The 288,358-nt window shown below is 50.4% G+C and overlaps 1 protein-coding gene across 1 annotated transcript; it reads left to right on the top strand.

Moving 5' to 3' along the window:
* The first annotated feature begins 76,695 nt into the window (after nucleotides 1-76,695).
* met (MET proto-oncogene, receptor tyrosine kinase) lies at nucleotides 76,696-287,456 on the top strand. Its single transcript, XM_072485264.1, has 21 exons — nucleotides 76,696-77,168; nucleotides 128,363-129,580; nucleotides 157,111-157,302; nucleotides 187,286-187,420; nucleotides 190,892-191,065; nucleotides 197,665-197,825; nucleotides 207,358-207,469; nucleotides 212,243-212,379; nucleotides 216,825-216,989; nucleotides 217,072-217,171; nucleotides 228,069-228,287; nucleotides 229,607-229,759; nucleotides 235,527-235,680; nucleotides 241,862-242,005; nucleotides 245,991-246,221; nucleotides 249,491-249,571; nucleotides 249,747-249,928; nucleotides 280,600-280,709; nucleotides 283,664-283,829; nucleotides 286,154-286,290; nucleotides 286,412-287,456. Exons 2-21 carry the CDS (start codon nucleotides 128,366-128,368, stop codon nucleotides 286,620-286,622), a joined length of 4,179 nt encoding a protein of 1,392 aa, XP_072341365.1. The 5' UTR covers nucleotides 76,696-77,168; nucleotides 128,363-128,365; the 3' UTR covers nucleotides 286,623-287,456.
* The last annotated feature ends 902 nt before the right edge of the window (nucleotides 287,457-288,358 follow it).

Genomic DNA, 288,358 nt, shown 5'->3' with positions numbered 1-288,358 from the left:
ACATGACCCCCAATACATACTACCACAAGCCTACCATGGGGAACCTTATCAAATGCCTTACTAAAATCCATGTACAGTGACTATTTATCTCATATTAAATATCGCCCTCGAGCTTTCTCTCCTCTTCGGAAATTGGGAGAGGTACATAACCAACAGATAATCTGACAGATAATCAGATCACACAGCAGCATGGTGGCCGTGATATCATGGAGGAGGAGCGTACATGGGAGGCATGTCTGTAATACCCTTATCGCTGGAAGGTCCTAAAGGAGTGAAACTAAGTCCAATCAACAGGAGATATCTCCTCTAGTCCTCCAAGCCATTGTGTGACCTCTCAGGGAATAGTCGATCCATGGTTGAGAGGACGGGTCCTGCATTCACACTTGAGTCATCAGAGATCACGGGCGGGATTCTCCGCGAACCGGCGGGGCGGGCAGCTCCGGCGGGAAGGAGTGGAGTGAACCACTCCGGCATCGGGCCGCCCCAAAGGTGCGGAATCCTCCTTACCTTCAGGGGCTAGGCCAGCGCCAGAGTGGTTTGCGCCATGCCAACCGGCGTGGAAAGGGGTTGGCACTATGCCAACCAGCGCTGAAGGGCCTTCGCCGGCCGGCGCAAGTTTGTGCATGCACGGGAGCGCCAGCGTGTGCTGGTGTCATTCCAGCGCATGCGCAGGGGGCTTCATCTCTGCGTCGGCCATCGCAGTCTGTTAAAGCGGCCGACGTGGAGGAATAGAGTGCCCCCACGGCACAGGCCCGCCCGCGGATCGGTGGGCCCCAATCGCGGGCCAGGCCACCATGGGGCACCTCCTGGGGCTAGACCCCCCCCCCCCCCCCCGAGGACCCCGGAGGCCGCCCGCGGAGCCAGGTCCCGCCGGCAAGTACCTGTTGTATTTTACGCCGGCGGGACAGGCCGAAAACGGGCAGCCACTCGGCCCATTGCGGGCCGGAGAATCGCCGGGGGGGCGCTGCCAGGGGCCGCTGACCGGCGCGGCGCGATTGCCGCCCCTGCCAAATCCCCGGCGCCAGAAAATGCGGCAGCTGGCGGGGGCGGGATTCACACCGCCCCCCCCCCCCCCACACGATACGCCGACCCGGCGGGGGGGGGGGGTCGGAGAATCCCGCTACACAAGTCGCGCGGGTCAGATCTTAGCTGTGGTCATCGGTGTCCTGGTAATGTGCTCACTCTGTCAACTTAAAGTCCAGCAAAGAAGAACAGTGATGTGAGTTGAGGCTGGATGTTTCCCATGCCGTGTACGGGTGAAAACACTGCCATGGAGGAAGTGCAGACCAGGGTAGGACTCTCATCCTGAAGTGCGTGTCTTGGTTTGCGACACTATCAGTTTGGAAACCCGGATGCAGGGAGAGTTACATATCTGATGAGCCTTCATCAGCCATTGCTGTCCCTGAAGCACTGAGGATTTAGAACTCGCCCATCACACACTGTAAATAAAGAATTACACACAATCTCCCTGACAACACACAAGCGGCTGGTACCAAGTGACACTGAGGTTGGCATCACCAGAATGTTAATCTCAAAGGGGGACATTCTGAATGAAGTTACTGTGAAAAGCCCCTTGTCGCCACATTCCGGCGCCTGTTCCCGTACCAGCCTCCCCGAACAGGCGGTGGAATGTGGCGACTAGGGGCTTTTCACAGTAACTTCATTTGAAGCCTACTTGTGACAATAAGCGATTTTCATTTCATTTCAAGTGAGGAAGGCTGAACCTCGGAATAAGAAGATTGCAAAGATCCAAACAAAAATAATTTAATCTGACCATTACATTCACGTCCCCATGGAATGATTTACAAAAGATGCAACTTATTCACAGTGGCAGAGCACCCCGAACCCTGAGGTGACGTCAAATCTTTTTCACTTCCCTAACCTTACCACTAGGCCCTGGTGAAAGCCTGACCTCCGCAGCAGGGGGGGGGGTGGGGGGGTGCTGGACTAAGGTCTCCATGGTGTTTGCCAAACGTCCCATGGTGACCTTGAGGCACTCGTAGGTCAGAGCCATGACATCAGACAGAACACGGAGGGACTCCTCCATCGTTTGCTCTACTCTGCCAAGTGACTATCGAAGCTCTATTCAATGTTCTGCTGTCTGCCGTTGTATCTCCATCAGTAAGCTCCTGCTGCTCATTGCCCATTGGGCAAGCTCCCGCCTGCTTAATCGGGAAATTCATGTTCCACAAAGCCCAAGGAGAAATCTATTGCCGATCCCCTGTGTCCTACATGGCCACTATCGCACCCCACCCCCTCCAAGTCCATTTACCACTCAGTCTCTCAGCCCCCCTGTTGCAAGGAAGTCCCTGCCAGTCTGGGGTGTGTCGAGGGTGGAACCGGATCTGGACGTATGAAACAAATCGGAGAACTTCGCTTCTGGACCACCAATGGCAAACACTTTCAATTTGAAGACCCCAGGATGGCCATTATGCAGTTCCATTCGTATCGGGCTCCCCCCTGGACGAGGGGCAACTCAAGATCCCCAAAGAATGATGCCTTCCTCAACTCAAAGCTATGGTCGATAGCTTTAAGTTCCTGGGGGTCACCATCACCAACAGTCTGTCCTGGTCCACTCACGTTGATGCAACAGTCAAGAAAGCCCAACAACGTCTCTACTTCCTAAGGAAGATAAAGAAATTCAGCATGTCTGCATCGACTCTCTCAAACTTCTACAGATGTGCGATAGAGAGCATCCTATCCGGCTGCATCACAGCCTGGTATGGCAACTGCTTGGTCCAAGATCACAAGAAACTGCAGAGTGTGGTGAACTCAGTCCAACGCATCACACAAACTTGCCGCCCCCACATTGATTCTGTATACACCTCCCACTGCCTCAGGAAGGCACACAGCATTATCAGAGACCCCTCCCACCCAGGCATTGCCTTCTTCCAGACCCTTCCATCAGGCAGAAGGTACAGAAGTCTGAAGGCTCGCACATCCAGACATAGGAACAGCTCCTTCCCCACAGCTACAAGACTCCTCAACGACTCCCCCTCGGACTGATCTGCTTCCTGTAAGAACACTATTCACGATGCCTATGCTGCTCTTGCTCATGTATTTGCTTTGTTTTGCCCCTTGTTCCGCACTGTAACCAATCACTGTTTGTCGATATACCATTTGTCAATGTTCTCTGTTGATTATCCTTTTGTCTACTATGTACGTCCTGTGTACGTTCCCTCGGCCGCAGAAAAATACTTTACATTGTACTTCGGTACATGTGACAATAAATCAAATCAAATCAACACTGAGTTCACCTTTCTTGATGAGATGGAATTTAATTTCCTCCGGGGGGTTCCCTCAGACCTCACCATTCAGGATCATGTGCCTCTATTCAGACAGTGGTGGATCATTTTGCATCCAGACCTTAGTTCGCCTCGCAGATACCGGCAAAGTTTCTAAACAATTGAGGATCATCGTGACCTCTTCTAATGCTGGCAGGGGAGCCGGGCTTGTAGGCAGCGGGAGGTGACTCCAGGCATTGGCGTTAGCTATTCCACATTTCAGGATGGTGCTCCAGAAGATATTCATAAGCTACAAGTAACAGGGTCCAACGCTGTAACTGGGTGGAAGCGATAGTGGGGAATTGCCTCCTCCTCTTTAAAAAGCCCCATGAAGGGCTTGTGATCGATCACTGCTATGAAACGCCAGCTGTAGACGCACTGATGAAACAGGGTGACATCCAGTCGAGAGCAAGGTGAAGGCCATCAAGGAAGTGCCAACTCCAAGAAACACCACAGAGTTAAAATGCTTCCTGGGATTACTAAATTACAATAGAAAATTTATCCTGAATTTGGCCTCCTTACTGACCCTCCTTGCATTGCTGCGGAATTCACAAGTGGAAGCCTTCAATAAACAACAACTTTTGTCATCCAATTTATTGGCCCCTGATGATCCCATGCACTCTATTCACTGGGCCCAATCTTCTCTGCTTGCATCATCGGGTTCAAGTTTACTGAAGAGAGGCTTTTTTTTCTCTTAATGGAGAGGTTGCTTGTTTTCGACAATGAAGATTCCTCGGGAGGAGAAAAATCAGTTTTACTCCTCGATGCCGATGTAATAATTTTGCCAAGGCCAGTCTTCCAGCACCAAATCCCTTTATTAAAATAATGATGAAGGTCCCTACCACACCTTACAGCCCTCAAATCAAATCCACGGGACCTACATCTGCCATCCCGGTTGAAGCAGTCGGTTTTAACATTCCCCTACTCACTCCCCATTGCGCGGGTTCTTGCCTGCTCAATAGAGGAATTCATATTCCCTGAAACACAGAGGGAGATCTATTGAGAATCCCCCATGTCCTTCGTGGCCACTGTAACACCCCTCATTCTCAGATGTGAACCAAGGGCTCAGAGAGCTGTTGGGCTGGCTAGCTGGCTGTGGGCTGCTGGTACGAGCTGTTGTGTTCTGCTTCTTCATGTAGCATAAGCTGCTTCCTTGATGTACACTCTGACAAAGGAAGGTTCAGACTCGGAGATAGGTTTAACACATTTATTGAACAGTTAACAATTCTCCTACTTGAGTTCGACTCTCCTGCTAATCTTGCTATAGTAACTCAGTCTAACTAACCAGTCTGCTCTAAGCCATGCGGTGGGTGTGATGCTTCCGATTTGCCCCTGTCCTTCTCTCTTGGTGTCGCCTGTGGAAAGAGGAAGAGCATGTGTGCCCTGTCCTTTTATATGGGTTGCCCCCTTGTGGTAGTGTCACCTCTGGTCTTGACTGCCCATTGGTCGTGTCCTATTCTATGTGTTCACTAGCTGTATGTCTGCATGTCATGATGTCTCTGGTGCTCCCTCTAGTGTTTACTTAGTTGTAGTGTATTTACATTAACCCCTTGTGTATTTACAGTGATGCATATCACCACACAAGCAAAAGACAAAAAGGACAGTTTTAGTGGATGAGCTGAAGCTGACTCAGAGCACATTGCACTCACTTTGAATTGCGGGCAACATGGTAGCACAGTGGTTAGCACTATTGCTTCACAGCGCCAGGGACCCGGGTTCGATTCCCGGCTTGGGTCCCTGTCCTCGCCGGCGAACTCTGCGGCAGCCTCCTTGAACTCACTGAGGTTTGAGGGTCTCTGCCATCCCTCCCCAGGTCGGTGCTCACTCCCCGTTTTCCTGTCCAATTTTGGCCTCTATGAAGACAGCGGAAAGTGATGTGATAAGAGAGGATGGAGCAGAGGTGAGATGAAATATAGGTCCACTGTGCGTTGGAGCAACAAGGCATATCTGATGGTAGTTGTGTGAAAGTCTCGTTGAGAGAGTGGGTGTTGGTAAGTGTTGCCCACTAATGGATGTGCGAGATCCGTGATGAGAGTAGCAGTATGAGTATCTGGTGCCACGCTGAGAGTGTGATAGAGGAGGGAGCTGAGAGAGGACGTATCCTGGCAGAGTGGGTCAGATCATTCATCCATTTCCTGCACTGGATGGCGTTGCATGGGCAGGTGACAGCCTGGGAAATGGCCTCCAGGCCAGAATGGTGAGATTGGTCTGCTTCTTAGAGCCTTCATTGACGTAGAGGACATGCCAATGGGTACACACTCCCCCAGTAATGGGCTGGAGGACACTGGATCTGAAATCCAGTGCTGCCTTCTTCTTGAGGCTGCCGGCCTTTTCTCTGCATTCCAAACATCCTGCACTGTCTGGTGAAGACAGGGTGATATCAGGGTGCCAAACTGGTGTTCAAATATGGTGGCAGGACCTTTGAACCCGCCAACTGGGCGGCACGGTAGCACAGTGGTTAGCACTATTGCTTCACAGCGCCAGGGACCTGGGTTCAATTCCCGGCTTGGGTCACTGTCTGTACGGAGACTGCACGTTCTCCCTGTGTCTGCGTGGGTTTCCTCCGGGTGCTCCGGTTTCCTCCCACAAGTCCGAAAGACGTGCTTGCTAGGTGAATTGGACATTCTGAGTTCTCCCTCAGTGTACCCGAACAGGCGCCGGAATGTGGCGACTAGGGGATTTTCACAGTAACTTCTCTGCAGTGTTAATGTAAGCCTACTTGTGACACTAATAAAGATTATAATGTGGGCTGCACGGTAGCAGAGTGGTTAGCACTGTTGTTTCACAGCTCCAGGGTCCCAGGTTCGATTCCCAGCTTGGGTCACTGTCTGTGCGGAGTCTGCACGTTCTCCCCGTGTGTGCGTGGGTTTCCTCCGGGTGCTCCGGTTTCCACCCACAGTCCAAAGATGTGCAGGTTAGGTGGATTGGCCGTGCTAAACTGCCCCTTAATGTCCAAAAGAAAAGGTTAGGTGGGGTTACTGGGTTACGGGGATAGAATGGAGGTGTGGGCTTAAATGGGGTGCTCTTTCCAAGAGCCGGTGCAGACTCGATGGGCCGAATGGTCTACTTCTGCATTGTAAATTCTGGGCGGGATTCTCTAGCCCGCGCTGGATGGGAGAATCCCCGTTTGCGCCGGTTTTTAGCTCGACGCCAGTCTGACGCCATTTCGCGATTCTCCCAACAGGCCCAAACGGCGTGATCGGCGCCGAGCGGCCCAGAGAATCGCCGGAGGGAGTCCATTTACCGATTCTCCGGGGCCCTGGCAAGTCTGCGGCCGGATGGGCCGAATTCCCGACAGCATGACCCCAGGTCACGCCGGCGCTATTCTAACCTGCTTTTAAAAATCCGGAGGCAGCAGGTGAGGGGGTTGGCGCGGGGGGACCTACGGGTGGCGGGATGGGCACGGCCATGGTTGGGGGACAAGGGGATGACAGGGGGAGAGGCTCCGGGTTCGGGAGGGGCGTGGGCAGCACAGCATCGCCGGGCGGGAACAGGCCGCCATGGCAGGGCGGTGCCTAAGCCACATCTGCCATTACGACGGCCAGGCTGATGGGCACCGACCCAGTCCGCTGGCTGAGGGCAACCCCCTGTCTGTGCCGGACCCTGCTGGGGGTTGGCCCACCCAGCCGGCGGCACCCACCGACGGGTAGGTCCAGGGCCGCACCCATGGCAGCCCCCAGTGAGGGTAGTGCCATCCATCGGTTGCGCCATCATGAGGGACGTGCAACAGGAGTTGGGGCACAGGGGGTGCGGCCAGAGGTGGGTGTGCATGCATGTGTGTGGCGCAAGGGTGGCACAACCGGCCAACCAGGGTGGCCATGAAGCCCATGGCATATGGTTGTGGAGAAGCCATGCGCCATGGTTAAACCTGTTGTCTAACCCCACCCCACCCCCCACCCCCCCACCCCCTGCAGATCATAAAGTTTGGGCACCAGCCAGCGATGTTGGCCGCCGTGGCGGGGACTGCTGCCCTGCGTGCAGCCCTGTTGCAGTGTCGGCGCAGGAGGCTCAGAGAGGCGACAGCTGCAGCAGAGGGACGGGCTGCAGAGGGCCAGGTGGCAGCCGCTCAGGCTGCAGGGCCGCCCGCCCGACAGGCGCAGGAGGAGGAGGAGGACTTCGGTTTTAGATGTTTCAGGCGGGATAGAGGGGGATGTAAAAGGGGTGGCGGAGTTGCGCTACTGGTTAGGGAGAATATCACAGCTGTACTACGGGAGAACACCTCAGAGGGCTGTGAGGCTATATGGGTAGAGATCAGGAATAAGAAGGGTGCAGTCACAATGTTGGGGTTTACCACAGGCCTCCCAACAGCCAGCGGTAGATAGAGGAGCAGATAGGTAGACAGATTTTGGAAAAGAGTAAAAACAACAGGGTTGTTGTGATGGGAGACTTCAACTTCCCCAATATTGACTGGGACTCACTTAGTTTCAGGACCGACATGTTCCTGTGAGGAAGAAGGATAAATACGGCAATTTTCGGGAACCTTGGATGACGAGTGATATTGTAGGCCTCATCAAAAAGAAAAAGGAGGCATTTGGCAGGGCTCAAAGGCTGGGAACAGACGAAGCCTGTGTGGAATATAAGGAAAGTGGGAAGGAACTTAAGCAAGGAGTCAGGAGGGCTAGAAGGGGTCACAAAAGGTCATTTGCAAATCGGGTTAAGGACAATCCCAAGGCTTTTTACACGTACATAAAAAGCAAGAGGGTAGCCAGGAAAAGGGTTGGCCCACTGAAGGATAGGCAAGGGAATCTATGTGTGGAGCCAGAGGAAATGGGCGTGGTACTAAATGAATACTTTGCATCAGTATTCACCAAGGAGAAGGAATTGGTAGATGTTGAGTCTGGAGAATGGTGTGTAGATAGCCTGGGTCACATTGAGATCCAAAAAGAAGAGGTGTTGGGCGTCTTGAAAAATATTAAGGTAGATAAGTCCCCAGGGCCTGATGGGATCTACCTCAGAATACTGAAGGAGGCTAGAGAGGAAATTGCTGAGGCCTTGACAGAAATCTTTGGATCCTCACTGTCTTCAGGTGATGTCCCAGAGGACTGGAGAATAGCCAATGTTGTTCCTCTGTTTAAGAAGGGTAGCAAGGATAATCCAGGGAACTACAGGCCGGTGAGCCTTACGTCAGTGGTAGGGAAATTACTGAAGAGAATTCTTCGAGACAGGATCTACTCCCGTTTGGAAGTAAATGGACGTATTAGTGAGAGGCAGTATGATTTTGTGAAGGGGAGGTCGTGTCTCACTAACTTGATAGAGTTTTTCGAGGAGGTCACAAAGATGATTGATGCAGGTAGGGCAGTGGATGTTGTCTATATGGACTTCAGTAAGGCCTTTGACAAGGTCCCTCATGGTAGACTAGTACAAAAGGTGAAGTCACACAGGATCAGGGGTGAGCTGGCAAGGTTGATACAGAACTGGCTAGGTCATAGAAGGCAGAGAGTAGCAATGGAAGGATGCTTTTCTAATTGGAGGGCTGTGACCAGTGGTGTTCCACAGGGATCAGTGCTGGGACCTTTGCTGTTTGTAGTATATATAAATGATTTGGAGGAAAATGTAACTGGTCTGATTAGTAAGTTTGCAGACGACACAAAGGTTGGTGGAATTGCGGATAGCGATGAGGACTGTCAGAGGATACAGCAGGATTTAGATTGTTTGGAGACTTGGGCGGAGAGATGGCAGATGGAGTTTAATCCGGACAAATGTGAGGTAATGCATTTTGGAAGGTCTAATGCAGGTAGGGAATATACATAGAACATAGAACATAGAACATTACAGCGCAGTACAGGCCCTTCGGCCCTCGATGTTGCGCCGACCTGTAAAACCACTCTAAAGTCCATTTACACTATTCCCTTATCGTCCATATGTCTATCCAATGACCATTTGAATACCCTTAGTGTTGGCGAGTCCACTACTGTTGCAGGCAGGGCATTTCACACCCTTACTACTCTCTGAGTAAAGAACCTACCTCTGACGTCTGTCTTATATCTACCTCCCCTCAATTTAAAGCTATGTCCCCTCATGCTAGACATCACCATCTGAGGAAAAAGGCTCTCACTGCCCCGGTCCAATCCTCTGATCATCTTGTATGCCTCAATTAAGTCACCTCTTAACCTTCTTCTCTCTAACGAAAACAGCCTCAAGTCCCTCAGCCTTTCCTCATAAGACCTTCCCTCCATACCAGGCAACATTCTGGTAAATCTCCTCTGCACCCTTTCCAATGCTTCCACATCCTTCCTATAATGCGGTGACCAGAATTGCACGCAATACTCCAAATGCGGCCGCACCAGAGTTTTGTACAGCTGCAACATGACCTCATGGCTCCGAAACTCAATCCCTCTACCAATAAAAGCTAACACACCGTACGCCTTCTTAACAACCCTCTCAACCTGGGTGGCAACTTTCAGGGATCTATGTACATGGACACCGAGATCTCTCTGCTCATCCACACTGCCAAGAATCTTACCATTAGCCCAGTACTCTGTCTTCCTGTTATTCCTTCCAAAATGAATCACCTCACACTTTTCTGCATTAAACTCCATTTGCCACCTCTCAGCCCAGCGCTGCAGCTTATCTATGTCCCTCTGTAACTTGTAACATCCTTCCGCACTGTCCACAACTCCACCGACTTTAGTGTCATCTGCAAATTTACTCACCCATCCTTCTCCGCCCTCCTCCAGGTCATATATAAAAATGACAAACAGCAGTGGCCCCGAAACAGATCCTTGTGGTACACCACTAGTAACTGGACTCCAGTCTGAACACTTCCCATCAACCACCACCCTTTGTCTTCTTCCAGCTAGCCAATCTCTGATCCAAACTGCTAAATCTCCCTGAATCCCATGCTTCCATATTTTCTGCAGTAGCCTACCGTGGGGAACCTTATCAAACGCTTTACTGAAATCCATATACACCACATCAACTGCTTTACCCTCATCCACCTGTTTGGTCACCTTCTCAAAGAATTCAATAAGGTTTGTGAGGCACGACCTACCCTTCACAAAACCGTGTTGACTATGTCTAATCAAATTATTCCTTTCCAGATGATTATCCACCCTATCTCTTGTAAACCTTTCCAAGATTTTGCCCACAACAGAAGTAAGGCTCACTGGTCTATAGTTACCGGGGTTGTCTCTACTCCCCTTCTTGAACAAGGGGACAACATTTGCTATCCTCCAGTCTTCTGGTTCATACAGTGAATGGTAGAACCCTCAAGAGTATTGAAAGTCAAAGAGATCTAGGTGTACAGGTCCACAGGTCACTGAAAGGGGCAACACAGGTGGAGAAGGTAGTCAAGAAGGCATAAGGCATGCTTGCCTTCATTGGCCGGGGCATTGAGTATACGAATTGGCAAGTCATGTTGCAGCTGTAGAGAACCTTAGTTAGGCCACACTTGGAGTATAGTGTTCAATTCTGGTCGCCACACTACCAGAAGGATGTGGAGGCTTTAGAGAGGGTGCATAAGAGATTTACCAGAATGTTGCCTGGTATGGGGGGCATTAGCTATGAGGAGCGGTTGAATAAATTTGGTTTGTTCTCACTGGAACGACGGAGGTTGAGTGGCGACGTGATAGAAGTCTACAAAATTATGAGGGGCATAGACAGAGTGGATAGTCAGAGGCTTTTCCCCAGGGTAGAGGGGTCAATTACTAGGGGGCATAAGTTTAAGGTGCGAGGGGCAAGGTTGAGAGTAGATGTACGAGGCAAGTTTTTTACACAGAAGGTAGTGGGTGCCTGGAACTACCGGAGGAGATGGTGGAAGCAGGGACGATGGTGACATTTAAGGGCATGTTGACAAATACATGAATAGGATGGGAATAGAGGGATACGGACCCAGGAAGTGTAGAAGATTGTAGTTTAGTCGGGCAGCATGGTCGGCACGGGCTTGGAGGGCCGAAGGGCCTATTCCTGTGCAGTACTTTTCTTTGTTCTTGTTCTAGGACAACGTCGGGGGCGAGGCACAGGATGAGGATACCGATGTGGATGGAGGGATGAGGAGGAGGAGGTGGTGTAGGTGGAGGTGGGGGAGGAGGTGGTCCCACGGCATCGGAGGCGGAGGATGAGGCCTTGTATCTACCGGAGCCGCATGTCCTTCGAGGACCTGCCAGACAGGGCCTGCAAGAGGAGGCTTCGAATGAGCCGGGAGACCGTCGCCCATATCTGCCACCTGATGGTACACCTGGCACCGCGTGGCACTGGGGGAGGACTTGCTATCCCGGTGGCCGTCACCGTTAGGGTGGCCCTGAACGTCTATGCGACGGGTTTGTTCCAGTCGCTGAGTGGGGACCTGTCCAGACATCGGCGCACCGGTGCATCCGTGCAGTGACTGACACCCTGTATGATATCGCGGCCCGCTGCATCTAGTTCCCTGTGGACCGCGCCCACCGGAATTCCGGGCAGCGGGGTTCGCAGCCGTGGCTACGATACCCATGGTCCTGGGGGCGATCGATGGGGGGCACGTTGCCATGCGACCACCAGCAGAGAACAGGGCGTGTTCATGAACAGGAAGGGGACCAACTCCATGAACATTCTGCGACCACCTAATGAAGATTCTGCACGTCTGCGCCCGGTACCCGGGCAGTGTACGTGATGCGTTTATCCTGGCACAATCGTTCATTCCCGCTATGTTCGAGACCAACTAGGTGGTAGGGGCTCTCTGAGCACGGGCACTGACCCCACTGTACTGCACCACCTCACCACCCCGCACCCCCACCGCCCAGAACACCCATGAAGCGCACCTCCCCCACCACCCACCGCCCAGAGCTCCCACTCGACCTTATGCACCACACTCCTACATTACACATCCACCTGCGGCACAACGGGCTGTGCCCACACGGTTGCTTGTGGAAGCGGGTGTGCTCGATGCCATAGAGGGTGATGACAACCCGCTCTGCGATGAGCTCGAAATCATCAGACAATGTCTGAGTCATGGGCACATTTACACCCTCCACCTGGGTAGTCCATGTATGCGAGCTGGACACTCCATCCATCACATGGCCCTGTCGAATCGCTGGGGGCTGGATGGCGTGGACGTCCGGTGGGGGGGGGGCACACAATACATCCACCGGGGCTCAGGTTCCCTAACCCCTCGGCCACAGTGGCACTCAGTCCCCTATCCGACTCCGCAGGCATCGGACATAGCACAGAGGCAGCTTGCATTGGCGTAACAGTGAGCTTAATTAGAAAGGTTACATATACATGCCCTTGCCCCTATAACTAAACTGTGCCCTGCACCCGTGCCAGCTTACTAGTTGTCAAACTTCCTGGTCTTACGGGCCCTACCACTCCGTCTCTGTGCCTCCCCAGACGGTACAGCAGGAGTGGAGATGGACTGCTGGGACTCCTGCCCTGTGACCTGGCTCCCTGTTGGCTCTTGTTTCCTGGGGCAGCCCAGCCTAGATAGGCCAGGCTGCTCCTCGGGCATCCTGGATGGCGTGGTGCCACCCTGCTCTGCCCGCTGCCCACCAGGGATGGAACGGGGGGAGTCCGAGGTGCGGCGATGTTCCGTGACCTCCCCTGCAGGAGTCACCGGCACAGGCCCATGCCCATCCTCCTCCCTCGGGGTGCCCGGTGGCCCCCAGGCCTCCCATGGGACGGTGGTGCGAGCGGAGACAAGCCCCGAGGCACCACCAGCACCTGCCGCTGCCAGTCCTGGAAGCTTGCTGTGGTATCAACCAGGGTCCTAACGTCAGCCGCGATGGAGCTCAGGGCGTGGGTCATCCCTGGCTGGGAGTGCGCCACCTCCCTCTGGGCTTGTGCGAAGCCATCCAGCATCTGGGCAAGGCCGCCGATGCTCTCGCCGATGGCCTGCTGAGGCTGGGCCATGGCCTACTGAGCCTGGGCCATGGCCTGCTGAGACTGGGCCATGGCCTGCTGAGACTGGGCCATGGCCTGCTGAGCCTGGACCATGGCCTGCTGAGACTGGGCCATGGCCTGCTGAGACTGGGCCATGGCCTGCTGAGACTGGGCCATGGCCTGCTGAGACTGGGCCATGGCCTGCTGAGACTGGGCCATGATCTGCTGAGACTGGACCATGGCCTGCTGAGGCTGGGCCATGGCCTGCTGAGACTGGGCCATGGCCTGCTGAGACTGGGCCATGGCCTGCTGAGCCTGGGCCATGGCCTGCTGAGGCTGGGCCATGGCCTGCTGAGACTGGGCCATGGCCTGCTGGGACTGGGCCATGGCCTGCTGAGACTGGACCATGGCCTGCTGAGACTGGGCCATGGCCTGCTGAGCCTGGGCCATGGCCTGCTGAGACTGGGCCATGATCTGCTGAGACTGGACCATGGCCTGCTGAGGCTGGGCCATGGCCTGCTGAGACTGGGCCATGGCCTGCTGAGACTGGGCCATGGCCTGCTGAGCCTGGGCCATGGCCTGCTGGGACTGGGCCATGATCTGCTGAGACTGGACCATGGCCTGCTGAGACTGGGCCATGGCCTGCTGAGACTGGGCCATGGCCTGCTGGGACTGGGCCATGGCCTGCTGGGACTGGCCATGGCCTGCTGAGACTGGACCATGGCCTGCTGAGACTGGGCCATGGCCTGCTGAGACTGGGCCATGGCCTGCTGGGACTGGGCCATGGCCTGCTGGGACTGGCCATGGCCTGCTGAGACTGGGCCATGGCCTGCTGGGACTGGGCCATGGCCTGCTGGGACTGGCCATGGCCTGCTGAGCCTGGGCCATGGCCTGCTGGGACTGGGCCATGATCTGCTGAGACTGGACCATGGCCTGCTGAGACTGGGCCATGGCCTGCTGAGACTGGGCCATGGCCTGCTGGGACTGGGCCATGGCCTGCTGGGACTGGCCATGGCCTGCTGAGACTGGGCCATGGCCTGCTGGGACTGGGCCATGGCCTGCTGGGACTGGCCATGGCCTGCTGAGACTGGACCATGGCCTGCTGAGACTGGGCCATGGCCTGCTGAGACTGGGCCATGGCCTGCTGGGACTGGGCCATGGCCTGCTGGGACTGGCCATGGCCTGCTGAGACTGGGCCATGGCCTGCTGGGACTGGGCCATGGCCTGCTGGGACTGGCCATGGCCTGCTGGGACTGGATCATGGCCTGCTGAGACTCGGCCAGACTGCGGAGCGTGGCTGCAATGTCCATCTGGCTCTGGAACATGGCTGCCTGTGAGTGGGCTGCCCTGTCCTGGCCATGGATGACGCGTGTACATGAAGCCCCACGCCTTGCATAACCTGACCCATGGCCGACACCGTTGCCCCCATTGCCTCCACCGCGGACGCCACCTGTGCGGTGTCGGCCTGGGTGGCAGCCATGACCGCACCAATCCCTGCTCCTGGACACGGATGGACTCCTCCACCTGCGACTGTAGCTGCTGGAAGCCGGCCGTCAACCCGTTGTCTAGTCCCTGGGTGTCAAACTGCATCGGGTGTATGGGTGGGTCTGGCAAGTCCAGGAACCCGGGAACTATCTGGGCGGCAGCTGGTTGCTGGGGCTGGGCTGCCCTCCAATCGTCCGGCCCCTCGGCTGCTCCTACCTCCGCCTGCTGGACCGGTACAGCTGTGTGGTGCGCACCAGTCAGTGTCCCAGAAGCCTCATCACTAAAGTGCCCAACCGAGGTGAGAGTCTCTGCGATGGTGGAGGGTGTGGGTGACAGCAATGCTGAGAAGTGAAGGTCGTCATCGGAGCCAAAGTCCGGGGTCTCCTGTGTTGACCCCTGGCCCGATGGGCGCTGAGTCGCACCTGTCTGCGTGTCACTGTCTGGTCTGTCAGTCCTCTGGGCTGCCGTCCTCTGTGAGTCAGTGTCCTGGGTGTCCGTCCTCTGTGTCTCTGTTTCCTGGGTCTCCGTGTCAGTGGACGGGCTTCCATGGCTTCTGGCCTCCCCGCCGTGGCCTGCGTCCCTGGGGGCCACTGGGCCTGGCACTGGCCGTGGGCCTGCAACGCCAGACGGGCCGGGACCACCGGCGGGTGGTCCTGTAAGACACAAGACAGCACGTATCATTAGACAGGCGGCCGGCGGGGATGGGGGCGCAGTGGGGCTTGGGGTGAGGAGGGTGCAGTGGGGCATGGGGTCAGGGGGTGAAGGGGGGGAGTCAGCCGGGGGAGTCTCACTTGCTGTTTCACCTCCGACCTGACAGCCAGCAACATCCCAGTCCTCAGCTCTGCCTACGAGGTCCAATGCCCTCTGCTCATGCACGGTGAGCGGGTGCAGTAAGAGTGGACCCCCCCCCCCCCCCGGCTCTCTCCCGCTCCCTGTGGTTGTGGTAGTCTTCTCCGGGGGGGGGGGGGGGACAAACATCAGTGTTAGGCGGTCCGACCCAGGCAGCGCAGATGTTGGGTATATGATTGCATGGCACCTGGCCAAAGCGCCTGGCATGGGTGGGGGGTTGTGCCGTCCCCCTGAGGGGTGGGGGGGGCACCTTTCACATGTGTGCGTGGCAAGCGGGGGTGGTGCCAAGGGCACGTCACTGTGTACTGACCCTGCCTGTGCTCGTGAGGTCGTGCATCTTCTTCCGGCACTGGTCGCCGGTGCATGGGGTGTGCCCCACGGCGCTGACGGCATTACCCACCTCCCTCCACAAACGCTGGACGGTGCTGCGCGGGTGGTGGCGTCCACGTCTGGGGCACAGGATTGCCCTCCTCTCCTCGACCGCGTCCAGGCCAGGATCGTGTCCAGGTCGTGGTCCCTGAACCTCGGGGCGGCACGGCGGGTGGCGGCCATCTTGCGGGTCTCGGGACTCCGCGCCGCTCGCGCACCTTTAGCGACACGTTCCGGCGTCATTGACGTATCGCCTATCCGGCGCCACTCTGGGGCCGCCCCCACCCCGCTTCTCGCCGCGCCCGTGCTGGCCCCTTTTGCGGGCCAGAATCGCTCCTGAGAGCGGCCCATTCACACCGTCGTAAAACCCTGCGGGTGTTACGACGGCGTCAGCACTTAGCCGCTGGATCGGAGATTCCCGCCCACTGTCCATGAATAAACTGAGGGTGGCATTTCTAACATCCTCTATTTTATTTTATACTCCCGGTAATGGTGGTCTTTTTCACTCCTGCATTTTCCACTTAGCTGTTTTAATCTTTCAAAGAACTCAAAACGACAGTAACATTCCCAGCAACATTCAAGTTGTAAACGTTGATACAAAAGTAATTTTCGTGTTAAATATGAGCTACTTAGTAGCTCACAGAAACATCAACTCATCACAAAGAATGTCATGACTAGATATACTTTTGAACCTGTGAGGAGATGTTGTCCAATAACTTATCTTGAAATGAATGAGCATTGCATTCTGCACATCCTGGCCTATAATTGCTTTAAATGAGTCCCAAACACTACCACTCCATTCCCAATATTCCATTCCCAATCTTCCATTCCCTGCTCTCAATATAGAATTTGCCCCCCCCCCACCCGCCCTCCTTTCCGTGTCCAGCAGACTTGGGGTAATGACAAAAGTGAAAACCTCACGATGGCTAGTTGCAACATCAGCATCAAACGGACACACTACAGTCAGCACAGAGTGAAACAAATTAGGTGACCAGATAATTCATTGCACTCATGAATCTAACCATTAACACAAATTCTTTAGGTTTTCAGTCTACTTGCATATCGTGAATTGAGGGGACATGAAAACTAATTCATTCTTACATTTTGGTTCCTTATTCCGCCAACCCTTCACCTATTTGCATCATAGTACGAAGTCTTACAACACCAGGTTAAAGTCCAACAGGTTTGTTTCGATGTCACTAGCTTTCGGAGCGCTGCTCCTTCCTCAGGTGAATGAAGAGGTCTGTTCCAGAAACACATATATAGACAAATTCAAAGATGCCAAACAATGCTAGGAATGCGAGCATTAGTAGGTGATTAAATCTTTACAGATCCAGAGATGGTTTTTAAAGAGGTGTGAATTGTATCAAGCCAGGACAGTTGGTAGGATTTTGCAGGCCAGATGGTGGGGGATGAATGTAATGTGACATGAATCCCAGGTCCCGGTTGAGGCCGCACTCATGTGTGCGGAACTTGGCTATAAGTTTCTGCTCGGCGATTCTGCGTTGTCGCGGGTCCTGAAGGCCGCCTTGGAGAACGCTTACCCGGAGATCAGAGGCTGAATGCCCTTGACTGCTGAAGTGTTCCCCAACTGGAAGGGAACATTCCTGCCTGGTGATTGTTGCGCGATGTCCGTTCATTCGTTGTCGCAGCGTCTGCATGGTCTCGCCAATGTACCACGCTTCGGGACATCCTTTCCTGCAGCGTATGAGGTAGACAACGTTGGCTGAGTCGCACGAGTATGTACCGCGTACCTGGTGGGTGGTGTTCTCACGTGTAATAGTGGTATCCATGTCGATGATCTGGCACGTCTTGCAGAGATTGCCATGACAGGGTTGTGTGGTGTTGTGGTCACTGTTCTGAAGACTGGGTAGTTTGCTGCAAACAATGGTTCGTTTGAGGTTGCGCGGTTGTTTGAAGGCAAGTAGTGGGGGTGTGGGGATGACCTTGGCAAGATGTTCATCGTCATCAATGACGTGTTGAAGGCTGTGAAGAAGATGACGTAGTTTCTCCGCTCCGGGGAAGTACTGGACGACGAAGGGTATTCTGTCGGTTGTGTCCCATGTTTGTCTTCTGAGGAGGTCGGTCCGGTTTTTCGCTGTGGCGCGTTGGAACTGTCGATCGATGAGTTGAGTGCCATATCCCGTTCGTACGAGGGCATCTTTCAACGTCTGTAGATGTCTGTTACGCTCCTCCTCGTCTGAGCAGATCCTGTGTATACGGAGCGCTTGTCCATAGGGGATGGCTTCTTTAATGTGTTTAGGGTGGAAGCTGGAGAAGTGGAGCATCATGAGGTTATCCGTGGGTTTGCGGTAAAGCGAAGTGCTGAGGTGACCGTCCTTGATGGAGATGAGTGTGTCCAAGAATGCAACTGATTTTGGAGAGTAGTCCATGGTGAGTCTGATGGTTGGATGGAACTTATTAATGTCATCGTGTAGTCGTTTCAGTGATTCTTCGCCGTGGGTCCAAAGGAAAAAAATGTCATCGATGTATCTGGTGTATAACGTCGGTTGAAGGTCCTGTGCGGTGAGTAGGTCCTGTTCAAACTTGTGCATGAAGATGTTGCCGTATTGGGGTGCGAATTTGGTCCCCATGGCTGTTCCATGCGTCTGGATGAAGAACTTGTTGTCGAAGGTGAAGACGTTGTGATCCAGAATGAAGCGGATGAGTTGCAGAATTGCGTCTGGAGATTGGCAGTTGTCGGTGTTGAGTAGTGAGGCTGTTGCAGCAATGCCGTCGTCATGGGGGATGCTGGTGTAGAGTGCCGAGACGTCCATTGTGACGAGGAATGTTCCTGGTTCAACTGGTCCATGGGTGCTGAGTTTCTGTAGGAAGTCCGTCGTGTCGCGACAGAAGCTGGGTGTACCTTGTACGATGGGTTTCAAGATGCCCTCGATGTAGCCAGAGAGGTTCTCACACAGGGTCCCATTGCCTGAAACGATAGGGCGGCCTGGTGTGTTGGCCTTATGTATTTTCGGGAGGCAGTAGAGATCTCCAATGCGGGGAGTACGTGGGATGAGAGCACGTAGGGTGCTCTGAAGATCTGGATCCAAGGTCTTGATCAGTCTGTTAAGTTGGCGGATGTGTTCCTTGGTCGGATCTGCGGGTAACTGGAGGGGTCCAATTCGGAAGGCCGCTGCCTTAGACTCGACATGTATGCTCAAGCCATCAGGAGTCGCGTCAATGCCAGATTCATTTGTCGTATTCACAAGACAGCCCCGAACGTCACCCAAGCACAACGCAATGCCATCCGCGCTCTCAAGACCAACCGCAGCATCGTCATCAAACCAGCAGACAAAGGAGGGGCCACTGTCATACTGAACAGAACGGACTACTGCAAAGAAGTATACCGACAACTGAACAACCAAGAACACTACCGCAAACCCACGGATAACCTCATGATGCTCCACTTCTCCAGCTTCCACCCTAAACACATTAAAGAAGCCATCCCCTATGGACAAGCGCTCCGTATACACAGGATCTGCTCAGACGAGGAGGAGCGTAACAGACATCTACAGACGTTGAAAGATGCCCTCGTACGAACGGGATATGGCACTCGACTCATCGATCGACAGTTCCAACGCGCCACAGCGAAAAACCGGACCGACCTCCTCAGAAGACAAACATGGGACACAACCGACAGAATACCCTTCGTCGTCCAGTACTTCCCCGGAGCGGAGAAACTACGTCATCTTCTTCACAGCCTTCAACACGTCATTGATGACGATGAACATCTTGCCAAGGTCATCCCCACACCCCCACTACTTGCCTTCAAACAACCGCGCAACCTCAAACGAACCATTGTTTGCAGCAAACTACCCAGTCTTCAGAACAGTGACCACGACACCACACAACCCTGTCATGGCAATCTCTGCAAGACGTGCCAGATCATCTACATGGATACCACTATTACACGTGAGAACACCACCCACCAGGTACGCGGTACATACTCGTGCGACTCGGCCAACGTTGTCTACCTCATACGCTGCAGGAAAGGATGTCCCGAAGCGTGGTACATTGGCGAGACCATGCAGACGCTGCGACAACGAATGAACGGACATCGCGCAACAATCACCAGGCAGGAATGTTCCCTTCCAGTTGGGGAACACTTCAGCAGTCAAGGGCATTCAGCCTCTGATCTCCGGGTAAGCGTTCTCCAAGGCGGCCTTCAGGACCCGCGACAACGCAGAATTGCCGAGCAGAAACTTATAGCCAAGTTCCGCACACATGAGTGCGGCCTCAACCGGGACCTGGGATTCATGTCACATTACATTCATCCCCCACCATCTGGCCTGCAAAATCCTACCAACTGTCCTGGCTTGATACAATTCACACCTCTTTAAAAACCATCTCTGGATCTGTAAAGATTTAATCACCTACTAATGCTCGCATTCCTAGCATTGTTTGGCATCTTTGAATTTGTCTATATATGTGTTTCTGGAACAGACCTCTTCATTCACCTGAGGAAGGAGCAGCGCTCCGAAAGCTAGTGACATCGAAACAAACCTGTTGGACTTTAACCTGGTGTTGTAAGACTTCGTACTGTGCTCACCCCAGTCCAACGCCGGCATCTCCACATCATATTTACATCATGATAAGGAGCCATCCGTGAAAAACAGAGATGAGGCAAAACATTTTCGCTCCGGGGTTCTTGAGTCTTTGGAACTTTCTTCCCGAAAAATGGCGGGTATTCTTACCAACTTTTACAGATGCACCAGAGAAACCATCCTATCGGGCTGCATCACAGCCTGGTATGGCAACTGCTCGGCCCAAGGCCGCAAGAAACTTCAGAGAGTCGTGAACACCGCCCAGGACATCACACGAACCTGCCTCCCATCTATTGACTCTATCTACTGTTGCATCGCCACCAGAGTCACCAATAATGTTGCCAATTAATAATGATGCTCTTTAGAGTCGCCAGGTATCAAATGATACCACCACAAGGCTTTACCGGATATCGATCAAAGGACCACACAACCAGTTAGTCAGTTCAAGTTCAAAGATGGTTTCTTTACACACAAGGATTACTTCGACATGCAACACAAAACACTACAAGTTAAACTACACCTAACAGCTACAATAACCTATACTTAACTTCAGGGCAACCGGCTCTTTGCAGATGAACAAGGCCTTTGTCCGGATCTTGCGTGGCTGGGTAGAAGAAGTGGCTCTGTTTCTGCTGGGCTCATCCGTCTGGTAGCGATTGTTGGTCTTGAACTTGTCTGTCTGGTCGTTATGCTGCACTTGGGTTGGCATGGGCCGGATCCAAGAGAGACCGAGCACATGGCTGTGTATCTTTTTATCCCTCTGGGATTTTGTGTTCTTTGGGGCGGTCCTTAACTTGGACCCAATAATTCGACAGGCTTCAATCACTGCCTTTGATTTTGGCCAATAAAGGGGCGGTGCCTTGATGGCTGGGTGTGTCCTGAGCGATCATTGACCTTGGCTGTTTGGGTTTTCTTAGCAAAGGGAGTGGCGCCAGTTAGTCTGTATCTGTATCGGTTACCTGAGTACAGTTCTTTTGTTCGGGGGAAATGGGCCATTAGAATGCAAACGGGCGGGGGTTTCAATCGCGTCTAGCTATCTGGGTTGCAAATACACACACAAGCTCTGAGTCTGTCTGAGTCCTGGGTTGGCCATAATTCCCATGGTCCTTTGCCCGCTGCCTTGGGAAAGTGGGCAGCATAATCAAAGACCCCTCCCACCCGGCTTACTCACTCTTCCAACTTCTTCCATCGGCTAAGGGATACAAAAGTCTGAGAACAAGCCCGAACAGACTCAAAAACAGCTTCTTCCCCACTGTTACCAGACTCCTAAACGACCCTCTGATTAACACTACATCCCTGTATGCTTCACCCGATGCCGGTGTATATGTATTTACATTGTGTACCTTGTGTTACCGTATTATTTTAAATTCAAGTACTAAATAATCTGTTTGAGTTGCTTGCAGAAAATACTTTTCACTGTACCTCGGTATACGTGACAATAAACAAACCCAATCCAATCTCATTGAATGGCGGAACAGACTCAATGGGCCGAACGGCCTATTTCTGCTCCTACGTCGAATGGTCTTACGGCAGAGCAGGATCGAGGGGCTGAATGGCCTACTCCTGCTCTTTGCCGGTATCCTGCCCTGGATTTAAGCTAAACCCTCGGCAATATCTTGCGAACGAAATCTAAAATGCAATGAATACACTAGGGGGCAGGTCATTCCACAACTTAAGTAGCTAATGTAGGAAGGCACTTCTAGGTTCTGAGGTTGGCTAATGCTTTCTCAGACATGAAACCACTCCCTCTTGTTCAACATTCTCAATCTAATTAATAGAATTTATTGCCATCGCCGCGCATTTGACCTTTTCAGGAGTCCCCGGAGTTTCTGCTTTGTCTGCGCATTCATTAATTTTTTTAACTTTCAGCGGATTGCCTTTTATCCTTTGTTTTGCGAAAGAAATGTATTTTGTTCCCTGAACTCATTTTCAAAGCGATAACAGTTGACGTCTGGAGTTCCTCTTTGTTACCCTCTTGTGCCCTTTCTAATGTACCGATGTCCCTACGGAGATACGATAACCAAAAGTGAATGCATTAGTCTAAATCCAGTCTTTTTAATGCACTACACCAAGGTAACAGGATGTCAGTGGATTGGAATTCTATGTTTCTGGCAATGTGCCTTAACATTCTATTTGTCTTACCAATCACCATTTCACATTGAAACCTAAAAGATAAGTACCTCCAAATGCTTTTGTTTAAGGTGCAGCTGTTAATCCTTCACTCAAGGTATTTTTGTTCCACTGAGATATAATCCTCAGACACTATTCTTAATTTCAGTTTCGACAGTGCAATTGAATATCATCATTTCAACAGAATTTTCTGTTCTGAGTCATTCGGTCACCTTTCATCATTTTGCCGTGAATGAGCATCATTTTGCAGTGTAACCTTTAAGGATAAAAATTTGTCGTACCGGTTTCTTGGGGCTCAGGGGTCACAATTTGTTTGCAAGGTCTCCCCTGGAGGTCAGCAACCTCCAGAATTGATGCCTCCCTTATCACCACGGTGGTGTTATGTGTACGAGCGGCTTCCTCATTGACGACTGTCTGTGTGTGCTGGTGGCTGCCTTTGTGTTCATCAGGGGCCCATCAGTGTGGTTACGTTGGCACACGCTGAAGCCAACCTGTTATTATTAAAGGCAGTCTAAGGCAACTTTCCTTGGGGAAGTTGCACTGACTAAAGAATGCGCTGGAAGTTAAAACATGGAAACATCGATCTCTTTCCGCCCTTTTCTATGTTTTGTTTCCCTGGGCATAGAGAAGGTCCCAGGATAGTGAATGTAGCTCCAAAGGTTTTAGAGTTGGAGGAGGGATGCCACGGTTCACCAGGGGTTCAGGATATGCACTGGTTAGCACTGCTGCGTCACAGCGCCAGGGACCCGGATTCTATTCCCGGCTTGGGTCACCGTCTGTGCAGAGGCTGCACGTTCTCCCCGTGTCTGCGTGGGTTTTCTCCGGATGCTCCGGTTTCCTCCCACAAGTTCCCAAAGATGCGCTGTTGTTGGTGAATTGGACATTCTGAATTCTCCCTCAGCCAGAGTGTGGCGACTAGGGGATTTTCACAGTAACTTCATTGCGGTGTTAATGTAAGCCTACTTGCTACACAAATAAAGATTAATATTATTATGACCATCCACAAATGGATTTGGGAGCTGAGGGCCAGGTAGGTCAATCCTGATATTTGGACCGTAGGTCACGGCAGCAGTACCACAGGAGGTCTAATAATCTCACTTAGGTAGGTATTAGGATCTGCGAATGCATCTTCACACAGCATCACCTACCCACCACACTACCAACCTCTCTTACTGCTCATTGCATTATACTCCCATCACTCAACCTGGCATTCAGGATACACACCAAACATCCAGGTATTCCACCTCACCCCAACTACAACTGCTTCCACATATGTCCAGCTATTCAGCCAAGGCAGTCACATCACCCAAACATAGTGCCGCACAAACACGTGTTTGTCGCACCTCTCCGTGTCCTGCCTCTTCTCCCTCTCTCTCAGCACGCAATATTCATGATTTTTGAAACCACAAGCGAACCTCGCCGTCGGGCACTCGGCCCATCGGAGGCAGAGAATCGCAGAGGCCCCAGAGAATAACGGGTCTAGCCCGCAAATGATATGCAAACGGCGTTCAAGCGGCGCACGACGCACATCGCTTTCACGCCATTTTCGGAGAATCGCGATTTGGCGTCAAATCGGCCCCTACCTTGATTTTGGTGTCGGAGGCTATTCTACGCCCAATTGCGTTTCCCGATTTTAGAGTCGGCCGACCGGGAATCCCACCCAATGTGTTTAAACTTAGCAATTATTGCATGGAACTGGAGTTGGATAAAGATGGTGTAGTAATGGGAGGAGCCAGCTCTGTAGCAGGTCTCTAGCAGTCGGCTTGGTGTGAGTTCTCTGGAAGCCGTGAGCTGAAAAACAGCTTCTGAAAAAGGTTGTCAGGTTGACCAGTACTGTGACATAGACAAAAATCTGCAGGTTGTTTCCTGACAGGATCTCTCTCTCTCTCTCTGAGCAGTCTTTTAAAGGAATTATTTATCCAAAGGCTGGCAAGTAATCCTGTGTTTGCTAACTTTATTTAAAAGTGGATTTTGACCTGTGATGGGTGTCGCTTGATTGGAGACAAAGAAGCTAGCAATTAGGAGTTACAGTGTTTTATTTTATTGTTAAACCTTGTTTAACTGGTAATTGTCGTTATATTTTGTGCTGTTAAAGTTAGCTTAATACTGTGTTAAAAATAAAGTTTGTTTGAATTCCCATTTTTGGCCACAGCAACCCAAGGAGGAAGAGAGCAAGCACAACACTGATGAAGAAACCCTGTCACTTGACCTTACTCGCAGCCATCAGCTCAGATACTGGCACTGCATATACCATGAAAGCAATTATACAGTTGGGGTCACCATGTGGTGAGTTGGTTGGGCACCAACGGGCTGCAACCACATAAAGTGGTGAGGATATTTAATTTTGCCAGTTCACCAGCGGGTTAGATTGTAGACAGTTTTGGCTGCTGACAACTCCGGTAAGGACCTTGATGGGGCAGCCTCGAGGAGAATGCTGATGGACAGGCGCAGCTCCATACTAAGTCCAGCCTCCTGTCACTATTAGGGAGTAAGGAAGAGTCCGGTTCCAAGTTGGCAGAGAGAATGGGGCAGAGATTGCTTTCTCCACGGCCAATGTTCCATCTCCCTGCCGTGTTACAGAGCCAGAGCCACTGCCACTGCTGCCTGTCTGTTTGTTGAAATCTTCGTGTGGACAGGTCACCTAATCCTCTCCTCTTCCTGTGCGAATGCAGCAACAATTTCTGACAAATGTCTCTTTTTCTATGACCGCATCAGATTTTCATATTCTCGGGTGCGAAGTGAGGAATTGAGGAATATGGGGATAATGCAGGAAGGTGAAGCTCAGGTCGAAGATAAGCCATGATCTTGTTGAATAGAGGAACGTGCTGACGGGGCCAAATGGCTAACTCTAGCTCCTGTCATATGCACTTACGTTTTCAAATCTGGGAACTCACCACAGCACGTTCAAAAACATTTGCGAGAAATCTATTTTTGAAAAAAAATCAAAGGTCATTGAATTTTGGTCATTCTCCCTCCCGAGATATTTTTAAAAGTTTGCAAGATTAAGTCGGGGCTGTGAATATGCCAGTCTTCAAGAAGCCATCGTTCAACAGATAGTTGTTCAGCAGAGGACAGCTTGAGAGAGAAGTAATGCGCGTGTATGTGTATCTAAGTTTACAAAGAACTGCTGTTAACAGGTTAAAGATCTTGCCATAGCAAGCAAGGCTACGGGCAAAGTATCAGGAAACTGGATTAGAGTAGATCGGTGCTTGATGGCTGGCGTGGACACAATGGACCTCTTTCCGTGCTGGAAAAACTCTCCAAAACTCTAAGACTCCTGCTGGTTGGTCAAGAACACCTGGCCTGAGAGAGGTATTCTCTGAACATTATTATTATTTCAACAGTCTCAGTGAAAAGGGTGTGTGACTCTGAAGTTACCTGCAAGAATAAAGTCTCATTCTTTCTCTCCCTCTGTGTTACATGGAGTCCAGAGTGAGTTAAACTTTCATCAGAAACATGTCATCAGGGCGGCACGGTGGCACAGTGGTTAGCACTGCTGCCTACAGCGCCGAGGTCCCGGGTTCTATCCTGACCCCGGGTCACTGTCCGTGTGGAGTTTGCACATTCTCCCCGTGTCTGCGTGGGTTTCGCCCCACAACCCAAAGATGTGCAGGTTAGGTAGACTGGCCACGCTAAATTGCCCCTTAATTGGAAAAAAATAATTGGGTACTCTAAATTTATTTAAAAAAAAGAAACATCACAATAACTCATCTTTTTTCTTAAGGTTTGCAAAGTTGTGATAAGAGGACAGCTTCACCATAAAATCACCATCAAAGAACTTCCAGATCTATTGTGACCAGAATTCTGTCAGATCAATGGCATCAAGATCCTTTCGAGCTTTATCCTTTTAAAAGAAACATTCCAATGCTCCCGTCTCTGCAGGGACTGTGCTGTTTTTTTGTTTCTGTTTTGTGTTTGTGTTTGAGGGTTCGAATAGCTGGGGTTCTTTAGAAAAAAGGGAAACTCTAAATTAAAATCTCAACACTTCTAACCTACAACCTGCATGTTAACCAGTTTTAGAACTTGTTTCTGAAGATGTTTGTTTTATGATAAGTAATTTTTTGTGTGTTTATTGAAAGAAGTCTTGTTGGAGTATTTTTATGCTGGCAATATCAGTATCAATGGTAATCAATTGCTCAGTTTTGTGGGTTTGGTAGACAATTAAACTTTTGTTATTACCTGTGGAGGCTAGAATTGAATGTGCACTCTCTCATCAGTTAATGGACTACCTTCAGATACTTTGTAATAGCAGAAGTTTTTCAGAATTACCTTCCCTCAAATGACAGTGCCCGGCACTTTAAATACTCTAGTGCTGGGCACTTTTGCAGCTCAGCGCTTCTTGTTTGCAAGGTTGTCTGAACCTGTGTGGTCCAAATTAGGTATCTTAGAATCTCATCAGCCAGTTAAGCTGCTGGCATCGGGATAGTGCTCCTTCACGGGTTTCCTTTGCCATTAAGGATGCCCGTGTTGCTATCGTTTTCAACAGGACATGCCGTACGGGCCGCACTAGAAGCGCAGGGCATTGCAATATGCCAACAAAATGGTATTAGGCCACTGAGCTGAAGTTTACCCCATTCGTGTCTCTCACCTTCCGAAGCAGTGCATATGTTTGCTGATCTTTAAATTAAATATTCAACAAGTTCGGCCCTTAGTCATTGTTACCTTGATTAAATAATATCATCTGTTACTGCCCACTGTCACATGTGAATTGTTTCAAGTGCTTGTGTGAACTGAGCAATTGTTGTCCCAGGCAGAACGGTCCCAATGTTTACACGGAGGAGAGGCTGGGGAACTCAGGATGCTGGGAAGCGGAGACACCGAGGAGCAGACAGCAACTTTGACGTGCTGTCTGACATGAGGAGCTGTTTGACATAATCCACATTGCACACAGGAAATTTCTCAGACTTCATTACCTTGTCTGAAGAAGAAGAGGAGAAGGAAGAAGAAAGGACATGAGCGTGCGGGCCTCACATTGTGGGAATGTTTCTGATTTAATCTCTGGCACTGAGTGTGCACTTGACTCAGCACAGAAATCCTTTGATGTATGTAATGCAAGGATTGTATCCTGTTTGGTGGTCCTACCACAGCACATCCAGGAGAAAGCAAGAATGCTGTTAATGACATAATGATTAATTCTGATACTTGATTTTCGCCTCCAGTATGTGGACTGTTGTTCAGCCAATTTGTAATAAGTTACACCAAGAAGTGTTTCACGTTTCAACAGCTGATGGGTTCCATTTTATTCCCATTTCACAAAGGGATTGCTGCGTATGTTGCTTTGCTGTTTTTCAGGCTCAGAAGAAATATCATCCGGTACCATACAGGCGGGACGGTGGCATAGTGATTAGCACGGCTGCCTCACCACGCCAGGGACCCGGGTTCAATTCCAACCTGGGGTGATTGTGTGGAGTTTGCACATTCTCCCGTTGGTCTGAGTGGGTTTCCTCCAGATGCTCCGGTTCCCTCCCACAGTCCAAAGATGTGCTGGCTAGGTGGATTGGCCATGCTAAATTGACCCTTAGTGTCCAGGGATATGCGGGTCCGGTTACGGGGTTACGAGGATAGGGCGGGGTGGATGGGAGAGTGAACCTGGGTAGAGTGCTCTTTCAGAGGGTCGGTGCAGACTCAATGGGCTGAGTGGCCTCATCCTCTAGGGATTCTATGATAATAGCACCAAAATAAGCTGCAATTCCCTTTTTAACTTCCTTGAATATCTTTTGGCTGTGAAATAGATGCACTGAAAGAGGCTATGTAAATACAAGTTCTTTTTAATGTCTAAATAACATTTTTTGAGAAGCGACCACACACTTGTAAATCCATGGTTGGAATTTTCCCACCTCGGCCATGACGTTCCATGACGTGCTGGAGCAAGAATCTAGCAGTAAGTGAAGAGCTGCCGGCACAGAGCAAGTTTGTGATTCTCCTGATGGGGAGATAATGTGGTGTGGGGTTCCCCACTGCCTGGTGATGTGAACACAATTGCCATTCATTTAAATCTCATGAATGCTCGATACAACAGCTGCCGGCCAGAACTCCCGCCTTCCAATCTTTCCAGTGGAAATCTACATCGGCCACAAACCCGTTTGAAAATGTGCGGCATGTACAACTCCGACCTCAGTTCACTCGTGACTTTGAGGTGAGTGCAACATACGTAGCCTACCTGCCATAGCGCTGCACCGCTTTTGTTGCATTCAATGCCACACTGCTGAGGTGGTAGGGTTGATGCCCTCCTGCTCTTTGCCTATGCTGCCTACAGGGACACCATTGTGCCGTGGGAGTCATGCAGGCCTCCATTGTCAGATACTGACCAGCACTGCAGCCACTTTTACAGACAAGAATTTTGACTGGGGGTGGAGTGCGAAGGGAGAGTGGGGATGAAGGGAGGAGCAACAGGGAAGGAAGGCTGTGCAAGAACAGTGCAGGGAAGAGGCTCTAAACATAGTTTTTTTTACACGCTGCCTCTTTGTTCTCAAGTGCTTCCTTGAAAGAGAAGGGGCAACCACAACACCTTCTGGCCTTCTAGGCAAACACACAGGCTTCTGTATTTTAAGGGGGGTAGGGTGGGTGGGGAGTTGCCCTGACAGCAATCAGGGTTACAGCAGCAATTTGAGACTGGAGCACCCTTTAAACATGGCGCACTTCTCTCAGAGGACAAGTTAGTTACTGAATTAATGATAACTTCAAAGGGACACATCTCTCCTAAAACGCTGTTGATTGCAGAAAGGTTTCAGTTCCAGCGCCAGAGGAAAAAGGTCGAAGCATTTTACGGTCCGTAGCATCTTTAAGAAGATTAGGTAGACATTGTGAATTTGGTACGCCACTTGATGTAGCAAATGTCTCCTCGAGACAGGCTGGTGTTTGGGCTCTGCAGTGGTTATTCAGAGGACATTGCTTGCTGTAGGTGATTTAACTCTCAGAGCTGCTGTGGAAGTTGCCACATTGATGGAGCTTGAAACAAGAGAAGCTTCACAGATAGGGGCTGGAATGAAGATCCACATCATGGATACTACAAGGGACAGGGCTGTAATGTGCAACCGTGTCACTATTGCACAGAGGATGGACACTCAATGGGGATGCTGGAGTCAATTGAATGCAAGCAATAACTGTGACAAGAGGGGCAACATGATGGAGGCAGTAGTGTAGTGGTATTGGCACTGGACGAGTAATCCAGAGACAGGACCTCCGGTTGCGGCTATGCGGAGCTAAGCCGCACAATTCGGCAGCTCCCGCTATTACGGACTTTCGGGCTCGTTAGAGGAGCCCCAACGGAATTTTTTCGAAGACAACCCGTGGGGAAGGGAAGAGAGAGGTCCCCCTCCAACTTTTATGGACCGGACCAGAAGTGCAACGGCCAAAAAAGTGGCATTGGAGCAGCGGGAGAAGCGAGGGGAAAAAACAAAATGGCGGCGGCCGGGGACAAAGCGGAGATGCAGGAATTCATCAAACGCTGCTTCGAGGAGCTGCGCAAGGAGATGCTGGCGCCTATGCTGTCGGCAATTGAAGGACTAGGGATGACCCAGAAGGCCCACGAGGTAAAGATCCAGGAGGTACAGAAAAGAGTCAGTGAGAATGAGGACGAGCTCTTGGGCCTGGCGGTGAGAGTGGAGCAGAACGAGGCGCTACACAAGAGGTGGACGGGAAGACTCGAAGACCTGGAGAGCAGGTCGAGGAGAAAGAATCTGCGGATCCTGGGTCTCCCTGAACGAGTGGAGGGGGCCGATGCCCGGGCATATATGAGCACGATGCTCGGGGCGATGATGGGCCCGGAGGCCCCTTCGAGGTCGCTGGAGCTGGACGGGGCACACCGGGTGCTGGCGAGGAAGCCCAAGGCAAATGAGCCGCCAAGGGCGATGATGGTGAGATTTCACCGGTTCACGGACAGAGAGAGGGTCCTGAAATGGGCCAAGAAGGAGCGGACAATGCAGAGATCCGAATATACCCGGACTGGAGCACGGAGGTTGCAAAGCGGAGAGCGGGTTTCAACCGGGCCAAAGCGGTGTTGCAACAGAAAGGAGTGAAATTCGGAATGCTGCAGCCAGCGCGACTGTGGGTCACATACAAGGACCAACACTATTATTTCGAAACGCCTGAAGAGGCGTGGACCTTCATACAAACCGAAAAGTTGGACTCTAACTAAGGGTTTGTGAGGGTGGGGGGGATGTTTTGAGGTTTGATGTGTGATGGTTGTTGCATATAGGGGGTCAATTACGCGCAGGAAATGTTACATGGGCTGGGGGAGAGAGACAAGGCCGTGACAGGAGCTGCGCCAGAGGGGGCGGGGCGGGCTTTGGAAAGCGCGGGAATTTTCCCACGCGCGGGAAGAAAGGCGGGAAGGGGAACGAAGGAACGCATATTGATTGGGAGACTCCCACACGGGGAGGTCAATGGGACGGCGAGGGAAGCCGGAGTCAGCAGGTGTCAGCTGGCTTACGGGAGTGATATGGGGGAGCAAAAAAGCTAGACAGGGGTCTAGCGGGAGGAGGGGAGGGGGAGAAGGGGGGAAAAAGGGTTGCTGCTGCACTGGCCGAAAGGGAATGGGACACAGAAGAGGTGGTCGGGACGGGGGTCCCCCCTCTGGGGGACTGGAGGGTGAGGGAGGCGTGGACACGGGACTGGCCCAGAAAAGGAGATGGCTAGTCGGCGGGGGTGGGCTAAGAGTCCCTCCAATCCGGCTGATAACGTGGAACGTGAGGGGCCTGCTTGGGCCAGTGAAGAGGGCCCGGGTGTTCGCGCACTTAAAGGGACTGAAGGCAGACGTGGTTATGCTCAAAGAGACACACCTGAAGATGGCGGACCAGGTCAGGTTATGAAAGGGATGGGTAGGACAGGTATTCCACTCGGGACTGGACGCAAAGAATAGAGGGGTAGGAATATTGGTGGGAAAGCGGGTGTCATTTGAGGCCAAGACTATCGTAGTGGATAATGGAGGGCGATATGTGATGGTGAGCGGTAGGTTGCAAGGGACGTGGGTGGTGTTGGTAAACGTATACGCCCCGAACTGGGATGATGCTGGATTCATGAAGCGCATGTTGGGGCGCATTCCGGACCTGGAGATAGGAGGCCTGATAATGGGAGGGGACTTCAATACAGTGTTGGATCCAGCACCAGATCAAGAACTGGAAAGAGACCGGCTGCGGCCAAGGTGCTTAGGGGGTTTATGGATCAGATGGGGGGAGTGGACCCATGGAGGTTTGCAAGGCCGCAGGCCAGGGAATTTTCTTTTTTCTCCCATGTGCACAAAGCCTACTCCCGGATAGATTTTGTTGTTCTGGGCAGGGCGCTCATCCCGAGGGTGGAAGGGACGGAGTATTCGGCCATAGCCGTTTCGGACCACGCCCCGCACTGGGTGGAACTGGAGCTGGGAGAGGAGAGGGACCAATGCCCGCTGTGGCGGCTGGATGTGGGATTGCTGGCAGATGAGGTGGTGTGTGGGAAAGTGAGAGGGTGTATCGAAAGGTACTTGGAGGCCAACGACAACGGGGAGGTGCGGGTGGGGGTGGTATGGGAGGCGTTGAAGGCGGTGATCAGGGGAGAGCTAATCTCCATCAGGGCTCATAGGGAGAAGACAGAGGGCATGGAAAGGGAGAGGTTAGTGGGGGAGACTTTGAGAGTTAACAGGAGATACGCAGAGGCCCCGGAGGAAAGATTACTTGGGGAAAGACGACGGCTCCAGACAGAGTTTGACCTGTTGACCACAGGGAAGGCGGAGGCACAGTGGAGGAAGGCGCAGGGGGCGACCTACGAGTATGGGGAAAAGGCTAGTCGGATGCTGGCACACCAGCTCCGTAAGAGGATGGCAGCGAGGGAAATAGGGGGAGTCAAAGATGGAAGGAGAGCCTCGTTTCGGAGTGCGACGAAAATAAACGAGGTATTTAAGGCCTTCTATGAAGAGCTGTACAGATCCCAACCCCCAGCGGGGGAAGAGGGGATGAGACGATTCCTAGAGCAACTGAGATTCCCGAGGGTGGAGGAGCAAGAGGTGGCTGGTTTGGGGTAACCAATTGAGTTGGAGGAGCTGAGCAAGGGTTTGGGGAGTATGCAGGCGGGGAAGGCCCCGGGACCGGACGGGTTCCCGGTGGAGTTCTACAGGAAGTACGTAGACCTGTTGGCCCCTCTACTGGTGAGGACCTTTAATGAGGCAAGAGAGGAGGGGACCCTGGCCCCGACAATGTCGGAAGCGCCAATTTCTTTGATCCTAAAGCAGGACAAGGACCCACTGCAATGTGGACCGTACAGGCCGATCTCGCTCCTCAATGTGGATGCTAAGTTGCTGGCAAAAGTGCTGGCCACGAGGATCGAGGACTGTGTCCCGGGGGTGATCCACGAGGACCAGACGGGATTCGTAAAGGGCAGGCAATTAAACACTAATGTGCGGCGGCTCTTAAACGTGATAATGATGCCATCAGAGGAGGGAGAGGCGGAGATAGTGGCAGCTATGGACGCGGAGAAGGCCTTTGATCGAGTAGAGTGGGAGTACCTCTGGGAGGTGCTGCATAGGTTTGGGTTCGGGGGAGGGTTTATCAGTTGGGTTAAGCTCCTTTACAGAGCCCCGGTGGCGAGTGTAGTGACGAACCGGCGGAGGTCGGAGTACTTTCGGCTGTACCGAGGAACGAGGCAGGGGTGCCCCCTGTCCCCCCTGTTGTTTGCATTGGTGATCGAACCCTTGGCCATGTCATTGAGGGAGTCTACTAAATGGAGGGGGGTGGTCCGAGGGGGAGAAGAGCATCGGGTGTCGCTATATGCGAATGACCTGTTGCTGTACGTGGCGGATCCAATGGAGGGGATGGTGGAGGTCATGCAGACTCTAAGGGAGTTTGGGGAGCTTTCGGGCTATAAGCTCAATGTAGGGAAGAGTGAGCTCTTTGTATTACAGGCAGGGGACCAAGAAAGAGGGATAGGGGACCTACCGCTGAGAGGGCGGAGGGGAGCTTTCGGTATCTGGGGATCCAGATAGCCAGGAGTTGGGGGGCCCTACATAAACTGAATCTGACGAGGTTGGTGGAGCAAATGGAGGAGGACTTCAAAAGATGGGACATGTTGCCGCTCTCGCTGGCGGGTAGAGTGCAGTCGGTCAAAATGGTGGTCCTTCCGAGGTTTCTGTTTGTGTTTCAGTGCCTTCCCATTGTGATCACCAAGGCCTTTTTCAAGAGAGTAGGTAGGAATATAATGGGGTTTGTGTGGGCGAATAAGACCCCGAGGGTAAGGAGAGGGTTCCTGGAACGAAGTAGGGACCGAGGAGGGTTGGCGCTGCCAAACCTAGGGAGCTACTACTGGGCAGCAAATGTGGCGATGATCCGCAAGTGGGTGATGGAGGGAGAGGGGGCGGCATGGAAGAGGATGGAGATGGCGTCCTGTAAAGGAACGAGCCTGGGGGCGTTGGTGACGGCACCGCTGCCGCTCTCGCCGACAAGGTACACCACGAGCCCGGTGGTGGCGGCAACGCTAAGGATCTGGGGCCAGTGGAGATGGCACAGGGGTGCAATGGGAGCCTCGGTGTGGTCCCTGATCAGGGGTAACCACCGGTTTGTCCCGGGGAAGATGGACGGGGGGTTCCAGAGCTGGCATCGGGCGGGGATTAGAAGAATGGGGGACCTGTTCATTGACGGGACGTTTGCAAGCCTAGGGGCACTGGAGGAGAAGTTTGAGATACCCCCGGGAAATGCTTTTAGATATATGCAGGTGAGGGCGTTTGTGAGGCGACAGGTGAGGGAATTCCCGTTGCTCCCGGCACAAGAAATTCAAGACAGGGTGATCTCGGGTGTATGGGGCGGGGAGGGCAAGGTGTCAGCAATACACCAGGAGATGAAAGAAGAGGGGGAAGCGCTGGTAGAGGAGCTGAAGGGTAAATGGGAGGAGGAGCTGGGGGAGGAGATTGAGGAAGGTCTGTGGGCTGATGCCCTAGGAAGGGTTAATTCCTCTTCCTCGTGTGCCAGGCTTAGCCTGATACAATTTAAGGTGGTTCACAGAGCGCACTTGACGGGGGCGAGGTTGAGTAGGTTCTTTGGGGTAGAGGACAGATGTGGAAGGTGCTCAGGAAGCCCGGCGAACCACATCCATATGTTTTGGTCATGCCCGGCACTGGAAGGGTTCTGGAGAGGAGTGGCGGGAGCAATATCTCAGGTGATGAAAGTCCGGGTCAAGCCAAGCTGGGGGCTAGCAATATTTGGAGCAGTGGACGAACCGGGAGTGCAGGAGGCGAAAGAGGCCGGCATTCTGGCCTTTGTGTCCCTAGTAGCCCGGCGAAGGATCTTGCTAATGTGGAAGGAGGCGAAGCCCCCCAGCGTGGAGGCCTGGATAAACGATATGGCTGGGTTCATAAAGCTGGAGAGGATTAAGTTTGCCTTGAGAGGGTCTGCGCAGGGGTTCTACAGGCGGTGGCAACCGTTCCTAGACTATCTCGCGGAGCGTTCGAGGAAGGTCGGTCAGCAGCAGCAGCAACCTGGGGGCGGGGTGGGGGACACGTCCTGGGAGGGTGGGGGGGGGGGGAATGGGGGATTGCCTGGGAGGGTGGATGAGCAAGAGATAACATGAAGGGTTGGGGAAACTGGCATGTGCGGGAGAGAGCCAGTGTACAGAGCTATGTAAACATATCATTTTGCCATGTATATCTGTGCGATCCCTTGTTATTTTGTTACCGGGGTGGGGGGGGGGGGTGGGGGGGGGGCAGTTTATTGTTTGTAAGGGAGAAAAATTGTGTTAAAAAACTTTAATAAATATATTTTTTTGAAAAAAATGTAATCCAGAGACTCGGGATAAATCTCTGGGGGCCCGGTTTCGAATCCCATCACGACAGATGATGAAATTCAATAAAAAAAACTGGAATTAAAACTCGAAAGATGACAATGAAACCATTGGCAATTGTCGTTGTAAAACCCCATCTGGTTCACTAATGTCCTTTAGGGGAGGAAATCTGCCGTCCTTACTTGGTCTGGTCTACATGCGACTCCAGACCCACAAGCAATGTGGTTGACTCTTAACTGCCCCCTCGAGGGCAATTAGGGATGGGTAATAAACGCTGGCACAGCCGGCGACACCCACATCCCATGAACGAATAAAAAATTTGAATTTACATTGCCAAGGCGAGTTGGCCCAGAAATTCCCTCCTATGCCAAGAAGATACAGGAAGAAAAGCAGTTAAACAATCCAGTCAGGTCTACCATGTCGTGTATGAAGCTCGGGATCGCTCAAAACACATCGGGCAGGTTTTCCCGAGCCTCCGTGCCGAAATTGAGTTTGGCGCGGGGGCGGAGAACGGCCGTTTACCCGGAAATCAGGACTAACAATTCTCCTGTCCCTGGAGAATCACCTGGGAGTCGCTCGCGCACGATCTACGTGCCGCGGATAGCCATTGACAGAGGCCCCCCTGCGATTCTCCGGGCAAAACTGGCCGAGTTCCCGACGGCGTGGTTCTGACCACGTATTGGCCGGGCGTCAGCGCCTGCGGCGGCTGCACGTGCGACATGGCGGACTCAGTCCACCGCTGCCCTGGTGGGGGCGGTGGGATCGATCACCGGGGGGGCCTCGTGGACGGCCAGGGGAGCGATCGGGCGGCACGGATCCGCGGGCGGGCGCGATCTCGGGGGGGGGGGGGGCCTTGATTTTTGATGACCGTCCGCGGTGCGAGTCCGCCATGTCGCACGGCACTGGAAAATGGCCGCAGGCGTGGACACCCGGCCGGAGGTGCGAGGCCCCATATCCGCAGCCAGAGCTGCGCGGAGCACTCCAGGGTCCTGCCAGCCCCCTGCAGGTAGGACAATCTCTCAGGACTTTCTTAAGGAAAGTCCAGAGTGAAACGCCAGCGTTTTTAGGCTGGTGTGGGGACATAGCCCCGTTATTGGAGAATCCAGCCCTCATAACTGAGTTTTATCAGAGCTAAAACGAAGTGGTTTGTCGATGCAGGGCAATCAACAACGTTTTTGGGCATATCCAAAACTTGATGGTCATGAATTTTTTTTTTAAATTTAGAGTACCCAATTATTTGTTTTTCCAATTAAGTGGCAATTTAACGTGGCCAATCCAACCTATCCTGCACATCTTTTTTGGGTTGTGGGGGTGAAACCCACGCAGTCATGGGGAGAATGTGCAAACTCCACATCGACAGTGACCCATGGCCGGGATTCGAACCCGGGTCCTTGGTGCCATGAGGCAGCAGTGCTAACCACTGCTCCATCGAGCCCCCCGTAGGTCATGAAATTAAAATGGAAGTGGATGCGGGTACGGCTGTATCGTTATTACCCGAGGCAATTCATCATGAAAAACTAAAGCATCTGCCTTTAAACACGTGAAATGTGATCCTAAGGATGTCACAGAGGTCAACAGCACAGAAACAGCTCCTCAGCCCATCGCTTCTGCGCCAGTCAAAAACAATCATGTAAATATTCTAACCCCCTTTTCCAGCAAGTGAGCATCTCAATACTTCTTAACTGTTCTGAGGGTCTCTGCCTCCACCACCCTCTCAGGCAGCGAGTTCCAAACTCCCACCACCCTCTGGGTAAAAATGCTTTTCCTCACATCCCCTCTAAACCTCCTGCTCCCTGGTCATTTCCCTGGGGAAAAGTTCCTTCCTGTCTACTCTATCTATGCCCCTAATAATTGGCCAAATCATATCTGATCTTATTAAAATTGGCCTTCCCCCAGTTTAGAACTTTGATCTCAGCCCTATCCTTGTTCTTTTCCATTGCAATCTTGAATTTAATGGAATTATGATCACTGTCTCCAAAATGCTCCCCCATTGAAACTTCGGCCTCTTGTCCAGCTTTGTTACCTAAAATTAAGTCCAGGACCACCCCTCTCTTGGTGATCTGCAACATACTCGCTTCAAACGTTATGCTGGATGCTCCCTCTAAACCTTTCACACTATGACTACCCCAGTTACTGTTGAGGAAGTTGAAATCCCCACTATCACCATCCTGTACTCCTCTACACTCACTACTCCACTTTACACTCCTTCGCCGATTCTCCGGGCCCCGATGGGCCGAGTGACCATCAAGGTTTGCCCAGTCCCGCCGGCGTGGATTACTCACCACACACACGGCAGGACCTGGCAGGTAAGTGTGCGGGGGCTGTCCTGGGGGGGGGGGGGGGGTGGGGAGATCCGACCCCGGGGGGGCCCCCACAGTTGCCTGGCCCGCGATCGGAGCCTACCGAACTGCGGGCGGGCTGGTTCCGTGGGGGCCTTCTTTCCTCCGCGCCGGGCCCCTGTAGGGCTCCGCCATATTTCCCGGGGTCCGGCGCAGAGACGGGAACCCCCACGCATGCGCAGAAATACGCCGGCCAGTCCACACATGCGCGAGATCACGCCGGCCGTTCCGCGCACGCGCGAACTCGCATGGGCCGTTCCCCGCCGGCTGCCGCTGCGGGGATGGCTCCGGCGGCAACCTAGCCCCTAGAAAGGTGAGAATTCCTCCCTTTCGCGGGCCGTTGACGCTGGAGTCGTTGGTGCTCATTTTCCCACAGCCGTGGGGACATAGCACCATTTTTAGACAATCCCACTCTATATTTTGGAATATTGAGCCGCCAATCATGCCCCTCTCTCAACCATGTCTCAATTACATCATACCCCCATGTTTAATTTGTGCCCTCAACTCATCCGCCTTGATCGTCAGACTCCTTGCATTAAAATAAATACCATCTAATCTTGCCAAACTCCCTTGTGACTTAACTGGCTTATAAATTCTATGCCTTCCTGACTCACTTGCTGTCTCTTCTAATTTTGACTGTGTATCTCCCCCTGCCGATACTTCTCACAGGATCCCGATCCCATGCCAAGTTAGTTTAAACCCTCCCCAACAGCACTAGCAAACCTCCTTGCAAGGACTCTGGTCCCATTTGGGTTTAGGTGCAGCCCTTGTACAAGTCCCACCATCCCCAAAAATGACCCCAATGTCCCAGAAATCTAAAGCCCTCTCCCCTGCATCTCTCCAGCCATGCATTCATCTGGACTAACCTCCTATTTCCACACTCACTGGCATGTGGCAGCAGAAGTAATCCAGAGATTGCTACCTTCTGGGTCCTATTTTTAAATCTACTTTCTAGCTCCCTAAATTCTGATGGCAGGACCTTTTTTTGCCTATATAATTGGTGTCAATATGTATCATGGTACCTGTCTGTTTGCCCCACCCTTCAATATGCCCTGCAGCTTTTCAGTGCCATCCCTGATCCTGGCACCAGAGGCAACATACCATCCTGGAGGCTCTTATGCAGCGGCAGAAACACCTGTCTTTTCCCCTTACAATTGAATCCCTTACCACTATAGCCCTGTCATTCGTCCTCCTCCCATCTTGTGCAGCAGATGCACCCATGGTGCTATGAGGTTAGCTGTCACTACTTTGCCCGGCACAGTCATCTCCCCCAACAGTATCCACAACGGTCTATCTGTTAGAAAGCAGGATGGCCACAGGGGACACCTGCACTACCTACCTTCCCCTACTCTACCTGATGGTCACCCATGTCCTTTCTGTCTGTTCAATCTTTACCTGCGGTGTGACCACCTCACTGAACCTGCTAGGTGGAGTTATGGGATAGGGCCGAGGAGTAGGCCTAGGTAGGGTCTTACAGAGGGTCAGTATAGACTCGATGGGACAAATGGCCTCCTCTGCGCTGTAGCGATTCTATAACATGTACATGGTAGACACACTTTACCATCGTTTCTGATCACAAACCATTGTCGAGCCTCTTCAAAGAGGATAAGGCTATCCTGCTGATCACTTTGGCAAGAATTCCATGATCGCCGTTAATTCTGTCTGCCTAGGAATAGGTTTTCAAGCATTAACCTGGAAGATACATAGTGAATGCAGACACCCTTAACCACCTAACCTTGCAAGTATCACCTTATTCACTACCACAAGAAATCATCATGGCATTAGATTCTGCTGACACCGTTCCAGTCTTGGTGAAGCAGATCAGGAACTGGACCAATTGAGGATCACGTCTGACCAAAGTGGGAGGTGTCATAATATACACCAGTATATTATGGTGCAGACACACACACACACACAGACACACTGATGGACATGCAGTGGGACCAATCAACATACACAACACCACAGCCAATCACCAGTGAGAGCACACGCACTATAAAGACAGGGGACAGGAGAGTTCCCGCTCATTCTAGTAGCAGCCAGCTCGGAGCACAGAGCTCACAGCCTGCAACACAGACATTCACCATGTGCTGAGTGCATCACCTATTTAGAACTAGGCAAGGGTCAACAGTTAAAGCTGGTATTGCATTTACCCACAGTTCAAGTATGTTAATATAGTTAACCTTATAATAAAATAGAGTTGCACCACTTCCAGTGTTGGTGACCTGTTTGTGATCCAGAACACCCAACACATCAAGAGGCAAAATGCTTATAGGATGAATAAATGAGCCAGTTCATAGAGTAATCATGGAATTTACAGTGCAGGAGGAGGCCATTCAGCCCATCGAATCAGCACCAATCCACTGAAAGAGCACTCTAATTAAGCCCACACTTCCGCCCTATCCCCCATAACCCAGTAACCCCACCTAACCTTTTGGCACACTAAGGGGCAATTTACAGTGGCCAATCCACCTGCTCTGCACATCATTGGATTGTGGGAGGAAATCGGAGCACCCGGAGGAAACCCACGCAGATGCGGGGAGAACATGCAAACTCCGCACAGAGAGTCACCCGAAGTCGGCATTGAGCCCGGGTCCCTGGAGCTGTGAGGCAGTGGTGCTAGCCACTGTGGCACCGTGCCATTCCATTTCTGAGGAAATTAAACCATTCTTTTCCCGCAAGAATGAATTGAATTGTCAGGATGGTGTGTCATACTCTAGGGAGCAAGAGCAATCGTTCCTGTATCCGGCAGAGAGCTAATTGAATTACACAGCACTCGGCCTGGCATCTCGACGATGAAGACACTTGTCAGGCCTATTATTGATTCTGATATCAGGAAGCTAGTTAAGCACTGTCAACAGTGTCAACTGCAACAAAGGTTGTCTTCTACAGCACCACCGCACCCTTGGGGATGGCCTGGCCGGCCAGGGGTACATCGATTATGTTAATCCATTTTTACTCGTCTTCGATGTACAGTCTGAATGGATAGACATTTCTGTGATGAAATCACCTACATCAAATGCTACCATTTAGATGTACACCACTGCTTTTAAACTCACGGATTACCTGAAGTCATGTGACCGCATTCACAACTTCACCGCGTTTAGCGGTGTTGAACACATTAGAACTGCACCTTACCACCCAGCATCAAACGTCCCAGCAGAGAAAGCCACCCAAACTTTCAAGTCTGGCCTAAACAAAATGTCCAGGAAGAACTTGACAAAACAGAGTTTGACGATTCCTTCTTCGCGCCCCATACGTTTCATTTCCGGTAAACGAAGCTGTATATGTGAGAAACAGCAGCAGTGGATCAAGTTGGATCCACAGAATTATTTTCTCTCAGACCACATCCCTGTCGTACCGCGTGGACGTGGAGAGATGGGTCGTTTGTAAACACGTGGGCCACTTGAAAAGTAAAGCGATGCTCCAGCAGCCAGTGCTGCCATCAAGGAAGGTTTTCTAACCCGTAAAAACCAAAGTACGTGATCGATCTGTTATAAACATAACTGATGTCGCTATTGAAGGAAGTAGTGATGAACTGCCTGTGTCAGAAAAGAGACCCTTTACTGCTAACGTCAATTCTGTGGAAGCATCTCAGGCAACAAAATTATGCCACTTTACAGAAACAGAAAACCCCCTCAAAGACTTGATTTATAAGACTTCTGGTGCCGGCGGGCGGGAGGCGGCCGCACAATGGAGGGCTCCCGTTCGGGAACGGCATTTTCGGGGCTTTAAGCCCGGTCCCAGGGTCCACAGAGGCGGCAAAAGCAGGGAGAAGGCGCAGAGGCGGCAGAGTGAAGACACAGTGAAGAAAAATGTCGAGGGTGAGCAAAAGAACGTCCGTAAGGAAAACAGCTGAAGGAAAATGGAGGCTGGAGCACCAGGGGAGACCGCATTGCTTACGGCTGAAGAAATAACTAAGGTGTTGGCTGCGGAATTCGAAAGGCAGTTTACAAAATACATGGAGACAATGAGGAAGGAGATGAGAGAGGTTTTGAGTGCGCTGGTGGAGGAGGCGATTTCCCCGGTGACGAAGGCGGTGGCGAGCGCAGTGGCGGAGGTGCGAGAGCAAGGGGAGGCGCTGAAGGAAGTGGAGGAGACGTCATTGCAGCACGGTGATCAACTTGCCTCGATGGGGAAGGAGATGCGGAAGGTGATGGACATTAACAAGGATCTGCGAGGAAAAATGGAAGACCTGGAAAACAGATCGAGGCGGCAGAATTTGAGGACTGTGGGGCTGCCCGAAGGAGTTGAAGGACCGAGGCCGACTGAGTATTTTGCCACGATGCTGGCGAAACTATTGGGGGAGGGGGAGGACCCCTCCCAATATGAGCTGGATCGGGCTCACCGGTCGTGGAGGCCTGTACCAAAGGCGAGTGAGCCGGTAAGGGCAGTGACTCTGTGCTTCCGTAGGTACAGTGTAAAGGAGAAGGTCCTGTGCTGGGCCAAGCAGAAGCGGGTGGTGCAGTGGGCTGGAGCTGGTATACGTGTATACCAGGACTTTACGGTGGAGCTGGCGAGGAGGCGGGCTGCCTTCAACCGGGTGAAGAGGGCACTGTACATCAGCAAGGTGCAGTGTGGCATAGTATATCCAGCGAAACTAAGGGTGACTTACAAGCTCAGGGAGTTTTATTTTGTAACAGCGGAGGCAGCGGAGGAGTTGGCGAAGGCAGAGGGACTGTGACAGAACTGAGAAATTGAGAAATGGCCATGTGCCGATGTAACCTCATGACTGTGTTTTCTTCTGTTTCACTGCGTGCGGGTGTAGGGGCTAAAGGAGCTAATGTTGTATATATTTGGACAAGGGAAGTGATGGGACTTTCACTCGAAATGAGGACTCTTTGGGGTGTAGGTGGATATGCAGGGTTTGTGTGCTAAAAGGGGATTTCTGGGCTTTCCTAGGGCCAGAAGGGGGAAAGGGACCCGGGCGGGGGCCTCCACGCTGGCCGGTTTAAGCTGGCGAGTGAACGGGAGTGAGGTGGGGGGAGGGGCTGCGGCCATCGGGGCCTGGCAGAACGGGGTCCGAGTGGTCTAGCCAGGGTGGAAAGTTGGGGGTAAGGAACCGAGGTTGGGAGGAGGAGTTTTACAAGAGGCAGTGGACGGGAGGAGCTGGAGACTTGGGGCGCGGGGGTGAGGGGGGGGGGTACAACTCTTGGGTATCATGTATGGTACTCTTTCAGAGGTTGGAGGGCGTTGAGTGGGCTCTATAGGTCAATGGTGACCATGGGCGGTCCCGGACTCCTTTTTCTTTTTCTCCTTTGTTTTTTTGTTGCCAACGTGAGAGGGTTTGTTTTATTGGATGCATATATTGACAGGTGGGCCGTTGTTTGGTGTGGTGGGAGGATGGGATCGTTGGTATTGTTAAGGGGATTGATTTTGTATTTGTTACCCTTTACTGTCTGTGGGTGGGGTGTAAATTTTGAAGGAAAATGTGAAAATGGAGAATAAAAACATTAAAAATTAAAAAAAAGACTTGATTTATAATTGCCCAACTCGTATATATAATATTTTGGGGCAGCACGGTGGCACAGTGGTTAGCACTGATGCCTCATGGTCAAAAGGTCCCAGGTTCGATTCGATCCCGTCTCTGGGTCACTGTCCGTGTGGAGTTTGCACATTCTCCCCGTGTTTGCGTGGGTTTCACCCCCACAACACAAAAGATGTGCATGGTAGGTGGATTGGCCACGCTAAATTGCCCCTTAATTGAAAAAAATGAATTGTGTACTCTAAATTTACTTTTTTTAAATGTATAAAATGTTTAGTTAGAATTTAGGACGGAGTCTATTCGTGACTGAAGATTGTATGATGGAGCTAAAGGGCAAGACATGTGGTTATTATCCCTTGAAGGGTAACACAGCAGAATAAGGGTCACCTGACCTGGGTGACCAATCGGGACACAGCGTGGGGGAATCATCCCAGGGGGAGGGGTTCTCTTTTCGGCAAGAGGCATTTAAGAGCTAGCTGCAGGTATGCTACTCCTCTTAGAGATCATTGTAAATAAATCCCTTGTTGTTCACTGATTACATCTCTGAAGGTGCACCAGCATTCGATGATTATTTGCCAGGGGTATAGAACAAGAACAAAGAACAAAGAAAAATTACAGCACAGGAACAGGCCCTTCGGCCCTCCAAGCCTGCGCCAATCCGCATCCTCTATCTAAAACTGTTACCTATTTTCTAAGGATCTGTATCCCTCTGCTCCCTGCCCATTCATGTATCTGTCTAGATACATCTTAAATTACACTATCGTGCCCGCCTCTACCACCTCCGCCAGCAATGCGTTCCAGGCACCCACCACCCTCTGCATAAAGAACTTTCTACGCATATCTCCCTTAAACTTTTCCCCTCTCACCTTGAACTCGTGGCCCCTAGTAATTGAGTCCCCCACTCTGGGAAAAAGCTTCTTGCTATCCTCCCTGTCTATACTATTGGGCAGCGCAGTAGCATAGTGGTTAGCACAATTGCTTCCCAGCTCCAGGGTCCCAGGTTCGATTCCCGGCTTGGGTCACTGTCTGTGCGGAGTCTGCACGTTCTCCCCGTGTCTGCGTGGGTTTCTTCCGGGTGCTCCGGTTTCCTCCCACAGTCCAAAGATGTGCAGGTTAGGTGGATTGGACATGGTAAATTGCCCTTAGTGTCCAAAATTGGGGTTACTGGGTTGTGGAGATAGGGTGGAGGTGTGGGCTTGGGTAGGGTGCTCATTCCAAGGGCAGACTCGATGGGCCGAATGGCCTCCTTCTGCACTGTTATTTCTATGAAACCTCTCATGATTTTGTAGACCTCAATGAGGTTCCCCCTCAACCTCCGTCTTTCTAATGAAAATAATCCTAATCTACTCAACCTCTCTTCACAGCTAGCACCCTCCATACCAGGCAACATCCTGGTGAACCTCCTCTGCACCTTCTCCAAAGCATCCACATCCTTTTGGCAATGTGGCGACCAGAACTGTACGCAGTATTCCAAATGTGGCCGAACCAAAGTCTTACACAACTGTAACATGACCTGCCAACTCTTGTACTCAATACCCCGTCCGATGAAGGAAAGCATGCCGTATGCCTTCTTGACCACTCTATCGACCTGCGCAGCCACCTTCAGGGTACAATGGACCTGAATACCCAGAACTCTCTGTACATCAATTTTCCCCAGGGCTTTTTCATTTACCATATAGTTCGCTCTTGAATTAGATCTTCCAAAATGCATCACCTCGCATTTGCCCAGATTGAACTCCATCTGCCATTTCTCTGCCTAACTCTCCAATCTATCTATATCCTGCTGTATTCTCTGACAGTCCCCTTCACTATCTGCTGCTTACCAATCTTAGTGTCACCTGCAAACTTGCTAATCAGACCACCTATACCTTCCTCCAGATCATTTCTGTATATCACAAACAACAGTGGTCCCAGCACGGATCCCTGTGGAACACCACTGGTCACAGTTCTCCATTTTGAGAAACTCCCTTCCACTACTACTCTCTGTCTCCTGTTGCCCAGCCAGTTCTTTATCCATCTAGCTAGTACACCCTGACTCCATGAGACTTCACTTTCTCCATCAGCCTACCATGGAGAACCTTATCAAATGCCTTATGGGGAAAAGGTCAGAGAATTGCACTAAATTATGCTCATTGGAAAGCCAGTAACGATTCTGTGGCTCTGAGTCAATCACAGGTACTGAGATTTTCAAGTGGCCATTATGTCTGACGGTGTATCCATTGTGACACTGGCTGATGAGTCAGGTGCATCGTCCTTCACTGTCGGTGAGTCAAAATCCTGGAATACCCCTCCTAACAACACTGAGGGTGTACCTTCACGTTAGGGACTACAGCGGCTCACAGCCCCCTTCTTGAGGGCAATTAGGGATGGGCAATAAATGCTGGCCTAGCCTAGCCCATATCGCTTAATTGAATTTTAAAAAAACAGAGAGTTTGATGCTTGTCATAATATACACCAGTATATCATGGTGCAGACACACACTGATGGACACACAGTGGGACCAATCAACACACACAACACTGCAGCCAATCACCAGTTAGAGCACACGCACTATAAAGACAGGGGGCATCAGAGTTCCCGCTCATTCGAGCTGCAGCTAGCTAGGAGCACAGAGCTTACAGCCTGCAACACACACATTCACCATGTGCTGAGTGCATTGACTGGTTAGGACAAGGCAAAGGTCTTTAGTTAAAGCTAGTATTGTGTTAACCCACAGTCAGAGTATGTTACAACAGTTAATGATTCAATAAAATAGTGTTGCACTATTTCAAGTGTTGGTGACCTGTATGTGTTCCACGGATCCAGAGCACCCAACACAACATGATACCAGGAGTTGAGGGATATTAGCACTTCTTAGACCTACCTGCAAGTGATCTGCCTTCCGCCAGCATTCCGTCATCCTGCAACATGGACAACATCTGCCCGCCGCTCCGCATCGCCGGCAACCTGGGGCCAACTGGAAGATATTCAAACAGCACTTCCAGCTCTTCCTTGAGGCCATGGACAGGGAGGACGCCTCGGATACCAGGAAGATCGCTCTCCTCCTCTCCACGGCCGGAGACCATGCCATCTACATTTTCAATTCTCTCACCTTTGCAGATGATGAAGATAAAACAAAGTTCAAGACGGTCCTCCTCAAGTTTGACACTCGCTGCAGCGTAGAGATGAATGAAAGTTTCGAGCGCTATGTGTTCCAACAGCATTTGCAGGGTAAGGATGAACCTTTCCAATCCTTTCTCATGCACCGCCGCATCCTTGCGCAGTCTTGCAGCTACGGGCCCACCTCCGACTCCATGATACGCGACCAGATAATTTTCGGTGTTCAGTCGGACCCCCTACGACAGCAGCTCCTCAAAGTATAGCAGCTCACCCTAGCGACCGCCATTGAGACCTGTGTCTTACACGAAAACGCCACGAGTTGGTATTCCCAAATCCAAGCAGCTGAAACGGCGCGGCAAGCTCCCCACGAGGCGGAACGGGTCCAAGCAATTGAGCAAATCCAGGGCCTCAGCCTGGATGAGGGTGGCCATTTCGCGCGCTTTTCGCGGACTCCCGCGCTTGTGCACACCAAACGAGGGGACGGTGACATCGAAGAACATAATGCGCAGGCGCGTACCACACACGACCGCACTGCGCATGCGCGGTGGCGCAGCGAACGTGCTGATGCAACGACGTGCAGCAACTGTGGCTCCGCCCATTTAAAACGGCAATGCCCTGCCAAATCTCGACAATGCCTAAGATGTGGCAGACATGGCCACTATGTTGCCTTCTGCCGAGCAGCTCAGCCTGCCAATTCATATCGCTTCAGCCAGCCTCGCAGGAATGTTCGGGCAATCCAACCCACGGTCACCGAGTCCCATGCGGACCTCCCACACAGCAGTGACACCGAGGACCCGAAGGCGCCTTTTCGAGTCGGTGTTGTGACAAAAAACAGGCTGTCCCCGAAGCAAAGACACCAGCCGCTGTCGGTATACAGCATCGATCCAGCACACGATGAGTGGTGTGCCACCCTGACGGTCACCCGGTGCCAAATACGATTCCGCCTGGACACTGGTGCCTCCGCCGATACGATTTCCAGCTGGTATACCCCAGGCAAAGACCTCATCATTGCCGACGCTCTCTCCAGGGCAGTCAACACTCCATGTGACCCAGCGGGATTCGTCTGCCAGGTTGACGCCCATGTGGCCTTCGTGGCCTCCAATCTACCTGCCACGGATGAACGCCTCATCCAAATTCGCCGCGAGACGGTGGCTGACCCTTTGCTACAGCGTGTCATGCGCCACCAAACGGACGGGTGGCTCAAGGGCAATGCCCTCATTTCTATAACATCAGAGATGATCTGGCGGTAGTAGACGGGGTTCTTCTGAAACTGGACCGCATTGTCATCCCGCATAGCATGCGCCAGCTCGTCCTGGAACAGCTACACAAGGGCCATCTTGGCGTGGAGAAGTGCCGCCGACGGGCCCGAGTGGCAGTGTACTGGCCCGGCATTACTGAGGACATAGCCAACACAGTGCTCAACTGCCCCACTTGTCAGCGCTTCCAGCCGGCCCAACCACGTGAGACCCTGCAGCCCCATGAGTTGGTCACGTCACCTTGGACCAAGGTGGGCATCGACTTGTTCCACGCGCTGGGTAGAGATTATGTCCTGATTATGGACTACTTTTCAAATTACCCGGAGGTGATACGGTTGCACGACATCACATTGTCTGCAGTCATCCGTGCCTGTAAGGACACCTTTGCTCGACACGGCATCCCACTCACGGTTATGTCGGATAATGGCCCCTGCTTCACAAGCCAGGAATGGTCCAACTTTGCCAGGCGGTACAATTTTGCCCATGTGACATCCAGTCCCCTGTACCCCCAATCCAACGGCAAAGCGGAGAAGGGCGTCCACATAGTCAAACGGCTCTCCTGCAAGGCTGCTGATGCTGGGTCCAATTTCTACCTCACCCTGCTGGCCTATCGCTCCGCCCCACTGTCCACTGGCCTGTCGCCAGCCCAGTTGCTCATGGTCCACACCCTGAGGACGACGGTGCCGCCCATTCATGTCCCAGACCTCAACCACGTTCCGGTCCTTCGACGGATGCAGCTGACTCGTGCACAGCACAAGGCGGCTCATGACTCCCGTGCAGCTGATCTCCCTGCTCTGGCTCCAGATGACAATGTCCGCATCCATCTTCCAGATGGTGGCTGGCCTACAACCACTGTGGTCCTTCGGCAGGTGGCCCCCCCGCTCGTTCCTGGTTCGTCTACCTGATGGCTCCATTCTACGCCGCAATCAACGCACCCTTCGTCTCGTTCCGCGCTCGCTACGTGATCCTCCACTGTCGCCTCGCCCTCATGTTGTCCCTGACCTGGACTATGCAGAGATTCTGGTCACTCTGCATCCTCCTCACTTTGACGCAGTCCAGCCCGCTCCTCAGCCGGCGGCTCCTGACCCACCCTTGAGGCGGTCAACCAGAATTCGTCGCCCACCTCAGAGACTTAATTTGTGAACTTTGTGGACTTATGGACTTTCTGATTTGTTCTGTTCTTCCGTTTGATCGTTTACATGGTTTGTATATAGTGTTCATCTCGTTATTCTTGTCACATACTGTTTTTCTGCACCAGGCACCTTCCCATGTAAATAGCTTAGTTCTCATGTACATAGTCCTGTAAATATTTCACACACACATAGTCAGGGACATTCTCACCACACACTATTTATTGCCACACAGATATATTCTTTTATAAAAGGGGGGATGTCATCATATACACCAGTATATCATGGTGCAGCCACACACTGATGGACACACAGTGGGACCAATCAACACACACAACACTGCAGCCAATCACCAGTGAGAGCACACGCACTATAAAGACAGGGGGCATCAGAGTTCCCGCTCATTCGAGTTGCAGCTAGCTAGGAGGACAGAGCTCACAGCCTGCAACACAGACATTCACCATGTACTGAGTGCATCAACTGGTTAGGACAAGGCAAAGGTCTTTAGTTAAAGCTAGTATCGTATTAACCCACAGTCAGAGTATGCTTAATCAGTTAATGATTCAATAAAATAGTGTTGCACTATTTCAAGTGTTGGTGACCTGTATGTGTTCCACGGATCCAGAGCACCCAACACAACAATGCTGGAGGAATTTGAGCAGCGTGGGTGAGATCATTCATCTTCTCTATGTACTGGATGACACTTCAGGCGCGGTCACCATCTGCGCTGACCTCTTGGGTGACAGCCTCCCAGGCTGGAGAGGCGAGGTTTGTATCCTTCCTCGGGCCCTCCATGGAGTAGCGGTCATACCTTTGTGCCCGGCATCCTCAGAACAAGACCGCGAGGGCCTGGTGGCTGAATCGGGGTGAAGCCTTCTTCCTCAGGTTGAGGGCCTTTTCCTCCTGGCTTGATGCCGCCTGTGATGATTTCGTAAAGACAGGAAGGTTGGAGAGAGCGATATGAATGTGTTGGATCGACGTTTAAATTAGATGCCAGGGCCAACTGACAGCGGGCAAACGGATCCGCTCCCGATCTGACAAGTGATTGAGCCCAATATTCACCTGCACATAATTAATGAGCTTCCAGGCGCAGAATTGGGCCTGACTTCCCGCAATTCCAGTCAGCGCCACTGAAATGGCCTGCCACCACGTTTCGCCACAAATATGGAACATTCCACTCGCTGTTCTATTATATAAACTAACAGTTTCCTATTCTAATTTCCCAGTGTTGGCTACATTTTAAAATACCCCGTGAATTTCTTTGGGGGGGTCCTGAGCTCATAAATATAAATAAAATAATTCTCTTTCTCTCTGTTCAGCTTTACCAACTGCTGAGTTGACGCCTTCGTAAAAGTCACTCATCTGGCGGTATGTGGCGCAATGGTTACACTGGGACTGCAGCGCTGAGGACCCCGGTTCGAATCCCGGCCTTGGGTCACTGTCCGTGTGGAGTTTGCACATTCTCCCAGTGTCTGCGTGGGTTTCACCCCCCACAACCCAAAGATGTGCAGGGTAGGTGGATTGACCATGCTGAATTGCCCCTTAATTGGAAAAGAAAAACAATTTGCGACTCTAAATTTAGATTTAAAAAAGTAAAAGTCACTCGTATTTTTGCTGTCATTGGCCTCAGCTTAATGTGTGCATCATTTACATCAATCAAATATGTCCATCCTAGCGTGTACTGAGGCTGCTTCTGCCAGTTTGGGTCACTAAAGGCCGAGCTTTACGGCCCCCTTGCAGTGGGCGAGTGGGGGGTGCTGTAAACCGTGAGGAGCCACTCAAAGGTCCATTGACTTTGGCTGGGCTGGAGAATCATGCCCTATAAATGCTTTAATCTGTGCTTCTGCTAGTAATTCAATTGAAGGCGCATATGACCGGAGCACGGCTCAGTAAATTTTTCGGGGTAGAGGATAGGTGTGGGAGATGCTCTAGAAGCCCAGCAAACCATACACACATGTTTTGGTCATGTCCGGCACTACAGGGGTTCTGGGTGGGGGTGGCAAAGGTGCTTTCGCAGGTGGTGGGGGTCCGGGTCGAGCCAAGCTGGGGGTTGGCTATATTCGGGGTTGCAGAAGAGCCGGGAGTGCAGGAGGCGAAAGAGGCTGATGTCTTGGCCTTTGCGTCCCTAGTAGCCCGGCGCAGGATATTGCTTATGTGGAAGGAAGCCAAACCCCCGGGCGTGGAGACCTGGATAAATGACATGGCAGGGTTTATAAAACTAGAACGGATAAAGTTTGCACTAAGGGGTTCGGCTCAAGGGTTCACCAGGCGGTGGCAACCGTTCATTGACTACCTCGCAGAATGATAAAAGAAATGGGGAGGTAACAGCAGCAACCCAGGGGGGGGGAGGGGGGGGGGCCCGGGTGGGTCCACAGGGGTGCTTTTGTATAAATATTTGTACTAGGCTATGTATATTGGACTGTTTGATTTTATTTTGGAGAGTTATTATTTTTGATAGGGCAGTTGCCATTTAGTTTATATATTATTTATTTATTTGTTAAAAAAGGCCACTGTTATTTATACTGTTTTACTGCTGTAAAAAGGAAAACCTTTGTATTGTTTTGTTTGGCCAAAAAATCTGAATAAAATATATTTTTTAAAAAGTAATTCAATTGAAACAGGGTTATGATGAGAGTGACAGCAGCCAGATTAATTCAGCCTTTAAATTGATTGTAGCTAGCTGCAAAAGGTGCTGCGAGGAACCACTTGACCACATTTTACATCTAAGTTAGCCCATGTGTGTCATGATATTCAAACACACACATCATGATGGACACACTAACAGGCAAATCAGAGTACACAACACCACAACCAATCACAGACAAGAACACCAACCACATAAAAAGCACGAGCACGACACCTGGAGGTCAGTAGGTCTGGGGAGAAGGAAGCATGAAAGAGCTGTTGAAACACCACAAGCAGGGAGCCCCCCACGTGCAGAGTGCAAAGACCAAGTTGTAAATAGTGAGTTTAAATAAACAAGTGTTGTACCATATGCAACTGTGTTGGCTCTTCTGTGTGTTAGAACACCCAACACCACATGGTACAGGAGTGGATCGATACCTGCCTACCAACCTGCCATTCTGGACATGGACCACACCGGCAAACCGCAGCCGATGCAAGTCACGGGGAACCTAGGCACCAACTGGAAGCTCTACAGGCAGCGATTTGACCTGTACATCCGTGCCACCGAAAAACAGAATGTCTCGGATGATTCGAAGATTGCAATGCTCCTCTTCTACGCAGGCCCCCACCCAAATGATGTCTTTAATTCACTGGTGTTCGAGGAAGGCGAAAACCAGGCCAAATATGACACGGTCATCCTCAAAATGGACCAGCACTTTCAAACTGAAGTAAACGAAACTTTCGAAAGATACATCTTTCAGCAACGCCTGCAAGGTAAGGAGGAGCTTTTTCAACCCTTTTTGACGCACCTCCGGATTCTAGCGCAGTCCTGCGGTTACGGCACCACCACAGAGTCCATGATCAGGGACCAGATTGTTTTTGGCGTTGCCTCCAGTGGCCTACGCCAGCAGCTTCTTAAAATAAAGAGCCTCACCTTAGCGTCTGCTGTGGAAGCCTGTGTCCTCCATGAAAATGCGACCTGCCGTTTTGCCCGATTCCAGGCGTCCGAGTTGGCACGGAGGGGGTTCCCAGCCGTCGAATCGGCAAGCCAGGCCGCCCACGACGTTGAACGCATCCAGGCCGTCGATTTCTTCCCGCCCCACGGCCCGGACGACAGCGGCCGCTTCCCGCGCTTTTCGCGGTCTCCCGCGCAGGTGCGCGCCAAGAATAACGGCCACAACGAGGGACGCACTGCGCAGGCGCGCCCACCGCAAGATCGCACTGCGCATGCGCAGTGGCGCAACGAACGCCGTGACGTCATGACGTGCAGCAAGTGTGGAGGTCTACACTTAAAAGGGCAATGTCCTGCAAAATACCAACAGTGCAACAGATGTGCCATGATAGGCCACTACGCAGCCCGCTGTCGTGCGGCTCAACCCATGGATCCGGCGCATCCTCGACAACCTCGCACACGAGTCAGGACCGTCCAGCCCACGCATCAAGACTTCCAGTTAAGTGATGCAGATGACCAGGATGACTTCAGAGTTGCCGTCATTGATGTCAACAAGGTCAATGCCATCAATCCAGACGATGAGTGGTGTGCCACCCTGACGGTCAACCGATCGCGCGTCGCCTTCCGTCTGGACACCGGCGCATCCGCCAACCTGATTGCTTACTCTGCAGTCCAGGCCATGAAGGTCAAACCACTCATCACACCATCCCGGCTTAAGATGGTTGACTATAACGGGAACGTTATCCCGTCCGTAGGATCTTGCCAGCTACAGGTGACTCACAAGGGGTACACGGCCACACTCCCCTTCGAAGTTGTGGGCTCATCAAAGGACTCGTTACTGGGCGCACAAGCGTGTAAGGTCCTTCACCTGGTACAGCGCATCATGTCTCTCTCTCCAGATGAGATATCCGACTTCCCGGATGCTGAGTTCCACGCGAATCTCCATTCCCTCCTCGCTCACAACCAGGAGGTTTTTGAAGGCATGGGGACATTGCCACACACGTACAAGATTCGACTCAGACCGGACGCCATCCCTGTCGTTCACGCACCTCGCAGGGTTCCTGCGCCTCTCAAAGACCGCCTCAAGGCACAACTGCAGATTCTTCAGGACCAAGGGGTCCTATCCAAGGTCACGGAGCCCACGCCATGGGTCAGCTCCATGGTCTGTGTAAAGAAGCCCTCTGGCGAGCTCCGTATATGTATAGATCCAAAAGATCTGAACAACAACATCATGCGGGAACACTATCCCATCCCAAAACGAGAAGACCTCACCAGCGAGATGGCGCGAGCCAACATATTCACTAAATTGGATGCGTCCAAAGGATTCTGGCAGATCCAACTGGACCCGGCCAGCCGAAGACTATGCACATTCAACACCCCTTTTGGCAGATTCTGCTACAACCGGATGCCATTCGGCATCATTTCGGCATCTGAAGTATTCCACCGCATTATGGAGCAGATGATGGAAGGCATCGAAGGGGTACGTGTATATGTGGACGATATCATCATTTGGTCCACCACTCCGCAGGAACACATGCATCGTCTTCGACGTGTCTTCACCCGCATACGGCAAAATGGCCTGCGTCTCAACCGTGCGAAGTGTGCTTTCGGCCAGACGGAGCTGAAATTCCTCGGGGACCACATCTCAAGGTCCGGGGTCCGTCCCGATGCAGACAAGGTTAGCGCCATCACAGCCATGCCACGACCGGCTGACAAGAAGGCTGTCTTAAGATTCCTGGGCATGGTCAACTTCCTTGGGAAGTTCATTCCCAACCTGGCTTCTCATACAACAAACATGCGCCATCTCGTAAAAAAATCGACGGAATTCAACTGGCACCAGTCGCATCAGCAGGAATGGGAGGAGCTCAAGCACAAACTGGTCACGGCACCAGTGCTGGCCTTCTTTGACGCGACTCGCCCTACAAAGATCTCAACAGACGCCAGCCAATCTGGTATTGGAGCGGTACTCCTGCAAAAAGACAGCACGTCATCATGGGCCCCGGTTGCGTATGCCTCACGAGCCATGACCCCTACCGAACAGCGCTACGCGCAAATCGAAAAAGAATGCCTGGGCTTGTTAACTGGACTGGACAAGTTCCACGACTATGTGTATGGCCTGCCACGATTCACGGTCGAAACTGACCACCGCCCCCTGGTCAACATCATTAACAAAGACCTGAACGACATGACTCCTCGCCTCCAGCGCATCTTACTCAAACTCAGGAGGTACGATTTTGAACTGATCTACACTCCGGGGAAGGAACTCATAGTGGCGGACACTCTTTCCCGAGCAGTGAGCACACCACCAGATGCGGAGGGGTTCGTGCGTCAAATTGAGGCACACGTGACTCTGACAGCAGCAAATATGCCAGCTGATGATCCTTGTCTGGCCCACATACGCGCAGAGACGGCGACTGACCCTCTGCTGCAGCGAGTGATGCGCCACATGACGGAAGGGTGGCTAAAAGGGCAGTGCCCCCAGTTTTACAATGTGCGAGATGATCTCACCAATATAGACGGGGTCCTTATGAAATCGCATAGGATCGTCATTCCACACAGTGTGCGCCAGATGATTCTTCGTCAACTACACGAAGGCCACTTGGGTGTCGAAAAATGCAGACGAAGGGCCCGGGCGGCGGTATATTGGCCGGGTATTAATGAAGACATAGCCAACATGGTGCTCAACTGCACAACCTGTCAGAGGTTTCAGCCGGCGCAACCTCCGGAAACACTTCTACCACACGAGATGGTGACGTCCCCCTGGGCGAAGGTGGGTGTTGACCTATTTCACGCGCTCGGCAGAGATTACATTGTTATTATAGACTACTTCTCAAACTACCCGGAAGTCATGCCTCTCCATGATCTGACGTCGTCCGCAGTCATTGGGGCCTGCAAGGAAACGTTTGCTCGCCATGGCATTCCAAGGACTGTCATGTCAGACAATGGACCTTGTTTTGCCAGCCGTGAATGGTCGTCCTTTGCCGCAGCATATGGTTTCACTCATGTGACATCCAGCCCTCTGCATCCACAATCGAACGGGAAGGCTGAAAAGGGTGTCCACATCGCAAAGCGGCTCCTGTGCAAGGCGGCTGATGCCGGATCGGACTTTAACCTTGCCTTGCTGGCCTATCGATCGGCCCCGTTATCCACGGGCCTCTCGCCAGCGCAGCTACTAATGGGTCGCTCCCTCAGGACGACGGTACCTTCCGTCCTGGCACCGACAACAGACCATGAGGCGGTTCTTCGGGACATGCAACTGCAGCGTGATCGCCAGAAAGGTCGGTACGACACACGAGCGACGGACCTGCCCCCCCTGTCCTCCGGAGACAAAGTACGCGTCCATCAACCGTATGGTGGCTGGTCAGCACCGGCCGAAGTCCTCCGACAAGTGGCTCCCCGCTCGTTCCTGGTTCGCATGCCGGATGGTTCCGTGCGTCGCCGCAATCGGCGCGCCCTTCGCCGACTTCCACGTTCACAGCCACACAACACGCCAGATCCTCAACAGGCTTCCGAGGATGACTTTGTGGAGCTGCCGCACATCACGCCCTTTCCATCGCCACCCATGGCCATGCCTGCACAGCAGCCGGTGGTTCTTGATCCACCCTTAAGGCGGTCAACCCGAATTCGTCGCAAACCCATTAGAATGGACTTATAATACAGTTCATATGTTTAATAAGTTGGACAATTTTACATGATAACCTGTTGTTGTTTATCGTTCCAGATGTCGTCTGACTGGACAACTGTTCAAAATTTTTTTTCTTCTTCTCTCGTTCGCATTTCTGTTATGTTATGGTACAACTGGATTCATGTGACGCACTCGACATCGCCCCATGTACATAGTTCCGTCATAGACACATGCTGCACACGACACACACACACTCTTAGATGCACTCACGTCACGATCATATTTATTACCACGTAGGCACATATCTTTGTAAAAAGGGGGGATGTCATGATATTCAAACACACACATCATGATGGACACACTAACAGGCAAATCAGAGTACACAACACCACAACCAATCACAGACAAGAACACCAACCACATAAAAAGCACGAGCACGACACCTGGAGGTCAGTAGGTCTGGGGAGAAGGAAGCATGAAAGAGCTGTTGAAACACCACAAGCAGGGAGCCCCCCACGTGCAGAGTGCAAAGACCAAGTTGTAAATAGTGAGTTTAAATAAACAAGTGTTGTACCATATGCAACTGTGTTGGCTCTTCTGTGTGTTAGAACACCCAACACCACAATGTGGTAAACCAAAACTGTGAGAAGCGATTCTGAACTTGTGAGAGCGCCTTGCTCAGGATTTGCAATCCAATGGTTTTAGAGGACAGAAAACCACAGGCAACACCATGTCCATTCTCCAATGAGCATAAGGCTTATGAGAAATGCTACTCAAAACTCCAAGTTCCGGGTGGGATAAATCGTCCTGAAGGAATAATGATGCTCTTGGTGGTATTTTGAGAGTTCCATAAATACTGTAAAAGTAATTGGGGACTGGAGAATAGCCTCAGACCATTTTGGTTCACACATCCTTTCTTTTGAAAAACTAATCCTGAAGACGTTAATGATATTGAGTCACATTGGTCTGGTACAAGTCACCGTAGACTGCGTTTACAACAGTTTGCAACAATTCTGTGGTAACCTACTTTTGGAGCCTGCTCAACCGGATTACTGCACTCGCAATGCTGAGATACGCACTATTAATCTAAAGCCTGTCGCTGAAAGGTAATCGACCATTGAGGTTTTGGACTCTTTCTGGCATTTTGATTCAATCGCCTTCACAAAACATTCCTGTGAAGTTATTCATTAAACCCAAGCAACTAGCAACTTGGAGTGACTGAAAGTACCACATATTGTGACTATGACTTGATATCACATGTTCCTGGTATATTCTTCCTGCTTTATTTGGCAGCTCATGATTTTTTTTTTCAATCTAAATGAAACTCACAGTTTTTATTTAATCCAATCCACATGCCGATAGGAAAAACAGGAAAGAGAGAATCTCGGACAGCTAAGAAGACAAAGCTTTGAGAAGGCTGCCTTTGTGGTTTGTGACTCACCTGTGCACTGGGTGAATTGCTGACTCGAAAATCCTTCCCCGTTCTTCAGCGCGGAATTACAATTTCTTTTTCTTTTCTCCTCCAAGGCAGGTTCTTTTAGATATCTTACAAACTGAGTGGCTCCAACAAAGTTTTTTCCTCTCCGACTAAGATACAAAGAAACGCTGGAAGGGTGATCTCGCTCCCATTTTGTCTCACTCAGTTTCAATATTGTGAGGCTCACTTTTAACCGGTCCTCCTTCCTAAGAACTGCAGGCTTTCACATTCTTTAACGCAACCCCAGCTATCCACTGTTCTATCACAAATTAAAGTTTGTAAAAATCATACTATGGAGGGGTGGAACTTTCTGATGTTTCACGTCATCGTCAGAGCTGCCTGCAACAGGTGACTTACTGAAAACTTGCGAATGCTTTGCTCAGGGTTTGCAGTCCAATGATTTTACTGGGCACAAAATCACCGGCAACACAACGTCCATTTTCTAATAAGCGCAGGGCTTACGAGAAATTCTACTGAAAAGATCCACAAAACGCAAGTTCCAGGTGGGGTAAATCCGCAGGTCCTGAAGGACCGGTGGATATTTTTTTAAGAGATCCATAAATACTGCAGAAGTAGCTGGGGATTGGAGAATGGCAAACATTGAACACGGCACAGACCTGTAATGAAAGCCACATCGATGGAGAGAGGAACATAATTCCTTCAGGTGGTGATCAAGCTCATGGACAAGAGTCACGTGGTGGAGGTAATTTACTTGAACGCTCAAACGATGTTTGGCAAAGAGCCCCAAGTGAACTGGTATGGCCAGTCGAAAGACCCATATGCAGATTGTGCTCCTGAGGATCAGCGCAGGCTTCGGGCCTGCTGCATTCAGGCTTATTCAGCACTCCCCCCCCCACCCACCCCCACCCCTCCCCCACCACTCCCCACTACCCCCTCCAGCCCACCCAGTCCCTGGCCAAAACAAGAGGTGAATTTAACAATTTTTCAAAACACAAGGGGCGAGATTCTCCGACCCCCCCCGTCGGGTCGGAGAGCCGTCGGGGGCTGGCGTGAATCCCGCCCCCGCCGGTTGGCGAATTCTCCACCACCGGATATTCGGCGGGGGCGGGAATCACGCCGCGCCGGTAGGCGGGCCCCGCCCCCCGCCCACCCCGGCGATTCTCCGGCCCGGATGGGCCGAAGTCCCGCCGCTAAAATGCCTGTCCCGCCGGCGTAGATTAATCCACCTACCTTACCGGCGGGACAAGGCGGCGCGGGCGGGCTCCGGGGTCCTGGGGGGGGGGGGGGCGCGCGGGGCAATCTGGCACCGGGGGGTGCCCCCACGGTGGCCTGGCCCGTGATCGGTGGCCTGGGGCGAAATTCTCCTACCCGCCCCGCCACATTTCTGCGCCGACCGGCTGGCGGGAGTCTCCGTAACACCGGCCAGTCAATGGGGTTTCCCCATTGTGGGGCAGCCCCACGCCGTCGGGAAACCCCCGGGCGCCGGCAGAATGGAGACTCCCGCCGGCGGAGAATGACGCCCCTGGTCTCCACCATGGCGGAGGCAAAAGAGACTCCCTCCACTGCGCATGCGCGGGAATGCCGTCAGCGGCCGCTGATGCTCCCGCGCATGCACCGCCCGGAGATGTCATTTCCGCGCCAGCTGGCGGGGCACCAAAGGCCTTTCCCGCCAGCTGGCGGGGCGGAAATTCATTCCGGCGCCGACCTAGCCCCTCAAGGTTGGGGCTCGGCCCCCCAAGATGCGGAGCATTCCGCACCTTTGGGGCGGCGCGATGCCGACTGATTTGCGCCGTTTTGGGCGCCAGTCGGCGGACATCGCGCTGTTTCCGCAGAATTTCGCCCCTGTTCTCTGTGGAGCCTGCAGCAAGCACAGGCCTCACGTTAATATTTCAATGAAGCAGAGGGGATAATTCCAGCCTCGCGTCTCAAAATTTAGTTTACTCAACTTGCAAAGCATCTCAGCAAATGAGCATCCTTAGATACCAGTCACAGTGGTTTTTACCCAGAATACCATTGACCACAGATACGTTAAAATTAGGCAAGCAAGCTTTTATTTTTAATTAACTACCTTCCCCCACCATTCCCAAATTCAGCCCACCCCCATCCCACCCCTATGAGCCTTCTGGCTGCTGAATTCCAGAGGAAAATGCCCCTTTGTCCTGTTGATCGTGAGAGTCACTAAGATACTTGGCATTATTCCTGTGATTACTGTGGCAACATCTACCAACTGCTTTGCCAACAAGAAAGAAGAAATCAGCTGGCCAGTTCTGTTTAGAACAATAGTCCGAATATTGATTCTCTTTTGTCTGACAAAAAAAATCAAAAGCTTGGCAGGATCACATGAGGAATCAACACTAAAGTATTCATGTTTACTGTGATTAAAATGAAGCATTTTTCTCAATGACGCATTGTGATAGTGGTTTAACTCATTCACAAAGTGGTATGTACAGGATGAACATGATTAAAGTTGCGTTGGTCAGGTCAATGACACGCCAATTGTATTGTCATCCTGCAGTGCCTCTGACAGTAGGTGGCGATGGCGGAGGAGAGCACCAGGCTGGAGAACTGGTCGGCCCCTGCAGGGAGTGGAGCCGGTCACAAGCCAGGAAAGGGAGTTGGAGGCATAGTCAGTTTGGCTGGCTGCACTGCTGAGTCTGACAAACCTCATGGGGAGGGAGAGGGAGAGCAGAGCTGCAGCCAGGGGCTGGACAGCAGAACAAGCCTGACGAGTTACTGTATTGAGGAGTCAGGGCCCAGATCTGGAACATCAGTGTGGTGATATGCCTGTGCACAGTTTTGTTGGTAGCCATGATGTGGAGTTGCCAGCGTTGGACTGGGGTGGGCACAATAAGAGGTCTTACAACACCAGGTTAAAGTCCAACAGGTTTGTTTGAAATCACTAGCTTTCGGAGCGCAGCTCTTTACTTTAACCTGGTGTTGTAAGACTTCTTACAGATTTGTAGATAGTTAATGATGTGACCTCCAACCAACTGGTGGCGCCAGACATCCTTCACATAACCTGAGAAACCCGCCAGCTGGTAGTAGGACGTACGAGAGGATAGTCGCAGCTTAGAGTAGTTCCAGTAGAATTCACAAAGTTCACATGCTAGTTATTGTCTGTATAGTTATCTCTGAGTTATCTTTGCACCTGTGTGCAAAAACATCATCTTTATAGTTAAGCAACTGGATGTTCTGAGTACCTCATTGCAATGGCCTTCTCACAGAATACAATAATCGGTGGGGAATATTCTCTGTAAATAGTTTGCTTCTTGGAGTTACAGTTTTAATGTCGATGGAATAAAAGAACCTTGTTATTTTTTATCTTTGTGCAGTCTTTGTGCCTAAATTGCACGTTACATTCAGACACCAGCGCCTGATGATTTTGGATCAGAATTGTTGTTCTTAGATCACAATGTAAGTAAAATATCTCAAAGGACAAAGATAGACAGACAAAAACGTTTTAAATACCTCATTTGCTCCCTTGATCACATGTCCCCCCTCTAGATAATAAGGTGGAAAACACATTTCCTTACTGCAAAATCACCCAAATTGTTTTTGTACACGTGTGACATCATAATATCATCACATTAACAAGCCTCTCGGGTTTTGAAGGCGCCAGTATGAATGCCCCCACCAAAATCAAAGCAAATACATGAGTGGTCTGCTCTGAGTTCACCCAAAGGAGTCTATACATGCTGTTAAAAAATGACCCACTGTGACTTGTTCACATCCGTGCACTGAGCAACATGCTGCATCTGTTGATTTCGGCAATGGAACAAAAAGTAGCCCCAACCTGCGACTAACTTGTCCATTGCAAAGATGCTAACATCAGTCTATCTCACAAAACACTTTCCAACATTCTCTGTTCAGATGTTGGTCTATTTAATCGAGCTAATTGTCAGTTAGACATTTCAGTTCAATGGAGACAGACTGAGAGACCAGTCCGATGTCTTTGAACGCCAATGTAAGAGGCAGCTGTGTATATGGGTGAATGTTTTAATTCCCTTTTGTTCTGCAAAATGAGGGAGGGATTCAGTCAAGTCTGTGAGTGTTGGGGATGGAGGAATTCCACAGTCGGGATTCTCTGAAGTGTTGATGCCGTCGTAAACGCCATCACGTTTCCCGACGGTGTCAACATGGCCTCAGGATCAGCAATTCTGGCCCCTACAGGGGGCCAGCACAGTACTGGAGCGACCCACGCCACTCCAGCTGCCGATCCCGGCGTCAGATGGGTGCTGCGGAGTCCGCACATGCACAGTGGCACCGACGCCCACGTGCACATGCTCAGTGGGACCGGCGTGATTTCCGCGCATGTGCAATGTCTCCCTTCTCCGCGCTGACCCCGATGCAACATGGCGTAGGGCTACAGGGGCCGGCGCGGAACAAAGGAGCCTCCAGCCCAAGAGGCTGGCCCACCGATTGGTGGGCCCTGATCGCGGGCCAGGCCACAGCGGACCCGCCTCCCCTCCCCACAGGCCGCCCCCGGACCCTTCCACGCCGGGTAAGACGAGGTTAGAAAGGCGCCGGCGGTTTTTTGGTACGGCCGCTCGGCCTATCCTGGGTCCTGTAGAGTGGCCCCCCGGCCAGCGCCACGCCGACGGCACTGGCGCCAATGGTGCCGATTCGCCGCTCTGCGGAGAATCGCGTCCCGGCGTCGGGGCGGGGTGGCGCGATTCGCGCCAGTCACGGCGATTCTCTGGACTGGCCCCGGGGTGAGAGAATGCCGCCCCATAATTCTTTGTTTCTCTCTCCATATGTACCTCTGTAACCAGAAGCTGCTCTGTGTGAACTTTGTATTTGACAATCTTCATCCAGTCTTCTGAAGTGATGAGAGGGAGACAGCCATAGAGAGAAAAGTAGGATTTATAAGGGGATCAGGGGTTATGGGGAGAAGGCAGGAGAATGGGGATGAGAAAATATCAGCCATGATTGAATGGTGGAGCAGATCGATGGGCCGAGTGGCCTAATTCTGCTCCAATGTCTTATGGTCTTATGGGTTCCATAATAGGAACTCTCACATAATAAGTAAAATCAAATTACTGCGGATGCTGGAATCTGAGACAAACACAGGAGATGCTGGAGAATCTCAGCAGGTCTGGCAGCCTCTGTGGAGAGAGAAGGCATTTCGAGTCTGGATGACTCTTTGTCAAAGCTGGAGAGCACAGGAATGGGGTCAGATTTATACTGTACTGGGGGGGAAATGGAGCGGTGGGGCTGCATAGAGGGCCAGCGATAGGTGGAGATTGACAAAGGACAAATCGACACAAGGAAAAGGAATGTAAATGGGGGTGATTAAGGCTAAGGAAGGTGCTGACAGTGAGACATAAAGAGATTAGAATGTGTGAATGGCAGAACAAAGGTAAGCAGTGTGCCAAATTACAACTAGGAACAGGGAACAGATAGCCCACTTGGGGCGGGATGGGGTGGAGGAGGCACAGTGGTGAGGGAAAAATGGATCGATGGAAGGAATAAAAATGAATTGATAGAAATAAAACTGGGGTGAAGGTGGAGGTGAGTTGAACGGTCTTGAACTCAGTGTTAAGCCTGGAAGGATGAGGTGCTGTTCCTCCAGTTTGCACTGGAACATTGCAGCAGGGCAGGGATAGACTTGTGGACGTGAGAGAGCAGGTGAGTTGAAATGGCAAGGACCAAAGGTACTCTGCAAAGCGGTCACCCAGTCTGCGTTTAGTCTCTCCAATGCATTGGCAGCAGCGAATCCAACAGACCAGATTGAAGGAGGTGCACGTGAAGCACTGCCTCACTTGAATGTTTAGGCCCCGGGATGCTCAGCATGGAGGAGGTAAAGCAGCAGGGGCAATTCTCACATAATGTTCTGATCAGATACTTTACTTATCTGCAATTTGAATTTTAATGCAAGAAATACGATTGATTGTTGCCTCCTATATTTGGAGGAGGAATGACAAATCTGTGGGATGAAATTGGTTAACACCTTAGCATGAACCAGATTGATGGTGAATTGGAATCACAGTCACCCATTTTTCTTTCTCACTGGCTTCCAATTTCCCTCAATCTGATACACCGTAATGTCAAAATCAGCAAAAATAACTGCGACAAAACTCTGAACTCGCCCCACAGGAACATGCAATCAATTTTCAATCAGATTTACACTGATGTCCTATAACATAGTTAAGTGAGCAGAAATTAAAGTAGACACCAGTGAGGACCATTAGAAACGCCCAATAAATATCAGTAAAATTCCAGAAAAATAATATGTTCCTACTACACTTAAAATGTTCAATTTTACACCTATTTTGAACCAGCACGACGAGAGGGAATTTGCCTGTATGGCTCTTCAGCCAGTGAGGAGGTGGGGTGGGGCTGGTGGAGAGCCAGAGTGAAATGGTGCCCCTTCATTTCGAGTGGGAACACTGGCTTCACATTTTGAGGTCTGCTTGAAAAATGAGTCAGGTGGGTCTTGGGCAACTTTTCTACAATATTTTTCCCTGCCTAAATCTTCCTGTTGATCAGTGTGAACAGGCAGATGAAATGTTTGCTAAGGAAATAATCAAATTGAGTTATTAGCTAAATCTTTCACTCCACTACTTCTCTCTGATTAAAAACAGTGGATTTAATTTTCCGCTGTGTCTCCTCCCAACGTAAGATGCCACCACAGGATAGCCACTGATACTGGACGGCACCTGCACACTGGTCCGCAAAGGTGCGGAAATGGTTTGTGGGACGGGCAGGGCAATTTAATAGGGTCAGAGAAATAATAGGTTGTCATCAGTAGTGGGGTCATGGTACAGAAAGTGATTGGAGTCAGTTAAATCTTTCCATCATAAAACAGTGATAGTAATAATAATAATCGTTATTAGTGTCACAAGTAGGCTGACATTGACACTGCAATTAAATTACTGTGAAAATCCCCTCATCGCCGCATTCCAGCGCCTGTTTGTGTACACTGAGGCAGAATTCAGAATGTCCAATTCACCTAACAAGCACTTCTTTCAGGACTTGTGGGAGGAAACCGGAGCACCCGGAGGAAACCCACGCAGGCATGGGGAGAACATGCAGACTCCGCACAGATGGGAATCGAACCCAGGACCCTGGCGCTGTGAAGCAACAGTGCTAACCATTATGCTACCATGCCACCCAGTTAGCATTGTCCCTGGAGACTTTGCCACCAATCAGCTGTTCACCCATTTTGGTCAGCAGGTGACGATGAAGATCTGGCCATACAGAGGCCACCCGCTGCCCTAGTCAAGGCTACTGACACCAAGGTACATTCAGGGATGGTGCTGAGGGTCTCAATTCCAACTAGGGAGGAAAATTCTAGGTCAATGACAATATTAGCACTTCTACTCGTTCTAGCTCCACTAAGGAAAGGTTTATGTATTGTAAGGAACCTCTTTTAAATCCTTGTCTGACCCTTGTTTCCCTTTTTAATTTCTATTATGCTGTATTCCGCAATTCTGCAGACTTTGGTTTCAGGCTGAAACACCCCCAGTTTAATGTAGCAGTTGGACTGGTCCAAGCACTCCCCTCGGTCCACTGTACTATTTACAATGGTCCAGTGATGTCATTTTGATGGACTCGGTTAGTAGCCATTCAACTCTTCTGGAATGCTGGGACTTATTCAGTTCTCGATTTTTATTGGTAGAGTGCTTCAGAAGTTTCTGGAAAGAAGGGGATTGGTCTCCATCTTGCATTCAGTTCTGCTTAGACCCAGAGAGCAACAAGGAGCAGGTTTGGACTCTCTCTATCAGCTCTCTGTCTAGCCTGTGAAAGCTCCAGTCCTGATCAAGAGGCTTGGAAGCGAATCCAGATCTCGCTCTCATCTGATGACTTGTGACTAAATACTTTCCTCGTTGTGCACAACCTGTCAGCTGTTGGCAAGTAGTCATTTCCATTCTGATTAGCCAACTGGGAAGCCAGAGCTCTGAATTCTCTCTCACCTGTTGGACTTTCCTGAAGGTTCAGGATGAAGACCTTTTTCTCTGCAGTCAGTTTAACCCACAGGAGGACACAATCGAGCAGAGGAGCTGTTTAAAAATGCATGTAAAACCCTCAGGTTGAGAACTTTTGGATTAAACTCAGTGAGGCTGATTGTCCATCTGCTGGACGCAAGTTAGAATTGCACAGAGCTGAGAGGAATCTTCTGTGTGAAGGCCCAGGTCAGTAGAAGTAAAGGTGACTCTCCTGAGGAAGTCTTACAGCCTGGGGGTTCTAATTGAAGGTTCCAGCCAGAAGCTCCAAACCAGCTGATGGTTTCAACACTTTGTGTCACGAGAAGATTGCCAACTAATGACTACAACCTCAGCAGCAAAGATGCACATCTCTCATTCCCAGCTTAATCCCCATTATTTTGATATTTCCCTACCCCGATTGTGTGTTGGTCTGGTGTGTGTGTGGGTGGAAAGTGGGACGCTGTTAGGGGAATAATTAGATTAGCAGATCGTTATTCTATTATCGCCATTACATGTTTACCTCTTTTCCTGTTACAAATAAACAGTTATTGAGTTGTACTTACACATTTGATACCTGTAAGTCATTGGAGCAGTCAAGGGTCAAAGATTTCAGGAAGACATACGTACTATTAGTTAATTCACTTATGTTGAGACTCCTGGGCTTGTGAGGCTAGAATTGACTACGCACTAGCCCAGGGTGTCATGACTGTATAAATTACTCACCGTCATAGGGGTTCAGCACCACTAAACAACAAGAATGCACTAACATTCCCTGTATTCAATGTAAATAAGTCACAAATGAAAGAAAATAAATCAAACTGCATATTCTTGTCATTTAATGCCCTTCAAACACAATACCCTAATTTAGTCAAATGTGCTCAATCTCCACCTTCACGACTGGTAGAATATCCCCAAAATAATGTGAGCGATCAGAAAGCTTGCAAAGCCCGTCCTGAAGAATATCTAAATCCTGTTTGTTGGATTTACACCAAGGAACTGGTAAATCCCCAGTGGAAAATCCATCCCCAGAAATCGGCTTCACAGGTATTCATTAACAACACACCCAATGACTATGGTAAGCTGCCGCTAGTGTAGAATAGGAAATGTACATTTGGGAGAAAGAAGAGTAGAAACAAAAGCTGTTTGCAAACCCTTCAGACATGTCTGGAGTCTAATGTTACAATTGGCACCACAGAGATGGTTCAGTTAAGAATTCAGACTATTACTTCGGTACTTTTTCTATTGTTGAATATTCTGCATGATTTACAGAGTTGAAATGCTCCAATATGCAATTATACTTTGACATGCCAATGACCAGTGATGTAGCTGGTAAATTGGGTGAGACTGGGCTATCTTTTAACAACAGACAGACAAGAAGACAAATCATTCCTCAGCATATATTACAATGGCACTTCAGGTTTACTGCAGTCACTAATAGTTCTTTCCAGTGACTGATCACAATATTGTGGACAAATATAGTCATAATGCCAATTTAACCATATTTTATGCTGGAACAGAGGAATGTGGGTAGACTAAATGGCCAAGTATTGTAATCAATCCAATTAGCATATACATTATAGAACACACTGGGATGTTCAGTATAGCCATTAGCTGATAAATGCAAACTAACCATAACTATTCTGCTTGAAACATGACTTTGTTCCGCAAATGCTGGCTATTAGCATACTCCACTTGTGCCTTGACTGATTACATGGCTTCTTTGGGATAGCAGAGCTACTAATCAAAATATATTACTGCCATTATTGTGTGGTTTTTCAGTGTTGGTAGTAGAATTCCATTTGAGATATTTGCTCCTAATGCAATGTCACCAAGGTTTTTCATATCTTAATGATTCTTTATTTGCATACATTTTATCTACGGGAGATATTAAAATGATGAAGTGACCACAACAGAATGTCTGTGTCAGATTGATAAAATTAATTACCAAAAGGTGAGAGTGACTGACTTTGCCATCAAGGCAACATTTGGCCGTGTGGGTGCTATCAAGCAGCCCTCGAAACCCTGGTGTCAACGGAAAATAGGGGGAAATTTCTGCTGGTTAGAGTCATATCTATCACAAAGAAAGATGCTTGTGCTTGTTGGAGGTCCATCGTCTAAGTTACAGGACATCACTGCAGGAGTTTCTTAGTGTTGTATCCTAGGCCCAACCATCTTCAGCTACTTCATCAATGACTTTCCTTCCATCGTAATGTCAGGAACAGGGGTGTTCGCTGATGATTGAACAATGTTCAGCTTCATTCATGACTCCTCAGATACTGAGGAAGTTCATGTCCAAATGCAGCAAGGTCTGGACAATATCCAGGCTTGGGCTGACAAGTGGCAAGTAACTTTCGCACCACACAAGTCCCAGGCAATTCAACCATAGAAATGATACAGCACAGAAGGGGGCATTCAGCCCATCCTGTCCATGCCAACCCAGGACACTCAGGTGCCTTTCCTAATCCCATCTGCCTGCACAGAGCCCATAGCCTGGCAGCTTACAGAATTTAAGGTGTAGATCCAGGCACTTTTCAAAAGAGCTTAGGGTCTTTGCCTCCACCACCAACTCAGACAGTGAATATCTCACCCACCATCCTCTGCGTAAAACCTTTTTCCTCATGTCCCCTCTAATCCTTCTGCTCCTTAGCTTGACTCCTGGTTTTTGAACTCTTTGCCAAGGGAAACCGGTTCCTCCTGTCTACTGTATCTCTACCCCCTCACAATTTTGCATACTTCAATCATGTCACTCCTCAGCTTTCTCTGTTCCAAGGAAAACTATCCCAATCTCTCTAATCTTTCCCCATCGCTACAATTCTCCAGCCCTGGTAACATTTGAGTAAATCTTCTCTACACTCTCTCCTGAGAATTACATCCTTCCTGTAATGTGGTGACCAGAACTGCACACAATACTCCAGTTGTGGGCTCCACAATCTCCAGCAAGAGAGAATCTAACCATTGCCCTTTGACACTCAATGGCATTACCATCGTGAAATCCCCCACTATCAACACACTATCAACCATTGGCATGGAACTGAACTGGACTAAATACTGTGGCTACAAAAGCAGGCCAGAGGCTAGGAATCCTGCAGCAAATAACTCACCTCCTGACTCATCAAAGTCTGTCAGGGGTGTGATGGAATACCCCCCCCACTTGCCTGGATGAATGCAGCTCCAACAACACTCAAGAAGCTTGATACCAACCAGGGCATAGCTTGATTGGCACCCCATCCACAAGTATTCAATCGCTCCACCACCGGTGCACAGTGATAGCAGTGTGTACCATCCACAAGATGCATTGCAGCAACTCGCCAAGGGTCCTGAGACAGCACTCCAAACCCATGACCATTATCATGAAGGATCGGTATACACTCCAACTGGAAGTTTATTAAATATAAACCATGGCAATGCAAGAAGTCACCAAGAATTTGACCTCTACTTAAAAGGCAGCCGAATCAAACACTACTCTACACCTACCTATCCTGGTGTTGTTTTGGAGTACACACTGCCCTGCAAGCCACACCTTCAGAAATTCTCAGCTAAACTGAAGACTCACAACAATCTCATCAGCAAACTAGCAGGAACCAACTGGGGAGCCAACACCAGAACTTTAAGAACCCCCTCTTTGGCTCTCTACCGCTCGGTAGCTGAGTACTGCGCTTATGTCTGGAAGAACTTTGCACACTCCCAAACTGGTAGATGTCCAGCTGAATGAGACCATGAGGAACATCTTGGGAGTAATCCAGTCAACAAACACAAATTGGCTACCTGCGTTTTTCAACATTGTGTTGCCACAAATCCGTCACGCAGGTAGCAGAGCACGATAGCTAGACAGAGTGCACAGAAATCCAGATCTCTCACTGGTAGAAGACATCACTCACCCACCCAGCAAACGCCTCATCTCAAGGCGGCCAATCTGGATAAAGCTGCCCAAGCTGCGGACCTGTGGCACAACGTCAACAACACGGTCCAGAATCAGCAATTGGTTGATGCTCCCATGTTGGAAAATCCTGGCTTCGACCTCCCTCCTGGCGAATGGGCCAAACTGAACAGGTATGGCACTGGAGCCAGTCCCTGCCGCAGACTCACCCCTGTGCAACTGTGGCATTGGTGCATATCATCAACAAGTGCCCTACTTGTGCTTCATTGGCAGTCACACTGCCCTACATCAGGCTGATGAGGAGGCTGACAACTGGCTGAAGGATTTCAAATTTAACATTTAGTTCTTCATCAGGGCACATGATAGGAGTAGTGGTATTAAATATAAATCCTCCAAAATCTCATGGACATAAATACGGCAAACAGACCAAACCTCAACTGTACTGTAAGGGGTTAATCTTAAAAACATGTCTGCATCGACTCTCACAAACATCTACAGATGTGCGATAGAGAGCATCCTATCCGGCTGCATCACAGCCTGGAATGGCAACTCCTCGGCCCAAGAAAGCAAGAAACTGCAGAGTGTGGTGAACTCAGCCCAACGCATCACACAAGCTTGCCACCCTCACATTGATTCTGTATACACCTCCCGCTGCCTCAGGAAGTAGGCAGCATTATCAGAGACCCCTCCCACCCAGGCATTGCCTTCTTCCAGACCCTTCCATCAGGCAGAAGACACAGAAGTATGAAGCCCCGCACATTCAGACATAGGAACAGCTTCTTCTCCACAGCTACAAGACTCCTCAACGACTCTCCCCCAGACTGATCTATTCCCTGTAAGAACACTATTCACGACGCCCTATGCTGCTGTTGCCCATGTATTTGCTTTGTTTGGCCCTTGCAATCAATCACTATTTGTTGATGTACTATTTGTCGATGTACCCTGTCGATTATTCTTTGTGTCTACTGTGTACGTTCCCTTGGCCGCAGAAAGATACTTCTCACTGTACTTCGGTACGTGTGACAATAAATCAATCAATCAATCAATACCGAAACCAAGACACTGGGACATTACTATCTCAAAGACAAGACAGTGACCATCAGACAAACCAGTTAAAGAAACTGGGAGATCATCAGAGTTGACAGCATCAGTCAACAGCCAGTATACAAACAAACTTCAATAACAGCTAAAGGGAAATGGACTTTATCACATACATATCAACTTGGGAGCCAGAGGCATCACAGCTGAATGAGGTCAAATGTTTTGGTCGTGGAAACAACATCGCAATGAATGTTTGTTTTTTAAGATCAAGGCAGAAACCAAGCTGAAACCAGGGTTTTTCAAACTCAGGGTCGTGGCCCGCGGGTGGGTTATGGCCGGGTGTCGGGAGGGCTAAGGAGCGATCGGTCGTGGCGCTCCTCATCGCAGGAGAAGCGATCAACAGCCACGGCCGGCTTTTAGGTTGGGAATGCCGCTCGCATCTGGCAGCAACCGCAGCCATTTACCTTGCTCCATCTGATTGGCACCCAGCATATCCAATGAGTGATTAGCTTTCCCAACGTCACATCCAACGTCTAATCGTTCAGCTGACCAATAGGAGGGGGTGGGGACGGTATTTCCGGCGGTGGTACTGTTGGAGCTCGGGGCCTGTGAAGGACACGGAGAGTGACGAATGGGGCGGGAGGGGGAGGGGGAGGGGTGAGAATGGCGGGTCATGACTGGCGGGTCACGACGAATGGCGGGTGCTGACTGCCAGTGAACTGGCTTCCACAAGAACTTCAATGCCTCCACTGTCACAGGGAGGAGGAAGTATGTGATAGCTACACAAACAGGGATTGCAGCAATTTGTCTGCATTTCAAACTGAGATCCAAAAACAAGACACCAGCAGCAATCACAGAAAGGAAATGTGGTTCTCCTCTGGGACAGGGCAAGTGGAATTTAAGCACGAGCATGTGAAATCTGTGTGAATGTTTGAAACCTCTGCATTTGTGTCACGGTAATGGTCTATTGTAAGTTATCAGCCTTCACAAATAAAACTCATGGGACACCATGTGCTGATCAAAATAAAGAGCATGCTGTCCACCTACATGCCCTATCAGACAGATCCGGCAGTGCACATCAGCGTGCTGTCCCAGGACCAAATTTCTTTTTTAAAACAGCAGCATCCTCGCACCAGAAGTTGTGGGATAGAGCAGGTCACGTGCCCGGCACGCACACTGATGTCATGCGATCCGTGCTTTGGCTGCAACATCTTGGAGGAGAGATTCATCCATTTTGTAGCTGCCACCAATAGGAGTGTGTGAAGAACTGAAGATGGATCAGTTTGTAATAAGGAAGAGAGGGTCAGAGACACAAATAGGCCAGGATCTCACAACTGAATCTGCTGGAGAGAGCTTCACAGGAGAGTCCACGGCAGGACACAGCAGAGCTGGTGTGAGCTCCAGGGCCTCTGATGAACAGCCCATTAAGAAGAAGCTGAAATCGGAAACAATGCGATTTCTTGAGATATGGCTTTACTAATTGTGCCAATGCAAATCAGGATGCAAAGCCCATGTGCGCTATGTGCAGGGAAGTACTGGCAAATGAAAGATTACACCCTCAAAACTTCAAAAGCATTTGAAAACTAAGAATGGAGAGTTTGAGGACAAACCCCTTGATTTTCTTCAAAGGATGCAGCGAGGACTTAAATCATCAGCTGAAGCCCTTAGCAGAAATGAAACATTGAATGACAAAGCAAGTGAGATCATGAGGACCAAGCAGGCTCACCTGTAGCATTAAGAGCAAGCAAGAAAATCAGTCTCGAATTTCGGGAAGCGCGGGTCGCCAATGTTGGCCAGCATGGGTCGCAAAGGTTGGCTGGCCAGCATTGGTCACGAAGGATGGCCAGTTGGTAAAAATGGGTTCCGGGAAAAAAATTTGAAAAACACTGCTATAAACTGTAATAAATGTAATAAATGTGGAAGTTGTTATGTATTATATTTTATACTTGTGACAGTAATGTTTTTAAAAACCTGGGTTCAGGTATATATTTGCTCCAGTAATATTATTAAAGAACCTAAGTTAAGGTATCTAGACCATCTGTCTGTTAAAACTGTAATTAAGAAGTCATAAAAGATGAGGTCATGCTTGATTTTAACCATTTACCTGTTTAAATTTGAGGACTAATGAGATATTGTTATTATTGTTGGAGATTCCCTGGAGAGCAGATAATTTATGAGGACCTAGAAGTAGGTCATGTGACATCTTAGTAATTACAGATGATGTAATTTTTGGGAGCCATGATGTGGAGATGCCGGCGTTGGACTGGGATGAGCGCAGTAAGAAAGTCTTACAACACCAGATTAAAGTCCAACAGGTTTGTTTCAAAACAAAGCTCCGAAAGCTAGTGTTTTGAAACAACCTGTTGGACTTTAACCTGGTGTTGTAAGACTTATTACTGTAATTAATGGGAGATGACAGGTTTCTCTGTGGTTTTGCAGTTTGCCATAGGATTTAAGTCTGACAAGACAGAAGGGTTTTAAGTTGAACAGCAGTTTTGCCAAATGCTGCCAGGTTGAGCAGAAGTGTACTGGATCTGCTCCTGGGAAAGGGTTTTCTCTCTCCAAAACAACTAAGTAATCTGTCTGTTAACTTTATTTATAAGTCATGATGTGGAGATGCCGGCATTGGACTGGGGGTGAGTAAGAAGTCTTACAACACCAGGTTAAAGTCCAACAGGTTTGTTTCAAATCACTATCTTTTGGAGCACTGCTCCTTCCTTAGGTTCACAGTAAGACCTCTTACTGTTATTCATAAGTGGCATTGAACTGCATTGTTGCATAAGTGGGTTGCTTAATTGGAGTTAGTAGCAGGTATAGATAGCAAGTTAAAGTTTTTCCTTGTGTTTAAGAACTATCTAACTGATAATTGTAAAGCTTGTTGTGTTATGTACTCTGGGATAACACAGGCTGCAACTGGATGCAGCTTGAACCAAAAGATATTCCAGACCTTGAAGTTAGTTCAATCTGATTTATTGAACCAGTAGCACAGTTAGCACAGTTCTCTATGAGTTCGACTCTCTGCTAACTTAAGTGTGGTTACTCTGTCTAACTGAACCAGACTAGCTCTTAGCCACGTGCTGGAGGTGTGATACTGTACATACACCCTGACTCACTCTGTAGATGTTCATCGGTGGAAAGGGGTGGAGCGTGAGTGCCTCGTGCCTTTTTTAGTGAGATACCACCCCTGAGTGTCCTGCCTGCTCATTGGTCATGTCCTGTTCTCTGTGTTCATTAGCTGGCTGTCTGTATATCATTATCTGCATGTCTGCATATCATGACAAAGCTATTTTCTTTGGTGTTCGTGTGGTTAATTCTGTTTTTTAGTCAAAGCTTGTTTTAACATAAAAGATACCTATTTGTCAGTGATCACTGCGGGGGTGAAGTATCCTTTTCTCACAGTTTTGCATATTTAAAAAAATTGTCTGGGGTTCTTGTTCAGTATCCTAACAAAACACTGATCATCCAAACAAGATGTTTCCAGGAAATATGCTTTGATATTTTTGTTTCTGTTTGTAATAAAAAGGCCAAGACAGCTGGAGTCACCGAAGAGAGTTGGGAACGGTCATCCTGATTCACGACCAGCAGTTCGCACTGGAACGACCAACCATGTCGGGAGTTATATATATCATCCCAACTCGGGACATTGGGGCTGTGGTTGAAAGATATTTTAACGATAGCAAATAAATCCTGAGGTTGTTTGAGTTAAGATTTGAGCAGAAACATGGGGATTTTCCTTTGTTTTATTTTGTGGAGGCTTTTATTAATAAGTCGTCGTTTCAAGTGTTCTGTAGCAGCATTACATTAGTTTAGAGATCTTGTATTAGAGTGTTTTTTTGTGGTTGATCCTAAAAGCCTAAAGTCAAGAACCGATAGTAATGGGTAGCACAGCGGCACAGTGTTTAGCACTGCTGCCTCGCAGTGCCAGGGACCGGGGTTCAATTCCGGCGTTGGGTCACTGTCTGTGTGGAGTCTGCACATTCTCCCCGTGTGTGCTTGGGTTTCCTCCGGGTGCTCAAGTTTCCTCCCACAGTCACAAAGTTATGCAGGTCAGGTGAATTGGCCATGCTAAAATTGTCCCTTATTGTTCAAAGATGTGAAGGTTAGGTGGGGTTATGGGGATAGGATGGGGGAGTGGGCCTAGTTAAGGTGTCCTTTCAGAGGGTCGGTGCAGCCTCGACTGGCCGAATGGCCCCCTTCTGCGTTGTAGAACTTCTATTCTATGGTACGGCTAAATGGGAATGTGCACCTGTTACATCCACCTATAAGGACAAGGGCAGCAGGCACATGGGAACTCCACCACCTGGATGATCCCCCCAAACCACTGACCATCTCGACTTAGAAATATATCACTGTCACTGGATTAAAACATAGAACATAGAACATTACAGCACAGTACAGGCCCTTCGGCCCTCAATGTTGCGCTGACCTGTGAAACCACTCTAAAGCCCATCTACACTATTCCCTTATTGCCCATATGTCTATCCAATGACCATTTGAATGCCCTTAGTGTTGGTGAGTCCACTACTGTTGCAGGCAGGGCATTCCACACCCTTACTACTCTCTGAGTAAAGAACCTACCTCTGACATCTGTCTTATATCTATCTCCCCTCAATTTAAAGGTATGTCCCCTCGTGCTAGATATCACCATCCGAGGAAAACCCTGGAACTCCCTCCCTATTGGGCACTGTGGGAGCACCTACACCTTGTGGACTGCAGCAGTTTGAGAAAGCAGCTCATCACCACCTTCCCAAGGGCAGTTTGGGCTCGTGGCTTAGCCAACGACACCCACATCTCTTGACTGAATGAAATAAAAAGGTGGCATGTCTTACAAGGGTAAAAATTCCAACCACCAGAAATGGTTGGGCATGCAGACTCGTGACCTGTTTGGATTTTCTACTGGATAAACTGCACAACCGATTTCTCACTGACGCTGCTGGATCGGGCAAGTATACAATATTCTGAGATGGGATAGAAATGATATTATTCATTTGCAGCTCTCGATATTCTGTACTTCTGCAAACTTCCCACTCCAAGCTCCTGCCCACATAAAACCATTTGAAAACCTGCCAGATTGTGACCTATCCAAAAGGGAAGTCCTGAAGATATGCTGCCATTTTTTTAATAAGCAGTCATTTATCAGAAAGAACACATACACACATTGCACCTGTTTCAGCTAAACAAAATAGGCGACAACCATACTCTGGTTCATCCCCCAGGGGAAAGCTTGGATCAATCAGAGTCAACCTGCCTAGTTTGAATTTAAACAAAGCATGGCAACTCACTGCGAGTCATCACTTAATTGGTTTATTCTCCATAGCAACACCTGTACCAATCAGAGTCCATTCTTGCGAATTGTTCTGAAGAGTCAAAGACAAAAATCTTTGACAACATGTGTTTTTTTCATCAATAATCAGTCATTCATTTGTCAGATATGGGCATTGATATCAAGTGGTCTCATAATGCAAGGAAAAAGAAGCTGAAAGGGCATGTCAGGGGGATTAGATGGCAGCACAATCAGATAACCTGTGCTCACCATTTTGTCACCAACCATATCTGCAGTTTTAAACATACCTACTTGAAAATGATGAGGGTGAACTATACTTGCATACTTCAGCACAGCAAGGGAGCCGATGTAAAATTCAGCTATGTTTTGCAACATAGGTGGTTATGGTGCTGTGGTGGTGATGAAAGTCATCTTCGGTCTCACTTGTTCTGCCCTCATCTCTTTCCAGTCTGCCTTACAGCACATTTGCTGCGTCAGGCAATTTGCCATCCACAATTGCAACACACAAACAACGGATCATTGTTCACATGGTCTGCGTTTTCATCTATGTTCCCACTGACCAGGAGCAGAGCACGGCTGCCAAATTCGACCCATCTATTAGATTTCACGAAGTACAGGGGAGGATGTTCGCATCTGGACAGAAGGTACAGATTCTGGCTCCATCTCTCCCTCCTGATGCATGCTTTCTGACTCAGTCAGTGCAAACTCTCTCAAATTGACTTTCTGAACACGAAAGGCAGTGAGTAGTATCATGGATTCTGGTAAACTGCTAGTTACACACAGTGGATCTGATCCAGTCAGATCAGACTGCACACAGTGGATCTGATCCAGTCAGATCAGACTGCACACAGTGGATCTGATCCAGTCAGATCAGACTGCACACAGTGGATCTGATCCAGTCAGATCAGACTGCACACAGTGGATCTGATCCAGTCAGATCAGACTGCACACAGTGGATCTGATCCAGTCAGATCAGACTGCACACAGTGGATCTGATCCAGTCAGATCAGACTGCACACAGTGGATCTGATCCAGTCAGATCAGACTGCACACAATGGATCTGATCCAGTCAGATCAGACTGCACACAATGGATCTGATCCAGTCAGATCAGACTGGACACAATGGATCTGATGGATCAGACTGTGTGTTGTGAATCTGGCCAAGGAACATTATGCTGTGTACCCTGTACCGGATTAGACTGTCTGCGCCAGATCTGACCATGTGAGATATATTTATGTATTAAATGTGTTCCTGTTTGATGAGTTTATATACTGAAGATGTGATCCTGTGAAATCCTCTGGAGTCAGGTTAGGAAGCAAGCTGCAGATCTGATTCGATGAGGGGCGAATGGGCGGCTGAGAATTGATCAGATAAAGTGTGTGTGTGCACAGACTGTCGGCTGTGGGCAGGGGACAGGGTGCAGAATCCCTCCACCTCTCGTTGTACATACACTTCCCGGAGGCGGAGCCAATCCACCCGGAGTTTATCAGCGCCTGCGTCAGGAGGAGCAGCTAACTCATCCTGAAACTTACAGATTGGCTTCTTCATTTGGTTTCACAGAGGGACTTTTAAGATTGTGTTTGGTCATCCCCGGCGGCGAGGAGGAGGAGGAAGTGGAGAGTTCACCTGTGCAGCAGGAGCCGGTTCCCAGCTGCTCACCGCTACCTGTGGGCAGCGAGAGCTTCAGAAAGACTGGCAGAGACGGCACCCAGTCCCCCCAGGAGAGGCTACCGCAGCTAACGGGGAGGAAGAGCCTTTTGCCAAAGCATTGATTGACTAAAATCCGGCGGGGAGGAGAGGAATGCACTGGAATGAGTGGGTGAAGCTTTGCCCGAGGCTGTGACAAGGACATTTCCAAGAGGATCCAGCTTTGAGTGGAGGACACACTCAGGTATGTATGTATGTGTCCCCTTGTTAACGCCACACAGCAACGTGCACTTTGTAACTTGTCAGCTTTTTGCACTGAACCCATACATTGCTTGTGTGTGAAAGAGAGAGCGCTTTTAATTTTTGATTCAGTATACGTTCCAATGCTTTCTTTGGAACATGTTTTCCCTCTTTTATTTTTGAAACGAGCTGCAAATTATATTTCATTTTGCAGCAACTGTTACAACTGAAAAATCAGTTGTGTCCGAATGAGGTCATGTGCACACGATGTGTGATTCATTTTCCTGCACATTGATTCTGTGCAGTGTACAGAGAACGTGTTTTTTTTAACTTTACACTGGAGATTTGATGGACCCACGGATTTCCCTAACCTGAAGACTTTTTATTTTCTTATACAGGGTTGAAAGTGGGTATTTTCCCCCAAAAGAGGTGACTCATTCAATTTGCTGTGCCTAAGATGAATGGTTTTAATTATTTCTTTAACCATTAAGTTAGCACTGGAGAATCGTGTGTAACACTTAGTCTGCATTTGTGACCTGGAGCTAGGTTTTCACATAGACACTGAGAAACAGAATGATTATCAGGGCCATGGTCGTGATTGGCACCAAGGGATTAATTATCAGCCAGGCTGCATTCCCAAAGTGTTTCAGCAGTTACCCATACCTTAAGTGTCTGGTGCATCTGATCAAATTTCAGCAGTAGCCTCATTATTGGCCCGTGCAAGCTGCTTTCTGCACTTGAGGTAAGTGTGCGTCACTTTGGGAAGGAAATGTGAGTTTGTTGCATGAATCTTGCAGTGCTTTCATATAATAATCTTTATTGTCACAAGTAGGCTTACATTAACACTGCAATGAAGTTACTGCGAAAAGCCCCCAGTCGCCATATTCCAGCGCCTGTTCGGGTACACTGAGGGAGAATTCAGAATGTCCAATTCACCAAACAGGTGACTGTGGGGGGAAACCGGAGCACGTGGAGGAAACCCATGAAGACACAGGGGGCAGCACGGTAGCATTGTGGATAGCACAATTGCTTCACAGCTCCAGGGTCCCAGGTTCGATTCCGGCTTGGGTCACTGTCTGTGCGGAGTCTGCACATCCTCCCCGTGTGTGCGTGGGTTTCTTCCGGGTGCTCCGGTTTCCTCCCACAATCCAAAGATGTGCAGGTTAAGTGGATTGGCCATGATAAATTGCCCTTAGTGTTGGGTGGGATTTCTGGGTTATGGGGATAGGGTGGAGGTGTTGACCTTAGGTAGGGTGCTCTTTCCAAGAGCCGGTGCAGACTCGATGGGCCGAATGGCTTCCTTCTGCACTGTAAATTCTATGATAATTCTATGATAACATGCAGACTCCGCACGGACAGTGACCCAAGCCGGGAATCGAACCTGGGACCCCGGCACTGCAAAGCAACAGTGCTAACCACTGTGCTACCATGCTGCCCGGAGGTAGTGTGGAAACTCTTGAATACAGGGCTGGATTTCTGAACAATTGATTAACGAGGAACAAAATTGTCTTCAAATGGGAACGTTGGATTCCCTGTCAATCTCGCTTCTGCCCCAGCATGGCAACGTGTTTAGAGCAGTATGATTCTTGCACAATAGCAACAGCAAATTTGCTTGTTTGCTACCTCAGGTTGTTAGACTACTTGGTAATGGTAACCATATTCACTGCTAATGGTTGCATCAGCCATGATTTAAGAGATTAGTTATATGCACCAGAACATTGCCAGTTTGATCCTTGGTTTTTGCTGTTTTTTACCCAGGGTGATGGTAATGGCACTACAATTGGATACTGAAACAAACCTTTGGCTTAACGGGAGCTCTCCTGGCCTGAGTTCATAGATTTACAGTGCAGAAGGAGGCCATTTGGTCCATCGAGTCTGCACCGGCCCCCGGAAAGAGCACCCGACCTAAGCCCACACCTCCACCCTATTCCCATAACCCAGTAACCCCACCTTAACCTTTTTAACATGAAGGGCAATTTCGCATGGCCAACTCACCTAACCTGCACATTTTTGGACTGTGGGAGGAAACCGGAGCACCCGGAGGAAGCCCACGCAGACACTGGGAGAACGTGCAGACTTCACACAGACAGTGACCCAAGCCGGGAATCGAACCTGGGACCCTGGAGCGAGGCACACTGGTATCTGGTGGGTATAAATGCCCCCGTCTCTCAATGTATGGGTGGTGAGAAGCCATTCAATAATACCTGCATATTAGACTAACCACCATACCAGCTGCTGGCAGAGATTGATGGAAGAGATGGTTATGTTACAACCTGTCAGACTGTCAATCAGCCTGTGAAACCTTCCAGTACTTTTAGTCAAAGAAAGGGTGGGGAGTTTTTGACAAATACAATTGGCTTCTCTGCTCCTTGTACTTCTTCCCAGTGAGTCCACAGGAAGCAGCTCATTTCATAGAATCTACAGTGCAGAAGGAGGCCATTCGGCCCGTCGAGTCTGCACCGGTTCTTGGAAAGAGCACCCTACCCAAGGTCAACACCTCCACCCTATCCCCATAACCCAGTAACCCCACCTAACACTAAGGGCAATTTTGGACATAAAGATCAATTTATCATGGCCAATCCACCTAACCTGCACACCTTTGGACTGTGGGAGGAAACCGGAGCACCCGGAGGAAACCCACGCACACACGGGGAGGATGTGCAGACTCCGCACAGACAGTGACCCAAGCCGGAATCGAACCTGGGACCCTGGAGCTGTGAAGCAATTGTGCTATCCACAATGCTACCGTGCTGCCCGTGTTTCTTCCCTTTTGTTTTCAAATCCAGCAGATGAAGTTTTGTATTGGTTAGCACTGTTGCTTCACAGCTCCAGGGTCCCAGGTTCGATTCCCGGCTTAGGTGACTGTCTGTGTGGAGTCTGCACGTTCTACCTGTGTCTGTGTGGGTTTCCTCCGGGTGCTGCGGTTTCCTCCCACAAGTCCCGAAAGATGTGTTGTTAGGTAATTTGGACATTCTGAATTCTCCCTCAGTGTACCCGAACAGGCGCTGGAGTGTGGCGACTAGGGGCTTTTCACAGTAACTTCATTGCAGTGTTAATGTAAGCCTACTTGTGACAATAATAAAGATTGTTATTATTATTACAGGGGTGAAGTTGGGCAACATTATGGAGGTGGAAATAAATGATGTGTGGGGTGAAGATCATCTTGGGATCAAAAATAACACTAAGGTTGCAAGGAATCTGGTAGTTGGGATAGTTGCCAAGGTGATAGACGGAGTCATCAGTAAAGCAACAGAGTTCATGAGCAGGATCAATTAATAAAGGCTTCTATCTTCCAAATATTTCACAGGGAGATATTTCTGCCCATCCAGTACTGGATATTCGACAGTCAGATAATGTGGAGAAGGAGAGGTCAGGAGAGATTGGGGAGAGTTAGAGCTAGTCACCGTACAATTGCCATCGTTTTGGATGATGTTGCTGACTGGCATCATGTGGCTGAGAAATCAGAGAGGGTCAAGAATGGACCCTTGTGGATCACCGAAGGTAATAGTGCAGGAGTGAGGAAGGAAGCCATTTCAGGTGATTCCCTGTTTTCAACAATTACTGCCTGATTTCAAATAAAATCAGGCAGTGCAATCTCATCCAGTGCACGACATTGGAGTAGAATTTTATGGCCAACGTGTCAGGTAGGGTTACTGGCTTATGGGGTTAGTGTGGAAGCGTGGGCTTAAGTAGGGTGCTCTTCATAAGGGCTGGTGCAGACTCGAGGGCCGAATGGCTTCCTTCTGCACTGTAAATTCGATGAAATCTATGTGTCAAAGGCTACAAACAAGAAGAAGAAGAAAGAAAAGAAAATCACTTATTGTCACAAGTAGGCTTCAAATGAAGTTACTGTGAAAAGCTCCTGAAGGAAGTTGAGGAGGGATAGTTTACCTTGGTCATTCTTTTGTTTGTATCCAGTCAGTTGTGACTCTAATTTGGAATTTTGTGAGTGAAGAAGAGTCTGCTCTGTACTACTCAGCTTGTCAGCATTACAACTGCGATGGCAAGGTGGCATGGTGGGCAGCACTGCTGCCTCACAGCGCCAGGGACCCGGGTTCAATTCCAATCTCGGGTCACTATCTGAGTGGAGTTTGCACATTCTCCCTGTGTGGGTTCCCTTCAGGTGCTCCGGTTTCGTCCCAGTGCAAAGATGTGCAGGTTAGATGGGTTGGCCATGCTAAATTGCCCCTTAATGTCCAATGGATGGGTGAGGTTACAGGGTGGGGGATTGGGCATAGGTAGGGTGCTCTTTCGAAGGGTTGGTGTAGACTCAATGGGCCAAATTGCCTCCTTCTGCACTGTAGTAAAGTGGACACTGGAAGTCTGCAGATGGGTATAGATAGTTTAAGTGAGTGGGCATGGGTCTGGCAAATGGGAGTACAATGTTGGTAAATGTGAGGTCATCCATTGTGGTAGAAATATCAGTAAAATGGACTATTATTTAAATGGTAAAAAATTGCAGCATGCTGCCATGCGGAGGGACCTGGGTGTCATAGTGCATGAATCGCAAAACGTTGGTTTGCAGGTGCAGCAGGTAATTAAGAAGACAAATTAAATTTTGTCCTTCATTGCTAGAGGGATGGAGTTTAAAAACACAGATGCTATGTTGCATCTGTATAGGGTGTTGGTGAGGCCACATCTGGAGTACTGTGTACAGTTTTGGTCTCCTTACTTGAGAAAGGGTATACTGGTGCTGGAGGGGGTGCAGAGCAGATTCACTAGGTTGATTCCAGTGTTGAGAGGATTCGCTTATGAGGAAAGACTAAAGTAGACTGGGACCATACTCATTGAAATTTAGAAGAATGAGGGGGATCGTATAGAAACATGTAAAGTTATGAAGGGGATAGATAAGCTAGAAGCAGGGAGGTTGTTTCCACTGGCGGGTGAAAGCAGAACTAGCCTCAAAATAAGGGGGAGCAGATTTAGGACCGAGTTGAGGAGGAACTTCTTCACCCAAAGGGTTGTAAATCTGTGGAATTCCCTGCCCAGTGAAGCAGTTAAGGTGACCTCGTTGAATGTTTTTGAGGCAAGGATAGATAGATTTTTCCAACAGGAAAGGAATTAAGGTGAGAAGATGGGTAAGTGGAGCTGAGTTCACAAAAAGATCAGTCATGATCTCATTGAATGGCAGAGCAGGCTCGAACGGCCAGATGGCCTACTCCTGCTCCTAGTTCTTATGTTCTTGATTCTATGATGTGCTGTGTTGCTTCCAAAATGGCTTTTGGAATCCAAATACATACTTCTGGCGCTCACGCCACCTGACACCATTCTGCTCAGACATTTGCCTCTGTGCAGGGTGTGCCCTCTGAATGTTTGCAGACTAAGAACATGTTGTCATGGCAGCATTGCTATGTGGAAGCTCAACATGCCAGGCTAATGCCCTCTCTTAAGCTTTCCCTCTCTTGAGCACCTGTTCAGCATTGGGAGGGAGGAGGGACCCCCATCCCCACCCCACAACCATTACTTATAGCAATCATCAACAACATTCAGGTTAGTTTATTGGTTTTTGCTATGATTGTATCCATTCTATCAACACCTAGCTGGTGGGTGACCATATGAAAATGAAAAAAATGAAATGAAAATCGCTTATTGTCACAAGTAGGCTTCAAATGAAGTTACTGTGAAAAGCCCCTAGTCGCCACATTCCGGCGCCTGTTCGGGGAGGCTGGTACGGGAATTGAACCGTGCTGCTGGCCTGCCTTGGTCTGCTTTCAAAGCCAGCTCTTTAGCCCTGTGCTAAACCAGCCCCTCATATGCAGTGAATCATTCAGGTCAGCAGCGCCTGCTATCCAGTTATGATGCCTTAATTCTGGATTCGAGCCACCCAGGGCAAACCAGAAGGTGGTTACTGGATGAAAAGCGCTATCTTTTGACCACATGGCTCGCAACTTGCATTTAACAAAAGCCATGCGGCGGTAGATTGACCATTAGGGTGATGTAAACAGTGTTTCGCTCTCAGGATATCCAGATTTGTGGTGGTCTGTGCAATGCACGCTACACAGTCTGGCTATTATGAGAGCAGAACCCTGTTATCAGCTATGCGGTAACCAACTGAGGAGCGAGAAGAGGTGGGGAGACAGCCAACATAATTACTGTCTGTCCGGGCCGTAAGTGAGCGACTAATCTGACTGCAATAACAGCAAACCCCTGTGCCCCATTCACCTGCAGTTCCACATCTTACCTTCCCCTCTTACTGAGAGTCACAGCAACTGTTAAGCCAGAATACAAAAATAGAAGGCACCACAAAATAAAAGTTTTGAACCCAGTCTATTAATCAGACCATGCCATATTGCATATGGCAGCCAACCATTTACTCTTTTTAATTCCCTTTGGGCCTGTCTTCTTTGTGCCCTTGTCTGATCTAATGCCCCTACATTACTTCCCCCATTGGCTGCAACACTGCTGGGGCGAGGCTGATGACTTTCACTGCTGATCTTATATGATGACCCCACACGGCGTGGTGTCTCTCGGGCCCGGCTTCAGATCGCGCCATTCTGGTGAGGGCGAAAACACCCTGCGCTGGGTGGCTGGCAGACAACAGCGTGGGAACTGGTGGAGTGACAGTGTGGGAGGACAAGTACTGCCGGCCTGAGAGAGGGTAGCTGGCTTGTACTCCATGGAGCCACTCCCACCCCCCCAGCAATCCTAGTAACGAGCTGGAGTTTGTCTGGAGGGCCTCCGGAGGCTCTCTGTGGAGAGCTAATGTCTCTGTGGATAGCGATGTCTCTATCTGTTACATGATACAAATTTGACAGCCATGGATTTTCAAATGATCAACTAGTATTATGCATCTAATAGTAACACCATGGAATATCTTCTTTTGCGTCAAGTCAATAGTATACAAAGTACTTATTTAAAATTTACTTCAGCTATCATTTTCAGTCATACACCACTTTTTGCCAACTCATTTTTGGTTTATTTCTCTTTATCACAAGTGTAATCATAATAATAGTCTTTATTGTCACAAGTAGGCTTATATTAACAGTGCAATGAAGTTACTGTGAAAAGCCTCTAGTCACCACATTCTGGTGCCTGTTCGGGTACACTGAGGGAGAATTCAGAATGTCCAATTCACCTAACAGCAGGGTCTTTCGGGACCCCTGGGAGGAAACTGGAGCACCCGGAGCAAACCCACGCAGACACGGGGAGAGCGTGCAGACTCCGCACAGCCAGTGACCCAAGCGGGAATCGAACCTGGGACCCTGACGCTGTGAAGCCATAGTGCTAACCACTATGCTACCACAATGCCCAATTCTAGAGGCAAAACGGAGTTTTAATCAAAACTATGGCACACAAACCTAATGTTGGGCATAAAATGGAGTTGAAACGAAGGCTGCTTAGTTTTTGCCACAAGCTAGGAGTGGCTCAGTTCTAGCCCTCTCGAGCTAGATCGGTATAGATTCAAACCTTATACAAGAGATTCTCACCCATAATCTAGGCAAGAGCTTCAAAGCTGTGTTGCCAGCAGTGCTTTCTTTAGATGTGATTGGGCGTTAAATTGAGCCCCCATCTGCCCTTTCAGCTGATATTAAAAAGTCCCATGATATATTTAAAGAGCAAGTGTGCTGGACAATATTTAGCCCTCAACCAACGCTAATGAAGTTAAATTACTTACAAGGGTCTCCACCTTTTGACATTATTTTTCTTTTGCTCGGTGCTATCCTATTTATACCATAGTTCAAAGCTGAATTGGACTAAGTCTTGACAGTGGTTCATGAACCACACTTATCCTTGTCCATGTTATTTATATTCTGCAGCAACAACTGCTTGCATTTATATAACATCTTTTTTAAAAGGGAAATGCCTCCGGCGACATCACAGGCGCGTACTCAGTCAAAAATTGACTCTGAGTCAAAGGAAGCAATATCAGGATGCGTGGCAAAAGATTTGCTCAGAGTTAGGTTATAAAGAACACCTTGAAGGAGAGGGGACTGATGGAGAGTTTAGGGAGGGAATTCCAGAATCTAGGATATAAATGGTCGAAAGCATGGCCGCCAACGGTGGTGCGAAGATAATGGGGATGCAGAAGAGGTCAGTGTTGGAGGAACACTGGAGGGTGCTCTTTCAAATGGTCGGTGCAGACCCGATGGGCCGAATGGCCTCCTTCTGCACTGTAGGGATTCTATGATTCTATGAACACAGAGTTATTTTGAGTGACATAGGGCTGGAGGAGGTTACAAAGACTGGGAGATGTATGGACACCAGGATGAGAATTTTAAATTGACATATTGGTGGACCAGGAGCTCAGTGAGAACACAAGGGATGGATAGGAAGGACTTGGTATCGGTTAAGTTTCAGTGAACTGAAGTTGATGCAAGGTAGAAGTGAGGTTCCCCAGGAGAACATTGACATTGTTTAATCTGAGGTAACAGTGGCCTTGATATTAACTACACCAAAAACAACAACTTGCATTTATATAGCACCTGAAACATGATCAAATAAGGTGGTTTACAACATCGTTTTCAAACAAAATTTGGAACCAAGTTACTTAACAGCATGTTACGGCTAACACAGGCGAGCAAAGGCTCTGTGAAAGAGGGAGGTTTTAGAGCAATAGAATCTCTTCAGTACAGAAGGCCATTCAGCCCATCGAGTCTGCACAAACCCTCTGAAAGAGAACGCTACCTAGACCCACTCCCCAACCTATCCCCGTAGTCCCACCTAACCTGCGCATCTTTAGACTGTGGGTGGGAGGAAACCGGAGCACCCGGAGGAAATCCACGCAGAGACGGGGAGAACGTGCAGACTCCACACAGTCACCCGAGGCCGGAATTGAAGCCGGGTCCCTGGGCTGTGAGGCAGCAGTGCTAACCACTGTGCTACCGTTTTAAGGAGGACAGGGATGTGCAAAGCTCCTTGGGTCATTTTACTGTATTAAATACATGTTTTGTTGTTGTTTTTTAACTGGTGCGCCCTACCTGGAAATGCATGGCATGGATGATAAAGTCAACAATGTGTTATGACATCGAGTCCACGAATAGTGTAAATATCTATTTTGTCAGAAAACCAGCATGCAATCTATTTACACTGTAGTTCAGAACTGTTTGTTGCAGAGGAAGTGTGTTTATTTTTCTTGTTTAAGTTTGGGGTTTATAACATATTGCAATGAAACCTGGGGGACTTGAAGGGTAAGGGGACTTGCGGCCGATCGGATTGAATTCATGGATCACAAGGGCTTAAACAAGTCATTTGGAGTCCAGACACACAGCAAATGATTGCACCAGCACACTATTACTATGGAGAAAAAAAAAGACACTGGAATTAAATCTTAAGCAGAGAGTTATCATTTGGTACAGTAATTGCACTTTGTATTAATTGACACAAGTTACTATTTTATAACAGTAATGCCATATCTCAAACATAGCTAAATTAATCACTGATTCCTATTTCACAGTGAACTATTTAATTTCTGACACCCAAGTATGCAGCCCATTGAAAAAATATCCGTTGCAATGTTGTACTCTTTGCTTACCGGAATGAATACTCTTGTCAAGTGCAATGTTTAACTGTAGCTAAAGAAAAGAGCTTTGTTGCAGTTATTTCTGTGTGTACCTGGCTGGGGAAAGCTTCTGATCTGTTTAAAAGATATACAAATGGGAACCTTTCGAAATGGTGGGTGCAGTCTGCCTAATCGTATTGTTGGCAATCCGTTCGCAAGCGAGTGGCGAGATCTGAATGAATACTATTGTGGTTGCAGGAGATGTGGAGTCAAAGTTGGTGTTTGAGGATGTACACAGACAAGTCTTCACTGGTCAGGATAGTGTAAGAAAATTTCTAATCATACGAGTCATTGTGGGGAGAGGTTGCAGGAATATTGGGCTGTTGTCAAAAACATTTGTAACCAGGCAAAATGCCTTCAATAAATATTCAAAGATAAAAATGTAATGGGTTTCATGAAGTCACTTTAGTCGTCTCAGAAATTACAAAATGAGCTGGACAAAATATGTATGTAGGCAGATCAAAGGCGAGCAAAATTGTTTCCAGGTAAGTGTAAAGTCGGGTTGAATAACATGAATACTCCATGAGTTGTGTCAGGATAGTGAAGGGTGGAATTGAAAGAGACAGAGGAGTCGTAATAGACACAAAGATCAAAATGTCAAACGCAGAGGTCATCCACAAAATTGATAGAATGCTAAAGCATAAAGCAAAGTTGAGTTGAAGCAGTGTCATGTGCTGGTTAGTCGACTCTACGAGCACTGTGTGTCCAATTCTGATCATTTGGGCACACGGGGAACATTTATGCTACAGGTAGCTCTGAATTGAGCCTGAAAACCGATCCCTAGCATGAAAGATCTGCAGCGGGATTCTCCGACCCCCTCGCCGGGTCGGAGAATCCCCGGGAGGCGGCGCGAATCCCGCCCCGACGCTGGCTGGCGTATTCTGCGGGGTTCACGCCACGCCGGTCGGGGGCCGTTGGCAGCGCCCCCCCCCCCCCCCCCCCGGCAATTCTCCAAACCTCGATGGGCTGAGCGGCCGCCTGTTTTTGGCCATTCCCGCTGGCATGGGTTAGACATGGTCCCACACGGCGGGACCGGGCAGGTACATCGGCTGGGGCAGTCCTCGGGGGGGGAGGGGTGCGGGGGGATCCGACCCCGGGGGGGCTCCCCCACGTTGGCCTGGCCCGCGATCGGGGCCCACCGACCTGCGGGCGGGCCTGTGCCATGGGGGCACTCTTTCCTTCCGCGCCGGCCCCTGTAGGGCTCCGGCCTGGCCTCCGTGGAGAAGATACCCCCCTGCGCATGCGCCAGGATACGCCGGCGGATCTGCACATGTGCGGACTCGCGCAGCCCCTTCGGCGCCAGCTGGCACGGCGCCAACCCCTCCGGTGTCCACCTAGCCCCCAAAAGTGCGGAGAATTCTGCACTTTCTGGGGCCGTTCGCGCCGGTTTTCTCGCCGGCGTGGGGACTTAGTCCCGCGAAAGGAGAATCCCGCCCTGAATTGAGGAACGATGCAGAAGCTCACATTTTACAGCCTTGAATGATCGGGGCAGAATTTTCCCAGCCCGGGGATAGTGGAAATGGAGTCAGGGAGCCAAAGTGATAGTGGGTAGCCATGCCAGGACAGATAACATTGCCAGCTTTGGGCAGGAACTCTGATCAGCTGCCCAATGAGTGGCAGCCAATTACCATATTTGTGGCCACCAGTGTGGGTGATTTGGGTGGCACACCACTTGCGGTTTTCCAGCAGTGAAGCATCATGGAGGTGGCCTCCATGTCGTCTGGGGAAGCTATCGGAGCCAAAGCACATTGAAGGGAACTCAGTGGCAGTCCCCAGAGAGAACAAAAGGTGTGAGAGGCCAGACCCACCTCTAGGTGTGTGGCAGGCACCTGAGGATGGTGGCAAAGGTTTGTCTCTCCCGTAACAGGCAAGGTAAGGTGACAGCCATTGGCAATGCGGGCCCACCTGCTCTACTGGGATGCAGATCCAGGGGGCCGCAGATAGCAGCAACAACCTACCAGAGAGCCGAGCCTTGTGAGGTGCAGGTGCTCAAGCATTTCGAGAGAGCTGGTTCTCTGTTTGTTAACATCGTGTCAGGGCTGGGAGGCGGCATGTGTGTGTGTGGGGAGGGGGGGGGGGGGGGAGTGCGGAGTGCACCCTTTCTCCTTCCAGCTGGATCTCAGGGTTCCTTCCCCTCTGGTCTCTGATGGAGGACCAAGTGGGCAAGGAGGAGGCTGCTGCTGATAATCCTGCTGCTGCTGAAGCCATTGTTGGTGTAACCTCTCCCCTTGTCCTTTCAGTAGCAATTGAGTCTTGAGCTTGATCAGCTGCTGTCATACCTTGGTGAAGGCCGGCAACAGGAAAGTAACAGCTAAAGATGAGTGAAGTGTCGCGAGGTGAAGTGCCTTCCAATAAATTAGCAATCACCTGTCAAGCAGTTGAAAGCACTGTTCAGTTCATTTCACACCCTTACGCATTTTCCCCATAGTCACAACATCTTTGCTGGTCCATCCACGTCGACGCTACGATCAAGAAAGCACAACAGCGCCGATAAATTCCTCAGGAAAGTGAGGAAGTTCGGCATGGCCACATTGACTTCCCGATTTTTACAAATGCACCAGAGAAAGCATCCTATCTGGCTGCATCACCGCCTGGTATGGCAACTGCTCGGCCTAAGGCCGCAAGAAACTACAGGGAGTTGTGAACACCGCCCAGTCCATCACGCGAACCCGCCTCCCATCCATTGACTCTGTCTATACCTCCCGCTGCCTGGGCAAAGCGGGCAGCATAATCAAAGACCCCTCCCACCTGGGTTATTCTCTCTGCCAACCTCTTCCATCGGGCAGGAGATACAAAAGGCTGAGAACACGCACTAACAGATTCAAAATCAGCTTCTTCCCCGCTGTTGTCAAACGCCTGAATGAAAATGAAAAAAATGAAGTGAAAATCGCTTATTGTCACAAGTAGGCTTCAAATTAAGTTACTGTGAAAAGTCCCTAGTCGCCACATTCCGGTGCCTGTTCAGGGAGGCTGGTACGGGAATTGAACCCGCGCTGCTGGGCTGCCTTGGTCTGCTTAAAAGACAGTTATTTAGCCCACTATGCTAAACCAGCCCCTGGTGAATTACCCTCTTATGGATTGAACTGATCTCTCCATGCATCTTCCCTACTATGTAGCACTACACTCCATTGCCGGGATTCTCCAAAATCCCGGCCAAGTGTTGGCTCTGGCGTCAAAACCGGCACGAGCGACGCCGGCATCAACGGGCCTCCAGGCCCAGTCATTCTCCCCTTCTTCGGGGGCTAGTACGGCGCCGGAGTGCTGTGTGCTGCTCCGGCGCTGAGAAGTCGGCCCAACATGGCCGGCCGTCTCCGCGCCGGCCCCCGGACAACATGGTGGAGCCCTACAGGGGCCTGGCGCAGAGGAACATAGCCCCCCCACCCCCCCCCCGGAATGAGCCCGCCTGCCGATCGGTAGGCCCCGATCGCGGGACTGGCCACCATGGAGGCCCCCCCCTCCCCTCCCCGCGGAATCGGATCCCTGACCGGTGCGGCGGCGACCGTGCGGGTGTGGTTGCCGCTGATTCTCAGGTCACCAGCGAATCGGCGTCCCGCCGTCGGAGGAGCGTGGCGCGATTCTCAACCCCCCCGGTATTCTCCGACACGGCGCGGGATCGGAGAATCCCCATATGTCTGTGTATTTATTGTATGTCCTGTGTTTTTCATGTATGGAGCGGTCTGACTGGACTGTACTCGGAACAACACTTTTCACAGTACCTTGGTACACGTGACAATAAATCTATATCTATTTAAATCCTAATTTATGTATGCTGGAACTGTTTGAAGCCGGATTCTCCCGGCTCCTGGTGTGCTTCCACCCGTCAGCGCAACGTGAAGGTGCCGGGAATCACAACTGGTCATCGGAGACCAAACCTGATGACCATGCCGGGATTGGGGACAATGTAGCCCCCGGGACGTTGGAGAAATGGCAGGGCAGAGCCATGGTCTGGTGCCTAGGCTGTGCCAATCTAAGACTGCCAGGGTGGCATTGCCGAGGTGGGGCCTGAAAGCTGTCACTCACATTGGGTGGGGAATAGCCTGAATGGAGATCAATTGGGAGGGCCCCAGTGCCAGCGATCCTTGAGTGGGGGGAGGGAGGGAGTTGATGCTGGCACGGATGATGGTGGGAGGAAGGATGGAGCGGGGTTGATGCCACCGAGGATGATGTTGCAGGAGCCCTGATGCTGCAATGGTGATGTGGGAAGGGACACTGAAGTCCCAACACTGGTGATGGGACAGGGGGGGGCCTTTCCTGTCGCTTCAGGGCACCCTGTTGGCGTGTTTAGGCCACGCTCCCCTTGGTGAAAAACCCTTCCTCCTCCAAAAACATTTCTCCGGATTGGGATCTGGAATGCGCCAACCCACCCAGTGGGAATCACATCGCATTTCGATCGGGAGACCATGGGATAGATTCTCCCATTCTGCGGCTACGTGCGGAGGATCTGTGGCGTTTTGCGTGGAAAAAAATCGTCTCCAACCCCCCCCCCCCCCACTGATGTTCCGGCGGGTGAGGGGCTGTCAGCCACGCCACGTAAAACTTTCGGCCTCCACAAAATAAACGGCCGGAGAATGGCCGATTCCGTGGTCGTGCATGCGTACGGCAACAACCTGCAGCAATCGTGCCGTAAAACATGGCACCGGACGTGCGCGGTTCCTACGTGCCAGATAGAGCCCCCCCTGGCCATCCTCCACCAGTCCCCCCAGCCCTCGCGGAAGCCCCCCCCGGCCATCCGCACGGCTCCCGCCTGACTGTGGCGGCGCTGGACACAGTCCGCAGTCGTCACGCCGAGTTCCCGCATGGCTGAGACCATAAGTGAACCGCGCCATCATGAACTTGGCCCATCGGTGGGGGGGGAGCATTGAGGCAGGGCCTTCAGGTGACGTGCTGAGGGCGTGTCAATGGCGTGCAGCGCGCTGCGGCAATGCCGTTTCGGAGGGGACGGAGCATACAAAACCTTCGTCAAACAGGCGCCGCCTCCGATTTCAGTATCAAAAGGGAATCTCCGCCCGATCGCTGATTACGAAATCGACATCGGGGAACGGAGAATCTTGCGCCATACCTTTTGTGACCCAAGTGAGCTTGATACTCGAGGTGTGGTCTGAGTGTTATATAGCCTGATCATAACTTCTTCTGACTTGTAATCTACCCTTTTGAAAGGGTTTGTCCTGCTCTTCTGTTTTTGGGTCAGATAAGAGTGAACATCATTTCGAAGCCTTTTTGTGACATGGGTCTTGTGCGAAATGGAACCAAGCTGGAAGTGAACAGAACAGTCCATTCGCAGTGTGTCCAAAGGGTGAACCTTGAAAATGACAACACTAGCTCAGCAAGGGTGAACCCTTCGAATTTATCTTTCTTCCCCAATGTTTTGTTTATGGGATGGGTGAGTTCATATGTGAGGGGAATGAGCTTGGAATGACTGAATGGGTTTCCTTATCTTTGAGTTGTGTTTTTATGAATTTGGCCAGTTAGTGACGCTGCTATTAATAATTTAGGGAAAAAGCTCCTTTCACACACATCAGAAGCACCTCACATTACTTTATTAATGCAAAATTGCAGTTATGGGCTTCCTAGAGAATTGTACAACTTGATTATTCAAAGTATCGATAGAGATTAATGAAATCAGGGAGTGAATTTTAAAGATATATACCATTATGGACAAAACCGTGATTCGATTGCTGCCTTGGAAAATCACCCGAATCTCTTTTCATTAATATAGCACGTGCATTCTGGTAAAGTTTGAAGCCATTTTCTATATTTTTTATAGGAGAGTGCCACTCCTGAACACTACGGTAAATGTTGGGCTCTTTCACTGAGGATTCATACAGGTGACCTACCCACTTGCTGCAGGTTTATTGCAACATCGGTTTGTTGCCAGAAAAATTAGTCACTGCCCCTATGCAGTAAAACCCTTGCGAAAATGCAAGGGAATTAAGAAAATGTTTTTATCAAGGGCCGCAGATGGTGCATTCCTTCCTCTAAGGTCCAGGTGAATTAGAAATTTATATTTGGTTCAAAACCTCTGCAGGGTACATTTGAACAAGGCAGGGGAAGGAGACACGAGCATTGCTCATGTCTCAAAGGTATGTCGAGTTGCCATATACTCAGAAGCTCAAAGGAGTGGGGGGGGGAGAAGCAATTATGTGGAGATAAATCACTCCAAAGATGCTTTCAGAAACCTTTTATGTTTGTCCTGCTATCTCAGGGGGAAGTCTTTGGCATATACAGCTGTAAACATGTATTAGAAACCTCAAAAACACATCTTGTATACTACTAACATAGCGTCTCCTGTGGGGGCAAGGATTTGAGGAGGGCCCCCAACACGCCACTCTATGCCTGATTTTGATTTAACACTGTCCATTTGGACCATGCCAATAGCCTGTTCTCGAGAGGTGGGTTATAATTTTAATTGTTAATGAGACTGCTTGCCTCAGACTGCAGCAGGATTTAATAGTTTTGGGTCTGGTTTCCGAGGGCTTAGGAACTCCAGCAATTGAAGGAAGCTGAGAACAAGGGTTTAAATGCAGTTTCAGCACCACTTGTGAAGTAGCGAGAATAGGATTCCCTCATCATCCCCCCCCCCCCCCCCCCAACCCAGCACACCATCCCCCCCCCCAAGAAGAGGGAACCTGCAGTATTCTTGTTTTGTATCTGCTGACGATACACACAAAGCATGGTTTGATGCTGAGCCACATCTCTACCGATCCCACAATCGGCTTCTCCTCCCCATGATCTTTTCCCTCCAAAGCCCTCTTTCCCCATGTGATCTCCATCTACCTCGCAATTGTTTCCTCTCCACTATTGTTCCCTCTTTCCAGGCCTTCACTCCCCCTGGTCATTAGCTTCTCCACACCCCTTGCCATCTTGCGGCACGGTGGCACAGTTAGCACTGCTGCCTCACAGCGCCAGGGACCCAGGTTCAATTCCAGCTTTCGTTGACTATCTGTGCGGAGTTTGCGCTTTCTCCCCACACCTGCGGGGATTTCTTCCGGGTGCTCCGGTTTCCTCCCACAATCCAAAGATGTGCAGGTTGGGTGGATTAGCCATTCTAAATTGCCCTTAGTGTCCAAAAAGGTTAGGTGGGGTTACTGGGTTACGGGGATAGGGTGGGGACATGGTCATAGGTAGGGTGCTCTTTCCAAGTGTTGGTGCAGACTCAATGGGCTGAATGGCCTCCTTCTGCGCTATAGGGTTTCTATGATCAGTCTTGCTCACCCCAAGTTATTGCTGCCTCCCCCAACCCCAGCTATCATTCTCTTCTCCACCCCTGGCCATTGCTCCCATCCCTCACCCCGCACAACACCGGGCGGCACAGTAGCATAGTGGTTAGCACTGTTTCTTCACAGCACCAGGGTCCCAGTTTCAATTCCCGCTTGGGTCACGTCCGTGTGGAGTCTGCAAGTTCTCGCTGTGTCTGCGTGGGTTTCCCCCCACACACCATAGCTCCCTCTACTTCCTCTGCAATCTCTCATCACCCCAGCTGGATGTTGAATACATTTAAACAAACACAGTCAGTAGAAAAGTGACTAACTTTTTAATCTTTCCAAATAACAACGTATGTCTTCATTCGCAGAAGCAAGTTTGCACCTGTAAACTATGTAATGATTTATAAATTTGCCTCTCCTGAGGAAAGTGTTTCTGTCAACCTGAAAATTGATTTGTCACACTGATAACATTTGTGCAAAAGGTTGTTATGAAGGGTGTAACTGTTAATTCTCTCAGTAATTTGGATAGGTTCAGCCAAGCTGTTGGACTTGAACTGCATTTATTCGGTATTTGACCTGTGCTTCTGATGTTGGTTTATGACGTACAAGTATTGCATAGTCGTCTGCAACCCACAGATAAAGTTACTGAGGTTTGATAAAGGTCCCAGTGTTGGGCAATGTAAAAGAGCTCGAACATGGTTAAAGTATACAAAGGAGAGGCAGCACGGTAGCATTGTGGATAGCACAATTGCTTCACAGCTCCAGGATCCCAGGTTCGATTCCCGGCTTGGGTCACTGTCTGTGTGGAGTCTGCACATCCTCCCCGTGTGTGCATGGGTTTCCTCCGGGTGCTCTGGTTTCCTCCTACAGTTCAAAGATGTGCAGGTTAGGTGGATTGGCCATGATAAATTGCCCTTAGTGTCCAAAATTGCCCTTAGTGTTGGGTGGAGTTACTGGGTTATGGGGATAGGGTAGAGGTGTTGACCCTGGGTAGGGTGCTCTTTCCAAGAGCCGGTGCAGACTCGATGGGCCGAATAGCCTCCTTCTGCACTGTAAATTATATGAACCAGCAACAAGGACTCGCATCACAAAGACAGATAATACTGGCAAAGTGGACCGCAGTTTAGTGGTTATGTCACTGTATTTTGAATCCATTGAAATTAATTGTAATTCAACTTGGAGTTTTAAGTTCAGCTAATTAAATAAAATCTGGAATAAAAAGCGAACAGCAGGAATGGATATCATGACTGTTGTAAAAAAAAACATCCAGTTTACTTAAGTTCCTTTTACAGAAGGATAAATACTGGCTCAACTATATGTAATTCAGATTAGACAGTAACGTAGTTGACTTTTCCCTGCCTTCTGAAATGATCCTCCAAGCCAGCGCTGTGTAAAACTATAAAATTAAAACCAGGTGGACCACCTGGCATTTTTAAATTTTAATATGTATGTTATTACAAACATGCATCAAAACAGGTTACAGCGAACAAACATAGAACATAGAACATTACAGCGCAGTACAGGCCCTTCGGCCCTCGATGTTGCGCCTGTCATGATATCCACATCAGCATATCATGTGCAATCACACACACTGATGGACAGGCAGTTGGACCAACCAACAGACACACAACATCGCAGCCAATCACCAGTGAGAGCACACGCACTATAAAACAGGGAACACCACTGTTCCCGCTCATTCTACCAGGAGATAGCTCAGAGCACAGAGCTCACAGCGCGCCACTCAGACATAGACCATCTGCTGAGTGCCTCACTTTTGTAAGGGCCCCGAAGAATCCAGCATGAGTTTTAAGGATACAAAATAATAACGTTTATTTACTATAACAATATATACATAACAGTAGCAGTAACTTCCCTTGCTACCTTCTCCTTCCTCCTGGTTCCTGGACTGGCCAGCTTATTTAAAGTAGGAGTTTTTCCGCCCCCCTCATTGGGGAAGTTCATACTCCCATAGGATTGTGGGATAGTCATTAGTCCCCAGCCAATCGTCAGTAGGCAGGTTATAACATCCCTCCACCCCCCAAAGTCCAAGGAATCCACCGTCGGCCCTGGCGAAGGAAGGCGTCGAACTCGTTTGGCCGCAGGCCGGACGCCATTTGCACGCGGCGCTGGATCAGGCGGCGTATAACGAGATGGAGACCGGCGCTTCCGTGATGAACGGCGCGGTTGTACATCCACGGCCTGTGGACCCGAGGATTCCCCCTCTGATTCATCCTGTGTCTCCATCTCGGAGTCAGAGTCTGCTGCCTCCGTCATGTCAGCGTCTCTATCCCCATTCGGTCCCGTCACGACCTGCGCAGGCTTCGAGTGAGGCACCAGTGGAAGATTTTGAGGACTACCTTCCATTGTTTCTGGTCTTTGCCGCTGTTGAACTGAGCTCCGGGGGCGGGGAATCTTTTGCGGGGATGATCTTCTGGACCGGACGTGGTCTACATGTTTGCGCTGGAGACGACCCTGGGCTTGCACTTGGTACGATATAGGGCCTGTTTGGCGAAAGATTACATCAGGAACCCATTGGGCACCACCAGCAAAATTCCGCACGAATACTGGGTCACCGGGCGCAAACTGCCGAATCGGACGATGCCGAGACAATCTGCCTGCCGTTCTTGTGTGCGGCGTACTTTTGCGCCAATGTCCGGGAAGACCATACTAAGGCGGGTGCGAAGTCTCCGGCCCATTAGGAGTTCTGCGGGAGCTACCCCAGTCACTGTATGGGGGGTGGTCCTGTACGTAAACAAAAACCGAGCCAGTCTCGTGTCCATTGATCCGGAAGACTGCTTCTTTAGGCCTCTTTTGAATGTCTGCACTGCACGCTCTGCCAACCCATTTGAAGCCGGGTGGTAAGGGGCAGTGCGGATATGGCGGATGCCGTTCGTCTTTGTAAACCTAGCAAACTCCTCACTCGTGAATGGAGTGCCATTATCTGTGACCAGCACCTCGGGGAGGCCATGCGTGCTAAATGATAAACGCATTTTTTCAATTGTTGCGCAGGACGTTGTCCCCTGCATCTTATGCACCTCCAGCCATTTGGACTGGGCGTCAATTAGTAGAAGGAACATGGATCCCTGAAAAGGGCCTGCGAAATCTGCATGCAAGCGTACCCAAGGCCGCCCTGGCCATTCCCAGTGATGTAGGGGCGCGGCCGGCGGAAGCTTCTGATGCTCCTGGCAAATGGAGCAGTTTTGGGCCACCTTCTCAATGTCGGTGTCAAGGCCTGGCCACCAGACATAACTCCGGGCCAACATTTTCATCTTGGTCACGCCCGGATGCCCATTGTGCAAGTCTGATAATATCAGCTCCTGGCCTTTTTCCGGGACAATCACACGCGTCCCCCACAAGAGGATGCCGTCTTCCACGCTGAACTCTTGACAGTTTGGAGGAAAATGCCCGCAACTCGCCTGGGAGCTGTCTATGCTGCCCACCATACAGGACTATGTGCCGAACCTTTGACAGGACTGGCTCCGTCTGGGTCCACTCACGGATCTGTGATGCCGTGACAGGCAAGGTGTCCATAAAATTTAGGGTTGCAACCACCTCACCGGTCGTGGGGGTCGACATGGGGCCGGTTGATAAAGGCAATCGGCTCAGTGCGTCGGCATTTGCTATCTGCGTACCTGGTTTGTGCTCCAGAGAATACTCATATGCAGCAAGCAACAAAGCCCAGCGCTGGATCCGTGCAGAAGCAATGGGCGGTATTGGCTTATCCTCTCTGAAGAGTCCCAGCAGGAGCTTATGATCAGTCACGATAGTGAAATGGCGGCCGTACACATACTGGTGGAAGCGTTTCACCGCGAAAACCACTGCCAGGCCCTCCTTCTCGATCTGCGCGTACTTTTTCTCCGCTGCAGTCAATGTGCGGGAGGCGAAAGCTATCGGTCGCTCGGCCCCGTTCTCCATCTTGTGGGACAGGACAGCCCCAATACCATACGGGGATGCATCCCATGTGACGAGCAAAGGCTTTCCCGGATCATAGTGGGTTAGTAACCCAGACGACGACAATTGTTGCTTTACCCGCCGGAAAGCGGTTTCTTGCGGCTGACCCCAAACCCAGGTGTAATTTTTCTTTAGCAGCAGGTGTAAGGGGGCCAGCGTAGTTGCCAGATTGGGGAGGAACTTCCCGTAATAGTTTACGAGACCGAGAAAAGAACGAAGATGCGAAGTGTCAGTCGGGGTGGGGGCATGTTGAATTGCACGCACCTTCTCTGCGACGGGGTGCAGACCCTCGCGGTCCACCCGATAACCGAGGTAGACTACTTCTTTTGCCTGAAATACGCACTTTGTGTGACGTAAACGGACTCCAGCCTCCGAAAGGCGTTTAAGGACAGCCTCCAGATTTTCCAAATGCTCTTGCTCCGACGTCCCTGTAATCAACACGTCATCTAGGTCGACAGCCACACGTGGTAAACCTCTCAAAATGCCCTCCATAACACGTTGAAAAATTGCGCAGGCAGAGGATACTCCAAAGGGCAACCGTGTATATTCATACAGGCCCCGGTGTGTGTTAATTGTTACATATGGTCGGGAGGCAGGGTCCAGCTCCAACTGCAGGTAGGCATGACTCATATCTAATTTTGTGAATGAGAGTCCGCCTGCAAGTTTCGCGTAGAGATCCTCTATGCGAGGCATTGGGTATCGGTCGAGTCGGGAAACTGTATTCACTGTAAGTTTATAGTCGCCACACAAGCGAACTGTGGCATCTGGCTTCATTACTGGTACAATTGGTGCTGCCCAGTCAGCAAAACGGACGGGTCTGATAATATCCAAACTCTCCAAACGAGTGAGCTCCCCTTCTACCTTCTCGAGCAAAGCGTAAGGCACTGGGTGCGCCCGGAAATAGCGCGGCGTGGCTCCTGGTTCAACTTGGATACGGGCTACGGCCCCTTTTATTTTCCCCAAACCAGGCTGGAATACCTCTGGGTATCGTCCTAGCACCTCAGTCAACCCTCCAGAAACTGTTTGGAGGATGTGCTGCCATTGCAACCGCAAATGGCGCAACCAGTCCCGACCCAACAGGCTGGGCCCATGGCCACGCACTACGATAAGTGGGAAACGCCCCTCCTGGCGTCCATAGACAACAGGGGTCATTGTAGTTCCTGCAATGTCCAGTGGTTCTCCCGTGTAGGTGGCCAACCTGGCCTGTGAGTCAGTTAATGTAAGGGTCTGTATACCCTGCTTGATGCGGTCGAATGTCCTCTGGGCGATCACGGAGACCGCTGCGCCAGTATCCAACTCAATCTCCAGTGGGTGGCCATTGACCCGTACTGTCACCTTAATGGGGGCCACACGGGGAGCTGCCACACAATGCAGCTGCAGGCAGTCGTCCTCCGTCTCCACGTCCTCAGGATGGTCGCCGCAGGTTCATCCACATGGAAGGTACGGCCTCTGGGCTGGTCCCAGTTACGGCCCCTGGGCTGGTCCCAGTTTTGGTCGGAACGACGGCATCCCCAGGACCGCCGTCCGCGACGGGGTCGGCGCCTACAAGTCTGACACGGACATGGCTCCTCATCCATTGGCTCTGGAGAAGGCTCCCTTCGGGGAGGAATGTCCGATGGCCACTGGCGTCGGTCTGGTCGTTGCCTTGCCCAAGGTACCGCAGGAGTGCGGGGGGACGTTTTTGGGCGGAAAGGGTTGCGCCCCAAGGCATGCACTTCCATTCCCTGTAGCTCCTGTACTCCTCGCTCTGCGCTCTCTCGGGACAAGACTATTTGTATTGCCTGTTGAAAAGTCAATGTTGGCTCCGCTAACAACTTTCTCTGGGTGGCCGCATTGTTAATACCGCAAACCAAACGGTCGCGTAACATTTCTGACAAGGTCTCACCATAGTCACAGTATTCCGCAATCCCGCGTAGCCTGGATAAAAAATCGGCAAGGGATTCTCCAGGCGTCCTCTCAGCGGTATTAAACCGGTAACGCTGGACTATCGTGGACGGGGTTGGGTTAAAGTGTTGCCCCACTATATTCACAAGTTCGTCAAACGTTTTGGTGTCCGGCGCAGCTGGGTACGTAAGGCTCCTAATCACCCCAAACGTATGCGGCCCGCAGGCGGTGAGCATATGACCACCTGGCGCTCATTTTCAGTGATATTGTTTGCCCGGAAATAGTAACGCATCCGTTGTGTGTACTGGTTCCAGCTTTCCAGCGCAGCATCAAAAACATCCAAACGTCCGTACAGAGGCATGGTATAATAGAAAACAACTTCCAACCTGTATCCAACAAAAATCAGCAGTGTAGACAGCTATTCACTTTTACCTTCGTCGCCAGTTTTGTAAGGGCCCCGAAGAATCCAGCACGAGTTTTAAGGATACAAAATAATAACGTTTATTTACTATAACAATATATACATGACAGTAGCAGTAACTTCCCTTGCTACCTTCTCCTTCCTCCTGGTTCCTGGACTGGCCAGCTTATTTATAGTAGGAGGTTCTCCGCCCCCCTTATTGGGGAAGTTCATACTCCCATAGGATTGTGGGATAGTCATTAGTCCCCAGCCAATCGTCAGTCGGCAGGTTATAACACTCACTAAGATAGTGATAGGGCTGGGTCCACAGGTTAGCTGGTGAAGCACGTATCCAAGCCAATAGTTAAATGTTACAGTTGTTCAGACAATACAACTGAGTTGTACCATCTACAGCCGTGTTGGATCATTTGTGTATCAGAACACCCAACACGACAGCGCTGACCGTTGAAACCACTCTAAAGCCCATCTACACTATTTCCTTATCATCCATATGTTTATCCGATGACCATTTAAATGCCCTTAGTGTTGGCGAGTCCACTACTGTTGCAGTCAGGGCATTCCACGCCCTTACTACTCTCTGAGTAAAGAACCTACCTCTGACATCTGTCCGATATCACCCCTCAATTTAAAGCTATGTCCCCTCGTGCTCAGTATCACCATCCGAGGAAAAAGGCTCTCACTGTCCACCCTATCTAATCCTCTGATCATCTTGTATGCCTCAATTAAGTCACCTCTTAACCTTCTTCTTTCTGAACAAAATAACCTCAAGTCCCTCAGCCTTTCCTCATAAGATCTTCCCTCCAGAACAGGCAGCATCCTGGTAAATCTCCTCTGCACCCTTTCCAATGCTTCCACATCCTTCCTATAATGCGGCGATCAGAACTGCACGCAATATTCCAAATGCGGCCGCACCAGAGTTTTGTACAGCTGCAATATGACCTCATGGCTCCGAAACTCAATCCCTCTACCAATAGGGCAGCACGGTAGCATGGTGGTTAGCACAATTGCTTCACAGCTCCAGGGTCCCAGGTTCGATTCCCCGCTGGGTCACTGTCTGTGCGGAGCCTGCACGTTCTCCCCGTGTCTGCGTGGGTTTCCTCCGGGTGCTCCGGTTTCCTCCCAGAGTCCAAAGATGTGCGGGTTAGGTGGATTGGCCAAGCTAAATTGCCCTTAGTGTCCAAAATTGCCCTTAGTGCTGGGTGGGGTTACTGGGTTATGGGGATAGGGTGGCGATGTGGACTTGGATAAGGTGCTCTTTCCAAGAGCCGGTGCAGACTCGATGGGCCGAATGGCCTCCTTCTACACAGTAAATTCTATGTAATAAAAGCTAACACACCGTACGCCTTCATAACAACCCTCTCAACCTGGGTGGCAACTTTCAGGGATCTATGTACATGGACACCAAGATCTCTCTGCTCATCCACAGTACCAAGAATCTTACCATTTGCCCAGTACTCTGTATTAAACTCCATTTGCCACCTCTCAGCCCAGCTGTGCAGCTTATCTATGTCCCTCTGTAACTTGTAACATCCTTCCGCACTGTCCACAACTCCACCGACTTTAGTGTCATCGGCAAATTTACTCACCCATCCTTCTACGCCATCCTCCAGATCATTTATAAAAATGACAAACAGCAGTGGCCCCAAAACAGATCCTTGTAGTACACCACTAGTAACTGGACTCCAGGCTGAACATTTCCCATCAATCACCACCCTTTGTCTTCTTCCAGCTAGCCAATTTCTGGTCCAAACTGCTAAATCACCCTGAATCCCATGCCTCTGTATTTTCTGCAATAGCCTACCATGGGGAACCTTATCAAACGCTTTACTGAAATCCATATACACCACATCAACTGCTTTACCCTCGTCCACCTGTTTGGTCACCTTCTCAAATAACTCAATAAAGTTTGTGAGGCATGACCTACCCTTCACAAAACCGTGTTGACTATCTCTAATTAAATTATTCCTTTCCAGATGATTGTACGTCCTATCTCTTATCAACCTTTCCAAGACTTTGCTCACAACAGAAGTAAGGCTCACTGGTCTATAGTTACCGGGGTTGTCTCTACTCCCCTTCTTGAACAAGGGGACAACATTTGCTATCCTCCAGTCTTCTGGCACTATTCCTGTCGACAATGATGACATAAAGATCAAAGCCAAAGGCTCAGCAATCTCCTCCCTAGCTTCCCATAGAATCCTAGGATAAATCCCATCCGGCCCAGGGGACTTACCTATTTTCACACTTTCCAGAATTGCTAACACCTCCTCCTTAAGAACCTCAAGCCCTTCTAGTCTAATAGCCTGTATTTCAGTATTCTCCTCGACAATATTGTCTTTTTCCTGTGTGAATACTGACAAAAAATATTCATTTAGCACCTCTCCTATCTCCTCGGACTCCACGCACAACTTCCCACTACTGTCCTTAACTGGCCCTACTCTTACCCTAGTCATTCTTTTATTCCTGACATATCTATAGAAAGTTTTAGGGTTATCCTTGATCCTATCTGCCAAAGACTGCTCACGTCCCCTCCTGGCTCTTCTTAGCTCTCTCTTTAGGTCCTTCCCAGCTAACTTGTAACTCTCGAGCGCCTTAACTGAACCTTCACGTCTCATCTTTACATAAGCCTCCTTATAACAAGTGATTCAACTACTTTAGTAAACCATGGTTCCCTCGCTCGACCACTTCCTCCCTGCCTGACAGGGACACACTTCTCAAGGTCACGCAGTAGCTGTTCCTTGAACCAGCTCCACATTTCAATTGTGCCCATCCCCTGCAGTTTCCCTCCCCATCCTATGCATCCTAAGTCTTGCCTTATCGCATCATAATTGCCTTTCCCCCAGATATAACTCTTGCCCTGCGGTATATACCCATCCTTTTCCATCGCTAAAGTAAACGTAATCAAATTGTGGTCACTATCACCAAAGTGCTCACCTACCTCCAAATCTAACACCTGTCCAGGTTCATTTCCCAGTACCCAAATCCAATATGGCCTCTCCTCTCGTTGGCCTATCTACATACTGTGTCAGGAAACCCTCCTGCACACATTGGACAAAAAAGGACCCATTTAACGTGCTCGAACTATAGTGTTTCCAGTCAATATTTGGAAAGTTAAAGTCCCCCATAACAACTACCCTGTTACTTTCGCTCCTATCCAGAATCATCTTTGCAATCCTTTCCTCTACATCTCTGGAACTTTTCGGAGGCCTATAGAAAACTCCCAGCAGGGTGACCTCTCCTGTTTCTGACCTCAGCCCATACCACCTCAGTAGACGAGTCCTCATCGAACATCCTTTCTGCCACTGTAATACTGTCCTTGACTAACAATGCCACCTTTTCCCTGCTCCCACAAACACCCCGGGAAACACGCTTCCGAACAATCAACTATACGGTCTGTACAAATTTTTCCCCTTTTTCACCCCCCCCCCTCCCCCGCTCCGAACAGCCCCTCAAACACGGTCACAAACATCCCCCACCTTTCCTCAAACCCCTCTGAAGAGCCACTTAGCTCATACTTTATCTTCTCTAACCGCAGGAAGTCGTACAGGCCACCCAACCAAGCCGCTACCCCCGGTGGCGATGCCAACCGCCACACCAGCAAAATTCGCTGCTGTGCAATCAGAGAGGCGAAGGCCACGACATCGGCCTTCCTCCTCTCCATGATCTCCGGCTTCTCTGAAACCCCAAATATCGCCACCAAAGGGTCCGGGCCTACCTCCTCCTCCACTATCCTGCCTAAGACCGCGAACACTCCCGCCCAGAATCTTCACAATTTTTCGCCACCCCAAAACATATGCGTGTGATTCGCTGGCCCCCCCCCACACCTCTCACACTCATCTGCTACCCCCTGAAAGAACCCACTCATTCTCGCCCGAGTCATATGCACCCTCTGCACCACCTTAAACTTATCAGCCTCATCCCTGCACAAGAGGAGGTCCCGTTTACCCTTTGCCGTGCCTCACTCCATACTCCCCAAATGATCTCCATTCCCAACTCCGCTTCCCATTTCTTCTTGATCTTCACCACCCGCTCGCCTCCCTGCTCCCCCAGCCACTTTTATATATCCCCAATTCTTCCCTCCCCTTCCACATCCGGAAGCAGCAGTCGCTCATGCAGGGTGTATCCCGGCAACCTAGGGAACCCCTTCCAGATCTTTTGCGCAGAGTCCCTAACCTGCAGATACCTGAACTCACTCCCTCTCGGAATCCCTCTACCCTCTCCCTTAGCTCCTCCAGACTGGTAAACCCTTCCTCCAAATCTCCAAATACAGATCCCTTACCTTGACCAGCCCCACTTTCCTCCACCTCCTGTATACACTACCCCCCCCCCCCCCCCCCACACCCCCCGGCTCAAACCCATGATTCTCGCACAGCAGCATTAGCACCGACGTCATTTCCACCCTAAAATGCCTCCTCAGCTGATTCCATATCTTCACCGTGGACTGCACCACTGGACTCCCTGAATACCTACTCGGAGCCATTGGCAATGCTGCCGTCACCATAGCCCTCAAACTAGACCCCTTGCAAGATTCCTCCTCCATCCTAACCCACTCTACCCCTTCTCCTTCCCACCACCGCCACACCTTGTCCCCATTCGACGCCAAATAATAATGAAGCAAGTTCGGCAATGCCAACCCCCCCTTGCTGCCTCTGCCTCTGTAGCAGAGTCCTCCCCACCCTCGGCACCTTCCCCGTCCACATAAAGTCAGCAATGATTGTGTCCACTTTCCGAAAAAAGGCCTTTTGTATAAAGATCGGGAGCGATTGAAAGATAAACAAGAACCTCGGCGGAATATTAATTTTCACCACTTGGACACTCCCTGCCAGCGTTAAGTGCAGTGTATCCCACCTCTTCAGATCCTCCCTAGCCTCCTCCACCAGCTTTATTAAGTTCCACTTATGGAGCCCAGCCCATTCCCTCGCTACCTGAATCCCCAAATACCTAAATCTATCCCTCGCTACCATAAATGACACCCCCCTCCCCTAAATTAGCCCGCTGTGCCAGCTCATTCACCGGGAACACCTCACTTTTCCCTACATTCAGCTTGTACCCCAAGAACCCTCCATGCCTCCCCAGCAGGCCCATAATCCTTTCCATATTCTCCAGCGGATCATACAGCAAGAGGTCATCGGCATAGAGCGACACCCGATGCTCCCTCTGTCCTCTCATAATCGCCCGCCACTCTGGACCACGTGGCATTAACCTCAGACAGTGGATACAGCAAAGGCAGACCCAACCCAGTCAGTCCTGCCAAGTCCTCCTCACTGACATCGGGTGACTTCTGCCACCATTGGAAGAGATTTCCTGCTAACCCTTTAAGCAGCAACCTGACATCGTCCTGCTCACTGAATCATATCTTTCAGCCAGACTCATCCATCACCCATCCGTGAGTATGTTCTGCCCCAGCCGAGGGGGAGGTACACTGGTGTATAACCGTGAGGGAGTGGTCCTGGAAATTCTCAGCATTGACTCCAAACCCCATGAAGTCTCATAGCAACAGCTCCATTAGAGCAAGAAACCTTCTATTGAACGCCACAGACTGCTCTCCCTCAGCTGACCCATGTATAAATCCACCTCACAAGGGGGAGATGGGAACGCAGTGATAATGTCACCGGACAAGTAATCCAGAGGCCCAGGCTCGTGGCCTGAAATCGCACCATTTCCTTTATTCGTTCTCGGGATGTGGGCTTCACTGCCCATCTTTAATTGCTCTCGAACTCAATGGCTTGTTCAGCTATTTCAGAGCTGGGCAGTTAAGTTTCAACCCATCGCTGTGTAGGTCTGAAGTCACATGTAGGCCAGGCCAGGTAAGGATGGCAGATTTCCTTCCCTAAAGGACGTTAGAGAACCACATGTGTCTTTACGACAATCGGCAATGGTTTCATGGTCAGCATTAGACTTTTAATTCCAGATTTTTATTGAAGTCAAATGTCACCATCTGCCTTGGTGGGATTCAAACACATGACCCCAGATCATTACCCTGGTTCTCTGGATTACTAGTCTAGTGACAATACCATTACGCCACCACCTCTCCATGGCAGCTGGAGAAATTTAAATTCAATTAAAGAATGTGGAATATAAAGCTAATTTCAATAACGATGATCATCAATTGTAAAAATCCACCTCGTTTACTAATGCCGCTTAGAGAAGGAAATCTGCCATCCTTGCCTGGTCTGGCCTAAACGTTGTCATGATATGCAAACATGCAACCAATGAACACTCAGAATAGGACACAACCAATGGGCAGTCAGGACACTCCAAGGTGGCATCACCACAAGGGGGCATGACATAAACACTATAAAAGGGATGAGGCACTCACACCCTGCCTCTTTCCACAGACAGACATCTAGAGAGTTAGACAGGGTTGATCAGCAGCATCACACCCCAGCACGTGGCTTCGAGCAGGCTGGTACAGTTAGACTGAGTTACTGCAGTTAGATTAGCAGAGAGTCAAACTCATTTGTGATGGAGATCCCATCTTCCCACTGAGGACAACCTCCATCATGGTGTCTGACACTCTCACCGTGTTACATGGGATAGATTCAGCACAGAATTAGTCGCTCAAAAATGGGCATCCATGAAGTGGTATGGGCCATCATCAGCAACAGAATTGTATTCAACCAGAATCTGTCATCTTGGGGCCTGGCAAATCCCCGTCTCGACCATTTATCATCAATCCAGGGGACCAACTCTGGCTCAATGAGGAGTGTGGAAGAAAAACATGCCAGGAGCAGCACAAGGTACGCTGAAAATAATGAGGGAGGGGCCAACCTGGTGACGCTATCACAGAGGACATGCACATTAGATGGCAGAGGCGACATGCTATGTAGACAAAACTAGGTGATCCCACAATGGATCAAATCAAAGCTATTCAGCCCTGCCACATCCAACCATGAATAGCAGTTGGCAATTAAAGAAATAACAGCAGCACGAACATCCACAATAATAATAATCATCTTTATTGTCACAAGTAGGCTTACATTAACACTGCAATGAAGTTACTGTGAAAAGCCCCTGGTCGCCACATTCCGCCACCTGTTCAGGTACACAGAGGGAGAATTCAGAATGTCCAAATTACCTAACCGCACATCCTTTTTGACTTGTGGGAGGAAACCGGAGCACCCGTAGGTAACCCACGCAGGCACAGGGAGAACGTGCAGACTCCACACAGACAGTGACCCAAGCCGGGAATCGAACCTAGGACCCTGGATCTATGAAGCAATTGTGATGAACGGTTACTGCCTTATGATCATGTAAGGTGATGTCCCCTTTAAGACCGGGCTTGGAACCCTGGGGACTCCGCCTCTGGCTCCGCCCATCTGTGAGCCATATATAAAGGGCTGCCTCATGGGCTGTGTAGCAGTCAGCACTTGTCTCAGCTCTAACATAGTTCTTAGTCTAATAAAGCCTTCTTTACCGTTTAATCTCTAAGCGTCGTTATACAGGGTACCTCAATTTATTGGACTAAACTAGATTCAGGATGGACGCAGGCCTAAAACCAGAGAAGCTCAATCTGGAAGCACGAACACCGGAGGCGAAGGAAATTCTTTAATACTGGCTGCGGTGCTTCGAGGCCTACTTGGACTCCGCAGAGACTCCCATCCTGGGGGCACGCAAGCTGCGTCTACTCCACGCCCGGGTGAGTCACAGAATCTCCGCCACGCTTGAAAAGGCGACGACTTATGATGATGCGGTCGAGTTACTCCACAAGCGGTTTGTCAAACCCATCAATGAGGTGCACGCCCGGCATCTGCTCTCTACCTGCCGGCAGTGCTCAGGGGAATCGCTAGACGAGTTTGTTGAGAAACTCACTGCGCTTGCTAGGGACTGTGACCATCAGGATGTGACAGGGGAAGTCCTGCACATCAGAGACGCTTTCGTGTCCGGCATCCGCTTGACCTACATCCGGCAGCGGCTGCTCGAAAACGGGGCAAAAGACCTCCAGGACACGCTGACGCTCGCCTCCTCGCTGGAGGTGGCCCGTACTTGGGTACGTACCCCGCGGACTCTGCGAGCCCCCCCTGGACTTCCTCCGACTCAGCTGTATTACAGGCCTGCGCCACGCGGCGACCCGCTCACCATGGGGGCACACCGTGCTACTTCTGCGGGCAGGGCCAGCACACACGCCCACGCTGCCCAGCCCGCTCCGCGATCTGCGGGAAGAAAGGGTACTTTGCGAGGGTCTGCCTGGCCAGACCCAGGGGCCAGAAAAACAAAGAACAGCCGGCCTGAAAATCAGGCTCTCAGGCCTGCAGGCCTCGCAATGCTCTGCGCACCGACCCGACACGCGCCCTTCTGACACGTCATCAGTCTCGTGCGAATCATGGGAGCGGCCATCTTGTCGGCGGCCATCTTCTCGACCCGATACGTGCGACCGACAGCGGCGGCCATTTTACGAGTCCAACTCGTCCGAGGACTCCGACTACCCGCGAGTGGGTGCGATCACCCTCGACCAAACTCGGCCAAGTGCTACCCACTGTGCTACCGTGCTGCCAGTGGGTAGCACTATTGAGGTGAAATGAAGCTCAACACATAACTACAAAAGACAAAGCTGAAACCAGCTCGGCTACGATCAGGGAAGCCAGTCTTCATCCAATTTGATTCCCTTCACTTAATATCAAGAAAGGGTCGAGTGCATTGGATACAGCAAAGGCTGTGGACACTGACAACATTCCAGCTGTAGTACAGAAGATTTCCAGAACTAGCTGCACCCAACCAAGCTATTCCGGTGCAACTACAACACTGGCATTTACCCCAATACAGTAGTAAATTGCCCAGGTTTGTCCTAACCACAAAACAGGACCCATCCAATCTGGCCAACTCCCACCTCATCGGTCTACTCTGAATATTCAGTAAACTGATGGAGAGTGACAATTCAATTCAGCAAGACCTACCCACCAGTAAACCACTCACCACTGCCCAGTTTGGATTCCACCAGCAGCACACAGCTCCAGAACCTATTACAGCCTTATTCCAAATAAGGGTTCAAAAGCGAAATCCCAGATGGCTGGTGGCGGGGGAGATTGCTCGGGTGAAAGTGCCCAGCGCCACCCAGGACAAGGCAGCAGGCATGATGCACAGTCCATCCACTACGTCGAACATTCAATTCCTCCACCACGGCAAGCTGTATCCGCTGTGAGCACCATCTCCAAGATGCACCGTAGCAACTTGCCAAGGCTCCTTCGATAGCATCTTCCAATCCTCTATCACTAGCAGGACAAGGGTAGTGGGGATATGAGAACACCTCCAGTTCCCCACCAAGTCACACATTATTGTGACTTCGAACTATATTGCCATTCCTTTCCTGCCGCTGGGACAAGGTGCTGGAACCAGCACCACATGGACTGCATTGGTTCAAGAAGGCTGCCCACCACCACCTTCGCTCGGACAAAGAAGCTGCAGAAGAAATGCTTGCCTTAGCAGCAACACCCTCATCCCATGAACAGACAAAATGTATATAGACTCCAGTCACCGTAGGTCAAAAGTTGTTTAAATCAAATGATCTGACAATCCAAATCATTTCAAACGTAGCTCTTGCATTACTAGGTTATTTACAATGCTAAATTCAATATTTTGGATTGTTTTCTTAAAGCAAATAACAACTGTGTTTTATCAAGAATCGGCTACAATGGATTACCGTGCAGTCAAAGGGTAGCACAGTGGGTAGCACAGTTGCTTCACAGCTCCAGGGTCCCAGGTTTGATTCCCGGCTTGGGTCACTATCTGTGCGGAGTCTGCACATCCTCCCCGTGTGTGCGTGGGTTTCCTCCGGGTGCTCCGGTTTCCTCCCACAGTCCAAAGATGTGCAGGTTAGGTGGATTGGCCATGCTAAATTGCCCTTAGTGTCCAAAAAAAAAGGTTGGGTGGGGTTACTGGGTTACGGGGATAGGGTGGAGGTGTGGGCTTAAGTGGGGTGCTCTTTCCAAGGGCCAGTGCAGACTCGATGGGCCGAATGACCTCCTTCTGCACTGTAAATTCTATGAAACTATGAATTGGAGAAAAGGCAGGTTCATGTGTTGGATAGAACCTTTGCTACATTCCCAGTTTATGATTTAGATGGCCGGTGTTTCTGTTTTGATTGCTGGTCAAGAACAGTAGATTCATGTTTTAGATGAAAGAGAGAATCTTTTTATGATTCAAACTTTCTCCCAACAATTTTGTGCACGCACCAGAAAGACAATGGGTGCAATTCTCCCATCGGGAGTGTAAGTGCCGACGCCGGAGTGAAAACCGGAGTGTTTCACTCCAGCGTCGGAGCCCGCTCCCAGCCCCCTATTCTCCCGCTCCCGGGGGGCTAGGAGTGGCGTCGTGTCATTTACACGTAAAAGCGGCGCCATGTAAATGATGCGGCCGGCGCCGCGTAACTGCCGTCATCCGCACATGCACGGGTTGACCGGCGGAAACCCACCCATGCGTGGTTGCCGTCCTCCCCGAGGCCGCCCCGCAAGAAGATAGAACATAGAACATAGAACATAGAACAATACAGCGCAGTACAGGCCCTTCGGCCCACGATGTTGCACCGAAACAAAAGCCATCTAACCTACACTATGCCATTATCATCCATATGTTTATCCAATAAACTTTTAAATGCCCTCAATGTTGGCGAGTTCACTACTGTAGCAGGTAGGGCATTCCACGGCCTCACTACTCTTTGCGTAAAGAACCTACCTCTGACCTCTGTCCTATATCTATTACCCCTCAGTTTAAAGTTATGTCCCCTCGTGCCAGCCATATCCATCCGCGGGAGAAGGCTCTCACTGTCCACCCTATCCAACCCCCTGATCATTTTGTATGCCTCTATTAAGTCTCCTCTTAACCTTCTTCTCTCCAACGAAAACAACCTCAAGTCCGTCAGCCTTTCCTCATAAGATTTTCCCTCCATACCAGGCAACATCCTGGTAAATCTCCTCTGCACCCGCTCCAAAACCTCCACGTCCTTCCTATAATGCGGTGACCAGAACTGTACGCAATACTCCAAATGCGGCCGGACCAGAGTTCTGTACAGCTGCAACATGACCTCCTGACTCCGGAACTCAATCCCTCTACCAATAAAGGCCAACACTCCATAGGCCTTCTTCACAACCCTATCAACCTGGGTGGCAACTTTCAGGGATCTATGTACATGGACACCTAGATCCCTCTGCTCAGCCACACTTTCAAGAACTTTACCATTAGCCAAATATTCCGCATTCCTGTTATTCCTTCCAAAGTGAATCACCTCACACTTCTCTACATTAAACTCCATTTGCCACCTCTCAGCCCAGCTCTGCAGCTTATCTATATCCCTCTGTAACCTGCTACATCCTTCCACACTATCGACAACACCACCGACTTTAGTATCGTCTGCAAATTTACTCACCCACCCTTCTGCGCCTTCCTCTAGGTCATTGATAAAAATGACAAACAGCAACGGCCCCAGAACAGATCCTTGTGGTACTCCACTTGTGACTGTACTCCATTCTGAACATTTCCCATCAACCACCACCCTCTGTCTTCTTTCAGCTAGCCAATTTCTGATCCACATCTCTAAATCACCCTCAATCCCCAGCCTCCGTATTTTTTGCAATAGCCTACCGTGGGGAACCTTATCAAACGCTTTGCTGAAATCCATATACACCACATCAACTGCTCTACTCTCGTCTACCTGTTCAGTCACCTTCTCAAAGAACTCAATAAGGTTTGTGAGGCATGACCTACCCTTCACAAAGCCATGCTGACTATCCCTGATCATATTATTCCTATCTAGATGATTATAAATCTTGTCTCTTATAATCCCCTCCAAGACTTTACCCACTACAGACGTGAGGCTCACCGGCCTATAGTTGCCGGGGTTGTCTCTGCTCCCCTTTTTGAACAAAGGGACCACATTTGCTGTCCTCCAGTCCTCTGGCACTATTCCTGTAGCCAATGATGACATAAAAATCAAAGCCAAAGGTCCAGCAATCTCTTCCCTGGCCTCCCATAGAATCCTAGGATAAATCCCATCAGGTCCCGGGGACTTATCTATTTTCAGCCTGTCCAGAATTGCCAACACCTCTTCCCTACGTACCTCAATGCCATCTATTCTATTAGCCTGGGGCTCAGCATTCTCCTCCACAACATTATCTTTTTCCTGAGTGAATACTGACGAAAAATATTCATTTAGTATCTCGCCTATCTCTTCAGACTCCACACACAATTTCCCATCCCTGTCCTTGACTGGTCCTACTCTTTCCCCAGTCATTCGCTTATTCCTGACATACCTATAGAAAGCTTTTGGGTTTTCCTTGATCCTTCCATGTCAGATGGATCTTGCGGGGCGGCGGAGGAAAGGAGGTCCACCTTCAGAGAGGCAGGCCCGCCGATCGGTGGGCACCGATCGCGGGCCAGACCCCATTTGAGGCCCCCCCCAGTGCAGGAACCCCCCTCCCCCTCCCCCCACCCCCCCCCCAGGCCGCCCCCCCCCCCAGCGTTCCTGCGCTGTTCCCGCCGGCAGCGACCAGGTGTGGACGGCGCCGGTGGGAACCCGTCATAAAGGCAGCACATGCCGTGCCATTGGACGAATGTATGCAAACTAATGTAAATAGACTTATTCACACCAAGAGATGGTGTGGCACAATACGGGGAACACAATGCTCAGGAAACAACGATAGAATGAGACCACAAGAGCCCTCGTATTTATCCCAGGGAGTGGTAAGCAGCAGGACGTTTAAATGGGAGCAATCTTTTTTCCAGAGACCTTTGTGACAGTAAATTTTATGAAGCTGGTTCTCCAGGCAAAGCTAAAAGCCCATGAGTGATCTCCAGACCTGAACAAATCAGAAACGCAAGGAAGTGGGAGCTGTCAATGATCCTTGAATAACGTCACAATGGTCGGGAAGACTTTATAAGAGGCATTCCTATAATGTCTAGGCCTCTTATACCTCCCAATTTTTAAAACTTTAACTATTTTGACTAGCAGTTAGAACTAGCCCTGGAGTCCTAGCCCTCTGTCCTATCTAATTTAACTAACAAATGACATAGTTTGCAGAAAACTGTATTCTAGTATCCTCTGCAATTTGCAAAAGATGCATGCATTTTTAACTCCTGTTATTTAAAATAGAATTTACAGCACTTAAACAGGCCATTAGGCCCAGTGGGAAACAGGCCATTAGGCCCAGTGGGTAACAGGCCATTAGGCCCAGTGGGTAACAGGCCATTAGGCCCAGTGGGTAACAGGCCATTAGGCCCAGTGGGATATATGTTCATGTTTATGTTTACAACACCCCCTGCTCACTACGTTATCTAACCTTATTCTTCCATTCCTGTCACCCTCATGTTCTGTTCGAACTTACTCTTAAAGGCATCCATGGTATTCACCCCAACTGGAACATAGAGGACGGGATTCTCCGTTTTAGCGGCAGAGTATGACGGCGTCATCTGGCCGCTTTGAACGGCGATTCCCCCAACCCTCAGGGGGCCAGCACGGCGCTGGAGCGCTTCACGCAGCTCCAGCTGCCGATACGGGCCCCAGCACTGCCAGCGTGGGTCCGCGCATGCGCGCCATGTCCGTCTCCGTGCCAGTCCCCACGCAACATGGCGGAGCCCTACAGGGGCCCAACGCGGAGGAACATAGGCTCCCCCCGAATGAGCCCGCCCGCCGATCGATAGCTCCCGTCGTGGGCCTGGGCACCGTGGAGGCCCCCCCAGAGTCGGCTCCCCTCGCCCCCCGCCCCCCCCCCCCCCCAACAAATACGACCCCCGCAGCCAGAACGCCGAGGTCTCGCCGGGTAGGACCACACGCGAACGACGCTGGCGGGACTTGGCACAACTCAGCGGGCACTCGGCCCGTCGAGCGCGGAGAATCACCGCTGGCGCCGATTCTCCGTGACTCGGCGGCCTGGGGCATCGGAGCGGCATGGCGGGATTCGCGCCCCCCCCCCCGGCTATTCTCCGACCCGGCGCGGGTTGGGAGAATCCCACCCATGATCTCTACAGTGCAGAAGAAGGCCATTCGGTCCATTGAGTCTGCCCAGCCCTCTGATAGAGCCCCCCACCCAAGCCCACTCCCCCACCCTATGCACTCAACCTCACCCAACCTGCACGTCTTTGGGCTGTGGGAGGAAATCAAGGGAAACTCACTCTTGACACGGGGAGAAAGTGCAAACTCCACACCCCCACAACTACTCAAGTGACAGCAAGTTTTACATTCTAACTAACTCTCTGGATAAAGAAGTGTCTCCTGAATTCCCGGCTGGATTTCATTAGTGATTGCCTTAAATCTGTGTTCTCCAGAAGTGCAAACCGTCTTGGCTTCTTCCCTAATGAAACCCACTCCCCAGTTTTGAAGCCCTCATCATGTCACCTCGGAGCCTTCTCTGTTCTTGAGAAAAGACTAACAGGTGGACTCTTTGGTTATCCTGCACAGTATTTCTTTTAATCTCTTGAGTCTTTCATAGGATGTGGGCATTGCTGGCAAGGCCAGCATTTGTTGCCCACCCCAATTACCCTTGAACTGAGTTGTTAGCGCAGCCATTATCAGAGGGTGGTGAAGAGTTAACCACATTGCTGTGGATCTGGAGTCACATGTAGGCCAGACCAGGTAAGAAAGGCAGACTTCCTTCCCTAAAGGACATTAGTGAACCAGATGGGTTTTTACGACAATCGACCATGGTTCCATGATCATCATTAGACTTTTCATTCCAGAATTTTATTGAATTCAGCTTTCATTATCTGCCATGGTGGGATTTGAACCTGGGACCCTAGAACAGTACCCTGGGTCTCTGGATTACTGGTCCCGTGATACTACCCTGCACCACCGCCTCCTCCTTTCCTGATGGTTAGAACCTCGCCGCTCTTGTAAATCATTCTCATACATCCTCCAGTGCCTCTCTAACCCTTTTCACAACATGTTGAGCATATGACATAGAATTTAAGTGCAAAAGGGGACCATTTGGTCCATCGAGTCTGCACCGATCCTTGGAAAGACCACCCGACACCCCACTGAAGCCCACACTTCCACCCTATTCCCGTAACCCAGTGACCCCTCCTAACCTTTTTGGACACATAAGGGCAATTTAGCATGGCCTATCCACCTAACCTGCACATCTTTGGACTGTGGGAGGAAACCGGAGCACCCGGAGGAAACCCACGCAGACACGGGGAGAACGTGCAGTCTCTGCACAGACAGTGATCCAAGCCGGGAATCGAACCTGGGACTCTGGAGCTGTGCAGCCATAGTGCTAACCACTGTGCTACCTTGCTGAGCAGTTTCCCTCTGTTGCAGACAGAAGGAAATTAGCTCCTCTGGGAGGGCCAAGTGTTCTTTTGCGGCATTTCCACAGAAAAGGTGGGGTGGTGAAATTGCACGCGATGGATCTATCCCTGGGCACTCGGGAAATCCTCCTGATTTGCTACATGGTCAGTCTAATGATTACAGGATGAAGCCTTTGCTTCCAGCAGAAATTGAATGTATTTTTGTGATCTTGCAATGGAGTGCTTTCTTAACTTGCAATATTTATGAAGGAGATCATTAGTCAGGTTTAATCATTGCCTTATTCTCATTAAATGTTCCTATTCTAAAATGGTTGAAAAATAGTGGGCTTGGATGTTTTATCGCAGGCAGTAGTAGCACATTTAGTTCAACATTTTGGCCGATTCAATTTACAGCAGTTAAGATTGAGGACTGCATTGTATTTTTACCTGCAGACACTATACTGTGCGATGAGGAAGTCGCTTATCTCTTTGCATCAATGATTTCTTCAGCCTCAGAGCAGCAATGTTTATTTAAATATTTAATGGAAAATTCAGGTCTCTTTGCTCAGATGGATGGGAAAATATCTCGAGGCTGTTGACCTAAACAGTTTTGTGTTTCCCTTATTCTTTTTCAAAATATTTTTATTCACATATTTTGATATTTTAACATTTTAAACACACAACATAGCAAAGAAAAAAACCAACACAACCCCCCCCCCCCCCGCTCGTAGCCTCAACCAAACACCCAATTCTACCCCCCCCCCCTTAACAGCTGATGGTAACCAGCTCTTTGAAATGTACAAAGAACAAGACAGCACAGGAACAGGCCCTTCGGCCCTCCAAGCCTGTACCGGTCATGCTACCACCCTTGGCCGAAGCCCTCCTAGTGCCGTATCCCTCTATACCCATCCTATCCACGTATGTGTCGAAATACTTAGAAGTTATCAGGAACGGCTGCTAGACTTGTTCCAGAATTTCTGGTTATTATCTCAAAACAAGTTGCAGACGTGACGGCCAGCACTTGACATTCTGGGAGGTGTGAGCTTCGCAAGTGATGAATCGAAAGGAAATTTTAAACAAAGAACCGACGTTTCCACGTAGATCGATCAAAATGGAAAAAGAGGGAGGAAAGAAAGGTTAACGTTATGGACAGCGGGCTGAATTCTCCGATCCCGCTGCCGGCAGAGAGAATTGCGATGGCGTGGATAATAGAGCGCAAGTGGAAAATCTGCGCCTGCTGCCAATTCCGACGCCCCACTGGCGGGCGTTGGCAAAGTTTGTGTGCCGTCGGGCCCTCATTTGCATGGATTTAAATCTCATTAGCAGATTGGATACTTCATGCTCCACGCCTCCACAATGCTCCGCCCCTCTCAGGCAGAAGTCCCGCGAGCACTAATTGTTGCAAGTATTTATAAGCTGGGACCGGGCGCTGCGGAGGGGGAGCAAGAGGCTTAAACAAAAAACTCTCAAAGATTGTCGGTATTAGTGGGGCGTGATTGCCTTGGGCTGGGAGGGAGCAGCGGGGAATGACTCGATGCCACGTCCGTGGACCCGGGGTGTCCTCCTCGGGATCGGGGTGGCCTGGCTCAGATGGCCATTTCTGCAGTCTGTCTTTTAAACACACCCCTTTGGTGCTACTCACAGGCCCCTGGCTGCTCACACTGCTGACTGCTCACTGTGTCCTGTAAATGTTCACAAGAGCCTCTGGTGATGTGGGAGCCCACCCAAGCCATCCCTCCGGAAACGCTCATATCCCAGCAGTATCATCAGGGGATGGGTGTTCCCAAGCTCAATCAGTGACCACCGGATGTTGGCATTCTTCAGAAGCACTACCCATTGCAAAAGGGGCAGGGAAATAGCAGAGCTCACCCCAACCAAAGTACACCTGCACCGTGGTCTTAGGAACTCTCCCTTTCACACTACCTCTCTCAGGGCAGACAGCTGTGCAGTGGCCACCACCCCTCAGGATCACCAGCTGTCTCCTCCTGGTTAGGTTGGCAACACTGACGGCCTCTGCCACATCCTCCCAGGAGTCTGCAGCCCGCCCTGGGGAAGAGGGTGTCCCTCCTCCCCCCTCATTGGCATCGAGAAGTGGGTCCACTTCAGACTCCACAAATCAGGGTGACTGCAATGTGTGGGTGGTGCGTGGAGTACTCCAGCTGTCAGGCTCTTTTGCATCAATTCTGGCCCCAGAGGTTACGACGACTGCTGGGCCGGGAATTGCTTCCAAATCGCACAGGTAGAGTGCCTGTCCGTTTGCATATCCTGAATCGCGGAATGAATAACGCCCCCAACGGAGACACAAATCACATGCTATTCAGTAACAGCGGGAACACTCTCCCAAAACAGAGAATTCATTACAGTGCCTCCAATCTAGACGTCCAACTCCTGCTTGGTATGAAATATGGCTGGAGGAATAGCTGAGGCATTGTAATTTGTGGCAGAATCCAGGTCCACTAAGTCTTTTCCCTATTCACTGAGCAACAACAAAACGCGGAGGGGGTTGGGGGGAGGTTGTTCTCCTACGTGCCCATCCCCCTCTCCTGACTTGACTATTGGGGTGTTTTGGGGTGTTTTAGGCTATGAGAGAATTAAGTTGCGATCATTCCCTAATACTACATAGAACATACAGTGCAGAAGGAGGCCATTCAGCCCATCGAGTCTGCACTTGACTCACTTGAGCCCTCACTTCCACCCTATCCCCGTAAACCAATAACCCCTCCTAACGTTTTTGGACACTAAGGGCAATTAAGCATGGCCAATCCACCTAACGTGCACATCTTTGGACTGTGGGAGGAAACCGGAGCAACCGGAGGAAACCCACACAGACACTGGGAGAACGTGCAGACTACGCACAGACAGTGACCCAGCGGGGATTCGAACCTGGGACCCTGGAGCTGTGAAGCCACGGTGCTATCCACTTGTGCTACCATGCTGCCCTAATTCTGGGCCTAAAAGCTTTGGAAATCTTTGATCACACAGTTCAATGCTCTTTGTGTCTCCCCATCTCAGGGTCAGTAAGTGTCTCTTTATACTCTTTTTTGATTTTTTTTTTTGATTTGATTTATCATTGTCACATGTATTAGTATGCAGTGAAAAGTATTGTTTCTTGCCTGCTGTACAAACAAGGCATACCGTACATAAGGAAGGAAGGAGAGACTACAGAAAATAATGTTACAGTTGTAGCAAGGTGCAGAGAAAAGATCAATTTAATACGAGGTTGGTCCATTCAAACGTCTGATGGCAGTAGGGAAGAAGCTGTTCTTGAGTCGGTTGGTACGTGACCTCAAACTTTGGTATCTTTTTCCTGACGAAAGAAGGTAGAAGAGAGTATGTCCAGGGTGCGTGGGGTCCTTAATTATGCTGGCTGCCTTTCCGAGGCAGCGGGATGTTTAGCACAGGGCTAAATAGCTGGCTTTGAAAGCAGACCAAGGCAGGCCAGCAGCACGGTTCAATTCCCGTACCAGCCTCCCCGAACAGGCGCCGGTATGTGGTGACTAGGGGCTTTTCACAGTAACTTCATTTGAAGCCTACTTGTGACAATAAGCGATTTTCATTTCATTTTCATTTTTTGATGGATGGATGGGAGGCTGGTTTGCGTGATGGATTGGGCTACATTCACGACCTTTTGTAATTCCTGCGGTCTTGGGCAGAGCAGGATCTATACCGAGCTGTGATACAACCAGAAAGAATGCTTTCTATGAAAGAATTCATCTGTAGAAGTGGTGAATGTTTGAATAAACAAATAAACAAGTTTTTGAGTGAACAAATGATCAATAAATTAAATAAAAATGACAGGGGAAGACAGCCCCTGTTCAGGCACTGGAACCAAAACAAAGGCCGGGATTTTCAGTGCTAACCACTGCGTTACCGTACCACCCGTGGGTTACTTGACTGAAGGCAGATTGTCGTAATTTACTGGGCAGTTAAGGGCCTCATTGGGCTCGAGGGCAGGCTGCCCATAATCCCCACTCTTTCCCCGCCACCCCCCCCCCAATATTTTGGGGAACAAGTTGGGGATGGCCGGGACGGAGGTCAGCTGAGCACCCAACATATTTTACCTGCAACCGCAACCCTCCCCACAGCCGAAGACACACTCAACAGCACAGTGGCTAGCTCAGTTGCTTCACAGAGACAGGGTCCCAGGTTCGATTCCCGGCTTTGGGTCACTGGTCTGTGCGGAGTCTGCACGTTCTCCCCCTGTCTGCGTGGGTTTCCTCCGGGTGCTCCGGTTTCCTCCCACAAGTCCCGAAAGACGTGCTGTTAGGTAATTAGGACATTCTGAATTCTCCCTCTGTGTACCTGAACAGGCGCCGGAGTGTGGCGACTAGGGGCTTTCACAGTAACATCATTGCAGTGTTAATGTAAGCCTACTTGTGACAATAAAAGGTTGTTATTATTATTATTAAAATCCAGCCCACAAATACGCATTGGGGAACCTGCAAGAGACACCCGACCCTTCACGTTAAACAAACCTTTACCGTAATCGTAAGATTAGTATTGCTCCATCAGAAAAGCTGTTCACTGTTGCATTTAAAAGTGAAGGAAAGCAACAGAGACTTACTTTCAGAATACATCTATTCCTAACTAATTGGCAGGGGAATTAAATCTGTCAAGATTTACAGTTCACAAGAGCTGTGGTGTGGAGAGGTTGTAAAGATTTGACTCCTCTATAGTGGTCGCAATTCAGTCCTATTATTGGATCACAAATAATTGCCACAATGTTTTCCCTTTTACTGGATTAGTAGTGATTGGAAAATCGATACTTCCAGAAGTACTGTATCTGCACTTTCAGTTGCACTATCGATTTATGGAGTATTGCAGTGGCCGGCACCACCCCTGTGACCTTGCCATCTCAGATGGCCTCTCTTCCAATCATGTCAATCGCAGACAAGGCCATCTCTGACCAATTCCAAACATTGCTCACCATTCGCATCCCCTTCCAAACCTTCTGCCAAGGTCCGGAGAAACAATACTCTCTTCTAATTATCTACAGTGACACTTGCAAATTCCCTTCTTCTCCTGCTCTGGCCCTCCGATTGTCACAATAACTTCTGCAAGCGTCAGTTCACTCAATTATATCCTCAGCCCTGCCTTTGGTGCGCTCGACTCTGGCAAAACCCAAGCCCCAAGCTGTGCATTTTTCCTGCGGAGCACACGGCCCTTGCCCCACCCTGCAGCGGGGGTACACCATGCTGCCAGCCTTGCCTGCTAGCCTTGTCAGGGTCCAGCCTGCCACTCAGCCTTCCCTCTGCCTTCCTTTGTTAGTTCCCTACCTCCACCTCCTAACCTCTCTACCAGGCATCACCAGCCCTTGCCCTTGCCCACTCGACCCCTCGCACAGACGTCCACATTGCACCACCCCCTCCACCACACACCCCCCAACCCACCCATCACCCACTCCCAGTCGAACCTTGGACCTTCATTGCAGTGGCTGCGCGAGTGCTTTCGAGACAGCCACTGGTGTGTGGCACCAGGGTGGGGGGAGGAAGGAGAGCCTTGTACTCCAAAGCCCCAGGCGCTGTACTGATCGGAGCTGGTGACACAGGTGGTGTCCATGGGTCCAGCAGCACGATGCCGTCCGTGAAGACCCACTCAGCACGGAGAGGGAGGGTAGTAACCGGTCTGCCCCGGCAGGCAGCACATCAGGAGGAGCGCAGCACTACGGCAGGCAGGCTTTGCATGTTGTACTCAGCTCCACGCTGCTGGGGAACCGAGGGCCATCTTGAGCATGCCACTCTTTATCAATCGGGTTTGATGCCAACGTGATTCCCCATTGGCGTGTCGTAAAGTTGGAAGGCCTGACAGGATCCAAGGGGGGAGCTGTTTTAATGAACCTTTATGAGATGCAAATGGTGTTTGTGCCGCCTCCCAATGGGAAGAGTGACCCGCCATTAACCAGCCATTGGGAGAATTGATAGGTTTTTTTTGCCAACGGGTATTCCAGTTTCTTGCCTCTGCCTGATTCTCCATGCATGCCTGTCACTAAAGCTGTGGTGGGTGGATTGGGAGAATTCTGCCCAAAGTAACCCACCATTATCGGAGTACAGGGCTGGATTCACTGTTTTTGAGGCCAAGTGCCGATGCCGGCGTGGTAACTGTGGCATTTTACAACACCAAAATCGGCGCCGACCCCTCACCCATCGTGCAACCGGTGTGGGGCTGGCATAAAACATGGCGCCGTCCTTGCGCGGATCCAACCTGCCAAATACTGTCCCCCTGGCAATCCCCCACCAGTAACCCCCCCCCCCACGGCCAGCAGCACAGCTCCCGGCCAACTGTGGCAGCGCTGGACACAGTCCGCAGCCGCCATGTCAGGTTCCCGACCGCCGAAACCACGCGTTCCCTGCACGGTCGGGAACTCGGCACATCGGGGGTGGAGCATCGGGGAAGGGCCTTCAAATGACGCAAAGCGGCGCAATTACAACATTTCAGAGGGGGCAGGGGATAGAAAACCGGCGCCGCCCACGATTTGGGCATCGGAAAGGATTCCCCGCCCGATCGCTGATTCCGATATCAACGTCAGGCAACGGTGAATCCCAGCCCAGATGTATTGATGAGTTGAAATTTCAAACCATTGTTAGAATAGTAAAACTGGTCTTCATCTTTTTCTTTACAGATGATTAAAAGAGGCCAAGAGAATAGAATTACTTCCCTTCTTTAGAGTCGCACAATTAATATTTCAAGGCTTACTTTCTGATTTTGCGTTGTAGTCCCACCCTACATCAATACCAAGACATTAATCCTAACATTGCACAGCAAATTGATTTGGTACTTGTCAACTGGCACTCTGTAACTCTGTTTGAGCCTAGCATTAGAAAGTTGCCAATTTATTTTCCTTCGCAGTACCTCAATGCCGACCCACAGAAAGGCAATACATTTTCCGAAGCATCGTGCCCAAGTAAATTGTCATGAAGATCTTTACAAGTTCTAAGTTGGATCGACCACACAGGTTGTTTTCATCAATAACCAACTTAAAAGCTGTTAGTCAAATTATACAGTCAAATTATACAGGTGGGTAGCAATTTTCTAAATGGCTGTTATTTCATCAGTTGCAACACTTAACGAAATTAGTTGATTTGATGTGCAGCCTCACACCAGATCAGTGGACACGAATATAATTTGGAGGGGCAATTACAATTGCCTTCCATGAGTCAGTAGTCTGTGTTCACAGTGGTATGATAAATACAATCCACAAAACCACGAATCAGTTCCTCGGGGAAATTACTCAGACGAGTGAAAGCATATCTTTGATAGGTGCAGGGTAATAATAAACCACCACATCCATTCAAACAGGGGATCCTGGTCAAGGAAATATGTATTTTTTGTTCTTTTGATGACAACAGCAAAGCGACAATGGACGCCTGGATGGCAGAGCAGAGTGTTGTGCAATCCAAACCACACAGCAAGGATAGGGCTAAAATTAAATTGCTTGATCTCCCTTTGCAAAATTCTCCTGGAATGAGCCACATATGTTTAAAATGTGGCATTATCAATGCATACAATGCTCTGCAGTACTCCTTTTGAGTAATACGTGGCTGTTACAGCTTTCGCATTGTAGGCGTGGGGCAGAGTTCTCCCATTTATGTGACTGTGAGCAGGGAGCGGGATTCTCTCAGCCCGGGGCCGGACCGGAGAATCGCGCGACCAGCGTGAATCGCGCCATGCCGCCCCGACGCCGGGACGCGATTGTCCGCAGACCAGAGAATCGGCGTCATTGGCGCCGGCGAGGTCAGCGCGGCGCCGGTCGGGAGCCACTCTACGCGGCCGTTCCGCTGATTCCTGGCCCGAGATGGGTCGAGCGGCCGTCGCAAAAAACCCGAGTCCCACCGGCGCCGTTCACACCTGCTCTAAGCCGGTGGGACGCCAGCGTGGAAGGGTCCGGGGAGGGGGGGAGGGGGGGATCAACCCCAGGGGGGGCCTCCGTTGTGGCCTGGCCCGCGATCGGGGTCCACCGATCGGCAGGCCGGCCTCTCGGGCTGGGGGCCTCGTTTCTACCATGCCGGCCCCTTTAGCCCTACGCCATGTTGCGCCGGGGCCGGCGCGGAGAAGGGAGCCACTGCGCATGCGCACGTTGGCGCCGGTGCCACTGCGCGTGCGCAGACCCCGCGGCGCCCAGTTGGTACGCCAGGTACAGCAGCTGGAGCGGCGTGGGTCGCTCCAGTCCCATGCCGGCCTCCTGTATTGCTGATCCTGAGGCCATGTTGGCGCCGTCGGGAAACTTAGCCTCAGGATCACAGAATCCCGCCCAGGATTCTACATTTCAGAGACTGACAGCGGGATTCTCCGTCGGTGGGATCCTCCAGTCCGTCAGCAATGCACCCATGCCCGCGAGCTTCTCGGCGGCGTGAGGTGGCCACAATGGGGAACCCCATTTGTCCAGCTGCGGGAACAGAGAATCCCGCTGCTAGCAGGGTCGCTCCACGCCGGGTAATGCGGCTGACGGGACCCGGGAAATCCCGCTGTAAGTATTGATAGAACATAGAACATACAGTGCAGATGGAGGCCATTCAGCCCATCCAGTCTGCACCAACCCACTTAAGCCCTCACTACCCCCCTATTCCCATAACCCAATAACCCCTCCTAACCTTTTTTGGACACTATGGGGCAATTTATCATGGCCAATCCACTTGTGCTACCGAGCTGCCCACCATACCGGGACAGAATCTGTCGACTTCTACGAACAGCAAAAGTGGCTCCGGTCCCAGAGCAACTCCGGACCCGGTAATGGGCTAGCACCGGCGGCATGTGGAACACGCGCGATTCCAATGGAAAACGGTATTGGATTCGCCGGGATCGGGTTTGGCACTCGAGAGGCTGACAAGCTGCAGACGCATATTAGTATTCCGCTCCCCACATACACTCACCCCAGCCAACAAGATGACATGGTTGTGCTGGAGCTCACCCATCCAGTTGATGGGCCGGCTGGGGCCAGAGGTGACCTCGGGGGAACACTCATACGACCCATGGCACTAAGCACTCAGCGGCGTGCGCAGCCGCATGGCTGCGGCAATGGTGTTCCGTGCCCGTCCGCCGCAGCCCACCCCCAGCGGAGGCAGCGCATCGCGGAGGCCCTGGAGATACCGCGTCAGGCCCGCTAATGATATGCCAAAGGCATTTACCGTACGTGTGGTGTACCCTCCTACCATGGTGGGTACCAACAGAAGATGCCGCTGTGAATTCATGCAGATTTCTCAGTTTACTGCCATACCCTTCCACCATACTCGACATCGGAAACTCCTGCGGGGGCTTAGGAGAATACCTCCCATAGATCTATGAGGCAAGAATGATCCTGCATTAAGTTTGCAAAACCATGGCCTGGATTCTCCGTTCTGAAGAGTAAGTGGTCTTGCCAATGGAGGTTCGCTGCTGGTCTCTGCTGGCGCGAGGAGTGGTGCCGAGGTGTGATTCCCTCTCCTTTACCATGCTAATTTATTCTGACAGAATCTCGGTTTTGGGACACCGTTTTAAGCGGTCATTCCTCCCACCAGCAATGCAAATCCTGAGCCCTCCTCCGCTGCCAAGTAGACATATCCTCCCTCCACCTATATTGGGAATAGCGGGTCACCCCCACCCCCCACAGAACACAACCTGAGGGTGACTCAACCCCCCCCCCCATCAGTTACCCCTGCCTGAAAGCTGAAGAGCAGTCCAAGCAGTAGAGTGAAAAATCACTGTATTTTCACTTACCCTTCCCTAACACCCGCTGCCTCAGACAAAAATATTTAAAGCAGCAGCCATTACAAGTATCGGAGGCTTCCTCGAAAGACCAGTATACTTCAAAGGGCTTCATATCTCTTAAACCTTTCAAATGTAAATCTTCCATTCAATTTTACGCAGCAATACATTGCACTAGCCAGTGATTGATAGTTTTATTACTCTAGAGACAGCCGCTTGGTGAATTGTGATCTATCTTTCTCTTCACGCTTGAATGCATCTCCATTACCTTGCTCTGATGCTAACCATTCTGTTTATAGTCCCGCTTGCTACAATTGACAGTTCCTCACCACATCAAAAGCAGCTAAGTGCTTTCAATTCCTCTTTTTTTTTTTTTACACAGCAGAAAGGTTTTGCATTGTGGAGGGGTCCTTCCGATGGACTTCGGGCAACACCTGAGTTAAGCACTGACCCCCTTGTCCCACTGCAGGGTCTAACATAACAGTGAGGGGGGGGGGTGCGGTGTGTTGAGACACTGACTTCCAGTCTGTTAATCGGATGCAAATGGGTGCAAATCACAGATTTGCATCCTCCTGCCGGCGTGGAACTTGCTGTTGCTGCTAGCGGGAGACCGGAAAATTGGAACAGGAACACGATTGCCCCCCAGCCGATGCTCTATTCTTCATCAAATCAGGGATCCCGCAACCTGTGCCGGGCAATGGAGAAACCGCCCATCCGTTCAAGGCAGGAGAGTGGGGGTTTCTGATCTTCTACCTCATTTACCTGCCACATTGCATGGCCTAATATTGGAAAATCATGGGATATTGTCTTCTGTCAGGCCTAGTGGACCCTAGATATACTGCACCGATTGGGTGTTCATGGTGTCATGGGAATGTCACTTTAAGAAATGTTTGTCTTCTCAAGTGGCTGCAGTGATGTCATGGTGTGGGTCGAGCTGGGCTCGGGCTCTGCTTTTTACTTTCACTTTGAGCTGGAAGCTGTTTTTTGGCTCTGAGTTTTAGTTTCTTTTTCAATTGGAGAGCCGCATTCAAACCAAGGAGGTGTATTTTAGGTCTCTCTCTGCATGCTAAAGAATGTCTCCAGATCACTTGATGCTTTCAAAGTAATACCTGTTTCTGTAAGGAATGCAAACCTACTGTCTTTGCTAAAAAGGGTCTTTGACTTATGGATGTTTCGATGTTGTCTGGAAAGTTACTAAGGGTTACCTATAGAGCATTGTATCTGTGGGGATTATCAGTGCTGGTAGTTGTGTTTATAAAATGTTAACTGGATTCATAGAATAAACATTGTTTTTGTTCAAAAATACTTTAGATCTCTGTTGCATCATACCTGCAAAGTGGGCCCTTGTGCTCCCCATAACCAAAATCTAATAAAAGTTGTGGGTCAGGTGAACTCCATGATATACTTTAGTGTTCTCAAAACCCTGGCCCATAATACTGGAGCAAAATGAACTATTTGTTAGGGAATGCACACAATGATGTCAATGTTCACATGAAATGCTTGTGAGTTTAAAATACATTCAGAAAGAATAAGTGACCCTGTGGGGATTCCAAAATGCAGAGTCTATGGGCGGGATTCTCCGCAATCGGCGCGATGTCCGCCGACCGGCGCCAAAAACGGCACGAATCAGTCCGGCATCGCACCGCCCCAAAGGTGCGGAATACTCGCATCTTGAGGGGCCGAGCCCTCACCTTGAGGGGATAGGCCCGCGCCGGACTGATTTCCGCCCCGCCAGCTGGCGCGAAACTGGCTTTGCCGTGCGGCGCATGCGCAGGAGCGTCAGCGGCCGCTCACTGCATCCCCGCACATGCGCAGTGGAGGGGGTCTCTTCCGCCTCCGCCATAGTGGAGACCATGGCGGAGGCGGAAGGAAAAGAGTGCCCCCACACGTCACAGGCCCGCCCGTGGATCGGTGGGCCCCGATCGCGGGCCAGGCCACCGTGGGGGCACCCCCCGGGGCCAGATCGCCCCGCGCCCCCCTCAGGACCCTGAAACCCGCCGCCTTGTCCCGCCGGTAAGAGAGGTGGTTTGATTCTCGCCGGCGGGACAATCATTCCAGCAGCGGGACTTCGGCCCATCGCGGGCCGGAGAATCGCCGGGGGGGGGGGGAGCCCGCCAACCGGCGCGGCGCGATTCCCATCCCCGCCGAATATCCGGTGCCGGAGAATTCGGCAACTGGCGGGGGCGGGATTCACACCAGCCCCCGGCGATTGACCCGGCGGGGGGTCGGAGAATCCCGTCCTATATTAATTCACTTTCTCCAAGAGAAAAACAACTAAATTTGTTTCACCATATACCGTTCTAATATCTAGAAGAGCAGTTTGCAGAAAGGAAAACGATTACTGACCCCCTGATGGCACAATGGGAGAAGTCAGCACCTTGTACAGGTCTTAGTTACACAGCTTTCATTCCGCAATGTTACTTGATTTCTAATGACGCAGTTGGAACACAACGATTAGCCTTAATGACCTGGGTTCTGGAAAGGAGAAATCCCCTTGCTTTCCTGCCCTTGGTTACTAGTAATTCTTGCCGGAAAGTGCTTGTTAAATATGAATAGCAGAACACTCTGCTGTTTTTCTATCTTCACTTACAACCTTCCCACTATCTCAAAATGCAGTCTGAGGCTGGCTGCCTGTGTGAGTTGCTGCAGGGCAGCTCCTACTGAGGGAATCATATCCCAGGAAGAGAAGGATTGCAAATTTAATCACTTATTTTTCCCAAATTCTTTGACCAGTTTTTATCACCTTCCATTCGAAAGATATTGACCCTCGCTAGAGTGTGATTTCATTGTGTTGGTTACCTTTCCCACACTGTGCGTGTAAATAGATTGGACTATGGCGGGCGGCATGGCAGACATTGGATCGAAGCCCTCAGACCTAACCTCCTCCTGTTCCCACCTCCTGCAGAAATCCATCCATAGTCATTGGGTGTTTATTTTTCTTCCTCCTTCTAAGCATACTGAGATGAATTACATTACGCTGCCACCATGGCTGACATCAGGGGTGGGATTCTCCGGTCCCCCAGCCGATGTTTATCAGCCGCAAGCCATTCGCTGATTGTCAATGGGATTTCCCATTGAAACCACCCCGCGCCGCTGGGAAACCCGCTGGCTGGGGTGCATGGCCGGCGGGAAGAGCGAATGCTGACGACAGGAGGATTCCAGCCCAGCTAACCCGGCTCGCGCCCGTGATCTTGATGTTTTGTACGGATTGACAGATGGTTTAGCCATCGTTTTGTTCTAATGGTTGCATGTGTGTCAAGGAATTCTTAAAATTAAACAGAGTACAAATTGTAATCACTCTTGCCATTGGTTGGAATCTACCATTTATTAAATTATGTTTTTCTATCTTGCAGCTGATGATGCTTTCGACAATGAACCATCCAACAAGCATTCTTTCGATGCTCTTTGGGAGTTTGATAGTGGGTCTGAGCAATGGAGAGTGCGAGCCTGCAAAAAGACATGCAGATCTGGACCTGAATGTGCAGTACAGCTTTCCCAGCTTCAGTTCCGATACACTGATACAGAACTTAGTCCTCCACAATCGGCATATATACGTGGGAGCAGTAAATAAGATATACGTCGTGAATAATGACCTGGAAAAGCTCTCTGAATTCAAAACCGGCCCCGTATTGGAATCACTGAGCTGTTCGCCATGTGACCGCTGCGAGGAAAATGGTAACAGCTCCACAACTGTGTGGACAAACAACACCAACATGGTCCTACTGACTGAAACCTTTTATGGAGATCAGCTCATTCACTGCGGCAGTGCCAGGAATGGTGTTTGTTTCCTCCACAACCTCCAGCACGACAACCCTGCTGATATCGCGAGCAACGTTCAGTGTATGTATTCACGCCGGAACAACAGGCCTAGCAAGTGCCCAGATTGCATGGCCAGCCCTCTCGGTACAAAGGTGCTGATGACAAAGCAGGCTGGATTTCTGAAAGTGTATGCAGGAGCAACACTAAGTTCTACTCCCCTGGCATTCCCATTGCATTCGCTATCCATAAAAAGGTTAAAGGAATCTGAAGATGGTTTTCAGTTCCTAACTGAAGAGTCTTACATGGATGTTATTCCACGATTCAGGGATGCCTATCCTATCAAGTACCTTTATGCTTTTGAAAGCAGTGGCTACGTTTATTTTTTAACTGTGCAACGTGAATCATTGCACTCGCAAGCATCTCACACCAGAATTATTCGATTAAGCTTGTCTGATCCTTATTTACATTCTTATATAGAAATGCCACTCGAATGCTTTATTACTGAGAGACGGAAGAAGAGATCCTCAAATACCGAAGACTTCATTCTCATGCAGGCGGCATATGCAACAAAACCAGGCGCAGATCTTGCTAGCCAGTTAGGAGTTTCCACGGAAGAGGATGTCCTTTTTGCAGTATTTGCACAAAGTAAACCAGGGTCGACACAACCTGCCAATAGGTCAGCTGTCTGTGCCTTTCCTGTCAAAATCATCAATCAATTGTTTGAACATTTTGTTGACGATTGTTGCAAGAAAGGTCTCTCAAAGGGTCTTCGTCACTTTTACAACACTACTGATAGATACTGTGTGAATAAGGTGAGTTAGACAGATACTTTAGTGATGATATTGCAGATGCATGATCCAGTAATGGTGCATAATAGGGCACGTTATTACGATGTTTATTATTAGAAGATACTGGACGGGATTCTCTCAGCCCGGGGCCGGGCCGGAGAATCCCCGCGACCGGCGCGAATCGCGCCACGCCGCCCCGACGCTAGGACACGATTCTCCGCAGAGCGTGGGTCACCTCAGTGCCGTGCTGACCTCCTGTAGGGGCCAGAATTGCTGATCCTGAGGCCATCTTGACGGCATTGAGAAACGCGACGGCGTTTCCGACGCCGTCAACACTTCGCCTCAGGATCAGAGAAACCCGCCCACTAAATTTTAAATTCAAGACAAAATGATTGTGTTCATAATTTTAGTCCATTGGAGTCCGTTGCGGTGGGCTGCTTTTTTGATGCATTTCATCAGATGGATTTCAGGAATCAATTTGATCACAGCAACAGCTGAGTTATCCTCTTTCTCTAATAATGGATGAGAATCCGAGAGATGACAGGCTATGAAAGACTCAGTGTGCACATGTTTAAAGTGCTTGTCTCAATTTCCTTTGTCTTTTATTTAACAAAGTTTTTAACTGGTCTATTTTAAACTGATTAGCACTTCCATTAGGATGATAGAGAAACGCTGGCAAGGGATAAAACACTATGGAGAGAAAATAAATCACACTTCCTTGCCAAGAATCGTCTTGCAAATGTAAAAATGTGGGAGTATAGGAATGTGCAAGACCAAGGAAGACCATTAGACTGGTCCCAGTGTCTAGGAAACATTTGATACCCTTCTAGCACTATTTCCCAATTCTTTTCAGCAAAAATAATTAACCACCCGCCCACATGCAAATCCCTCCCTCAATAATCTATCCCATGTACTCATTACCCTCTGTGTAAAATCTAGGTTGACTTTTCACATTTCCCTCTTCTACATTTGAGGTTACATCCACACATTGCTGGCTATGGTGAAAACATGAATATTTATCTTATCTGTTTAGATTAGTGTCTTGAATACTTAAATCACCCCTTTAGTGTTCTCCTGTGTTTAAAAAGAAAAAAAATCCCACCTTGTGTAAATTCACCTAAACGCAGGGGCCTAATCCAGTTATTAATTTAGTTGCCCATAGCTCCATCTTGTCCAATCCCCATGGGGGTCTTTCACATAATAGTGGAGACATAATTATAGGCAGCATATCTGGTGGGCCAGAAAACTGTTCTGTGCAAGCTCAGAATTTCACTTGAAATTTATTCTCTGTCCCCTTGGCGACATAACCTAGGGTCACATTTGCTCTCTTTAGGGCTGGTGCACGGAGTGCTGATGGCTTCAATTATCTTCACACGAGACCGCCAAATTGTGCGGGACTGGGAACCACCCAACAAAGCGACTCTCCATCACTAACTTCAGATGGTTCTGCTTTACAGTCATAGTTACGCTGAAAGAGTTAAAAGGAAATAAATGCTCCTAACTCCAGAGTAACCATTTTAAAAGATTCAGACAGAGCCCCGCACGGGACCCACCCACAGGGCCCACCACATCACCCCAAGCTCGCCCAGTCCCTCCTCTTTCCCCCCCCCCCCCCCCGTCCCACCCCGTCCCATCCCTTCCCCAGCCTGACTCCAACCTAGCTAGTGCCGTGAAAAGGGGCAGTGTCTCTCCCTAGCTAGTGCCGTGAAAAGGAGGAGTGTCTCTCCTCACTGTGCTCCATTTGCTCCACACTGACGCAGCCGGTAGCACGCTCAGCTCCTCCTTTCTCACCCAGCGCGAGAAAGGTCCGGCAAGGCGGGGGCTTTGCATTAACAGTGCAGTTAAGTCCCTCTGGAGTGGCAATCTGCCATTGGTTGCCACTCTGAGGAAGTTCCAGGCAAATTATCTCTTTATGGGAGTTTGCTCTGTGCAAACTGGCTGCTGTATTTCCTCTCGCTACCACAGTGGCCACTTTTCAAAAGTATCTCTTTGGCTGTAAAGCTCTTTGGGGCATTTTGAGGTGATGAAAAAGTGCAATATTGATAACAGGTCCTTTTCCTTCCTTTACATCTGGCACCCTATCAGCCTGGCTCCTCAATCTTTGCATTTGATCAGCCAACTCCTACCTGTATTCAGTCCCTTCCATTTTGGAGCCATTTGAAAACTTGGAGAGCTTTTTTTTTATCCAACCACCAAGTGACTTTGGGACATTTGTAAACAGCAGCAACAGATCCCTGAGGAATCCGATTAATTATCTCTTTCTATCTCTGCTACCTCCATGTGCAACTGCCCTTTGGTTTCTCTCCTCCAGCTTATTATTGATCCAATAGTTCAGCAGCATACCACCTATCATGTGCCTTGCACAGATGTGGACCCACCTCCTACCTGACTCCATGTTGGTGGTTTTACTAAAATATCAATAAACACTATCCATTAGTGGGACTGATGTTTTCTTGACAATACTACAGCACTTTTCAGAAATTCTGAAAGGACAGAGTGACTTAATCGATCATCCAGGGAGGTTTGAAAATTTGGCAAGTAATTTTTAAACCGACATATACCAAATTATCAATTTATACCTCAATTACTTAGCATTTTGCACCAGATTTTTCCCCCTGTTCTAAATACTGCACAGATATTTATGGATCGTTTGTCTGGTATATCCATATTTTGATAGAGAACATTTCACTGCTTTCCAATAGCAAGGGTGGGCCAAAAGTCTTCCTTCTACACTGTAGGGATTCTATGATGTCAGTACAGATTGGAGGGGCGTGATTCTCCGACCCCCCGCCGGGGTGCCCCACAGGTTGCCTGGCCCGCGATCGGGGCCCACCTATCCGCGGGCGGGCCTGTGCCGTGGGGGCACTCTTTCCCTCCGTGCCGGCCGGTGTAACGGTCCGCCATGGCCGGTGCGGAGAAGAACCCCCCCCCTGCGCATGCATGGGTCACGCCAGCACACGCCAGCACACGCTGGTGCTCCCATGCATGCGCCAATTTGCGGAGGCCCTTCGGCGCCGGTTGGCGTGGCACCAACCCCTCCGGCGCCGGCCTAGCCCCTGTTTCCGCACCTTCGGGGCGGCCTAACGCCGGAGTGGTTCACGCCACTCCTTGGCGCAATTGCGGCCCGCTCCGCCAGTTCGCGGAGAATCTCGCCCGAGGTATTTCCTCTGAGTTGCACACACACATGTGCATTTATTTAAAGGATTTCCTGTTGTTAGGACTCGCAGTTTAACATGGTTGCTTCCATAAAAGCATTAAAGAAATCCTAAGTAGTATGGCAGAGCTGCCTTATTTTGCACACAATGTCAGTCATAGTTGTTTGATTATAATATTACCCTCAGTAGCCAGCTCCCTAACTTTGTTTGAAATAATGGAATAGCTAATTTCTTGAGAAACGTTACTCCATTTCCAGATTCATTTCAACTGAAGTGGATAAACGTTCTTACATGTTTCATTTTTCTGTCAACTCAACTCGCTCAAGTTTTATTTCTGACCGAAACTTAGAGCACGAGCATTTTAGACAGCACTGGCAATTTTTTTAAAAACTATTGATTTAAAATCCTTTACTTTTTTTGGAAGAAACAAAATGTGGACGTTGAATTCATTAAGTCTGTGAGAATATCCATATCTCTTTGTTTAATTACACAAATTGACATAGCAAATTGATTTCAGCCTCTAATGGCACTTACATTGTGATAGACCGTGTCCCTTATGAGCTCAGATTAGTGTCTGGTAATGGTTGGTATTGATTTGTCTCGACTGTGATGGTACAAATGAAGCAAACTCCACATGTACTGTGTGAGGAAAAATGGTGTTCTTGACATGGAGCATTTTAATATTAATTTGAAAACCAACAAACTCCAGTGATTTTAAGATTAGGGGCTGGATTCTCTGCTGCCGGTAGCGAAGTTCCCGATGCAGCAGTGAATCAAGCCAAAAACCGGGATCGACATTCCAATGCTCTGGTCCTCTGCTGCCAGCAGCAACTAGGTTTGCATCCCGCATGAATCTCCGGTCCTCCTGGCCGGGATTCACGTGGGTGGGAATTGGTGCTGGTGTTTCCCAATGTGGCCCCGACACCGTGGACCTTACAGTGGGCCAACAGGGTAACTCTTTAAGCGGGTTACCCCCAAAGTCCAACGTGGGCCACCCTCACCACCGCCCCCCCCCCACAACAATGCAAATCCTCCCCATTCCACCGGCCCCACCACCACCAGAGATGCCCCAGAAGGGAAACCCCCACCAGAAACAGCCCCATTAAAGAAATCCCCCACCATAAACCCCTTCATTACAGAGACCCCCAACAGATCCCCCCTCCCCATTATAGAGACCGCCACCAGAACCCCCCCCCCCACAAGAAAAACCCTTCCTGGAAGCCCCGCATTAAAGAGAACCCTGCCTAAAAGTTAGAGAGCAGTCCAGACATTGATAGTGAAATATAAATCACTGCTTTAAAACTCACCTGTTGGCTCAGGCAGAAAAAGCAGAGCCTGTCAATTCCTAGAAAGGGAAAAACCACATCATTGGGTTTAAATCCCCTCAGATCTTTGATCTGCATGGCTTTCATTCGTATCATTGTGAAATTGATTTTACTAGGCTGTGATTGACAACTTGCACACAACCAGCTGTCTGTGTTGTTTAATTTCATTTCCCTTCATGCTTGAATGAATTTCAAGTAGCCAACTGTGAACTAACTGCAATGTTTAAAAACATCTAGCTATGATTGACAGCTCTTAGACCACATCAAAGGCAGTGTTTTCTGCAAAGAAAAAGAGTAATGGTCCTTCTTATGGGGAGGTCTCTGGTGGGGACCTCTCTTACGGGGCGGTCTCTAGTGGGGGGGGTCTCTTATGAGGGGGTTTCTAGTGGAGGTGTCTGTAATGGGGTTTCTGGTGGGAGGAGCTCGCTTATGCAGGGGGTTCAGATGGGGACCTCTACATGCGGGTTTCTGGTGGGGAGGGCGTTGGGTAACCCTCACACTGTGCAGGGGGTGGGGGGGGGGGGGGGGGAGTGACCCAGTGAATGAGGTGGCCCAATCAGCCAGACTTTGCTTTCGGTCCGCCAGTCTGACGGCCATTCAAATGGAGAATTACGGCCCATGTATTTTAAACTTTTGTTTTAGAAGTTCATTGTAAGATTTTGTTGAAGCATGAATGTGGCATGTTGAGTTTAGTCTTAGTAACTGAAGCTGGACTGTATTTCGTTTATACACAAACTGCGAATCACTCGTAAAGCCAACATCTCCAGTTGCCCCAGTGGAGGTAGTGGTGAGCCAACTTAACAGCTGAGGAGTTTGCTATTTCAGAGGACAACTAAGAGTCAACTACGTGGCTGTGGGTCTGGAGTGTAACAAAGGCCACTGGGTAAGGACATCATATTGCCTTCCCTGAAAGAAAATTAGAGAAGCAGGTGGATTTTTACCAGAATCCAGTGGCAACATGGTCACACTTGCTAATACTCCCTTTTTAATTCCACATTTAGTTAATGTACGACATTGAAATTCCGCGGTTGCTGTGTTGGAACTTGAATTGAGGGACTGGATTTATGTCTCCTGATGGAGGCGGAAATGGGGCTGTAAAAGTGAAAACTTTAGGAACAGTGTGATAATTCCAATTTGCAGTGCCTTCATCACCCCGCAATGTTTCTGTGTGGCCTTTTCGCAAATTGGGACGGCCTTGAGTGCACATCCTGCACACGAGTCTCTCCTGAGGTTGGGATCACCAAAGTGAGGACCATGGGGATAATGAACTTACCCCACCTCACCACCACCACTATTTTGATATGCTGCCATGGGGCAGAGTGTCCACGCCGTCGGAAACACCATCGGGAGTACCCGACTGGGAGTACCGACGGGCCACTGAGAGTACCGATTCTGGCCCCTACAGGGGCCAGCACGGCGCTGGAGCGGTTCACGCCGCTCCAGCCTCCCATCCCGGCGCGAACTGTGCAACGCGCCAACCCGATCATGCGCAGTGGCACTGGCGTCAACGAGGACATGCGCAGTGGAACCGGCGCCAACCTGCGCATGCGCGGTGGCCTCCCTCAACGTGCCGGCCTTGACGCAACATGGCACGGGAGTTCAGGGGCCGGCGGGTAAGAAAATAGGCCCGGGAAGCGAGAGGCCGGCCCGCCGATCGGTGGGCCCCGATCGCGGGCCAGGCCCCATCGGAGGCCGCCCCCGACCCTGCGCGCAGAGTTCCCGACGGCTGCGACCCGATGTGGACAGCACCGGCAGGACTCTGCCTTTTTAGAGCGGCCGCTCGGCCCGTTCGGGCCGGAGAATCGGCAGCCCGGCTGCATAGAGCTGCCCACGACCGGCGGTGCACCAAACGTGCCGGTGTCAATGCTGCGCGGAGAATCGTGTGCCGGCGTCGGGGCGGCGTGGCGTAGTTGCGGGCTTCTCCGGCCTGGGGCGGGGCTGGGAGAATCCTGACCCATGTGTTTTGGAAACCCTAAAAATAAACCCACCAGGTTTGAGAGTTTGTAAGTGTTAAATGTTTTGACACCTTCAAATGACCGTATTAGATGTTGTAATGTAGACGTGTTTTGATGCGGTGATTCATCATAGGGCTGAGTCCTGCAAAGGTAAGTTAACCATTGCTTTGACCATCTGAGATGCATTACGATACTTTTCCATTGAAGAAAGTGCTGCCTTGCATGCAAAACTGAAAAATGTGCTGGGAAACTTTCCTCTCATTTTTAAGTTTTAATAAAAAACACACTCCCCATTCCATTGATTGACGGACAATCCACATTGAAATAGGGTTGGATCACCATCTGCCTTTCAATTTCAGGCTGTGACCATTGAGTTCCAAAAGCCGTACTCGGCTCCATAAACGGTCTGCTGACACAATTGTTCAGGAATTTGATTGACAGTTTTAAGCAGTTGTAAAACATTATCTGCCTTTGATTTGTTTTCCAAATAATTGGTTGTTTATTGATGTAACTTAATTGGTTCTTAAGGGGACTTGACTTTTCTTCTATCAGAAAACATTATTTTCGTGGCAGTATAATGACAGGTATTTGAAAGGGAGTTAATTGGAAAGTTACAGGTTTAATTTTATTCACCTGAATTGAATAGAATTACCATTGCTAATATTGCCCGTTTCCTGAGAACTGTTTATAGTGGATACTGGGTGAGTCACTATGGACAATACATGGGGGCACCTGAGGTGGCAATGGGATGACATGGGGATTTGAGGGGAAGGAGGAGCCATGGAGCTATGGAGGGGGCGTAGGTTTGCATGGGGGATATGAACTGGAATGGGGATTTGAGAAGGCATAGATGTTTGAGAGGGCATGAATGGCGCATGAATGGGGGTTGAGGTTCAGGGGCATATTGAGAGCAGGGCTACTGTCTTTGAGAACCTAGATGAGCCTTCTAACCAGACCCCCTCCATATCAGCACTTCTCCCACACTACCAGCTCTCCAAATCCAACCCCTCCTTATCTGTGCATCTCAGAGACAATAATATGGTGGGATTGGGATTCGGGAGCAGGTTAATTGGTCACTTAAGGGCCTTAATAGCAGCATGTGTGGACTTCCCTTCTGAGGCCCTGTCTGCCCTACCGTGAAATTGCATCTGAGTGGGGCGGGGAGGATCCCAGAGGGAATCCTGTCCATGAAATTTTGTGCTCTCCACTCCCAGTCTCTTGGAATCCACCTGGGGAGAGAGTAAAGTTCTGGCCCTGGAGTACTGTCAGCAGTGCTAGATACCTCACCTTTATGAAGGATATATTAACCTTGCAAGGAGTGCAGCATAGACTAACGAGTATTATGTTGGACTCCAAGAGTTAACTTATGAGGAGAGGTTGCACAAACTGCAGTTGTATTCCCTTACGTTTAGAAGGTTAAGCGGTAATTTGCTCAAAGTTTGCAAGATGTTAAGAAGAACCGATAGGGTGAGAGAGATAAACTATTACCGCTGGTTGCGGACTCATAGACTAGGAGATATTTTATATGGACATGGGGCGTCCACACCGAGTAAAATAAGAAACAAAGTTTTATTTACACATACGATATGTACATAACCGGTAGATCCCTACTGGGTTCCTCATCTGGTCTGTGCCTTACTGGCTGGCCTTATGTGCATAGGTTAATTGGGATGTCCCGCCCTTAGCAGGGGAGTTCGTACTCCGCAAGGAGCACGGGGAAGACGAGCATTCCCACCCCGTAGGTTCCGTGCCGGATATTACAAGACACTAGCTTGAATTTTCAGGATGGTGAGTGCTCAGTGCCTGACATCCGGAGAGCCAGTGGGGAATGCCTCCACGCCGACTCCCACAGGCCCGGTGCCATTTTGTGCTCTACTGAACGTTGATTGGCAGCAGGCAGAGCTTCAGTCTACGCTGGGAAGGCAGTCCCGCCTTGGAGTGCTGTCAACCAATCAGATTGGCCAACAGCTCTCCAGGCCATCCAGGCACAGCACTGCAGTGGTCAGCAGAGGTATTGCAGTGCAATGCCTGAAAATAAGTCCTGGGGACTTCGTTGAAGGTAAATAGTAGGGGTCCCTGGGAGGGGAGGGTACGGAATACGCTGAAGGCCTGCAGGTGGAGGATGGGCAAAGAAGAGAAAGGATATTTTTGGCAGCACGGTGGTGCAGTGGGTTAGCCCTGCAGCCTCACGGCGCCAAGGTCCCAGGTTCGATCCCGGCTCTGGGTCACTGTGGAGCTTGCACATTCTCCCCATGTTTGCGTGGGTTTCGCCGTCACAACCCAAAGATGTGCAGGATAGGTGGATTGGCCGCGTTAAATTGCCCCTTAATGGGAAAGAATGAATTTGGGTACACTAAATTTATTTTTAAAAAAGGAGGGATATTTCCTCTCTAGCCAATGAACTGCCCAGGAAAAATCCCTCCCCACATGATCCACCTGCCTACCTCGCCCCGCCCCCACCCACCACCATCTTGCCCCCTGATGACCAATGCCCAGCAATCAGCACAGGGTCTCTCTCCCTCTCCCCTTACATCCCCCTGCTCTTGTTGACTGCAGCTCTGTGAAACAAAATGGCCACCAGCCTTTCAGCCAGCCTGCCTGTGGGCAGAAACTGGGTGGGGGATTTAAAAGGAATCTTACACTTAAAACTACAGGATATTCAAGAAACCCATCCTCTTCTCGTTTAACCGATCTCGCAGCAAGCCAATATTGAAAGGTCATTTTGGAGTAAGGAATCAGCCTGAGGTGTTTCATGCAGCAAGCTGTGTATCTGGTACTAATGCCACAAAGCAGCTGAACATTTCAATGGTGCATCAGCAGTTGGGAAAGGAAGAAGAAAAGCGGCTAATGATACATGTGCCAACAAAATTCACCACTGCAATTATTTGGTTATTAGGGTGTATCAAATAAAACATAATAACCTATGTTGGTATAACATGCACTGTAGAGTGAGTGGCATGAAGAGGCTTGCAGCTTGTGGTATTGACTGAAGTCAGGAACATTTATTTAACGTTCAGGATTATATCCAAACTGAGGTAAAATTTGATTGGTTGGACAGATGCTGACTCACCGTGCTTAAAGTTACTTCAGCACATTTCTGCTTTTGTTTCTATCCAGTTTTGCACTAGTGACTTGTAATTGCCTGCAGTTTCGGCAGGTCTTACTAAGTAAATGTCAAGAATTGGTTTGTAAAATCTTTTATGCAAATGGCACACAAAATAAAACATTACCTTGTTACGGACAGAAGCGTAGTGAATTTACAAGTGGTGGCGTATTTGCCAACCCCTCTGTTTTGGTGTGATCCAATTTTCTATGAATGACCCCATAGCACCCTCGAGATATGATGAACTCAAAGGGTTAGTTTATTTGCACATATTCTAAACACAGGAGGAGAGGTCTCTACAGAGCCCCCTCTGCACTCATGTCGCAAAAGAGGGATCAAGAAAGAAAGATTTACAGATCACATACCAGAGAGAAAATTATTATTGCTTCACATGTCCAGGATCAAACGAGATATTCCTTCACAGAGGTCAGCAGGTTGATAACTGGTGCTGTATAATTCGCCTTTCCAGTGGAGTTAACTTCACACAAGATGATAGGTATGCAGAGTGAATCACTCTTGTAGACAATAGTGCCGAAGCCCCACAAGAAGCAACCTGGGCAGAGCCCTTTTACAATGCTGCTGCTTGGAGATGGTCAAAATGGCAACATGAAGTTTTTTCAGTCCAGCAAGACAAGACTGCTAGTTACACAAACTCGGGGATTCCATGTCATATGACTCCCACCTCTTCAGTGTTTTTGACAAAAGCTGTGTATCCCCTGTCTGGAGTGCCAAGACGGCCCAGTGTTTCAACCGTTAAGATTTGAAAGGAGGGTTGTGGGGATCATTGTCTTAGCCGGTGACCTGGCCAGGCTGGCTTGTGAATGACAGGTCACCTTTGTATAGTTTGAGTCTGGTCCCTGCAGCGTGCAGGGGTCAGTAATGTCTTTTTCAAATATAACGAGGTGTGAGTTTCTGCAAACCTGTCATATTAACTCCTACTGTTCAAGGATCACAGATACACATAGCTTCAGCCATTTTAAAGGCAATAATTATTATTATTAAAGAGAGACCAGTTTTAAAATTTTAGAAGTTAACCATAAGAATATTTATATATATTTGATAAAAATATGTAGAGTATGAGATCTTAGCCCGTGACAATCTATTATTGGCCATCCAGGTTCCGGAGCTTTCCGTCGTCCATGATTGGATGGTGAGCTGCCTCCTGCCTTTAATTGGCCCGCCTCTTTAAAAATCAGAGTGGAGTGCAGGAACTGGCAGCCGTGTTCCTGATCCAGAAACAGAAATCCCTGCCAAAAAGCGGAACGTACAAGTGTCTCTGATTATTGGTCATGCTTTTCTTTGGTCCTGCTTTTTAGTTATCGACTAAAATGACAAGTTACAATGGGTGAAAATGCCGCACTCCACAAGCAAGTAAATATAGAACGGTTTTGGAGAAGGGAGCTGCACACCATGGTCGACCCGACCATAACAAGGCCATCAGAGGAAGGTCATCCTGTCCAATAGCAAGCATCTCCACTAGGGCAATTCATTCCAAAGGGCATTGGCCAGCAATCACCTTGATGGAGTTAATGCACCAGTGGACAAAATCCTAGAAGGGAGAAATTTGTTCATCAAATCTCTGTGCAAACAATGTCAATTCCTCAGGTGCAGACAGGCCATCCTGTGTGGGTTTTCTGGTATCATCGCCAACACCCACATGGGTAATGCGGGCGGCAGCCTGCACTGCCGTCAGACCCCAGGAAAATAACATGGTTTATGGAATAATAATAATCTTTATTGTCACAAGTCGGCTTACATTAACACTTCAGTGAAGTTACTGTGATAATCCCCTTGTCGCCTCACTCCGGCACCTGTTCGTGTACACTGAGGGAGAATTGAGAATGTCCAATTCGCCTAACAAGCACGTCTTTCGGGACTTGTGGGAGGAAACCGGAGCACCCGGAGGAAACCCACGCAGACACGGGGAGAACGTGCAGACTCAGCACAGACAGTGACTCAAGCCGTGAATCGAACCTGGGTCCCTGGCGCTGTGAAGCAACAGTGCTAACCACTGTGCTACCATGCCGCCTCCCCCCCCCCCCCCCCCCCCCCGCCAAGAAGGTGCATTAGCATGGGTGGCGTTGAGTCAGATAAACGTTTCTTAGACAAATGCATATGTGAACCACATTTGATCTCCATCATGCGTAAGGCGTTTCTGCTAAATTTAGTTGTCTGTGGCTAAAATGGTGTCACCGTAGTTATGTCTGTGGCTACCCCGGAATCATTATTAGACAACGCTGCCTGAAACTTGTATAAAGGCATCGATTCAAGTTACTGCTTGTGTAAAGCTGTGGCTAGTCAAGCGACACTATTAGCTTGCAACGTGATTAGCCTGCAGCAAATGATTTTCACCACACAAGTTGCTGTAACCTGAACAAGAACCTCCATCTGTTGGTCGCATTATATGAGTGGACAAAGCTGTGGTTCGGCAAAATAGGAAGGAGGCTGTGTTTCAGCAAGTTTCACACAATAGACTTTGTTTCACAATTGTGCGGTGTAAAATGCAACAGACAGCCAGTGTGCCCGGAGATATTTAAACTATAAAAAGACTGCGGTTCATAGAAAGCCTCTGACTCTGTGTGTGTGTGTGTGTGTGTGTATGTTTATTTATTTTTAATCTATTGTTGCTAATTATGATTCCCAGCCCATGCCAAGATTTCTGTTTTCTTTATGCAATCACCATTTAACTTTCTGTGCCGTACTTCATGTTTTGGCAAGTGGACAGGCACGTTTGTTAAATACCATTCATTAATTGACTGGTCAATTCGGGTAAGAATTCCTCACTGAACTCAAAATGGATATGCGCTGTTTCCTTTTGTACATGGAATTCATTGTGCTAACTGCCACGTTAAAAGCTTCTTTATATCTGGGGGTCAGTCTAAATCAATTGATATCAAACAACAGCACGATAGCACAGTTGCTTCACAGCGCCAGGGTCCCAGGTTCGATTCCCCGCTGGGTCACTGTCTGTGCGGAGTCTGCACGTTCTCCCCGTGTCTGCGTGGGTTTCCTCCAGGTGTTCCGGTTTCTTCCCACAGGTTAGGTGGATTGGCCATGCTAAATTGCCCTTCGTGTCCATATAGGTTAGGAGGGGTTATTGGGCTAAGGGGATAGGGTGGAAGTGCAGACTCGATGGGCCGAATGGCTTCCTTCTGCACTGTATGTTCTTAAATGATAAAGTACATTTAATTGTCCAGGAAAGTGAGCGTTGTACACCAATGGTTTGTACAAGTTTATAAACCAAGTATTTGAAATTGGATTACTAACGGGTGAACATTGGTTAAAAATAACTTGTTTGCGTTTAGCCCCACTTTCTGCTCTCCAATGTATACAGGCATTTTTTGAATTCAAATTTTTTTTTAAATCTCATTCTCAAATGCCACCCGATGGTGGAAGGTTTTACATTTGCGATGATGCAAATGAGTTTTAATGGAAACACCTTTCCATTATACATAATTTCACAGATGGAAAGTCAGCGCAGTTTGAGCACAATTCACTCCCAGTTGGTTGATTGATCCAAAGGCAAAACTGTACCCAGGTGGCACTGGGTAATTATTTATGTTTTAAACACCCTGGTCTTATATTTTTTTCCAAATAATATTTCAAGAGACAAAATATGGCATGATATTGTTTCTATTGGGTTAGTTGGTAAACCCTGGTCCGAGAAAGCAACAGCAGAATCCAGGAAACATTTTATTTAGAAAGAGGGGAGGGAAAGATCACAGGTGTGGGTTTTTGCACTAGGTGGGGGGAAGCTAACAGCGGAGGTCTAGGGCGCGACTTAATGGAAATAAAACAGAGCCCCGTGTTGAGCGTTTAGCCGGGTGTTTCCCAGTACTGGCAGCACCGAGAACGACCCCGCTATTAAACGTGGCTCTGCTTCATTTCTGGGCCTTGGGCATGATGCCACCTGGGCACCTTGGCACTGCCAGGTTAGCCCAAGGTGACATTGTGGGTGCCAGGGTACCATCCTGTCCAGATCCCGACCGCCCAGCGGCTCCCGATCACCTGGGAGAACCCTCGCAAAATGCCAGTGCCCCTGGTCCACATTTGTGGAAACCAGGGGTAAACGGCACCCGCTCGGGGTCTCTGAGGCGAGGCTGTTAGGTCCCGGGAGCTGGGTAGATCCAGCGAGGGCATAATCAAGTGAGGCTAACTGCTCACTCAAATATGCAAATCTGGGTTCTGACCTCCATGGATGGGATCCAGACCGCGACACCTCGCTAGATCTTGCGAGGCGTGACAGGGCCAGTAAAACTCCCGCGAGGCCGATAGATGACACCCCCAGTCTACAAAACAGAAAGTGAATTTTAACCTTTCCAGGGTTTCTTTGAAAGAAAGAGAAACTTGTGTTTACAGAACACTTTCCATGAAAACCCGACATCTCAAACTGCTTAATGGTCAATGAAGCACTTTTAAAGTGGAGTCTCTGTTGTACTTTAGGAAATGCACAAATGCACAACCACTTTGTGCATAAGAGACAGCAGTGTGATAATGGCCAGATTATTTATTTTCATGATGTTGAAGAAAGGATAATTATTAACCGAGACAAGAGGATAACTCATAAAATCCCGACACTGCAGAAGGAAACCAATCGACCCATCAAGTCTGCACCGTCCCTCTGAAAGAGCTCCCTGCCCAGGTCCACTCCCCCCCTCCGTAACACCACCTAACCTTTGGATACTAAGGGTCAATTTAGCATGGCCAATACCCTAACCTGCGCATCCCTGGACACTGGGAGGAAACCGGAGCACCCGGAGGAAACCCACACTGACACAGGGAGAATGTGCAAACTCCACACGGATAGTCACCCAAGGCCGGAATTGAACCCGGGTCCCTGGCGCTGTGAGGCTGCAGTGCTAACCACTCTGCCCCCGTGCTGCCCAACTCCACCGCTCTTTTAGCTCCACCCAGAACAGGCAGGTGGAGCTTTGGTTTAATGTCTCATCCGACAAGACAGCATCCCCATTTGAACCCAGGACTTTGTGACTCAGAGGCAAGATGGCTACCAACCAAACTGCCTGCTGACACAGGTTGAAGTTTGCACAGTAAATACTTCGCCCAGTTCAGTCCAAGAGTAGCAAGCAGAATCCTAAACACATCTTCGGTACACCGCTGCTGCGTTTCCACTGGGTGGGAGGCCTGAAAATCTATCCCTTAAAGCTCAAAGATAAATTTGTTAGCCTTTTCATGACTAAATATGAGGCAATATTGAAATGAAAATGGAGAACATGCTTTTAGTGGCAACAATGAATGTAACGGTGAAGTTGACCTCGACCCAGATGACCATAGGCTACTTTCACCTATTGGAGGAGAGCTGACTGATGGGGATTTAACCTGAAGGTCACCACACCTCAGGCGAGGGGCAAGGTTGAGAAGGCGGGGACCTCATGAATAACCTCAGCCAGTACGGGGATTGAACCCGTGCTGCTGGCCTCGCTCTGCATCACCAACCAGCCGTCAATTCAACTGAGCTGATCTGGTGTCAACCTGATGAAGCTACAACACAGGACCACTTGTGTGCCAAACAGCATGGCCAGTCAGTAATAGACGGAGCTAAGCGATTGCACAACGCATGCATCAGATCTAGGCTCTGCAGTCCTGCCGCATCCAGCTGTGGATTGTGGTGGACAATTTAAAAACTCACTGAAAGAAGTGGCTCCACAAATATTCCCATCCTCAATGATGGAGGAGCCCAGCACTATGTGCAAAAGACAAGGCTGAAGCATCCGCAACAATCTTCAGCCAGAAGTGCCGAGTGGATGATCCATCTCAGTCTCCTCCGGAGGTCCCCAGCATCGCAGATGTCAGTCTTCAGCTAATACATTTCAAGATGATATCAAGAAACGGCTGAAGGCACTTCACACTGCAAAGGCCCTGGCAATAAGGCTGAAGACTTGTGTCCAAAACTGGCCGCACCCCTAGCCAAGCTGTTCCAGTACAGCTACAACACTGGCATCTACCTGGAAATGTGGAACATTGCCCAGGTATGTCCTGTACACAAGAAACAGGACAAATCCAACCAATTACCACCCTATCAGTCTATTCTCCATCATCAAGAAAATGATGGAAGGAGTCATCAACAGTGCTATCAAGTGGCACTTACTCAGCAATAACCTGCTCACGGACACTCGGTTTGGCATCCACCAGGGTCACTCAGCTCCTGACCTCATTACAGCCTTGGTTCAAACATGGACAAAAGAGCTGAATGCCAGAGGTGAGGTGAGAGTGACTGCCCTCGACACCAAGGCAGCATTTGACCGAGTGTGGCATCAAGGAGCCCGAGCTAAACTGGAGTCGATGGGAATCAGGGGTAAACATCTCCATTGGTTGGAGTCATACCTGGTGGCGACACAATAGCACAGTGGTTAGCACTGTTGCTTCCCAGTGCCAGGGACCCAGGTTTGATTCCCAGCTTGTGTCACCGTCTGTGCGGAGTCTGCACGTTCTCCCCGAGCCTGCGCGGGTTTCCTCCGGACTCTCCGGTTTCCTCCCACAAGTCCCAAAAGGCGCGCTTGTTATGTAAATTGGACATTCTGAATTCCCCCTCCGTGTACCCAAACAGGCGCCGGAGCATGGCGACTAGGGGATTTTCACAGTAACTTCATTGCAGTGTTAATGTAAGCCTACTTGTGACAATAAAGATTATTATTATTCCATAAACCATGTTATTTTCCTGTGGGGGTCTCTGTAATGGGGATCTCTGGTGGGGGTTGGTGGGTAGGCCAGGTCACCCTCGTACTGGTGGATGGGTGGTGTGACCCAGAAATACCATGGCGGGGGTGGGGGTGGAATTGCGTTGTATGGGGGGGGGGGGGGAAGGGAGGAGGCTCGGCCTCCAGGCTCATCATGGTGGCCTCATAGTGGGATTCGCGAGGGAATTGCGATGATAAGGAATAGTGAATCGCCTCTGGATTCTCACTCCCAGCGGGACCGCAAATCAAAGGCGATTCATCTCCGGCGGGAGAAAATCCGCCCCACCCGCCGCAAGAACCCCACGGGCGACCCGCGGACAACGGAAAAGTCCATTGACCTCGGGCGGGATTCTCCGGTCGCCAGGCGGACGCATCCGGAGAATCCCGCCCTATAGTCTTCCAAACGGAGAATTCCAGCCTCAGCCTGTTCTTGCGATAATTACGCCCCAAGACACGGGAAACAACACTGTCACTTGTTCTTTTAAATTTAATTTTCCTTGTTTCGAACATGGATAATAATTAACTTTACCTGTTTACTTTTATTTGTTAAATAAATGGTGTTCAAAGTTCAAGACTCCCAAAGATCCAATGACCAATTGGCGAGATTACTTTCACTGTGCCATGCCCAGTCCTTCAAAGAGCATAGCAAAGAACAGGGAGAAATTGGTTATGGTCTGTTGTCAGGTACATAATCAGTGACATTCACAAAATGTGCACCTTAACTTAAAGGTCCAGTTGGCTCAAATGTAATTAAGCTTCAAGCCTTATTTGCCTAATTTGAGCAAGCTGTTGGCTGCTGTCAAACCTCCAGAAGCAACATTTTTGCCCACTGTGTCCATTTTCTGCTAACCTGCCTGGTCAGCAGTGGCCCTCAAGTGATTGGCAGCAGGCAAAGTGGACAAGCAGAAGGGCTGACCATGACCCTCAGGTGGGCTACGGAGAACCCTGGTGACAAATCTTTTTTTGATGGCACCACTGCTTGGGCCACAGTGAATCTCCCTGGAGGATGCCTGGCCCAATTATCACAGCCCAATTTAGGATGGCTGGTCTAAAACCAGAGTTATGCCCCTCTACATTTGTAAAGGGGCTTATTTTCTGATTTTGGGGTATGCACCAGAAGCAGCTGAAAATGGCCCACTACAATAATAATCTTTGTGGACCAGACGTAACGACACCTCGGGTGGTCTCCCGGACCATTAGAGACACCCAGGTGGTCGGGCTCCTGGCAGGGTGGTACCCTGGCACTCCTGCTGACACCTGGGCACTGCCAGCCTGGCACCAGGGTGTCTGGTTGCCCATGCCAGGGATCGGGCACAGGGGTACCCTGCCCTTAAGAGGTGCGATGAGGGGGTGGGGGGAGGGGGGCTCGAGGACGACGTAAGAGGAGGATTGGGTGAAGTAGGGGGTTCTGGAGGCCGCGGTGGGGTGGCTAAGGGGGAGGGGGGTCAAAAGATCAGGGCAGCATTTAAAAATGCCCCCCACCCCCTGCCAAGACCCCCAAAAAACAGTAAGGTCCCGTTAAATAGCGGGCACCAAGAAACACCCTACTAAATGCATCCGAAATGGGACTCTGTTTTTGTCCCCTTAAATGTTGCCCATAGAAGGGCAATATTTTGGAAGGATTTAAACATAAGGATAAGAATTCTAAACTTGAAACACGAGAGAATAGGGAGCAAATGTACATCAGTAAGAGCAGAGGTGATGTGCGACAAACATATGCTGACTATTTTAAGTAGCACATGGGCCGAGGTAGGGATGAAGGTGTGTGACACTGCAGAGAAGGGATTAGGTGGCCTTTTAAAAGAGAGGGTATTGGGTTGCAAGTTCAGCACAGGGGTGAATAAGATACCAGTGCTGTGAAAAGACTAGTTCAGCCTGAAATAACATTTCAATGCTGGAGGAGGGGAGGAATCTGATTGAAGACATTCAAATAGAGTTTTCTGAGAGGTCAGCCCAGATCTGGGAGGCAAAAAAACATTTTTTTTAAACTGTGGAAAGTGAGGTTAAAAGTTAAGGGAGTAGTTTATAAATCCAGTTGTCGGTTTCTTTTGAGCAGAAGGTGATGGTAGCATTTTTGAAACGGAAAGGGGACAAGCAAGGGAATCAGTAATTTATTGTGACTAGAATCGAGGAAGTACGAGATAGATACTTTGGATGAGGTAACCACAGAGAGCACGTGGCGAAAGACGACAGCGAAGCAACTGTTATGTCAATAAGACATGAAAGAAATCCCCGTCGTGCTCATCAGACTTTATTCTTTTCTTTAGCTATTTTTTTTTTAATGGACTTTCTGCTGAACCTAACCAGGTGACTGCTACAAGCCACATGATCACAGAATTGGCCCTTTTGTTCTGGAAGCTTCCAGTTGTAGTTACAAGAACAAAAGAATCCTCCTCCCATCATTGTGGAATCTCCCATTCAATTGCAAGGACGTTATACTCACAAACCCAAAGGATTCAGAGCCGTTATTCCTGTAGAGTTATTATGTAAGAGTCATTCCTGATGATTCCCTTATTCCCCCTTTCTTTATTTTTGCCATTATAATTTTGATCCATGGATGATTAATGGACATGTATCTTTAAGTCAAGTAGCAGAGAGAATGAGGAATTCAAGAAGTTTCAACATAGTATATGGCGCTGCTAGTTTTCGGACAGCAAAACTCAGACTTTGTGGTACCCGAGAGATGGGGTGGGACTCGGTTTGATTGGTGGGCCGGGTGGCCAATGAATTGGCCAAAAGGCTGTATACTGCCTGGTAACAGGTGGTGAATGGGTCCTGCCTGAGTGAGCTGATTTTCAGAGTCAGAAGCAGTTCAGTATTAATCTTGGACACTTGGGCGGGGGGGGGGGGGGGCGGGGGGGGAGGACCTTCTGCCTGCCTGCCTGAATTGACAAAGCTGGGGACTGTAATTATTGTGAAGCCAGGGGCCAAAGATTTATTTTATTTTCTAAGAATTATTGATTAATTCAATTGCATCGCAACTCCGGGTCAAGTGGGGCTAGAGTTGACCGTGTACTAGCCGAGGGTGTCGTAACAGTTAACAGACCTATCTCAGACCTGCAGCCATCGAGGTCCATTTCAAAAGGGGACCATTGAGGAGACGATAGACGTTATTTCTATCTTAATAAGCCGACCCCTCCAACGGCGTCAGAGGGTCTGCCTAGACAATGGTGCCCCAGCCCAAGAACTTCAACATGAATGGCAACACTTTCAAAAGCAAATGGCCAAGATACGATCAGTCATGAAACCAAAGCCATCCCAGACACTAGATAAACATCCCTTTTGCAATCATAGCGTGGAACGAAGGTCACATGACTCGAGTGACCATTTTGAAATTTCTATAGGTCGTTCAGCACTGCACGTTCTATGATTTTATGATTCTGTCAATTCTATGATTCTAAGATGACGTAGTAAACAGGGGGTGTGTAAAACATAAACATCCACACGTACCCCATTGGGCCCAATGGCCTGTTTGAGTGCGATTTTATTTTCTATTTTTAATAGATGGAGTTAAAAATGCATGCATCTTTTGCAGATTTCAGAAGATACTAGAATACAGTTTTCTGCAAACTCCAGGCTATGTCATTTGTTATTTAAATTGGATAGGACAGCGGGATGCTCCACGGCTAGTTCTAACTGCTAGTCAAATTAGGTAAGGTTTTAAAAAGTTAGGAGGTGTAAGAAGCCTAGACATGATAGGAATACCTCTTATAAAGTCTTCCCGACCATTGTGACATTATTCAAGGATCATTGACAGCTCCCACTTCCTTGCGTTTCTGATTTGTTCAGGTCTGGAGATCACTCATGGGCTTTTAGCTTTGCCTGGAGAACCAGCTTCATAAAATTTACTGTCACAAAGATCTCTGGAAGAAAGATTGTTCCATCTAAAAGTCCTGCTACCTACCACTCCCTGGAATAAATATGAGGGCTCTTGTGGGCTCATTCTATCGTTGCTTTCCTGAGCATTGTATTCTCCAATGTGCCACGCCATCTCTTTGTATGAATAAGTCTATTTACATTAGCTTTGTCGAATGGCATGGCATTTTGGGGGCAGCACGGTGGCACAGTCATTAGAACTGCTGCCTCATGGAGCCAAGGACCCAAGTTCGACCCCGGCCTCCGGTCACTGCCTGTGTTCCGTGTGGAATTTGCACATTCCCCCTGTAACTGTGTGGGTCTCACCCCCACAACCCAAAGGTGTGCAGGGTGGGTGGATTGGCCATGCTAAATTGCCCCTTAATTGGAATTTCTTTTTAAATATAATAAGGTGGGGTGCTCTTTCAGGGGTTGGTGCAGACTAGATGGACCAAATGGCGTCCTTCTGCACTGTAGGGATTCTATGGGTTCTATCTAAGGTGTCATTCTTTGAATGGCTGAGTAAAACTACAGTTTTGTCTGCCTGTTGGGGGACGGTTGAGTTGGATGTTGGACAATCACATGGCACTAATTGAAGAAAAGTCAGGAATTCTCCCTCTGGATTGCCCTGTATTCCATCCTCAACCAGGATCACGGGCGAGATTCTCCGACCCCCCGCCGGGTCGGAGAATCGCCGGGGGCTGGCGTGAATCCCGCCCCCGCCGGTTGCCGAATTCTCCGGCACCGGATATTCAGGGGGAGCGGGAATCGCGCCGTGCCGGTTGGCGGGCCCCTTAAGGTTGGGGCTCGGCCCCCCAAGAGGCGGAGCATTCCACACCTTTGGGGCGGCGCGATGCCCGACTGATTTGCGCCGTTTTGGGCGCCAGTCGGCGGACATCGCGCCGATACTGGAGAATTTCGCCCCACGTCTTGTTTAAAATACAATCAGACAGACTGGTCTTTGAGCTCAGTGCCCCTTGTGGGAACTTGCTACGCTCAAAGGCAACTATCACGTTAAGCCTACACAACAGTCCGCACATGTCTGAACAATTTATCGCACAAGGAGGACTTGAGATGTTTTTAAGTCAAAGACACTATCTGTTCTTTTCCAAAATGCCAAGCAGTAAATCTTTGTTCCATTATTTCTCGGATTTCCTATTAAAGAACTCAGCAGCAATCGAGTAAAACTAATGACTGAGCTAACGCAGGAAACATTAGTGAAGCCCTGCTGTATATGGATTTTAGTTTTTTTTTAAATTATTACTTCAGACAAGAGGTCCCTCCTTTTTTCTCCATTTACCACCTACAATTCACCAAAGTGTCCAGTGACGTTTGAACTGAAATGGTGGCTGCGGTTTCCAGGGCTCTGCGAGGAGGGGATGGAAGGTGGGAAGGCTGACAAAACGTGCTGGGAAAGATGAAATCCCTGGTGACTTTCAGCTGCCGTGCCATTTTGACAGTGACCTTTCTACTGGAGACCACTTGAGCCACTTAGGTGGCCAATTGATGGCCTCCTTCTTCCTTCACTGGCATTTTACCAGCAACAGGGTCCCTCTGCTACTCGGGAAGACCGAAAGTTGGGCTTCGGCCTTTGGACGGGCCTTCCTCGGGCATTAGCTGCTCCCCTGGTATCAGTGCCACCTGCCTCCATTGACCTGCCACACCCACTTGCCTGACTGGTTCCAGTGCTCTCTGACCCCACTCGCATGGTTGTGAGGGTACATGTCCACCTCAACGTCCTCTTCCTCCAGGTGCGGTGACCAATGCTCCCGGCTGAAGTGTCTGAACTGCTCACCCTCTGGGTCGGTAGCCGTGGAGACACTGGTGGGCACTTAGTTGGCCGCGGCCTATAAAATGCGCCCCAGGTCCCGCCACCCCCCAAAGCAGGGTTGCCCCACCACCAGTCTGCTTCTGACTCCAGCAGTAGGTTCCCTGTTGCCTCAGGATATCGCACACAGGTATATTCTGAACGGAGGATTATAGCTGTGCTTAATTATGAATAGGATGGGAATAGAAGGATACGGACCCAGGAAGTGTAGAAGATTGTAGTTTAGTCGGGCAGTATGGTCGGCACGGGCTTGGAGGGCCGAAGGGCCTGTTCCTGTGCTGTACATTTCTTTGTTCTTTGTTCTTTGTAATTCCAACCTTAGCCAAGTCTAGCATAGGAGCATTTACCGGTGGGCACCAATCTGTAATAATTAGGAGTGTGAACTCTGCCAGTTTCTTCTGGCAATGGGCCGAAGGGCCTTTTCTGCACTGTAGACCCCAATGACCCTTCCGTCGCCTTTCCCCTGCTCCGTCTGATAAGATGAGGGTCACCCCAATTCTGCCAGCTCCACAGATACCAGTGATCGACCGTCCTCGACCTTATTGTTCAGTTGTACCAGGGGAATCTATTGTCTTGCATTAATTGAGTTTGACTTTCCCTGAAAGTTTCGATACGTGGCGCGACTATCGATAATTTCAGTTTTATTGCCTTCCGCAATAGACACTGCCAGAAATCTTTTTCAAACTGCCAGTATTCTCTGCCTAACAGTAATAAAATTGACTGATGTAGACTCCCTCAAGGGCAGCGGCATGAGAGGTCAGTGTAAATGGATAATCTATATTCAATCTTATCTCTGTAGTAGAATTTGGAATCTGAACTTGTCTGTAAGATAAGCAGTGATATCGCTGGCATTCCTCAAATGCAGCTTGTACATATAATCCTGATTGATGGTGCAGGCGTATACCTCCACCATGACTATTACAACTCTGCCTATCTTTGGCATTAGTGCTTCAGATATGTTTCATACCATGCAAACCCTACGGAATTTTTCTGAAGAGGCGACTTATTGGGTGCGCAAGGAAATGTCCATGGATACTATTTTTATGGACTGATGACCATCAATTCAGTCGAGACAGTCTGTACCAAAGAACAGTGGCTTTAATCAACTAGATGTGTGCCAACCTGTAGCTTCTCCTGCACTGAGAGCCTGTCTCTGATCGGCCGGTTATATACCTCCTCAGAGGGGCGGAGCCACAGGCGGAGCCAACTGCAGCATCAACACAACAATTCAACAGCAACAACAGTAAGTATATACAATAGTGGATGTCGATGACACTAGTAATAATAGAACAACAGTGAGCATATACAATAGCCATACGTGGCTCACCACATGGTCATCCCAAAAGGATTTGATAAAGTTCCCATCAGGAGCCCACTCAATCCACGTTGCACTCGAACCTTCCCCCATTTTTTCTCATTTAATTCCACCAGCATAACCCTCCATTCCTTTGCCTCTCACTCTTTTTCGCTATGTGGCGTGAGGTTACAAACCAAGGATAACATCACTGAATAGTGGAAAAGACTTGAGAGCCTAAATGACCTGCTCCTGTTCTTTAAACTGTTCTGAAGTTTGTCCTCTCTTCCTTCACAGCCAGAGTGGGTATCAGGATCTCCATCGAAATAATCTCAATGGTATGACTTGTTCACTGATCTGTGGTTTAAAATTTCTCTTCTGGAGAAAGATCAGCTCAATGGCGGAATTCATCCTTGTCAATTTCCACCTATCGGTGGCCCCCTATTCAGCCCCACCGTTCCACGCCCCCCCCACCCCACCCCCGACTGCAGAATAAATCTGACCCGATTTCCAATGTTCTCTAGCTTTGACTAAGAGTCATCCAAACTCGACATTAGCTCCCTTCCCTCTCCACAGACGCTGTAAGACCTGCTCTGATTGTCCAGTAGTTTCTGTTTTTGTTTCAGAATTTATGGCCGGGATTTTCCGGTATCCGGCGGGGTGGGCCGTACCGGTGCCAAAGAGTGCGTGATCGACTCCGGCGCCGGGTCGCCCGAAGGTGCGGAATCCTCCGCACCTTCGGGGGCTAGGCCGGCGCTGGAGTGATTGGCGCCGCGCCAACTGGTGCCGAAGGGCCTCCGCCGGCCGGCACGAGTTGGCGTCTGCGCAGGAGCGCCAGCGTGTTCCCAGAACCGCTGGCGTGATTTCTGTGCATGCGCAGGGTGTTCCATCTCCGCGCCAGCCATGGCGGAGCTTTACACAGGCCGGCGCGGAGGGAAAGAAAGCCCCCGCGGCACAGGCCCGCCCGCAGATTGGTGGGCCCCGATCACGGGCCAGGCCAAGGTGGGCCCCCCCCCCGGGGCCGGATCCCCCTGCGCCCCCCCTCAGGACTCCGCAGGCCGCCCTCAGAGCCAGGTCCCGCCAGTACAGACCTGGTGTAATCCACGCCGGCGGGACTGGCCGAAAATGGGCGGCCGCTCGGCCCATCGCGGGGCGGAGAATTGCCGAGGGGGATCACTGCCAGCAGCCCCCGACCGGCACGATCCCTGCCCCCACCAAAAAACCGGCGCCGGAGAATTCGGCAGCCAGCGTTAGAGCGGCGGGGCAGCATTCACGCCGCCGCCCCCCCCCCCCCCCGGCGATTCTCCGACCCGGCGGGGTGTCGGACAATCCCACCCTATCTGTCTATGGTAGCATTTCTGTAAATCCTTCCGATATTCCTGATGGCAGTGAAGTGCGGGAGAGTTTCCTGATCAGTCATGCTGCAGAAGGCAATGGCTAACCACTAACCACTGCAGTGCTTTACCAGACACTGGGGCACTTCTCTCAAAAAAAAGACTGTCATTTTGGACGGGAACACCGGTGAGAATCCTGCCAGCTGGTCCAGAGCGATTTCCCATCGCACACTTTGTTGGAGCCTCGGAAGTTTCTCATTGAATTCTCCTACACTTAGAATTTTTCAGGAGTGGGAACCTAAAGACCCCGGCCGGTAAGCCCGGCTGCTCCACGATGGGGTCGCCATTTTTAAAGAGCGTGCTGATTAAGTTGAAGGCCCCCCCTCCCCTCGCGATCCGCCGCAGACATGGGCAACATTCCCAACCCGTGACACCCTCCTCCCTGACCCCCCACCCCCCCCACTAAATGTTCAGGTCAAGCCCCAGCGCCCCCCACCCTCCCTGCAACCATCCTCGCCAGTATCGGAGCATCGTGTCATTTTCCCCCCCCAGCCCAAATGAACGATGCCCTGCCCCTTGTTAACGCGCCTTGGCACACCGGCACGCGAGCAGTGCTAGCCTCCAAGCACCCTCCCCCCCCCCCCCATATAGTCAACACAACTGGTTTCAGTCTTTGGAAACCATAGTGATTCCCGTCAGCTTCACGCTGCGCCGGAGGGGGACGGCGAACCACGGCAACCTCCAGCTTCGAATGGACTGAGAATATTTAAATGAGCTTAAAGACTCATTTAAGTAATGATATAATCTTTATTATTGTCACAAGTAGGCTTACATTAACACTGCAATGAAGTTACTGTGAAACCCCCCTAGTCGCCACACTCCAGCGCCTGTTCGGGTACACGGCGAAGATGGCGGCACCCACGGGGCGCACGTGGCGGGCGGTGTTCAGGATGGCGGCGTCCACAGTCCGCACAAGGTCAGATGGGGGGAAGATGGCGATGCCCACGGGCCGCATGTGGGCTGAGGGCCAAAATGGCGGTGCCCACGGGTCACACGTGGGGGGAACAATGGGCCTGGATACAGCTGCGACCAACCAGGCCTGGTACACCACAGCAAAATGTCCCTTCTTCCCGCAGGCCTTGCAGATTGCGCTCCGCGCCGGGCAGCGCTGCCGGGGGTGCTTTGTCTGCCGCAGAAATAGCACTTGGGCCCCCCAGGGTTGGCTGGCTGCCGCGCGGCGCAGGCTTGTGGTTGGCTGGGGGCGGCCGCTGGTGGGGCCCACAATGTCCATGAGGGGGGGTGCCGTGCAGTCGGGGGCGTATAATAGTACATTACGGGAGGCTACCGTTAGTGAGGTCGCGAGTTGCTTGGTCTCCGCGAGGTCGAGCTTCTAAAAGGCGCTGGCGGATGTACGCCAACCCCATGCCCGTAACGAAAGCGTCCCTGATTAAGAGTTCAGTATGTTCAACGGCCAAAACTGCCTGGCAATCGTAATTCCTCGCCAGGACATGCAAGGCACGCCAGAAATCGTCCAATGACTCACCGGGGCGTTGTTGCTGCGTGGACAGGAGGTGCCTGGTGTAGAGTTTGTTGATCGGCCGGTAGTTCCCTTTCAGAAATGCCATGGCCTCAGTGTAGTTGAGCGCATCCCGGATAAGGGGAAAAATATCGGAGCTCACCCGAGAGTACAAGATCTGGATTTTCTGTGCTTCTGAGGGTTGTTCTGGCGCTGATCCGATGTAGGCTTCATAGCAGGCTAGCCAATGGTCAAAGGCCGATGTGGCATTGTCTGCTTGAGGGTGCAGCTGTAGGCGATCTGGCTTGATGCGTAGTTCCATCGCTGTAAAATCTCTGCTTAATAAATTGATGCACTATCAATTACGACGAGACGAGAGTAGAGAGTAATCGTGGCTTTATTACGCAGAGATGTGTTGCCTCCTGCAGCTGCTGCCGAAATGGCTGCAGCTCGGTGAGCACACACATTTATGCTCTGCCTACTGGGCGGGGCCAGCAGGCAGGGATCTACCCCCGTACCTGTAGTACAGGAGCCTTACCGTATTACCTCTCATATACATATTATACCAACAGTGGTGACTACCACATTCACCAATCCAAGGGAAGTCTATGGTCACAAATGCCCTGTTCGGGCCTGGTACCTGAAAGAGGAGGTGCTCCTGAAGAGTCAGTATGAGTTAATGCAACGATAATGTTTGTACTATGATGATGGAATGTCACAAATGAAACACCAAGGTCGTTCTCGAGATGTGCTTTTGATTTAGACTTGAATTGTTGAGCAAGATGTCGCACTTTGCTAATAGGAAGTAAAATCCGAATGGTTATCTGTTTACTAGATCACACCTTGTTTAAAAGAAGTAGTATGTATATATGTATGTGTGTACATATATATATATGTATATAAAGCTCACTGGAAGTCATAGAATAGAATACCTATAGTGCAGAAGGAGGATATTCGGCACATCGAGTCTGCACCGACTCTCCAAAAGAACACTCCACATAGGCCCACACTCCCACCTTATCCCTGCAACCCTTAAACATAATCTAAACAACTTTGGACACTAAGGGCAATTTAGCAGAGCCAATCCACCTAACCTGCACATCTTTGGACTGTGGGAAGAAACCGGAGCACCCGGAGGAAACCCACGCAGACACGGGGAGAATGTACAAACTCCACCTGAGGCCAAAATTCAACCCCGGTCCCTGCCGCTGTGAGGCAGCAGTGCTAACCACTGTACCACCGTGCCGATTGCGTCCACAATCTTTTGATCTATTGTCATAGCAACACTTCAACGGTTTATAAAAAGGGAACAGGGGGTATAAAATGATTGAAAAATATTTTAAAGATTAACTATTTCTGACTTTTTAATTTTAATCCCAATATCTGATTAATGTCCAAACATTCAAATGATCTTCCAGTGCTACCTTGAAGAATGAATTTTAATCTCATTGCAAGCTTGTTTGAGTGTTGCTTTCTGAATTTTTCTTCCTGTAGAGTTCATCAGCCAAACAGACATATTGTGGAGGAAGGAGCGATAGATTCCAGATGGAAATTATATTCCCTGCCAGACGTCTGGATCTGTATTTTGGGCAATTCCGAAATGTCTTGTTAACTTCAATTGCAGTTTTCACTCGAGGAAAAGTAACGATAGCAAATCTTGGAACGGCTACTGGTCGTATTATACAGGTAGGAATTCGATGATGCTATTCCCATTGCTATTGTCCTCTTCTGGGCCACTGCTCCTCGAGCCCCACCCTGAGTTTCTCAGTAAGTTGTCCCTCCCTCATTCTCTGCTCTCAGGGATCGTCTCTTCAACCGAGCTGTGAAACCAGGGCTTTATCTCCTCTCCCTTCCCCCACTCCCTTCTGAACTGATCGCTTTCTTGACCTTCCTCAACCTGCTTTTTCACTTCCTGTACACATTCGCACCCACCCTGTTTGTTGTCCTTGCCGTCTCATTTAGCCTCTTCACTCCTATTGCCTTGATCACAGACAGGGCCGCCTCTAACTACTTTCTATTCCTCCACCCACACCCTCTACCTTCTCTGTCTGCCCTGGAACAAAAATCTCCCACAAAATAACCATGCAGCTGCAATTTCTCACTCTCGACTACCTGGCCTGTGTTCCTTCTGTATTGATATGTAGACAGACATGTAACTAAAGGGTTAATCACAACACTTAGCTGTGGCACTACCACTAGAGGGCACCACCGGATCACGCTATGTAAATGAGCTCCTAAAGGCTCTTAGTTTCTTTCCACACCGGAGTAGCCAGATAGCAGTAGTACAGGATAGTTAGATCACAGCCTAGACATCCTGGGTGGGATTCTCCGCGAACCGGCGGGGTGGGCCAGTCCGGTGCCGAGGAGTGGCGTGAACCGCTCCGGCGTCGGGGCGCCCCGAAGGTGCGGATTCCTCCGCACCTTCAAGGGCTAGGCCGACGCCGGAGTGTTTGGCGCCGCGCAAGCCGGCGTGGAAGGGCTTGGCGCCACGCCAACCGACGCCGAAGGGCCTCCGCCGGCCGGCGCGAGTTGCCGCATGCGCGGGAGCGCCAGCGTGTGCTGGCGTCATCCCAGCGCATGCGCAGGGGGGTTCTTCTCCGCACCGGCCATGGCGGAGGTTGGCAGCGGCCGGTGCGAAGGGAAAGAGTGCCCCCACAGCACAGGCCCGCCCGCGGATCGGTGGGCCCCGATCGCGGGCCAGGCTACCGTGGGGGCACCCCCTGGGGCCATATACCCCGCGCTCCCCTCCCAAGGACTCTGCAGGCCGCCCATGGGGCCAGGTCCCATCGGTAAGGACCTGTTGTGAGTTATGCCGGCGGGACCCGCCGAAAACGGCCGGCCACGCGGCCCATCGCGGGCCAGAGAATCGCTGGGGGGGCCGCTGCCAGCGGCCGCCGACCGGTGCGCTGTGATTCCCGCCCCCACCAAAATCCCAGCGCCGGAAAATTCGGCAGCCGGCGGGGGCGGGATTCACGCCGCCCCCCCCCCCCCGGCAATTCTCCGACCTGGCGGGGGTTCGGATAATCCCACCCCATGTGTAGTTCAGATACAGTTAATACAGTTGTATCTCTGGGCGGGATTCTCCGCGAACCGGCGGGGTGGGCCACTCCGGCGCCGAGGAGTGGCGTGAACCGCTCCGGCGTCGGGGCGCCCCGAAGGTGCGGATTCCTCCGCATCTTCAAGGGCTAGGCCGACGGTTGGGCAGCACGGTAGCATTGTGGATAGCACAATTGCTTCACAGCTCCAGGGTCCCAGGTTCGATTCTGGCTTGGGTCACTGTCTGTGCGGAGTCTGCACATCCTCCCCGTGTGTGCGTGGGTTTCCTCCGGGTGCTCCGGTTTCCTCCCACAGTCCAAAGATGTGCGGGTTAGGTGGATTGGCCATGATAAATTGCCCTTAGTGTCCAAAAATTGCCCTTAGTATTGGGTGCGGTTACTGGGTTATGGGGATAGAGTGAAGGTGTTGCCCTTGGGTAGGGTGCTCTTTCTAAGATCCGGTGCAGACTCGATGGGCTGAATGGCCTCCTTCTGCACCGTAAATTCTATGATAAATTCTATGATAAATCTCATTACTTTATTTCTAGAGTTAGTTCAATACAGTGCCGAACTCATTCATTAGTTTTATCGGTACTTAATAAATTTGTTTACTTTACATCAAAGACTTATATCTTCTTCAAGATCATCTGCAACCAGTAACGACAGATATTACTTTAACCAAGTAATGCAGTACCTTCATTTGCTGCAATTCTTCTTCAGCCTTCCACCTGCTCAATCCTTTACTCGATGATGCTCTTGCCCCAGAAAATCCTTTACTCTCACCCACCCCTGTGGCTCCCCCTGATGTGGCTCCTGCATTTTCTCCTTCAAGTCCAAAGTGTGCAGATATGAGCATGCTTAGCATGTAACTGCTGAAGCCACCCACCAGCAGATCCGTCCAGTATTATCGAGCCTCACGCTGCTCTGCCCAAAGTGCCACTATTCTAGGGTCATTCTAGCGAGGAAAGATAACCCATGTTTCAGCAGTCCAGCAGTGTGAGGTGTGCATGGACTTCTCTGTGACTAAAATTGAGACCATCCATACAGCAGCTGCTCTCTCTACCTTCTTGTACCTCAACACTAAATTAAATCGCTCTCCCCCAGCTATCCTCATGCTCTCTCTGAGCTCATCTCATTCATCAGGTCAACCTCCTCTCTTGTCTCCATTCGCACCGACCTGCTAACCGCCCAACTTCCTTCCTAACCCCCACACTAAGTGAAATTGTGAGTGGTTTATTTCCCTCTTCCTTTTTCAAAATGCCCATCAGCTCCATCGCCTCCAAAGAAAATGGTCCATGACGACCGCAGTTCCTGCCACCTACTCTCCAAACTCCTTTTCTTCCCAAAGGTTTTGAACATGGTGTTGCCTCCCATCCATATCCATTCCAATTTTCCCCACAGCTCCCAAGTTTCAATCTTTCCGGTCACAGTTCTATCCCGGCCACAATGTCGAACAGGGGTTTACCGACAGTGGTCCGTTCTCACGCCTCGGCCTCCTCGGCCTTTCTGCAACTTCTGACAGACTCTCAATCTCCCAAATCTTTCCCTTGCCTCCAGTGGGATTATCCTGACTACCTTAACATTCAATTAAAACGAGGGTATTTCCAGCAATAGTTTGCATATCTGGGGCGAAATTCTCCCCCAACGGCGCGATGTCCGCCGACTGGCGCCAAAAACGGCGCCAATCAGACGGGCATCGCGCCGGCCCAAAGGTGCAGAATGCTCCGCATCTTTGGGGGCCGAGCCCCAACATTGAGGGGCTAGGCCGGCGCCGGAGGGATTTCCGCCCCGCCAGCTGGCGGAAATGGCGTTTGTTGCCCCGCCAGCTGGCGCGGAACTGCGGCGCATGCGCGGGAGCGTCAGCGGCCGCCGACAGTTTCTCGCGCATGCGCAGTGGGGAGAGTCTCTTCCGCCTCCGCCATGGTGGAGGCCGTGGCGGAGGCGGAAGGGAAAGAGTGCCCCCACGGCACAGGCCCGCCCGCGGATCGGTGGGCCCCGATCGCGGGCCAGGCCACCGTGTGGGCATCCCCCGGGGTCAGATCGCCCCGCGCCCCCCCCAGGACCCCGGAGACCGCCCACGCCGCCTGGTCCCGCCGGTAAATACCAGGTTTGATTTACGCCGGCGGGACAGGCAATTTCTGGGCGGGACTTCGGCCCATTCGGGCCGGAGAATTGAGCGGGGGGTCCCGCCAACCGGCGCGGCCCGATTCCCGCCCCCGCCCAATCTCCGGTACCGGAGACTTCGGCGGGGGCGGGATTCACGGCGGCCAACGGCCATTCTCCGACCCGGCGGGGGGTCGGAGAATGACGCCCCTGATTCCAGACAGATACTCCTGAGGATCTGTTGTTGATTCTCTCCCCTTTCCTTTCTCCATACCAGCATTTGGCAGCTACCTCTGCAGTTACGGGGTCAGTTTCCACTTGTACACTGATGACACCAGCCTCTTTGGCTCTTCCTCAACCTCTCCATGGCCTGATCTCTCGGTCCAGGGTGATTATACAGTCCTGAATGAGAAGACAAGACTCTGCCTTTGGCAAACTCTTCAAACTCGCCGTCAATTCCATTTCCCTCCCCGCATCGTGAGCAGGATGTTACCAGCCCTTGAAGGGGAGGCGGGGCCATAAGATGGCGAGGGAAGGAAGGATGTGTGTGTGGGGGGGGGGGTTGAGTTTCCGTGTCCTTTCCGCCGCCATGGATTTTACCAGCAGCGCTCCCACCCAGAAACTAATTTAGCCATTTTAGTGGCCAATTAAAACCATCTTCCGGCCACTGCTGACATTTTTCGAGAGGTGTAGGGCAGTCGCCTGGTAAATCCTGACGGCCTTGCTGTGGGTTCAAGAGTGGGCAGTCTGTGACCCACTGAGGGGATTCCATTGTGGTAATGGCTGGCCCCCGCTCCCCCCCCCCCCCCCCCCCTCCCAACCCCCATCACCCTCATCAACTGAAGGGAAGGTCACTGGTGACTCAGCATCTTTTCTTTTGTAGAAGATCGTCCTTATAAATCTTTTTTTACGCATTACCTAACGCTTCGAGATCCACTTTCAATCACCTGCTTTGGTTCAATGTCTATTTGTGTTTGATTACATCTCTGCTAAGTGTCTTTGGCTGTTTTCTTCCGCATTGGAGGCATTATAAAAGCTATAATGTTGGCAAAGAAGCAACAGGAAGCATACAGGGTAAGGTCATATCTTAATATATTGAAACTGAGTGCAGCTTTGGGCCAGGGAAAAGAAATCAGGCTAATATTGTCTGATTTAACTTATGTTGTATTGAAAGCTGATATTTTGAAGAAATTTGTCTTTCCTACATAACTAAAAATCGATGACCTTTCTGTAGTCTAGCCTGAATATTTTAACAGGTAATTGCATTCAACCTTGTTTCTTGGAATAGTTGCACAAGATAGCCAAGCCTTGAAACAGGGAGGTTGCAGTTACAAACAGCCCTTTAAGATGGACTTTGATTGAATGTATCGTGATTGCTAAAATCATACAAAATGTATTTTCAAGAAAGCAAGAGCAAATAATGCAAGTTATTAAACTGCTGTGATGTGATCTTCATGTTCTTGCTGTGGAAAGGTCGCTTGATGGTCTCTCTGAAACATGCAGTCTTGGTCCAGTGTACTGGTATTTGTGGTGAGGGAGGGGAGAGTCAGTGTCATATTAGACACACCTGAACTACCTTCTTTTCAAAAATGTTACCCAGATGCGCATAAACAAATGCTGTCCTTCAAAATACGGATTATTTATGTTACTGGGTTGTTCAATGGTATGGAAACAATGAATTTTAAAGTGCCCTTAGAAGTTATATTGCGCAACATGTTGTTGTTGTTTCATATATTTACGCGTAGACTTTTTTCCTCTTCGAGGGACAATGGGGAAGTGTTGCTAGTGTCAGTAAGATGACTACGGCAGACTACTTTGCAATTATTTTAGTTCTGCCTTCACGGAAGAAGACACAAATAGAAGGTCCGGCAATCATTCATTGCAACCACTTCCTTGGTTAGAGATAAAGGGTTAAAGGAATTGTGATTTGATTGCTGGCGATGCCCTGGAGTCTAGATCATTTATGGGGGAGTGGTGTTTAGTCCTAGCTAAACAGGTCATGGAACTTAGTGGGCTAGAGATGATGGAATTAATGGGAGGAGCCAGGCCTGACTATAGATTTGCAGTCTGGTATAGGATTTTAAGCTGAACAACAGTTCTGCCAAATGCTGTTGGGTTGAGCAGAAGTGTTTGGATCTGCTCTTGAAAGGAACTCTCTCCAAAAGTCTCTGCACAGCTAAAAAGTAAACCTGTTTTGTGAACTTTATTTATAAGTTGCATTTGAACTGTACTGGGTTGCTCGATTGGAGTTAGTAGCAGGTATAGAAACATATGAAACCGCTGACAGAAACTGCTGGATTCTTTGTTTAACTGCACGTGTGTGGACTGCAGAATTGTTGTCAGTTGCAGAGGAGTGAACCCTGACAGTTTGCCATCACTAATATTGCAAAAGCTGGGCCAGACAATAAATCTAAATCTAAATTAGTGGCTGCCTTTAAATCTCACCTGGAAGTTTTATGCTTGGTGTCTTCACTTTGTTCTGAGCAATTTCAAATTTTCAATTGGAGGCCACAACGATGATGAGTAAAGTGATTTGAAAATATTGGAGTGGATTAACTTTCTATCTTGGATAAGCAATTACATAACCTTGTCTTTGCTCTATTAAGTGTTCAGAATAACGTGCGCTATTCTCCCCCCACCCCACGCCGGGTGGGAGAATCGCCGGGGCGTCGCGCGGATCGCGCCACGCCGCCCCGACCCCCGCACGCGATTCTCCCACCCCCCGGAAACCAGCGGCGCGCGATTCGCACCGGGCCGCTCGGAGAACCGGCGAGCGGCGATTCTCCGGCCCGGATGGGCCAAGCGGCCGCTACGACACGACAGGTTCCCGACGGCGCCGTCCACCCCTGGTCGCTGCCGGCAGGAACTCTGCGGGAACGCTGGGGGGGGTGGCGGCCTTTGGGGGAGGGAGGGGGGCTCCTTCACCGGTGTGGCCTCCGATGGGGTCTGGCCCGCGATCAGGGGACACCGATCGGCGGGCAGGCCTCTTCCCCCCCCCCCTCCCCCCTGGGCCTACCTCCTTCCGCACACGGCCCCAGAACACCGCCGCCATGTTGGTGAGGGCCCGGCATGCGTAAGACGTGAACCGCTCCAGCGCCGTGCTGGCCCCCTGTGGGGGCCAGAATAGGTCGTGCCCGGGCCCTGTTCGCGCCGTCGTGAAAAGCGACGGCATTCACGATGGCGCGAACACTTGGCCTCCATATCGGAGAATCGCCCCCAACATGATTGCGATTGCGTTGTTTGTTGTGTGCTTATTGAGTTAGCATTAGGTGAGCAAGGTGAATGTCATGTACAATTAGTTGGCTTGATGCATTTAAATTAACCGTAGGGATTTAAGGTCAACAATTCCCTTTGTAACACTGAAAGCAAACTTTGGGATTGCTGGAACCACGCAACTCATAATAGCTACCCCATTTGTTTTCGACAGTAGGCGCTGGCATTGGCTCAGCTGTTCTCATTTACACCTCCTGTAGACCTATCGTTTTGTTCCTTTACTTTTCCCATGACCACCTCCTTCATTTTTTCCCCTTCATTTCTTTTTGAGTATTGCCGAGCAAGTGTTCATTTAGATGTGGTGGTCTGTGGTATATTTTGCAATGTTTGTGTTGCAAGTTTTGATGTTGAGGCATTTTGTGTTGTTCCTGTCTGCTGACCTTCCCAGGAACAGAATCCCAGATAGCAGAAACTAGACCAGTTGCAAACTGGAGCTGACTGCAGAATTAACTGACATACACACTCTTGTTTTGCTTTTGAAAGAAATGTACACACTGTATTATATACAGGACTACAAGTGATCGGTCAACTTTGTCAGAATACAATAGGGGCTTGTATTTCTGTTCTGATGTGTGTCCAGTTTTATGGCTGTTTGCAGATCAAGCTGTGTGTAAATAGAGCAGTGAGGCAAGGCAGTGCCTTCAGTAAAGGTGACTATGAGCCACAAGTATTGCATGACAATGTGGATGGATGAATAAAGAGGCAGTGAAGTGCAGAGAAAGAGGAGGCTGAGTGCTCCTGAAAGGGTGTGAGGTGTGAATGTTCAGCAAAACAGAGTGAGGAGGAGGGAGGCTTAAAGCACTGGGTGTAGATGAATCAACGGTTAAACCACTTCCTCCATTGAATCTACAACCCGGGTGCCACCCTCCTGCTGCTCACCTCTTCAGCCAGCTCCAACTGTGCCTGTGAGAGGAGAAGATTTCTTCCTTCCCCTGTTGCATATGGGGCCGTTTTAGCTTAGTTGGCTGGACAGCTGGTTGGTGATGCACAGCGATGCCAACAGCGCGGGTTCAATTCCCGTGCCGGCTGAGGTTGTTCATGAAGGCCCCGCATTCTCAACCTTGAGGTGTGGTGACCCTCAGGTTAAATCACCACCAGTCAGCTCTCCCCCTTCAAAGGGGAAAGCGGCCTCTGGACATCTGTGACTTTATGGCATATATTTATTTTACATAGATACATAGAATTTACAGTGTAGAAGGAGGCCATTCAGCCCATCGAGTCTGCAGCGGCTCTTGGAAAGAGCACCCCACCCAAGTCCACACCTCTACCCCTATCCCCACAACCCAGTAACCCCAATTGCTAAGGGCAATTTTGGACACTAAGGGCAATTTAGCATGGCCAATCCACCTAACCTGCACATCTTTGGACTGTGGGAGGAAACCGGAGCACCCGGAGGAAACCCACGCAGACACTGGGAGAACGTGCAAACTCCGCACAGACAGTGACCCAGCGGGGAATCGAACCTGGGACCCTGGAGCTGTGAATCAATTGTGCTAACCACCATGCTACCGTGCTGCCCTACTTTTAATAATCTTTATTGTCACAAGCAGGCTTATATTAACACTGCAATGAAGTTACTGTGAAAATCCCCCAGTCGCCACATTCCATACACAGAGGGAGAATTCAGAATGTCCAAATTACCTAACAGCACGTCTTTCGGGACTTGTGGGAGGAAACCGGAGCACCCGGAGGAAACCCACTCAGACACTGGGAGGACGTGCCGACTCCGCACAGACAGTGACCCAAGCCGGGAATCAAACCTGGGACCCTGGAGCTGTGAAGCAACAGTGCTAACCACTGTGCTACCGTGCGACTGAATTGTCCTCCTCCTCCTGGGAAAACCCAGCAGCTATTCCAATCATTAAATCTTGGCATTGCCTTTGCTCTTTCTCCATCCTGAACACCTCCACTTTCTATATTTACACTTTCCCTTTAAACACAGTTGAGGTTGTGTCACGTAGGTGTGCATCACTCTCACTACACAACTCAGGGACGCAAAACCCAGAAGCCAAAATTAATTGGCACAATTCCGTTGCAATCGGGCTGGTTTAGCTCAGTGGGCTAGACAGCTGGTTTGTGATGCAGAACAAGGCCAGCAGCGTGGGTTCAATTCCCGTACCAGCTTACCCGAACAGGTGCCGGAATGTGGCGACTCGGGGCTTTTCACAGTAACTTCATACTTGTGACAATAAAAGGTCATTATTATTATTATTAAATTCTGACCTGCTCGGTTAACATCCAGTTCCCCACCACCCCATATCCCCACACCCTCCTCTCACATTTCCAAACTCACCCCTCCCCCGCCAGCATCAGAACGACATCATGTTCACATTCAGACCTTTCTCTCTGATTGGCTGGGTGGTAGACTGAGTTCAAGACTCACCAGCTATTGCATAAAACAGACCTACGGCATTTTAGTTCCCAAGTCTCGAACGTGCATCGCTTGGCTTCCTTCCAAGATGTCAGCGGGAAGTAACCAGTAGTCCACTGAATGCAGGTAACTTTCGGAATGGTCTTGCGAGAGGGAAATGGAGGTGACTGCACCCTCAGTTCACCTTTGACCCAACACTGGCCCTCACCAGGAAAGCAAAACAAATAAAGACTTTTATTGTCTTCTTCTGGCCCCAGATCCTCCTCTCACTTACCTCTATCTGAAACACTATCTTGACTTCCAAACCTAGGAGCCCATCAAAAAGCTGAGTCATTATTTCCGAAGTTGACTAACAATCTGAAAATAACATTGAAGACAGCACATGATCGAAGTTGATTGATATTTTAATAAAGGAACAATAGCCCTAATTGTTAGAAAATGATGAAAGGGAAGGCTGTTCTGACAGGACCACTAATGTCATAAATGAGTAATTGAGGAGAGTTACGATGATGTGATTTATTCTTGTAACTGCTAAAAAAAAATATTAATCATTGTGCTATTGAAAAGATACCAACAATAGTTGTTCATTCATCTCTGTAACATACTTCCATAAAATGCCTACTCCCAGTGCAGAAGGAGCCATTTGGGCCATTGAATCTGCACCGACCCTCTGAAAGAGCACCTTAGCTAGGCCCACTCCCTCGCCCTATCCCCACAACCCCACCTAACCTGCACATCCCCCTGGACACTAAGGGGCAATTTATCATGGCCAATCCACCCAATCTGCATATCTTTGGTCTGTGGGAGGAAATTGGAGCACCCGGAGGAAACCCACGCAGACAAGGGGAGAAAGTGCAAACTCCTCACAAGACAGTGACCCAAGGCCAGAATTGAACCGGGTCCCTGGCATTGTGAGGCAGCAGTGCTAACCACTGCGCCACTGTATTAGCAAAAGGTTGTGGCTTGAAGTAAGCAGTATGTGAGCAACAACAAAAAACGGCTCGCATGTAACTTAATAAACCCGATTACGGAACAGAATTTGATACCATTGCCACTTCTGTCCCATCAGGCCAGATGGTCAAAGATTTGGTCAATAAGGTCAATTTTAAGGAACACCTTAAAAGAGGAAAGGGAAGAGGAGAAAACAAGTGAGGGAATTCCAGAGCTAAAGACACAGGCAGCTGAAGGCACAGGTGCTAACGGTGAAACGATTAGAATTCCAATGGCAGAGAGAGAGAGTGAGAGCCTGCTAAAATGCAACTAATAGAAACTTCTTCTGTCTAACCCTGGTGCAGTAACAGAAAATAGTTCATTCATTCCGAGTACTTTCCCACTCCCTTTCAAATCTATCGGCATCACCATCTATTCAAATATCTCTCCTTTGGGCCCACTGTGCTTGCAAATTACCATCTCCAGCCCGCTTTTCTTCTCCAATCACAAATCAGTCCACATCGTTCTAGCCGTTCCGTGTTTATCCGCTTCAAATAAATGCTGATCTAGCCAGCAATCCCAACAACCCGTAAATGAATTTTTGAAAAATCAGGTTCATTTCCTGTGCATCCCCCCCCCCCCCCCCCGGCTCACGCACACACACACACACACACACAGCATTATAACAGCTCCAATAAGTCACAGATGAAAGCCCACCTGGATGTGACCTCAGAGGCAAATGGGCAGCCCCCCTCGTGCCTGTATACAAGTTGGCATTGGGCTGCCAATCAATCAGAATCCCACCAGTCCCGGGAATACGGAAGAGTGGGACGGGAAATTCGATGTCCACCAACCTTCATAAATAAGTCAGTTCAGATGTGATAAAGGGTGCGATCGAACTAAAAAAATTAAAATGGGATTATCGGGGTCGTTCCCGGCACTACGACCCTGCTATTTAACGGCTCTCCCTGCGGGGGGCAGTGCCAAGGTGCCTGGGTGGCTCAATTGGGTTTGTTAATTACCCAATTAAGCTAAATCTTTCATGGCCTGCTTCATTTTACAGAAGTCACACAGCAAAATTGTGGGGAGTGAGTTAATCCAGGTGTACAGGGTGCAGCACATGGAAAGGCCCGTGAGGTGTACGTAGCAGCAGAATCTGCTGCTCAAAGCATTTGGCTGAGAATAAACACAAATCGTTCTCCGGTTTTACAGGCCGACCGAACAATTCAGGAAAGAGTGAGAGGGCCGGGGACCTGGAATCAGGGGTATCCCAGAGTGTGAGGACTCCAGCAGAGGACCCAGAGCTCGCTGTCCCCAAGAGGATTATACTACCTGGAGGAAGCTCCTCTAGCGAGGAGGAAATGAGGAGGCTCGCTGCCCTGGGACAGGTACGCCGTGCAGCCCAGGCCGGGAGATACCTGCTGCTGCACAAGGGCCAGAGGAAGATGGTGAACAAGAGCAGTATGTTCATTGCAGATGGCACTGTCCTGTGCAGAGACTCTACAGCTAAAGGATGAATTACCTTCAGCTCTCAGAACAAAAGTGTCTTTACAAACTATCTCTCTCCAGGGAGATCTTCCTTTGTAAAGCTCACTGGGAAGGTCTTGGGGTAACCACCCTCACTGGGAAGGTCTTGGGGTAGCCACCCTATGTCACTCGCAAGATAAGCGGCCTTGAACGTTTGTGGTCGGGGTCATTCTGGGCATCAGCCAGAGACCTTTGCAGTATGTCTCAAGCTGCGATTCACCATTACGCGAAGGTAGTTACAGATGCAATGTTCAGGGAAACAAATGGTTTCATCTCCTTCAGCACCAATGACGTTAGTCAGGCTGAGAGAGCCAGAGGCTTTGTACATCACTGAATACCCAAGTTGAAGGTGTGACAGATTGCAGCACGTGGCCCCTTAAGGCTCCGCAGGCCAGCCAGGGGCATTTGTCAATTGTAAAGGTTGTCGTTCCATCAATGTCCAACTTGTGGGTGACCATCGTCAAAGCAGGTATGTGCCCATTAACCTGGGAATAGTCGGTCCCAGGTGTTCTGTCCACTCGAGCCATTGGAGGGTTTGATTCTTGGAGATAAGGGTGACCCACTGAAGAGATGGTTCATGACCCAGTGACAAATCCACAGACGGAGGATGAGAGGGGATAAAATGAGGGCCACGCATCCACCCGGGCCATCGTTGGTCAAAGAGCAGGCCGCTCTCTGCAATGTTCTCCAGCTTCGGTCTCCCTAACTATTGTGGCCTACTGCACCATTTACAACGTGGCGTTCTCGAGAGGGGAGACCCTGGCGGAGAACGGTCCACCAGAGCAGGACACATCCTCTGATGACAAGTCTCCGCAGGAGGACCAGCAGGAGGGGGTCAGGCCAGCCAGCAGCGGAACCTGATTTACAACAGGCTTTGACAGAGAGATGCAGGGATTTTGAATGCAACCGTTTACCTCGAAATGTGGAATTCATCAAACAAAACCACGGCTGCCTCACTTACCTCATTTTTGACACTCTGAGGCATCAATGCCAGAGCCAGATGTGCGTGTGCCAAGAGTGAGGCACACTGTGAGTCGATTCAAAGGGGCCCACATGAGCAATAATTCCCTTGATAGCAGTCAGTCCATTCAAATATCAAACAGGAAACCACACGAAACACAACTGAAGTCAGCACAGCAAGTACACACTTAAGCACAAGCATTAAATAAAGATTTTCGTTTGATGTATCTCAAAAACAAACACAAAAAAAGGATGCAACCACCCTTGTTCACCAATGTGTGATTAACGTGTTTTCTTAATTCACTTGCAGGGGGTAAGGTATGGCATTGCCCCCTTCTGGCTGCCAGCTTTGCCCGGTGGGAGCCTCCTGCACAGAGGCATGAATCCCGCTTATTGCTGAGGCATTCTGGGGCAGAGGTGTCCCAGGCATAGGAGAGGCTGTCCCCATCAGAAGTGCTCTGAGCGGTGCCCCTGATGGTCACAACAGCCACCTAGCCACCATCCTGAGATCCATTTGGCCCTCCCAGTTTTCCTGTGGAACCAGATACCTGGCAGCAGCTCCAGGTACCCCGTTCCCCCCCCCCCCCTCCCCTCCCCCCTTCGCTCTGTCTACTTGAGCTCAGCGACCAGGCACTGTACTGCAGATCAGAATACTCAGGCCCAGATTTCACTGTCGAAATGGGGCAGACAAATGTAATTGAGCTCCTGCCATTAAGTTTAGCAGGGCGCCTGCAATGCTCGTCTTGCTTAGTCTTTCAAACGTCAGCCTTGTGGGGGTAGAGGGGGCGCAGAAAGTGAAAGTAATAGTGGGCATTGACCGGTGGTGGTGATGGGGTCTCTACCACCGGCTGGACCCGCGTCCCCTTTCTTCGGGAAGGCCCGCCACACCCCATGCAAATTCAGGCATTTAACGAGTCAGCGACAGGCCATCTCCCTGGATCAACGATTGCGGGAGCAGCATTCCTGCCCGACAAGAGCTGGTCAATCAGAGGCTCCGTCAGGGAGACAGTGCCTGCTGCAAGTATGACACCCACCCCAAGGCCCCTGATCAAGGAGGGAGCCTGGCACAGATAGGTGATGACAGCAAGAGGGTCAAGGGTTGGGGGTCGTGGAGGAGGCGTGTCAGCTGCAAGGTCAGGCGTATGGCTCTCAGTGGTGCCCTCCCCTTCTTCCTGCTACAGGACACCCCAATCAGGCATGAATTACCTCTGGGGGAGGGGTGAAGTAGTTGTTCGTTTTGACCACAGGTGGTACTACTTGGCTAATGGGACTGTTTGTAATCAGAAACAGGTTTGTTGGCATTTGTTCTTTGGGTGTATAAAATGTTAAATCAGGAACTGACCTCGGAGCTGACCTATTTGATATCCAGTCATGATGATCGCTCGATGTCAATACTTCACACTCTCAAAAGAAATGGCAAAATTGATTGAATAATATATTGCCGACTACCTTCGTGTCCAAAGATGTGGATGTTGAGTGGCTTGGCCGTGATCGATGCACGGGGTTATGGGGATGAGGCGGGTGGGTGGACCTCCTAGAGTGCTCTTTGGGAGGGTGGGTGCAGACGTGATGGGCCGAATGGCCTCCTGGTGCACTGTGGGAGTTCTATGATTCTATTCTAAATCTCAAGAGATTCAAAAGCATAGCATAAGTGAGTTTTCCCCCATTGCACCAGTTTCCTTGTTTTCGCATAGATGTCACATCCAGCCCATTCTACATATTGCCATCTCCAATTTTATTATCACGTTCTAGTTTGGCATCGCCTGCAAATTTGGCAAAACTGCATTGGGTTTCTGAATTCCTGCCATTGTTGTCAATAATTGAAGCAATGGTTTCAGCGTCAAGCCTTGGGCATCCTGCTCAGTGTTTCATTTCTCCGTCCCAGGCTAAGGGCGGGATTCTCCCCTACCCGGCGGGGCGGGACGTACCGGCGCCGAGGAGGGTCGTGAACCACTCCGGCGTCGGGCCGCCCGGAAGGTGCGGAATCCTCCGCACCTTCAGGGGCTAGGCTGACACCGGCGGGGTTGGCGCCATGCCAGCCAGCGCGGAAGGGCCTCCGCCGGCCGGCGCGAGTTGGTGCATGCGCGGGAGCGCCAGCGTGTGCTGGCATCATCCCAGCGCACGGAAGGGGGGTTCTTCTCCACGCCGCCCATGGCGGAGGTTGACAGCAGCCGGCGCAGAGGGAAAGAGTGCCCCCATGGCACTGGCCCGCCCGCGGATCGGTGGGCCCCGATCGCGGGCCAGACCACCGCGGGGGCACCCCACGGTGCCAGATCCCCCCGCGCCCTTCCGAGGACTCTGCAGGCCGCCCGTAGAGCCAGGTCCCGCCGGTATGGACCTGGTTTGATTTACGCCGGCGGGACCGGCCGAAAACGAGCGACCACTCGGCCCGTCGCAGGCCGGAGAATCGCCGGGGGGGGGGGGCCGCTGCCAGCCGCCGCCGACCGGCGCAGCGCGATACCCGCCCCCGCCAAAACCCGCAACTCCCGCCGATTCTCCGGCCCGGCGGGGGGTCAGAGAATCCCGCCCAAGTGTTTTGTCAAATACCCACTGCTTTCTACACTTTACAGCTTTAATTACCACATGGAACTTTCTTAACTGATTCATCGGAAAGGTTTTCCACAGTTCACTCGGTCGTCGCTGCGTCAAGAAAGTCGAGGAAATTGGTCAGGCAGAATTCTTCTCTTCTCATAGAATCATAGAATTTACAGTGCAGATGGAGGCCATTCAGCCCATCGAGTCTGCACCGGCCCTTGGAAAGGGCACCCCAATTAAGCCCACACCTCCACCCTATCCCTGGAACCCAGTAACCCCACCCAACCCATGTGGACAGTTCTTCTCTGGATCATTATTGTGTAAGAATCCTGACATTTCCTCCTGGTGACCAATCCACATTATTTTACAGTAAGAGTAATGGGTTTATCGTTGCCTACGTCAACTTTGTTGCCCGACTTACATTACTGGTTGTTTTTAAGTACTGGCACCGCCACAGAACCCAGCAGTTTCCATAAAACAAATGCTAATACTTCAAAAAAATCTCATTCTTCACTCTGGAGACATGGGATCTGATAGTCATTGGGAACAGGATTAGCAAGTGGGGGAAACGGTTGGGATCTGACTTTTCCCCAAGCACCATGGAGTTGGAAACGTCCAGGGAAGGTTACAACCCACGACCAGGCAAGTTTGTTGGGGTAAAGATCATGAAGAAGGGGAAGGGTAGAGAGCGTGGTGTGTTGAGTTGGGAGTAATCACAGTGGGGTCAGAGAGAGAGGTCAGGGGGAGAGATGGGGGGAAATGAGGAGGATCTGCGATGATGAGGGAGGAGGTTCTGATCATTGGAGGAGGGGAGGTTAAAGCACGTGGAGTAGAAAACGGATTTTCTTGTGGGGCCAGGGAAAGTATTCCTGTTCCTGCTGGACCACTAGCAGTGCTGGAAAAATACTTCACTCTCGCATGCAACAGCAGTCCTTGCCTCGCTGCTGGGTTTCCTCAGGCTCGGGGCCGAAAGGACTTCGCCGGTCGATGGAAGTCCACACATGCGTGGGAGCGTCAGCGGCTGCTGATGTCATCCCCGCGCATGCGCAGATGGGGCGTCACTTACGCGTCGGCCATCGCGGAGGCTCTGGCCGAGGCGCAAGGAAAAGAGTGCCCCCACGGCACAGGCCCGCCCGCGGATCGATGGGTCCCGATCGCGGGCCAGGCCACCGTGGGGGCACCCCCCGGGGCCAGATCGCCCCGCGCCCCTCCCAGGACCCCGGAGTCCACCAGCGCCGCCAGCCCCACCGATCAGGTAGGTGGTTTGATTCACGTCGGCGGGACTGGTGACAGCAGTGGGACTTCGGCCCATCACAGGCCAGAGATCACCGGGGAGGGGTGGTCCTCGGGGGGATCCGACCCTGGGGGGGGGAACCCACTGTGGTCTCGCCCGCGATCGGGGCCTGCCGATCTGCGGGCGGGCCTCTTCCGTGGGGCCCGGCGGGGGGTCGGAGAATCCCACTCCAGAAATGGGTAGATACAAGGCAGCTTGGGTATGAGATTGTTTACATTTTGGCGTCCCATCGAACCCAGATCAACCATTTCTTGGGGTTGGAAATACCCTCTTGCTATTTATCATTGATTGCAGACGAGCCCTTTTAGTAGTTTCAGACTTGCATGTCCTAGTAATTTAGTTTTATAGATTTTAATTAAAGCAAATTACCAGAAGGGAATTACGGTAAAAGCTCAAACGGTCTTAGCAGAGTTAATATTGACTCAGTTTGCAGTGAAAGAACAGGATAAGGACAGTACATGCCAGTCAGGACAAGTTCAACTGCAAAGATGTGAGCGCATACGTAACCCTCCAGTATAGTAGTGAGGGAGCTCTGCACTGTCTGTGGTGTCCTATTTCAGATGTGATGTTAAACCCCATCAGCCTCTCAGGTGCTCTGGTCCGATGGCAGTATTTGAAACAGAGCAAGGGAGTTTTCTCATGATGTTTGTTGGGAGATTATCGGGTTACTATCTCACTGCTGTTTACGGAACCTTGCCTTTAAATTAGCTGGCATGTTTCCAACAGTGACTACACTTTCAGAAGCACGTCATTTGCTATAAAGCGCCGTGAGACACCCTGAGGTCATGAAAAGCATGACATGAATGCAAGTTATTTCTTTATTAAACAACAAATAAATACCCTACTTAAAGGTTCGGAGGTTTCACATGTAAAGGTCATTTGGCTTCGAAAGTTGGTAATTTCCAGCTTGTATGTTAGCCATGGGATGGCAGCACGTTGGCGCAGTGGTAGCACTGCAGTCTCACGGCGCCGAGGTCCCAGGTTCGATCCCAGCTCTGGATCACTGTCCCTGTGGAGTTTGCACATTCTCCCCGTGTTTGCGTGGGTTTCGTATTGTGAGAGGAAAAACAACGAATGGAAGAGGCGCTCCAAGGAGAGTATCGCACGTGATGGAAGACAGACACCTAGGTACAGGCGCAGAGATCTATGGCGTACTGGAGGGCTCAAATACTAATCCCTTGAAAATATGGCTGAAGTGGGATTGATTCATGCAATGTGTTATTCACTTTTCAGTTTCCATAAATAGAGAATTTAAAAAATCAGAGCAGACGGCAGATTAGCGCAAGGTAACAGTCAGGTCACCAATTAGTGTGTGGAGGTTTGGCCATTTCATTATAGATTATCATAGAATTTACAGTGCAGAAGGAGGCCATTCGGCCCATCGAGTCTGCACCAGCTCTTGGAAAGAGCACCCCACCCAAGGACAACACCTCCACCCTATCCCCATAACCCAGTAACCCCACCCAACACTATGGGCAATTTTGGACACTAAGGGCAATTTAGCGTGGCCAATCCACCTAACCTGCACATCTTTGGACTGTGGGAGGAAACCGGAGCACCCGGAGGAAACCCACGCACACACGGGGAGGATGTGCAGACTCCGCACAGACAGTGACCCAAGCCGGAATTGAACCTGGGACCCTGGAGCTGTGAAGCAATTGTGCTAACCACTATGCTACCGTGCTGCCCACTAGGGCAGTGCCATACATAGGAAGTGTATTTAAAGCATTAGATTTGTTAGGATGATGTTAGAAAGAAAGAGGTTGTGGGAAATTTTCCGATCAGGGACTAGTTAAGGTATTGAGTCATTTAAGGGGAAATGGGCTAAGTAATTGAAGCAGTAAAAGTTACTGGATGTGTGGAGAAAGACAGGCTATGGGGTTAATTTTCACCTAACAACAAGAAGACACAGGCACCAAGAGCTATGATACATTGGAGAGGTCGATGGTCTTCCTCAATACTACACACTTTTTTGACTCTATGGTTGTAGGTGAATGATTGCCGCAGTCTCCATAGAAAGTGTGAAAATCAGGGCTTCAAAAAGCGAGAAGTAGTGATAAAAGAAATGTTTATCGCTCAGTGTATGTAATAGTTCAGAAACCTCCAGCGGGATTCTCCCTTCTGGGGGACTAAGTCCCCACGCCAGCAGGGGTATCGGCACCAACCACTCCGGCGTCAACAGCCCCCGTCCGGGGGCTAGGTGGACGGCGGAGGGGTTGGTGGTGCTCCAGCCGGCGGCGAAGGGACTGTGCGAGTTTGCGCATGCGCTGAAGGGCCGGCGTGATCTCGTGCATGCGCGGAACCACCGACGTGGTTCCACGCATGCGCAGACCGGTCGACGTATTTTGCCGCATGCTTCTCTGCACCGGCCATGGCGGAGCCCTACAGGGGCCGGCGCGGAAGGAAGACGTGCCCCCACGGAAGAGGCCCGCCCGCAGGTCGGCAGGCCCCGATCGTGGGCCAGACCACAGTGGGTCCCCCCACCCCAGGGTCGGATCCCCCCGAGGACCGCCCCTGCCGACTTACCTGCCAGGTCCCGCCGTGTGGGACCATGCATAGTCCACGCCGGTGGGACGGGCCAAAAACGGACGGCTGCTCGGCCCATCGGGGCCCGGTGAATCGCCGGGGGAGGGGCCGCTTTCAACGGCCCCCGACTGACGTGGCGTGAACCCCACCCGAAAAATTGCACCGGAGAATACGGCAGCCGGCTGCGGGGTGCGATTCGCGCCGTCCCCCTGGGATTCTCCGACCCGCTCTAAGAGGAAGGGCATGTAGAGGCATGACTTGTATAATCTGTGGAAAGGTAATAACAAGGAATTCTTAACAAAATAAAATGAAAATTACTTACAGGGAGACGTCTTTGATTACAAAAGATATCAATTAATGTTCCAAAGCCTATGTTTTTGAGATTGACCATTCAATCCAGAGACTACAGTTAATGCAAATATGAGATCACTAATTTACCGGAAGTGGTGATTTCTTGCAAAGCCTTAAGTTAGTAAAGTCGCCTCTTTGAAGGCGTATTGCAAAAAGCATATATTGTATTCAAAGACTATTCTGATTTATTAAAGATGCAATATCAATAATACACAACCTGCTTTGCGGATTTAAAGGACTGAGCAGCTTGGTTTGGCAATAAATCCTCAACCGCGGCTCCATGGTGGCAGAGAGAATCGGGAATTGAGTTCAACCTCTCACTTTGCCAAGAGAAAGGGGGGAAGAAATTTGGTGGAAACTGAACTTTAGTAACATAGGGGGAAATGTAACTTTCCTGCCGGGGCGGGAGTGGGATGTGGACCGATAGAACGCAGGAAACCTGTAAGTTGGGGATGGGGCAGGGGCCGTTAGCTCCACAGCATGCCTATGGCCTCAATCCCTGTCCAGAGACAACCTTGATAGACAGGGATCAGTAAAAAGCAGTCCATGCCCTGCCTGGAGAGGAGGGTGATCCTGAGGTGGGGGTTGAGAGCCTCTGGTCTTCGGGAGGTGGAGGAAGGCCCAATCCTGAGGAGGGCGCAATGAACAGATAGGGCAGTGGGGAGGGGTGGGGGGGGGGGGAGGTGGAAGATCTGGGGGTGTGGACATTGAGGCCTGGTGTGAGGTTGTTGAGGAAGGCTCAGCGCTAAGTGGAGATTGAAGGTTTCATGGGGGAAGTTGTAATTGTTGAGGTGGTGGGGTAGGGGGAGGGGTTTGACCAGCGAGATTTGACCAGGTGAGCATATCGGCTCCAGCAGTCTCTCGACTTGGTTTAGCTGACGGGTTTCCCAAACCCCAAGAAACCTCATTGTCTAGCGTTAGACAGTCGGTCACCTGCCCCATTTCAGCTTCACTAAGAACAGGATGTCGGCAGGTTGGAGACGAGTTGGAGTCGGACGTGATTCAGATTTTTTTACTGTATAGCTGCCTCCTCTCCTCCATCCGCAAACCTCCTGTGTTTTGAGGTGAAGCTTCCCTCCATGGCACCAGTACCAGACAGGAGACAACCATTGGAGCACCCTAGCCACACCACTCCGATGGGGTCATACCAATAATCCGGAGTCCCCCCGTGTTTAAATCCATCTTGAAACCCGTTAAGATTTCTCATTCCATCGCCTTTGCCTATAATTTGTTTTACATACAGACTTAACTCTTAGTAAGAAACGTCCCTGCTGCATTTCTGATATTCAACATCATCCCCATGCTTAAATTCTGTACATGGCAGTAAAGCTCATAGGGCGCGATTTGACCATCATGTGGATCTGGGAATGCTGGTTAAATAGTGGGAAAGGCCAAAACCAAGATCCGTGCCGGATGCGAATCAGTTTGCCATCTAACCAACCTGCTCGCGATAGCGGGTTTCAGATATCACCCAAATATGCCGTGCATGTCATTAACCCCAATTTGCATTCATTTCCATCTCATTAGTGAAATTGAAGTTGAATGTAAAAGCCTCCTGGGAATTAACCGGCTCCCCAGCAAGAAATCATATGGGCATCGTTTAGTACTCCTAAAAATGTGAAGCTGGCTCAATGTCTGCTGAGGGGAATGTGGTGATATGATCACTGTAAATACACAAGGGGTTCATGTAAATACACTACGGCTAAGTAAACACTAGAGGGAGCACCAGAGCCATCACGACATGCAGATATACAGCTAATGAACACGTAGAATAGGACTCGACCAATGGGCAGTCAAGACACTCAGAGGTGACACCACCACAAGGGGGCATTACACAACCCATATACAAGGACGGGACACACATGCTCTGTCTCTTTCCACAGGCGACACTTTGAGAGTAGGACAGGGGCAGATCAGAGGCATCACACCCACCACGTGGCTTAGAGCAGACTGGTTAGTTAGACTGAGTTACTATAGCAAGATTAGCAGGAGAGTCAAACTCATAGAGAACTGTGCTGATGGTTCAATAAATCACATTGAACTTACTTTAAAGTCTGGAGTATCTTTTGGTCAAAGCTGCATCGAGTTGCAGCCTGTGTTATCCCAGCGTATATAACACAACAGGGAACGGAGGAGATGAGTGGCCATTTCTATTCCCCAGCAGGCAGCTCAACGTCACCAGGACCGTTGCCCCAGTACTGGCGGGGGGGGGGGGGGGGGGAGGCGGGGTTGGGCTTGGTTGGGGCGCTGAAGCATTCCAGGTAGGGGTCGCTCCTGGGCCGAGGAGTCGAGGAGGGGGTGAGGGGCTTTTCATCTGTGAGGCCTTTAAATATTGTGGCTACCCATGACAAGGGCAACTAGAGCTGCTGCGTGTCTGTCCTACCGAAACCTTCCAGGACAGAACCCTGTTATATGCTGAAGATCACTTTAACTCCCTTAGACTGTGAGCAGCCTCTAGCCTCACAGGTGAAGGCTATTGCTAATAAGAAATTGGCCTTGTTAGTTGTGAAAGCACTTCACAGCTGCAGGTTGTGTTTGCTTCTTGCTCCTTCTGATGGCTGCAAATGCCTGGAGGCTGCTGGTGCTGTTTCCTTCCTTTTTTTGGTAGCAGGCCCCAGGTTGGCCACCAGCATTTCCTTCTCCCTGACGATGCCTGTAGGACCCTGGAGGCTCCATTGGAAAGAGGAGCAGCTGGAGTGAGGCCACTGCATCACCTGACTTTGCCAGCACTGGCGCCTCCCCGTTGTCTGCACCATGCGATGCTCCTCAGTGGCTGGGCCATTCTCTGAAGTGCCCCGTCATTGTCCACCTGCATATGGGCAGCACGGTAGCATAGTGGTTAGCACTGTTGCTTTACAGCCCTAAGGTCCCTGGTTCGATTCACGCTTGGGTTACAGTCTGTGCGGAGTCTGCACGTCCTCCCCGTGTCTGCGTGGGTTTCCTCCAGGTGCTCCAGTTGTCTCCCACAAGTCCCGAAAGACTTGTTAGATGACTTGGACATTCTGAATTCTCCCTCCTTGCACCCGAATTAGCACCCGAATGTGGCGACGAGGGGCTTTTCACAGTAGCTTCATTGCAGTGCTAATGTAAGCCTACTTGTGACAATAATAAAGATGATCATTATTATGATCTAGGACACGTCCCTCGGCGGCTGGGACATGCTCCGCAGTGCCCCCGAAATATCTACCTGCGTCTGAAAAACATCCCTCAGTGACTGGGACATGATGTTGAGGCCCTCAGCTGTGGTCGTCATAGACTGAGCCATGCCTTGGATACCAGCACTCAAAGTGCTGACCTCCTGCTGCAGGCTTTCCACTGTGTTCGTTACCTTAGTAGTGCCGGCCTCAGTGCCCCGCATTGTTGGCATCATCCCCTATGCCCGTAGCCTTTGGGACTCCTCCAATCGGCTACGCGCTCACTGGAATGTCGCTGACATCCCTCCCTGACTCTCACGGCCGCATCATTTCATCTGTATCAGCTCTGGGATGACCTGTCCAGAGGCTTGGCATCTGACTGGGGCTCAGCTGTGTCCTGGGATCCAGCAGATCTCCGGCTGCTGGCTCCTTAGGATGTTCCTGCCTCCACCTGATGTGCATCATCAACTGTGTGGTGCTCACCAAATTGTGCACCTGATGTGCATCATCAACTGTGTGGTGCTCACCAAATTGTGCACCTGAAGCCTGCCCACTAATGTCGTCTACTGAAGTGTGCGTCTCTGCGCTGGTGGAAGGTGGGGGTGATAGCCGAGATGCCTCAAGGGTGGTCTCCTCGGAGTTCTCCTCCAAGGTGATCTCATTCGTGGTGGGGAAGGGTGGGGGTGAAATGACTCGGGATGGCCCCGCCCCATCAGATGGAGATCCTGCGAGAGAATGGACATGTGGTCAGTGAGAGGGAAGGATCATTTTGTCTGACACAAACAGTTCACTTGAGACAGGTCATCTGGGTGAAGGAGCAGTGGATCCTCACCTCTGCAGCAAAGGCCAATCTCGCTGTCGGTGACTGCTCTCTCCTTGGTCAACCCCGCGATTTCCGGGTACTCCGCTAATCCTTTCAACTCTGGAATCAACCTAGTGAATCTCCTCTGCACATTATCCAGTGCCAGTACATCCTTTCTCAAGTAAGGAGATCAAAGCTGTACACAGTACTCCGGATGTGAACTCCGCACCCTATACAGCTGTAACATAACCTCCCTGCTTTTAAACTCCATCCCTCTAGCCTTCTTAATTACTTGCTGCACCTGAAAACAAACTTTATGCGATTCATGCACTATGACACCCAGGTCCCTCCGCATGGCAGCATGCTGCAATTATTTACCATTTAAATAATAATCGATTTTGCTGTTACTCCCACCAAAATAGATGATTTCGCATTTACCAACATTGAACTCCATCTGCCAGACCCATTGCCTACTCACTTAAACTATCTATATCCCTCTGCAGAATTTCAGTGTCCTCTGCACACTTTATTCTACCACTCATCTTAGTGCCATCTGCAAACCTTGACAGATTACACTCCAGATCATCTATGTAAATTATAAACAATTACGGACCCAAAACTGATCCCTGAGGCACACCACTAGCCACTGATCGCTAACCAGAAAAACACCCATTTATCCCCACTCTTTGCTTTCTGTTAGTTAACCAATCCTCTATCCATGCTAATACATTACCCGTAACGCCGTGTGCAGCCTTTTGTGCGGCACCTTATCAAATGCCGTCTGGAAATCCAGATACACCACATCCACCGTTTCCCTGTTGTCCACCGGGCTCGTAATGTCCTCACAGAATTCCACTAAATTAGTTAAACCTGTCCTGCCTTTTATGGACCCGTGCTGCTTCTACCTAATGGGACAATTTCCATCCAGACGTCTCGCTATTTCTTCCTTAATGATAGATTCAAGCATTTTCCCCACTACAGAAGTTAAGCTCCAGCCTATAGTTACCCTATAGATCACAGGGGTCCATAGCAGGTGGCATGTGTGGGCACCGCAACAGGACATGAAGGGACTGTGATGGTGGATGCCTGGGGGTGCTGAGGAACAAGCATGAAGAACGGATGTGTGGAGGGTGCGAGGTGTCAGCCAGTGATTGGTGGAGGTCATTGGTCTTCTTCCGACATTGGACAGCAGTCCTCCTGGTCATACTGCCCACACTGACAGCCGCTGCCACTGCCTCCCAGGCGATATTGGTGACCCTGCTGCTGGTCCTCTGACCCCCTCGGCAGAACGAGATGCTCCGTCTCTCATTCCCAGCGCCGCGAAGCCTGGCCGGGTTTCATCCCCAAAGCGAGGAGCAGGTCCACGCGCTGCCATGCTTGTGTGTTGACTGGGAGTGAGAGGTGTGGGAGCGTTTAAAAGCAGCTCCCCCTTGTTAGCAGTGAGACACTGAGACACGAGTCTGGTGAATCAGACGGTGAGCCAGCCAGTAATGGCAAGAAGCTTGTGGGGCTCATTTATGGCACTAAGTGCCAGTAAATACAGGCCGCGATCTCACCAACGTGGCCAGCAACCCGCCAATCACGCCCAAAATGACACTTAGGAATGTTTCTGTTAATTCACGCCCCAGTCACTGTTCGGGATCAGACACATGGGCAGGGGTACAATGCTTCAGGATCAAAGGTGACTAGGAGCTTCATCATGCAACTCTTCCCTGTATAATTACTGTCTGAGGTGTTGTGGTCTTGAGTTACAAGTATGAACCAGACTTGTATCATTCTTTGGCACAGTTCAGGATAACAATGCCAATAAAAATGCTTTCAAACTGAAGTAACTCTTGCAGTGTTTTTCTTACCGAAGATGCAAAACATGATACTAAACCCAGAGAGAGAGGCCAGTTCTGGGCATCAGTCTATAATTGGATTCAGTACGGAGTCTCACAACACCAGGTTAAAGTCCAACAGGTTTATTTGAAATCACAAGCTTTCGGAGCGCTGCTCCTTCATCAGGTGAAGTGCCCCAATAAAACCCGTTGGACTTTAACCTGGTGCTGTGAGACTTCTTACTGTGCGCACCCCAGTCCAGCGCCGGGACCTCCACATCATAATTGGATTGGTTCTGATTTATCATTTATGATGTTCATTGCATGACAAGCATTGATTTCAGGTGAAACAAATTTGACTTTACTTTATAAGACCATCATGATCTCTACCTTAATGTCGGTAAACAATGATGTCAATGATGTGGGGGTTATGGTGGGGAATGGGCCTAGGTAAGGCGCTCTTTCAGAGGATTGGTGCAGACCCGATGGGCCGAATGGCCTCCTTCTGCACTATTTCAGGATTTCTATGGTTCTATTTAATTGCTGTTCAAAAGAATCTGAACATGGCTAGATTTTAAAAAATTTTAGAGTACCTAATTCACTTTTTCCAATTAAGGGGCAATTTAGCGTGGCCAATCCACCCTACCCTGCACATCTTTGGGTTGTGGGGGTGAAACCCACGCAAACACGGGGAGAATGTGCAAACTCCACACGGACAGTGACCCAGAGCCGGGATCGAACCTGGGACCTGGGTGCCGTGAGACTGCAGTGCTACCACTGTGCCACCGTGCTGCCCTTGAACATGGCCAGGTTAACCATTACTGAAACTTGTACTTTCCAAGGTTTGGCTACGATGGGGGAGGGGATTTTTATCGCGCTGGGCGGGATTTTCTGGTCCTTCCCACCTGCAGGATCTTTTGGCTATGCCGAAGGTACCCCCTGCCCCCCCCCCCCCCCCCCCCCCCCCCCCCCCCGAGCACAATCTCCTCAATTTCAGGCAGGTGCAAATTTTTCCCTTCACAGAATTATACAATTTTCTTTTGAAAGCCTTGCTTGAATCTGCCTCTGCCACATGCCGAGGCAGTCCTTGCCAAATCCCAACCCCTCTCATAGGAACATAGGCATTGGGAGCAGAAGTAGGCAATTCAGCCCTTCGAGCCCGCTCCGCCATTCAATCAGATCATGGCTGATCTCGTCCTGGTCTCAAATCCATCTCCCTGCCTGTTCCCCATATTTCTTTAACCAGTGTTTTATCAGAAATATATCTATCTCCCTCTTGAAACCATTTAGCGACTCAGATTCCACCGCACTATGGGGCAGTGGTTTGTTCCACAAATTCACCACCCTCTGCGAGAAGTAGTTCCTCCTCATCTCAGTTCTAAATCCACCGCCTCTCAACCTATATCCGTGACTTCTCGTTCTAGATGCCCCACAAGAGGAACATTTGGTCTAAGTTTACTTAATCAATCCCATTTAGTATTTCATGGACCTCATCCTTCTAAACGCCAGCAAGTACAAGCCCAAACTGTTTAATCTCTCCTCATACGTCAACCCTTTCATCCCCGAAATCAATCTGGTGATTCTCCTCTGAACTGCCTCCAATGTCACCACATCCTTCCTCAAATAAAAAGACAAAAACTGGACACAATACTCCACAATACTTTTGCAATAAACGCTAACATTCCATTTGGCCCTTTTATTACATTTTGTACCTGTATGCAGACTTCCTGTGATTCATGAACAAAGACACCCAGATCCCTCTACCCAGATGCATTTTGAATCTACTTTCCATTTAGATAATCATTTGCCTCACTGATTTTTCAGCCAAAATGGATAACCTCACATTTATCCACATTAAACGCTTTCTGCAAAATGTTGGCCCAATCGTCGAGCTTATCTATGACGATCTGTAAAATCTTTATCTCCTCCTGCTTTCCCACCTATTTTAGTATCATCCGCAAATTTTGCTGTGTTACATTCTGTCCCTGCTTGCAGATCATTTATACAGGTTGTGAATAGTTGAGGTCTGAGGAATGACCCTTGCAGCACTCCGCCAGTTACAGTTCGCCAGCCAGAGAAGGACCCATTTATCCCAACATGCTGCTTTCTGTCACTTAGCCAAACCTCAATCCAATCTAGTACGCACCCCAATCTCCTGTGATCTCACCTTCTGGACCAGTCTTTTATGCAGCACCTTGTCAAATGCCTTCTGGAAGTCTAGGTGTACCACATCCAGAGGTTCCCCATTATCCATCTTGCTGGTTGTCCTCAAAGAACCCAAGGAAGTTTGTCAAGCATGACTAACCCTTCAAAAAACCAAGCTGACAATGGTGGATTGAGCATTGTCTTTCCAAATGTTCAGTCATCTCCTCCTTAATGATTGATTCCAGCAACTTCCCCACTACAGAGGTCAAGCTAACCGGTCTATAGTTTCCTACATATTGCTTCTGCCCCTTTTCGAATAGGAACATCACATAAGCATGTTTCCAATCCACCGGGACTCTTCCAGAATCCAGAGAATTCAGAAATATCATAACCAATGCATCCACTACCTCTGCTGCCACCTCCCTTAAAGCCCTAGGGTGCAGGCCATCAGGTCCTGGAGACTTATCTGCCTTTAATCCCATTAGTTTATTCAATACCGTCTCCCTAGTGATGGTTATTGCACCAAGTTCCCCATTATCCATCTTGCTGGTTGCACCCTCAAAGAACCCAAGGAAGTTTGTCAAGCATAATTAACTCTTCATAAAACCAAGCTGACAATAGTGGGTTGAGCTTTGTCTTTCCAAATGTTCAGTCATCTCCTCCTTAATGATTGATTCCAGCAAATGTGTTCCCCATTTTGTTTTAGAAATTTAGAGTACCCAATAATTTATCTTCCAATTAAGGGCCAATCCACCTACCCTTCACGTCCTTAGGTTGTGGGGGTGAGACCCACGCAGACACGGGGAGAGTGTGCAAACTCCACATGGACAGTGATCCGGGGGCCAGCATCGAACCTGGGTCCTCGGCACTGTGAGGCAGCACTGCTAACCATTGCACCCTTTGTGTTCCCCATTGTGTCACCTCACCAGTATCATCCCCTAAAGGGCCAACATTTGCTTTAGCTACTCTCTTCCTTTTTATATACTTATATAATCTATACGCAAAACAAAAAGGTTTTACTCTGTCTAGGCCCCTTGTGATTCTGAGCATCTCTGTCAAATCTCCTCTCAATCTTCTCTTCCCCAAGGAGAATTCGCTGCCTCTCTAATTTATCCATGCAGCAGAAGTTCCTAATCTCTGGAACCATTCTCGTGAATCTTTGTTGCACCTTGGGATGAGCATCTGAAGCTCCTGGTGCAATCAGGTGGGGGTTGCATCACCATTTTAGAAAGAGGGCATGGGAGGGCTCTGAACTGATTTCAACAGCAGGGTGCCCTGGAAACCTGGGGGGCGATTCCCCGAGCCCTGCGCCGGGTCGGAGAATCAGAGCAACCGCGCCACGACGCCCCGACGCCGGTGTACGATTCTCCGAGGTGCGGAGAATCAGCGCCATTTGCGTTGGCGCAGCGCCAGCCGCGGGCCGCTGGAATCGGCGGGGTCGCCGACTCTCCGGGCCGAATGGGCCGAGCGGCTGCTCCGACACGACAAAGTCCCGCCGGCGGCGTTCACCCCTTGTCGCTGCCGGCGGTAACTCTGTGGGAACGTTCGGGGGCGGCCTGTGGGGGGGGGTGGGGAGGGGGGCTCCCTCACCGGGGGGACCTCCGATGGTGTCTGCCCCGCGATCGGGGCCCACCTATCGGCGGGCCGGCCTCTCTGTCGGTGGGACTCCTTTCCTCCGCCGGCGATGTTACATCCCTGCGCCATTGTTGTGCGGGGCGGCCTGGGGGAGGACAGCCAATGCGCATGCGCTAGTTGGCGCCTTTTATGGGGCGCCGGATCTCCGACGCCGAGGCCCCGCCCCACAAATCACACCACGCCCCTTCCAGCCCCACTGAGGCCCCAGAATAGGGGTCTGGGGACGGGCGCTGACGCCGGAGTGAAGCACTCCGGTTTTTACTCCAGCGTCGGCACTTAGACTCCCGTTGGGAGAATCCCGCCCCTGGTGTGCTGCGCATTCCTGAGGTTAGAAATGATGCTGAGACCTTCCACACCCCTTTTAGAACGCCCTACCCAAGTGACCATTTCTTCATTTCATTGTCTAAATAAATCTTGGCTGGACTGTTCCACCATCAGGGCAGCCTGTCCTTATCAGGGGCATTCAAGAGAATTATAATCTGAAATCAACTGATTCAGCATCACCTGCGAATTGAACCGGGAACATTTTGGCCTAAGCTGACATATTCTATGCTTGTTTATGTAACATTCCAAAATATGAAAGAAACAAAAATAATATCCCGTGATAATTATGGAAAATATATATTAGTTAACTGATTTTGTCAATGTTTCATGTAAAGTTACTCTGGTACAGAGATATTAAATTACAGTGTGTACAATAGTCCTGGCACACAAGGTGCGGGCAACTGGGAATATGGGCACTACGCAGACAGCTCCAAGGATCCTTTGCCCCAACCCCTCTGCCCACGGGTATAAGAGTGGTTGGAGAGTATTGACCAGATGCATAACGGACACTGTTTCTCTCTTTGTCTGAGCCACTCATTGTGTGAGCCAGTCAGTGGAGGTTGTCACAAGCAGCAATAGATTCTTGCGGGTGTTTGTACGGAGTAAATCCGACTTGTGACCTGTGAGTCAATCTATATTGTGCAGAAGACTGATTGTAACTAGCTCATTATGTTGAATGATACGAGACAGTAAGCAGATTCCACCGGTTCGCAAACCCTTTTTAAATCAATACAAAGGTCCACAATTAATTTCCTCCTCTGGTGAGGTCAGCAAAGTCCCTGTGGGATTGCAGTCGGAATGAATTTTCCTTTTGATATCTTTCCGTTAGTGATGGTTTGTGGCAAATAGGACACTCGGCCATTCCTCAGATGTTTCAAATTTGCTCGAATTGTTATCGTTTCAGGCGGTGGTTTCCCGAACCGATCGACTGACGCCCCATGTAAATTTCCAGCTGGATTCTAGCTCGGTGTCTCCTGAAGTAATAGTTGAACAATCTGGATCTGAAGAAGGCTACGTAATTGTCATCACAGGGAAAAAGGTACACTTTGCTTTGATTGTAAATGCAGTCCCTGTTCGTCTGAAAGAGTGGTTTCTGAAGATTATTTCATCTTCACCTTCAAATATTTGTTTTACTCACAATGTGACGTGACAACTAGTCAATTTGAATTTCATGAATACAACAGTGCGACTTTATTCCCCCATGATGTTGTTTTTAAAAAAAATATTTTTTCTCTTCCTTTTCACATTTTCTCCCAAATTTACACTCAACAATAAACAATAATTAGTAACGAATGTAATGTCAATCCCCTTTTCAATAACAACGATCCCATCCTCACCAAACCCCAAACATTAGCACGCTTGTTAACATAAACAAATGACAAGAAGGAACCAGGAATCACCCATAGTCACCATTAACACATACAGTCCCCCTCCCCCCAACCCTCCCAGCCCCTAACCCCCATGATGTTTAAAGACACAGATGTGCTTTCGTACATTAGGGTCGGCCAGCCAGGCACCGACTAGAGATGACCCAGTAGGGGACTGCTGGAGTTGTACGTAATAGTTAACCTGTTAAATAAAATAAGTTTTGTTTTTCCCCACAACTCGCGGTGGACTCCTTTAGTTGCCCCTCACAAAAGAGACTGCGAGTTGCGAATTGCCACAAACTGAACAATTTTCACTGTTCCATTAATAACCTTGTGAAAACATTAGCTCACCATCAACATCCCCACGGTTTTCAAGAAATTACTTCACTTGCACTGTTAAAACTAATTAAACCTGACGCCGAAAGTTGCAACTGGTACTTAACAACGTAATGACCGTTTTAATGGAGAGATTTATGCTCCTGCAATGTCACTCAACCGATTCAACCCAGAAAGGGAACAAAACTCAAATTATGATGTTTCATTCCTGGATGTAGTAAATTGTTCTTAGATTTATTAAATTTGAAACAGAAAAGCTAACCTTTTTATCATATTTCTCTTTTCTCTCTTTCTCTTAATTCACCAGTCTCTTTCTTTCCCTCTCTTTATTTCTCATTCTGTGTCTAATTTGATTCTAATTCCCCTTCCTTCCCTATTTCATTCTCTATCCTTAAATATCAATGATTAAGGAGATAGAATGTTGGTTCCATCATTTACTCAGATATAGAAGCGGAGGAGGATATAGAAGAATTCCTGCAGTACAGAAGGAGGCCATTCTGCCCATTGAGTCTGCACCAACCGCACAAAAGAGCACCCCACCCAGGCCCACTCCCCCACCCTATCCCTGCAATCGCACCCAACCCGCACAACTTTGAACACTACGGGGCAATTTATCATGGTCAATCCACCTAACCTGCACATCTTTGGACTGTGGGAGGAAACCAGAGTATCCGGAGGAAACCCACGCAGACACGGGGAGAACGTGCAAACTCCATAAGTCTCACAAGGTCGGAATTGAACCCGTCCCTGGCACTGTGAGGCAGCAGAGCTAACCACTGTGCCACCGTGTCGCCTCGACCTTGCTGTGCTATTATCAGCTTGCACCATCCAATAATTAACATTTCCACGAAAAATACCATGGGGCACATGATGAGATTCCCTATTCCAGCAAATTCCGGGGTTATATGTTTCCTTCCCCCTCCCAGCAGGGGGAAGGTGAAGTCCATTTGAGCTTGTGGAGTGATATGTTCATTCTTTGTCTAATGTTGTGGTTGCCTTCCTGAAAAGAGCAGTGAAACAACTTTTAGCAAATCAGATTTTCCCATTACAACCAATGTAATAACTGTAGTTAGGTTCTGTAATAACTGTAGTTAGGTTCTGTAATAACTGTAGTTAGGTTCTGTAATAACTGTAGTTAGGTTCTGTAATAACTGTAGTTAGGTTCTGTACGATCTTACCCATCAGGAAAAAAATCTAACTTTATTCCCTGCAAGTTGAAATATTATATATTTCTAAATTTCTATATTTGTAAATGAGATAACTTCTCCCAATTGTCACTTTACCTCCCGCTCCCTCTGGCTCCTCAATTCTCGCACTTGCCGCTTCCCTCTGACACACTCTCTCACTCGCCTCTTCCCTCACCGCTCCCCCGACACACCCTCCCGCTCGCCTCTTCCCTCGCATCCCTCCAGCTCGCCTCTTCCCTTGCATCCCTCCAGCTCACCTCTTCCCTCGCATCCCTCCAGCTCGCCTCTTCCCTCGCCAACCCTCCCGCTCGCCTCTTCCCTCGCCAACCCTCCCGCTCGCCTCTTCCCTTGCATCCCTCCAGCTTACCTCTTACCTCGCATCCCTCCCGCTCGCCTCTTCCCTCGTCAACCATCCCGCTCGCCTCTTCCCTCGCATCCCTCCAGCTCACCTCTTCCCTCGCATCCCTCCCGCTCGCCTCTTCCCTCGCCAACCCTCCCGCTCGCCTCTTCCCTCGCCAACCCTCCCGCTCGCCTCTTCCCTCGCATCCCTCCAGCTCACCTCTTCCCTCGCATCCCTCCCGCTCGCCTCTTCCCTCGCCAACCCTCCCGCTCGCCTCTTCCCTCGCCAACCCTCCCGCTCGCCTCTTCCCTCGCATCCCTCCAGCTCGCCTCCTCCCTCGCATCCCTCCCGCTCGCGTCTTCCCTTGCCAAACCTCCCGCTCGCCACTGCCCCTGACCGACCCTGCCTCTCGCCTTTTCTCTTTCTTCCATTTCTTAAACCCTAGCTGTGAGCTAGGGTTCGGGAGAGAGGCAGGGAGAGGGAGGAATGAAGCAAGAGGTATTCTGATTGGTAGAGTCAGATAGGCAATTGTAGCATGGGGAAGGGATCGGGGAGGAAAATGCTGAGAGGGAGAAAGTCTGGCAGCGGGAAAACGCCAGGGTGCGGGAGAGATTCTTGGCACAAAACAATGCTGAAAAATCCTCATACTAAATGCGAATTCCGGGCCAATTATATCTGGAATTCTGAACATAGAACATACAGTGCAGAAGGAGGCCATTCGGCCCATCGGGTCTGCACCGACCCACTTAAGCCCTCACTTCCACCCTATCCCCGTAACCCAATAACCCCCCTAACCTTTTTGGACACTAAGGGCAATTTATCATGGCCAATCCACCTAACCTGCACATATTTGGACTGTGGGAGGAAACCGGAGCACCCGGAGGAAACCCACGCACACACGGGGAGAGCGTGCAGACTCCGCACAGACAGTGACCCAAGCCGGGAATCGAACCTGGGACCCTGGTGCTGTGAAGCCACAGTGCTAACCACTTGTGCTACCGTGCCGCCCAACGTGAAACGATGCTGACTGAGGAAACTCAAATCCAGTTCTCTGTAGAAAGTAGGCCCTCGTGGACTTAAAATGACCCTCACAGCAGTACCTGTCGGCACAATATATTTGGAATGTTATGGCCACTCAGTTTAAATTTATAATAAATTAATAGTTTACTTATCTGTTTTGCTAATGGGATAGAGAAGCATTTTTATTGATGTAATGAATTCCCAGCTGTTCACAAACTAATTGCATCGTAAAAGTTTACTATGTTCTTTGTCACTACTAGATCAGCAGAATTCCTTTAACAGGACCAGGGTGTGGCCATTTCTTGTCCTGCAGTAAGTGTTTAACAGCTCCTTCCTTCATGCGGTGTGGCTGGTGTGGAGCGCGCTGCTCCAGAATACAGGAATGTACAAATCAGATATGGGCCCATAATATCTGCCCTCCTGTCATCAGTGAGGTAAGGATTCCTACTGTTTCTGAACACACAATAAATGAGTAACTGACTGTGTTGCCTTGGATTTCATCCCTGGTACATTTGCAGCCCTTTTAATAAAAAGTACATTGGGTGCATTTAATTCCAACTTCGTCAACAGGAAGATTGTACGATCGAAAATCCTCAACTGATTTACTGTGACATAGATTAACCCTCGTCACATTCGGGCTTGGCTACCAAAAGCCCATGGAACAAATTCCCAACCTTCTACCCAGTTTTAAGCTTGATTCAAAAAAAAACATCACTTAGAAGTTTTGGGTCACTTTTTTTCTAAAAAGAACACTCGCTTGATAAAGTCCGATCGAGAATGTTTGCTGGCCCGTAAGTAATTTTTATCAGCTGGATTTCACAGGGGGTGGGGGTGGTATTGGTGCCACCACCCCCTCCTCCCCCCACTCCCCTCCCCCGCCCCACACATCCCTCCCCCTTTCCAAGAGATGGCCAGCAGCCAACACACGTAAAAAAAAATAGCCCACCCCGCGATCATAACGGGCTAAACAGGAACCGAGCAGGTCTTGTGTCTTTGGGGGCAGTCCCAACATACTCAGTAGTGGCTGCGGCTGGGCCTGCAAAGAGGCCTCCGCAGGACTTCAGTGTGTCCCAGACGCAGGTAAGGCCCTTACGTTTACGCCAGGGCGGGACCAGGCAACCCAGGGAGGGCGTTGGCGATGCGGGACAGGGAGGCCAGGAAGGGAGTTACATCTTGGGAGGGGTCAATGTGCCCCCAATGTGCACAAGAGCACCCACCAGAGGCGTCCACTATTTTTCTCTTCCTGCCTTTTAACCACGTGTTTAGGAAATGGCCCACCCGCCCACTGCCTCACGCCTGCCTGGGCAGTGTGATATTTGGGACAATTGGCTTGGTAACGAGATCAATTCACCATTAATGATTTATTTAAAAATGGCGGGCAGGTGGGCGATCAATTTCACCGTATTATGGGATCAGCTCAGGGTTGCGCGGGAATATGGTAGCAACCCCACCTTCGCTTTGCCGGAAATGCATGGCACCACGGCACAGCGTGGCCGGTGAAATCCGGGAGACTCCCGGGATCCACGCAGCTGGCAATGCCTCGCGAGATTCAACACAATCTCATGTTGCAAGGGGAATCCCGCCCACAATGGGCGGGACCGCATTTGAGCAAATCTGCATATTGGAGCGAGGCAGTAAGTCTTACTCTAATGTGCAGGTTCCCGAGGTACCTGAGGCTTTGGGATTCAATCCCTTCGCCTCGGGGAACTCGGGCGAGTGTTCATTTGATACTTGTCCCCACAAACGGGTACCAGAGGGAACGGCACTCGTAGGGGTCTCCAAAGGGATCAGAGGCCCCCAGCTGCATGTCCTTTGAACAGGGTGGTGCCCTGCTGGTGCTACCTGGGTGCTAGCCTGGCACTGCCAGGGTGTCCAGGTGGCACTGCCACCTGGAAGGAGGGGTGCCAAGGTGCCAGTTTGGCACAGCCGAGGTGCCAAGCTGAGGGTGTGATCGGGCTGGGGTTACTCGGTGTGGGTGTTGGGCGGTGCCGGGCTGGGGGGAAGGCTGGTGATTCTTTTGGGGGCCTTGTTGATCGGGGCGCCATTTAAAAATGGTGTCTCAATCGCTCGCTGCAGTGGGGTTGTCCGGTGAGCAGAGATCCCCGGAGTACAAAATGGGGCTATGTGCAGCCTGGGCCCCGCGTTCCCTGTTCAGGCTCCTTGCGAGTCGCCATGAATAGCCACGTGTTTCCCGGCACTGTGAGTGCCCGGAGACACGCGGCTAAACGCGCTCACTCGGGGACTTGTTCCCTTTTGGGAAGATCGTGCCCTAAGTATTTGATGATTAGTGTTTCTGTCTAATATGTAAAACAGCAATATGTTTAAATATTATCCTGGATTAATGATCCAGTAATGCCACATTGAAGGGTTCAATTTCCAACGCCACTGTGCTAAAGTCGCAGAATTTTATGGCATCAAGCCAGTCAAGCCTGTGCTTTAAGTCCCACTTCGTCCCTTTCATTTCCCAAACATTTTTAATTTTGTTCCCACTTCCCTTTTAAAAGCCGCTAATAGACCTTCTCTGGCTTTTCTCGCAGAAAGCCGGGATGTGAACACATTTCCCTCAAGTGTACGGCTAACGCCCTGGGAATAGATTGGTGGGGGTCTGCAGTCTCTGGAGCTGATGATGTGTCCCCTAGTCACTCGATGGGCCGAGTGGCCTCCTTCTGCACTGTAAGGGTTCTAACAAGTGGAGAGTGTGTGTGTCATACATTGGCAATGGCTAAATGAGGAGTGTGCATACACAGCAAATTTATTATGAATGTCACAGATTCTGCTTGTACTGCACTTCCTGGTGAGGCATTTACTGCCACAGTGCCCTCTGTGCAAAAATACTTTCTGCAAAATTCTCACTCATTCTTTTATGATGATGCATCGACACCATCTAGCTGTATTATATATCATCGAGGTACTGAATCACTGACCAGGATAAATAGTTTTAAATTATCAAAGCCTTCATTGTTTTTACAGCTTTATCAATTTATCCTCCCAATATTTATATCTGTCTCTTTCAGTCAGTGAGTCAGTGGAATGATCACTGGTCACACTGCACATCATCTCAGTCAACTAGTAGTAAAAAGCAATAAGAATATAGACATTAAAGGAACAAAGTGTGTCTAAGTGGCTGAAGGAGTGGTAGAGACAGAAGTCATAGAAAACCTGGGGGGGGGGGGGGGGGGGGGGGGGGCGGTGATGCTGTAAATTAAACGAGATTTGAAATTTAAACTGCACCATTTCGGAAAAGGACAAGGAGCCACTGCAGGAGGGAGGGCCGTGCCCGATGAAGTGTCCCACCACCCAAACTGCTAATCAATCGCTCACTTCTGCCCCGCCCTGGCCCTTCCCCTTACCACCACCCCACCACCACCCCCCCCCCCGCTCACCCCTCCCCTCACCCCCCAATATATCAACCTGCACAACACCAGCAACCTCGCTGGGATCAGCTCAGGGTTGGGCGGGAATATGGTAGACAAGCCCACCCCCTCATATTTTACATGACCCCTGACTGAAAACAGGCATTCATGATGGAGGGGCGGGGAGGGGATGGGGAGGGGGGGGGGGGGGGGGAAACAAAGTTATAACTGGAGTTCAAAGTCAGTGTTCAGATTAAGGTTGCAAGCCAGGATATTGTTTGTGAAGTTGCCTTTGAGGTTTGTTGGAATAGATCAGAGGCCAGAAATGAGGTTAGGAGTTCAAGTGGTGGCCCGCTGATAGGATTGGATTTAATGAGGCTCCGGAGTCCCTTCCCGCACCCCCGGTGATAAAGTTGCTTGGTCATTTGTGTTGGGCTGACATGAGAAGGTGCCAAGACTAATAGATGCCTTCCTATTTGTCAGTGTAGGTCCTCCGTGAACCTTTCCTGGTGCGCATCATGAAAAGATAATGAGACCAATAGAAAAGCAGTGTTTCTGGTACAAATAATAACAATCCTTTTTTGTTAGATATGAAAGGAGCCATTTAGCATTCTAAAGAACACTAGCAACTTAGATTTACGCAGTGCCTTTAAAATGTCCCAAAATGCTTCAATCAGCATTATAAAATTAAATATGATACCAAGTCACATCAGGAGATATTTCCTACGGGCTTGGGACCCCCCATTCGGTCCTGACAGCAGGCTCCCAAGATCTGCCTGGGGGCCGATTGAGAGAGCTATTTCCCACTCATGGCCACCTAATTGGCCGCATCCAAGCTTGGCCGGTGGCAAGGCTCCCAATGCTGCTGGCCCAATTGACGCCCAATCACCGGAAATTGGCGGACCCTGATGAAGGAGGTGGATGTACGTGAGGGACTCTCAACACAGAGGTACGTTCAGGGGAGTCAAAATCATTACATTTTTCAGAGGGGCCAAGCAGGCAGGTAGCCTCAAGCTGCAAATGAGGCCTTTTTTGCTGGCAGCTACCTCCTGTGAGTGATGGATGCTCCAGCTCCGACAGACCCCAAACTTCTACATTGAGGCTGCCCCAATAAGCTAGCAGCCTCCCTCAGCGGCAGGGAGCTGCTCCTCCGCTGACGAAATGCTGGCGAGCCTTAATTGTAGCCTTCAATTTGCAATTAGCTCCCCACTGGGAACCCTCCCAGATGGCAGGAATACATTTGGAAACATCATGGAATTTAGCCCTGAAAAGTGTGACGTGATGCACTTTGCAAGGAGTAATTTGACAAGGGAGAATTTAATGAACAGTTTGGCACTAGGAAGCTTGGGGCAACAAAGGGACCTTGGCGTATTTGCCCGTAGATCTCTGAAGGCAGAAGGGCAGGTTAATAGGGTGGTGACAAAGGCATATGGCACACGCCTTTTTCAATCGAGGCATAGATTACAAAAGCAGGGAGGTCATGTTGGAGTTGTATAGAACTTTGGTGGGTCCACCAAAGTTCTATTCTGATTGCCACATTATAGGAAGAATGTGATTGCACTGGAGGGGGTGCAGAGGAGATTCACCAGGATGTTGGCTGGGATGGAACATTTAAGTTATGAAGAGAGGTTGGATAGGCTTGGGTAGTTTTCGCTGGAGCAGAGAAGACTGAGGGGCGACCTGATCGAGGTGCACAAGATTAGGAGGGGCATGGACAGGGTGGGGAAGGAGCAGCTGTTCCCCTTGGTTGAAGGGTCAGTCACGAGGGGCCACAAGTTCAAGATGAGGGGCAGAGGGTTTAGGGGGAATTTGGGGAATAACTCTTTTACCCAGAGGGTGGGTGATGGTCTGGAATGCACTGCCTGGGAGGGTGGTAGAGGTGAGTTGCCTCACTTTAAAAAGTACCTGGATGCCTGGAATATTATAAAGTGCCATGGGCCAAGTTCTGGTAAATGGGAGTAGGTAGGCTGGTCAAGTGTTTTTTTTACGTGTCGGTGCAGACCCTATGGGCCAAAGAGTCTCTTCTGTACTGTGTGGGTCTGTGATTCTGTGAATTGGGCTCCCTGCTATTCTCCCAGACCCTGTCCCCTTCCCCACCCTGTCGTCCCCCCCCCCCCTCCCCGGGCCAAAATAATCAGACAATTAGGTCAGATCACAGGAAGTGGGTTTTAAGGAGTTCCTTAAAAGAAGAAAGTGAGGTAGAGAGGCGGTGAGGTATAGGGACGTAATGCCACAGTTTCGGGCCTTGGCGATTGAAGGCGCCAGCGCCACTGGCGGAGGAGTAATTAAAATCGGGGTTGCTGGAGATTCTAAAATTAGATGAGTGCTGATATCTCAGAGGGTTGTGGGGCTGGAGGAGGTTACAAGGAGAGTGGTCCCGGAGCAGGCTGTGGAGGGACTTGGAAACAAGGAAGAGAACTTTAAAGTTAAGATGGTGTTTAACCGGGAGCCAGTGCAGGGATGGGGATGGGAGTTGGTGAGCGTTGAGACACAGGCAGCTGAGATTTGGACGACCTCAAGTCTACGGAGATTAGAATAAGAGAGAACAGCCAGGAGTGGTTGGTATAGCTGAGACCAGAACTACCAAGTGTGTTGTTGTCTGCCTTGCTCTATCCGGATGGCTTTGATGTGCAGTGTTGATCGAAGAACAACGAGTCTTGTAAACCAACAAAACTATTTTCTTAAACACTACTAACTGGATTCAACACTTATCCCTAAGAAACAAACAGTTGATTGACCACACATAAATTATACTGACTGTGCTCATCTATATCTAACTCACTAACATAATAAACTACTCTCTTGCTCTCTTACTATCTTCAGTCCTTCTAGCCAGCTCCTGCTCGTACCAACTACTCCAACCTTCTGTCACACGAGGCTCTGCATCATCCCTTATATACTTCTGAGACTGGCTCCCTCAAGTGGCTCTCTGTGTACCATAGAATCATAGAATTTACAGTACAGAAGGAGGCCATTCAACCCATCGAGTCTGCACCGGCCCTCAGAAAGAGCACCCTACCGAAATCCACACCCCCACCCTATCCCTGTAACCCCACCTCACCCAAACTTTTTGGACACTACACTAAGGGCAATTTAGCATAGCCAATCCACCTAACCTGCACAGCTTTGGACTGTGGGAGGAAACCGACGCAGACACGGGGAGAACGTGCAGACTCCGCACAGACAGTGACCCAAGTTGGGAATAGAACCTGGCACCCTGGAGCTGTGAAGCAACTGTGCTAACCACTATGCTACCGTGCTGCCCCCCCCCCCTATTAAGGGTGCATTTTATTAACCCTTAGTTTACAGGCATGTATAATAATACCACACCAAGGGAATGAATGAGAGTTTTGGCAAAAGATGAGGTTAAACCGAAGTGAAGTCAGGCAATCTTACGGAGGTGGAAATTGAGGGTCTTGGGGATTGCCTGAATATGTGGCCAATAACTCATCTTGGGGTCAAATATGAAGCAAACAGGCTGGCTTCAACTCAGCCTGCGGGAAGGGAGAGGGCTGGAATTGGGAATGTGGGAACGGAGCGTGGAGTGGGGACCGGAAACAAGAAGTGAAGCTGCCAATTTTTGGAAATCCTCCACATTGCACTTGTATCTTTTTGCCTTTGCGAGTTGTAAATTTGCGAATGTCTACAGCTTGTACATCACTGTTTTTAAACATCTGTAGATCTCCCCTCTGACTGCACCTTTCGAGGGTGGGACAAGACTATCCATTTGCGGGAAGGATTTTGGAGCATTGAAAGCTGGAAAAATAAGTGCTAAATTGATTGCCATCGAAGTTGGAAATGCTCCCTGCACGTTGGAGGCAAACAAAAGCAACAAGAACAGGTGTGGCAAGAAGAATACAATTTTGGCTGAATGCAAACTGCTTCCATATTTTTAGTCATGGCAAAAGGGAATCGGGTCCAACTGGAATTGGGAGCAAACTTACCATAACACCTTGTCCACCGGGAAACAAATGAACCTTGCACCAGACCACGAGTCTGGCTCCAGGTTTATAGATCATAAAAGCAAGCACAAGATGTGGCACAAGGTTAAAATCTATCTACCGCGTCACGCTAATCTCGTCTGTTTCTGCTGCGGCTGCTGGTTGGAGTTCCAGAGGGTTAGGAGACACTTGCCCTGGGAGGTAGTTAAGCAAGGGGCGATAAAAACCCAAAGTGACCACCAACAGTCCCGAAATATTCTACCCAGTTCGTGATTCTATATGAAATGAATATCGTTTATTGTCACAAGTAGTCTTCAAATGAAGTTACCGTGAAAAGCCCCTAGTCGCCACATTCTGGCGCCTGTTCGGGGAGGCTGTTACGGGACTTCAGACCCAATGTTAAACTGGCCTGCCTGTTGGGAACATTAGACGGGATTTATAATGGCAGTCAAGTCGTTCCTCTCACGTTCTTGGGTTTTCGGGAGTAGTGAGGCTGCCTGACCCACGCAGCCTCTTCAGTATCAAAATATCAGCATCCTGGTGTCTTTCAAATCTTGACATAATGGGTGTGATTTAACGGAAAAACTTTGGGCGCGATTGGCAGGATTTTTCCCGACGGCGAGATCGCTGCCCGTATTTAACAGCACTTAGTGCCAAAAAATGAACCCCCGCGAGCTTCTCGCCATTACCGGCTGTCTCGCCGTCTGATTCGCCAGACTCACCCCTCACTGCCTCACCGCTGACAAGGGGGAGCTGCGTTTAAACGCTCCCCCACCACTCACTCCCAGTCAACACACAAGCATGGCAGCACGCACACCTGCTCATCGCTTTGGCCATGCCGACCTGGCCAGACTTCTGGATGCTGTGGTGGCGAGGCAGGACTTCCTGCTAGCCCGAGAGGGTCGGAGGATCAGCACACGGCCGCCTGGGAGGTAGTGGCAGCAGCTGTCAGTGTGGTCAGCCGGACCAGGAGGACCAGCCTCCGATGTGGGAAGAAGACAGGCGACCTCCACCGAACTGCGAAGGTACGTCACCACCTCTCTCCTGGCATCAGTTCCTCCTGCCACATCTCAAATTCCCAAACTTCCCCGCCGCCCCTCAAATCACTGGCTGACACCTCGCACCCTCCCCACATCCGATCTTCGTGCTTGTACCCCTGCATCCACCAGCACAATCCCTTCATGTCCAGTTGCAGTGCCTACACACGCCACCTGCCATAGACCCCGCCCCCGAGCCATCAAGCATGTGGCTCACAATGCCCCGTCTTTGTCCTGCGGGAGGGGATAGCCCATAATAAGCAGGAAAGGGACGGGGTGGGGGGAGGGGTGGGAGTCCCTCCGATACGAGTCCTCACCCCCTGCGGGAACGGGGCCTGGAGATTGTGGGATTTGGCCAAGGAGAGCGGAGTCACCGACAGCGAGGTTGACCTGCACGGCAAAGGTGTGGACCCACTGCCCCCTCACCCAGAACGCCTGCCTCAAGTGAGTTGTTCCATGTGGGACAAAATTATCCTTCCCTCTCACTGACCACATGTCCATTCTCGCGCAGGATGTCCATCTGATGGGGCGGGGCCATCCCGAGTCACCCCCCCCCACCCCCACCCCACCCGTGCCACCCAAGAGAACACCTCAGAGGGGAGCTCCAAGGAAACCACTGGCGATGCGTCACAGCCATCAACCCCACCTTCCACCAGCACAGAGACACACACCTCGGTGGGCAACATTAGTGGAGAGGCTTCTGGGTGCGCACCACAACGTTTCTGATGCGCATCAGGTGGAGGCAGGAACTGCCAGGGGAGGCAGCAGTCGGAGGTCAGCTGGGTCCCAGTCAGATGTCGAGTCTCTGGACAAGGATGTCCCGGAGCTGATGCAGATGATAGGACGCAGCCATGAGATTCGCCATGAGATTTCGGAGGGAATGTCAGCAACATTCCGCCGAGTGTGTAGCCGATTGGAGGCGTCCCAAAGGCTATGGCTGCAGGAGATGAATGCGTGGGACCGAGGCCAACACGACGAGGGTAACGAACGCAGTGGAAAGCCTGCAGCATGAGGTCAGCACCTTGAGTGATGGTGGCTGTGGTGTTGGGTGTTCTAACACACAGAAGAGCCAACACAGTTGCATATGGTACAACGCTTGTTTATTTAAACTCACTATTTACAACTTGGTCTTTGCACTCTGCACGTGGGGGGCTCCCTGCTTGTGGTGTTTCAACAGCTCTTTCATGCTTCCTTCTCCCCAGACCTACTGACCTCCAGGTGTCGTGCTCGTGCTTTTTATGTGGTTGGTGTTCTTGTCTGTGATTGGTTGTGGTGTTGTGTACTCTGATTTGCCTGTTAGTGTGTCCATCATGATGTGTGTGTTTGAATATCATGACATCCCCCCTTTTTACAAAGATATGTGCCTACGTGGTAATAAATATGATCGTGACGTGAGTGCATCTAAGAGTGTGTGTGTGTCGTGTGCAGCATGTGTCTATGACGGAACTATGTACATGGGGCGATGTCGAGTGCGTCACATGAATCCAGTTGTACCATAACATAACAGAAATGCGAACGAGAGAAGAAGAAAAAAAATTTTGAACAGTTGTCCAGTCAGACGACATCTGGAACGATAAACAACAACAGGTTATCATGTAAAATTGTCCAACTTATTAAACATATGAACTGTATTATAAGTCCATTCTAATGGGTTTGCGACGAATTCGGGTTGACCGCCTTAAGGGTGGATCAAGAACCACCGGCTGCTGTGCAGGCATGGCCATGGGTGGCGATGGAAAGGGCGTGATGTGCGGCAGCTCCACAAAGTCATCCTCGGAAGCCTGTTGAGGATCTGGCGTGTTGTGTGGCTGTGAACGTGGAAGTCGGCGAAGGGCGCGCCGATTGCGGCGACGCACGGAACCATCCGGCATGCGAACCAGGAACGAGCGGGGAGCCACTTGTCGGAGGACTTCGGCCGGTGCTGACCAGCCACCATACGGTTGATGGACGCGTACTTTGTCTCCGGAGGACAGGGGGGGCAGGTCCGTCGCTCGTGTGTCGTACCGACCTTTCTGGCGATCACGCTGCAGTTGCATGTCCCGAAGAACCGCCTCATGGTCTGTTGTCGGTGCCAGGACGGAAGGTACCGTCGTCCTGAGGGAGCGACCCATTAGTAGCTGCGCTGGCGAGAGGCCCGTGGATAACGGGGCCGATCGATAGGCCAGCAAGGCAAGGTTAAAGTCCGATCCGGCATCAGCCGCCTTGCACAGGAGCCGCTTTGCGATGTGGACACCCTTTTCAGCCTTCCCGTTCGATTGTGGATGCAGAGGGCTGGATGTCACATGAGTGAAACCATATGCTGCGGCAAAGGACGACCATTCACGGCTGGCAAAACAAGGTCCATTGTCTGACATGACAGTCCTTGGAATGCCATGGCGAGCAAACGTTTCCTTGCAGGCCCCAATGACTGCGGACGACGTCAGATCATGGAGAGGCATGACTTCCGGGTAGTTTGAGAAGTAGTCTATAATAACAATGTAATCTCTGCCGAGCGCGTGAAATAGGTCAACACCCACCTTCGCCCAGGGGGACGTCACCATCTCGTGTGGTAGAAGTGTTTCCGGAGGTTGCGCCGGCTGAAACCTCTGACAGGTTGTGCAGTTGAGCACCATGTTGGCTATGTCTTCATTAATACCCGGCCAATATACCGCCGCCCGGGCCCTTCGTCTGCATTTTTCGACACCCAAGTGGCCTTCGTGTAGTTGACGAAGAATCATCTGGCGCACACTGTGTGGAATGACGATCCTATGCGATTTCATAAGGACCCCGTCTATATTGGTGAGATCATCTCGCACATTGTAAAACTGGGGGCACTGCCCTTTTAGCCACCCTTCCGTCATGTGGCGCATCACTCGCTGCAGCAGAGGGTCAGTCGCCGTCTCTGCGCGTATGTGGGCCAGACAAGGATCATCAGCTGGCATATTTGCTGCTGTCAGAGTCACGTGTGCCTCAATTTGACGCACGAACCCCTCCGCATCTGGTGGTGTGCTCACTGCTCGGGAAAGAGTGTCCGCCACTATGAGTTCCTTCCCCGGAGTGTAGATCAGTTCAAAATCGTACCTCCTGAGTTTGAGTAAGATGCGCTGGAGGCGAGGAGTCATGTCGTTCAGGTCTTTGTTAATGATGTTGACCAGGGGGCGGTGGTCAGTTTCGACCGTGAATCGTGGCAGGCCATACACATAGTCGTGGAACTTGTCCAGTCCAGTTAACAAGCCCAGGCATTCTTTTTCGATTTGCGCGTAGCGCTGTTCGGTAGGGGTCATGGCTCGTGAGGCATACGCAACCGGGGCCCATGATGACGTGCTGTCTTTTTGCAGGAGTACCGCTCCAATACCAGATTGGCTGGCGTCTGTTGAGATCTTTGTAGGGCGAGTCGCGTCAAAGAAGGCCAGCACTGGTGCCGTGACCAGTTTGTGCTTGAGCTCCTCCCATTCCTGCTGATGCGACTGGTGCCAGTTGAATTCCGTCGATTTTTTTACGAGATGGCGCATGTTTGTTGTATGAGAAGCCAGGTTGGGAATGAACTTCCCAAGGAAGTTGACCATGCCCAGGAATCTTAAGACAGCCTTCTTGTCAGCCGGTCGTGGCATGGCTGTGATGGCGCTAACCTTGTCTGCATCGGGACGGACCCCGGACCTTGAGATGTGGTCCCCGAGGAATTTCAGCTCCGTCTGGCCGAAAGCACACTTCGCACGGTTGAGACGCAGGCCATTTTGCCGTATGCGGGTGAAGACACGTCGAAGACGATGCATGTGTTCCTGCGGAGTGGTGGACCAAATGATGATATCGTCCACATATACACGTACCCCTTCGATGCCTTCCATCATCTGCTCCATAATGCGGTGGAATACTTCAGATGCCGAAATGATGCCGAATGGCATCCGGTTGTAGCAGAATCTGCCAAAAGGGGTGTTGAATGTGCATAGTCTTCGGCTGGCCGGGTCCAGTTGGATCTGCCAGAATCCTTTGGACGCATCCAATTTAGTGAATATGTTGGCTCGCGCCATCTCGCTGGTGAGGTCTTCTCGTTTTGGGATGGGATAGTGTTCCCGCATGATGTTGTTGTTCAGATCTTTTGGATCTATACATATACGGAGCTCGCCAGAGGGCTTCTTTACACAGACCATGGAGCTGACCCATGGCGTGGGCTCCGTGACCTTGGATAGGACCCCTTGGTCCTGAAGAATCTGCAGTTGTGCCTTGAGGCGGTCTTTGAGAGGCGCAGGAACCCTGCGAGGTGCGTGAACGACAGGGATGGCGTCCGGTCTGAGTCGAATCTTGTACGTGTGTGGCAATGTCCCCATGCCTTCAAAAACCTCCTGGTTGTGAGCGAGGAGGGAATGGAGATTCGCGTGGAACTCAGCATCCGGGAAGTCGGATATCTCATCTGGAGAGAGAGACATGATGCGCTGTACCAGGTGAAGGACCTTACACGCTTGTGCGCCCAGTAACGAGTCCTTTGATGAGCCCACAACTTCGAAGGGGAGTGTGGCCGTGTACCCCTTGTGAGTCACCTGTAGCTGGCAAGATCCTACGGACGGGATAACGTTCCCGTTATAGTCAACCATCTGAAGCCGGGATGGTGTGATGAGTGGTTTGACCTTCATGGCCTGGACTGCAGAGTAAGCAATCAGGTTGGCGGATGCGCCGGTGTCCAGACGGAAGGCGACGCGCGATCGGTTGACCGTCAGGGTGGCACACCACTCATCGTCTGGATTGATGGCATTGACCTTGTTGACATCAATGACGGCAACTCTGAAGTCATCCTGGTCATCTGCATCACTTAACTGGAAGTCTTGATGCGTGGGCTGGACGGTCCTGACTCGTGTGCGAGGTTGTCGAGGATGCGCCGGATCCATGGGTTGAGCCGCACGACAGCGGGCTGCGTAGTGGCCTATCATGGCACATCTGTTGCACTGTTGGTATTTTGCAGGACATTGCCCTTTTAAGTGTAGACCTCCACACTTGCTGCACGTCATGACGTCACGGCGTTCGTTGCGCCACTGCGCATGCGCAGTGCGATCTTGCGGTGGGCGCGCCTGCGCAGTGCGTCCCTCGTTGTGGCCGTTATTCTTGGCGCGCACCTGCGCGGGAGACCGCGAAAAGCGCGGGAAGCGGCCGCTGTCGTCCGGGCCGTGGGGCGGGAAGAAATCGACGGCCTGGATGCGTTCAACGTCGTGGGCGGCCTGGCTTGCCGATTCGACGGCTGGGGACCCCCTCCGTGCCAACTCGGACGCCTGAAATCGGGCAAAACGGCAGGCAGCATTCTCATGGAGGACACAGGCTTCCACAGCAGACGCTAAGGTGAGGCTCTTTATTTTAAGAAGCTGCTGGCGTAGGCCACTGGAGGCAACGCCAAAAACAATCTGGTCCCTGATCATGGACTCTGTGGTGGTGCCGTAACCGCAGGACTGCGCCAGAATCCGGAGGTGCGTCAAAAAGGGTTGAAAAAGCTCCTCCTTACCTTGCAGGCGTTGCTGAAAGATGTATCTTTCGAAAGTTTCGTTTACTTCAGTTTGAAAGTGCTGGTCCATTTTGAGGATGACCGTGTCATATTTGGCCTGGTTTTCGCCTTCCTGGAACACCAGTGAATTAAAGACATCATTTGGGTGGGGGCCTGCGTAGAAGAGGAGCATTGCAATCTTCGAATCATCCGAGACATTCTGTTTTTCGGTGGCACGGATGTACAGGTCAAATCGCTGCCTGTAGAGCTTCCAGTTGGTGCCTAGGTTCCCCGTGACTTGCATCGGCTGCGGTTTGCCGGTGTGGTCCATGTCCAGAATGGCAGGTTGGTAGGCAGGTATCGATCCACTCCTGTACCATGTGGTGTTGGGTGTTCTAACACACAGAAGAGCCAACACAGTTGCATATGGTACAACGCTTGTTTATTTAAACTCACTATTTACAACTTGGTCTTTGCACTCTGCACGTGGGGGGCTCCCTGCTTGTGGTGTTTCAACAGCTCTTTCATGCTTCCTTCTCCCCAGACCTACTGACCTCCAGGTGTCGTGCTCGTGCTTTTTATGTGGTTGGTGTTCTTGTCTGTGATTGGTTGTGGTGTTGTGTACTCTGATTTGCCTGTTAGTGTGTCCATCATGATGTGTGTGTTTGAATATCATGACAGTGGCCAAGGCATGGCTCAGTCTATGATGGCCATGGCTGAGAGCCTCAACATCATGTCCCAGCCGCTAAGGGACATGTCCAAGATGCAGGTGGAGAATGCCGGGGCACTGCAGAGCTGGCCCAGCCACTGAGGAGCATCACTGAGGGCGTTAACACCATGGTGCAGACAATGGGAGACGCCAGGACAGGCGGAGCCAGATGACGCAGCGACCATTGGAACTCACTCCAGCTTCACCTCCGTCCCATGGAGTCCCTAAGGGCCCATCGTCAGGGTGGAGGAAGTGCTGGAGGCCAACCCGGGGCCCGCCACCAAGGAGAGAATGGCGGTCTCCAGTTCTTCTGAATCCCCCCCCCCCCCCCTCCCCTCCTGACACTGGCGCATCTCAAAGGCAGCGGACAGAACAGGGTGGCACAGTGATGCCAGTGACACTAGTATGTCGGCCGAGGCCCTCTGGCTCCTAGCCCCCCCAGAGGGCACCCGCCAAGGGCATCGAAGGCCACAGGGCGTGGAAAGCAGCAGGCAGCCTCCACCTCTGATGTGCATCCTGGGGACGCACCTAGACGTAACACTAGACCACGTAAGATCAAGAAGATTGAGGATCACTTAGTGGGCTCGCTGTGAGGAAAGCTCTGGTGCTCCTCACTTTATGCCAAAGTCTGATTCCTGTCTTTCTGCTGACAGCGCCTCACACATCCTCTGAGCGGGGTCTGCATCGGGGGCTTTTGAACTTGGACCACCGTGCTTGGGGACGGGGGGTTGGGGGACTGGGGGCGGGGGGGGCGCACCTGAGGGGAATCTGTAGCTAAATGTCAAATGTTCACAATTTAAAAATATCAAACCTGATATATGTGGAGCCTCTGTCACATTAATCTTTACAGTGGACCTTCACCCACACCCTGTTTTGTCCCCCGTCCCCGGGCACAGTGGTCCAAGATCAAATGCCCCCGATGCAGACCCCATTCAGAGGATGATGCAAGCCACACCAAAGCAGAGCACTTCAGAAGAAAGAAAGAGCAACACTTTTGCCTTCTCCAGCACTGGGTCGCAGGTCACCATACATCCTCGCTCCGGGTCACAGAAGTAAAAGAGGCGGCAACAAACAAACACACAGCCTCCAGGCAGCTGCAGCTTCATTTGGATCAGACTGCCTCTCTCTCCCCCCCTCCCGCCACTCCCAGCAGGAGACTCACAACTGTGGAAAGTCTCATCAACACACAGCACGCCAGAAGAACCAGGGAGGACTCCAAAAGGCTACAGTGCAGGTGTCCTCTGGTTGGGGTGAGCTCTGCTGATCCCCTGCTTCCTGTGCAGTGGAGCATTGCTTCTGAGGAGTTCCAACATCTGGAGGGCCACTGATTGAGCTTGCCACACTCATCTCCTTGATGAAACAGCTGGGGTATCAAGGTGTCCAGGGGGGTGGCCTGGTTGGCTCCCAGATGACCGGAGGCTCTCAGAAAGGACACAGGCAGCACTCAGCAGTGAGCCTGTAGGTAGCACCAGAGGAGTGCATTTAAAACACTTATGAGCCAGGCTACCCCTCTCCTAAGAACCTCTCCTAGGTTCACGGACATGGCACCAAGTTGGCCCTCATCACCGCCCCCAGCCTGGGCTGCCACCCGCCAGCAAGCCCGACAGCTTACGAGGCTTTTTCAGATTTTGTTATCCTCCCGCACCCCCCCAGGTCCCAGGCCCCGCTTGTAAATACTTGCAGTAACTCACGCCCACGAGATGTCCGCCTCAGAGGGGCGGAGCATCATGGAGGGGTGGCGCATGAAGTGTCCAACCCGTTAATGATATTACATTCCACGCAAATGATGGTTTTGCATGGATGCACTGGCGCGGGGCGCAAACCTCGATATCGCCACCAGGGAGGGACAGAATCGCATGGCGTCGGAATCAGCGCTGGGCACAAAATAGATTTTCTTTCCATTCCGCCTGATCGCGATTCTCGCTTCTGAAGTTGCACGGCCCAATATTTTCTGTCTCCTTGTGCTCTTGTTTATATTTGTAGCACATCATGATTTTCCAATTAGTTTGTATTGATAGCTGTTTAAAAGCCTGGAACCTTATTGGAGGCTTTAGACTTGAATTGACAATGAAAAATAAAATGCTTTATCAAGAAAAAGGATGGGAATCGTAGAAGCAAGCCAATGTATCCAGAATATTTGGTCAGCTTGGTAGAATGTAAACAATAAAATAACTGTACTATTTAGAGTCATGTTTCCTGGTTTGTAATGTCAGATAACAAATTTCCCCTTTTTCTTTCCGAAGACTCCTGTGCATGTTGGAAGCAGTAAATGCCACGCAAGATTATAATCCTGTCTATGTTAAATTAACTTTGAACAGAAGTTTGACCGCGCAAATGTACGGCTTCCGTTTTGTGGTAAGTTACGGGGTCCACTCATTTTCTTCAGAATTTCCAGCCTTCCAGAATGTGACGATATGAGACTTAATTGTCCTAATTGAAATCATGATGAAAAGTCTACCCAACTCGCTTTTGAAACGTTTTGGCGCAGGTCCGTCTTTGCAGGCACTTTCATAAGACTTTTAAAAATGCTTTTGTATCACCAAAGGATGAGAAACATGTAAACTGTGTCATCCATTGATAATAATCTTTATTGTCACAAGTGGGCTTACATTAACACTGCAATGGAGTTACTGTGAAAAGCCCCCAGGCGCCATATTCCGGCACCTGTTCGGGTACACTGAGGGAGAATTCAGAATGTCCAATTCACCTAACAGCACTTTTGGGACTTGTGGGAGGAAACCGGAGCAGCCGGAAGAAATCCACGCAGACACGGGGAGAACGTGCAGACTCCGCACAGAGAGTGACCCAATCCGGGAATCGAACCTGGGACCCTGGCGCGGTGAAGCAACAGTGCTAACCACTCTGCTACCGTGCCGTCCTAAAATCTCTGCATTGATCTGTAAGGACACCCACACTTTGAATATCCCCCAGTCCATTTTTCACAAGTCGGTCCTTGGTTTCGACTGAAGGTTGTTGTACTGGAAACCTGTGTGTGCATCAACAAGCCCAAAGCTGTCACCAGCTGACAAGATTACCCAATTAAGATTCGAGAAAACGTCGACGGTGTTGTGCACTCATTAGGCAGTTATTTCAAGAATGTGCGTGTACTGCTCAGAGCGGTCATGTGTGAAAGCCAAATGAAGAGGGAAACTTCTAAAATTCTTTGATCTTAACTGTCGCGAAACTGGCAACATTTGATTCCCATTTGATCAAACGGGCTTCTTGCAAATTGGCGTCATGTCTAGCGACCCAGATTGTGTGTGTGTTGTGGGAAGAAAGTGAATATTGCAATTGAAAAACCGCCTCTACAGATTTGTATTCATCTTCAGTTTGCTTTTTGACTTGCGATCTCTTGCTTTTATTTTTCAATGTTTTACGTTTTATCACAGGGATCTTCTGGTTGATGCTTTTCATAAGGAATGATCTGAGTGCATTTTTATAATAACCTGTAACTTTAAAGCTGTGAATTACTTCTTACCTAATAGTTAGCCTAGTGTAATAATAATAATCGCTTATTATCACAAGTAGACTTCAATGAAGTTACTGTGAAACACCCCTAGTCGCCATATTCCGGCGCCTGTTCGGAGAGGCCGGTACGGGAATTGAACCCGCGCTGCTGGCATTGTTCTGCATTACAAGCCAGCTGTTTAGCCCACTGTGCTAAACCAGCCCCTAGCTGCCCTGATGTAGGCATCTCCCACTCCACAGCCTCATCCTTCCAGTGCTGATATTTAGCCAGTGTCAGGTGGGGTGGTTGCCATGCAGGAAACCTGAAAAGCAAACACTGTCGGGGTTGATTGAGATGGTGTATCCCATTCAAATGCCTGATCGAGAGGCCTGGCATTGGGAAAAGGGGGGTCCATTGAAAGCCAAACCGCTCCCCCCCCCCCCCCCCGCCCCCTCCCAGCTGCTTGCTGACCCCACTCCTGTGATCCGCATTGCGCCAACCCCATCCTGCCGTCGTTCACCAGTGATCTCGGTCCCTCGCTGATTCTGGGCCTCGGCGATGATGGGCCTCAGTTATTCTGGCCTTCCCTAGTGAAGCTGCATCTCGACGCACAGCAGCCAGCTTCTGATTGACCAGCAGCCCTTGTGGGGTAGGGTGTCCACCTCCAAGATCCAGCTAGCCACGGAAGTGTCCGAGAGGCACTGAATCTGACGGGGAGGAGGTGATGCAGGGCTGCCACCACCTTCCTAGCCAGCGGATCAGGCCCCTGTCACCTGCGTTAAATGCTGCCGTACGATTGACTTCAGTGTCACCGGGTGAGAGACGGAACATTACTCAAGGTTCGTGTTCCTAATGAGGGCAGGATCAAAGAACAAAGAAAAGTACAGCACAGGAACAGGCCCTTCGGCCCTCCAAGCCCGTGCCGACTATGCTGCCCGACTAAACTACAATCTTCTACACTTCTGGAGTCCGTATCCCTCTATTCCCATCCTATTCATGTATTTGTCAAGATGCCCCTTAAACGTCACTATCGTTCCTGCTTCCACCACCTCCTCATGCAGCGAGTCCCAGGTACCCACAACCCTCTGTGTAAAAGACTTGCCTCGTACATCTCCTCTAAACCTTGCCCCTCGCATCTTAAACCTATGCCCCCTACCAATTGACCCCTCTACCCTGGGGAAAAGCCTCTGACTATCCACTCTGTCTATGCCCCTCATAATTTTGTAGACCTCTATCAGGTCGCCCCTCAACCTCCGTCGTTCCAGTGAGAACAAACCGAGTTTATTCAACCGCTCCTCATAGTTAATGCCCTCCATACCAGGCAACATCCTGGTAAATCTCTTCTGCACCCTCTCTAAAGCCTCCACATCCTTCTGGTAGTGTGGCGACCAGAATTGAATATTATACTCCAAGTGTGGCCTAACTAAGGTTCTATACAGTTGCAACATGACTTGCCAATTCTTATACTCAAAAATCAGGATCGTATTTTTAAAAAAAATCTATTTATTAAAGTTTTTTAACACAATTTTTCTCCCTTACAAACAATAATCCCCCCCCCCCCCCCCCCCCCCCCGTAACAAAATAACGAGAAATCGCGCAGAGCAAGATATATACATGGGAAAATGATATATTTACATGGCCTTGTACACTGGCTCTCTCCCATACGTACCAGTTTCCCCAACCCTTCATGTTATCTCTTGCTCATCCACCCTCCCGGGCTACTAGGGACGTAAAGGCCAGAATGCCGGCCTCTTTCGCCTCCTGCACTCCCGGCTCGTCCACTACTCCAAATATTGCTAGCCCCCAGCTTGGCTTGACCCGGACTTTCATCACCTGAGATATTGCTCCCGCCACTCCTCTCCAGAACCCCTCCAGTGCCGGGCATGACCAAAACATATGGACATGGTTCGCCGGGCTCCCTGAGCACCTTCCACATCTGTCCTCTACCCCAAAGAACCTGTTCAACCTCGCCCCCGTCTGGTGAGCTCTGTGAACCACCTTAAATTGTATCAGGCTGAGCCTGGCACATGAGGAGGAGGAATTAACCCTACCTAGGGCATCCGCCCACAGATCTTCCTCGATCTCCTCCCCCAGCTCCTCCTCCCATTTACCCTTCAACTCTTCTACCAGCGCTTCCCCTTCTTCTTTCATCTCCTGGTGTATTTCCGACACCTTGCCCTCCCCGACCCATACACCCGAGATCACTCTGTCTTGAATTTCTTGTGCCGGGAGCAACAGGAATTCCCTCACCTGTCGCCTCACAAAAGCCCTCACCTGCATATATCTAAAGGCATTTCCCGGGGGTAACTCAAACTTCTCCTCCAGTGCCCCTAGGCTCGCAAACGTTCCGTCAATGAACAGGTCCCCCATTCTTCTGATCCCCGCCCGATGCCAGCTCTGGAACCCCCCGTCCATCTTCCCCGGGACAAACCGATGGTTACCCCTGATCGGGGACCACACCGATGCTCCCATTGCACCCCTGTGCTGTCTCCACTGGCCCCAGATCCTTAACGTTGCCGCCACCACCGGCCTCGTGGTATAATTTGTCGGCGAGAGCGGCAGTGGTGCCGTCACCAACGCCCCTAGGCTCGTTCCTTTACAGGACGCCATCTCCATCCTCTTCCATGCCGCCCCCTCTCCCTCCATAACCCACTTGCGGATCATCAACACATTTGCTGCCCAGTAGTAGCTCCCCAGGTTTGGCAGCGCCAACCCGCCTTGGTCCCTACTGCGTTCCAGGAACCCTCTCCTTACCCTCGGGTTTCTTATTCGCCCACACAAACCCCATAATACTCCTACCTACGCTCTTAAAAAAGGCCTTAGTGATCACGATGGGAAGGCACTGAAACACAAACAAAAACCTCAGAAGGACCACCATTTTGACCGACTGCACTCTACCCGCCAGCGAGAGCGGTAACATGTCCCAACTTTTGAAATCCTCCTCTATTTGCTCCACCAACCTCGTCAGATTCAGTTTATGTAGGGCCCCCCAACTCCTGGCTATCTGGATCCGCAGATACCGAAAGCTCCCCTCCGCCCTCTTCAGCGGTAGGTCCCCTATCCCTCTTTCTTGGTCCCCCGCCTGTAATACAAAGAGCTCACTCTTCCCTACATTGAGCTTATAGCCCGAAAACTCCCCAAACTCCCTCAGAGTTTGCATGACCTCCACCATCCCCTCCATTGGATCCGCCACGTACAGCAACAGGTCATCCGCATATAGCGACACCCGATGATCTTCTCCCCCTCGGACCACCCCCCTCCATTTATTAGACTCCCTCAATGACATGGCCAATGGCTCGATCGCCAATGCGAACAACAGGGGGGGGACAGGGGGCACCCCTGCCTCGTCCCTCGGTACAGTCGAAAGTACTCCGACCTCCGCCGGTTAGGATCGTATTATTAAACAGCCAGCCATCACCAACTCCTAAGTTCCAATGTGAAGAATATTTATTTAGAGGAGGAACCAGATGGCTGCTGCTAACTATGGAACCATTGCATAGCTCAATGGCATCCTTCAGGAGGGGAGCTGGAGAAAATTGGGGGTTAAAGAAGGGGGATGAGGACAAAACTACAATAAGATCACAAAGAATTTAGTACTGACAGCTATCCAGTGGTTTTACCAACAATAAATGATGCCAAGTTTCACTTCTTTTCTTTTTGGTTTGGGGCGTGGGTGATAGAATCCAGGTGTAACCCGTATCTCCCCAGCTCATGGTCGCAAATCAGGAGGAGCCTTACTCACCCTGACGGGGAAGTACTTGAACAGTGGAAGTAGAAGGCAAGTTTTAATTGGAGGAAAAGTGTGCGATCTAAAAAGGTACACTTTTTTATTTCCTTTGAACATGTTGTAGTTTTCGGAAGAAGTGTTTAAAGATCTTATTTTTTTTACAACCTCCCATTTGTTTAAAAGTTTGCGCTGATTAAATCTTTCCATGCTTCAATCGCTCCGCCAGCAAGGATGCTGGAAATCTCAAACAAAAGCAAAAAATGCTGGAAACTCTGATCGACCTGAATCCTATGGGCAGCACGGTAGCATTGTGGACAGCACAATTGCTTCACAGCTCCAGGGTCCCCGGTTCGATTCCAGTTTGGGTCACTGTCTGTGCAGAGTCTGCACATCCTCCCCGTGTCTGCGTGGGTTTCCTCTGGGTGCTCCGGTTTCCTCCCACAGTCCAAAGATGTGCAGGTTAGGTGGTTTGGCCATGATAAATTGCCCTTAGTGCCCAAAATTGCCCTTAGCGTTGGATTATGGGGATAGGGTGGAGGTGTTGACCTTGGGTAGGGTGCTCTTTCCAAGAGCCGGTGCAGTCTCGACGGGCCGAATGGCCTCCTTCTGCACAGTAAATTCTATGAAACTCCTTACCTTCGTCTCTCTCTCTCCGTAGTTTCTGGCCAAGAGGCGCTGCGTGTTTCCAGCACTTTCTGTTTTTATTACAGCTGCCACTTGTTGCATTCACAGGATTGTTAGATGATGATGTGTCAACGCAGCTATTCTGCTGAGCTGTAAATGGCCAAATAGGGATGCAGACTTGAGGACCCGGGCGCTGTTGGAAGGCAGAGCAGGCTGCACACAGCTTTCTCTGAACACCCAGCATAGCTTGCGGCCACTCGAATCCACTGACAGAGAATGGGAAGGTGCAGCGTCTGTCAGCTCAACTGCCCCACCTACTGTTCCAGCAGAGAACTGTCACCATTTACCAAATAATTGCTATTGAAGAGCTGTTGGCTCAGTTCATTATTTTATGATTGGCCTTACAGAGTCTTCCTGAGGGAGGGTATTGTGTAATAATATCTTTTGCGGCAAAAAAAAAGTAGCACTTTGCGTTTTCCTCCTCCATTGAAGTATCGGAGATTATTTTATGAGGTTTACGTTATGTGTCTTAATTTGTTAATCAGAACACTTGCAATGTCACAGGATTATGTCTGAACTCCACCCAGTTCTAATGGTGTTGTAATTGTGACAATATTGTCTTCCATTCCTATATTTGAAGCGTTATAAGAAATGCCCATTCTGTTTAAAACCCTATCAGCAACATTCTGAACATGAACATAGAACATACAGTGCAGAAGGAGGCCATTCGGCCCATCGAGTCTGCACCGACCCACTTAAGTCCTCACTTCCACCCTATCCCCATAACCCAATAACCCCTCCTAACCTTTTTGGTCACTAAGGGCAATTTAGCATGGCCAATCCACCTAACCTGCACATCTTTGGACTGTGGGAGGAAACCGGAGCACCCGGAGGAAACCCACGCAGACACGGGGGAATGTGCAGACTCTGCACAGACAGTGACCCAGCGGGAATCGAACCTGGGATCCTGGCGCTGTGAAGCCACAGTGCTATCCACTTGTGCTACCGTGCTGCCCATTCTGATGCTTTGCAAATGTCAGGTTCATGGTGAAAGGTTTACTCCTGAATTCCAGTCAATGGAGATTGTTTGATCATTAGTTTGTATCCATTCTTAGTATTTATTTGCACTGACTCTTCCCAATTTAGAAAGACTATTTTATCCTGAGCATTGCCATTATTATTAAACTCCATTGGTTAGGATCATAGAATCTACGGCATGGAGACAGGCTCCTCGGTCCAAACTGGTCCATGCCAACCAAAAAGCCCATCAAAGCTAACCCCATTTGCCTGCATATGGCCCATATCCGTCTGAACCTTTCCTTTCCATGTATCTGACCAAATGCCTTTTAAATGTTGTCAATATCCCTGCTTCAACCACTCCCGCGACACGGTAGCACAAGTGGCTAGCACTGTTGCTTCACAGCTCCAGGGTCCCAGGTTCGATTCCCCGCTGGGTCACTGTCTGTGCAGAATCTGCACGTCCTCCCCGTGTCTGCGTGGGTTTCCTCCGGGTGCTCCGGTCTCCTCCCCCAGTCCAAAGATGTGCCGGTTAGGTGGATTGGCCACGCTAAATTGCCCTCGGGTGTCCGAGAGGTTCGGTGGGGTTACTGGGGTATGGGGATAGGGTGGATGTGTGGGCTTCTGTCAGGTGCTCCTTACAAGATACGGGGCAGACTCGATGGGGCGAATAGCCTCCTGCTGCACTGTAAATTCTATTATTCCTCCGGCAGCTCATTCTACATACCCTCTGTGGAAATAGAGAAGGAAATGTGCCACCATTTCAGTTAAATAGATTGTTGTGTGTTATACCCAGAATTTTCCTTTCTTGCCTTTTAATCCTTCATCAATATGGTGCTTTTTTTTTAACTGTTCAGTCTCACAAGCAGCCATTTGCCTCTGCTCCTGAAGCAATATTGTATCTGCTTCTACGTGCTTCCTGGGGAACCAAGTCTTCCTGGGGTGCGTTTGCTTCCAGTACCTCAGTCAAGTGCCATTCGTCGACACTCAAGGGTTTTGCACCACAGCCACGGGCCCTTCAGTCCATCGTGTCTGTGCTAGCCACCAAGCACCAGTCCATTCTAATCCCATGTTCCAGCACTCGGTCTGTAGCCTTGTGTGTTACAGCATATCCAGGTGCTCAACTAAACGCTTCTTGAATGTTGTGAGGGTTCCCGCCTCTTGCCACACTTTCAGGCAGCGAGTTCCAGATTCCCAGCACCTTCTGGAAAAAGATTTTCCTCCAGTACCCCTAAATGTCCTGCCCTTGACTTGAAGTCTATGCCCCCCCCCCCCTAGTTATTGACCCCCTCTACTAAAAGCATGAGCCTTGGCAGCAAGTGTCTGCAGGTTCATGAGCAGCAGAGCCCCCCCCCCCCCCCCCCACAATGTTTCTCAGTTTCACTCTCAACTCTTCTTCTGCCGTTATTGATGGTACATCTCTCTCTGCCTCTTTCCTCTCTCTATCTCTCTCTCTGCCTCTTTCTCTCTCTCTCTCTCTTATTGTTATCCCCCCCCGCCCCCCCCCTCCCCCCCAGCTGAGCCCAATTCCATTCTCACTTTAATATCCATTCAATCCTGATGTTCACAAGTGTACAATTTCCAGCAGGAGTCAGTAACTATTTATCAAAGCAGCAGTCTCTCGATCTCTTTCTCTCTCTCTCTCTCTCTGCCTCTTTTTCTCTCTCTCTCTCTCTCTCGATCTCTTTCTCTCTCTCACTCTCCCTCTTTTTCACTCTCTGCCTCTTTTTCTCTCTCTCTCTCGATCTCTTTCTCTCTCTCGCTCTCCCTCTTTTTCTCTCTCTGCTTCTTTTTCTCTCTCCCTACCTCTTTCTCCCTCTCTCTGCCTCTTTTTTTCTCTCTCTCTCTCTGTGCCTCTTTTTCTCTCTCTCTGCCTCTTTTTCTCTCTCTCTCTCTGCCTCTTTTTCTCTCTCTCGATCTCTTTCTCTCTCTCGCTCTCCCTCTTTTTCTCTCTCTCTGCCTCTTTTTCTCTCTCTCTCTCCCTACCTCTTTCTCCCTCTCGCTGCCTCTTTTTCTCTCTCTCTCTCTCTCTGCCTCTTTTTCTCTCTCTCTCTCTCTGCCTCTTGTTCTCTCTCTCGTTCTCTGCCTCTTTTTCTCTAGCTCTGCCTCTTTTTCTCTCTCTCTCTCTGCCTTTTTTTCTCTCTCTCTGCCTCTTTTTCTCTCTCTCTCTGCCTCTTTTTCTCTCGCTCTGCATCTTTTTCTCTCTCTCTGCCTCTTTTTCTCTCTCTCTCTCTCTGCCTCTTTTTCTCTCTCTCTCTCTCTCTCTGCCTCTTTTTCTCTCTCTCTCTCTGCTTCTTTCTCTCCCTCTGCCTCTTTTTCTCTCTCTCTCTCTCTGCCTCTTTCTGTCTGTCTCTCTCTCTCTCTGCCTCTCTTTCTCTCTCTCTCTGTGGTAAACCACTGTATTGTACTATACCCGCTGTAGGTAACATGCCTGGGCCTGCCCCTGCTGGCTCTGCCTGTGGCTCCTCCCCTCGGGCTCAGGTATAAAGGTGGCCAACCTCCAGCCCTGCCTTCAGTCTGGGGCCGGCTGCCAGCAGGTATTTTTAAGGTAATTAAAGCCACAGTTTCACTCTCAACTCATCTTCTGTCATTATTGATGGTACATCACCCTCTCTGCCTCTTTTTCTCTCTCTCGCTCTCTGCCTCTTTCCTCTCTCTCTCTCTCTCTCTGCCTCTTTCTCTCTCTCTCTCTCTCTTATTGTTACTCACCTCCCCAGCTCGGAATCGGTGTGGTCAATGCGTCACCCAAACCATTTCCACAACAAAGGCCCGATAACTTTACACAGCCCAGTGGTCTGTGAAGTTTGTGGTTCAGTGAACAGAACATCGCCCCTTAAGCCAAGCTTTCCCGTCCTGCTCTCTCTTTTTAAAAAATCATTATGTTTTCTTTCCAGCATCTCCGAAACGAGGATCGAGTGTACCACTCCTGCCCACACCTCTCTGATGTCACACTCTGTGGTTTTAAAAATAGACTCCGCAGTACGCGAGGTCAAAAATTCTTTCACGTATGTGGAAAACCCATCCATCCGCAATATTTATCCAGTCTGGTCGTTTAGCAGGTGAGACAGATTCCATTGTAATCTGTGTCTCTTTTCAAGAGCTGGGCACCGGGAGCTCACTGTTTCTTTGCTTCATTTGCAGTGGGGGCAGCACGGTTACAGTGAAAGGAACTAACTTGAATTTCGTGCAGTCCCCTCAGATGGTGATCACAGTGCACCAAATACCCAAGGCCTTGCATGTGGTAAGTCTTCCAAATACCCTTTGCCGTGACTTGACCTTGTACACTGTGGCCATTCGGCCCCTCACACCTCCTCTGCCATTTAATTAGATGTGTACCTAAACTTCTTTTTCCTGCCTTGGCTCCGCCTCCCCTCGTACCATTATCACTGTCCACCTCGACAGCCTCAGTCTGGAAGGTACCATTTATCTGCTGCCTTCTTGGGGGGGGGGGGGCACCTGATTCCGACTAACCTTTGGGCGAAAGGCGTGTGCCCTGGAAGGGTGGCCCGGAGTATCGCCCCCAAGGTGGCAGCGCAGAGTTGGGAAATCCCCCGGCTCGACGCACTCGCTTGAGGAAAACATTGCCCTGAGTGGGGGGAGGGGGGACCTTAATTCCGGGAGGGGTGCGGGCTGGGGGGCAGGACGGAATCAGGCCCACCCCCCCCCCTCAAACGCACAACATAGAACATAGAACATTACAGCACAGGACAGGCCCTTCGGCCCTTGATGTTGCGCCGACCTGTGAAACCACTAAAGCCCATCTACACTATTCCCTTATCGTCCATATGTCTATCCAATGACCATTTGAATGTCCATAGTGTTGGCGAGTCCACTACTGTTGCAGGCAGGACATTCCACGCCCTTACTACTCTCTGAGTAAAGAACCTACCTCTGACATCTGTCCTATATCTATCTCCCCTCAATTTAAAGCTATGTCCTCTCGTGCTAGACATCACCATCCGAGGAAAAAGGCTCTCACTGTCCACCCTATCCAATCCTCTGATCATCTTGTATGCCTCAATTAAGTCACCTCTTAACGGTGATGATCACGGCGGTTTTCATGAATCTTTCATGTGCTGGGATGGGAGAGCGGGGATGGAGTTGGGGGTTTATCATCCCCATGAAAGACCTTTGGACCTTATCCCCGAACATTCAGTCTCAGGCTTCTCTACGAAGGCCAACGACAGTGGGCTGGGATCACTGATGCAGGCTGAATGTGTCATGGTTGCTGCCAGGAAAATAAACATCCATGTTCTTGACATGATCGCCCACCCAACTGCATGTGAATGGACTTGCGCACCTTGTGGTACCTCGCCCCTTTGTCCTGGGGGAACCCACAGAGCTATGTGTGTGTAGGCGATAGTGTCCTGATAACCTGGCAAAGCCACCAGTCCTTTCATCTTGAGTGGTGGTACCCTCTGCATTTTGGGGTAGATGGTCTCGGTGACACCCCCCACCCACACCCCTCCTCCTCACAGATGCTCCAATAAACAACATACTGAAATATGTTGGCGCTGTCTGGTGCTCCTGCTTCGGCGGACCTGGACGGACAAACATTTACGGTGATGGTGACCTTCAAGGCAATGGCAGGCCAGTTCCCACCTTAATGCGAGGCTCCAAGTTGGATTGTAGAACCCGAGTCTCCTCAGTCACTGGTCGCGAGCCGGGGGGATTGGCCAACTCTACGCAGTCACCTCGGGAACGGAAATCCAGGCCGACATTTCAGATCGCGCACCTTTCGCACAAAGGTTGGTCGGAATCAGGTGTGGGTCGTAAATGCCAGCTCTCACAACCGTAGCCCATTACTGACACAGACTCAGCCTGAACTGAAATAAGCCAAAAGTGTCTGACCTGGTAAGTTATTGTCTGGTCCCTGAAGTAACGTCAATGCTTGGCACTCCTGGCCAGTCGAACGCATGTTCTTTGCTGAGTGAGAGTCAAATGCGTTGGGCAGGATTTTCCAGCCGTTCCCACTGGTGGGTTTTTCCAGACCCGTCGACAGTGCCCCCCCCCCCCCCCCCACCAACCCCAGCAGGAGAGGTGAACAACGGGAAGTCCCATTGACAGAGCGGTGGCACATTGAGCGGCATAGTGGTTAGCACTACGGCCTCATGGCGCCAGGGACCCGGGTTCAATTCCCGGTTGTCTGTGCGGAGAGTCTGCACGTTCTCCCCGTGTCAGCGTGGGTTTCCTCCGGGTGATCCGGTTTCCTCCCACAGTCCAAAGATGTGCAGACTAGGTGGATTGGCCAAGCTAAATTGCCCCTTAAGAGTCCGACAAAGATGTGTAGGTTAGATTAAAGGGTTAATGGGATAGGGCAGGGGAGTGAGGTTGGGTGAAGTGCTCTTTTGGAGGGTCGGTGCAGACTCAATGGGCCGAATGGCCTCCTTCTGCACTGTAGGGTTTCTGTGACAGGGGCCGGACCAGAGGATTCCCAGTGGTGAGCTACCGCGAAACATGCTACAGGGGTGGATGGGGGGGGGGGGGGGGGGGGGGGGGGTGCGCGGCGTGCAGAGCGGGAAATACCGCCCATTGAATGTGCCGGCACGATGGAAGTTTGGTGGGGGGGGGGGGGTGCGCGGCGTGCAGAGCGGGAAATACCACCCATTGAATGTGCCGGCACGATGCAAGTTTGCAAATATAACATTAAATCAACAGCGGCTCTGCAGCCTCTGCTGCCTGCTGGGGGCGTCCAGGCGATTGCCCTCCCCAGCAGGGGGTGCCACATGCACACTGCCAGAAGCTGCTGGAGGTGCAACTCCACCCGTTTGAATAGCCTCCACGTTCTGTCACACTGGTTTCACCATTATGGATCTGAATTGAGCTAAAGACTCAAGTGACAGATTTAACGAGCCCTTCACAGTTTCACTGTACAGGCTGCATTTACTTAGGCATCAGGGGTTTCATTTTTTAAGACAGGCGTGTGTTACGGACAGCATCAAGCAGGTTGCTGAACACTTTCAGCAAGGATCTGTCTGGAATATCATCGATCAACAAGTTCAAAGTTAACCGGCTGGAAATGATATAAAATTATGAGGTTCATGGATGGGGTGGACAGGAAGGTACATTTCCCCTTAGTTGGAGAGATCAACCAGGGAACGTAGATTTAAGGTGAGGGGAATGAGGTTTAGACGGGATGTGAGGGAAACCTTTTCACCCAGAGTGGGGTGGGAGTCCGGAACTCGCTGCCTGAAAGGGAGGTGGAGGCAGAGACCCTCACAACAGCATTTACAGTGCAGAAGGAGGCCATTCGGCCCACCAAGTCTGCACCGACCCACTTAAGCCCTCACTTCCACCCTATCCCCGTAACCCAATAATCTTTCCGAACCTTTTTGGACACTAAGGGCAATTTGGCATGACCAATCCACCTCACCTGCACGTCTTTGGACTGTGGGAGGAAACCGGAGCACCCGGAGGAAACCCACGCACACACGGGGAGGATGTGCAGACTCCGCACAGACAGTGACCCAAGCTGGAATCGAACCTGGGACTCTGGTGCTGTGAAGCCACAGTGCTAATCACTTGTGCTACCGTGCTAAGAAGTATTTAGATAAGCACCTGAAATGCCACAGCGTCCAAGGCTTTAGGCTGAGTGCTGGGAAATGGGATTGAATAGTTAGGTGCTTGATGGTCAGTACGGATGCAATGGGCCGATGGGCCACTTACCGTGCTGTAAAATTCTATGACTCTTCAAAAACATTTGCTCAGCTGAGTATGAGTCAGCGGTTCACAATCACGGCCGAGGTGCTCAACCTCTGGATGTGGGGGAGTATTAGGAAAGGATTTGAAAGCCAGTTTACCTTGCCATCTGCAGGTCCGGCAGTGGGTGAGCGAGGGGGGTCGTCCAACCTGACTGCCCCTCTACCGCGGCCGAATGTCTCTGGAGAGGGAGCACACGGTGTCCAGCGGCTCCGTCGAAATGGGCACCGTGGGGGACTAGGGTGTCTTATCGACCCCCGTTAATCGCGTTTTGATTTTTATGTTTTAAGTTTCAATTGTGATTTGTTTTAAGGCAGTGTCCCTTTAAGGGGTTGCCCCTTTAATTTGCCCCTTAGTTTGTTTGATTGCTTACCTGGTTGTTTGATTTAAACCTCGGAGTTGAGTAGTGAGTGCTTTTTGATTAGTCACCCGATTCCCACCCCCTCATTTCCCAGTGCCATAGAAAGCTGTCTGGCATGTGGACAAGATGGGAAGCACAGGTGTTGAGTGATCAGGTACGTGGACCACATTAGCATGCGCGTTAGACAAAAGGATTAGGACTGTTGGCAGCGAAGTTGATAACTGCTACAGTACAGGTGGGGAAAGTGATAGATTGGGGAGCATTCGGGTTGAGCCAGCCACTGGCTGGGCAGGGTACAGGAGATGGCAGAGGGCCCTACCCCCAGGAGGCAGCACCATGAAGAGTCCAAACGCTGGTGAGAGAGCACCGCACTCGCCCAGCTGACCTGCAGATGTTCAAGTGACGTGGTCGATGAAGCCGATGATTCTCAAGGGAGGCCATCATCAACCTAGGTGCCATGCTGAAGCATGAGCTGCAACCAGTTGGGTTTGGTGGGCACCCAATGCCAAGAGACCGTGGCTCTTGACTTCAACACATTTAGATATTTACAGGGATTCGCTGGAGACATGTGTGGGACATCCCACGCAGTAGCCCACTGCTGCATCAAGGAGGTGACCAACGCCTTAATCAAGAGGTTCAGCAAATATTTGTGCTAGCAAACCAACCCGAGCCACCAGGTGGAGAATTCCATCGGCCTCAGGACCGTCACTGGATTACACCCGGGTGCAGGTGCCATCGATTGCAGGCACATGGTCATCACATTTCCCACGGACCTTCATCAAAAGAGAGGGGCTTCCATTCCACCAACATTCAACTGTTCTCCAACCGCTGAAAGAATGTTCGACAGGATCTCTACGAGCAGTTACGCCATTTCAACATTCCCAGCTGCCACCCCGCACATGTTTTCAGAGTTGGGACAGGGGTCACTAAATCAAAACATGGCTGCCAGTGCGGTACCATCGCCCCGTAGCCCAGGAAGGACAGGTGGCCTGCCACACCTGGCCCAAGCAAGCATCGAGTAGGTCATTGAGTTGAGATTCTGTTGGTTGGACAAATCTGGTGAGTCGCTACCAGAATCTCAAGGGAGATTTTCCTGTTCCACTCTGGTCTGCTGTGCTCGGCACAATCTAGCGGAGGCCTTGCAGCTGTTAGGAGGATACAGCTGAATGTTACTCCTCATCTGATGAGGAGGATGTGGAAGAGGGGACAGTGCTGGCAGGACAGGATGAGGGGCAGCCCAGGCAATAGGCATTGAGAGACACACGAGCGAGGCTCAGGACAATTTCAACCTCCCTACAACCACGCTGTCCTTTCAATATCTGTCTGATTTTAAAAACTCACCCCTGCTTGGCAAGACATCACTTCCTTCAGATCACACACCAACACCGAGCACCCAGCTTCACGCACTGGCACAGCCAAAGAGCTGACCAAACCCAGCTTACACTGGGAGCCCACTGAACGTGCAAGGGTATCGGTGACAAAGCAGCAAACGCTCCCACTATTAAAAGATCCAACCATGCTAAATTCTTGAGCGAAACTGGGAACTAAATCTCCCAGCATGTTCCGGAGATTGTGTGCCAGCACAGATCGGGATGGGCAGCTTGTGAACAATCCGGCTTTTTGTTGATCTTCGAGCTGACGATGGGCTCGGTGCGTCTGCGCAAAAAGAACATAGAACATACAGTGCAGAAGGAGGCCATTCGGCCCATCGAGTCTGCAACCACCCACGTAAGCCCTCACTTCCACCCCATCCCAGCAACCCCTCCTAACCTTTTTGGTCACTGAGGGCAATTTATCACGGCCAATCCACCTAACCTGCACATCTTTGGACTGTGGGAGGAAACCGGAGCACCCGGAGGAAACCCACGCACACACGGGGAGGATGTGCAGACTCCGCACAGACAGTGACCCAAGCCGGAATCGAACCTGGGACCCTGGAGCTGTGAAGCCACAGTGCTATCCACTTGTGCTACCGTGCAGCCCTAAACGGTTCAATAAACAAGGTCATGTGATCGAGAAGCCAGGCTCCATAATCGGAGAAGAGTTCCAAGCAGGAGACAGAGAGGGGAAAGTGAGAGATTCCAGTTAAGAAGACAGGAGTAGGAAAAGAGGCTCCAATTCGAAAAAGGGCTATGATTAGCAGACTTTAAGTAAGGAGAGCGTAGGGGAAAAGTCTTGAAGATCTAAGAAGGCAGAGGTTGTGCTTGTGAGTTGGTGCTGATGTGCAGGCTTGGGAATCCAGGGTAATGGAGCCTCTGGAGATGGGTTTGAAACACTGCAAGGTGGGCCATCATTAAAGCCTTCCGAATTGGAGTGAGTTTTGGCGAGAATTCCAAAGCAAGACTGTTGAAGGTGAAGACTGAAAAACCGAGAGAGAGAGATGGAGAGTGTTTCAGTGAGATTGACTCTCAGTGCTTGCTGATGTCTGGTTGTTGGGAAACCCGTGGAATCTGTCTTAGTCGCATCTGCCATTTATTGCACAGTGTGGTGTGTTCACAGTTTGCCCGTTAATTCACATGTACCTTGTATGTTGGAGCTTTTTATTCATTCATTGGATTTAAGCGTTGCTGACGAGGCCAGCATTTATTACCCATCCCTAATTGTCCTTGAGAAGGTGGTGGTGAGCTGCCTTCTTGGACCGCTGCAGTCTTTGAGGTGTAGGTGCACCCTCAGTGCTGTTAGGAAGGGAGTTCCGGCATCTTGATCTGTCGACAATGAAGGAACAGTGCTATATTTCAAATCAGGGTGGTCAGTGACTTGGAGGGGAACCATGGTGTTTCCATGTATCTGCTGCACTTGTCCTTCTAGATGGTAGTGGTTGTGGGTCTGGAGGGTGCTGTCTTCAGAATGTTGGTGAGTTCCTGCAGTGTACCTTGTAGACAATACACACTACTTTGTGTTGGTGATGGAGGGAGAGAAAGTTTGTTTGTGGTGGGGATGCCAATCAAGTCGGCTACTTTTCCCTGGATAGTTTCAAGCTACTTCTGTGTTGTTGGAACTGCACTCATCCTGGCATTCCATCACACTCCTGACATGTGCCTTGTAGGTGGTGGACAAGGTGTGGGGAGTCAGGAAGTGAGTTGCCCACCACGGAATGACACGTGTGAGCCATGGTGCATCGAGGTTCTTTTCTTAACTCTCTTACATGTGCTCCAACAAGGTTTGACCTCTGCACTTGCAGCTGGTGTGGAGACAGGCTGCTGGACTGGCTGCCCCATTGCCGCTGATGACATTGACTATCCTTTCCACTGCCTGAGACCTGGAGGGTCCTGGTGTGTTGAAGGGGCCCCACAGGAGTTCTAGATCCTGCTCTGTCACCATAGAGACTGGAGGCACTGGGTTCACTGGCAGAGGGGCTGTTTAGTCACTGTTCGCACTCTGAGCATCCCAGATGGAGTCCCCAGATGGAGAAGGCTAGTCCTGTCTTGCAGAGCTCACCTACTCACCTGCGATGGAGGAACAACAGCAGGAAAGTCCAGTGATTTAACCTCCCCTCGCCTGGCCACTGTTGCATTAAGCCCTTGGATAAGGTGATGGTATGCAGGTCCACACACAACTCGGCCATCAATTGAGTGGCCTGCTGGATCTGGTACACCATGAAGGTTGCCAACCTCTCAATGGAGGAAGCCATACATGCACACATCTGAGATATTTTCTCATGGTTTGAGTGGACTCCTCTCTTGTCTGTGTTTAGCCCCTGGAGGCTCTGCCAGATGCTCCCCTACCTCCCACTGCAGCAGGTGCCATGTGGCTGGGCCCGTTATCAGCCTGAAGCTCAGAACGGACCAGGCCTCCCACAGTCCTCTGACTGTCAGTGACCTCGGCTGTCTGGGCCTCCGTCAGCTAATCAACTACATCGTGATGTGTCACCCCAAGTCTAATCATGAACACATACCTACCAATGTTCGAGTATCTCCTCTGGTGGAAGATCCGGGGAACGAGATGACTTTGCACCCTGTGAATATTCCTGCTTCTCCTCAGAGCTGGAATTCCGGCCTTGGCCCGCAGTGTGCTGGAGTGTGGAGACGTGCATGAAAAAGACACAGTCTCCATATGCCCAGTGATGGACACTTGATTTCACAGCCTCCTCGCTCTCCCGGGTTACCAGCCCAGTTCCGCCATCGGCGATCACACAGCTGCTCGAGCGTTCGAGCTTTTTCGGGCCTCCTCCTCTGTCAGCATCTGTGATCTATTGTCGGTCACTCCACCACTGGATCCGGGACCTCTCTTTACCGTAATGAGCCCATTTCCCCTTCAGGCAGAAGGGAGCATAGTGAGGTCACAGAAAGACCAACACAACACCTATATTTCTGGCATTATCCAGGCCCTTGATGGGGGATTCTCAAAGGCCTCAGCCATACATTCACTATCGGGGGGGACAGGGAGGGAGTATGTGGCCATGCATCACCGGATAGCTGGTGCTAGCACAGCCCCTTGCCGGACCCTGGTTAGTCAATCCCTCTGCGTGTGATTATCCATTTCACATTGCCATATGCAAGCCCCAAAGGGGATAGCAGTGTGGAGGACGTTCCCCACAGAGTGGAGGAGATCATTGACCCGTTTACAACACTTCACCCAGGATCAGTGAGGCAGAAAGGTGGGGTGACCCCACTGCTGCTGACCTGCTCTGGAACCCCGTCTAGCTTCCTTGGTCAGGCACAAGGGTCTCTTCTTGCCACTTCTTGGGAAGTGTGGATCCCATCTTTCCCAAGCAGCCAGGGGGTAAATCGGCAAGGGAAACCAAAGCGCCAGCCAATGTCTTTCCTCTGGCAAGTCTCCTCTGCTGACTGGTTGAAGCACAATCCTTGCTTTGGATTCAGACATGGCCTGTTTGCTGGTTCACCCTCGGGTAGCAGGGGTCCATTAGAGACCAAATTCCATCTCTGAATTGCAATGTTCACAATGGGAGTGAATAGAGGCCTGACAGGATTAACCTCTGCATAAGTTGTTGCTGCGATTGGCACCTCATCACCCACCCCCTCCAACATCTCCAGGCTGTTAATGGACTGTCCGCCGCATAATTGTGGTCAGCCAGCCAGGTCAGCCGGCCAAGAAAGCACAACAGCGCCTTTACTTCCTCAGGAAACTAGGGAAATTTGGCATGTCCACATTGACTCTTACCAATTTTTACAGATGCACCATAGAACGCATCCTATCGGGCTGCATCACAGCCTGCTATGGCAACTGCTCGGCCCAAGACCGCAAGAAACTACAGAGAGTCGTGAACACCACCCAGACAATCACACAAACCTGCCTCCCATCCATTGACTCCGCCTACACCTCCCGCTGTCTGGGGAAAGCGGACAGGAAATCATTCCAACTAACCAACAAAGTCCACATATGTTATTCAAGCTGCAGTTATATACTCCAAACCTAGCACTGGGCTCCAAATACAAAGTTAGGTCTCCCTCAGAAAATACAGATCTCTTCAGTCCAAATAGGCATTTTTGTTCAGTATGCTTTTTTCCTATTTCTGCCTTCTGCCATCAATATTACTTTTTCTAGTAAATCTTCCACTTGAGAAATAATTTTCCACAAGCAGCCGAAATCAACTTCGGAATATTTTGGAACAGCAGCATTGGCCATTTCCTGCTACTTTACCTTGCAAAGTTGGTCATTTTCAAATTGAAAATTTAACTATTTGGTTGCGTAGTTTCGTGTGGCTTATTGTTCTTCTTTGTTCCCAACGCAACACTTTACATTTGTTCAGGTTTCGTCAGTCAGATAATACCTCAATTCAATTAAGTTTCTAACTTTCACACTGCAGAGATTTCACTGCGTTGAGAGTCACAATGGCTGTGAGATAAACATGAGGCTTTGCATGGCAGATTTTTAAATGTGTAGGCGGATAAATAATACACTTGCAAAAAAAGAGGTCTCATCAGTAAGGAACAGCACAGCAAACCTAAAGTGGGGAAGAGGAGATGGGGGAAAAAAATCAAATGTTTTCTGTTTAAATTATTCTTCATTGCAATATCTCTACGTCGCTTAAATAAAGTTCTCCTGGCATTGAATTAACTTCATCACAATAATATTCGTGTTCATAGAATCATAGAATCCCTGCAGTGCAGAAGGAGGCCATTCGGCCCATCGAGTCTGCACCGACCCAAGACTGTTTGTCACAACAGTCAGTGCATGAAGCGAATGACGTGATTTTTGAATTCTGGGATTCTGAAAACATTTTAGATAAAAGAGTAGCCTGCAAACCTTAAATTTGCTGAGGCCTTCAATGGTCTGTGCATCATTTTCTTTCTGATGTATGCATCAGCCACTCATGGTAGGTTCTTCAAAGTGTCTCTCTACCAAGGCAACGTCTAAAGGAACAAACCACCGTCAAATGTGTATTCCAGTTGCAGGAAAGAGGGAATTTAATTACATTCCCACTTTAAAACTGTAATTTAACACTCTATTTTCTTTTTAAAAACTAAGGAACATGTCCTGTTTGAAAAATCATAAATGTGTATCCATGAAATTACTTTTGCACAAACGTTGACGACAGCGGAATTATTTATATTTCCCGATGAGGATTAGAACAAAGAACAAAGAAAGGTACAGCACAGGAACAGGCCCTTCGGCCCTCCAAGCCTGTGCCGACCATGCTGCCCATCTAAACTAAAATCTTCTACACTTCCTGGGTCCGTATCCCTCTATTCCCATCCTATTCATGTATTTGTCAAGATGCCCCTTAAATGTCACTATCGTCCCTGCTTCCACCACCTCCTCCGGCAGCGAGTTCCAGGCACCCACTACACTCTGTGTAAAAAAAAAAACATGCCTCGTACATCTCCTCTAAACCTTGCCCCTCGCACCTTAAACCTATGCCCCCTAGTAATTGACCCCACTACCCTGGGGAAAAGCCTCTGACTACCCACTCTGTCTAAAATTAGAATTGTCACCAAATCTATGTAATACAGCTGGAGCTGTTTTTGTGTTTAAGACTGTATAAGTATGCATGTTATCCTGTTTCCTGAGCGTTGTTCATTCATCAAGTTATATGCATACATTCTAAAGTATTGGTTCATGAAAAGTATTGATTTATAAAAGGTTAATACCTGGTTGTTTTTTTCTTCGCAAATAGGCATGTCGACATGTGGATGCCTTAGAAGTGATCTACTGTCAAACTCCCACTCTGGATCCCTTTAAACTGACATTACCTGCACAAGGCAAAGCTTCCTTTATCTTTGATAATGTCACTGTGGGATCCTTTGATTTTGGCTACACAGAAAATCCTTCGCTTAGTACATTTCGAGTCCCCAAGGAAATCAGGAAGGGTGGCAGTAATGCGCTTGAGATTAAAGTAAGTGACTGGGATCTGAGTACTTGTTGCCTGTTAGAATGTAACTGAGAATGGAATGCAATGAGATGATTTTGTGTACTTATTATTCTGTGCCAAGTTGGCTTACTACTTTCAATAGTTTGTCACAAAAACCTCTTGAGAAATTTGGCTATTAGATTTTACAACGTAAGATGTTTTTTTGAAATATGCGTGACTACAATTGTGCCAGTCAGTGGCAATATAGAATGGAAAATAGTTGACCGTGTGGTGTTAGCAAACATTGGAATCAGGTGTGACTAGGGCCTGGATTTTTAGAATGACAGGTGCATGCCCTCACCATCCAAGGAGTCAGTGGGTATCAGCAGCCCCAATGGCACATTACGCTCCAATGGGAATTGATTGGCATAAGGCAGGACTTCCACCCTCACTCGGGAGGAAGGCCTATCTTGGAGAGCTGCAGCCAGTCTGGTTGGCCGGGAGCTCTCCAGTACCTCCAGACACAGTGCTGCAGCAGCCAGCAGAGGCACTGTCGGAAACTCTCTGGAACCTAGTCCCACGCCCCGGGGACGGGTAAGTGGCAGGGGTCCCAGGACGAGAAGGGTAGAGAACACCTGGGGGAGCGGGGGGGGCGCATGGGCGATCAGAGTTTTAGGGGATTGGACAGGGAGGACCAGAGGCCGGGCCATAAGGGGAGAGTGCCTCCAACCAGAAGATCCTTCTGATACCAACCCCCCGCCGCCGCCCCCCCCCCCCCCCCCCCCCCCCCTCCCAATTTTCCATCCGTATTTTCTTTTCTGCCCTTCCCTGCCCTGAATTGTCATCTGCCAGCCTAGAAGATTGAGGCTGGCCAGGAAAAGGCCCTTCAGTGTCCATTAAATGGCCACTTAAGTGCTGTAATTGGGGAAAGGATGGGTCTCCTATCCGAGGCCCTGCCCACCCTAGTGTAAAATTGCTACCAGATCGGGATTCCGGAGGGAATCCCATCCATAAAATCACATGCCACCACCCCCCCCCCTCCACCTCACCCTGCCTCAGAACCCTCCAGGGGGGGGTGTAATATTCTGGCCCAGATCTTTCTTCCTTTCCAGTTAACCATAAAGCATCAACATAGAGGGTTCTACTACCCAGTGCCTTAGCGCTCAAACCTCCTCATTGTCTTTCAGCTCCAGAAACTAGCACATCTCCATCCATGCCATATAACCAGAGAATTCAGTTTTGTCAAGAACCTCCTGGTTTAATTTTATACGAATGGGATATTTGCCCTTTGTAAGGGTTTGTTTTGATCATTGACCAGTATTTAAGATTGATCTTAACAACTTCATAAATGCTTTGTTTTTAAGTTTCAAGGAGCACAGATTAAGCCTGAAGCGGTTGATGGTAAAATCCTAACAATTGGGAACCAAAGCTGTGAGAACATCCACTTGAAACCAAACACATTGATTTGTATTATACCGCCGGATCTTTTACATTCAAGAAGTGAATTTGATGTAGCGGTAAGATATTTTATGTTCAAATTGTTTATGATTACATTGTACGTGGCTACATACATGATCATATGACGGAAATTGAACTCTCTCTAGATCACTTTGATCAGAATGCGTCCCGTGATGGATAAGAACTGATAAAAGAAATTGCTTAATATCATAGTCACAAGTTGAAATATAACTTGAACAAAGAACAAAGAACAAAGAAATGTACAGCACAGGAACAGGCCCTTCGGCCCTCCAAGCCCGTGCCGACCATGCTGCCCGACTTAACTGCAATCTTCTACACTTCCTGGGTCCGTATCCCTCTATTTCCATCCTATTCATGTATTTGTCAAGATGCCCCTTAAATGTCACTATCGTCCCTGCTTCCACCACCTCCTCCGGTAGCGAGTTCCAGGCACCCACTACCCTCTGTGTAAAAAAACTTGCCTCGTACATCTACTCTAAACCTTGCCACTCGCACCTTAAACCTATGCCCCCTAGTAATTGACCCCTCTACCCCGGGGAAAAGCCTCTGACTATCCACTCTGTCTATGCCCCTCATAATTTTGTAGACCTCTATCAGGCCGCCCCTCAACCTCCTTTGTTCAAGGGAGAACAAACCGAGTTTATTCAACCGCTCCTCATAGCTAATGCCCTCCATACCAGGCAACATTCTGGTAAATCTCTTCTGCACCCTCTCTAAAGCCTCCACATCCTTCTGGTAGTGTGGCGACCAGAATTGAACACTATACTCCAAGTGTGGCCTAACTAAGGTTCTCTACAGCTGCAACATGACTTGCCAATTCTTATACTCAATGCCCCGGCCAAGGAAGGCAAGCATGCCGTATGCCTTCTTGACTACCTTCTCCACCTGTGTTGCCCCTTTCAGTGACCTGTGGACCTGTACTCCTAGATCTCTCTGACTTTCAATACTCTTGAGGGTTCTACCATTCACTGTATATTCCCTACCTGCATTAGACCTTCCAAAATGCATTACCTCACATTTCTCCGGATTAAACTCCATCTGCCATCTCTCCGCCCAAGTCTTCAAACAATCTAAATCCTGCTGTATCCTCTGACAGTCCTCATCGCTATCCGCAATTCCACCAACCTTTGTGTCGTCTGCAAACTTACTAATCAGACCAGTTACATTTTCCTCCAAATCATTTATATATACTACAAACAGCAAAGGTCCCAGCACTGATCCCTGTGGAACACCACTGGTCACAGCCCTCCAATTAGAAAAGCATCCTTCCATTGCTACTCTCTGCCTTCTATGACCTAGCCAGTCCTGTATCCACCTTGTCAGCTCACCCCTGATCCCGTGTGACTTCACCTTTTGTACTAGTCTACCATGAGGGACCTTGTCAAAGGCCTTATTGAAGTCCATATAGACAACATCCACTGCCCTACCAGCATCAATCATCTTTGTGACCTCCTCGAAAAACTCTATCAAGTTAGTGAGACACAACCTCCCCTTCACAAAACCATGCTGCCTCTCACTAATACATCCATTTGCTTCCAAATGGGAGTAGATCCTGTCTCGAAGAATTCTCTCTAGTAATTTCCCTACCACTGAAGTAAGGCTCACCGGCCTGTAGTTCCCTGGATTATCCTTGCTACCCTTCTTAAACAGAGGAACAGCATTGGCTATTCTCCAGTCCTCCGGGACATCACCTGAAGACAGTGAGGATCCAAAGATTTCTGTCAAGGCCTCAGCAATTTCCTCTCCAGCCTCCTTCAGTATTCTGGGGTAGATCCCATCAGGCCCTGGGGACTTATCTACCTTAATATTTTTTAAGACACCCAACACCTCGTCTTTTTGGATCTCAATGTGACCCAGGCTATCTACACACCCTTCTCCAGACTCAACATTTACCAATTCCTTCTCTTTGGTGAATACTGATGCAAAGTATTCATTTAGTACCTCGCCCATTTCCTCTGGCTCCACACATAGATTCCCTTGCCCATCCTTCAGTGGGCCAACCCTTTCCCTGGCTACCCTCTTGCTTTTAATGTACGTGTAAAAAGCCTTGGGATTTTCCTTAACCCTATTTGCCAATTACTTTTCGTGACCCCTTCTAGCCCTCCTGGCTCCTTGCTTAAGTTCCTTCCTACTTTCCTTATATTCCACACATGCTTTGTCTGTTCCCAACCTTGTAGCCCTGACAAATGCCTCCTTTTTCTTTTTGACGAGGCCTACAATATCTCTCATTATCCAAGGTTCCCGAAAATTGCCGTATTTATCCTTCTTCCTCACAGGAACATGCCGGTCCTGAATTCCTTTCAACTGACACTTGAAAGCCTCCCACATGTCAGATGTTGATTTGCCTTCAAACATCCGCCCCCAATCTATGTTCTTCAGTTCCCGCCTAATATTGTTGTAATTAGCCTTCCCCCAATTTAGCACATTCATCCTAGGACCACTCTTATCCTTGTCCACCAGCACTTTAAAACTTACTGAATTGTGGTCACTGTTCCCGAAATGCTCCCCTACTGAAACTTCTACCACCTGGCCGGGCTCATTCCCCAACCCCAGGTCCAGTACCGCCCCTTCCCTAGTTGGACTGTCTACATATTGTTTTAAGAAGACCTCCTGGATGCTCCTTACAAACTCTGCCCCGTCTAAGCCCCTGGCACTAAGTGAGTCCCAGTCAATATTGGGGAAGTTGAAGTCTCCCATCACCACAACCCTGTTGTTGATAACCTCATCAGAATTAAGCCTTGAAATATTTTGAGTTGCAAATCAGTGGCAACCCCTGGTTCTTAGCTGGTGTCAGGATTATGGCTTGGGCATTAATTCTCACAACAGCTTTTCGAAGTCCTTAGGGTTTTTGCTGACTTGTCATAGCCTCCAAACCTTCCCATCCAGATAGAAGACTCCAGCCTCTTCCACCAGGAGGTTTAGAGAGAATGTGAGGAAAAACCTTTTCCCCCAGAGGGTGTTGGGAATCTGGAACTCGCTGCCTGAAAGGGTGGTAGATGTGGGAACCCTCACAACATTTAAGATGTACTTAGATGAGCGCTTGAAATGCATTGCGTACTGAGCTACCGGCCAATTGCTGGAAAATGGGATTTGATTAGATCGGTGTTTGATGGCCAACGCAGCCACGATGGGCCGAAGATCTATTTCCGTGCTGTAGAAAGTCTCTGACACCACAGGTGGACTTTTTCTTTTTTCCTCAAGCTCCAAGTGCAAGAACGTCCATGATATGTCTAACCCTCTAACTCCTGTTCATGGCGGTTTCCAAAGTTTCGAATAGTCCCAAACGACCAACGTAAATCAAATTTTTATTGTAGTTCGGAACTTCAATCTGTTGTACTTTGGCCCTCTTTCTCCCACGCCCACCCCTCCCGCTCCATGCACTTTCGATCAATAATTGTTCTTCATCAATGCCACGTAACCTCTATCTGAATAATAGATGCAGCTCTCTCCTCGCATAGAGTGGAGAGCTGAGGGTGGGAGGTAAATATTTCCCGAGCTATCCATCGCATTTCTCGGTTCAACTCATCCACATTGATCTTTCATTCCTCAGCACAGACGAGTGACTAAGCAATAACCTTAGCACCGATGGTTGTCCTACAGGCTTTGTACAAAAGAGAGTTAGCTACTTTCCTCGGGCCTTTGTGAGCCCCCAGCTCCCTGCCCCTTTGAAAAGCCCAAGTGAAGGGAATGAGTGAAGGCCTTGATACATACTAACTGTTGACATGTCTCCATTAACTACAATGTTAATTCAAACAAAATGACAACTGTCCAGGTGATCCCTGATAGACAGGAATAGGTAATGTGCACTTTTATGACTCCTCTCTCAATGACAGAGTAACTTGCTAGCACTTAATAAGCAGCTGTTTGGCACAGGACTAAATCGCTGGCTTTGAAAGCAGGCCAGCAGTGCGGGTTCAATTCCCGTACCAGCCTCCCCGAACAGGTGCCGGAATGTGGCGACTAGGGGCTTTTCACAGTAACTTTATTTGAAGACTACTTGTGACAATAAGCGATATTCATTTCATATAGAATCACTAACTGGGTAGAATATTTCGGGACTGCTGGTGGTAACTTTGGGTTTTTATCGCCCCTTGCTTAACTACCTCCCAGGGCAAGTAGAAAGACAAGAGGAGAACATAAGGGAGGGAGTTACTCTGATGTAGCTGCTGTTACAAAACCACTTGAAATATGGTGGGCTAAATTTTATATCCGCAAATCGTGCAGACGACCCCCTCCACCCACCCTACCCCCTCCGCAAACGTATGACATTGGGTCACCAATATGATGTCATCACAGTCTCCAAAATTGCAGAGGGCGAGTAGAAAGCAGTTCGCCATTTAAAAATGACGAATTAAGAAGCAATTGAGCTTGTTAACGGCCCAATCAGCTGTCTTCACTGCCCGTTGCATTGTTCGGGCGTCAGCCCTGGAGAGGTTTGGGAGTGTTTTACTGCAGCTATGACTAGGCCACTCAAGGGCGGAAGTAAAGACCGACCACCGGGACTGTGGCTGAATGTGTCAATAGATTCTGCTGGTGAAGGTGTGGCAACATCTGCATGTTGTCCTTAACCGGTTTCTGAGCGGTTTTGAGCACTTCAGTAAAACCTACAGGGAGATTCGGAGATCAAGGAGCCTTTAAATTTGTATCCGTGCCCGACGACTTGTTTACGGCATAACCCCTCTGCCACATGGCATCCCTGCCTCCATTCCTAACTGGGTGTGGAGTCTCCCCGCCCCCCCCCCCCCCCCACACATTTTCACCTCTAATTAGTCTCCTTCCCGCCAGACGGTCGCAGGCGAGGCAGTAGTATAATGGTACTGTCACTGGATTCATAATCCAGGGACCAAGGGTAATGCTCTGGGGACCCAGGTTCGAATCCCACCGCAGCAGACTGCGAAATTTGAATTGAATAAATTTTGAATTGAATAAAAATCTGGAATTAAAAGTCTAGTGAGCACCATAAAAACCCATCGGGTTCATTAATGCCCTATCATCCCTAACTGGTCCACTGCAATGTGGCTGACTCTTCAATGCTTCCTCCAGGGCTAATAAGGATGGGCAATAAATGCTGGCCCAGCCAGCAATACCCACATCCCATGGCGGCCGATTGGGCGAGGTGAGAAGCAAGTGAACCCATTAGTTTCAATTCCACCTCCCTCGCCCTGTTGAAAAATGTAAAATCCTGCCTAATTTGAAGTTACGTACAAATACCGGATACCCATGCCTGGGAAGCTCAGGAGCAAATGTGTGCCAGATAAGGGATTTTCCCGGGGCGGGGAGTTGGGAGGAATAGGATAATTTAATGCCGGGCTGATTTCTCCACTGACCTGCTGGGATGGGAAATAGAAGGAATGAGGAGCTTCCACCATTATTCCACGGCCCAAAGAACATGGGGATCAGCATGCCGTGACCCGGATAAGACACACAGCAATGCCTGATGGGAAATGAAATGAAAATCGCTCATTGTCACAAGTAGGCTTCAAATGAAGTTACTGTGAAAAGCTCCTAGTCGCCACATTCCGGCACCTGTTCGGGGAGGCTGGTACAGGAATTGAACCGTGCTGCTGGCCTGCCTTGGTCTGCTTTCAAAGCCAGCGATTTAGCCCAGTGTGCTAAATCAGATGGTAGTTTCCAGGGCAGGATCCGGATTTCGGGCCCTTCTAGTCTTTGGGATGCCAGATACTTGGTCCTCCATCTGTATTTTGCGCTATTTGTAATTAAATCAATAAGAAAAAGCATTGGTCATGTATTTTCCACAAACTTATAATGCCTAATTTCTTGGTTGACTTATTTGTTTTGTTTCAGTGGAGAAAAGCCAATTCATCAATTCTTCTGGGCAAAGTAATCATCCTTGAAAATAAGAATCTGACTGGACTTGTTGGTGTAGTTGGAGTAATATTGCTGGTTCTTTTGCTTCTTGGAGTATTAGTTTGGAGGTTCAGAAAGAAACAGAAAAAAGGTATAACATGTGATGAACCACATACAAACTATGTATTTTAGTGAATAATTCTACACATTACGGCAATATATTTCCAAGTCGGGGTGGTGAGTGACTTGGAGTGGAACCTCCAGGTGGTGGGGTTCCCAGGTATCTGCTGCCCTTGCCGTTCCAGATGGTAGTGGTCATAGGTTTGGAAGGTGTTGTCTAAGGAACCTTGGTGAGTTCCTGCAGTGCTTCTTGTAGATGGTGCACACGACTGCTACTGTTTGTCGCTGGTGGAGTGGGTGAATATTAATGGATGGGGTGACAATCAAGTGGGCTGCTTTGTGGTGTCAAGCTTGTTGGGTGTTGTTGGAGCTGCACTCATCCAGGCAAGTGGGGAGTATTCCATTACACTCCTGACTTGTGATTTGTAGATGATGGACAGGCTTCGGAGTATCAGGAAATGAGTTACTCACCGCGGGATTCCTATCCTCTGACCTGCTCTTGTAGCCATGGTATTTGTATGGCTAATCCAGCTGGTCAATGGTATTACGATCCCAGACCAGACCCCAACAGTGGCTAGGAATTTGGATTGAAACCCCAATATTGGGCGGGATTCATCATTCCCCGACACCTATTTCGTAATCGGCGATTGGGCGGACAATCCCTTTTGACGCCGAAATCGGGGGCGGCGCCTGTTTGACGCAGGTTTCGTATGCTCCATCCCTTCCAAAATGGCATTATTGTGTTGCGCGCCGCACGCCGTTGGGGTGGCCTTAGCGCGTCATCTGAAGGCTCTCCCCCGATGCTGCACCCCCGATGGACTGAGTTAGCGACCGCGCGGTTGACGTGTGGTCTCAGCGGTCAGGAACCCGGCGTGGCGGCTGCGTACCGTGGCCACGCTGCCACAATCTGGTGAAAGCCATGCTGGTGGCCGGGCTCGGGCTTCCACGAGGGCTGGGGGGACTTGTGGGGGGTGGCCAGGGGGACACTATCTGGCAGGTCGGGGTCCGTGCATGGCCGGCACCATGTTTTACCGCGCAACCGCTGCAGGCCGTTGCCGTGCGTATGCGTGGCCACGGAGCCGGCCATTCTCCAGCCGTTTTTATCGTGGGAGCCGGGAGTTTCACACTGATGTAAAATGTCTGATGTCTTAGCTCCACCCAGCAATGACATCTTCTCACCAAGCTGAAAACTAATTGGCCCTCCAGGAAATCCCTTCACTGGTCGCAGGATCGGTGAGGGGGCGCCACCGATTTTTGTGACGTAAAAGGCCACAGATCTGTGGTGATATGCATCACTGTAAATACACAAGGGGTTAATGTAAATACACTACGACTAAATAAACACTGGAGGGAGCACCAGAGACGACATGACATGCAGACATACAGCTAATAAACACATAGAATAGGACACAATCAATGGGCAGTCAAGACACCCAAAGGTGACACTACCACAAGGGGGCATTACACAACCCATATATAAGGACAGGGCACACATGCTCTGTCTCTTTCCACAGGCGACACTTCGAGAGTAGGACAGGGGCAGATCAGAAGCATCACACCCACCACGTGGCTTAGAGCAGACTGGTTAGTTAGACTGAGTTACTATAGCAAGATTAGCAGGAGAGTCAAACTCATAAAGAACTGTGCTAATGGTCCAATAAATCACATTGAACTTACTTCAAAGTCTGGAGTATCTTTTGGTCAAAGCTGCATCGAGTTGCAGCCTGTGTTATCCCAGTGTACATCACACAACAAGATCCTCTGCACTTTGGCTGAAAATCGGCGAATCCAGCCCATTATATTTTTTATTTTGTAAGACTGTGAGGGACGGACACCTCGCTCCAGGAGCGATTGCACAAAGAAATAGGGATTGTACCAAAACTTTATTACGAGCACAGTATTAAAGTCTTTAACATTACACCCAAAAATAGCTCACAATTACCCCTTAAACAATACTACTCAACACAATGAATACAATACCCTTAACGGCTATCTTTATTCCCACTTAAACAACAAGATAATAGACCATCTCTGCTGTCAAACCACCCTAAATATCAATGGCACCGAAGAACATTTGCTTTACAGTTATTCTTTGATAAAGAATCTCTTGACACTGCTTTACAGAACTGATCTGGCTCCGATCCGAACCCCTGCAGAACCTCTGGCTGGATGTCTTCAAAAGCTGTTTTCAGCTCCTCCTTGTCCTTATACAGTTATTACCGTTAATCTATTTGCACTAACTTGCAGTAAGAGCAGAACTGTTTCACTGTGCACGCAGCTTCAGACAAATCAGAACTAAACTGGAAATGCTTTCTCAAACTTCCTGATGCCTCAGCTCCACCCATCAATAACATCATCTCACCAAGCTGAAAACTAATTGGTTCTCCAGGGAATCCCCTTAATCAAAACAAAATTGCATTAGCCCAAGCTTTTTCTGATGATTAATTGCACCTCTGGCTCCTACAACCTCTGCCATCTTTCAAACCAAGATCCTTTTAAAGCCATGATTTCAGCAGTCAAACATACTCTAGCCCAGGCTTTTAACCCTTAATTCACCAAATACTTTAAAATCCAATATATCTAAAATCCTACATTCATCACAATGGTAACCCCCACCCCCCACCCAAGATGTTGATGGTGGGGGATTCACTGATTGTATTGTCATTGAATGTCAATGGGCGATGATTTGATTCTCTCTCATTGGAGATGGTAATTGTTGGGCAGTTGTGTGGTGTGGACATTATTACTACTTGTCAGCCCAAGCCTGGATATTGTCCAGGTCTTGCTGCATGTGCACATGGACTGCTTCACTATCTGAGGAGTCTGAATGGTGAACATTGTGCAATTTATACAATCATCAGCAAACATCGGGGCTGGATTCTCTCTCCCCGATTTTGAGGCTATGTCTGGAGATTTTGTCTAGTCCTACGATAAAAAAATCAGCGACACCCCAGCACCGATATTCCGACCGGTGAGGGGCTAGCAGCCACGACACGTAAAGCCCTTACCTGCAGATACGGACAGAGAATTGCCGGGTCCGTGGCTGCGTATGTGCTCGCCGACGATTGCGGTTGCATTGTACAACATGGCGCCGGCCATGCGCAGACCTGACCTGCCAGATAGTACCCCCCTGGATCCCCCCTGGTCACCCCCCATCAGTCTCCCCAGCCCTCGCCAAGTCACCCCTGGCCAGCAGCACGGCTCCCCCCCGCCCCCCCCCCCCCCCCCCCCCCCCCCCCGGACAGCGCCGTGTGGCAGCGCCAGGCACAGTCCGCAGCTCGCCACACCGGGTTCCCAAAAACTGGGAGCACACGTCCCCCGTGCCGTCGGGAACTTGGCTCATCAGGGGTGTAGCATCGGGAGAGAGCCTTCAGGTAACGTCCGGACGCCGTCGCAACGGCGTGCCACATACTCCCCGATGACGCTATTCTGGAGGGTCGGAGCATCCGAAAACAGGTGCCGCCCCCGATTCGGTCGTAAAAAGGGTTTCTCCGCCCGATCGCCGATTACGAAATCGGCGTCAGCAAGCAGCGAATCTGTCCCTGGTCTTTTGTTGGAAGGAAGGTCATTGATGAGCAGCTGAAGATGGTTGGATCTAGGACACAACTCCAGCAGTGATGTCTTGGAACTGAAATTACTCCAACAACCACAACCACCTTCCTTTGTGCTAGGTATGACTCTAACCAGTGGAGAGTTTTCCCCCTGATGCCGATTGACTCCAGTGTTATAGGTCTCCTTGATGCCACACTCAGTCAAATGCTACCTTGATGTCCAGGGCAGTCACTCTCACCTCACCTCTGGAGTTCAACTCTTCTGTGAACGTTTGAAGCAAGACTGCATTATTTTGTTTAAATTTTGGAATACCCTATTATTTGTTTTCCAATTAAGGGGCTATTTAGCATGGCCAATGCACCCACCCTGCACATTATTTTGGGTTGTGGAGAGGGCGGCAGCACGGTGGCGTAGTGGGTTAGCCCTGCTGCCTCACGGCGCCGAGGTCCCAGGTTCGATCCCGGCTCTGGGTCACTGTCCGTGTGGAGTTTGCACATAGACTGGTGGGGCGGTAGTTGGTCATGTTGGATTTATTCTGCTTTTTGTGTACAGGACATACCTGGGCCATTTTCCACATTGCCAGGTAGATGCCAGTGTTGCAGCTGTACTGGAACAGCGAGTCTAGGGGCATGGTAGTTCTGGTTCACAAGTCTTCGATACTATTGCCAGGGTTTTGTCAAAACTCATAGCCTTTGCAGTATCCAGTACCTTCAGCCATTTCCTGACGTCACATGGGGTGAATCGAATTGAAGACTGGCATCCGGCTGGAATCATGGGAGGAGACCGGGATCATAAAATTATAGAATTTACAGTGCAGAAGGAGGCCATTCGGCCCGTCGTGTCTGCACCGGCTCTTGGAAAGAGCACCCTACCCAAGATCAACACTTCCACCCTACCCCCATAACGCAGTAACCCCACCCAACACTAAGGGCAATTTTGGACACTAAGGGCAATTTATCATGGCCAATCCACCTAACCTGCACATCTTTGGACTGTGGGAGGAAACCGGAGCACCCGGAGGAAACCCACGCACACATGGGGAGGACGTGCAGACTCCGCACAGACAGTGACCCAAGCCGGAATTGAACCTGGGACCCTGGAGCTGTGAAGCAATTGTGCTATCCACAATGCTACCGTGCTGCCCAAATCATGTATCATACACTCGGCCCTTCTGGCTAACTGTTATTGCAAATGGTTCAGCCTTGTCTTTTACACTGATGCTGGGCTCCTCCATCTGAGGATGGGGATATTTATGGAGCTTTGTCCCACTGTGAGTTGTTTAATTGTCCACCACCATTCACAACTGGATGTGGCAGGACTGTAGAGCTTCAATCTGATCCGTTGGTTGTGGAATTGTCTAGCTCTGTCTATCGCCCACTATCAACATTTTGAGGGCTATCATTGACCAGGAACTAAACTGTATCATCCATTTAAATACTGTGGCTATAAGAACAGGTCAGAGGATGGGAATTCTGTAGCGAGTAACTCACCTCCTGATTCCCCAAAGCCTGTCCACCATCTACAAGGCACAAGCCAGGAGTGTGATGGAATCTTTTCCACTTGTCTGGGTGAGTGCAGCTCCAACAACACTGATGAAGCTCGGCACCATCCAAGGTAAAGTAACCCACTTGATTGATGCAACATCCACCAACTTAAACATTCACTCCCTCCACCATCACCAACTCACAGCAGCGTAGTGTGTGCCACATACAAGATACACTGCAGCAACTCAACAAGGTTCCTTCGACAGCACCTTTCACATCATAGATTATCATAGAATTTACAGTGCAGAAGGAGGCCATTCAGCCCATCAAGTCTGCACCGGCCCTTGGAAAGAGCACCCTACCCAAGGTCAACACCTCCATAACCCAGTAACCCCACCCAACACTAAGGGCAATTTTGGACACAAAGGGCAATTTATCATGGCCAATCCACCTAACCTGCACATCTTTGGACTGTGGGAGGAAACCGGAGCACCCGGAGGAAACCCACGCACACACGGGGAGGATGTGCAGACTCCGCACAGACAGTGACCCAAGCCGGAATCGAACCTGGGACCCTGGAGCTGTGAAGCAATTGTGCTATCCACAATGCTACCGTGCTGCCCCCTGCAACCTCTAGAAGGGCAAGGGCAATAGATGTGGGTGAGTGTCACCACAGGCACATTTCCCTGCAAGCCATCCTGATATGACTGTTCCTTCACCATCGCAAGGTCACCCATCAGCATGGTGGGTGTATCTACACCAAATGAACCTCAGCAAATCGAGAAGGCAGCTCACCGCCACTTTCTCAGAGGCCTAGCCAGCGATGTCCACATCCTGTGAAAGAATTTTTTAAAATAACATTTTTGTGAGGTGTTAACAATGATACTGCAATGTGAAAGAGAAAGTTCTCGTCAATTCAGTGATTTCTAATAGATTGATGTCTGTGTGGTCTGCAACAGCGCTCCCGGTGGAGGAGCAGGGAATCTTCTGGATTTCTGTGTTTAACTGCGTGTGCAGATGACACAAGTTCCACGATTGCAACGATGGTCAACACTGACAATTTTGCTTTCATTACGAGTCCAAACTCTGGCCAATATTCTTCTGAATTAAGGTGTTAATTCAAAGTTGCAGTTTTCGCGTGTTGTACTCTGAAAACTTGCCTTACTTTATTAAAAGATCTAAATCTGGACGAAGTGCGAAATGATGGCAGAACGCACACTCTGCACCTGGATAGGCTGGTGAATACAAGAACACGAAACAGTATCACTGCGGAAATGATATCTCATGACTCCTCTGACTATCGGACGACTCTACAAGAAGGTATGGATGGTTTTGTTATTAAGTGGTCCATAACTTCAATGTTGAAAACACATACTTGTGCAATTTTTGTTCCTTTCCTACCGCAGCCAATAAATCGTCTTGTGGCGGTGATGCCATTGCTCCCAGTTATTCCCCAATACCTCACCCAAATGGCCATTCTGCACTTTGTGAATTTGAATATTGACGATGCAGAAAAGCCCTCACCTTCTCCTCATCTGATATCAGCACAGTGCAGCAAGAGTCATTGGATGGCAAAAGGCAGTCAAAACTTTGGTTGATTTTCCCACCTTGAAGGGACTGAGCTGATTCATAGCACAGCCACCACCACCACCATGTGGTGGCAACAAATTCATTGTAGACCCAAGAATCATTCTGATACGTATGCTCATTGCTCCCTATTCCATTTTTCTAAAGCTGGCAGTTAACCGTGGATGAATGGGGTGAATTATCCGCCTCCTCAGCCATGTGTTCCCCGGCTGTGCGCCGTCGTCGGCAGCAGGATTCTCCGTTCCCGCGGCCGGTCAATGGAATTTCCCATTGTGGCCACCCCCACGCTGTCGGGAACCCCGCGGGCAGGCTTGCAGTGCCAGTGGGATGGAGAATCCCACCGGGGAGAATTTACCTGGCCTTGCTGTAATTTTCTTGCTCGTTTAGTAATAAGTGTGCCACCCATTTCTGGAAAGGTTTCTGGTCAGAGAGATCTGCTTAAAATAAAATGCTACCCAACTGTTAGTGGGAATGAATCCAGAAGAATCACTTAACACTCAGGTATGCTTCATTACCAAACGATTTGTTACACTAGAGGCGAGCAGTCCTTTTCCCTCCACCCAACATAAGAAATCACCAACATTTATACAGCTACACAGCCCATGTCGGCTGGACACAATTCCTCAGCAAGTATTGGTTGCTAGGCGGCAGAGGGCTGTGCAGCCTGCTCAATAACAGATGGAGGACTCCCCTATTAGCTGTATTGGGTTCCCTAAATACGTATAGACTAAGACTACCTTATCTGCATCTCTGTGCTGCAAGCAGCATTCCATAGGGGGCAGCTGCTGATAAAGAGTGTCTTGCAGAATAGGCCATCTCAGTGTAAGTCCGCGGGGACTAAGGGTTCACATTTGTGGCCAAGCTAGTTGGCTAAAACCCCCATGATGCCTCACAACCTGTTACGTTTCGCTTGGAAGCAGGTTTTAGGATTATGTATTGCAAATATTGCAGATGCCTTTGCCCCGAACCCACACCTACAGCAACCCATCAATAACCAAAATTGCCTTTACATTTTGAGATATCTGGGCATTTTCAAGTGCAGTTCATCTTTTCATTGGTTTTGGCGAGCTGAGTCAGCTGGAGAAGCTGCAGTTGTGCTCTTTAGAGTCGAGAAGGCCAATAGGGGATTTGATGAAGGTGTTGAAAAGCATAAAGGGTTTTAGTAGGGGAAATGAAGATAGCCTGTCCCCATTGGTTGGAGGTTCAGTAGCCGAAGATGGCCTGTCCCCATTGGTTGGAGGTTCAGTAGCCGAAGATGGCCTGTCCCCATTGGTTGGAGGTTCAGTAGCCGAAGATGGCCTGTCCCCATTGGTTGGGGGTTCAATAGCCAAGGAGTACAGATTTAAGGTGATTGAGGAAAGGAAGCAGAGGCCACTTGAGGAAACATTTTTTATTCAATGACTGGTTAGCATGCAAACATACAAATTCGGACCAAGGTGAGGCTACTCTGCTCTTTGAACCTGCTCCACCATTTAATATGGCTGATTTGATCGTAACCTCAGCTCCAAATTCCCACTTAACCTCTCAATCTTTCACCCCTTTGTTTATCACGAATCTACCCAGCTCTGCCTTAAAATATTCAAAGACACTGTTTCCACCACCTTTCGAGGAAGGAAGTTCCAAAGACTCACTAGCCGCGAGAAACAAATTCTCTTATTCTCTGTCGCAAATGGGCATTATTTTAAACCGTGTTTCCCCGTTCCAGATTGTCTCACAAGAGCAAACCTCCTCTCCACCTCCACCCTCCCCTCAGGAGCTTATATGGTTCAATCAAGTCGCCTGTTTACCCTTCTAACCTCCAACAGATATAAGCCAAGCTTGTCCAACCTCTCCTCATCGGACAACCTTCCCAATCCAGGTGTTCGTCTGAACTGCTTCCAACACATTTAACCCTTCTTTGAATAAGGAGACCAATACTGTACACAGCACTCCAGATGTGGTCTCACCATTGCCCTGTATAACTGAAGCATAACCGCTCTACTTTTAAATTCAATTCCCTTTGCAATGAACGATAACATTCGATCAGCTTTCCTCATTACTTGCTGTACCTGCATACAAGCCTTTTGTGATCGATGCACTATGATAGCCAGATCCCTCTGTATCTCAGAGCTCTGCAATCTCTCACCATTTAGGTAAGATGTTTTTTTACTCTTCCTGCCAAGATTGACAATTTCACTCTTTCCCATGTTAAACTCCATTTACCAGGTATTTGTCCATTCATTTAACCTATTTCAATCCCCTCGCAGCCTCCTAGTGTCCTCGCCACAGCTTATGTTCCTACCTATCAATGCATCATCAGCAAATTTAGCAACCATACTTTTGGTCGCTTCATCCAAGTCATTTATCTAAATTGTAAAACATTTAGGCCCCATCGCTGATCCTGGTGGCACACTACTTGTTTCATCTTGCCAAGCAGAAAAACAACCATGTCTGCCTACTCTCTATTTCCTGTTAACCAGCCAATCTCTTATCCATGCCAAGATTAGTTTATGAACTTTTAGTTTCCGTGATAACCTTTGATGCGGTATTTATCAAATGCCTTCTAGAAATCTAAGTACAATAAATCCACATGTTACATAGAACATAGAGTGCAGAAGGAGGCCATTCGGCCCATCGAGTCTGCACCGACGCACTTAAGCCCTCACTTCCACCCTATCCCAATAAACCCTCCTAACCTTTTTGGACACTAAGGGCAATTTATCATGGCCAATCTACCTAACCTGCACATCTTTGGACTGTGGGAGGAAACACATATATCTGCTGCTGCTGCAGCAGCAGCAGCAGCAGCAACTCCCTTGCTGCTCACTCCTCTCTAGCTGATTCTAAACTGGCCAGCTCTATTTATGTAGGCAATCTGCTAATGATTTCTGCACCCTCCCTCATTGGGAAAGCTCATACTCTATAAGGATTGTGGGATTGCCATTAGTCCCAGCCAGTGGTAAACAGGCAGGTTATAACATGCTGTGAAGCCACAATGCTATTCACTGTGCTTCCTCAAAGAACTCCAATAAATTGGTTAACTCTGACTTTCCTTTCACAAAACCATGTTGACTCTGCCTGATTACCTTCAATTTTTGTAACTGCCCTGCTATAATATTCAATAATAGCTTCCAATGTTTTTCTTTTGACAGATGTAAAGGAAGCTGGCCTATAGATTACTGCTTTCTGCCTCCCTGCCTTTTTGAATAAAGGAGTTATATTTGCTATTTGCCAATCCAGTGGAACCTTTCCTGAATCTAATGAATTTCGAAAATTAAAAGTAACACATCAACTATTTCACAAGCCACTTCCTTTACAGTGGGCAGCACAGAAGCACAAGTGGATAGCACTGTTGCTTCACAACACCAGGGTCCCACGTTCAATTCCCGGCTTGGTGTCACTGTCTTTGCGGAGACTGCACCTTCTCCCCGTGTCTGCGTGAGTTTCCGCCGGGTGCTCCGGTTTCCTCCCACAAGTCCCGAAAGACGTGCTGTTAGGTAATTTGGACATTCTGAATTCTCCCTCTGAGTATCCGAACAGGCGCCGGAGTGTGGCGACTAGGGGCTTCTCACAGTAACGTCATTGCAGTGAAACCGGCCCCGGCAGGACCAGAGAGTCCCGCCACCAGCGAACGGCCGAAGAATTCCGGCCCATGATGTTTCTTTTCATTTTGAAGTACTTACTAAATGTAAAAGATTCTTTCAGTGGAAAATAAATGTATTCCTTTTTTGATTAATAGATCCATTTCAGAATTTGGCGCAAGTGGCATCGCACAGACAAGCCCAATTTTCTCATTCAGATCTTACTTGCATATTGTCAAATGGAGACTCCGATTCAACCATTCCTTTGCTTCAGAATGACGTGAACATCAACTTCTGCAGCTTGGACTCGGAACTATTGAAAGAAGTACAGCACATGGTAATCAGTACTGACCAGCTCACAACACATACCACAGAGGTGATTGGAAGAGGCAAGTTTCCAAGCATTTCTACCATAAAATACAGGACACGAGGGAAGCAGATCATCTTCGAATAATTTAATATATCTTGAGGCTTGTCTTAAGACTATCATTTCTTTCTATGCGTACGTAACTACCAAATCACTTTAACGATGAGTTTATGCCATGCTGGTTCTATTAATTTAGAATAATCCAAAAATCAGCCCTTGAATTTTTGACATGTGACTAAACACTGTGACAAGTGTTGCATTAATCCAGGCATTGTCAAACTCGGGGGCGCGACCCGCGGGTGGTCCGCGGCGGGTGTCGGGAGGGTCGGGGGGCCATCCGCCGCGGCGCTCCCGACCGCGCACCACAGCCGCAGCAGCTGGCTTTAATAATGCCAGCTGCGAGCGGCCTTTAATATGGCCAGAAACAGATTTTAAAAAATTCGGCCGCACTGCGCATGTGTGCCCAATCATCGGTGCGCATGCGCAAATGCGCAGCATTTTTTTTCCAAGTTCCGGGGGGGACAAAGGGACCATTGGGGCCAAAGGGACCCAAAACCATTTCCTCCATTTTTGTCAGTAACAAACAAGGTAAGAGAAAATGGTGGGTCGCGCAGGTCGGCCGGCGTGGGTCACGCAGGTCGGCCAGCGTGGGTCGCGAAGGTCGGCTGGGTTGGGTCCCGAAGGTTGGCCGGTTGGTAAAAATTGCTCCCCGGAAAAAGAGATTGAAGAACACTGCATTATTCTATTGAACCATCAACACAGCCCAATATTGTAGGATCATTGACCCTTGTCTTGTTAATGGTCATCGATACTTGGAAATACTTGATACATCGTTACACAGAATTCTTTATCCAATATTGGAAATATGGGGAGCAGGACTCCAGTTTGCCGAATCCAGTTTGCCAAATCCTAAATCGGGTTTATTGCAATGGTTTGGGTTGGTAGCCTGGACTTGTAATGGTATTTTAGTGCCTCCACCACCCCCACCCAGCTCTGTTGTGCCAGTTATCAGAGACAAACTCACCCTCACTGTGGAAGTCTTTTCTGCATAATGGGGGCGATTCTCCGATATGGCGGCCAAGTGTTCGCGCCATCGTGAAGACCGTCGCGTTTCACGACGGCGCGAACAGGGCCCGGGCACGACCTATTCTGGCCCACACGGCGCTGGAGTGGTTCACACCGCTCCAGCCTCCTTACGCAGAGCCAAATGGGCGCCGCGCCAACACGCGCATGCGCAGTTGGGCCATCCTGCGTATGCGCAGGGAACTTCTTACACGCGCCGGTCCCGACCCAACAGGGGGTCGGTGTTCAGGGGCCGGCCACGCCGGAAAGTAGGCCCGGGGGTGGGGGGGGGATAGGCCGTCCCACCGATCGGTGGGCCCTGATCGCGGGCCAGACACCATCGGAGTTCCTGAACTTCAGGGAATCTTGTTTTCCATACAAACCCCAAAGCCCTATCCTGGTCTCAGATGTCCGTGGGAAAAGTGATTATTGTCTGCGCTCTAGCAAATAAGGTATTTGTTAATTGTTTAATTGAAGCCTGGTCTGAGATTAGCTGATATTAATATTATCCTTTCCTGACCTGTAAAGGAGCCATAGGAAATAATTTAATGGCTTCACTGATTTTAACTATTGTCAGTAGTGCTGTTCCAGCAGTGGGCATTCGACTGCAGTGCTTCTTATAGACCTGTCACTGCCTTTCCAGAGAGGCAGAACACCCTCAAATATTGTTCCCAAAAGAACTAAAGTTGAGGGTAGCATTGTGGATAGCACAATTGCTTCACAGCTCCATGCTCCCAGGTTCGATTCCCGGCTTGGGTCACTGTCTGTGCGGAGTCTGCACATCCTCCCCGTGTGTGCGTGGGTTTCCTCCGGGTGCTCCGGTTTCCTCCCACAGTCCAAAGATGTGCAGGTTAGGTGGATTGGCCATGCTAAATTGCCCTTAGTGTCCAAAATTGCCCTTAGTGTTGGGTGGGGTTACTGGGTTATGGGGATAGGGTGGAGGTGTGGGCTTGGGTAGGGTGTTCTTTCCAAGAGCCGGTGCAGGCTCGATAGGCCGAATGGCCTCCTTCTGCACTGTAAATTCAATGAAGTTCTCTTGGATTCATAAACCTTTGTCTTGGTAAGGTAAGGGTTCCTCAGAGCATGCATTCTTTTACCCATCTTCTTCCTCCCCTTCCTCGCTGTCTCCTTCTATCCTCTCTTGCTCCTTGTCACTGCTCCCCGCTACTTTACCTCCTCTTTCCTCCTATCCCCTCCCTTATCTTCCTGCTCCTCCAACTTTCTTTCCCCTTTCTCGGAGATCTTAGGATGATGAATTTGCATCGCCAATTCCCCTTTGGTACTGTCGCACCTTTTTTTTTAAAAAAGGTGATAATCAGGTAGCATGTGGCACATTGGTTAGCACTGAGAGTGTGGCACTGAGGACCTGGGTCACTGGCCGTGTGGAGTTTGCACATTCTCCCCATGTTTCACCCCCACGACCCAAAGATGTGCAGGTTAGGTGGATTGGCCACGCTAAATTGTCCCTTAATTGGAAAAATAAATAAATAATTGGGTATTCTAAATGTATAAAAACAATAGAAAAGGGGATAATCCGAAGAACAGGTTACCTACAATTAACAAAAGGAAATGTTTCAAAAGCTGCAAACAGCGTTTCCCACTCAGCAGCCGAGGGTCCTCTTAAATGGTGTTTTCCAAGGATGGCTAATATCTTCTACCACTCATGATTTGGTGGGGGGGAAGGAATGCCATTAGGCAGGAGGAAAAGGTTGGGGCATCAGTGCCTTAGGAAAGACACGTGTGTCTTTAAAGACCCTGCCCCCGGGTTTCCCAGCGGCACAGGGTGGCTTCAATGGGAATTCACATCGACAGCGGCGGGAGCAGAGAATTCAGCTGCCAGCGAACAGCGCGCCACCTCCCTCCAATGGGAAGCCGGAGGCCTGGGAGGCCGGAGAATCGCGCCCCAAAGCTCTTGACCCCAACCCCCCCCCCCAGATGAGGCGTGATAAAATCCGGCCTCATCTGTAGCCAGCACAAACTGGGCAGGACAAGCTAGCGTGCGCCTCCTAATACCCCATTGCTGGGCGCAAGAAGAACAGAAAGGTGGCAAACATCTTTCCCATAATAATTTGTCAAGTTTCAAACGGGAGGTAAATGTGTAGTTGTATCCAACTGTGACTGCTGTTCAGATTTCCCTTTCCTCTGCATGTGTTTCCACAATGAGCGACGTGGTTTCCCGTTTAATGTCTCTTTGTTTTCTGTTTCGTTTAATGTTTCAAAATTTAATAGGTCATTTTGGGTGCGTATTCCATGGAACTCTCTTGGGCCAAGATGGAACGAATGTGCATTGTGCAGTGAAGTGTCTGAATAGTAAGTCAACAAAAACATTTATTTTAAAAAGGATTTACAATATAATATTGCTGTTTCCAATGCGTGACTGAAGATTCTTCTTAAATCAGACCTTGAAAGCTTTTGTGTGTGGGTTGTGCAAAGTGAAGTTGCACAAGATCACAAAGTGCTAATTATGCCGTCTCTGCTTGCGCAGGAATCACTTGCTTAGAACAAGTAACTCAATTCCTGAAGGAGGGATTAATAATGAAAGATTTCAAACACACCAATGTTCTCTCTCTGCTGGGAATCTGTCTTCCGCACCAAGGATCCCCACTGGTGGTGCTGCCATATATGAAACATGGCGACCTACGGAACTTTATAAGAGATGAAAGTCATGTAAGTACCACCACAACTTCATAATGCTACAGGGAGATTTTGAACAAAATGCATGCAGTAGGCTTATCACTTTGGACCTAATTTGTCTTGGAGTCCATTATAACAAGACACGTGCGGGGATGCGAAAATTGCTGTCTGTGATTCTTTGCTCCTCCACGGGGCTGGCTGTTGCCATCCCTGCAGGCGGCAAACATTTTGAAATCGCTGCACAAATTAGAACCTCCCCTTTTACACGATCATCACCGTTGGAACTGTCTGAGAAAGTTACACTTGGTTCATGAGGCGGACTGGTTTTTAACAGCACATTAAGCTATACTGCAGCTGCTCTTTAACCCGATTTTTACATGTGTGTTCTACGGTTCGTTTATGATATTGGGGATGATTTCCGGACCATGTTCACCGTCAGAGAGAACAATGACACAGGCGGAAAATCCAGAGATCCGGATCAGCTTTCCTGCTTCTCTCCGGAAAGACCATGTTTCCCGATCTTGCAGGGGAGGGGGACATTTTAATGGATTTCGATTAATTTTTAGATTATTAGCCAGCCCCTCCCTCCACATGATCCCCCGCCCCCCTCACTGAATATTCAAACCTCGTCGACGCGACGTCATGCGGCGAGGTTTGCAACACGTTTTGAAAGACTAGATTCAGTTGGGAGAATCCCTCCCAGGGCGCAGAGGTGAATCACGGAATCATAGAATTTACAGTGCAGAAGGAGGCCATTCGGCCCATCGAGTCTGCACCGGCTCTTGGAAATAGCACACCACTTAAGCCCATTCCTGTAACCCAGTAACCCCTCCTAACCTTTTTGGACACTAAGGGGCAATTTAGCATGGCCAATCCACCTAGCCTGCACATCTTTGGACTGTGGGAGGAAACCGGAGCACTCAGTGGGGGGGGTCTGTCCCCCGGCACTTCTCCCTTTCACAGTTTGACATAGCCAGGTTGCCGCAGGCCAATCTGAGCCAACGGGCAGAGCCAGGGTGGGCTTCCAGGGATGTGCAGTAGGGGTACGAACAGGACATGAGGGGGGGTACTTGCAGGCACCTGGGGGAGCAGGCGGTGAAGGGGCGAACCCCAGCGATACTTCCGGGATGATGGGGGGAGGAGTCTGTAATGGCTGCTGGAGAGGGTGGTGGGGGGAGTGAAAGCCCCTGATACCTCGATGGTAGTGGCGAGGGGGAAAGAGAGATTCACGTCAGTGCCGATCAGGGCGCCCTTTAAAGATGGCACCCCCGATCTCTGTCGGGTATGTTGGAGTAAGTGAACTCAGCCGGTTCTCAGGCCCCACCCCACCAGAGTGACAGTGTAAACCCCACCCACTCTTTTAATCAGAGAGGCTCAGGGTCCGGAGAGTGAACTGGGCTGTCCAGCTGGAGAGAGACATACTGAGTCCCTGTACAGCTGGAGAGCGACATGCGGTTTCTGCACAGCTGGAGAGCGACATACTGAGTCTCTGTACAGCTGGAGAGCGACATGCTGTCTCTGTACAGCTGGACAGCGACATGCTGTCTCTGTACAGCTGGAGAGCGACATGCTGAGTCTCTGTACAGCTGGAGAGCGACATGCTGAGTCTCTGTACAGCTGGAGAGCGAGATGCTGAGTGTCTGTACAGCTGGTGAGCAACATGCGGTCTCTGTACAGCTGGAGAGTGACATACTGAGCCTCTGTACAGCTGGAGTGCGACATGCTGTCTCTGTACAGCTGGAGAGCGACATGCTGTCTCTGTACAGCTGGAGAGCGACATGCTGTCTCTGTACAGCTGGAGAGCGACATGCTGAGCCTCTGTACAGCTGGAGAGCGACATGCTGTCTCTGTACAGCTGGAGAGCGACATGCTGAGTCTCTGTACAGCTGGAGAGCGACATGCTGTCTCTGTACAGCTGGAGAGCGACAGGCTGAGTCTCTGTACAGCTGGAGAGTGACATGCTGCGTCTCTGTACAGCTGGAGAGCGACATGCTGTCTCTGTACAGCTGGAGAGCGACATGCTGAGTCTCTGTACAGCTGGAGAGCGACATGCTGAGTCTCTGTACAGCTGGAGAGCGAGATGCTGAGTCCCTGTACAGCTGGAGAGCGACATGCTGAGTCTCTGTACAGCTGGAGAGCGAGATGCTGAGTCCCTGTACAGCTGGTGAGCAACATGCTGTCTCTGTACAGCTGGAGAGTGACATACTGAGCCTCAGTACAGCTGGAGAGCGACATGCTGTCTCTGTACAGCTGGAGAGCGACATGCTGTCTCTGGACAGCTGGAGAGCGACATGCTGTCTCTGTACAGCTGGAGAGCGACATGCTGAGCCTCTGTACAGCTGGAGAGCGACATGCTGTCTCTGTACAGCTGGAGAGCGACATGCTGAGTCTCTGCACAGCTGGAGAGCGAGATGCTGTCTCTACAGCTGGAGAGCGACATGCTGTCTCTGTACAGCTGGAGAGCGACATGCTGAGTCTCTGCACAGCTGGAGAGCGAGATGCTGAGTCCCTGTACAGCTGGAGAGCAACATGCTGAGCCTCTGTACAGCTGGAGAGCGACATGCTGTCTCTGTACAGCTGGAGAGCGACATGCTGTCTCTGTACAGCTGGAGAGCGACATGCTGAGTCTCTGTACAGCTGGAGAGCGACATGCTGTCTCTGTACAGCTGGAGAGCGACATGCTGAGTCTCTGTACAGCTGGAGAGCGACATGCTGAGTCTCTGTACAGCTGGAGAGCGACATGCTGTCTCTGTACAGCTGGAGAGCGACATGCTGGGTCTCTGCACAGCTGGAGAGTGACATGCTGAGTCTCTGTACAGCTGGAGAGTGACATGCTAAGTCCCAATACAGCTGGAGAGCGACATGCTGTCTCTGTACAGCTGGAGAGCGGCTTGCTGAGTCTCTGTACAGCTGGAGAGCGACATGCTGTCTCTGTACAGCTGGAGAGCGACATGCTGAGTCTCTGCACAGCTGGAGAGCGACATGCTGAGTCTCTGTACAGCTGGAGAGCGACATGCTGTCTCTGTACAGCTGGAGAGCGACATGCTGAGTATCTGCACAGCTGGAGAGCGACATGCTGAGTCTCTGTACAGCTGGAGAGGGACATGCTGGGTCTCTGCACAGCTGGAGAGCGACATGCTGTCTCTGTACAGCTGGAGAGCGACATGCTGTCTCTGTACAGCTGGAGAGCGACTTGCTGAGTCTCTGTACAGCTGGAGAGCGACATGCTGAGTCTCTGAACAGCTGGAGAGCGACATGCTGTCTCTGTACAGCTGGAGAGCGACATGCTGAGTATCTGCACAGCTGGAGAGCGACATGCTGAGTCTCTGTACAGCTGGAGAGCGACATGCTGAGTATCTGCACAGCTGGAGAGCGACATACTTTCTCTGTACAGCTGGAGAGCGACATGCTGAGTCTCTGTACAGCTGGAGAGCGACATGCTGAGTCCCAGAACAGCTGGAGAGCGACATGCTGAGTCTCTGTACAGCTGGAGATCGACATGCTGAGTCTCTGTACAGCTGGAGAGCGACATGCTGAGTCTCTGTACAGTTGGAGAGTGACATGCTGAGTCCAAGAACAGCTGGAGAGCGACATGCTGAGTCTCTGTACAGCTGGAGAGCGACATGCTGAGTCTCTGTACAGCTGGAGAGCGACATGCTGAGACTCTGCACAGCTGGAGAGCGACATGCTGGGTCTCTGTACAGCTGGAGAGCGACATGCTGGGTCTCTGTACAGCTGGACAGCGACATGCTGAGTCTCGGTACAGCTGGAGAGCGACATGCTGAGTCTCTGCACAGCTGGAGAGCGACATGCTGTCTCTGTACAGCTGGAGAGCGACATGCTGGGTCGCTGTACAGCTGGACAGCGACATGCTGAGTCTCTGTACAGCTGGAGAGCGACATGCTGAGTCTCTGCACAGCTGGAGAGCGACATGCTGGGTCTCTGTACAGCTGGAGAGCGACATGCTGAGTCCCAGTACAGCTGGAGAGCGACTTGCTGAGTCCCAGTACAGCTGGAGAGCGACATGCTGGGTCTCTGTACAGCTGGAGAGCGACATGCTGGATCACTGCACAGCTGGAGAGCGACATGCTGGGTCTCTGCACAGCTGGAGAGCGACATGTTGAGTCTCTGTACAGCTGGAGAGTGACATGCTGAGTCTCTGTACAGCTGGAGACCGACATGCTGGGTCTCTGTACAGCTGGAGAGCGACATGCTGGGTCTCTGTACAGCAGGAGAGTGACATGCTGGGTCTCTGTACAGCTTGAGAGCGACATGCTGAGGTTCTGTACAGCTGGAGAGCGACATGCTGAGTCCCAGAACAGCTGGAGAGTGACATGCTGAGTCACTGGACAGCTGGAGAGCGACATGCTGAGTCCCAGAACAGCTGGAGAGGGACATGCTGAGACTCTGTACAGCTGGAGAGCGACATGCTGAGTCTCTGTACATCTGGAGAGTGACATGCTGGGTCTCTGTACAGCTGGAGAGTGACATGCTGGGTCTCTGTACAGCTGGAGAGTGACATTCTGAGTCTCTGTACAGCTGGAGAGTGACATGCTGGGTCTCTGTACAGCTGGAGAGCGACATGCTGAGTCTCTGTACAGCTGGAGAGCGACATGCTGAGTCCCAGAATAGTTGGAGAGCGACATGCTGAGTCTCTGCACAGCTGGAGAGCGACATGCTGGGTCTCTGTACAGCTGGAGAGCGACTTGCTGTCTCTGTACAGCTGGAGAGCGACATGCTGAGTCTCTGTACAGCTGGAGAGCGACATGCTGTCTCTGTACAGCTGGAGAGCGACATGCTGAGTATCTGCACAGCTGGAGAGCGACATGCTGAGTCTCGGTACAGCTGGAGAGCGACATGCTGAGTCTCTATACAGCTGGAGAGTGACTTGCTGAGTCTCTGTACAGCTGGAGACCGACATGCTGGGTCTCTGTACAGCTGGAGAGCGACATGCTGGGTCTCTGTACAGCAGGAGAGTGACATGCTGGGTCTCTGTACAGCTTGAGAGCGACATGCTGAGGCTCTGTACAGCTGGAGAGCGACATGCTGAGTCCCAGAACAGCTGGAGAGGGACATGCTGAGACTCTTTACAGCTGGAGAGCGACATGCTGAGTCTCTGTACATCTGGAGAGTGACATGCTGGGTCTCTGTACAGCTGGAGAGTGACATGCTGGGTCTCTGTACAGCTGGAAAGTGACATTCTGAGTCTCTGTACAGCTGGAGAGTGACATGCTGGGTCTCTGTACAGCTGGAGAGCGACATGCTGAGTCTCTGTACAGCTGGAGAGAGACAGGCTGAGTCCCAGAATAGCTGGAGAGCGACATGCTGAGTCTCTGCACAGCTGGAGAGTGACATGCTGGTTCTCTGTACAGCTGGAGAGCGACTTGCTGTCTCTCTACAGCTGGAGAGCGACATGCTGAGTCTCTGTACAGCTGGAGAGCGACATGCTGTCTCTGTACAGCTGGAGAGCGACATGCTGAGTATCTGCACAGCTGGAGAGCGACATGCTGAGTCTCGGTACAGCTGGAGAGCGACATGCTGAGTCTCTGTACAGCTGGAGAGTGACATGCTGCGTCTCTGTACAGCTGGAGAGCGACATGCTGAGTCTCTGTACAGCTGGAGAGTGACATGCTGAGTCCCAGAACAGCTGGAGAGCGACATGCTGAGTCCCAGTACAGCTAGAGAGTGACATGCTGAGTCTCTGCACAGCTGGAGAGCGACATGCTGAGTCTCTGTACAGCTGGAGAGGGACATGCTGGGTCTCTGCACAGCTGGAGAGCGACATGCTGAGTCCCAGAAGAGCTGGAGAGCGACATGCTGAGTCCCAGTACAGTTGGAGAGTGACATGCTGAGTCTCTGCACAGCTGGAGAGCGACATGCTGAGTCTCTGTACAGCTGGAGAGGGACATGCTGGGTCTCTGCACAGCTGGAGAGCGACATGCTGTCTCTGTACAGCTGGAGAGCGACATGCTGTCTCTGTACAGCTGGAGAGCGACTTGCTGAGTCTCTGTACAGCTGGAGAGCGACATGCTGAGTCTCTGTACAGCTGGAGAGCGACATGCTGTCTCTGTACAGCTGGAGAGCGACATGCTGAGTATCTGCACAGCTGGAGAGCGACATGCTGAGTCTCTGTACAGCTGGAGAGCGACATGCTGAGTATCTGCACAGCTGGAGAGCGACATACTGTCTCTGTACAGCTGGAGAGCGACATGCTGAGACTCTGTACAGCTGGAGAGCGACATGCTGAGTCCCAGAACAGCTGGAGAGCGACATGCTGAGTCTCTGTACAGCTGGAGAGCGACATGCTGAGTCTCTGTACAGCTGGAGAGTGACATACTGCGTCTCTGTACAGCTGGAGAGCGACATGCTGAGTCTCTGTACAGTTGGAGAGTGACATGCTGAGTCCATGAACAGCTGGAGAGCGACATGCTGAGTCTCTGTACAGCTGGAGAGTGACATGCTGAGTCTCTGTACAGCTGGAGAGCGACATGCTGAGACTCTGCACAGCTGGAGAGCGACATGCTGGGTCTCTGTACAGCTGGAGAGCGACATGCTGGGTCTCTGTACAGCTGGACAGCGACATGTTGAGTCTCGGTACAGCTGGAGAGCGACATGCTGAGTCTCTGCACAGCTGGAGAGCGACATGCTGTCTCTGTACAGCTGGAGAGCGACATGCTGGGTCTCTGTACAGCTGGACAGCGACATGCTGAGTCTCGGTACAGCTGGAGAGCGACATGCTGAGTCTCTGCCCAGCTGGAGAGCGACATGCTGGGTCTCTGTACAGCTGGAGAGCGACATGCTGAGTCGCAGTACAGCTGGAGAGCGACTTGCTGAGTCCCAGTACAGCTGGAGAGCGACATGCTGGGTCTCTGTACAGCTGGAGAGCGACATGCTGGATCACTGCACAGCTGGAGAGCGACATGCTGGGTCTCTGCACAGCTGGAGAGCGACACGTTGAGTCTCTGTACAGCTGGAGAGTGACATGCTGAGTCTCTGTACAGCTGGAGACCGACATGCTAGGTCTCTGTACAGCTGGAGAGTGACATGCTGGGTCTCTGTACAGCTGGAGAGCGACATGCTGGGTCTCTGTACAGCTGGAGAGTGACATGCTGGGTCTCTGTACAGCTTGAGAGCGACATGCTGAGGCTCTGTACAGCTGGAGAGCGACATGCTGAGTCCCAGAACAGCTGGAGAGTGACATGCTGAGTCACTGTACAGCTGGAGAGCGACATGCTGAGTCTCTGTACAGCTGGAGAGGGACATGCTGAGACTCTGTACAGCTGGAGAGCGACATGCTGAGTCCCAGAACAGCTGGAGAGCGACATGCTGAGTCTCTGTACAGCTGGAGAGCGACATGCTGAGTCTCTGTACAGCTGGAGAGCGACATGCTGAGTCTCTGTACAGCTGGAGAGTGACATGCTGGGCCTCTGTACAGCTGGAGAGCGACATGCTGAGTCTCTGTACAGCTGGAGAGCGACATGCTGAGTCCCAGAATAGCTGGAGAACATAGAACATAGAACATAGAAAATACAGCACAGAACAGGCCCTTCGGCCCACGATGTTGTGCCGAACCTTTGTCCTAGATTAATCATAGATTATCATTGAATTTACAGTGCAGAAGGAGGCCATTCGGCCCTTTGAGTCTGCACCGGCTCTTGGAAAGAGCACCCTACCCAAACTCAACACCTTCACCCAACACCAAGGGCATTTTGGACATTAAGGGCAATTTATCATTGGCCAATTCACCTAACCTGCACATCTTTGGATTGTGGGAGGAAACCGGAGCACCCGGAGGAAACCCACGCAGACACGGGGAGGACGTGCAGACTCCGCACAGTCAGTGACCCAAGCCGGAATCGAACCTGGGACCCTGGAGCTGTGAAGCAATTGTGCTATCCACAATGCTACCGTGTGCTCTCCAGAGTGACATGCTGAGTCCCAGAACAGCTGGAGAGCGACATGCTGAGTCTCTGCACAGCTGGAGAGCGACATGCTGGGTCTCTGTACAGCTGGAGAGCGACTTGCTGTCTCTGTACAGCTGGAGAGCGACATGCTGAGTCTCTGTACAGCTGGAGAGCGACATGCTGTCTCTGTACAGCTGGAGAGCGACATGCTGGGTCTCTGTACAGCTGGAGAGCGACATGCTGGGTCTCTGTACAGCTGAGCAGCGACATGCTGAGTCTCGGTACAGCTGGAGAGCGACATGCTGAGTCTCTGCACAGCTGGAGAGCGACATGCTGTCTCTGTACAGCTGGAGAGCGACATGCTGGGTCTCTGTACAGCTGGACAGCGACATGCTGAGTCTCGGTACAGCTGGAGAGCGACATGCTGAGTCTCTGCACAGCTGGAGAGCGACATGCTGGGTCTCTGTACAGCTGGAGAGCGACTTGCTGTCTCTGTACAGCTGGAGAGCGACATGCTGAGTCTCTGTACAGCTGGAGAGCGACATGCTATCTCTGTACAGCTGGAGAGCGACATGCTGAGTCTCTGTACAGCTGGAGAGCGACATGCTGAGTCTCTGCACAGCTGGAGAGCGACACGCTGGGTCTCTGTACAGCTGGAGAGCGACATGCTGGGTCTCTGTACAGCAGGAGAGCGACATGCTGAGTCTCGGTACAGCTGGAGAGCGACATGCTGGGTCTCTGTACAGCTGGAGAGCGACATGCTGGGTCTCTGTACAGCTGGACAACGACATGCTGAGTCTCGTTACAGCTGGAGAGCGACATGCTGAGTCTTTGCACAGCTGGAGAGTGACATGCTTGGTCTCTGTACAGCTGGAGAGCGACATGCTGAGTCCCAGTACAGCTGGAGAGCGACATGCTGAGTCCCAATACAGCTGGAGAGCGACATGCTGGGTCTCTGTACAGCTGGCGAGCGACATGCTGGATCTCTGCACAGCTGGAGAGCGACATGCTGAGTCTCTGTACAGCTGGAGAGTGACATGCTGAGCCTCTGTACAGCTGGAGAGCGACATGCCGGGTCTCTGCACAGCTGGAGAGCGACATGCTGGGTCTCTGTACAGCTGGAGAGCGACATGCTGGGCCTCTGTACAGCTGGAGAGTGACATGCTGGATATCTGTACAGCTGGAGAGCGACATGCTGAGGCTCTGTACAGCTGGAGAGCGACATGCTGAGTCCCAGAACAACTGGAGAGTGACATGCTGAGTCCCAGAACAGCTGGAGAACGACATGCTGAGTCTCTGTACAGCTGGAGAGCGACATGCTGAGACTCTGTACAGCTGGAGAGCGACATGCTGAGTCCCAATACAGCTGGAGAGTGACATGCTGGGTCTCTGTACAGCTGGAGAGTGACATGCTGGGTCTCTGTACAGCTGGAGAGCGACATGCTGAGTATCTGCACAGCTGGAGAGCGACATACAGTCTCTGTACAGCTGGAGAGCGACTTGCTGAGTCTCTGTACAGCTGGAGAGCGACATGCTGAGTCCCAGAACAGCTGGAGAGCGACATGCTGAGTCTCTGTACAGCTGGAGAGCGACATGCTGAGTCTCTGTACAGCTGGAGAGCGACATGCTGCGTCTCTGTACAGCTGGAGAGCGACATGCTGAGTCTCTGTACAGTTGGAGAGTGACATGCTGAGTCCATGAACAGCTGGAGAGCGACATGCTGAGTCTCTGTACAGCTGGAGAGCGACATGCTGAGTCTCTGTACAGCTGGAGAGCGACATGCTGAGACTCTGCACAGCTGGAGAGCGACATGCTGGGTCTCTGTACAGCTGGAGAGTGACATGCTGGGTCTCTGTACAGCTGGACAGCGACATGCTGAGTCTCGGTACAGCTGGAGAGCGACATGCTGAGTCTCTGCACAGCTGGAGAGCGACATGCTGTCTCTGTACAGCTGGAGAGCGACATGCTGGGTCTCTGTACAGCTGGACAGCGACAATCTGAGTCTCGGTACAGCTGGAGAGCGACATGCTGAGTCTCTGCACAGCTGGAGAGCGACATGCTGGGTCTCTGTACAGCTGGAGAGCGACATGCTGAGTCCCAGTACAGCTGGAGAGCTACTTGCTGAGTCCCAGTACAGCTGGAGAGCGACATGCTGAGTCTCTGTACAGCTGGAGAGCGACTTGCTGTCTCTGTACAGCTGGAGAGCGACATGCTGAGTCTCTGTACAGCTGGAGAGCGACATGCTGTCTCTGTACAGCTGGAGAGCGACATGCTGGGTCTCTGTACAGCTGGAGAGCGACATGCTGGGTCTCTGTACAGCTGGACAGCGACATGCTGAGTCTCGGTACAGCTGGAGAGCGACATGCTGAGTCTCTGCACAGCTGGAGAGCGACATGCTGTCTCTGTACAGCTGGAGAGTGACATGCTGGGTCTCTGTACAGCTGGAGAGTGACACGCTGGGTCTCTGTACAGCTGGAGAGCGACATGCTGAGTATCTGCACAGCTGGAGAGCGACATACAGTCTCTGTACAGCTGGAGAGCGACATGCTGAGTCTCTGTACAGCTGGAGAGCGACATGCTGAGTCCCAGAACAGCTGGAGAGCGACATGCTGAGTCTCTGTACAGCTGGAGAGCGACATGCTGAGTCTCTGTACAGCTGGAGAGTGACATGCTGCATCTCTGTACAGCTGGAGAGCGACATGCTGAGTCTCTGTACAGTTGGAGAGTGACATGCTGAGTCCATGAACAGCTGGAGAGCGACATGCTGAGTCTCTGTACAGCTGGAGAGCGACATGCTGAGTCTCTGTACAGCTGGAGAGCGACATGCTGAGACTCTGCACAGCTGGAGAGCGACATGCTGGGTCTCTGTACAGCTGGAGAGCGACATGCTGGGTCTCTGGACAGCTGGACAGCGACATGCTGTCTCTGTACAGCTGGAGAGCGACATGCTGGGTCTCTGTACAGCTGGACAGCGACATGCTGAGTCTCGGTACAGCTGGAGAGCGACATGCTGAGTCTCTGCACAGCTGGAGAGCGACATGCTGGGTCTCTGTACAGCTGGAGAGCGACATGCTGAGTCCCAGTACAGCTGGAGAGCGACTTGCTGAGTCCCAGTACAGCTGGAGAGCGACATGCTGGGTCTCTGTACAGCTGGAGAGCGACATGCTGGATCACTGCACAGCTGGAGAGCGACATGCTGGGTCTCTGTACAGCTGGAGAGCGACATGCTGTTTCTGTACAGCTGGAGAGCGACATGCTGGGTCTATGCACAGCTGGAGAGGGACATGCTGGGTCTCTGCACAGCTGGAGAGCGACTTGCTGTCTCTGTATAGCTGGAGAGCGACATGCTGTCTCTGTACAGCTGGAGAGCGACATGCTGGGTCTCTGCACAGCTGGAGAGCGACATGCTGAGTCTCTGTACAGCTGGAGAGCGACATGCTGAGTCTCTGCACAGCTGGAGAGTGACATGCTGGGTCTCTGCACAGCTGGAGAGCGACATGCTGAGTCTCTGTACAGCTGGAGAGCGACATGCTGTCTCTGTACAGATGGAGAGCGACATGCTGTCTCTGTACAGCTGGAGAGCGACTTGCTCAGTCTCTGTACAGCTGCAGAGCGACATGCTGACTCTCTGTACAGCTGGAGAACGACATGCTGGGTCTCTGTACAGCTGGAGAGCGACATGCTGGGCCTCTGTACAGCTGGAGAGTGACATGCTGGATCTCTGTACAGCTGGAGAGCGACATGCTGAGGCTCTGTACAGCTGGAGAGCGACATGCTGAGTCCCAGAACAACTGGAGAGTGACATGCTTAGTCCCAGAACAGCTGGAGAACGACATGCTGAGTCGCTGTACAGCTGGAGAGCGACATGCTGAGACTCTGTACAGCTGGAGAGCGACATGCTGAGTCCCAATACAGCTGGAGAGTGACATGCTGGGTCTCTGTACAGCTGGAGAGTGACACGCTGGGTCTCTGTACAGCTGGAGAGCGACATGCTGAGTATCTGCACAGCTGGAGAGCGACATACAGTCTCTGTACAGCTGGAGAGCGACATGCTGAGTCTCTGTACAGCTGGAGAGCGACATGCTGAGTCCCAGAACAGCTGGAGAGCGACATGCTGAGTCTCTGTACAGCTGGAGAGCGACATGCTGAGTCTCTGTACAGCTGGAGAGTGACATGCTGCATCTCTGTACAGCTGGAGAGCGACATGCTGAGTCTCTGTACAGTTGGAGAGTGACATGCTGAGTCCATGAACAGCTGGAGAGCGACATGCTGAGTCTCTGTACAGCTGGAGAGCGACATGCTGAGTCTCTCTCCAGCTGGAGAGCGACATGCTGAGACTCTGCACAGCTGGAGAGCGACATGCTGGGTCTCTCTACAGCTGGAGAGCGACATGCTGGGTCTCTGTACAGCTGGACAGCGACATGCTGTCTCTGTACAGCTGGAGAGCGACATGCTGGGTCTCTGTACAGCTGGACAGCGACATGCTGAGTCTCGGTACAGCTGGAGAGCGACATGCTGAGTCTCTACACAGCTGGAGAGCGACATGCTGGGTCTCTGTACAGCTGGAGAGCGACATGCTGAGTCCCAGTACAGCTGGAGAGCGACTTGCTGAGTCCCAGTACAGCTGGAGAGCGACATGCTGGGTCTCTGTACAGCTGGAGAGCGACATGCTGGATCACTGCACAGCTGGAGAGCGACATGCTGGGTCTCTGTACAGCTGGAGAGCGACATGCTGTCTCTGTACAGCTGGAGAGCGACATGCTGGGTCTATGCACAGCTGGAGAGCGACATGCTGGGTCTCTGCACAGCTGGAGAGCGACTTGCTGTCTCTGTATAGCTGGAGAGCGACATGCTGTCTCTGTACAGCTGGAGAGCGACATGCTGGGTCTCTGCACAGCTGGAGAGCAACATGCTGAGTCTCTGTACAGCTGGAGAGCGACATGCTGAGTCTCTGCACAGCTGGAGAGTGACATGCTGGGTCTCTGCACAGCTGGAGAGCGACATGCTGAGTCTCTGTACAGCTGGAGAGCGACATGCTGTCTCTGTACAGCTGGAGAGCGACTTGCTCAGTCTCTGTACAGCTGCAGAGCGACATGCTGACTCTCTGTACAGCTGGAGAGCGACATGCTGAGTCTCTGTACAGCTGGAGAGTGACATGCTGGGTCTCTGCACAGCTGGAGAGCGACATGCTCAGTGTCGGTACAGCTGGAGCACGACATGCTGAGTCTCTGTACAGCTGGAGCGCGACATGCTGGGTCTCTGTACAGCAGGAGAGCGACATGCTGGGTCTCTGCACAGCTGGAGAGTGACATGCTCAGTCTCTGTACAGCTGGAGCACGACATGCTGGGTCTCTGCACAGCTGGAGAGCGACATGCTGTCTCTGTACAGCTGGAGAGCGACATGCTGTCTCTGTACAGCTGGAGAGCGACATGCCGGGCCTCTCTACGCCTGGAGAGCGACATGCTGAGTCTCTGAACAGCTGGAGAGCGACATGCTAGGTCTCTGCACAGCTGGAGAGCGACATGCTGAGTCTCAGCACAGCTGGAGAGCGACATGCTGAGTCTCTGCACAGCTGGAGTGTGACATGCTGAGTCCCAGTACAGCTGGAGTGCGACTTGCTGTCTCTGTACAGCTGGAGAGCGACATGCTGAGTCTCTGTACAGCTGGAGAGCGACATGCTGTCTCTGTACAGCTGGAGAGCGACATGCTGAGTCTCTGCACAGCTGGAGAGCGACATGCTGAGTCTCTGTACAGCTGGAGAGCGACATGCTGTCTCTGTACAGCTGGAGAGCGATATGCTGAGTATCTGCACAGCTGGAGAGCGACATGCTGAGTCTCTGTACAGCTGGAGAGGGACATGCTGGGTCTCTGCACAGCTGGAGAGCGACATGCTGTCTCTGTACAGCTGGAGAGCGACATGCTGTCTCTGTACAGCTGGAGAGCGACTTGCTGAGTCTCTGTACAGCTGCAGAGCGACATGCTGAGTCTCTGAACAGCTGGAGAGCGACATGCTGTCTCAGTACAGCTGGAGAGCGACATGCTGAGTATCTGCACAGCTGGAGAGCGACATGCTGAGTCTCTGTACAGCTGGAGAGCGACATGCTGAGTATCTGCACAGCTGGAGAGCGACATACTTTCTCTGTACAGCTGGAGAGCGACATGCTGAGAATCTCTGTACAGCTGGAGAGCGACATGCTGAGTCCCAGTACAGCTGGAGAGCGACATGCTGAGTCTCTGTACAGCTGGAGAGCGACATGCTGAGTCTCTGTACAGCTGGAGAGCGACATGCTGAGTCTCTGTACAGTTGGAGAGTGACATGCTGAGTCCATGAACAGCTGGAGAGCGACATGCTGAGTCTCTGTACAGCTGGAGAGCGACATGCTGAGACTCTGCACAGCTGGAGAGCGACATGCTGGGTCTCTGTACTGCTGGAGAGCGACATGCAGGGTCTCTGTACAGCTGGACAGCGACATGCTGAGTCTCGGTACAGCTGGAGAGCGGCATGCTGAGTCTCTGCACAGCTGGAGAGCGACATGCTGTCTCTGTACAGCTGGAGAGCGACATGCTGGGTCGCTGTACAGCTGGACAGCGACATGCTGAGTCTCTGTACAGCTGGAGAGCGACATGCTGAGTCTCTGCACAGCTGGAGAGCGACATGCTGGGTCTCTGTACAGCTGGAGAGCGACATGCTGGGTCTCTGTACAGCTGGAGAGCGACATGCTGGATCACTGCACAGCTGGAGAGCGACATGCTGGGTCTCTGCACAGCTGGAGAGCGACATGTTGAGTCTCTGTACAGCTGGAGAGTGACATGCTGAGTCTCTGTACAGCTGGAGACCGACATGCTGGGTCTCTGTACAGCTGGAGAGCGACATGCTGGGTCTCTGTACAGCAGGAGAGTGACATGCTGGGTCTCTGTACAGCTTGAGAGCGACATGCTGAGGCTCTGTACAGCTGGAGAGCGACATGCTGAGTCCCAGAACAGCTGGAGAGTGACATGCTGAGTCACTGGACAGCTGGAGAGCGACATGCTGAGTCCCAGAACAGCTGGAGAGGGACATGCTGAGACTCTGTACAGCTGGAGAGCGACATGCTGAGTCTCTGTACATCTGGAGAGTGACATGCTGGGTCTCTGTACAGCTGGAGAGTGACATGCTGGGTCTCTGTACAGCTGGAGAGTGACATTCTGAGTCTCTGTACAGCTGGAGAGTGACATGCTGGGTCTCTGTACAGCTGGAGAGCGACATGCTGAGTCTCTGTACAGCTGGAGAGCGACATGCTGAGTCCCAGAATAGCTGGAGAGCGACATGCTGAGTCTCTGCACAGCTGGAGAGCGACATGCTGGGTCTCTGTACAGCTGGAGAGCGACTTGCTGTCTCTGTACAGCTGGAGAGCGACATGCTGAGTCTCTGTACAGCTGGAGAGCGACATGCTGTCTCTGTACAGCTGGAGAGCGACATGCTGAGTATCTGCACAGCTGGAGAGCGACATGCTGAGTCTCGGTACAGCTGGAGAGCGACATGCTGAGTCTCTGTACAGCTGGAGAGTGACTTGCTGAGTCTCTGTACAGCTGGAGACCGACATGCTGGGTCTCTGTACAGCTGGAGAGCGACATGCTGGGTCTCTGTACAGCAGGAGAGTGACATGCTGGGTCTCTGTACAGCTTGAGAGCGACATGCTGAGGCTCTGTACAGCTGGAGAGCGACATGCTGAGTCCCAGAACAGCTGGAGAGGGACATGCTGAGACTCTGTACAGCTGGAGAGCGACATGCTGAGTCTCTGTACATCTGGAGAGTGACATGCTGGGTCTCTGTACAGCTGGAGAGTGACATGCTGGGTCTCTGTACAGCTGGAAAGTGACATTCTGAGTCTCTGTACAGCTGGAGAGTGACATGCTGGGTCTCTGTACAGCTGGAGAGCGACATGCTGAGTCTCTGTACAGCTGGAGAGCGACATGCTGAGTCCCAGAATAGCTGGAGAGCGACATGCTGAGTCTCTGCACAGCTGGAGAGCGACATGCTGGGTCTCTGTACAGCTGGAGATCGACTTGCTGTCTCTGTACAGCTGGAGAGCGACATGCTGAGTCTCTGTACAGCTGGAGAGCGACATGCTGTCTCTGTACAGCTGGAGAGCGACATGCTGAGTATCTGCACAGCTGGAGAGCGACATGCTGAGTCTCGGTACAGCTGGAGAGCGACATGCTGAGTCTCTGTACAGCTGGAGAGCGACATGCTGAGTCTCTGTACAGCTGGAGAGCGACATGCTGAGACTCTGCACAGCTGGAGAGCGACATGCTGGGTCTCTGTACAGCTGGAGAGCGACATGCTGCGTCTCTGTACAGCTGGACAGCGACATGCTGTCTCTGTACAGCTGGAGAGCGACATGCTGGGTCTCTGTACAGCTGGACAGCGACATGCTGAGTCTCGGTACAGCTGGAGAGCGACATGCTGAGTCTCTGCACAGCTGGAGAGCGACATGCTGGGTCTCTGTACAGCTGGAGAGCGACATGCTGAGTCCCAGTACAGCTGGAGAGCGACTTGCTGAGTCCCAGTACAGCTGGAGAGCGACATGCTGGGTCTCTGTACAGCTGGAGAGCGACATGCTGGATCACTGCACAGCTGGAGAGCGACATGCTGGGTCTCTGTACAGCTGGAGAGCGACATGCTGTCTCTGTACAGCTGGAGAGCGACATGCTGGGTCTATGCACAGCTGGAGAGCGACATGCTGGGTCTCTGCACAGCTGGAGAGCGACTTGCTGTCTCTGTATAGCTGGAGAGCGACATGCTGTCTCTGTACAGCTGGAGAGCGACATGCTGGGTCTCTGCACAGCTGGAGAGCGACATGCTGAGTCTCTGTACAGCTGGAGAGCGACATGCTGAGTCTCTGCACAGCTGGAGAGTGACATGCTGGGTCTCTGCACAGCTGGAGAGCGACATGCTGAGTCTCTGTACAGCTGGAGAGCGACATGCTGTCTCTGTACAGATGGAGAGCGACATGCTGTCTCTGTCCAGCTGGAGAGCGACTTGCTCAGTCTCTGTACAGCTGCAGAGCGACATGCTGACTCTCTGTACAGCTGGAGAGCGACATGCTGGGTCTCTGTACAGCTGGAGAGCGACATGCTGGGCCTCTGTACAGCTGGAGAGTGACATGCTGGATCTCTGTACAGCTGGAGAGCGACATGCTGAGGCTCTGTACAGCTGGAGAGCGACATGCTGAGTCCCAGAACAACTGGAGAGTGACATGCTGAGTCCCAGAACAGCTGGAGAACGACATGCTGAGTCTCTGTACAGCTGGAGAGCGACATGCTGAGACTCTGTACAGCTGGAGAGCGACATGCTGAGTCCCAATACAGCTGGAGAGTGACATGCTGGGTCTCTGTACAGCTGGAGAGTGACACGCTGGGTCTCTGTACAGCTGGAGAGCGACATGCTGAGTATCTGCACAGCTGGAGAGCGACATACAGTCTCTGTACAGCTGGAGAGCGACATGCTGAGTCTCTGTACAGCTGGAGAGCGACATGCTGAGTCCCAGAACAGCTGGAGAGCGACATGCTGAGTCTCTGTACAGCTGGAGAGCGACATGCTGAGTCTCTGTACAGCTGGAGAGTGACATGCTGCATCTCTGTACAGCTGGAGAGCGACATGCTGAGTCTCTGTACAGTTGGAGAGTGACATGCTGAGTCCATGAACAGCTGGAGAGCGACATGCTGAGTCTCTGTACAGCTGGAGAGCGACATGCTGAGTCTCTGTACAGCTGGAGAGCGACATGCTGAGACTCTGCACAGCTGGAGAGCGACATGCTGGGTCCCTGTACAGCTGGAGAGCGACATGCTGGGTCTCTGTACAGCTGGACAGCGACATGCTGTCTCTGTACAGCTGGAGAGCGACATGCTGGGTCTCTGTACAGCTGGACAGCGACATGCTGAGTCTCGGTACAGCTGGAGAGCGACATGCTGAGTCTCTGCACAGCTGGAGAGCGACATGCTGGGTCTCTGTACAGCTGGAGAGCGACATGCTGAGTCCCAGTACAGCTGGAGAGCGACTTGCTGAGTCCCAGTACAGCTGGAGAGCGACATGCTGGGTCTCTGTACAGCTGGAGAGCGACATGCTGGGTCTCTGTACAGCTGGAGAGCGACATGCTGTCTCTGTACAGCTGGAGAGCGACATGCTGGGTCTATGCACAGCTGGAGAGCGACATGCTGGGTCTCTGCACAGCTGGAGAGCGACTTGCTGTCTCTGTATAGCTGGAGAGCGACTTGCTGTCTCTGTATAGCTGGAGAGCGACATGCTGTCTCTGTACAGCTGGAGAGCGACATGCTGGGTCTCTGCACAGCTGGAGAGCGACATGCTCAGTCTCTGTACAGCTGGAGAGCGACATGCTGAGTCTCTGCACAGCTGGAGAGTGACATGCTGGGTCTCTGCACAGCTGGAGAGCGACATGCTGAGTCTCTGTACAGCTGGAGAGCGACATGCTGTCTCTGTACAGATGGAGAGCGACATGCTGTCTCTGTACAGCTGGAGAGCGACTTGCTCAGTCTCTGTACAGCTGCAGAGCGACATGCTGACTCTCTGTACAGCTGGAGAGCGACATGCTGAGTCTCTGTACAGCTGGAGAGTGACATGCTGGGTCTCTGCACAGCTGGAGAGCGACATGCTCAGTCTCGGTCCAGCAGGAGCACGACATGCTGAGTCTCTGTACAGCTGGAGCGCGACGTGCTGGGTCTCTGTACAGCTGGAGAGCGACATGCTGGGTCTCTGCACAGCTGGAGAGTGACATGCTCAGTCTCTGTACAGCTGGAGCACGACATGCTGGGTCTCTGCACAGCTGGAGAGCGACATGCTGTCTCTGTACAGCTGGCGAGCGACATGCTGAGTCTGCACAGCTGGAGAGCGACATGCTGAGTCTCTGCACAGCTGGAGAGCGACATGCTGTCTCTGTACAGCTGGAGAGCGACATGCCGGGCCTCTCTACACCTGGAGAGCGACATGCTGAGTCTCTGAACAGCTGGAGAGCGACATGCTAGGTCTCTGCACAGCTGGAGAGCGACATGCTGAGTCTCTGCACAGCTGGAGAGCGACATGCTGAGTCTCTGCACAGCTGGAGTGTGACATGCTGAGTCCCAGTACAGCTGGAGTACGACTGGCTGTCTCTGTACAGCTGGAGAGCGACATGCTGAGTCCCAATACAGCTGGAGAGCGACATGCTGAGTCCCAGTACAGCTGGAGAGCGACATGCTGGGTCTCTGCACAGCTGGAGTGCGACATGCTGAGTCCCAGTACAGCTGGAGAGCGACTTGCTGTCTCTGTACAGCTGGAGAGCGACATGCTGGGTCTCGGCACAGCTGGAGTGCGACATGCTCAGTCTCTGTACAGCTGGAGAGCGACATGCTGAGTCTCTGTACAGCTGGAGAGCGACATACTGAGTCTCTGTACAGCTGGAGAGTGACAGTCTGTCTCTGTACAGCTGGAGAGCGACATGCTGAGTCTCTGTACAGCTGGAGAGTGACATGCTGGATCTCTGTACAGCCGGAGAGCGACATGCTGGGTCTCTGTACAGCTGGAGAGCGACATGCTGAGTCTCTGTACAGCTGGAGAGTGACATGCTGAGTCTCTGTACAGCTTTAAAGTGACATGCTGAGTGTCTGTACAGCTGGAGAGTGACATGCTGAGTCTCTGTACAGCTGGAGAGCGACAGTCTGTCTCTGTACAGCTGGAGAGCGACATGCTGAGTCTCTGTACAGCTGGAGAGCGACATGCTGGATCTCTGTACAGCCGGAGAGCGACATGCTGGGTCTCTGTACAGCTGGAGAGCGACATGCTGAGTCTCTGTACAGCTAGAGAGTGACATGCTGAGTCTCTGTACAGCTGGAAAGTGACATGCTGAGTGTCTGTACAGCTGGAGAGTGACATGCTGAGTCTCTGTACAGCTGGAGAGCGACATGCTGGGTCTCTGCACAGCTGGAGAGCGACATGCTGAGTCCCAGATCAGCTGGAGAGTGACATGCTGAGTCCCAGAACAGCTGGAGAGCGACATGCTGAGTCTCTGTACAGCTGTAGAGCGACATGCTGAGTCTCTGTACAGCTGGAGAGCGACATGCTGAGTCTCTGTACAGCTGGAGAGCGACATGCTGTCTCTGTACAGCTGGAGAGCGACATGCCGGGCCTCTCTACACCTGGAGAGCGACATGCTGAGTCTCTGAACAGCTGGAGAGCGACATGCTAGGTCTCTGCACAGCTGGAGAGCGACATGCTGAGTCTCTGCACAGCTGGAGAGCGACATGCTGAGTCTCTGCACAGCTGGAGTGTGACATGCTGAGTCCCAGTACAGCTGGAGTGCGACTTGCTGTCTCTGTACAGCTGGAGAGCGACATGCTGAGTCCCAATACAGCTGGAGAGCGACATGCTGAGTCCCAGTACAGCTGGAGAGCGACATGCTGGGTCTCTGCACAGCTGGAGAGCGACATGCTGAGTCCCAGATCAGCTGGAGAGTGACATGCTGAGTCCCAGAACAGCTGGAGAGCGACATGCTGAGTCTCTGTACAGCTGTAGAGCGACATGCTGAGTCTCTGTACAGCTGGAGAGCGACATGCTGAGTCTCTGTACAGCTGGAGAGCGACATGCTGTCTCTGTACAGCTGGAGAGCGACATGCCGGGCCTCTCTACACCTGGAGAGCGACATGCTGAGTCTCTGAACAGCTGGAGAGCGACATGCTAGGTCTCTGCACAGCTGGAGAGCGACATGCTGAGTCCCTGCACAGCTGGAGAGCGACATGCTGAGTCTCTGCACAGCTGGAGTGTGACATGCTGAGTCCCAGTACAGCTGGAGTGCGACTTGCTGTCTCTGTACAGCTGGAGAGCGACATGCTGAGTCCCAATACAGCTGGAGAGCGACATGCTGAGTCCCAGTACAGCTGGAGAGCGACATGCTGGGTCTCTGCACAGCTGGAGTGCGACATGCTGAGTCCCAGTACAGCTGGAGAGCGACTTGCTGTCTCTGTACAGCTGGAGAGCGACATGCTGGGTCTCGGCACAGCTGGAGTGCGACATGCTGAGTCTCTGTACAGCTGGAGAGCGACATGCTGAGTCTCTGTACAGCTGGAGAGCGACATACTGAGTCTCTGTACAGCTGGAGAGTGACAGTCTGTCTCTGTACAGCTGGAGAGCGACATGCTGAGTCTCTGTACAGCTGGAGAGCGACATGCTGGATCTCTGTACAGCCGGAGAGCGACATGCTGGGTCTCTGTACAGCTGGAGAGCGACATGCTGAGTCTCTGTACAGCTGGAGAGTGACATGCTGAGTCTCTGTACAGCTGGAAAGTGACATGCTGAGTGTCTGTACAGCTGGAGAGTGACATGCTGAGTCTCTGTACAGCTGGAGAGCGACAGTCTGTCTCTGTACAGCTGGAGAGCGACATGCTGAGTCTCTGTACAGCTGGAGAGCAACATGCTGGATCTCTGTACAGCCGGAGAGCGACATGCTGGGTCTCTGTACAGCTGGAGAGCGACATGCTGAGTCTCTGTACAGCTGGAGAGTGACATGCTGAGTCTCTGTACAGCTGGAAAGTGACATGCTGAGTGTCTGTACAGCTGGAGAGTGACATGCTGAGTCTCTGTACAGCTGGAGAGCGACATCCTGGGTCTCTGCACAGCTGGAGAGCGACATGCTGAGTCCCAGATCAGCTGGAGAGTGACATGCTGAGTCCCAGAACAGCTGGAGAGCGACATGCTGAGTCTCTGTACAGCTGTAGAGCGACATGCTGAGTCTCTGTACAGCTGGAGAGCGACATGCTGGGTCACTGCACAGCTGGAGAGTGACATGCTGGGTCTCTGCACAGCTGGAGAGTGACATGCTGAGTCCCAGAACAGCTGGAGAGTGACATGCTGAGTCCCAGTACAGCTGGAGAGCGATATGCTGGTTCTCTGCACAGCTGGAGAGTGACATGCTGAGTCTCTGCACAGCTGGAGAGCGACATGCTGGGTCTCTGTACAGCTGGAGAGCGACATGCTGAGTCCCAGTACAGCTGGAGAGTGACATGCTGAGTCCCAGTACAGCTGGAGAGTGACATGCTGAGTCCCAGTACAGCTGGAGAGTGACATGCTGAGTCTCTGCACAGCTGGAGAGCGACATGCTGGGTCTCTGTACAGCTGGAGAGCGACATGCTGAGTCCCAGTACAGCTGGAGTGCGACATGCTGGGTCTGCACAGCTGGAGAGCGACATGCTGATTCTCTGTACAGCTGGAGAGCGACATGCTGAGTCTCTGTACAGCTGGAGAGCGACATGCTGAGTCTCTGTACAGGTGGAGAACGACATGCTGGGTCTCTGCACAGCTGGAGAACGACATGCTGAGTCTCTCTACAGCTGGAGCACGACATGCTGGGTCTCTGTACAGCTGGAGAGCGACATGCTGGGTCTCTGCACAGCTGGAGAGCGACATGCTCAGTCTCTGTACAGCTGGAGCACGACATGCTGGGTCTCTGCACAGCTGGAGAGCGACATGCTGTCTCTGTACAGCTGGCGAGCGACATGCTGAGTCTCTGCACAGCTGGAGAGCGACATGCTGAGTCTCTCTACAGCTGGAGAGCGACATGCTGTCTCTGTACAGCTGGAGAGCGACATGCTGGGTCTCTGCACAACTGGAGAGCGACTTGCTGTCTCTGTACAGCTGGAGAGCGACATGCTGTCTCTGTACAGCTGGAGAGCGACATGCTGGGTCTCTGCACAGCTGGAGAGCGACATGCTGAGTCTCTGTACAGCTGGAGAGCGACATGCTGAGTCTCTGCACAGCTGGAGAGCGACATGCTGGGTCTCTGCACAGCTGGAGAGCGACTTGCTGTCTCTGCACAGCTGGAGAGCGACTTGCTGTCTCTGTATAGCTGGAGAGCGACATGCTGGGTCTCTGTACAGCTGGAGAGCGACATGCTGAGTCCCAGTACAGCTGGAGAGTCACATGCTGAGTCCCAGTACAGCTGGAGAGTGACATGCTGAGTCCCAGTACAGCTGGAGAGCGATATGCTGCTTCTCTGCACAGCTGGAGAGTGACATGCTGAGTCTCTGCACAGCTGGAGAGTGACATGCTGGGTCTCTGTACAGCTGGAGAGCGACATGCTGAGTCCCAGTACAGCTGGAGAGTGACATGCTGAGTCCCAGTACAGCTGGAGAGTGACATGCTGAGTCCCAGTACAGCTGGAGAGTGACATGCTGAGTCTCTGCACAGCTGGAGAGCGACATGCTGGGTCTCTGTACAGCTGGAGAGCGACATGCTGAGTCCCAGTACAGCTGGAGTGCGACATGCTGGGTCTCTGCACAGCTGGAGAGCGACATGCTGTCTCTGCACAGCTGGAGAGCGACATGCTGATTCTCTGTACAGTTGGAGAGCGACATGCTGAGTCTCTGTACAGCTGGAGAGCGACATGCTGAGTCTCTGTACAGGTGGAGAACGACATGCTGGGTCTCTGCACAGCTGGAGAACGACATGCTGAGTCTCTCTACAGCTGGAGCACGACATGCTGGGTCTCTGTACAGCTGGAGAGCGACATGCTGGGTCTCTGCACAGCTGGAGAGCGACATGCTCAGTCTCTGTACAGCTGGAGCACGACATGCTGGGTCTCTGCACAGCTGGAGAGCGACATGCTGTCTCTGTACAGCTGGCGAGCGACATGCTGAGTCTCTGCACAGCTGGAGAGCGACATGCTGAGTCTCTCTACAGCTGGAGAGCGACATGCTGTCTCTGTACAGCTGGAGAGCGACATGCCGGGTCTCTCTACACCTGGAGAGCGACATGCTGAGTCTCTGAACAGCTGGAGAGCGACATGTTGGGTCTCTGTACAGCTGGAGAGCGACATGCTGAGTCCCAATACAGCTGGAGAGCAACATGCTGAGTCTCTGCACAGCTGGAGAGCGACATGCTGAGTCCCAGTACAGCTGGAGAGCGACTTGCTGTCTCTGTAAAGCTGGAGATCGACATGCTGCGTCTCTGCACAGCTGGAGAGCGACATGCTGAGTCCCAGTACAGCTGGAGAGAGACTTGCTGTCTCTGTACAGCTGGAGAGCGACATGCTGAGTCCCAATACATCTGAAGAGCGACTTGCTGTCTCTGTACAGCTGGAGAGTGACATGCTGGGTCTCTGCACAGCTGGAGAGCGACATGCTGTGTCTCTGTACAGCTGGAGTGGAGAGTGACATGCTGAACCTCTGTACAGCTGGAGAGCGACATGCTGAGTATCTGCACAGCTGGATAGCGACATACTGAGTCTCTGTACAGCTGGAGAGCGACATGCTGTCTCTGTACAGCTGGAGAGCGACATGCTGAGTCTCTGTACAGCTGGAGAGCGACATGCTGAGTCTCTGTACAGCTGGAGAGTGATATGCTGGGTCTCTGTACAGCTGCAGAGCGACAGGCTGAATCTCTGTACGGCTGGAGAGTGACATGCTGAGTCCCAGAACAGCTGGAGAGTGACATGCTGAGTCCCAGAACAGCTGGAGAGCGACATGCTGAGTCTCTGTACAGCTGGAGAGCGACATGCTGAGTCTCTGTACAGCTGGAGAGCGACATGCTGGGTCTCTGCACAGCTGGAGAGCCACATGCTGAGTCCCAGTACAGCTGGAGAGCGACATGCTGAGTCCCAGAACAGCTGGAGAGCGACATGCTGGGTCTCTGTACAGCTGGAGAGCGACATGCTGAGTCTCTGTACAGCTGGAGAGCCACATGCTGAGTCTCTTCACAGCTGGAGAGCGACATGCTGAGTCTCTGTACAGCTGGAGAGCGACATGCTGAGTCTCTGCACAGCTGGAGAGCGACCTGCTGAGTCTCTGTACAGCTGGAGAGCGACATGCTGAGTTCCAGTACAGCTGGAGAGCGACATGCTGGGTCTCTGTTCAGCTGGAGTGCGATATGCTGAGTCTCTGCACAGCTGGAGAGCGACATGCTGAGTCTCTGTACAGCTGGAGAGCGACATGCTGAGTCTCTGCATAGCTGGAGAGCGACATGCTGAGTCTCTGTACAGCTGGAGAGCGACATGCTGTCTCTGTACAGCTGGAGAGCGACATGCTGAGTCCCAATACAGCTGGAGAGCGACATGCTGAGTCCCAGTACAGCTGGAGAGCGACATGCTGGGTCTCTGCACAACTGGAGAGCGACTTGCTGTCTCTGTATAGCTGGAGAGCGACATGCTGTCTCTGTACAGCTGGAGAGCGACATGCTGGGTCTCTGCACAGCTGGAGAGCGACATGCTGAGTCTCTGTACAGCTGGAGAGCGACATGCTGAGTCTCTGCACAGCTGGAGAGCGACATGCTGGGTCTCTGCACAGCTGGAGAGCGACTTGCTGTCTCTGCACAGCTGGAGAGCGACTTGCTGTCTCTGTATAGCTGGAGAGCGACTTGCTGGGTCTCTGTACAGCTGGAGAGCGACATGCTGAGTCCCAGTACAGCTGGAGAGTGACATGCTGAGTCCCAGTACAGCTGGAGAGTGACATGCTGAGTCCCAGTACAGCTGGAGAGCGATATGCTGGTTCTCTGCACAGCTGGAGAGTGACATGCTGAGTCTCTGCACAGCTGGAGAGCGACATGCTGGGTCTCTGTACAGCTGGAGAGCGACATGCTGAGTCCCAGTACAGCTGGAGAGTGACATGCTGAGTCCCAGTACAGCTGGAGAGTGACATGCTGAGTCCCAGTACAGCTGGAGAGTGACATGCTGAGTCTCTGCACAGCTGGAGAGCGACATGCTGGGTCTCTGTACAGCTGGAGAGCGACATGCTGAGTCCCAGTACAGCTGGAGTGCGACATGCTGGGTCTCTGCACAGCTGGAGAGCGACATGCTGTCTCTGCACAGCTGGAGAGCGACATGCTTATTCTCTGTACAGCTGGAGAGCGACATGCTGAGTCTCTGTACAGCTGGAGAGCGACATGCTGAGTCTCTGTACAGGTGGAGAACGACATGCTGGGTCTCTGCACAGCTGGAGAACGACATGCTGAGTCTCTCTACAGCTGGAGCACGACATGCTGGGTCTCTGTACAGCTGGAGAGCGACATGCTGGGTCTCTGCACAGCTGGAGAGCGACATGCTCAGTCTCTGTACAGCTGGAGCACGACATGCTGGGTCTCTGCACAGCTGGAGAGCGACATGCTGTCTCTGTACAGCTGGCGAGCGACATGCTGAGTCTCTGCACAGCTGGAGAGCGACATGCTGAGTCTCTCTACAGCTGGAGAGCGACATGCTGTCTCTGTACAGCTGGAGAGCGACATGCCGGGTCTCTCTACACCTGGAGAGCGACATGCTGAGTCTCTGAACAGCTGGAGAGCGACATGTTGGGTCTCTGTACAGCTGGAGAGCGACATGCTGAGTCCCAATACAGCTGGAGAGCAACATGCTGAGTCTCTGCACAGCTGGAGAGCGACATGCTGAGTCCCAGTACAGCTGGAGAGCGACTTGCTGTCTCTGTAAAGCTGGAGATCGACATGCTGCGTCTCTGCACAGCTGGAGAGCGACATGCTGAGTCCCAGTACAGCTGGAGAGAGACTTGCTGTCTCTGTACAGCTGGAGAGCGACATGCTGAGTCCCAATACATCTGAAGAGCGACTTGCTGTCTCTGTACAGCTGGAGAGTGACATGCTGGGTCTCTGCACAGCTGGAGAGCGACATGCTGTGTCTCTGTACAGCTGGAGTGGAGAGTGACATGCTGAACCTCTGTACAGCTGGAGAGCGACATGCTGAGTATCTGCACAGCTGGAGAGCGACATACTGAGTCTCTGTACAGCTGGAGAGCGACATGCTGTCTCTGTACAGCTGGAGAGCGACATGCTGTCTCTGTACAGCTGGAGAGCGACATGCTGAGTCTCTGTACAGCTGGAGAGCGACATGCTGAGTCTCTGTACAGCTGGAGAGAGACATGCTGAGTCTCTGTACAGCTGGAGAGTGATATGCTGGGTCTCTGTACAGCTGCAGAGCGACAGGCTGAATCTCTGTACAGCTGGAGAGTGACATGCTGAGTCCCAGAACAGCTGGAGAGTGACAAGCTGAGTCCCAGAACAGCTGGAGAGCGACATGCTGAGTCTCTGTACAGCTGGAGAGCGACATGCTGAGTCTCTGTCCAGCTGGAGAGCGACATGCTGGGTCTCTGCACAGCTGGAGAGCCACATGCTGAGTCCCAGTACAGCTGGAGAGCGACATGCTGAGTCCCAGAACAGCTGGAGAGCGACATGCTGGGTCTCTGTACAGCTGGAGAGCGACATGCTGTCTCTGTACAGCTGGAGAGCGACATGCTGAGTCTCTGTACAGCTGGAGAGCCACATGCTGAGTCTCTTCACAGCTGGAGAGCGACATGCTGAGTCTCTGTACAGCTGGAGAGCGACATGCTGAGTCTCTGCACAGCTGGAGAGCGACCTGCTGAGTCTCTGTACAGCTGGAGAGCGACATGCTGAGTTCCAGTACAGCTGGAGAGCGACATGCTGGGTCTCATTTCAGCTGGAGTGCGATATGCTGAGTCTCTGCACAGCTGGAGAGCGACATGCTGAGTCTCTGTACAGCTGGAGAGCGACATGCTGAGTCTCTGCACAGCTGGAGAGCGACATGCTGAGTCTCTGTACAGCTGGAGAGCGACATGCTGTCTCTGTACAGCTGGAGAGCGACATGCTGAGTCCCAATACAGCTGGAGAGCGACATGCTGAGTCCCAGTACAGCTGGAGAGCGACATGCTGGGTCTCTGCACAACTGGAGAGCGACTTGCTGTCTCTGTATAGCTGGAGAGCGACATGCTGTCTCTGTACAGCTGGAGAGCGACATGCTGGGTCTCTGCACAGCTGGAGAGCGACATGCTGAGTCTCTGTACAGCTGGAGAGCGACATGCTGAGTCTCTGCACAGCTGGAGAGCGACATGCTGGGTCTCTGCACAGCTGGAGAGCGACTTGCTGTCTCTGCACAGCTGGAGAGCGACTTGCTGTCTCTGTATAGCTGGAGAGCGACATGCTGTCTCTGTACAGCTGGAGAGCGACATGCTTGGTCTCTGCACAGCTGGAGAGCGACATGCTGAGTCTCTGTACAGCTGGAGAGCGACATGCTGAGTCTCTGCACAGCTGGAGAGTGACATGCTGGGTCTCTGCACAGCTGGAGAGCGACATGCTGGGTCTCTGCACAACTGGAGAGCGACTTGCTGTCTCTGTATAGCTGGAGAGCGACATGCTGTCTCTGTACAGCTGGAGAGCGACATGCTGGGTCTCTGCACAGCTGGAGAGCGACATGCTGAGTCTCTGTACAGCTGGAGAGCGACATGCTGAGTCTCTGCACAGCTGGAGAGCGACATGCTGGGTCTCTGCACAGCTGGAGAGCGACTTGCTGTCTCTGCACAGCTGGAGAGCGACTTGCTGTCTCTGTATAGCTGGAGAGCGACATGCTGTCTCTGTACAGCTGGAGAGCGACATGCTTGGTCTCTGCACAGCTGGAGAGCGACATGCTGAGTCTCTGTACAGCTGGAGAGCGACATGCTGAGTCTCTGCACAGCTGGAGAGTGACATGCTGGGTCTCTGCACAGCTGGAGAGCGACATGCTGAGTCTGTGTACAGCTGGAGAGCGACATGCTGTCTCTGTACAGCTGGAGAGCGACATGCTGTCTCTGTACAGCTGGAGAGCGACTTGCTCAGTCTCTGTACAGCTGGAGAGTGACATGCTGAGTCTCTGTACAGCTGGAGAGCGACATGCTGAGTCTCTGTACAGCTGGAGAGCGACATGCTGTGTCTCTGTACAGCTGGAGAGCGACATGCTGGGTCTCTGCACAGCTGGAGAGCGACATGCTCAGTCTCTGTACAGCTAGAGCACGACATGCTGAGTCACTGTACAGCTGGAGCGCGACATGCTGGGTCTCTGCACAGCTGGAGAGCGACATGCTGTCTCTGTACAGCTGGCGAGCGACATGCTGTCTCTGTACAGCTGGCGAGCGACATGCTGAGCCTCTGCACAGCTGGCGAGCGACATGCTGAGTCTCTCTACAGCTGGAGAGCGACATGCTGTCTCTGTACAGCTGGAGAGCGACATGCCGGGTCTCTCTACACCTGGAGAGCGACATGCTGAGTCTCAGCACAGCTGGAGAGCGACATGCTGAGTCTCTGCACAGCTGGAGAGCGACATGCTGAGTCTCTGCACAGCTGGAGAGTGACATGCTGAGTCCCAGTACAGCTGGAGAGCGACTTGCTGTCTCTGTACAGCTGGCGAGCGACATGCTGTGTCCCAATACAGCTGGAGAGCGACATGCTCAGTCTCTGTACAGCTGGAGAGCGACATGCTGGGTCTCTGCACAGCTGGAGCGCGACATGCTGAGTCCCAATACAGCTGGAGAGTGACATGCTGAATCTCTGCAAAGCTGGAGAGCGACATGCTGAGTCCCAATACAGCTGGAGAGCGACATGCTCAGTCTCTGTACAGCTGGAGAGCGACATGCTGGGTCTCTGCACAGCTGGAGCGCGACATGCTGAGTCCCAATACAGCTGGAGAGCGACATGCTGAGTCTCTGTACAGCTGGAGAGCGACATGCTCAGCCTGAGTCTGACACTTTGAAAAAATATGGTGAGAGTCATAGAATCCCTACTGTGCAGACGGAGGCCATTCGTCCCATCGAGTCTGCATCAACCCTCCAAAAGGGCAGTCTACCTTGGCCCACTCCCTGCCCTATCTCCACTTAACCTAGACATTTGTGGGCACAAAGGGGCAATTTAGCATGGCCAATCCACATAACACGCACATCTTTGGACTGTGAGGGGAAACCAGAGCACACGGCGGAAACCCTCACAGATTCAGGGAGAACGTGCAAACCGCACACGGTCACCCATGGCCGGAATCGAACCCACCGCTGTGAGGCAGCAAGCCATTTAAAAAAACAAAAATTTAGAGTACCCAATTCTTTTTTTCCAATTAAGGGACAATTTAGTGTGGCAATCGTCCTACCCTGCATATCTTTTTCGGTTGAGGGGGTGAGACCCATGCAGATACAGGGAGTGTAAGGCAGCAATGCTTACCACTGTGTCGTGCATTTTTTTTTATTGTAACTTTTAATTCATATATTTCAGCTTCCAATATGTATGAACCAGTTTTTATTTCACTCCCTGTAAATTTATATCAAATGTGAAGGATGATCAGTGCATTTTACTTTCTAGTTTGCTGTTGGTGGGAATTCTTTAATGTGGTTGGCTACAACGCTTGCACAATGACATCATTGTTGCTCGATTCCTGAGATCCACGCGGCTTGGCGCCAAATTCAAATTAGGGTTGGAAAGGGGAAATCCATGCCACAAAGATTGTCAGATTGAGGTCAACAACTAGCTTCATGTTTCGCCACAGCCTGTAAAATCCGGACCATTAGCAAGACTTTCCAGTGTTTTGCTGCCCTCGGATTCTCTCTGAAGCTGGATTACTGTTGTTACGTAGTGAGGTGCGGCAGCCAAATCTCACAGAGCATGATGCCATAAACAGTTCATCTGTTTTTGATAGTTTTGGTTCAGGAAAGAATAGAAATCCAGAAGATGTCACTTGCTGCAGTATTTCCTGGGTGCTGCATTAACGTCTCACCTGAGACGATACTGGGTTCAAATGCCAGTGGAGATTCTGTACTCCAGTCACAACAGGAGTTGACCTTCAGCTTTCTTACATCTTCTCACCCAGCGGTGAGAACGGGACCAGCTGAGCCAAGCTAACGTCATGAAAACCTTATCAAAATTCACCATTGGAGGACATTTTATTTCAGGCTCAACAGGCTATAGCTAACAATTTCAGAAAGTGTGTCTTTAAAAGCCTCTGATCATTGCATATTTATCACAGAATCCAACAGTGAAGGATCTTATTAGCTTTGGACTTCATGTCGCAAAAGGAATGGAGTACCTTGCAAGCAAAAAGTTTGTTCACCGAGATCTTGCAGCAAGAAACTGCATGTGAGTATCAAAGTAGGAATGTAGAGTACATTTTGCTTTGTAGAGCACTTAAATTACACCCTGTACTTTGCACTACATTGTTGCTGTGATAACGTAGCTACTTAAGATGTTTGTAATGCTTAAATGATGCCTTCATTTGTTGGTGTTATAATTTACTTACAGAGTTAAACATTACAAACACACACCTCCCAACTCTACCCCACAGTTTCAATAGTTGTCTCTGAAGTGTCTCTTCAATACGGATTCCAGTGAATTAATGCCCAACACCCAAATACAACTAAACACAATTAACAAGGACACCTAACACTCACACACACACAGCACTCTGGTGTGGCGCGATCTACCGTCATGGGATGTCACACTGCTAAATTTGACTTTGTTGTGGATGTTTTTAGCCCTGGTAAACACCCCACAATTTCTCTGCCAGAGGACACTTAGTTCTCCCTCTGCATCAGTCGCCTTGCCCTTGCCTCGTTAGAACAGAACAAAGAACAAAGAAAAGTACAGCACAGGAACAGGCCCTTCGGCCCGCCAAGCCTGTGCCGACCATGCTGCCCGTCTAAACTAAAATCTTCTACACTTCCTGGGTCCGTATCCCTCTATTCCCATCCTATTCATGCATTTGTCAAGATGCCCCTTAAATGTCACTATCGTCCCTGCTTCCACCACCTCCTCCGGCTGCGAGTTCCAGGCACCCACTATCCTCTTTGTAAAAAAACTTGCCTCGTACATCTCCTCTAAACCTTGCCCCTCACACCTTAAACCTATGCCCCCTAGTAACTGACCCTGGGAAAAAGCCTCTGACCATCCACTCTGTCTATGCCCCCCATAATTCTGTAGACCTCTATCAGGTCACCTCTCAACCTCCATCGTTCCAGTGAGAACAAACTGAGTTTATTCAACCGCTCCTCATAGCTAATGCCCTCCATTCCAGGCAACATCCTGGTAAATCTCTTCTGCACCCTATCTAAAGCCTCCACATCCTTCTGGTAGTGTGGCGACCAGAATTGAACACTATTTGTTCAATCTTCTCAATCTTCTACTGTGCATTTAGTGTAACTTTATTTTACAGTTGTCTCCTCTCTCTATCAATTTTCGGTGACTTTCTCCAGCCCTAAATAACAGCCCACGTTGTTTGGTCTTCTTACTTTGGCGTCCTGTACAGCTTTTCCTCAGCGCCATCACTGATGGGAAGAACCTTCTTCTGCCGTTCCTCTCCGACTCGCTGAAACTTCCCTCCTTCAGGCCTCATTGAAACCAGAATTCCCCGGCTGCTGGGATTCTGTTTTCCTGCACCTCCGCCCACAGGTTTTCTGGTGACATGGGGGGTTTCAAGAGGAAATCCCAATGGCAAGCGGCGGGCGTAGTGAATCCTGCCGCCAGCAGATGGCGCACTGCCGAGAGACACGCGGCTGGGGGACCGGAGAATCCCACCCAGTATTTATACCCACTGTGATGAAATGCATAACGCAATTCTGTATATAGAGTTATACACGACCGGCGACCAGCAGGTGGCGTGTAAGTCCATCATGCGGCTCTGTGCTTCGAGGCAGTTGGGAGTAAGTCAAGTTGGTGGATAGACGTATTTTGCAGTAGCTCTATAATAGTTAGTTAGCGTTAGTAGTTTGTTCGTTATTTATTCCAGTTATCTTTACCACACAGTTGTTTCATAATAAATTATTTAAACCAGATGTTCTGTAGTGCATCATTCATATCAGCCAGTCTACAGAACATGACACCTAACTTTGAAAGCCTAACATGCAGTATTTCCACGATCTCTTCCACTATTTTTTTATTTGCCCTCCTTCATGGGCTTTGCAATATTTGCTACATTAAAGTAGCTGTACAAATTGAGGTTGTTGGTCAAACTACGCCAAAAGAAGTGCAGATTGCTATAAACTTTGATGGTCTTCAGTACAACATGACCTGCAGGTTTGAATGCGCTAATTGTAACTAGTGAGTTTGTTTCACCTTCGGAATCAATACACAAACCAACAATGTCATGGGAAAAGGGCTATTGATTTTAGCTCTTTTGCACTTTATCCTCAAGGGGTAAGATGAAATGTTATCCCACAAATAACAGTGTCTCCTCACTTGTCATCATTCATAATTCATGCTTTTTCAGTATCGAGAAGCAAGCCTTTTCACAGGTGGCATATGTTGTTCAGCCATTCAGAACGGGATTTAATTATAAATTTGAATTCTTTGTCTGCTTGAGAGGTAGCGCTGATGTTTTGGTTATGGTCAGTGATAAATTCTATCTTCCAGCGCAGCTCCCATTTCTGTGCTGCACATCGTCAACTTTAGCGGGTGGACAGACCAGCACCCCACTGCCAGGCTTGTGCCAGTGTAAGTCTGCTATTGGCTGCTCATTCATCTACAAGGAGAGATGGAGCTGATTTGGCCCACACATGTTTCCCTTCCTCCCACTCGTAAATGCCTGGTTTACACTCTACATCAGGAGCTCTCTATTTATGGAGCAGATCTACTTCCTCCCTTAACATGACAGGTGCGTGGACAGAAAGTTCTGCAAATGTTATCATGGAATCAAAGGAATCCTAGAATTTATAGTGCAGAAGGAGGCCATTCGGCCCATCAGGTCTGCACCAGCACTTGGAAAGAGCACCCTGCTTAAGCCCACAGCGCCACCCTTTCCCCATAACCCACGAACCCCACCTCACTTTTTTTGGAAACTAAGGGGCAATTTAGCATGGTTAACCTGCACATCTTTGGATTGTGGGAGGAAACCGGAGCATCCGGAGGAAACCCACGCAGACACGGGGAGAAAGTGCAAACACCACACAGGCAGTGACCCGAGGCCGGAATTGAACCTGGGTCCCTGTAACGTTTAAGTAAAAAGGACTTATGAAAGCATTAGTGCTGTGTACGAGTGTTAGTGAAATATATTTCTCCATTCACTTATTGCATCAAACCTTGTGATATCCGTACTGTAGGTTGGATGAAAACTATATTGTGAAAGTTGCTGATTTTGGACTCGCAAGAGATATTTATGAGAAGGAATATTACAGCATTAATAACAAAAGTGGTGCCAAACTGCCGGTGAAGTGGATGGCCCTGGAAAGTCTCCAGACACAGAAATTCACAACAAAATCTGACGTGGTAGTGTATTGCCTCGTTTATCATGCATGTTAGCAATAATTTAAAGCAACTGTACTGTAGAGCTGTTTCTTTTTATATGTGCAAGTTGTGACTCAGTAGAAGAACTGATTTAGGTCATCTTTTTCTCTGGTTAATCGGCGTAAAACTACTTTGAATCTTGCCCAGTACGATCGATGGGCCAAATCATAGGATCGCTACACAACCAAGCTGATGAGTGGGGGAGGGACCTGATTGAGGCGTACACAATTGTGAGGGATCGAGGTAGGGTAGTTGGGGAGGAACCTTTCCCCTTACTAGAGGGGTCAATAACCAGGGGCCATAGATTTAAGGTAAGGAAGAGGAGGTTGAGAGGGGATTTGAGGAAGAACCATTTCACCCAGAGGGTGGTGGGAATCTGGAACTCGCTGCCTGCAAAAGTAGTAGAAGGGGGAACCCTCACAACATTTGAGAAGCATTTGGATACGCACTCGAAATGCTGTAGCATACAAGGCTACGAACCAAGTGGCCAGCATAGACACGGAGGGCCAAAGGGCCTCTTTCTCTGCTGCAAAACCGTATGGGTGGAATTCTCCCAAAAAATACCTCAGTGTCATTATGGGTGGGAAAATTAGTGCCAATCCGATGCGATACCCATCCTGAGCTTCCCGCACTTTTTTTTGGAGGGGGGCTTGATTTGCACTGCCACGGAGAAGGGTCGGGGCCTAATCATGCCAGCAAACCCTGCTTCACAGAGGTCGGGGCGCCTTTTTTTAAAGGGCACCCCAATCTCAAAATGATAGCTCAGAACCAGAACCCCCCACCCCACCAACATCACCGGCACTCAAAGCCCTCTCTTTTCCCCCCTGCCCCATCACACACCCCCCCCCCCCCCCCCCCTACCCCGCCAAGGATCACTAGCATTGGGACCCTCCAAATGAGTCCCTCTTCAGAACCCCAGCTTTCCTGGACTAATGATTAAGATTATCTCCTGTATATCAAATTGTTATATTTATAATACACATTCTCTTCAGTTTAAGGAACTAGTTATTACAGCTAAAATTTAAACGGACAGCCAGCCTCCTATGAAAGGTATTATAATATTCGCCCATCACTCCTGTGATCGTTGTTCTACATTGGCTCCTGGTCCAGCGTCACCTCATTTGTAAAAACATTACATCCTTATTTTCAAATGCTCTGTGGCCTTGCTCATCACTATCTCTGCAACTTCCTCCAGCCCTACAACCCTCTCGAGATCGCTACACTGCTCCAATTCCTGCCTCTTGTGTTTCCCCTAATTTAGTTACCCACCATTGTTGGCCATGCTTTCAACTGCCTTGGCCCTAACTCTGGAATTCTCTCTGCAAAACCTCTCTGCCCTCTCTACTTTTCTTTCTTCCTTTTAGATGTTCTTCCAAATCAACCTCTTTGACCAAGCTTCTGAGCACCTGTCCTAATCATATGATAACAGTGCAAAATTCTGTTTGGGAATCACAGTTGCTTCATCATGTTAGATGCAGGTTGAGGCGATATATAGGGGGCGATTCTCCGAGCCCCGCCCCGGAGAATCGCCGCAACCCGCCCCGACGCCGGCACGCGATTCTCCGAGCCGGCCGCGGGCCGTTGGAATCGGCAGGGCCGCCGATTCTCCGGCCCGGATGGGCCGAGCGGCCGCGCGGATACGACAGAGTCCCGCCGGCGCCGTTCACCCCTGGTCACTGCCAGCAGGAACTCTGCGCGAACGGTCGGGGGGGGCGGCCTGTGGGGGGAGGGGGGGAGGGGGGCTCCGCCCCAGAGGGGGGGGCCTTCGATGGGGTCTGGCCCGTGATCGGGGCCACTGATCGGCGGGCCGGCCTCTTCCCCCTGGGCCGACTTTCTGGCGTTGCTGGCCCCTGAACACCGCACCATGTTGAGTCGGGGCCGGCGCACTAAAGAAGTCCCCCGCGCATGCGCAGGTTGGCGAGGCTCCAACTGCGCATGCGTGGGTTGGCGCAGCACCATTTGGCGCCGGGAAGGGAGGCTGGAGCGGTGTGAACCGCTCCAGTGCCGTTCTGGCCCTGGGGGGAGGGGGACAAAATCGGTCGTCCCCGGGCCCGTTCCGCGTCGTCATGAAACGCGACGGCGTTCACGACGGTGCGAACACTTGGGCTCCATTTGGGAAAATCTCCCCCATAGACCTATTAGAAAGGCAAGGCACCCTCCCCCCATGTCCCCATCGATCACAGTTCAAACTCCTGGAGGACAGCACGATATATTCCAGAAATCTATACTGCAGTACCTTTTTACAGTGATTCTTTAGAGTCCTAGAGGTTTACAGTTATGAGAATAAAAGCTTTTTTTTTCACCAGTGGTCTTTTGGAGTACTGTTGTGGGAATTAATGACACGAGGGGCCCCACCTTATCCTGACGTTGACTCATTTGATGTTACGATGTACCTGTTACAAGGGAGGAGGTTACTTCAGCCTGAGTACTGTCCTGATTCACTGTAAGCAAATTATTAAGTACAGCTTCAGACGACATTTCAAAGTTTTCATTTCTGAAGTGACGGATATGAATGTTGGTAAATGGCTTGGATAGAAAACTTGCTCGATATTCTTCCATTGCAGATATGAAGTAATGCTAAAATGCTGGCACCCTAAACTCGAAGCACGGCCAACGTTCTCTGAGGTGGTTTCACAAATATCGTCCATCCTTTCCACTTTCACTGGGGATCACTACATACAGTTAAACACAACCTACGTGAACCTAGGTGGCGGAGTACCCTATCCCCCGGCTTATTCATCTCAGGATAATTTGGAGGGAGATGCTCCCGTGTGATCGAAGGCAGTTTGTGTGTAGAGGAGATTTTATCAGCAGTCGATGCAGGAAATCAGTTCTGGCAGCTACAAGAAGCAAGCCCCAAGTCTGAAATCTGCTGCTTTGTGTCAACAGTGTCAAATGTGGGAACTTAAAATGCTTCAAAGAGAAATTGACAGAAATGAATCGCATTTGAAGACTGTATGGCTGTTTGTCATCTTTGGGAAACCCGCTTGTAGTGACTGTTGTAAAACATTGTGCTGTTCACTGGAAGAAAAAATATCGGTTATGACAGATGTAAAATCAAAACTACTTCCGTCCTGTTAAAATTAATGAAATGTTCTATTTTTTTATTAAGAATAGGTTTATTTTTAATTAAGTAGGAACCGCCAACAGCAACATAAAAATTGAACCATCTTATTATTGCACGTAAAACTTCTTTTCTGAACTAACATTTTCTCTAGATTTCCCACATCATCTGCAGCATGGATGTGTTTATAAATAACACTTTTTCTTTCGAGCATCACGAGCATTGCAGTCTTGTATAGAATTTAGTAGCAGTGAAATTTTGAAATGGTCACAGCGGTGGATGTAACTGACTGCACCTGAAAAGAATGATGTAGGTATTAAATTATTAAAATCAAGACTGTAGAATATTAACCAGTAAAAGGGCTACTTTTAACTTACGTCACCTAAGTGATAACATTAAAATTATCACTAAAGGTTTGTCTTGAAGCTAGGGGTTTGTTACTGAAAGTGTACATATCACTGAGAATATTTGCGGTACATTTCATTTTTTGAGAGTAAGTCTTTATTTTTAAGTAAATAATAAAGAATAAAGGTTGTCCAAACTTATGACCAGTTTTATCTTTGCATTCAATATGAGCAGATGCATGAGCAACAATTTTGCAGAGTGCTTATACCACCATGACTTTTTCGGAGGCTAAATGTAGTAAAATGTAGTTTTGTTCAAACAGAAATCTAATAACAGGCGTATGATATCCTTCGTGTTGTTCGGAAAACTTTAGTTAACAAGAACATTTTGCAATGATATCGGCATTTTGTAAAGAGATAAAGGGAAAATAAATGAATCACAAGACTGCGATGCAGATATTAAAAGTATTACGATCCCAGACCAGACTCCAGCAGTGGTTAGGATACTGGACGGAAACCCCAATATTTTATTTTCATTTTGTAAGACTGTGAGGAAAGATTACCTTGCTCCAGGAAGGATTCCACACACAAATAGGGATATGGTATGTTAAAACAAACTTCATTACTAACACAGTAATAAAATATCTTGAACATCACACAAAGAAAAGCTCACAATTACCCCTTAAACAATGCTAATCAATACAATGACACAATAACACTTAACTGCCATCATTACTTCCCCTCAAACAACAGAACCATCCCAGATCTCAATCCACTTTTACATACAGTTGGCAGAGCCAGGCACACTTGCTTAAGAGATGTTCTTTGAAACTGTTTTAAGAGATAGACCTGAGTACCGTCAGGAAATTACAGGATCTCTAGCTGAAGTCTTCAGAAACTGTCATTATGGTTTGACTACCAAGAACCAAATGCACTGCCTGCTTCTCTGCAAAATGCCTCGTGCTCTAGCTCCTCCCACTAGTTACATCATCTTACCAATTGAACACAAAAGTCTCTAATTAAATACTCCACAAGGAACCCTCTTAATCCAAACAACAATCCGTTAACCCAAGCTTTTACAATGCTATAATTGCACTCTGGCT

Source organism: Scyliorhinus torazame, chromosome 19 (assembly GCF_047496885.1).
Source record: "Scyliorhinus torazame isolate Kashiwa2021f chromosome 19, sScyTor2.1, whole genome shotgun sequence".
In the NCBI taxonomy this organism is placed as follows: domain Eukaryota; kingdom Metazoa; phylum Chordata; class Chondrichthyes; order Carcharhiniformes; family Scyliorhinidae; genus Scyliorhinus; species Scyliorhinus torazame.
This window is presented reverse-complemented; position numbering and strand designations above follow the sequence as displayed.

Excerpts from the sequence above, each read along its gene's own strand:
- met (XM_072485264.1), top strand. The coding sequence starts at position 128,366 with ATGATGCTTTCGACAATGAACCATCCAACAAGCATTCTTTCGATGCTC. Across the intron at positions 216,990-217,071 it reads CCAGTCTGGTCGTTTAGCAG|TGGGGGCAGCACGGTTACAG; the intron begins GTGAGACAGATT and ends CTTCATTTGCAG. Across the intron at positions 283,830-286,153 it reads TCACAACAAAATCTGACGTG|TGGTCTTTTGGAGTACTGTT; the intron begins GTAGTGTATTGC and ends TTTTTTCACCAG.